General features: G+C 38.1%; 2 protein-coding genes, 1 long non-coding RNA gene and 1 pseudogene across 4 annotated transcripts; 2 read left to right on the top strand and 2 right to left on the bottom strand.

Moving 5' to 3' along the window:
- Positions 1-82,881: 82,881 nt before the first annotated feature.
- Positions 82,882-228,919, bottom strand: MIB1 (MIB E3 ubiquitin protein ligase 1). Its single transcript, XM_017657469.3, has 21 exons — positions 227,899-228,919; positions 193,199-193,370; positions 191,271-191,400; positions 183,956-184,060; positions 178,288-178,354; positions 176,815-177,019; positions 170,316-170,499; positions 164,322-164,466; positions 163,026-163,159; positions 152,526-152,633; positions 138,778-138,975; positions 135,832-135,983; positions 109,330-109,462; positions 106,004-106,090; positions 104,405-104,566; positions 102,061-102,242; positions 100,338-100,530; positions 95,660-95,738; positions 93,208-93,321; positions 91,826-91,926; positions 82,882-89,260 (listed from the first exon to the last, which is right to left on the bottom strand). The coding sequence occupies exons 1-21, from the start codon at positions 228,125-228,127 to the stop codon at positions 89,120-89,122; spliced, it is 3,021 nt and encodes a 1,006-aa protein (XP_017512958.1). The 5' UTR covers positions 228,128-228,919; the 3' UTR covers positions 82,882-89,119.
- LOC108395297 (uncharacterized) lies at positions 109,576-121,365 on the top strand. Its single transcript, XR_001852642.3, has 3 exons — positions 109,576-115,807; positions 116,122-116,293; positions 117,391-121,365. It is a non-coding gene; the product is annotated as an uncharacterized lncRNA (long non-coding RNA).
- LOC108395299 (exosome complex exonuclease RRP44 pseudogene) lies at positions 196,869-219,576 on the bottom strand (annotated as a pseudogene).
- Positions 228,920-229,110: 191 nt separating the features above from the next.
- Positions 229,111-285,628, top strand: ABHD3 (abhydrolase domain containing 3, phospholipase). Of its 2 annotated transcripts, XM_017657471.3 has the most exons (10): positions 229,111-229,388; positions 239,347-240,005; positions 240,559-240,722; positions 241,775-241,957; positions 255,952-255,997; positions 272,314-272,426; positions 276,206-276,379; positions 281,889-281,937; positions 282,018-282,183; positions 284,788-285,628. In XM_017657471.3, the coding sequence occupies exons 2-10, from the start codon at positions 239,859-239,861 to the stop codon at positions 284,964-284,966; spliced, it is 1,221 nt and encodes a 406-aa protein (XP_017512960.3). In that variant the 5' UTR covers positions 229,111-229,388; positions 239,347-239,858; the 3' UTR covers positions 284,967-285,628. The 2 variants fall into 2 exon arrangements, with proteins under 2 accessions (XP_017512960.3, XP_073068977.1); XM_073212876.1 differs by lacking the exons at positions 229,111-229,388; positions 239,347-240,005 and adding an exon at positions 240,020-240,401.
- The last annotated feature ends 2,730 nt before the right edge of the window (positions 285,629-288,358 follow it).

The following is a 288,358-nucleotide window of genomic DNA, read 5'->3' as shown; positions in this document are numbered from 1 at the left end:
GAACAAAACAACATTAGACTCAGAGACACAGAGTAGTGACTACTGGTTGCCAAGGGAGAGGGGAGCGGGTGGGGTGGGGGAGGGGGAAGGAGACTCTTGAACCACTGTGATGTACGTTTGATTAAAAAAGAAAATTATGACACATTTCACTATCTGAAATGGAAACTGGAAAAAAAACAATATAAAAGATAATTCTTGGTAATGGAGGATCTGCACTTTGCAATCTTAATGACCTCATTCAATTAAAAAAGCACATATTTTTCATTAAGCATCTATTCAATGCCTTTTACAACTGGGTCCTGAAGCTGCCAAGATGAATGAGAATCCTGCCCCAGGGAATCTCACTGTCAACTGGTTTTTATGCACCAGTATTTGGCAAACTTTGGTCCACAGGGCAAATCCAGCTCACAACTTGTTTTTGTAAATAAATTTTTACTGGAACACAGCCAGTAAACAGTTGACATTGAGATGTGCTCTAAGTGTAAAATACACACCAGATTTCAAAGAGTTAGTATTAAAAAATCTCCGTAATTTTTACCTCAATTATATAATTTCACCTATATCTTTTTTACTTTTTTAAATGGGAGTATTGGAAATTTTTTAATTTTATGGGTGACTCACATGCTATTTATATGACCAGAGCTGCTCTAGACCCTTGCTATTCATTATGAACTAAATTATGTCCCCCCCAACTCCAACCAAATCCATATGTTGAATCCCTAACCCTATACAGAATGACTATATTTGGAGACAGTCTTAAAGAACTAATTACCGTTGGTTATATGGTCAGGTGCGTAGGGCCCTTATTCACTAGGACTGCTGCCTTTATAAGAAGAAGAGACACCAGAGATGCAGGCACAGAGAGAAAAGGCCATCTCAGGACACAGGAGAAAACAGCTAACTACAAACCGAGGAGAGAGTTCTTACCAGAAACCAAACCCTGCCAACATGTTGATCTTGGACTCCCAGTCTTCAGAACAGTGAGAAAACAAGTTTCTGTTGCTTAAAGCACCCAGTATGTGATATTTTGTTATGGCAGCCTTAGCAGATGAATACACTACTCAAAGCATGGTCCACAGACCAGCGGCCTCATGATCACCTTGGCAGAAATGTAGGACCCCAGGCCCCCACACACAACATTGGAACCAGAAGGTGCATTTTCACAAGATCTCTTTGAGTGCTTTGAGGAGCCTGGCTCTGGAGCACAGGCCAGCTTTAAAGAAAATGGAAGACACTTGTTACAGATTTCTAAGATGGATGGGAGAAGGGATATGGGATAGGTGTGTGGTCAGGTAGAGAAGTCAAAAGATTTTGCTTGGTGGCTGCTGTCTCCCCAGATCAAACATCAGTAGTCAACACCGGGGAAGAGCCCTAGAACTCAAGTACCCAAGCCAAGGAGCTTTTTTCTTTCTGATCCTACTGAGGTAGGATCACTGCTTTTCAGAGCTAGAGGTGATCCTTCAGAAAATACCTAGTTCACACCCTTGAGGAGGACACTATGGCTGATCCAAGACCACTCAGTGTCCTTCTCATTCCCAATGTAAAGCACCTTGCCATTGTTTACCTTAATTCAGCATGCAAATTCTAACAAATAGTTACAATTCCAACATCCCCACTGGTCGGGATTTTTTTTAATGCAGAGAAGCCAGTCCTGAGCTGGTCTTGGGAAAGGAGAGAAAATGGGCTGAATCCCATGGACCTAAGGAGTGAATGCACACTCTAATATCAACCACATGTTCTTTGCATGTCTGATAGGGATTCTGCACTTCTCACTCAAGTTTTCTACTAAAGGTTACCATATGCCATAGGAATGTTTCACCACCACGAATTGGCCATATAAGCTGAGAGCTTTAAATTACTGCACAGCCCAGAGTAAGTTAATCTATGCCTTGATTATCTGTGTGTCTGGCTATCTAAAGACATCCCTGGCATGGAGTTGTAACTCATGACTGACTTGCTAATTTGAAATATAGAAACATGCCTCCCTTCACATCCTCCTCCTTGTACACACACACACACATGCACACACTTAGTGGAGTTTGCAGATGAATTGAATGTATTCTCAAGTCTGTCCTCCATTAATTCCTATAGATACATTGCTGCTGGGAGTTGGGGAATTACCATGCAGTTGAAAGTCACAGAGGGGAAGCTTGTAGAAGGGAAGAGGCAGGGGAGATGTTGGAGAGAAGCACATGAGAAGTAGGTGAAAATTAAATAGCTATTGCTTCAGTTGAAAACTATTGCTGCCTGAAAGTAAATTTTAGAGTGGGCTGACTCAGATTCAAATCTCAGCTTTGCCTCTTGGATGAATGAACCTGGGCAAATCATATTTTTTTTTTGAGAGGGCATCTCTGATATTTATTGATCAAATGGTTGTTAACAACAATAAAATTCAGTATAGGGGGGTCAATGCTCAATGTACAATCATTAATCCATCTCAAGCCTAACTCTCGTCAGTCTCCAATCTTCTGAAGCATAACGAACAAGTTCTTACATGGTGAACGAATTCTTACATAGTGAATAAGTTCTTACATGGTGAACAGTGCAAGGGCAGCCATCACAGAAACTTTCGGTTTTGATCACGCATTATGACCTACAAACAATCAGGTCAAATATGAATATTCGTTTGATTTTTGTACTTGATTTATATGTGGATCCCACATTTCTCCCTTTATTATTATTATTATTTTTATTTTTAATAAAATGCTGAAGTGGTAGGTAGATGCAAGATAAAGGTAGAAAACATAGTTTAGTGCTGTAAGAGGGCAAATATAGATGATCAGATGATCAGGTGTGTGCCTATGGACTAAGTATTAATCCAAGCTAGACAAGGGCAGCAAAACATCCACGGATGCAGAAGATTTCTCTCAAAGCAGGGGGGATGAGGTTCTGAGCCTCACCTCTGTTGATCCCCAAATTCTCACCTGATGGCCCCCCTGAGACTGTGCCTGTCTTAGGTTGTTCCTCCCTTGAGGAATCTTACCCGTCTCTGGCTAACCAGTCATCTTCCGGGGCCATACAGGGAAATGTAAAGTTGGTAAGTGAGAGAGAAGCCATATTGTTTGAAAAGGTTAGCTTTTTACTTCTTCGCAGATTTATGCCCTGTGGCTTCTATGCCCAGCACTTGTCTCGAGGTATCTTTACCACCTGGAGGAATTATGATACTCGGTAAATTCGATATGAGGCACGAATTCTATTTAAGGGTTGTAATTAGGAAGGAAGAAGAAAAGCTATAGAGGTAGCATATGGAAGAAAACATGGGAGGATTGATTATTTCTTTGACATATCTTCTTGTAGAGTACCTTAAGTATATATAGGTTTTAAACTACTAACTAATTTGCACACACATATTAACATAATAGGAATACGGTGACATAAACAAAGCGAATCTATAATTACCATCCATCTCCAGTGAAGCCAAGAAAACCATTTAGGCACCCTAGGCATTTGTGAAAATTTGTCTATGATATGATGGATATTGTCCAACTGTACTTGAACAGTCTGAGAGAAATCAGACAAATTAAAGCAGCCCATTTCTGGGATCTGTTCACATCCCATATGTTCTTTTAAGATTTTGGAGTGCTACAACTTGCACCCCTCCCAACTCCTGGTTGAGTTCCAACAGTACAGATCCGGTCAAATTCGTTGTCTCACTGTATGCACATGCCAGCCTAGACATCTCCCTCCTCATTCCTATGGCAAGTACAGGAGAAGGTGGGCTGGATGCAGCCACAACCGCAGCATCGCCCGGATCCCTGTGGAGGCTTTTTGATGATCATCCCCTGGCACAAGTCTTCCAGAGAGTGCTGATGCCAGAAGCTCCTCCTCATATCGTATCTTAGTTCATTTTCTGGGTATCCAAGCTAGGCCTTGATCTTCTGCATAGAAACAAACAGACCCTTTGCCCACACTTTGACATGCCCTCTATACCACTGTGCAGAACTCATTGGAGGTCAGCACACAGTAACTGCTTTTTTTTTTTTTATTAAGAGAAAGGAATATTATCAGAAAAGAATACCTCCATAGCTGATCATCTGACACCCTTTAAGTGATCAACATTAAGGATATTTAAAGCATGCATTGATCTTTGATTTACCAATAGTTTTATCCTATCAAGGAGTAATCCCCCTTTTCCTTCTTTCTTTCTTTCTTTCTTTCTTTTTTTTTTTTTTTTAATTTTTAATCTACACTTACCTGAAGAATACTATGTTTACTATGCTCTCCCCTATATCAGGTCCCCCCTAACAACCACATTATGGTTACGGTCCATCAGCTTAGCAAAATGTTGTAGAGTCACTACTTGTCCTCTCTGTGTTGTGCAGCCCACCCTCCCCTTTCTCCCTCCCCCCCATGCATGCTAATCTTAATACCCCCATTCTTCTTCCCCCCCTTATCCCTCCCTGCCCACCCATCCTCCCCACCCACCCATCCTCCCCAGTTTATTTCCCTTTGGTACCTGTTTGTCCATTTTTGGGTTCTGTAATTCCGCTGCTGTTTTGTTCCTTCAGTTTTTCCTTTGTTCTTATACTCCTCAGATGAGTGAAATCATTTGGTATTTCTCTTTCTCCGCTTGGCTTATTTCACTGAGCATAATACTCTCCAGCTCCATCCATGTTGCTGCAAATGGTTGGATTTTTCCACTTCTTCTGGATGCGTAGTATTCCATTGTGTATATGTACCACATCTTCTTTATCCATTCATCTACCGATGGACATTTAGGTTGCTTCCAATTCTTGGCTATTGTAAATAGTGCTGCGATAAACATAGGGGTACATCTGTCTTTCTCAAACTTGATTGCTGCGTTCTTAGGGTAAATTCCTAGGAGTGGAATTCCTGGGTCAAATGGTAGGTCTGTTTTGAGCATTTTGATGAACCTCCATACTGCTTTCCACAATGGTTGAACTAATTTACATTCCCACCAGCAGTTTAGGAGGGTTCCCCTTTCTCCACAGCCTCGCCAACATTTGTTGTTGTTTGTCTTTTGGATGGCAGCTATCCTTACTGGTGTGAGGTGATACCTCATTGTAGTTTTAATTTGCATTTCTCTGATAATTAGCGATGTGGAGCATCTTTCCATGTGTCTCTTGGCCAACTGTATTTCTTTTTTAGAGAACTGTCTGTTCAGTTCCTCTGCCCATTTTTTCATTGGGTTATTTGTTTTTTGTTTGTTGAGGCGTGTGAGCTCTTTATATATTCTGGACGTCAAGCCTTTATCGGACCTGTCATTTTCAAATATATTCTCCCATACTGTAGGGTTCCTTTTTGTTCTATTGATGGTGTCTTTCGCTGTACAGAAGCTTTTCAGCTTAATGTAGTCCCACTTGCTCATTTTTGCTGTTGTTTTCCTTGCCCAGGGAGATATGTTCAAGAAGAGGTCACTCATGTTTATGTCTAAGAGGTTTTTGCCTATGTTTTTTTCCAAGAGTTTAATGGTTTCATGACTTACATTCAGGTCTTTGATCCATTTTGAGTTTACCTTTGTATATGGGGTGAGACAATGGTCCAGTTTCATTCTCCTACATGTAGCTGTCCAGTTTTGCCAGCACCATCTGTTGAAGAGACTGTCATTTTGCCATTGTATGTCCATGGCTCCTTTATCAAATATTAATTGACCATATATGTTTGGGTTAATGTCTGGAGTCTCTAATCTGTTCCACTGGTCTGTGGCTCTGTTCTTGTGCCAGTACCAAATTGTCTTGATTATTATGGCTTTGTAGTAGAGCTTGAAGTTGGGGAGTGAGATCCCCCCTACTTTATTCTTCTTTTTCAGGATTGCTTTGGCTATTTGGGGTCTTTGGTGTTTCCATATGAATTTTTGAATTATTTGTTCCAATTCATTGAAGAATGTTGCTGGTAATTTGAGAGGGATTGCATCAAATCTGTATATTGCTTTGGGCAGGATGGCCATTTTGATGATATTAATTCTTCCTAGCCATGAGCAGGGGATGAGTTTCCATTTATTAGTGTCCCCTTTAATTTCTCTTAAGAGTGACTTGTAGTTTTCAGAGTATAAGTCTTTCACTTCTTTGGTTAGGTTTATTCCTAGGTATTTTATTCTTTTTGATGCAATGGTGAATGGAATTGTTTTCCTGATTTCTCTTTCTATTGGTTCATTGTTAGTGTATAGGAAAGCTACAGATTTCTGTGTGTTAATTTTGTATCCTGCAACTTTGCTGTATTCCAATATCAGTTCTAGTAGTTTTGGAGTGGAGTCTTTGGGGTTTTTATGTACAGTATCAAATCATCTGCAAATAGTGACAGTTTAACTTCTTCTTTACCAGTCTGGATTCCTTGTATTTCTTTGTTTTGTCTGATTGCCATGGCTAGGACTTCCAGTACTATGTTAAATAGCATTGGGGAGAGTGGGCATCCCTGTCTGGTTCCCGATCTCAGAGGAAATGCTTTCAGCTTCTCGCTGTTCAGTATAATGCTGGCTGTGGGTTTATCATATATGACCTTTATTATGTTGAGGTACTTGCCCTCTATTCCCATTTTGCTGAGAGTTTTTATCATGAATGGATGTTGAATTTTTTCAAATGCTTTTTCAGCATCTATGGAGATGATCATGTGGTTATTTTCTTTCTTTTTGTTGATGTGGTGGATGATGTTGATGGATTTTCGAATGTTGTACCATCCTTGCATCCCTGGGATGAATCCCACTTGGTCATGGTGTATGATCCTTTTGATATGCTGTTGAATTCTGTTTGCTAATATTTTATTGAGTATTTTTGCACCTACATTCATCAGGGATATTGGTCTGTAATTTTCTTTTTTGGTGGTGTCTTTGCCTGGTTTTGGTATTAGGGTGATGTTGGCTTCATAGAATGAGTTTGGGAGTATTCCCTCTTCTTCTATTTTTTGGAACACTTTAAGGAGAATGGGTGTTATGTCTTCTCTGTGTGTCTGATAAAATACCATAGTAAATCCATCCGGCCCCGGGGTTTTGTTCTTGGGTAGTTTTTTGATTACCGTTTCAATTTCTTTGCTCGTAATTGGTTTGTTTAACTTTTGTGTTTCTTCCTTGGTCAGTCTTGGGAGGTTGTATTTTTCTAGGAAGTTGTCCATTTCTTCTAGGTTTTCTAGCTTGTTGGCATATAGGTTTTCATAGTAGTCTTTAATAATTCTTTGTATTTCTGTGGAGTCTGTCATGATTTTTCCATTCTCAATTCTGATTATGTTGACTTGTGTTGATTCTCTTTTTCTCTTAATAAGTTGGGCTAGAGGCTTATCTATTTTGTTTATTTTCTCGAAGAACCCGCTCTTGGTTTCGTTGATTTTTGCTACTGTTTTATTCTTCTCAATTTTGTTTATTTCTTCTCTGATCTTTATTATGTCCCTCCTTCTGCTGACTTTAGGCCTCATTTGTTCTTCTTTTTCCAGTTTTGATAATTGTGATGTTAGACTATTCATTTGGGATTGTTCTTCCTTCTTCAAGTGTGCCTGGATTGCTATAAACTTTCCTCTTAAGACTGCTTTCGCTGCGTCCCACAGAAGTTGGGGCTTAGTATTGTTGTTGTCATTTGTTTCTATATATTCCTTGATCTCTATTTTGATTTGTTCATTGATCCATTGATTATTTAGTAGCATGTTGTTAAGCCTCCATGTGTTTGTGAGCCTTTTTGTTTTCTTTGTAGAATTTATTTCTAGTTTTATACCTTTGTGGTCTGAAAGATTGGTTGGTAGAATTTCAATATTTTGGAGTTTGCTGAGGCTCTTTTTGTGAGCTAGTATGTGGTCTATTCTGGAGAATGTTCCATGTGCACTTGAGAAGAATGTATATCCTGTTGCTTTTGGATGTAGAGTTCTATAGATGTCTATTAGGTCCATCTGTTTTAGTGTGTTGTTCAGTGCCATGTGTGTCCTTACTTATTTTCTGCCCGGTGGATCTATCCTTTGGGGTGAGTGGTGTGTTGAAGTCTCCTAAAATGAATGCATTGCAGTCTATTTCCCTCTTTAATTCTGTTAGTATTTGCTTCACATATGCTGGTGCTCCTGTATTGGGTGCATATATATTTAGAATGGTTATATCCTCTTGTTGGACTGAGCCCTTTATCATTATGTAGTATCCTTCTTTATCTCTTGTTACTTTCTTTGTTTTGAAGTCTATTTTGTCTGATATTAGTACTGCAACCCCTGCTTTCTTCTCACTGTTTGCCTGAAATATGTTTTTCCATCCTTTGACTTTTAGTCTATGCTTGTCTTTGGGTTTACGGTGAGTTTCTTGTAAGCATCATATAGATGGATCTTGCTTTTTTATCCATTCTATTACTCTGTGTCTTTTGATTGGTGCATTAGGTCCATTTACATTTAGAGTGACTATTGAGAGATATGTACTTATTGCCATTGCAGGCTTTAGATTCGTGGTTACCAAAGGTTCAAGGTTAGCTTCTTTAGTATTTTACTGCTTAACTTAGCTCGCTTATTGAGCTGTTATATACACTGTCTGGAGATTCTTTTCTTCTCTCCCTTCTTATTCCTCCTCCTCCATTCTTCATATGTTGTGTGTTTTGTTCTGTGCTCTTTTTAGGAGTGCTCCCATCAAGAGCAATCCCTGTAGGATGCCCTGTAGAGGTGGTTTGTGGGAAGCAAATTCCCTCAGCTTTTGCTTGTCTGGGAATTGTTTAATCCCGCCATCATAGTTAAATGATAGTCGTGCTGGATACAGTATCCTTGGTTCAAGGCCCTTCTGTTTCATTGCATTAAGTATATCATGCCATTCTCTTCTGGCCTGTTGTTCAGTCGAGAGGTCTGATGTTAGTCTGATGGGTTTTCCTTTATAGGTGACCTTTTTCTCTCTAGCTGCCTTTAAAACTCTTTCCTTGTCCTTGATCCTTGCCATTTTAATTACTATGTGTCTTGGTGTTGTCCTCCTTGGATCCTTTCTGTTGGGGGTTCTGTGTAATTCCATGGTCTGTTCGATTAATTCCTTCCCCATTTTGGGGAAGTTTTCAGCAATTATTTCTTCAAAGAGACTTTCTATCCCTTTTCCTCTTTCTTCTTCTTCTAGTATCCCTATAATATGAATATTATTCCTTTTGGCTTGGTCACATAGTTCTCTTAGTGTTGTTTCATTCCTGGAGATCCTTTTATCTCTCTCTATGTCAGCTTCTATACGTTCCTGTTCTCTGGCTTCTATTCCTTCAATGGCCTCTTGCATCTTATCCATTCTGCTTATAAATCCTTCCAGGGATTGTTTCACTTCTGTGATCTCCTTCCTGACATCTATGATCTCCTTCCGGACTTCATCCCACTGCTCTTGCATTTTTCTCTGCATCTCATCCCACTGCTCTTGCATTTTTCTCTGCATCTCATCCCATTGCTCTTGCATTTTTCTCTGCATCTCTGTCAGCATGTTCATGATTTTTATTTTGAATTCTTTTTCAGGAGGACTGGTTAGGTCTGTCTCCTTCTCAGGTGTTGTCTCTGTGATCTTTGTCTGCCTGTAGTTTTGCCTTTTCATGGTGATAGAGATAGTTTGCAGAGCTGGTACAGGTGACCGCTGGAAGAGCTTCCCTTCTTGTTGGTTTATGGCCTTCCTTTCCTGGGAGAATAGCGACCTCTAGTGGCTTGTGCTGGGCAGCTGTGGGCAGACAGGGCTTCTGCTTCCTGCCCGGTTGCTATGGGGTTTATCTCCGCTGTTGCTGTGGGCGTGGCCTGGCTGGGGCTGCTCCTCCAAAATGGTGGAGCCCCGTTGGAGGGCGAGCAGCCGGGAGGCTATTTATCTCCGTAAGGGGTCTCTGTGCTCCCTGCTGCCCAGGGGGTTAGAGTGCCCAGAGATCCCCAGATTCCCTGCCTCTGGTCTAAGTGACCTGTCCTGCCCCTTTAAGACTTCCAAAAAGCACTCTCCAAACCAAAACAACAACAGCAACAATGAGAGAGGGAACAGAAAAAAAAAGGAAAAAACACACGATTTTTTTTTTGTCCTCAGGCGCCAGTCCCAGGCCCCTGCTCACTGGTCCTGCTGCCCTGCCTCCCTAGCACCAGGGTCCCTGTCCCTTCAAGGCTTCCAAAAAGCACCCGCCCGCCGGTCCCGTAGGGAAAAATGTACGATATTCTTTGTCCTCAGGCGCCGGTCCCAGGCACCCGCTCAACAGTCCCGCTGCCCTGCCTCCCTAGCACCGGGGTCCCTGTCCCTTTAAAGCTTCCAAAAAGCACTCACCAAAAAGAGAAAAAAAAAAGGGGGGGGAAATGCGCGATTTTCTCCGTCCTCAGGTGCCGGTCTCAGGCACCCGCCCTCCAGTCCCGCAGGGAAAAATGTGGGATATTCTTTGTCCTCAGGTGCCGGTCCCAGGCACCCGCTCACCCGTCTTGCTGCTCTCTCTACCTAGCACCGGGGTCCCTGTCCCTTTAAGGCTTCCAAAAAGCACTCACCAAAAAGAGAAAAAAAAAGGGGAAAAACGCGCGATTTCCTCCGTCCTCAGGCGCCGGTCTCAGGCACCCACCCACCGGTCCCATAGGGAAAAACACGCGATATTCTTTGTCCTCAGGCGCCGGTCCCAGGCACCCGCTCACCGGTCCCGCCACCCTGCCTCCCTAGCAATGGGGTCCCTGTCCCTTTAAGGCTTCCAAAAAACACTCGCCAAAAAAAAACCGCTCCGGTTTCTTTCCACCCGCCGGGAGCCGGGGGGAGGAGCGCTCGGGTCCCGCCGGGCCGGGGCTTGTATCTTACCCCCTTCGCAAGGCGCTGGGTTCTTGCAGGTGTGGATGTGGTCTGGATGTTGTCCTGTGTCCTGTGGTCTCTATTCTAGGAAGATTTTTCTTTGTTATATTTTCATAGCTCTATGTGTTTTTGGGAGGAGATTTCCACTGCTCTACTCACGCCGCCATCCTGGCTCCGCCCCTGGGCAAATCATTTTATCTCTGAGTCACAGTTTACTCACTGTAAGAATGGGAATAATAGAACTTCCATTAGGGAATTTTTTTGAAACTTAAATGAGAAGATGCACATAGTAGAGTCTCAGTCAATGCTGATTTTCTACCTATCCTTCCATTTGTTCTCCTTCTCCTGTTGAAACTGAGATCCTTTCCAAAGAGAGTACTGGCAAGATGAGGTCCTTTTCATCTGCCCAAGAAAAGGAGTGATTACAGGCACACAGATACAATGAGATCATCTTCAGAGACACTGATTGCTTTGCTTTGATAGTTTTACTGAGCTACTCCCTATTTCTCACAGTCATCAGGGAATAAAATTACTACAGGTAGTAAATAATGGAAATCTACTGATAAAAAATAAAAGTGGCAGAAGGAACAACAATAATAATACAATCATTGCTGTATATTAGAAATGCAAGCTAGTGATCTTTGTAGCTGAATGTTTCATATGCTTTGAATGGATATCTCAATGTTGGGCTGTTTCTGTTGACATAAATTTAGAAGGTAGCACTTGCAGAGAACTTTAGAATAAGCAGGAGTTTTTTTAAACCTCTAATTTTAGAATGTCCTTGGCATCAGGCCCTGTCCTGGTATAGTATGTTAAGATTTTGCTCTATTATTTCAGGTGTCAAGGACATTTGGGTGAGAATAAAGTCCCTCCCTGCATGAAGGGACTGTGCTGGCTCTTGGTCAGGTCTGCGGCTCTCTGAGTGGAGGAGTCGTCCGACTGGACCAAGAGCCATGGCCCAAGCCAGAGGAGGAAGGCTGGCCTGTCAGCCCATTCCCTGGGCTTCAAGACCTAGGAATCCAAAGGCTCTCTCCCTGAGGAGCTGGAGACAATAAGGAACCCAGCTGAATACACACAGACCTCTTTCCATCCATTTCTGCCAACTTGTTCCCTAAATGAGTAGGAAATAAAAATAATACTATTTATTGGGTCCTTAACTGCAGGCCAGAAATATGTGTTAACTCATTGAGCTCTCACAAAAAATCGTATGGGGTAGGAAATATTGTGTCCATTACACAGGTTAAAAAAATTGAAACTCACAGCAGTTAATTAACTTGCCCAAGTTCATCCAGCCGCAAACAGTGAGCTAGGAATTGAGTTCAACTTTGGCAAGGTGATGTTGCTTCCCAGGTTAGAGGCATTTCCTCAACAACTTAGGACTGTTTTACAAACTTCTTATATTCCCCTGTTATGTCCTTTCCCTTAAGATAAGAAAACATCCAGGATGCTTTTCAATATAGCTTCAACACCTTCTTCTAAATGAGAAATGACTACTCTCTTTAACCTAAGAAACTTTGGTGGTCCCATTTCATTTTATAAACATTCTTGCATTTTTTTTAATACCTACATTTCATCCTCTTTCTTTCACTTGTCTAATCTCATGCTGCTGCTGCGTTGGCCACCATCTGCTATAAATTATTTCATTTGTTTGAATGTCCGTAGAGGGTTACTCTGAATCAGGCACTGTGTTCTTCCCTGGAGAGACAACTATTAATAAGCTCCCACCTTTAGGATGCTCCCAGTCTAGCAGGGATGACAGTCATGCAAATAGACCATTCCATACAGTGGAGTTTTATACACTTATGGCCAGTATTATACACTTTTATACACTTGCAAAGCTGGAGAAACACAGAAGTTCCAGCAATGACATCAGCTTGGGAGCCTTGGTGAGGGGTTAACATTTCGGTAGGTTCATAATGGTTGAATCGGTAATGACCAGGTATCAAGGTGTGGGGCAAGCATTTTGGTAGGAGGGACAGTGAGGAGGCATCATAGGGCCTGGAGTACGCTGGGAATTGTTTGTGTGACTTCAGGGGAGCAGAGGTGCACGGGTGATGCACAGGAGTGAGATGAAGTCCAGGCCAGGTGCAGCAGACATTGTGTTACTCCTTGCTCCAAAGTCTAGACTCTGTGCTGTGGGGTAGGAGGTGCCATGAAGGTTTTACAAGGGGAGTAACACGATGAAATTCTTCCTTTATGAAAATCCCCTGGCGGTGGTAAGAGCTATTGCCAAGAAGAGAGAGACCAAGGAGACTGGTGACATGGTTAAGCAATAATCCAGATGTAACACAGGCTAGAGTAAAAGGAACGGAGATGGGAGCCATACTTGAAGACATTTCTGAGTCAGCATTACAGGATGGGGGGTAGGGCTGAGTGTGAAGGATTTGGGAGCTGAGTTCAGACTAACTGATGTGTCTCACTTGGGAGTCTGGTGAGTGGTGGCAGTATCAGCCAAGTTGAGAACCACTGTTTTAAGAGGTAGAAAAATACTGAAAAAAAAAAGAAGACAGAATTCTCAGAAACACCACAATAATCAAGAAGAATGGCCCAAGTGTCCATTAATAGGTTATTGATCAAGTTAATGGTGTGATTCAAAACTCAACCCCAGGTTCCAGGAAAGATGGGATAAGCACACTCCAGCTTGTCTCTCCCACTGAAAGTAGCTATAAACCTGGCAACTTGAGGACTGTGTAAAGTAAATAGTAGCAGATGGATTGGGAAGGAAGAAGTTCAAAATATCTCTGAAACAACAATGTGTTTACCATATTGTTAGCTTTGGTGTTAACCAATTTAAGTTTAAAGTGGGCTAAAACTGGAAGTGGGCTCCAGGAGAAACCCTCTGGTTCTTGCTCAAAGAGCAGGAAGGGGATTTCCTAATGCTCAAAGAAAATTAGAGAAAGCCCATTTTCTTTTTTGTCTTTCTTCTGGCTGAAGGATTGAAAGACCCCTGGAACCAGAAAGTCCTGGAGACATTGTAGGGAGGAAAGAGTTTGGGAAAGTGACTGATAAAGTTATTTATAATTCCCAGGCTTTACCCTAAGTGGTATGTGTGTGAATCTGACCCTAAACAATACACCAACAGCTTTGAGATGGAACTATAAACTGATAGACCACCCCCTACATCCCACACTGGCCACCAGGTGGCACACATGCAGGGCATCTGAACAGCACTGCAAGGCTTTTAAAATGGGACTGACATCGAAACCACACCCTTCAGAAGGCTGTTTGGAATTTGCAACCTGAACCCAAATGGGGTCAATTGCTTACTAAAGCAAAAAAAAAGTCAACATTTTATAACATTTAAATAAGAGGCCCATAATATTCAAATATCTGGAATACAATACAAAAATCATTCATCATATAAAGAACCAAGAAAATCCCAACTTGCCCTCTGATGTTGGAACTACCTGACAAAGACTTTAAAGCAGCTTCATCATAAAAATGATCAAGTAAGCAAAAACTTTCTTTAAATAAGTGGAAGACAGACAATCCCGACAAAGAAAATACATAGAAAAATCAAATAGAAGTTTTAGAACTGAAGAATGTAATAACTGAAATTTTAAAACACAATGGCAGTATAGAGATGACAGAGGAGAGTGTCAGTGAATGTGAAGGTAGATCAACATAAATTCTCTAATCTAAACAACAGAAAGAACAAATATTTGAGGGGGAAATGAACAAGCCTCAGCAATGTGGGACTTGTATCATTGGAGTTCCAAAAGTGGAGTGGAAGACTACAGTACAGAAGAAATAATGATTAAAAACTCCCAAACTTGGCAAAAACATAAAATCTACCAACTTGAGAGGCTCAGCAAATCATAACAGGATAAACCAAAAAAAAAAAAAAAAAAGTCCATGCCCAGAAACATTATATTCAAACTGCTTAAAACTAAAGACAAAAATGGAATTTCCCAGGCAACCAGAGGACTCAACTGCAGACAATGTTAGAAATCATGAAGCCAGGAGGAAACAGAACAGCATTTTTAAAATACAGAAAGGAAATGACCATCAACCCAGAATTCTATATCCAGCAAAAATATACTTCAGTAATATAGGTAAAATAAAGACCTCAGAACAAAGAAAATAGAATTTGTTGCCAGCAGGCCTGCTCTAAAAGTATAATCTTCAAACAGTAGGACAATGATGCCACACAGAAACTTGGAACACCAGGAAAGCAGAAAGAATAAAATAAATAGTGAAATATGGATATATATATTTCTTTTCTCAAGTTCTTTAAACTCTGCTTGGTAGCCAAAAACCAAAAGCATAAATAATATTTCTTGATACATGTATGTAGGTGTAGTACATAAGACAACTACAGAATGGAGAAAAGGCTCTATGTGGGGGTAAGGTTTCCACATCACAGATAAGCAGTACTACAGATTAATAATAGCCAGGGTTTAGGGAGTAAATAGGAAGAGGAAGCTGTGGCTGTAAGAGTGACGCACAAGATCTTTGTGACAGAGCAGTTTTGTACTATGACTGTGGTGGTGATCACATGAAACTACATATGATAATACTTATCTTTTTTAATGAATTAATTTTTTATTATAAAAATTTTCAAACATAAAAAATATACTATGAATTCCCAAAATGAACACCCAAATATTCATCTAAGATTTAAAAGCCTTCAAGACATTGCCAATTACATATGATAATATTTCACAGACCTAAATACAAACATGCACACAAGTGCATGTGAACCTGCTGAAATCTGAATTAAGTCAATGGATTATATCAATGTCAAATTTCTGGTGGTGATTAGACTGTAGTTTGAAGTAAATTATCATGAAAAGGTAAGGATGTACTTTATAAATCCTAGAGTAGCCACAAAAAATATTACATAGATAGGGCACAACACACACACACACAATAAATAAAATAGAATACTAAAAAGATTCAAATAATCCAAAAGAAAGCATGAGATGGGAAACAGAGGAACATAAAACAGAGGGAACAAACAGAAAATAAAATGGTAAGTTAAAATTGAAATATATAAATAATTACATTAAATACAAATAATCTAAACAAATCAATTGAAAGAGATTGACAGAATGGATTTTTTAAATGACCAAGTTATGTGATGTTTTATAAGAAACACACTTAAAACAAAATGGTTTAAGAATGTTGATGGTAAAAGGATGTAGCATTTATCCTAAAGAAATGAAAAGTTATGTCCACACAAAAGCCTGTATGTGGATGGTTACAGCAGCATCATTCATAATAGCCCAATACTGGAAACAATCAAAATGTCATTGAACCAGTAAGTGGTTGAAAAAACAATGGTACAACCATGCCTTGGAATACTACTCAGCAAATGAAAAGAGTACACTGTTGACACACACAAAAATTGGATGGATCTCAAGGGAATGATGCTGGGAGAAAAATCCAGTTTCTAAAGGTTATATATTATATGATTCCACTTAAATAGCACTCTTAAAATGACAAAATTATACAGATGGAGACAGACTAGTACTAGCCAGGAGTTAGGGGGTGAAATGGGAGATGTCTGTGACTATAAGAGCAACACACAGGATCTTTGTGATGAAGAAGCTTTGTATCTTGGTTGTGGTGGTGGTCACATGAACCTACCTATGATAAAATTTCACCTAAGAAAATACAAACCTATATACACACAAGTGCATGTAAACCTGGTAAAATCTGGATAAGGTCAATGGATTATATCAATGTCAATGTTCTGGTTGTGATTATACTGTAGTAGCAAGACTGCCCTGGCAGGCACCGGTCCACTTGCCTGCTGCCCCCACCATCATGCCAGGACAGCCAGAGGGCAGTCCCGCCTATAGCAGCTACAGGGTCATAACTCAGAGGCTCCACCCTGACCACTCAGCCCACTGGCCTTCACAGTGGAGGCAGGCACTGCAGCCAGGAAGCAGGAAAGAACTCTTTCCTCCCAGCAGGCACTGACACACATGCCTGTGACCCCCGCCATTGCTCCAGGTGCTGGAAGCTCCAGAGAGAAGACCTTCTGGGAATCAAGGGCACCGCATACACAAAGTTATCATTCCATATTAATCATTAGAAATATGAAACAGCAAAAGAATCTAGTACAAACCACAATCCCTCAAACACCAGACAGAGGGCTAAGTGAAACTGAAATTACCAATCTTCTTGATAAAGATTTCAAAATAAAAGTCATAAACATGCTTGTGGAGCCACAGAAAAATATTCAAGGTCTTAAGGAGGACTTCAAGAGAGAAAAACTCTGAAAAATACAGTATTTGATATGAAATATACAATGCAGGGATTTAAAAGCAGATTAGATGAGGTAGAGAAGATGGTAAATGAAACAGAAATTAGAAAACAGGAAAACAAAGAAGCTGAGGCACAGAGAGAAAAAAGTATCTCTAAGAATGAAAGAATAATAAGAGAGCTGTGTGACCAATCCAAATGGAACAATATTCACATTATAGGGATACTGGAAGAAGAAGACAGAAAAAAAGGAATAGAAAGTCTCTTTGAGAAAATAATTGCTGTAAATGTCCCCAATCTGGGGAAGGAAATAGTCTCTTGGGCCATGGAAGTGCACATATCTCCCAACACAAGGGACCCTAGGAAGACAACACCAAGACATATAATAATTAAAATGGCAAAGACCAATGACAAGAACAGAGTATTAAAAACAGCCAGAGAGAGAAAAAAGAACACATACAAAGGAAAACCCATTAAGCTATCAGACTTCCCAGCAGAAACATTACAGGCCAGAGGGAGTAGCATGATATATTTAATGCAATAAAACAGAAGGCCCTCCAACCAAGAATACTCTACCTGGTAAGATTATCATTTAAATTTGAAGCAGGGATTAAACAATTCCAAGATAAGCAAAAGTTGAGGTAATTTACCACCCACAAACCATCTCTATAATGTATTTTGGAGGGACTGCTCTAGATGGAAGTGTTCCTAAAGCTAAATAGCTGTCACCAGAGAAAATAAAACCATAGTAATTATTAATTGCCAATTAATTATTAAGCAAATGCAAAATCAAATCAACCACCCAATAAAGTCATTCAAAGGATACACACAGAGTACAGAATATGACACATAATATATAGAGTGGAGAAGGAAGAAAAATAATGGAGAAAAAAAGATCCTTTAGATTGTGTTTGAAATAGCATTAAAAACAACTGCAGTTGGAGAAGACAAATAGTGATTCTACAACATTTTGCTATGCTGATGGACAGTGACTGTAAAGGGGTTTATAGGGGGGACCTGGTATAAGGGAGAGCCTAGTAAACATAATATTCTTCATGTAAGTGTAGATTAAAGATAACAAAAAAAAAAGAAAGAAAGAGAAGGAGGATTACTCTCTGATAGGATAAAAATAACTGTAAATCAACGATTAATGCATGCTTTAAATATCCTTAATTTTGATCACTTAAAGGGTGTCAGATGATTGGCTATGGAGGTACACTTTTCTGATAATATTCTTTTCTCTTAAAAAAAATTAAGCAGTTCCTGTGTGGTGACCTCCAATGAGTTCTACACAATGGTATAAAGGGTATATCAAAGTGTGGGCAAAGGGTCTGTTTGTGTTTATACAGAGGAACAAGGCCTAATTTGGCTACACAGAAAATGAACTAAGATACGATATGAAGAAGAACTTCCAACATCAGCAGTCTCTGGAAGAGTCATACCAGAAGATGATCATCAAAAACCCTCAACAAAGATCCAGGCGATGCTGCAGTTGTAGCTGCACTCATCCCACCGGTTCCTGGACTCGCCATGGGAATGAAGAAGGAGATATCTAAGCTGGTCTGTGCATACAGTAAAACAACAAATCTGACTGAATCCATACTGTTGGAACTCAACCAAGAATTAGGAGAAGTGCAAGTTGTAGCGCTCCAAAATCTTACAACTACAGACTATCTACTGTTAAAAGAACATATGGGATGTGAACAGTTCCCAGGAATGGGTTGTTTTAATTTGTCTGATTTCTCTCAGACTGTTCAAATACAGTTGGACAATATCCACTATATCATAGACAAATTTTCACAAATGCCTAGGGTGCCTAACTGGTTTTCTTGGCTTCACTGAAGATGGCTGGTAATTATAGATCTGCATTGGTTATGTAACTGTATTCCTATTATGTTAATGTGTGTACAATTTAATTAGTAGTTTAAAACCTATACATGCTTAAGTTACTCTACAAGAAGATATGTCAAAGAAATAATCAATCTTCCCATGTTTTCTTCCATCTGCTACCTCTATAGCTTTTCTTCTTCCTTCCTAATTACAACCCTTAAATAGAATTCGTGCCTCATATCGAATTTACTGAGTATCATAACAACTCCAAGTGATAAAGATACCTCAAGACAAATGTTGGGCATAGATGCCACAGGGCATAAATCTGCAAAGAAGTAAAAAGCTAACCTTTTCAAACAATATGGCTTCTCTCTCACTTACCAACTTTACATTTCCCTGTATGGCCCCAGAAGATGACTGGTTAGCCAGAGACGGGTAAGATTCCTCAAGGTAGGAACAACCTAAGACAGGCACAGTCACAGGGGGGCCATCAGGTGAGAAATTGGGGATCAACAGAGGTGAGGCTTAGAACCTCACCCCCCTGTTTTGAGAGAAATCTTCTGCATACGTGGATGTATTATTGCTCTTGTCTAGCTTGGATTAACACATAGTCTACAGGCACACACCTGATCATCTACTGCTCTCTTACAACACTAAACTATGTTTTCTACCTTTATCTTGCATCTACCTACCACTTCAGCATTTTATTAAAAATAATAATAATGATAATAATAATAATAAAGGGAGAAATGTGGGATTCACATATAAATCAAGTATAAAAATCAAATGAATATTCATATTTGACCTGATTGTTTATAGTTCATAATGCGTGATCAAAACCGAAAGTTTCTGTGATGAATGCCCTTGTACTGTTCACCATGTAAGAACTTATTCACTATGTAAGAATTTGTTCACCATGTAAGAACTTGTTCATTATGCTTCAGAAGATTGGAGACTGATGAGAATTAGGCGGGGGGTGGATTAATGATTGTGCATTGAGCATTGACTCCCCTATACAGAATTTTATTGTTGTTAACAACCATTTGATCAATAAATATGAGAGATGCCCTCTCAAAAAAAAACTGCAGTTGGACAGTTAGATAGTAAAGAAACTGCCCTTGAACCTTTGGTAACTATGAATCTAAAGCCTGCAATGGCAATAAGTATATATCTATTGATAATCACCCTAAATCTAAAGACATACAGTCACTGAAAGGATAAAAAACAAGACCCAACTATATGTTGAGACTCACTTCAAATCCAAAGACATACACAGACTAAAAGTGAAGGGGTAGAAAAAGATATTTCATGCAAATAATAGGAAGAAAAAAGCAGCTGTTGCAGTACTTGTATCAGACAAAATAGACTTCAAAACAAAAAAAGTAACAAGAGACAAAAAAGGACATTCCATAAGGATAAAGGAGTCAGTCCAATAAGAGGATATAACCACTATAAGTATCTATGCACCCAATAATGGAGCATCTAATATGAGAAATAAATACTAACAGAATTAAAGGAGGAAATAGAATGCAATGCATTCATTTTAAGAGACTTCAACACACCACTCACTCCAAAGGACAGATCAACCAGACAGAAAATAAGTTAGGATACAGAGGCATGGAACAACACATTAGAACAGATGGAACTAATAGACATCTACAGAACACTCTACCCAACAGCAGCAGGATACACATTCATCTCAAGTGCACATGGAACATTTTTAAAAATAGATCATACACTAGGCCACAAAAAGAGGTTGAGTAAATTCAGAAGGATTGAAATTTTACCAACCAGCTTCTCAGACCACAAAGATATGAAACTAGAAATACATTATGCAATGAAAACAAAAAAGCCCACAACCACATGGAGGCTTAACAACATGCTCCTAAATAATCAGTGGATCGATTACCAAATAAAAACAGAGATCAAGCAATCTATGGAGACAAATGAAAACAATTCAACACTCCATCTGTGGGATGCAGCAAAGGCTAAGAGGGAGAGGGAAGTATATTGAAATATAGGTTTACCTCAGGAAAGAAGAAGAATTCCAAATGAACAGTCTAAATTCATAATTAATGAAACTAGACAAAGAAGAACAAATGAGGCCCAAAGTCAGTAGAAGTAGGGATATAATAAACATCAAAGAAGAAATAAATCAAGAAGAATACAATAATAGACAGAATGAATGAAACCAGGAGCTGGTTCATTGAGAAAATAAACAAAACAGATAAACCCCAAGCCAGTCTTATGAAGAAGAAAAGAGAGTGTACACACAAACAGAATCAGAAATGAGAAAGAAAAAAATCACTATGGACAGCACAGAAATACAAAGAATTATGAGACAATACTATGAAAAATTATATGCTAACAAATTGGATAACCTAGGAGAAATGGACAACTTTCTAGAAAAATACAACCTTTCAAAGCTGACCCAGGAAGAAACAGAAAATCTAAACAGACCAATTACCAGCAATGAAATTGAGTTGGTAATCAAAAAACTACCTAAGAACAAAACTCCTGGACCAGATGGCTTCAGTGCTGAATTTTATCAAACATTCAGTGAAGACCTAATACCCATCCTCTTCAAAGTTTTCTAAAAAGTAGAAGATGAAGGAATACTTCCAAACTCATTCTATGAGGCCAACATCATTCTATTACCAAGACCAGATAAAGACACCACAAAAAAAGAAAATTACAGACCAATATCCCTGATGAACATAGATGCAAAAATACTCAACAAAATAGTAGCAAGCCAAATTCAAATATACATCAAAAAGATCATCCTTCATGATCAAGTAGGATTTATTCCAGGGATGCAAGGACAGTACAATATTCAAAAATCCATCAACCTCATCCACCACATCAACAAAAAGGACAAAAACCATAGATGCTGATAAAGCATTAAACAAAATTCAACATCCATTCATGATAAAAACATCCAACAAAATGAGTATAGAGGGCAAGTATCTCAACATAATAAAGGCCATATATGTCAAACCCACAGCCAATATCATACTTAAGAGTGAGAAGCTGAAAGCTTTTCCTTTAAGATTGGAAACAAAACAAGGATGCCCACTCTCCCCACTTTTATTCAGCATAGTACTGGAGGTCCTAGCCACAGCAATCAGACAACACAAAGAAATGAAAGGCATCCAGATTGTTAAGAATGAAGTTAAACTGTTACTGCTTGCAGATGACATGATATTGTATGTAAAACATCCTAAAGAATCTACCCCAAAACTACTAGAACTAACAACTGAATTCAGCAAAGTTGCAGGGAACAAAACTAATACACAGAAATCTGTTGCATTCCAATATAGTAGTGATGAAGTAGCAGAAAGAGAAATCACAAAAACAATTCCACTCACAATTGCATCAAAAAGAATAAAATACCTAGGAATAAACCTAACCAAGGAAGTGAAAGACCTATACCCTGAAAACTACAAGACACTCATGAGAGAAATCAAAGAAAACACCAATAAATGGAAATACTTCCCATGCTCATGGATAGGAAGACTTAATATTGTCAAGATGGCCATCCTCTCTAAAGCAATCTACAGATTCAATGCAATCCCTACCAAAATACCAACAATATTCTTCAATGAACTAGAAAAAATAGTTCTAAAATTTGTATGGAACCACATAAGACCCTGAATAGCCAGAGCAATCCTGAAAAGGAAGAATAAGGCTGGGGGTATTATACTCCTCAACCTCAAGCTCTACTACAAAGCCAAAGTAATCAAAACAATTTGGTACTGGCACAAGAACAGACCCACAGATCAATGGAACAGAATAGAGAGCCCAGAAATAAACCCAAGCATATATGGTGAATTAATATAGGATAAAGGAGTTATGGATGTACAATGGGGAAAGGACAACTTCTTCAAAAATTCATATTGGCAAAACTGGGCAGCTACAGGTAAGAGAATGAAACTGGATTATTGTCTAATTCCATACATAAAACTAAACTCAAAATGGAACAAAGATCTGAATGTAATCCAGGGAACCATAAAACTCTTAGAAGAAAACAGGAAAATCTGTTGAATATAAACATGAGGAACTTTTTCATGAACACAACTCCTTGGGCAAGGGGATAAAAAGAAAAAATGAACTAATAGAACTACATTAACTAAAAAGTTTCTGTACAGCAAGGGACACCACCAGTAGTACACCAAGACATCCTACAGTATGGGAGAATATATTCACAAATGACATATCTGATAAAAGGTTAACATCCAAAATTTATAAAGAACTCACACACCTAACACCCAAAAAGCAAATAACCCAATTAAAAAATGGGCAGAGGATCTGTACAGACAATTCTCCAAAGAAAAATTCAGATGGCCAACAGGCACATGAAAAGATGCTACACATCACTAATCATCAGGGAAATGCAAATTAAAACCACAATGAGATATCACCTCACACCAGTTAGGATGGCCAACATCCAAAAGACAAACAACAACAAATGCTAGAGAGGATGTGGATAAAGGGGAACCTTCCTACACCATTGGTGGGAATGTAAATTAATTCCACCATTGTGTAAAGTAATATGGAGGTTCCTCAAAAACTAAAAATAGAAATACTTGACCCAGGAATTCCACTCCTAGAAATTTACCCAAAGAAAAGAAGATCCCAGATTCAAAAAGATATATGCACCCCTATGTTTACCACAGCAATATTTACAATAGCCAAGACATGGAAGCAACCTAAGTGTCCATCAGTAGATGAGTGGATAAAGAAGATGTGGTACATATACACAATGGAATATTATTCAGCCATAAGAAGAAAACAAATCCTACCATTTGCAACAACATAGATGGAGCTAGAGGGTATTATGCTCAGTGAAATAAGCCAGGTGGAGAAAGACAAGTACCAAATGATTTCACTCATTTGTGGAGTATAACAGCAAAACAAAACTGAAGGAACAAAACAGCAGCAGGCTCACAGACTTCAATAAGAGACTAGTGGTGACCAAAGGGCAGGGGATAGGGAGAGTAGGTTGGGAGGGAAGGAGAGGGGGATTGAGAGGCATTATGATTAGCACACATAAGGTAGATGGGTCACAGAGAGGACAAGTAGTGGCTCTGTGGTATCTTGCTGCACCGATGAACAGTGACTGCCATCGGGTGTGTGGGAGGACTTGATAATATGTGTGAATGTAGTAAGCTCAATATTGCTCATGTGAAACCTTCATAAGATTGTATATCAATGATATCTTAGTAAAAAAAAATACTGTGTATCAAAATTTGTGGGATGCAACTAAGCAATGCTTAAAGGGAAATTTTTAGTATTAAATGCTTATATTAAATAAACTATGTCACATCTAAACTATAGAATATCATCCAGGCACTAAAAAATTGAAGAGATGGAAAGGACTCTAGGAAGTACTATTAGGTGTAAAACAGTAAAAAATTATATATAGCATGCTACCCTTGGTGGGAAAAGAGGGAAAATCAGAATAATTCACATCTGCTTGTTTCTGCTTAAAGAAACACTGGTAGGATACACAATGAACTAATTAATTGTCTATACAGGAGGAGGAAATGGTGCAGATAGGGCAGAGATAAGAATAAGATTTTTCCATGTGTATCTTGTTTATTACTTTCCTTATTTTTAATCGAGGTGCAATTCACATAAATAAAATTAACCATTTTAAAGTGTAAAGTCAGTGCCATTTAGTACATTCACAGTGTTGTGCAAACCACCACAGTTATCATGTTCCAAAACATTTCATTACCCCAAAAGAAAACCCTGTACTCATTAAGCAGTCACTCCCCATTCCCCTTTTCCCCCAGACCCTGGTAATCACCAGTATACTTCAATCTCTTTTGATATTTGATATAAATGGAATAATGCAATATTTGTTTTTTGTGTCTATCTTCTTTCAATTAGTGTAACATTGTCAAGGTTCATCTAAATTGTAACATGTATTAATACTTCACTCCTTTTTATGATGAGTAGTATTCTATTGTACATATATTTCCCATTTTGTTTATCAATTCATCTGTTGATGGGCCTATTGCCTATTGTGAATAATGCTATTATGGACACTCATGTACAAGTATCTGTCTTAGTCCTGGCTCTCAATTCTTTGGGTATATATTTAGGAAAAGGATTGCTGGGTCATCTGGCAATTCTATGCTTAACTTTATGGTAAAACACCAAACTATTGTTTTCCACAGTTGTTGCACAAAGTTACATTCCCATAGCAATGTACCAGGGTTCCAATTTCTCCACATTCTCAACAGCACTTGTTCTTTTCTGTATTTTTTTTATTATAGCCATCTTAGTGGGTATAAAATGATATTTGATTTTGTTTTTGATTTGCATTTCCCTTATGACTAATAATGTGGAGGTTATTTTCATGTGCTGATTATACATATATCTTCTTTTGTATTATTTTCTTTTTGTGAGCCCTATGAATACATTATCTATTTGATAAAAAAAAATCAATTTTAAAAGGAAAAAGAGTAAAGATCAGGCAGAAGGGGAGAAACTAGACCACTATGGTAGACAGAATAATGGCCCCCAAATATGTCCATTTTTATTTCCTGAAACCTGTGAAAAAGGGACTTTGCAGGTGTGATTAACGATCTTGAAATGGGGAAATTATGCTGGATTATTGGGGTGATGGATCTAATCACAGGGACATGTCCCGCCTGAGGGTTTCAGCTCCAGAAAAGTTCACTATGGATTCAGTGAGACCAAGAAATGACAATGGAACATTCTCGGGGTAAAAGCATTTATACCTGGCTTTATTCTCATGGTTGAGGGTCAATCACTACAATTACATCTGCGCCCAGCAGATGGCAGGTTCATAATACATCTGTCTCTGCCTCCACCCAATACTGGTGGTGTTCTTTTTATAGTGACTCAGTCAACAAAAGCTCATTTTCTACAGGTGTGGAAGCATTAGCCTAGCAGTAGGATAGTTGAATCATCAAGTAGTTTAGGGTCGGGTGAGGATCCTGGCCATAGGAACTTCCATTTTCCCCACAGACCTTATGAGACAGGCAGGAGGTCAGATTAAAAAAGGTGATGTGTAGAGGGCAGAGCCAAGATGGTGGCATGAGTAGAGTAGCGGAAACCTCCTCCCAAAACCATATATATTTTTGAAAATTCAACAAATACAACTATCCCTAAAAGAGAGACCAGAAGATACAGGACAACAGCCAGGCTACATCTACATCTGCGAGAACCCAGCGCCTCATAAAGGGGGTAAGATACAAGCTATGGCCCTGCGGGACCTGAGCACCCCTCACCCCAACTCCTGGCAGGAGGAGATGAGTCAGAGCAGGGAGGGAGAGGGAGCCCAGGACTGCTAAATACCCAGCCCTAGCCATCCACACTGGAGCAGAGACACACAGTGCATGGTGTGCTGGATGCTAGGGAAATGGGACAGTAAAACCTGTGAGCAGGTCCCTGCAGCCAGCACCCCTGAGACAAAGAAAAGTGAGTGCTTTCTGAAAGACTTAAAGGGAGAGGAGCCTCACAGCTGGACGGAAACATCCTGGGACACTTAGCCCAGCAGCTGGGAATCCTGGGGAACTCTGGGCGCCCTAACCCCCTGGGCAGCAGCACAGCTTGGAGGCCCCTCACAGAGATAAACAGCCTCCTGCCCATTTCCCCTCTGATGCTGCTCCGCCATAGTGGAGCAGCAGCCTGAGGCAGCAGGGCAGGGCTTCTTTCACAGCGGCCGCCGGGCAAGAATTAGAAACCCCATCTGCAAGCAGCAGCCCAGCACAAGCCGCTAGGGGTCACTGTTCTCCCAGGAGAGGAAGGCCACAAACCAGCAAGAAGGGATGTTCTCCCAGCTGAAACACACACCAGCTTCCCACAACTTCCTCTATTGCCATGAAAAGGCAGAAAATTTTGATACAGACCAAACTAACCCAGACATCCTCCCCTGAGAAGGAATCTGGGGAGATAGACCTAACCAATCTCCCTGAAAAAGGATTCAAAATAAAGGTCATAACCATGCTGATGGATCTTCACAGAAATATGCAAGAGCTAAGGGATGATGTCTGGAATGAGATTACAGAAATGAAACAATCTCTGGAAGGATTTATAAGCAGAATGGATAGGATGCAAGAGGCCATTGATGGAATAGAAACCAGAGAACAGGAACACATAGAAGCTGACACAGAGAGAGATAAAAGGATCTCAAGGAATAAATCAATATTAAGAGAACTGTGTGACCAATACAAATGGAACAATATTCACATTATATGGGTACCAGAAGAAGAAGAGAGAGAAAAAGGGATAGAAAGTTTATTTGAAGAAATAACTGCTGAAAACTTAACCAAACTGGGGGAGGTTCAGACCATGGGAGTATACAAAACTCCCAACAGAGGGGACCAAGGAGGACAACACCAAGACACATAATAATTAAAACGGCAAAGATCAAGGACAAGGACAGAGTTTTAAAGGCAGCTAGACAGAGGAAAAAGGTCACCTACAAAGGAAAACCCATCAGGCTATCATCAGACTTCTCAACAGAAATCTTACAGGCCATAAGAGAATGGCATGACATATTTAATGCAATGAAACAGAATAGCCTTGAACCAAGGGTACTGTATCCAGCACGATTATCATTTAAATATGAAGGAGGGATTAAACTATTCCAAGACAAGCAAAAGTTGAGGGAATTTGCCTCCCACAAACCACCCCTACAGGGTATTTAAGAGGGACTGCTCTAGATGGGAGCACTCTGAAGGCTAAATAGATGTCACCAGAGAAAATAAAATCACAGCAGAGAAAACAGACCAACCAAATGCTAACTAAAGGCAAAAAATAAAATCAACTACCCACAAAAACAGTTAAAGGAAACACAAAAGAGCACAGAATAAAACACCCAACATATAAAGAATGGAGGAGGAGGAATAAGAAGGGAGAGAAATAAAGAATCACCAGACAGTGTCTATAATAGCTCAATAAGTATGTTAAGTTAGGCAGTAAGATAGTAAAGAAGCTAACCTTGAACCTTTGGTAACCACGAAACTAAAGACTGCAATGGCAATGAGTACATATCTTTCAATAATCACCCTCAATGTAAATGGACTGAATGCACCACTCAAAAGACACAGAGTAATAGAATGGATAAAAAAGCAAAACCAATTTATATGCTGCTTACAAGAGACCCACCTCAAACCCAAAGATATGCACAGACTAAAAGTCAAGGGATAGAAAAAGATATTCCATGCAAACAAAAGGGAGAAAAAAGCAGGTGTTGCAGTACTAGTATCAGACAAAATAGACTTCAAAACAAAGAAAGTAACAAGAGATAAAGAAGGACATTACATAATGATAAAGGGCTCAGTCCAACAAAAGGATATAACCATTATAAATATATATGCACCCAACACAGGAGCACCAGCATATGTGAAACAAATACTAACAGAACTAAAGGACGAAATAGAATGCAATGCATTCATTTTAGGAAACTTCAATACAACACTCACTCCAAAGAACAGATCCACCAGACAGAAATTAAGTAAGGACACAGAGGCATTGAACAACACACTAGAACAAATGGATCTAATAGACATCTACAGAACTCTACATCCAAAAGCAACAGGATATACATTCTTCTCAAGTGCACATGGAACATTCTCCAGAATAGACCACATACTAGGCCACAAAAAGAGCCTCAGTAAATTCAAAAAGATTGAAACCCTACCAACCAACTTTTCAGACCACAAAGGAATAAAACTAGAAATAAATTGTACAAAGAAAGCAAAAAGGCTCACAAACACATGGAGGCTTAACAACATGCTCCTAAATCATCAATGGATCAACGACCAAATTAAAATGGAGATCCAACAACATATGGAAACAAATGACAACAACAACACAAAGCCCCAAATTCTGTGGGACTCAGCGAAAGCAGTCTTAAGAGGAAAGTATATAGCAATCCAGGCATACGTAAAGAAGGAAGAACAATCCCAAATGAATAGTCTAATGTCACAATTATTGAAATTGGAAAAAGAAGAACAAATGAGGCCTGAAGTCAGCAGAAGGAGGGACATAATAAAGATCAGAGAAGAAATAAACAAAATTGAGAAGAATAAAACAATAGACAAAATCAATGAAACCACCAAAGATGGTTCTTTGAGAAAATAAACAAAATAGATAAGCCTCTAGCCAGACTTATTAAGAGAAAAAGAGAATCAACACACATCAATAGAATCAGAAATGAGAAAGGAACCATCATGACCGACCCAACAGAAATATAAAGAATTATTAGAGACTACTATGAAAACCTATATGCTAAGAAGCTGGAAAACCTAGAAGAAATGGACAACTTCCTAGAAAAATACAACCTTCCAAGATTGACCAAGAAAGAAACACAAAATCTAAACAAACCAATTACCAGCAAAGAAATTGAAGCGGTAATCAAAAAACTACCCAGGAACAAAACCCCCGGGCCAGATGGATTTACCTTGGAATATTATCAGACATACAGAGAAGACATAATACCCATTCTCCTTAAAGTTTTCCAAAAAATAGAAGAGGAGGAAATACTTCTGAATTCATTCTATGAAGCCAACATTACCCTAATACCAAAACCAGGCAAAGACACCACCAAAAAAGAAAATTACAGACCGATATCCCTGATGAACATAGATGCAAAAATACTCAACAAAATATTAGCAAACTGAATTCAAAAATACATCAAAAGGATCGTACACCATGACCAAGTGGGAATCATCCCAGGGATGCAAGGATGGTACAACATTCGAAAATCCATCAACATCATCCACCACATCAACAAAAAGAAAGACAAAAACCACATGATCATCTCCATAGATGCTGAAAAAGCATTCAACAAAATTCAACATCCATTCATGATAAAAACTCTCAGCAAAATGAGTATAGAGGGCAAGTACCTCAACATAATAAAGGTCATATATGATAAGCCCACAGCCAACATCATACTGAAGAGTGAGAAGCTCAAAGCTTTTCCTCTGAGATAGGGAACTAGACAGGGATGCCCACTCTCCTCACTGTTATTCAACATAGCACGGCAATTAGAAAACACAAAGAAATGCAACCAATCCAGATTGGTAAAGAAGAAGTTAAACTGTCACTATTTGCAGATGACATGATATTGTACATAAAAACCCTAAAGACTCCACTCCAAAACTACTAGAACTGATATTGGAATACAGCCAAGTTGGCAGGATACAATATTAACACACAGAAATCTGTGGCTTTCCTATACACTAACAATGAACTAATAGAAAGAGAAATCAGGGAAACAATTCCATTCACAATTTCATCAAAAAGAATAAAATACCTAGGAATAAACATAACCAAAGAAGTGAAAGACTTATACCCTGAAAACTATAAGACACTCTTAACAGAAATTAAAGAGGACACTAGCAAATGTAAACTCATCACATGCTCATGGCTAGGAAGAATTAATATCGTCAAAATGGCCATCCTGCCCAAAGCAATATACAGATTTGATGCAATCCCTATCAAATTACCAACAACATTCTTCAACAAACTGGAACAAATAGTTCAAAAATTCATATGGAAACACCAAAGACCCCGAATAGCCAAAGCAATCCTGAGAAGGAAGAATGAAGTGGGGGGTGGGGGGGATCTTGCTCCCCAACTTCAAGCTCTACTACAAAGGCACAGTAATCAAGACAATTTGGTACTGGCACAAGAACAGAGCCACAGACCAGTGGAACAGAATAGAGACTCCAGACATTAGCCCAAACATACATGGTCAATTAATATACAATAAAGGAGCCATGGACATACAATGGGGAAATAACAGTCTCTTCAACAGATGGTGCTGGAAAAACTGGACAGCTACATGTAAGAGAATGAAACTGGATCACTATCTAACCCCATGCACAAAAGTAAATTCGAAATGGATCAAACACCTGAAGTAAAGCCATGAAACCATAAAACTGATACTAGTACTGCAACTCCTGCTTTTTTCTCCCTATTGTTTGCATGAAATATCTTTTTCCATCCCTTGACTTTTAGTCTGTGCATGTCTTTGGGTTTGAGGTGAGTCTCTTGTAAGCAGCACATAGATGGGTCTTGTTTTTTATCCATTCAGTGACTCTATGTCTTTTGATTGGTGCATTCAGTCCATTTACATTTAGGGTGATTATCGATAGGTATGTACTTATTGCCATTTCAGGCTTTAGATTCATGGTTACCAAAGGTTACAGGTTACTTTCCTTACTATCTAAGAGTCTAACTTAACTCACTTAGTATGCTGTTACAAACACAATCTAATGGTTCTTTTCTATTTCTTTTCCTTTTTCTTTCTCCTTCATTCTTTATATATTAGGTATCAGATTCTATACTTTTTCTCTATCCCTTGATTGGCTTTGGGGATAGTCAATTTAATTTTTCATTTGCCTCACAATCAGCTGCTCCACCCTCCCTACCATGACTTTACTACCTCTGGTGACAGCTATCCAACCCTTAGAACACGTCCATCTACAGCAGTCCCTCCAAAATAGACTGCAGAGATGGTTTGTGGGAGGTGAACTCTCTCAGCTTTTGCTTATCTGGAAATTGTTTAATCCCTCCTTCAAATTTAAATGATAATCTTGCCAGATAAAGTAATCTTGGTTCCAGGCCCTTTTGCTTCATGGCATTAAATACATCATGCCACTCCCTTCTGTCCTGTAAGGTTTCTGCTGAGAAGTCTGTTGTTAGTCTGATGGGCTTTCCTTTGTATGTGATCTTATTTCTGCCTCTGGTTATTTTTAACAGTCTGTCCTTATCCTTGATCTTTCCCATTTTAATTACTTTGTGTCTTGGTGTTGTCTTCCTTGGGTCCCTTGTGTAGGGGGATCTGTGGATCTCCATGGCCTGAGAGACCAACTCCTTCCCCAGACTGGGGAAGTTTTCAGCAACTACCTCCTCAAAGACACTTTCTATCCCTTTTTCTCTCTCTTCTTCTTCTGGTATCCCTATAATGCGAATATTGTTCCACTTGGATTGCTCACACAGTCCTCTCAATATTCTTTCATTTTTAGAGATCCTTTTTTCTCTCTGTGCCTCAGCTTCTTTGTATTCCTCTTCTCTAGTTTCTATTTCATTTATTGTCTCCTCCACCGTATCCAACCTGCTATTAATACCCTCCATCGTGTTCTTTAATGATTGGATCTCTGACCTGAATTCATTCCTGAGTTCTTGGATGTCTTTCCGTACCTCCATTAGCATGTTGATTATTTTTATTTTGAACTCCCTTTCCGGAAGAGTCACAGGTCCATATCATTTAAATCTTTCTTGGGAGTTGTATTAACAATTTTAATCTGGACAAGGTTCCTTTGGCGTTTCATGTTTGTATATGGAGCCCTCTAGTGCCCAGAAGCTCTATTCTGGAGCTGCTGAACCCCTGAAGCAATGTCAGGGGTTGCAGGGGAGCAGTACTGGGGGTAGGAAAGAGCTGTTCCCCGCTTCCTGGCTCCTGTGCCTGTCTCCACTGCCTGAGCCAGTGGGCTGGGCACACAGGTATAAGTTTTTGTCCCAGAGCAGGCGGATATGGATCCCTGCTTTCCACAAGCAGCCAGAATCCCAGTCTCCCCAGGAACTCTGCCTGTATTAACTTTCCAACCCGGTAGTCATACGAGTCTCATGAAAGCACCATGAAATGTAGGTTTGTGCTCCCAGTGCAGATTTCTGGAGCTAGATATTCAGCAGTCCCAAGCCTTCCACTCCCTCCCTGCTCTGTTTCTCTTCCTCCTACCGGTGAACTGGGGTGGGGGAGGGGCTCAGGTCCTGGGGAGCCACAGCTCTGGGATGTTATCCCATTCGCTGAGGTGTATGCAGTCTGAAGCCATCCTCTTTCCTGTTGTTCTCTCAGGATTAGTTGCGCCAATTAAATTTTCTATTTGTATCCAGTTTTAGGAGGAAGCCTCTGTCTCTCCTCTCATGCCGCCATCTTTAATCTAATGTGTATTGTTTTTAAGCCACTGAGTTTGTGATTTATTACAGCAATGATAGGAAACTAATACTTCCACAAATGTCCTGCTCCCCCCAGAACAAAGTACTGACTAAACCTCCTTGTCAATGCTTCACTTTCAGGAAACACAGCTTAGTCTGCATGTTTTCTAAAAATCCCTGAGGGGAAAAAATGAACCACAGAGAGCAAAGATGCATTCATTGTCCCATGAGGTGTAAAGATGCCAGGGCAAAGCAACCCAAGATGTGTCTCCTACACACCTCCAAGGGATGCTGAGCTCTAAGTCTTGTGGGATAAATGTACATGACAGGAAGAACTTGAAAGTCCTGTAAAAAATGTACAAATCATTACCCTTCCCAGTGACTGGACAAGACCTGTAGAAACCAAAGCCAGTGGACTTCTTTTTTATCCCCACTGGCAGTGTAATTACCTTCACATGACAGAAGTTTAAAAGCTGCCCTCCATTCCATTGCACCTCCCCACCTTTTCCCAGAGTTCAGCTGTAACTGGCAGCCCCTGTCCATCCACAGGTCATTCATCAGCTGAAATGTCTGCATGTGGTTTTGCTTCAGGTCCATCTCCTTCAAAGTCCCAAAGGTGTTTTACATCTAATGTGTATAATATGTTCATTTCATGGAGTTGGCCCACAGAGGGTAACCCCACGTGATAAAAGACCCAATAGCAGGCTGGGTGGCAGGTCCAAAGAGTTGATGGCCTATAAATTTTTTCCAGCTCTTCCTACTTCAGATGGATAAGGATACCACCATCACTATCACCACACTGGTAGAAAAGACAGCTTTGGACCTAGGCCAGCTATGACATAAAAATCCACTTAAAATTCACCGAAGAAGTACTTGAAGAATGTGGATCCAAGACTAGGGGATAGGTCTGAATAAAACTACATAATATTTCTTAGAACCCAAAAGACAATGGTTACTATGTAAAGGGGGAAACTACTCAGTCAGTATCAGCCCTAAGGAAACATTCTCCAGAATGTGGCATTCTGTTATTAATAAGAACAATAACAATATTTATTGGGTACCTGCTGCAGTGATTCTGTGGTTGCCTCAATGGCATAAACTCCACCCCCTTCCAGGCATGAGGATGGGGTAGGATTTATCCACTCACTCCCTGCCACAGTGATTGGTTCATGGATAAGCACCCAATGCAGACCTGAGCCAATCAACACACAGCATTTCACAGCTTCTGGTTCAGGGTGAGACAGCCCATGACCAAAATTCATTTCATTAGAAGGAAACCCAGCAGTTTTGATCCACAGTTGAAGGAGAGACATTCTCTCTCTTTCTGTGATGAGGAAGCATACAGCCATGCACAGCAAGCGTATCCATCTTTCAAGAAGAAGGGAGGCAGTTTGGGATGAGGCCAACATCTTGAAGAACTTTGGTGAAATGATTGGGCAACTAGATTAAAACAACCCTGAAGCTTACCCTCTAGATTTTCAATGACATGAAGCAATAACCTCCCTTGTTATTTAGGCCAGTGAATTTTAGGGATTTTTCCTGCTTACAACTGATGTATCTTAATTGATGGGCTCACTATGTGCAGGCATTATGTGAGGGGCTTTCGCACATTCTGTCTTAACAAATCTTGACCATGTCCCAGTGGTGGAGATTTTATCATCCCCTTTTTTCAGATGTCAGGAGTCCTACAAACTTCAAACTGCTGATGAGTGGTGGAGCCAGGGTTCACTGTCGGGCCTGTCCTTCCCTCAGACCTCAGCTTCTCCACTATGTACTATGGGCTCCTACTCTCTGTGGGCACAGTGCTTGGGAGAGGCTCCTGAGGACCCTCCTCTGCGATGACTTCTATAGATAAATCCCAGGAAAGCTTGCTTCTATTGCCATACAAGCTGCTGTATTTCGTATTTCGTATCCCATTTCAGCAGTTGGATATTTCTTATAAGTGTTGATGAATCACTGTAAAAAATCTTAATTAATAAATCCCTCATTACAGAGGCACTGTAGAAAGATCTTAAAGCATTCTCATTGGCATTTTAGGCAGCAGAACTTAACTCCAACATCCCAAAAGTAACCCTCTAATATGAATGTACCCATCTTTAAACATAAACCTGCTTTACAGGAAGGAACTTGAAATTGTTTTCCTACTTGAAAATTGACATGAATCTCCTTCACGTTCAGAAAGGTTTGTGAATAGGATCAGACTTTGAGAAAAATAACTTGAATGAAAGCTAAGGGTTCCATTCTTTTCAATACCATAGTCTGAAACAAAACCATATTCATGATGAAACCCTCATTCCAGTGGGGTTCGTCCTATTTCTGGATTGTTTAGCCAGAGTTCCCAATGGGAAAACAAATAAACAAAAACTTCCCACTGCAAAATGCACACACGTATTTAGAATTCCTTGAACAATATCCAAGGGATTTTCAGCCTACACAGAAAGGAAAGGGTCTCAGAGGATGTCTATGCAAACCTAAGGTCCACCCCTAAAGAATCTCCAACATCCCAGCTCCCAGCTTCTGCTTGGCCACCACCACTGACTGCAGACACACATTTCATGATGTCCAGGGCTATTTCAGATATTCTTATCCAGTCCAAAGTATACTGCATGTCGAACCCATTAGCCTTAAAAATAAAACTGTCAGTTATTTTATCAGCAAAAATGGGATTGCTTGGAGAATAGCAAAGAATTTCCATTCAGGATATGTAAGCTATGGCAAAACCACGGACAAGTCTGGACAACAAAAGAGAGGAACGCTCCTTTAAAGAGGAAAGGAGGGAAGTGATGTTGGGAGGGGTTGTTACAAACAAAAAGGCAACTGGAGTAAACCGGGAGTTCAAAGTATAGTGGCTTTTCATTGGTTGAATTGTAACTGTCTCTCATTGGCTCAGATGTTGCTGGGCAAGGAGAAGATCTTTCCTCTCCTGGGTGAGTAAAGTACATAGGCTTCTTCCTGTTGGGAAGCACAGGAGGTCTGCAAAGGGCTGCGAGGAGTATGGTACGAGAGCCCCTCCTTCTGGCCTCCTGACTCGTGTCAGTGAGGTTTCCTTCAGCAATTTTTACAAACCTACCTGTATCTTCACAAGAAATAGGCTTTGAAATCAGACCTGACTTCAGTTTCAATGACTGTTCTACCAGTTGCTGGGTGACCTTGGGCAGTTTTCAACCCCTCCAAACCCCAGGTTCCCTAGTTACAAACATGGAAGTTTGTATTTATTTCTACTTCTGATCAGTCTATAAGGTTTAAAAGAGATACTCTGTATGAAATGCATGGCAACTGTTCTTGGCACAGAGTAAGTCTAACAACTGATGGCTATTATTAACTATCATGGAGAGGACTCCTGAGACTACTGAGTAGGGTTGCCAGATACAGCAAATTAAAAATAGGACAATCCAATGAAACTTGAATTTCAGAGAAACAACCAATAATTCTTTTTTTTTTGAGAGGGCATCTCTCATATATCTTGATCAAATGGTTGATAACAACAATAAAATTCTGTACAGGGGAGTCAATGCTCAATGCACAATTATTAATCCATCTCAAGCCTAATTCTCGTCAGTCTCCAATCTTCTGAAGCATAACGAACAAGTTCTTAAATGGTGAACAAATTCTTACATAGTGAATAAGTTCTTACATGGTGAACAGTACAAGGGCAGTCATCACAGAAACTTTTGGTTTTGATCACGCATTCTGAACTATAAACAATCAGGTCAAATATGAATATTCATTTGATTTTTATACTTGATTTATATGTGGATCCCACATTTCTCCCTTTGTTATTATTATTATTTTTATTTTTAATAAAATGCTGAAGTGGTAGGTAGATGCAAGATAAAGGTAGAAAACATAGTTTAGTGTTGTAAGAGAGCAAATGTAGATGATCAGGTGAGTGCCTGTAGACTATGTGTTAATCCAAGCTAGACAAGGGCATTAAAACATCCACAGATGCAGAAGATTTCTCTCAAAACAGGGGGGTGAGGTTCTAAGCCACACCACTGTTGATCCCCAATTTCTCACCTGATGGTTCCCCTGTGACTGTGCCTGTCTTAGGTTGTTCCTACCTTGAGGAATCTTACCCGTCTCTGGCTAACCAATCATCTTCTGGGGCCATACAGGGAGATGTAAAGTTGGTAAGTGAGAGAGAAGCCATATTGCTTGAAAAGGTTAGCTTTTTACTTCTTTGCAGATTTATGCCCTGTGGCTTCTATGCCCAGCATTTGTCTTGAGGTATCTTTACCACTTGGAGGAATTATGATACTCAGTAAATTCGATATGAGGCATGAATTCTATTTAAGGGTTGTAATTAGAAAGGAAGAAGAAAAGATATAGAGGTAGCAGATGGAAGAAAACATGGGAAGATTGATTATTTCTTTGACATATCTTCTTGTAGAGTAACTTAAGCATGTATAGGTTTTAAACTACTAATTAAATTGTGCACACACATTAACATAATAGGAATACAGTTACATAACCAAAGCAGATCTATAATTACCAGCCATCTCCAGTGAAGCCAAGAAAACCAGTTAGGCACCCTAGGCATTTGTGAAAATTTGTCTATGTTATAGTGGATATTGTCCAACTGTACTTGAACAGTCTGAGAGAAATCAGACAAATTAAAACAATCCATTCCTGGAAACAGTTCACATCCCATATGTTCTTTTAACAGTAGATAGTCTGTAGTTGTAAGATTTTGGAGCACTACAACTTGCACTTCTCCTAATTCTTGGTTGAGTTCCAACAGTATAGATCCAGTCAGATTTGTTGTTTTACTGAAAGCACAGGCCAGCTTAGATATCTCCTTCTTCATTCCAATGGCAAGTCCAGGAACCGGTGGGATGAATGCAGCTACAACTGCAACATCGCCTGGATCTTTGTTGAGGTTTTTTGATGATCATCTTCTGGTATGACTCTTCCAGAGACTGCTGATGTTGGAAGTTCTTCTTCATATCGTATCTTAGTTCATTTTCTGGGTAGCCAAATTAGGCTTTGATCCTCTGTATAAACACAAAAAAACCCTTTGCCCACACTCTGATATGCCCTTTATACCATTGTGTAGAATTCATTGGAGATCACCACACAGGAAATACTTTTTTTTTTTAAGAGAAAGGAATATTATCAGAAAGTGTACCTCCATACCTGATCATCTGACACCCTTTAAGTGATCAAAATTAAGGATATTTAAAGCATGCATTAATCATTGATTTACAGTTAGTTTTATTGTATCAAGGAGTAATCCCCCTTTTCTTTCTTTCTTTTTTCTATCTTTAATCTACACTTACATGAAGAATATTATGTTTACTAGGCTCTCCCCTATACCAGGTCCCCCCTATAAACCACTTTACAGTCACTGTCCATCAGCACAGCAAAACGTTGTAGAATCACTACTTGTCTTCTCTGTGTTCTACAGCCCTCCCCTTTCTCCCTCCCCCACCATGCATGCTAATATTAATACCCCCTTTCTTCTCCCCCCCACTTATCCCTCCCTACCCACCCATCCTCCCCAGTCCCTTTCCCTTTGGTACCTGTTTGTCCATTTTAAGGTTCTGTAATTCCACTGCTGTTTTGTTCCTTCAGTTTTTCCTTTGTTCTTATACTTCACAGATGAGTGAAATCATTTGGTATTTCTCTTTCTCCACTTGGCTTATTTCACTGGGCATAATACCCTCCAGCTCCATCCATGTTGCTGCAAATGGTAGGATTTGTCCTCTTCTTATGGCTGAGTAGTATTCCATTGTGTATATGTACCACATCTTCTTTATCCATTCATCTACCGATGGACATTTAGGTTGCTTCCAATTCTTGGCTATTGTAAATAGTGCTGCGATAAACATAGGGGTGCATCTGTCTTTCTCAAACTTGATTGCTGTGTTCTTAGGGTAAATTCCTAGGAGTAGAATTCCTGGCTCAAATGGTAAGTCTGTTTTGAGCATTTTGATGAACCTCCATACTGCTTTCAACAATGGTTGAACTAATTTACATTCCCACCAGCAGTGTAGGAGGGTTCCCCTTTCTCCACAGCCTCGCCAATATTTGTTGTTGTTTGTCTTTTCGATGGTGTCTTTTCATGTGTCTGTTGGCCATCTGTATCTCTTTTTTGGAGAACTGTCTGTTCAGTTCCTCAGCCCATTTTTTAATTGGATTATTTGTTTTTTGTTTGTTGAGACATGTGAGCTCTTTATATATTTTGGACATCAAGCCTTTATTAGATCTGTCATTTACAAATATATTCTCCCATACTGTAGGGTTCCTTTTTGTTCTATTGATGGTGTCTTTTGCTGTACAGAAGCTTTTGAGCTTAATATAGTCCCACTTGCTCATTTTTGCTGTTGTTTTCCTTGCCCAGGGAGATATGTTCAAGAAGAGGTCACTCATGTTTATGTCTAAAAGGTTTTTGCCTATGTTTTTTTCTAAGAGTTTTATGGTTTCATGACTGACATACGGGTCTTTGATCCATTTTGAATTTACTTTTGTGTATGGGGTTAGACAATGGTCCAGTTTCATTCTCCTACATGTAGCTGTCCAGTTTTGCCAGCACCATCTGTTGAAGAGACTGTCATTTTGCCATTGTATGTCCATGGCTCCTTTATCAAATATTAATTGACCATATATGTTTGGGTTAATGTCTGGAGTCTCTAATCTGTTCCACTAGTCTGTGGCTCTGTTCTTCTGCCAGTACCAATTTGTCATAATTACTATAGCTTTGTAGTAGAGCTTGAAGTTGGGGAGTGAGATCCCCCCTGCTTTATTCTTCTTTCTCAGGATTGCTTTGGCTATTCGGAGTCTTTGGTGTTTCCATATGAATTTTTGAATTATTTGTTCCAGTTCATTGAAGAATGTTGCTGGTAATTTGATAGGGATTGCATCAAATCTGTATATTGCTTTGGGCAGGATGGCCATTTTGATGATTTTAATTCTTCCTAGCCATGAGCATGGGATGAGTTTCCATTTGTTAGTGTCCCCTTTAATTTCTCTTAAGAGTGACTTGTACTTTTCAGGTATAGGTCTTTCACTTCTTTGGTTAGGTTTATTCCTAGGTATTTTACTCTTTTTAATGTAATTGTGAATGGAATTGTTTTCCTGATTTCTCTTTCTATTGGTTCTTTGTTAGTGTATAGGAAAGCTACAGATTTCTGTGTGTTAATTTTGTATCCTGCAACTTTGCTGTATTCCAATATCAGTTCTAGTCGTTTTGGAGTGGAGTCTTTAGGGTTTTTTATGTACAATATCATGTCATCTGCAAATAGTGACAGTTTAACTTCTTCTTTACCAATATGGATTCCTTGTATTTCTTTGTTTTGTCTGATTGCCGTGGCTAGGACCTCCAGTACTATGTTGAATAACAGTGGGGAGAGTGGGCATCCCTGTCTAGTTTCCGATCTCAGACGAAAAGCTTTCAGCTTCTCGCTGTTCAGTATAATGTTGGCTGTGGGTTTATCATATATGGCCTTTATTATGTTGAGGTACTTGCCCTCTATTCCCATTTTGCTGAGAGTTTTTATCATGAATGGATGTTGAATTTTGTCGAATGCTTTTTCAGCATCTATGGAAATGATCATGTGGTTTTTGTCTTTCTTTTTGTTGATGTGGTGGATGATGTTGATGAATTTTAGAATGTTGTACCATCCTTGCATCCCTGGGATGAATCCCACTTGGTAGTGGTGTATGATCCTTTTGATATGCTGTTGAATTCTGTTTGCTAATATTTTATTGAGTATTTTTGCATCTACATTCATCAGGGATATTGGTCTGTAATTTTCTTTTTTGGTAGGGTCTTTGCCTGGTTTTGGTATTAGGGTGATGTTGGGTTCATAGAATGAGTTTGGGAGTATTCCCTCCTCTTCCATTTTTTGGAAAACTTTAAGGAGAATGGGTATTATGTCTTCTCTGTGTGTCTGATAAAATTCTGAGGTAAATCCGTCCAGCTCCGGGGTTTTGTTCTTGGGTAGTTTTTTGACTACCGTTTCAATTTCTTTGCTCATAATTGGTTTGTTTAACTTTTGTGTTTCTTCCTTGTTCAGTCTTGGGAGGTTGTATTTTTCTAGGAAGTTGTCCATTTCTTCTAGGTTTTCCAGCTTGTTGGCATATAGGTTTTCATAGTAGTCTTTAATAATTCTTTGTATTTCTGTGGAGTCTGTCGTGATTTTTCCATTCTCATTTCTGATTCGTTGATTTGTGTTGATTCTCATTTTCTCTTAATAAGTTTGGCTAGAGGCTTATCTATTTTGTTTATTTTCTCAAAGAACCAGCTCTTGGTTTCATTGATTTTTGCTATTGCTTTTTTCTTCTCAATTTTGTTTATTTCTTCTCTGATCTTTATTATGTCCCTCCTTCTGCTGACTTTAGGCCTCGTTTCTTCTTCTTTTTCCAGTTTTGATAATTGTGATGTTAGACTATTCATTTGGGATTGTTCTTCCTTCTTCAAGTGTGCCTGGATCGCTATAAACTTTCCTCTTAAGACTGCTTTCGCTGCATCCCACAGAAGTTGGGTCTTAGTGTTGTTGTTGTCATTTGTTCCTATATATTCCTTGATCTCTATTTTGATTTGTTCATTGATCCATTGATTATTTAGAAGCATGTTGTTAAGCCTCCATGTGTTTGTGAGCCTTTTTTTTTTCTTTGTAGAATTTATTTCTACTTTTATACCTTTGTGGTCTGAGAAATTGGTTGGTAGAATTTCAATATTTTGGAATTTACTGAGGCTCTTTATGTGGGCTTGTATGTGGTCTATTATGGAGAATGTTCCATGTGCACTTGAGAAGATCCTGTTGCTTTTGGATGTAGAGTTCTACAGATGTCTATTAGGTCCATCTGTTCTAGTGTGTTGTTCAGTGCCTCTGTGTCCTTACTTATTTTATGCCCAGGGGATCTATCCTTTGGGGTGAGTGGTGTGTTGACGTCTCCTAAAATGAATGCTTTGCAGTCTACTTCCCTCTTTAGTTCTGTTAGTATTTGTTTCATATATGTTGGTGCTCCTGTGTTGGGTGCATATGTATTTAGAATGGTTTATCCTCTTGTTGGATGGAGCCCTTTATCATTATGTAGTATCCTTCTTTATCTCCTGTTACTTTCTTTGTTTTGAAGTCTATTTTGTCTGATATTAGTACTGCAACCCCTGCTTTCTTCTCACTGTTGTTTGCCTGAAATACGTTTTTCCATCCCTTGACTTTTAGTCTGTGCATGTCTTTGGGTTTGAGGTGAGTTTCTTGTAAGCAGCATATAGATGGGTCTTGCTTTTGTATCCATTCTATTACTCTGTGTCTTTTGATTGGTGCATTAAGTCCATTTACATTTAGGGTGACTATTGAGAGATATGTACTTATTGCCATTGCAGGTTTTAGATTCGTGGTTACCAAAGGTTCAAGGTTAGCTTCTTTAGTATCTTACTGCTTAACTTAGCTCGCTTATTGAGCTGTTATATACACTGTCTGGAGATTCTTTTCTTCTCTCCCTTCTTATTCCTCCTCCTCCATTCTTCATATGTTGTGTGTTTTGTTCTGCACTCTTTTTAGGAGTGCTCCCGTATAGAGCAGTCCCTGTAAGATGCCCTGTAGAGGTGGTTTGTGGGAAGCAAATTCCCTCAGCTTTTGCTTGTCTGGGAATTATTTAATCCTTCCATCATATTCAAATGATAGTCGTGCTGGATACAGTATCCTTGGTTCAAGGCCCTTCTGTTTCATTGTAATAAATATATCATGCCATTCTCTTCTGGCCTGTAGGGTTTCTGTCAAGAAGTCTGATGTTAGCCTGATGGGTTTTCCTTTATAAGTGACCTTTTTCTCTCTAGCTGCCTTTACTCTTTCCTTGTCCTTGATCCTTGCCATTTTAATTATTATGTGTCTTGGTGTTGTCCTCCTTGGATGCTTTCTGTTTGGGGTTCTGTGTATTTCCGTGGTCTGTTCAATTATTTCCTCCCCCAGTTTGGGGAAGTTTTCAGCAATTATTTCTTCAAAGATGCTTTCTATCCGTTTTCCTCTCTCTTCTTCTTCTGGTACCCCTATAATACAGATATTGTTCCTTTTGGATTGGTCACATAGTTCTCTTAGTATTGTTTCATTCCTTTTATCTCTATGTCAGCTTCTATACGTTCCTGTTCTCTGGTTTCTATTCCTTCAATGGCCTCTTGCATCTTATCCATTCTGCTTATAAATCCTTCCAGGGTTTGTTTCACTTCTGTGGTCTCCTTCCTGACATCTGTGATCTCCCTCCGGACTTCATCCCATTGCTCTTGCATTTTTCTCTGCATCTCATCCCATTGCTCTTGCATTTTTCTCTGCATCTCTGTCAGCATGTTCATGATTTTTATTTTGAGTTCTTTTTCAGGAAGACTGGTTAGGTCTGTCTCCTTCTCAGGTGTTGACTCTGTGATCTTTGTGTGCCTGTAGTTTTGCCTTTTCATGGTGATAGAGATAGTTTGCAGAGCTGGTACGAGTGATGGCTGGAAGAGCTTTCCTTCTTGTTGGTTTGTGGCCTTCCTCTCCTGGGAGAATAGTGACCTCTAGTGGCTTGTGCTGGCATCTGCATGCAGACAGGGCTTCTGCTTCCTGCCCAGCTGCTATGGAGTTTATCTCCGCTGTCACTGAGGGCGTAGCCTGGCTCGGACTGCTGCTCCAAAATGGTGGAGCCCCTTGGAGGTGGAGCGTTGGGAGGCTATTTATCTCCGTAAGGGGCCTCTGTGCTCCCTGCTGCCCAGGGGGTTAGAGTGCCCAGAGATCCCCAGATTCCCTGCCTCTGGACTAAGTGTCCTGCCCTGCCCCTTTAAGACTTCCAAAAAGCACTCTCCAAACCAAAACAACAACAGCAACAACAACAAAAACAAATTAAATAAATAATTTTTTTTTTAAAAAAAAAGAAAAATGCATGATTTTCTTTGTCCTCAGGCACCAGTCGTAGGCTCCCGCTCACCGGTCTTGCTGCCCTGTTTCCCTAGTATTGGGGTCCCTGTCCCTTTAAGAATTCTAGAAAGCACTCGCAGGAAAAAAAAAATGGCCACTCCCGTTTCTTTGTTCTCTGGCGTTGGCCTCAGGCACCCGCTCACCGGTCCTGCCACCCTGTTTCCCTAGTATTCAAGACCCCATGCATGCACTGTGTCTGCGCTCTGGTCCAGATGGCTGGGGCTGAGTGTTCAGCAGTCCTGGGCTCCTTCTCCCTCCCGCTCAGACCTCTCTCTTCCTGTTGGGAGCTGGGGGGAGGGGCGCTCGGGGCCCACCGGGCTGGGGTTTGTATCTTACCCCCTTCACAAGGCGCTGGGTTCTCACAGGTGTAGATGTGGTCTGGATGTTGTCCTGTATCCTCTGGTCTCTATTTTAGGAAGAGTTGTCTTTGTTATATTTTCATAGATATATGTGTTTTTGGGAGGAGATTTCTGCTGCTCTACTCATGCTGCCATCTTGGCTCCGCCCCTCCTAATTTTTTTAGTGTAAGTGTGTTCCTTGTAATATTTGGGACACACACTAAAATAATAATTATTTATCTGAAATTCAACTTTTACTGGGTGTCTGATATTTTACCTGGTGACCTTACTATTGATACAATGGGACCATCAAGATTGAAGCAGGGTTGGGAGCAAACCATGAGGCCAGACAGGGGAGGATATAAAGGAAACAGGGATGTGGCAGCAAACCCACAAACTGTGCAGAGACCCTTACCTGGGGCTACCTGTTGCCTGATGTGGAACTAGTCCCAGTTGCTTAAATGGACACCCAGCCATATAGAGAAGTCCATGATTAACAACAGCTCATTCCCTCTCCCTTTAAAGGTTTTTATTCTTGTAAAAAATCAACCTTAATAACCAACACTTAAGTTAGATCACTATATAATTTACTATTTATAACTCTTTTTATATAAGGAAACTCCAGCACAAAACATAGCAAGTGTCCACTCTTTCCAGACGCTTTATTTCAGTCTTTCAAATATTTATCAGACACATATGTTGTCTCAGCTATAATGATAGTGGTGGAGGATATAACTTGAGGCCAAAACTTGACCTCATTTTCAAGGACTCCACTCTGCCTCATACAACTTTTTTTTTGTCTCTGACATTTGTTTTTATCATTTGTTCCATTAGCTTAAAAAATATTAAGCAGAGACCCCCAGTTTATGTAAATTTATTTATATTTATTAATCATATTCATATAACATATTAGTGATTTATTTTGCTATATATATAAATATACATATGTATAATAAAATATTTTTATGTAAATACTTAAAATAATACATATATAAACAAAACATATATATGTGTGTGTGTGTGTGAAAAAGAGGCGATAAACAATATAAATAGAAGTTATAACATTATCTCCCCTTCCTTACTATGAATTCTCTTGCTTACTCCATCATATGCTCAAATCCAGTTCAGAAGCCATTGGGCAAGTAGGTAGGAAAGACCTCTAAGCAAATAATTTGCATACAGTGTGAAAAGTTCTGTAACAGGGATATTAAAAGAGCACCAAAGAGAGAGTGGGGGTCTGGGGAGGAAAGGAGGAAGGCTAGTGACTGAGGTGACTGCTGGGTGAGACTTAAAGGATGAGTGAGATTTTGCCAGCAGACTTGGGGACAGGGGATGCTTTTCAGGCAAAGAAAACAGCCTTTTCAAAAGCACACTAGTAAGAAAGAGGATAACATACTTGGCGAACCAGGATCAGCTGGGTGCGGTTTGAGCATTGAGTTTGTTGGTAGGGGGAGAGTTAAATGCAGTGAGAGGAGCGGGTTCCAAGCAGGCAGAATAGAGGAAGTTCAGGAAATAATGCAAACCTGCACTGTGAAATGATATGCTCACCTTTACATATTAGAAGATCACTCTGAGAGAAATGAGAAAATTCTAAATGAAATCTCAGAAAACTGAATTAAATCAGTAACACTATAGATTTTGTCCAAAAAGCATTTATCCTAGGATTACCCAGATGGTTTAATATTAGAAAGTCTATTAACATGGAAACTGAGATTCTCTTTTAATAAAAAATATTCATCCCATAAATACTAAAAAATCTATTCAATAGATTTCCAACTTGGAAAACTAGGACATTCTTTTTTTTAATTGATGTATAATTGACATATAGTATTATATTAGGACACTCTTAAGCAATAATGAATATCTATCTTGAACACATAGCTAACACCATATTAACATCAGAAATAAAACAAAGTTACCAAATACTAGTACTATCATATCATGTTATGCTAAACATTCTAGTCAATGCAAAAGACATTAAACAAAAACAAAGTTACATAGCAAGTAAATGGAAAAGTTGGGCTTTGAACTCAGAGCCTTCCTTCCTAACCACTCCACCAGCCTGCCTCTCAAGTAGACCCATGTTAGGAGCTATGAGGATGGTGAGAAGTTTAAATCATAGCCTCAAAACCTTAAAGTAGAGTTTGGGATAAACACAGACATAAAAGGTAAAAAGCACAATTCACTAAATGCCACTAGATGCTAGCATCATACCTAGTACCTCGGAAGCATGCATTCATCCATCCCTTCACTCATTCTACAAATATTTTACATGCCAAGCACTGTGCTGAGCACTGGTATAGAGCCTGAACCACACAGACATGGTCTTCACCATGGAGTTGAGTCTGGAAAGGGGGATCGGACAGGAAACCTATATAAAGAGAAGCTAATTACAAATTGAGGTCATATGGAGGAAAGAACAGGATGCCATGAGATAACAAGAGAGGGAATGTGTTTGGGGCCTGAGGCAGATGCAGAGGTATCAGGAGAGTCCTCTCTGAGAAAGCTCCATTTGACAAGTGAGTCCAGACAGATGTGCAGGATCCAGCTGACAGAGGAGCAAGGGAGAGAAGAGGGGCCTGAGAGGAGGGGGAGAACCAGGAGAGTGTGGTTCAGGACAGGCAGGGAGAGAGGGGGTCAAAGGGCAAGGTGTCAGCCTGCCAAATGCTGCAACTCAGGTGGAGGCTGGGAAGTGCCCCTGGATTTGGCTGCAAAGATGTCCTGGGGACCAGACCAGAACAGTTCCAGGGCAAGGCACACAGAGAACCGGGTTTCTATCTTCATTCGAAAAGGTGTCACAGGGAATACTTGAAGGAGGTGTAGATGCTCCAAAAAAGACAGCAGGAGCAAGGGGGCAGTCTCGCAGAAGGCACAGGTCTTGGGAGCCAAGCCTGAGATCCAAACAGAATCAGATGACTCAGCTCAGCCCTGTGCAGTGATCTCTCGCCCTGCATCCCCTCTGACCAAGCCCCCAGCTGAGGCCTTTGGGTTGGGGCCTTGGAATAGGCCTCTGAGTCGACACAGAACATTCCTCACGAGTGTTAACACATCAGTCACGGGTGGAACCAGAAGTCTACACCCTCATGTCTCCTGTCAAATAAGGTGCTGCCTCCCCGTCCTGCTTCCAACCAGCTGCACATCCGGCACGGGCGGGAGGGCCCCCAAACCTTGTCCATACCTCTAGGGCCCCGTCTGGGCTATATCCTACTCATTACTGGTTAATTCTGGATCTGTATTTGAAATCTCCCCTTTGCAGTGGGGCATGATTTGGGGCTTGGGTAACGCTATCTGGAAATGATTTATGTATTTTCCTAGTCCTCAATCATGGGCTTATGAAGACCTTTGAAGAACTGAGAAGGATTCTAATCCTGTAAAGTCACCCAGCCTGTAGTCCCTTGAGCAGGATTCCTGTGTGTCAAAGAACAGCTGGGGGGATATGTCTGAAAAGAGGCAGGACCATAGAAACAGCCCTCTCCCGCCCTTGGGTAGCTGCACTTCACCCAGGCCAGAACACCTTGGCATTTGAGGTGGAGGAAGTGGGCTGACAGCAGGCAATGATGAGCAAGCAGGTAAAGAAAGCCAGAGGCCCAGGACACTGGGACTTATCTGTGATCTCCCCAGGTGATTAGGGGTGGGCCAGCTGTCTGCATGGGTGTTGGATCTCAGTGCTAGACTCTGTCCTCTCGCAGGTCAGTGGGAACAATGAAAGGGCTGACACCTTGAGCTAGGTGACAACCCTTCAGAGGAAGTGAGGGAAGCAGGATGTCTCTTGTAGGAAGGGGACACCTTTTCAGAGAACAGCCAGCACGTTTCCCAGAGAAGGCCTCAGACCCTGGAATCAAGAGGCTGAAGAGAGGCAGAAAACGGAGGCCTCTTATGAATTATGGGCTGGAAAGGCTCCCCAGTCCCCAGCCCTTTCCCCTCAGACACTGGCCCTATTGTTGACAAGCAGTTTGGCAGTTACTCTAAAGTGGCTAAAATTTGGCACCTCCTCCGAAGCCTTTCCTGGTCAGATCAGGTGACTGTTCCCTGAGCCCCTGTACGGAGAGAAAGGATTACCTGCCACCTCCCCTCCCCCTTGGAGGCAGGTGAGAGTAAATCCATTTAACTGACCTGCGCTGTCAGTTTACAAATAAAACATGAGCTATAAAAGCCGCCTTTGTTCAACTGAGGCAGCCATCCTGGCGGGGAGGTTAGATTAGCAATTTGTCCTTTGTCAGAGGATTAGCCCAGCCTCATTGTTTTAATGTTTATTTATCAATTTGCATCTTCTAGTAGTTTCGACCCAGCTCAAAGCCCCAACTGCTCTGTGTCCCTGCTCACTTTACCCTCCGCCAGGGGCTGACAGCGGGGGCACAGCACGCCAACACCAGACTCATGCAAATCCCCTACCCCCTTCTGCTCAGGGTCAAACGGGCTGGTCTTCCCTTGGCCGCAGAGCGGGAATTACAGCCCAGGCTGAGGTAAGAAAAGATGGTCTATCCAGACCAAAAGCCCCTTCTCCTCGCCCGTAAATGTGCCATCTCCACCACAGAGCTCCACACTCCTCCAATACTGTGAAATACACAGAGTCTGGTTTTGATGCCAGTCAGCCCTCCTGGGGGCAAACCACACTGGGGGATTTCCTTGGATTCTGCCGTACTTGCGGAGTATCTGATGGGTGAGGGTGACCGGCCAAGCTGACAGTACGCGGGGCAGAGTAACCTGGAGGGGCTGACCAGTGGTTATCACAGTCCTCCCAAAGGATTATGCATTGGCACCTAACTGCACACAATTCTCTACTGGGAGAACCTACACCATCCCAATACTTTCCCACCTTGAATATTTTGGCCTAAGACTGTAGTTCACTCCTTTGCTTTAAAAAATAAAAATTTTAAAGCTCTTTTATTTTTTCAAAGCTGCAAAATTATTTCTCCAAATGAAAGCTTATGTAGGGCCAAACTGCCTGCAATAAAATTAGCAAACTGTCCTCCCACATTTGTCCCCCTGAGGTGTCTCAGAGGAGTGTCCTGGTTCTGTAGGACACAGTTTGAAGCTTCTGGATTAAATAAGGAGTCTGCATGCTTTTCTCCAGTTCTCCAAGCAGGCAGTTCCTTGCCCATTCATTTTCCTGGCCTGCCATGAGTTCCCCCATGGACCCTGGTCTTCCTGTTTCTCTTTCCTCACGTGGGTAGTATTAACTCAAACCCCAAATCCATGTAAGGGATCTATTGTTATGGTTCTCACAGCACACATCTTATTCCACCTGATTCCAGGCCAAGCTGTCTTACTCTGCTGAGTTTCCCCTCCTTAATTCCACCCCGTCAGTGAGAGCATGGCCCAGATGTAGGCAGGTCTCAGGTCCTCTCCAGTCCGTGGGCACTAAAAGCCAAGCTTCCAGGTTAGGGACACCGCCAGCCCTCCTGTCCCCAGGAGAGCCCAAACATCAACTTGAATGTATACCACTGTGTTTTTCAGTTTCTTCTTTTTTGGACTTTGGGGATTTTCTTTACATATTTAGGAACTTATTTATACAGTTTAAAATATTTCTGTTTACCCAGAATTTTCAACTGTTTTATAATGAGAAAGGGGCAGAGTTCAGTCTATTAAGTTTGCAGGGTTTGTGTGATTGTTTCCTCAACTAGAATATGAGTTCCCACATATATTTATTTGTATTACACACATAGCCTCTAAAACAGTGCCAAGTACATATTAAATGGTCAACAAACATATGATGAATGAATGAATGAATAGCATTTGTGCTATCCTTTCGTAGAAAGATGGCACTGGTTTAGAGTCATAGGGATTAATTCTGACACTCCTACTAACCAGCTGTGTGACCTTGGGCAAATTCCTTCTCTGAACCTCAGTTTTCTCATGTGCAGAATGGAGACAATCCCTATCTTAAAAGGAGTTGGGAGGATTAATATGTATTTCATGCAAGTGCCTGGCTAGCACTCAGTTATAATAATAATGAGGGTCTGGAGGACATACACTGAAGGTTTTCTACTTAGTGATAAAGGTTAAGTCTGATATCTTTCTGTTATTCATTGTACAAGTCCTGTCAACACTGTAACTCTAGACTGGAACCACAGAAACAGTTATGAAGTGCCTACCAAGAGTGATCACGTTTATTTTTAATTCCCTTCAAAACCAGATCAATCAAGTGGTTTTCTTTTTCTTTTCAGAGAACCTCAGAGGGGTTAAATGACTTCCAAGGCTTGCGCAGTAGGGCAGAAAGAAACATTTAAGCCTAGATCTCTCTGACCTGTGTCAGATACCATGAGCTAATTAGATGGTAGAAGCTCAGGTATCAGATATGACTGAAGCCTCAATTCTGGACACTTAATTAACTGGTCATCGGAGCAATTTGGAAATTGAGAAGAATCTCCTCTGCCACCCAAAATTTCCCCCAACCTCAGGCAGCCCAGCCTTCAGAAATGCCTGGCTTCCTGAGGCATCGTGTCAGCCTGAAGATCTCAGCAGGTGTGCCTGAGATGATTGTCCCATCTTCCACTTCCCTCCAAGATGTTGTTGGCAAGGTATTTTGTTTGAGACAAGAGGTTGTGGAAGCAGAGAAAAAAAAATATGGGTCTGCATGTCCCTCCAAATCTAGATTAAAAGAAAGTTAGCTCCCAGAATTAATGTACAATATTTATGATTAGCCAGATTAAAATGAGAAGATATATTAGGAAACTGGGGAAGAGCAAGACTTCAGAAGCAGGTGGCTCTGGGTTTGAATCCTCCCTCTACCACTTATTAGTGGATTGATCTAGATGAGTCACTGAGCCTTAGTTTCCTTACCTATAAAATGGTATCTTGCCAATGGGTTTCAGCTCGGGCAAGTTCACCTTGGATTCAGTGAGACCGAGGAATGACAATGGAAGATTCTTGGGGTGAAAGGGTTTATTACTTGGCTTGTTTTCCTGGTGGTAGGCTGAGGACTAGAATTACATCTGCATCCAACAGTCAGCCGGTCTGCAACCCTCCTTCGTCTCTGCCTCTGCCCAGAGCACTGGGCAGAGCTCTTTATATAGAGTCAATAACAACGTATTGCCCACATGTGTGCAGTGAGCTAGCCAACCAGGGCCAGGTGAGAATCTTGGCCATAAGAACCTTCACTTTATCCACAGATGTTATAAGGCTATTCATCTCCCAAGGTCATTGTAAGGATTTAAATAAAATAACACATGTGAGGTGCTCTTACTAGTACCTGAGACTCAGCATTTAATAAGTGGTAGCTATACTACCAATAATAATAATAGATAACAGGAAACTTGAAGAATTTTACATGCATCAACTCATAATTCATAATATCCCTCTGAAATAGAGACTATTTGACCTGAGACACAGAGAGATCAGGCAACGGCGCCTGAGATGGAATGTAAATCTAGGTCGTCTGGCAGCAGAACCCAGGTTATGCTATAACTGCCTCTCAGGTCTCTTGTTGCCTTTACCATCATTGTCAGTGCCAATACCATTAAACTGGGGGAGCCAGAGACAGAAATAGGGGCCCAAAGAGAACAAGTTCCTCTGCTGGAGGGTCTTCAGACTGAGCCAAGATCGTAGTAGTGGAGATGAAAGATGGACACACCCAGCCGAGGTTCACAGGAAGTTCAGAGCCTCTAAAACTGGATGGCACCTTCCTGTCCACAAATTAGATGTAGGCTCCATAACAGATGGAGGGGCTCCAAGCTCTAGGAAGCCTGCAGGACAGTCCCACAGTATTCATGAGCAAACGTGTGTGTTTGATATACCAGGCACCGTATGAGGTTTCCAGGGATATTTAACTAGAACCTTACACCTTACAGGGGAAACATGCCATCACCCACGAAAAGTCAGTGCTTGGAGAAAAACCTCTCGGCAAAGATAGCATTCAGCCGGCCTCAGAAGGAAAAGACCGAGTGTGGGTGGAGCGTCCAGGTGCGACCTCGGCAGGTTTCTTTGGAGCTGCCATCTCACTGGCTTGGTTGACCAGTTTTTGGTTCCCAGAATACCCCCTCAAGGCAGCCACGGCACAATTATCCTGGGTCAGCTGAGTCACCTGGTCTGAAACAAACCCAATTTCTCACTTCCTTAAGAACATCACTGGGAAACACTGGGGTGAAAGGTTGATTTGGAAATAGCTAGGTTTCTGGCCCTGGAATTTTTTGACAAGACAGATTCAGGAAAAATAAATTAATCTGTGCAGCAGGGTCAGCTGTGGAATTGTGAAAGAATGCCGGCCTTTATGGCAGGAAGGGAAAGTGCTCCAAAGCGCTTCAATGAGGGCTTGGGCCTCCAGGAAACGCTGTGTCTTGGCCTCTGCCCCACCCCCTCCACCATGTCGTTAAACTGGGAGGAGGCGGGAAGGAGGCCTCTGGGCTGTTCTGTGTGGCTCAGGGCAGCACATACTGTTTACTCTCGCCGAGAATTCTTGGTCCTAGTTTAATTAAGAAAGAATTAAGATTGGAAATATTTTGTTTCCATAGAACTGAATCCAGATGCACCTTGGAAAATTTTTCAATTCAGTTTGGAGAAAATAGACTAAAATTGTACTTCATTAAAGCCAGAAAATTAAATCAAAAATATAATAATTTAGAGCCCAAGAACTAGCCCCCTCCTCTTTTGAGAAAGAGCCCAGGAAATGTCGGAAATGTTCATGTTTAACCAATGTATTTCTCTATATTAGAATTATATTTTCATTCATTTAGTACTGAGTTCCTAACAACTGGTATATCCAAACCCAACACCAGAAAACAGGCAGCATATTCAAGAAAAAAGCAAATCAACTGCTTGCTCTGGAATCAAGATGTGCTCAGAACTATTTATGAAGCCCTCCAGCCAAAGGAGTTGTGGGGAGATCACATTTCCCAAGGCAAAACTCAGGATGGTCATCAGGCCATGGACAGAAGAGTGAAGCAATAAGCAATTCTCCTACCAGTTACATTTACAATTTCCCCTAGAATCTTCCATAGCGACCAGAACCCCAGAGAAAAGAAAGGAAACCCAGAAAGAACCAAGTAGGATGTTCTAAGCTTGAAGGCTTGGAGAAGCAAACTCATTTCCTTCAGAAAAATCATTAATATGCAAAAGATAGAAAACTACTCCCTAAAATGCATCTGAATTACTAATTTAGTGGGATTAAAGAAATAAAGATGATTTATTAACTTATCATTCAACCTAAATAAATCACCCATCAGGCTACTCAACAGGTTCCTGAAAGCCAAAGGAGTAAGGGTTGAGTGGATACAGCACTGGATAGGACTATGGGGGCTCTGTTGTGAGGCCCTCCTTGAAGGCACTGCTCCCCCAAAGAAGGAGAGGGAAGTAACCCCACAGCCCAAGATTCCCCTGACTCTAAACAGCTCAGTGTGAATGACAGAGTGGGACTGACAGAACACAGATACATCTTACCAGTTCTTATATCTGAACAAGGATTGTTTTCCCACTGAGGAGTAATTTACATAAAATAATGTTCCCTCCTTCCTGTATAGCTCTGTGACTTCCGCCAAATGTATATCATCACATCACCACGCCCACAGTGAAAATAGAGAACAGTTCCCTCAACCCAAAACACTTCCCCAGGCCCTTTGTAGTCAACCATTCCCCTCTCCCCCTAGTCCCTGGTAACCACTGACCTGTTCCTCTCCATATAATTTTTCCTTTTCCAGGAAGTCATTAAAATGGAGTCATACAGTACATAGCTTTTAAAGTCTAACTTTTTACTCTTACCATAATGCACTTGAGGTTCGTCTACCTTCTTGTGTATATAAGGAATTCATTTCTTTTTCTTGCTGAGTAGTAGTCCATGGTATGGATGTACCACAGTCTGTATGGCCATTTACCAGCTGAGGGACATTTGGATTTTTTTCCAAGTTGGGACAATCACAAATCATGCTCTTATAAAGACTGACAGAAAGGTTTTTGTGTGAGCATAAGTTTGCACTTCACCTGGGTAAATACTTAGAAGGGTCATTTCTGGGTTGTATGCTAAGTATAAATTTCACTTTAAGAGAAACGGCAAAACTGTTTTCCAAAGTGGCTGCACTGTTTTGCAGGTCCCCCCCCATTCAATGTATGAAAGTTTCAGTTGCTTCACATCTTCACAAGCAATTGTTACTGTAGGATTTTTATCTTGTTAATTTGCTTTCCCTAATAACAAATGACAATGAACATCTTCCCACATGCTCATTTGCCATTGTATATCTTTGCTGGTAAAGTGTTTAAATCTTTGCCCATTTTTTAATTGGTTTGTTATCATTGGATTTTGAGACTCTTTGGCATATTCTGGATACAAATCCTTTATCAGACATGTGATTTGCAAATATTTTTTCCCAGTCTGTAAAATTCTCTTAGCTATGTAAACATTTTTCTCTTTTCAATCTCTTAACCATGTTAAACAAGGATTTTTTTTTACTTCAAATTACACTGTGATGATACAGGGTGAACAATTAGTCATGTAAGGGTGCTTGGTTTGAATTAGCTCTACTGTGCTCATGATAGAGAGCAGAAGAGTCAGTCAGCACAAAGGATTATGGCAAGTTGTTCTCCTCCTTTGGGCCTCCTGTCTTCTTTCCTTACATCCCAGGGTGCAGCACATTGCTGGTACCCGTGGACACTCAATAGCGGGATTGAATGAGTGATCATTTGAAATGTGGGGCCAACCAGGAGAGTATGAGAGGAGATACAGGTGGAGAGGAAGGCAGGGTCCAGGACTTAATTACCAGGTGAAAGATTTTAAACTTCACGCTGTAGGCAGTTGGGAGACCCTGAAAGGTTTCAGACAAGGAACTAATGGACTAGGACTTGCATTTTTTTAAATATCATACCAGAACCTGAATAGAAAATGGATAAGAAGAAGAGTGACACTAGTAATGAGGCTAAAGGGCTCACTTAGAATGAAGGGCTAAAATACAGATATAACAACAGGGACAAAGAGCAGGAGTGGATGCAAAAGACATTGAACCCAACAGGATAATATATTATCCCAACATCAAGTGAATCAGAAAACCTCTGACCAATGCATACCACTATGAGAAAGAATTTGTGGGGACCTGATGTGTATTATATAATCCTCTTTCCCAGGCTCCATGCAAACACACACACCTCCTAATTATCCCCCCACTAGTCTTCACAGCCAAGTGTCTGTTCCAGAAAAGCGCCCACTGGCTTTTGCCACTCATCTCCACTTATGCCTCTTGAACTTGACGTATGAATAAAACAATTTACCTTGAATCAGAAGCCCAAGTACATTCTGCTAGGTTAACAATATTTTTTAAATTAAGTAGGTAATTGACTGATCTATGTAGGGTAGTTTCAACACGAATGTATGAAACAGGAGATCACTTCTTTTTATGATGCCTAGTCAAGTGCTGCAGCTCACTCCTCCTGCCCGTCTGCTCACTCAGCAGTCGTCCAAATGCACACAAACATGGACATTTGACATGTCAGGCTCAGATGCTGCCATGCTGACATTGCTTTCAGTGGACTCTCCAGGAAAGCAACAGGAAGTGTCAGGAAATGGGCATTGCCCACTAAACATCATCTGCTAGGGCATGTGGGAATCTTTAGGGGGACAATCATAATATTCCCAACTTAAGTACCCTTGAGACAATGCCTTTGGCCCTAGTCTTTTTCTGCACATATTGTTCGTGGCCTGGTTCGCTATCAAAACAACAGCCAAGAGGTTCTAGTCCTGGCTCTGCTATTCATAACTCTCAGTTTACTTAATCCCTCTGGCCCCAGTGTCCTCATCTACAGATGAGATTGGACTAAAACTAGATCATCCTTAAGGTTCTTGTTTAAAGGAGATTTTGGTTATAAACATAACTTTGGAAGAAATATCCTAGTCTATAATCACTGATCTTAGTGAATGAGGGCAATAAATATTTTTCTAAAGATTTAAAAGAGTGAATGCTTTTTTATTTTGCCAATGGGGCAAATCAATACTTTGGATGATCCATTTACATCTAATTATCCAGAAAAAAAATCTGATGGCAACAAAGTCACTTTTTAAAAAGATATACTCAAATATATATTTGCATCCAGCAACAGCTAAACATTTAGCTACCTAAAAGCCAAACCAAAAAACTCTAATACTCTTAAATTCTCTTCAGCCATCATACCACCTCCATCACTTACTGAATGAAATTCCCAAAACCCCCTCTAAATGAAACTTAAACACACACACATATAAACATTTTAGAACTTGGGATAGTATGAACTATGTAAATTTTTCCCTCACAATAATCTTCAGTGAAGAATTATTTTATAAGGTCTGTTCAACTTCCAGACTGTAAGAGATGTAATTCCCAGAGACATAATCATTAGAACACAATCCCATTAAAACTATATCAGATGTAGTTGTGGAGATAGAGATGTATAGTTAGGTATAGTTATATACACACAGAGTTATACAGATTGTAACAATAAGATTTCACCAATCCTCACCAGACAAAATCCAGGACCTGAACATTTATTTGACCTTAAGATGACACATAGAAAAAATTTTACAGTTACCTGTGTCATATGGAAATAATATGAATATATTAAAAATTTTTTATAGATTCAAATCTGTTCACTTTTTTCCTTTATTATTTCCAGGTTTCCAAAATTTATTTATAAATCTTTCCCAACTATTAAATTACATAAATATTCAACTAAATTTTCTCCTAATATTTTAATTTTTTTGTATTTACATCATTGTATCTGGAGCCTATTTCTACACATGATGTAAGAAAGTAATAAACTTTTTGTTCCATATGGAAATTGTTAGTAATGCCAGAATTATTTGTTAAATAAATCATCTTTTTCTCAGTGAATTGAAATATCACTTTTATGATATATCAAGTTGCTAATATATTCTTTGGAGTATTTCTGGACTCCATCCACTGCAACTGATCCAAGGGTATCTGCTGCAGTATTGCTTAAAGTTACAAAAACTGGAAAAAAACTAGCACATCTGTCAGTAAGATAATTAATAAATTATGGAACAACAATATCACAGAATATTATTTATCTAGAAAACAAAATGAATTAATTAAATATTAATCTGGACACATATCTATGAATACTATGTTTTCTTTTTTAAAAACCAGTTGAAAATAATGATTTAAGAGATAAAACTTTGTATAATGGAATATATTTGGGAGAAATTGTTTACATCAATTATTTCAGAGTCTGATGAAGGAGGAGGGAAAGAATATTAACTTTATAGGTGTCTGAATTGCTTAGTTTGTTGAAATAAGCAGATTTGAAGTGTTCGCATAAACATATATATATATATAAATACATATATATGTACATATATATCATTAAAAAATGTTATGTATTCTGTTTTAAATAAAATGTTAAAATAAAATTTTTTATTTCATCTATCTCCAAAGAAATTGACTGTGATAGACTAGGCTGTCCCATAGAATAGTAATATGGGGGCAATACAAATGTCCTTATGGAGTGAGGTGCTGGTAAAAAAAGGTCTGGCCTGACCCCATGGCCAGGATACTATTGACCAAAGTAATTAACTTCCATTGCTGCTGATTTCTTAAGTTTAAAGAAGAATTCCTGAAGCAGAGTTGTCTGGTAAAGGTCATTCCTGGAAAAGGAATAACCAACCATGGTTTTGTAGTGCCGAGAGCTCTCTACACTGGAGTTTAGTCCTTCCCCTCCCTAATTCTCACATAAAGGGACTTGACCCAGGGTCTACCCTTCATCCTTGCCTCTAAACACACTGCCAGAAAGAACAGCCATTATTCTCAGGTGAACATGAACTCATGGGCACAAATAACTATTCCTGAGAAGAACTTCCCTAATTGACAAATACCCAACCAATATATGCCACATAAAGCAGAACTGAAACAAACGGAGCAAGAATTTAAAATATGCATTATACACACACACACACACACACACACACACACACACACACACACACACACACACACACACATAAGGAAATAGTGGATTATATTAGAGCCAAAAAGTAAGACTTAAATATCATTTAAAAAAAAGTAGAAAAGTTGAACATGAAGGATATAAAAATTGAAATAAGGATCACAATAGATAGAAAAATATTGTTCTTCTGTTGAAGAAAGAATTAACAATATTAGATAAAGGAACTTTCCCAATAGGCAACAGGAAAGGATAAAGAAATATTAAAAGAAAAGTGGAGAAATTTGAAGGATAGAAAATATGTCAGTGTCTAATAAGATTCCAGGAAGGAGGGAAGTTATTTTAATGAAAAGCAGGAAGTATGTGAAGAAATGATGAAAATAAATATACTAGAATATTCTTTAACTCACCAAATTAAAGACAGGGACTCTAAGATTGGATTTCAAGAGTGATATTTAAAAATATACAGGCTACAAGAGAAATACTTAATACAAAAAACCAGAGAAACATTGAAAAATTAAAAAATATGTGAAAACATAGTAAGTATATATGAACCAAGAGAAAACAGATGTAACATCTCAGCACTGAGAAAATACAATTAAAGGAAAAAATACTAGGAGAGAAAAAGAAGGGCAATATATGCTGAATAAAAGGAAAATGGAAAGAAGATATAGCCATCAAAAACATGTAGGCCCCTAAGAATACATTCTCAAAACATATAAACTGACAGAACTATAAGTAAAAATACATAAATTAACCATTATAGTTAGCAGACCTCTCTCAGAACTAATAGATGAAGCATAAAGAAAATAAGAAGAGATATTGAAGATCAGAATACAATTAACAACCTCAGACTATTTGATATATGTAGAACGCTACATTCAACAAGCAGAAAACTGTATTCTTTTCATGTACATTTGAAACATTTGCAAAACAAGACCATTTATTAGACCATAAAAGAACCTCAACAAATTCTGTCTCAAAGCATATGTAATAAAATTAGAAATTAAAAACAATATATTTCCTTAAAAATACTCTGTGTTGAAACTAAAAAGTGTATTATAAAGTAATACTGTTTTGCAACTAAATAATATTTTAAATAACACTTGATTTAAAAGAAATTAATAAATATTTAGAATTAAATGGTAATGAAACACTGCATGTCAAATTTTAGAGGACAGAGCCAAAGCAGAACTAGAGGGAAATTTATATTTTTAAGCACATTTACCAGAAAATAAGAAAAGTTATAAGCAAGTAAGATAAGAATTCAACTCAAAAAATTGGGGAAAGTATAACAGAACAAATTCAAAAGAGCAAAAAGGAAGTATAATCTTAATTCCAATATAAGGATGTGAAAAGGAAATTATAGGCCTCTTTCATTTATGAATGTAGATATAAAGATCTTCAGCAAAACAATAAGTGAATCCTGATCAAATAAGGTTCATCCCAAGAGTGAAAGGATGATTCAATATTTGGAAATACATCAAATTCATTCACCTCACTAGTGGCTACAGTAGGTAAATTGCATTATCTTGAATGACGAAGGAGAAACTTCTGATACATTTCACTAGTTAGGATTTTTTTTAAGCCCTAGCAAACTAGGAATGGAAGGAAACTTTCCTAATTTTGTGAAGGTTATATTCCAAAGCCTTTGTAAACAAATACTTCAGAGAGAAACTTGAAATGCATTCCCTTTCAGACAAGAAAAGTTAAGGGCGACCTTTATCACTATGTCTGTTGAATACTACAATGAAGGTTCTGCCCAACCCTACAAGAAAAAAAAAGTAAGAGGAATAAGAATGAAAAGGAAAGATATAAAAATGGTGTATTTGCAGATGATATGAAAATCTACATAACCAATCTAACAAAATAATCAGCAAAACCATTAGAACTAATAAGAGAGCTCAGGAAAGTTATAGAATGAAAGAACAATTTGTATAAATCAAGAACATTGTTCTACACCAGGAATTGGGAAACTAAGACCCTTTATGGTCTATGTTTGTAAGTCTCCACCAGCTAAAAATTATTTTCACATTTTTTAAATTGTTAAATTGAAAAACCATGACAAAAAAAGAATATTTGACAGAAACCTTATGTGGCTGGCTACAAAGCCTAAAATATTTACTCTCTGGCCCTTTATAGAAAAAGTGTAACTATCTCTGGTCTAAGCCAAAGATAACCAACTAGGAAATCTAACTTCTCAAAACAGAGTACTATTTGCAATAGCAACACAAACTATAAAATATAAATTAAGAATGAATAAACCCTTTGTGGGAAAAAAATTTTTTGACTCTAATAAAGGATGTACAAAATGATCAAATTAATGAGGAAATAGTCAAAGCTCTTAGATCGATTGCCTGAAATCTTCCCTAAATTAATCTACAAATTCAGTGCAATTCCAACTGTACTTTTCTAGGAATTCAGTAAGTTTATTCAAAAATTTATATAGAAGTATCCAAAAAAATGGCTAATTGATTTTATAAAAGATTAAAGAGGGGGACTTAGTCTAGCATATATTAAAATATATTTGAATGCCATTTTAATACATGCCATGTAACATGTATGAACAGACAAATTGACCAATGGAACAAGAATTAGAGACTTCAGAGAGAGACCCTCATACATGTGGGAACTTAACACATGATAAATTCAGCAGCACAAATCAATGGCCAGAGGTCTAATTGTTCTGTAGATGCCTAGTGAAAACTTGCTCACTATATAGGGAGAGCAACACTCAGTCCCCACCTAACATAGCAAACAAAGGTGGACTCAAGATGGATTGCAAAGCTAGGTGTGAAAGGTAAAAACTATAAAATCAACAGAAGGAAATACGGGAGAAAATCTCTGTGGCTTAGAGGCAGAAGGCTCCTTAAACAAAATTTCAAAAACATGAGCTATCAGGCAACAACAGCAGAAAAAACAACTTATATCTATAGCTATAGATGTAGATATAGATATGATGATGGGAGTGGGGAATGCTGATAAAAGGAAGACTTGGATTAAAAAATAAGAAATAAGCCTACCACAAACACTGAAAACGTGACATGAACCAAGAATTATGATAAACTTCACTCTCTGCATCTGAGGTCCATGGGAAAAATATGTCTTTCACCAAATCTGAAACACTTTTTGATTACAAGATGACCCATTATTTTATGTCACTAAGAAAACCTACCAATTAAACCATAACACAATACTTTCTTACCATATACAATTTTATTTCATGTTTTTGCAAGTGCTTTTAGACTCACTTGGAAAGTTTTTGTAAATATTATCCTTGTCACATGTAAGAAGAAAGAAGATATAAGTGAAATAAATTGGTTAAGGTATCTCTAAAACTTCTTTTATATATTCAGAATCCAACTCTCCTGGGTTAGTTTCTGGTTCAGACTGATCATTTTCTGTGCTTTTGCACACAGTACCATCCTCATCAAGAACGTTAGTGATGAAACCTTTAATATAAGAGGAACCAAATGAAATTGCTGACATTTGTGACCCCAAAATGGCAATTTCATATGATTCAGTCTAATAAATGAGGGCTCCTTTATCTCCAGGATTTTCTTCCAGGCTGCTGATACCCATTCTGAAAGTTTTAGTACTGGTACTCTCTTGATCTCTCCAGAAGACATCAGTGGAAAGTGTTTTCCAGACAATGACCTTCAAATGGTTCCTAAATATCTTTCTTGACTGGTAATCTCAAGAGACTGCAGTTTTCCAGTCAAGCTACCAGAAAAAGAATCCAAGTTCATTCATGCACAAGCAAGAAGACTGTCAGACCACCCACCGGCCAAGAGCAATGGAAAGACGTCCTGTGGATTAACATTTTAGAGGTTAAAATGGAGGGTAGTCCATCTTAGAACTGGTAAATACAGTAAGGTTACTCCCTGCAATCTACTTTCCAGCATGTGCATCCTGGTGTAGCCTATGCACGGCCTGTGCCTGCTTAGAGGGCAAGGCAAAAGCTATGCAGAGCTAACATCCCTGGGGGCAGCTGTCTGCCAGCAATAGGTGGGAGACAAGTGCCTCAGCTTCCTTGCGCCTCCGCAGGATAACTCTAACGCTGGTCTTCGCGGTTTCCCAGAGTTTCCCAGGGGACTTGCCGTCCGGCTGCGCACAGCAGTGGCCTGCTCAAACACCCTCTAGAATTCGTCCTTCTCTTCTTGTATCTCTTCAACCTGACTGATGTGAGCTGAGAGCTCCCAAATAAACTCCTTGGACTCAAAGCCTTGTTTCAGTGTCTGCTTCTAGGGAGATGCAACATGACACAGCGAGCAAATCCTTTCCAAGAACCTTGTAGCATCTGATCATCATCGGACGCAAAAAGTTCATGAGCTCCACTCCCCAACCCACCGCAGGAGCAGGTCTCTCTCTCCTGGGGTTTGAGTCTGAAAGCTGCCTCCCCCTACCTTCTCCCTTCAGGCACTGCCCAGTCTTCCCTGCAGCTTTGCATCTCCTCCTCTCCCCTTCCCATTCCACCCCCACCACCCAACCCCTCCTCATTATAAACTCCACTTTTGCTTCTTTTCCTCCCGCTGCCTCCAAGAACTGCACTGGGGGAGATGAGCAAAAAGTTCCCTATATAGACCCCCTGTGGTAGAGAAGTGGTGTGCTCACAAGTTTCTTAAAAAGCATTAAATTGAATTAAATAATAGTAAATGCCCAAGTAATTTTGTCCCTGAGATACTCATGTTTAAGGGTCAACATACATCAGACATGTTCAGAATGTCTCAGAATGCAGGAAAAGACTGCATGTAGCCTGCTAGTAAACAAATCTCCTTAAGGGGTCAAGTAGAGTTTTCAGAAGGTTTGCTGATATGGAAATGACAAAATATGAATGGCCAATAAGCATATGAAAAGATGTACAACATGACTAATCATTAAAGAAATGCAAATCAAAACCACAATGAGGTATTATCTTAGTCACCTTGGGCTAGCATAACAAAATATTACAGACAGGGGGGCTTATCAACAACAAATATTTATTTCACACAGTTCTGGAGGCTGGGAGTCCAAGATCAGGGTGCCGGCCTGGCCAGGTTCTGCTGAAGGTCATTTTCAAGGTTGCAGACAACTTCCTTCTCATTGTATCCTCAGCTAGTGAAATGAGAGTGAGCTAGCTCCCTGGCCTCTTCTTGTAAGGGCATTAATCCCCACCATGAGGGCTCCACCCTTGTGACCTGATTTCCACCCAAAATCCCATCACATTGGGATTAGGATTTCAACATATGAATCGGGTGGGGGACAAATACTCAGGCCATACAGGTATCCTCTTACACCCATTAGGATGGTTACTATAAAAAAGCAGAAAACAGTAAGTATTCACAAGGTTGTAGAGAAATTGGATCCTTGTGCACTGTTGGTAAGAATGTAAAATGGTACAGTTACTGTGGAAAACATAGTGATGGTTCCTCAAAAAAGCAAAGATAGAATTACCACATGATCCATCAATCCCACTTTGGGCACCCAAAAGAACTGAAAACAAGGACTAGAACAGATATTTTGTACACCTGTGTTCAGAGCAGCATTAACCACAATAGATGAAACACAGAGGCAACACAAATGTCAGCTGATGGGTGAATGGATGAATGAAATGTGGCATATACATACCATGGAATGTTATCCAGCCTTCAGAATGGAAATCCTGTCACCTGCTACAGCATGGATGAACCTCGAAGACATTATGCTAAGTGAAATAAGCCAGTCACAGAGGGACAAATACTGTATGATTCCACTTAAATGGTACCAAAAATAGTCAAATTCATAGAAACTGAGAGTAGAGTGGTGGTTACCAGGGGCTTGGGGAGGAGGAAATAGGGACTTGTTGTTTAATGAGTACAGAGTTTCAGATTTGCAAAATGAAAACATTCTGGACATGTGATATACCTAACACTATGGAACTAGACACTTAAAAAGGGTTAAGGTGGTAAATTTTATGTTTTTTTTACTACATTTTAAAATAAAAATAAAAAAGCAATGGTGCTTTTTGCACAGGAAGATCGGGGGGAACCTGAAAAGTTAAACTCTGCCTCAGTATTAATAAACAGAAAATATAGTAAATGAGCCACTGAGATAGTCTACGTGCAAGTTCTGGGCCAACATTAGGTCGTCTCAGCATAGAGCAGTAATTAAGCTCACAGAGTCCAGAAGCTCTTCTAAGAGTTCCAGGACTATTTCTTATGCTTGTTTTATGCTCCCTGTTGCTCTGATTATTTATACACAGTTATGATAAATAAAGGTAACATGGGCTACTTTGCTTTTTTTTCTAATAGGAGAGGACAAACTCATAGAAGAGGGACTCAGTCAACATACTTGGTTAGAAATCTCTCATTAAAATAAAAGACCAAGTAAATATCTTTTTTGTTATAATGATTCAGTAATATAAAGGACACAATGGCCTATTGCTGCACCTAAATCAAGGTGAGTCTTGTCTATCGAATTATTAAATAAGCAGTTCTGATAACCTACAATATTAAGGATGGTGTTGTGTCGGTGAAGCTTACTACCCACGAGAACTGCCCTCATCCCCTTTTGGCTGCACAAATAGATGGGACTACACAGACGAGCTAGTCCACAAGTGCCATCTTTAACAAAAGACCATTTATTTATTTCCAAAATGCTGTTAAAGAAAATAAAATAAAACAAACACCTTTGCATTTCCATCCCACCAAGGAATAGAGTTTTAATGAACACACGAAGCAACTAGATGACATCTTTATCAGCCCTCATAAACCTTGATTGAACACACAGTGATAAGACCTGTTTAAACTGTCCTCCTCCCGATAACAGACCTGGAGTCAGCCTGGCCTTAGCAACCAGCCAGGAAAAGAGGCCTCTCCAAAACCTAGAGATCAGGTCCGCTAGGCAAAGAGGCTGCAAAAATCCAAAGCTCCAGGCGGCTGGCTCCTTCAGGGCAGAGGAGAGGGTGATGGGTGAGTGGGCGCAAGCCCGCCCCCCCCCGCCCCCCGGTCTTCCTGGAAGAAGACTTTCTCCCAAGCCAGCTATGCCATCTGGGAGTGAGAAAGAGGCTGCAGAGAAAAGGGTGATTTAAGCCCTAGTGACCTTTAGCATTTACACCTGCAAACACAGAGAAGTCCAGAGAGGTTTGGGGATAGCCAGCTCTGGCTTTCTGTCCCCAGCATCATAAATGACTGAAAGGTAGAGGCATTTAAAAAGAACAGGGAGCCATGGGATTTTTCAAATAAGCGTTAAGTCTGATGCCTATAGCCCTTTGCTTTTATGCTGCAGTGTGTCCTGTCACCCTCATGCTGCTTCCCATCCCTCCCCTTGCTCTCCAGCCATCCCAGTCCAGAGCCCACAGCAATCCCCAGAGGCTGCAGCAGCCACACGCCAAGAGGCCCAAGACCCACTTCACCAGTGATTGTAGACAACACCCGGAGCTGGGATTCACGGCCCCTCGATCTAGTCTCAGCCTCCTGCCACTAACTGGCAGTCCTTGCGTACAGCTCGTAATTTTCTGGGTCTCACTTTCTTAAAGGAAAGAAGAGACAGTTGAGCTAAAAGAACTTAAGGATGTCTTTCACATCTAAAATTAAATGATTCTATTAAAAATCATTTTTCCATATTCCCCTAAACTCCCTCTCCCCTAATATTTAAACACTATTTCATTACCACAGTGGGTGATGGTATAGGTACAGGACAAAATGTAAGTAGGTGTTTCCTGCATGACTAACAGACCAGCTTTCACAAGAACCTCCAACACAGATGACAGTGAAGTTTCCCCTTTTCTCCCCCAAACCCCCATACTGGACACGCCTCCAACAAGGGCAAAGTCAGGCCCCTAAGATGTCTTCCTGAAGGTCGGTAACTAGAGCTTTGGCAGAACAGTAGTGGAAGGAAGTTGTACAGTGGGGAAATTCCACTGTCCTATGGAAAACACCTGGCCTCTCTGATGCTCAGGGACTTGTATCTTCAGATGAGTTTGCAAAAGTACTCAAACTCTTTCAGCCCAGGAGGGAAATAGGAAGCAAGGTCATGTCTAGGGAAACTGGGCTGTAGGATAATACCCAGTCTTTTGAGCTGTACCCAGCACATACTTCATGCCAGCAATTTCCCTTAAACATTGTAATGGAATTTTATATTTGTAGAGTGGTTTCTCATCCCTTTGCCATAAGTCTAATCCCCACAATAACACTATGGTTAATACTACTGGTGATTTTGTTTATAAAGAAGGGATTGTATGGGCAGAAAGAGAAAGCAAGTGAAGTGACAAAACTAATAAATACCGAGAGAAGGATTCTGTTTTTACAGATGATAATCTTACACACGTCAGCATGCTGTGTATATTTTCTAAATCCAAAGCTAGCACATGAGATGTGGTGACCATGGCTGTGCTCTTGAATGTGAGGCAGCAGAAGAGCTGAAACCTGGCTGCCCAGGGCAATCCTGTGCGGTAACCAAACCTGTGGGAGTCCCTGGGACGCTGGATCCTGGGATCCCTTCTGCAGGGCGGAGACAGGGGTGGTCAGCACTCAGGTAATGAGCCATCATAATACTCCTTCATCCAAAAGGAAAGAAGTCTATAGATCTCAAGAGAGAACCAGTTTATCTAATACTATTTCCTTACACTCCTCTTTGCTTTAAGACAGCCCGCCTCTTGCCACACCAGTTCTAGACTTAGGGTGCTGGCATCATTTATAGTCCAAACAGGACTTGAAAAGAAGGCTTATTAGTAATTATGACGGGCACCAATTAGGACTTGCCCAACCAAACGGGACATCTGGTCTCCCTATCTACACACCTGAAGGACCCCAGGCCACTCATTTCTATCCTTAAGAAGCCATGCCTCACATAACTCAACCTAGATTATTTTTCCAGATTTTCCTCCTCCCTATGAAAGTTCAACATGTCCAGGTCTGGAGTATTATAATTTGTATTCATTCCTTTGTTCAGCAAATACTTGCTGATACCTTCTTTGTGGCAGGCACTGTGGTATCTGCTGGGCCCCTCAAAGAGCTAGTAGTTCAGGAAGCATAGACTGGGATGAGAATCCTGGCTTCACCTTGAGTACAATACCTGGCTGCTCTGAACCTCAAGTTTTCTAATCCATCAAATGGGAATAATAAAGTAACTACCCCATAGGACTGTTATACCCCATAGGATCATTATGAGGATTAAATGGGTCAGTGTAGGCAAATGCTGGCACAGTCAAAGTACTACATAAATGTTACTGAAGTCAACAAGAGCCACCCATTACTGACTTAACCATTGCATTTAGTGGCTTTTCCCACCATAGATAAGTCCACAAACACTCAGTCCCTCACTCATTCAGGTAAGTGGCCACTGGATGCAGGACGCTGGGAAAGACATAAGAAAACATAATGTAAATCTCTGCCTCTTGGGAATTTTACAGGGATGGAGGAGGGAAGACAGTCACATTGGAAACAAAAAGATCCACACGAGTATTTAAAAATCGGTGCTTGGTAACTGACTATACATTAGAATCCTATGAAAAGCTCTTGAAAAGAGCAGGGACCCTACCACTTAACAACTAAATGAGAATTTCTTGGGGTAAAGCAAATAATGCAGAATGTTGATAAAAGTGTCCCACCTGTCAGGGAAGGTACACAAATACACCATGAAGATTTGTAATACTCAGTAGTGGTGCATCCGTTAAGGTTTTTTGGGTGTTCACTCTGTGCCCGGTTGCACCGAGAGCTCCGTGGTTCAGTTTGGTCCAAGATGACTTTGTGGAGGAAGAGCTTGAGTTAGGGCTGTGAAGGATGATGGGCTGCAGACAGAGGAAAGCAGCGGGGCTTTTTCAGGATGCGGAGAGAGTTGCCGAGCTGGGGGGTGGAGTGTGCACTTTTGGGCTGGGGACCAAGAGAAGAATGAACCCATTTTAAAGTAAAGCAAATTATTTTTATTTTATGTGTGGGTCACATGTCCTCTGTAGCCTACAGGTATTATTAAAAGAGAACATTCATCTAAAAAAGGGAAGCATTTTATTTTAAGCTGCAAAATGTATGGCTTCCCATCTTACTATGCTGATAGACAGTGACTGTAATAGGGTATGTGGGGGGGACTTGATAATAGGGGGAGTCTAGTAACCATAATGTTGTTCAAGTAATTGTACATTAACGATAACAAAATTAAAAATTTTTTTTACATTTTTTTAAAACGTAAAAAAAATAAAAAAATGTATGGCTTCCTGGGCATAACCAAGCAAGGCAACCTACATTCTCACTTCATAGGGCTTGTGAAACTGACTATATTCATAACACAAGCTGCAGTGAAACTCCATGGAAAATAAAACAAGAGCACATCTGAGGAAATTCCTTCCACTTTGTCCTTCCTATCTCCTGACCTCTGCTCTCTTCCCTGCGAAACCAGCAGCGAGTTCTCAGGGATCAGTCTGGAAGCAGCACTTTGGAATCTTAAATTTGACTTTCAGATAAACAAGAATAAAAAAACAATAGTCAGAGAGATGAACAGACAGACAGACAGAGACAGAGAGAAAGAGAGATTATTAGATTTTAAGTTAGACAAATAAAAAATGGCCCCATGCAATGCAGACTCTCTCTCTAAGGGAGGTTACATGAATTGGGGTGATAGAAATGGAACAATTATAAGAAAGCCAAGATTATACAGGCAGGAAATAAACCCATCATGTCACACTATAGGATTTTTAAGATAAAAATTCTCCATTGAGCCTTTTTCCAGGGAAACCCAACCATCGCTCCTCACATCCCACACAGGCTGCATTAGACAGGTAGGCATTTCTTGATGCGTTAGACAACTATTCTCCAGGATCCTACAATGTCTAAGACCCTACTGGAGTTAGGTGCTGGAGAAGAGACCAACATATGCCCCCTATGAGACACTCCTTCAGTTCAGGATTTGCATGTCTTCAACCATCTTCTTTTGTGGCTGCATTTTCCTATTGTCTCAATCGTCTCACTTTAATTTAAGTAATTTAGGGTAACCCACTGGCAGTACAACCCCTCATTTATTGTGCAAAGGCTGTGCTAATTCATAGATCATCTTGAAGCCTCTATTAATAACTAACACTGGCATGTCACATCATAGACTACATGTCCCTATAGGGTCCCCCAGCAACCTTATGAATTAACCATCCAGAAAGAAGCCACATTTCAGAAAGTTTGCTTCATCCCCATTTGTTGGCTTCCACTGATATCTCTAACACCAGTACTCACCACATAAGGCATCTGAAAACTTTATCTCTGCTTTCGTGCTTCATTTTCCCCTTGCTAACGTGCAGGATTGTGTTGGCTCTGCTTGCTAATCTCTTTAATGCTCAGGCTGCCCCAGGAGGGGGACCCTGCAGAGGTGATCCCTCATCTCTCCCACACAATGATGAATTGTCCCAGAGGTGCAATGGACCAATTTCAGGAGCCAAAAGAACAAAACCCAGTGAACTTAGTAATCCTGCAACAATAACAAAAAAAAAAAAAAAAATAGCAAACTCCAAGTGCTATCAAGGGTCAGGCCCAAGCGTGGAGACACTCCAGACTCTATTGTGTGTTGGGATTCCCATTGGGACCTTCAGCCGTCCTCGCTGGGTTTTCAGTCCATAATGCCTTGCAGATTTCAGGGCTGGCCTCTGACAGCTCTGACATATCTGAACTAAGGCTAACCTCAGCGAGTTCCTTGAAAGCCTGATAAGTTATACTGTACCTGTCAAAACCTCTCTCCACCGAGATCCTCTCCCCTTCTCCAACGGGGCAATCAGAAAAAAAGAAGAAAGTATCTCTTCTTCATGTGATTGGCAAGACCTCCTTTGCAAAAGATAACTGCTGTTCTGTTCTTCCAAATCCACATTCATAACCAAAAGAAAGATACAGACCACTTAGTTGAAGGGAGAACATATCAACTCTCTCCTCCAACTTTATGAGTTGTTGGCCCCCTTGGAATACAAATTCCAGACTTGAGCTGGGTAAGGGAAGAAGCCAGGTCCATGTTGTCAAGAAATGAGACATATCAATTTGCCCCTCCAAAAATTCAACAGGTTCTAATATTCCCCACAGTGGAAGTCATTCCTACATACTGTCACCCTCTTTCACCCACAAGAGGTAACAGCAACCCCAAACACCATCCTCATGGCTAGGGACATTGTTAGCCAACTCAGTATTCAGGAAGGAACCCAGGTGATGTCACAGGGATCTTTCTGGGAAGGTCCTGGAAGAAAGGAAGACCCACTTCTCCATTCATCTGTCCCAGGTCCTGACTAGTGAAGAGATTTTTACTTTCGATTACAGAACAGTAGGAGAGTAAAGACTTGCCTCAATCTGATCAGGCATTACAACAAAGCAATCATTAGTTAAATCAGTAAAGACTTTTGGAAAAGCAACACGTTATGGAAACAGATGAAATCATAAACAATTGCTACCTTTTGTTAACTATTTGCTGTTATAAGACCTTGAAAAGATACTTTTCATCTTCTTGTCCCAATGCCTTACCTATAAAAGAAAAAAGGAAGCCTCTACTTTCCTTTCCCATGAGTACTGAAACAGGAAGCAATTTTAAAGCGTTATCATCATAAAAGAATTGCATAAATGTCAAATCACAAAGGATACTGCAAATGGTTTATTTCTCAGCAAATAAAATTTCCCCAGCTAGACAAATACAATTATAAAAAGAAACTTGGAAAGAGTGCTTCCGGGTTAGGTCAGCACAAAGACACCTATGTGCCAGGGACATGGGCCACAAAACATACTTGCCCTCTAGAAACTTCGACTCAAGCTAAAATATATCATAATTCACTTTCATTATGATGTTTTTTTTGTTTCTTACATGAGTATATTCTTATTTTAAAATTCAAACAAAAAGGGTTTTAAAGCATCCCATTTTGCTCCTTGCCCCTTACCAAAGAGCTATCTTCCCAAATGTAACTTTTGCTGTGTGTCCTGGGGAGGAGGTTCAGGGCATTTACTGGCAGGTGCATATATAATATTAGACTTTTAAATAGATAGTTTCTTCCTCAGGGATTAAGGTATTTGACCTGAGGCACTTAAATATTAATGTGAACCTCTGGATAAGAATTAATCTCTGCAGCTGGCTTGCACCCTTTACACAGTAGAAGCTGACTCCAGAGTAATTACAAAAGAAATCAGTACTCTAGTGAACTCTCAGTTATCTGGGGACTTATTTTCCACTCCGGAAACTGGAGCCTTCTCTGCTTTTCCAACTGGTCTTGGGTACCCCTGTTTTGGCTATGTCACTTCTCCTCAGCACCTCACCCAGAAAGTAGACTGGTTAGTTTAAAAGACTCTGAGTATAATAGCTCCTACTTGCTACTCTTTTCATCAGTGCATTCAAAAGCAGAGAACTTGAATATTATTTTTTCTCTGCTTGTCTAAAATAAGATTTGAGTTGATCTGCAAATTCTACTTACTCGTGTCTCCGGGCACCCACCCTCGGCTGCCCACACACACTACAGATAATCAAGGTTTGACTTTGGTTGGGATTTATAAGGGAACAGATCTGGATTTCCCTCTCTACCCTGGCCTGCTAATGTCCAGTTGGCTGACATTCAGGGCAAGGTGCCAGGACCATATTTTGGGGAAGGATCATCCAGGGAGATAGGGCCGGATGTGATTTGGCACCGGCCTGAAATCTGGCACGTGATTTTACGTGCTGGGGTATCATGTTTCTTAAACTCAGTACGTGCACTTACAAGGCTGTTCATCATCATCGCAAAATATCCAGGCAGCCCTGACTTGGCACCAGAGGCATTCTGAATGTCTTTGTAAAACGATATTTTAGCGAGAGGCCCGGGAAAGGCATAATGGAGTGGTACTGTGTGGTACCAGTATGCTATGCTGATACTGGCATTTCATGGGAAATTAGGATGTTTTCCTGTTTCTCACAGAGAGAATTCTAGAAAGACGTAGGTACATTTTATAATTGTTTTCACTTATTCAGTGAAAACAATGGCAAGCACATATTTTTTTTGAAATAAAAGTTTTTCTTGGGCTAATAAAAATGAAAAAAATAGTATTAGAACTTTGTCTTCACTCTTGGCGTTCCTTGCTTTGTTGCATAATTCACAAATGAGGAAGAAAAAACATTTTTGACCACTCTACTGAACAAAGCTGTCTTGTCTACTGCTTACAAATCTTTTCAGGAGTATTTTCCACTCCAGGTTGGGATTTCTGATTTGTGATGATAGACCCTGGCAGCAGGTTTGTGGAAGAGGTATCTCTACAGTATGGTGACACCCCAGCACTTCATTTAGCCAAGTACGCCATTATTTTGCTGTCGTCAGACCAGATGCCCATGTGTCCCTGAAGAGAATAATGAGCTCCCAAACATTTTTTAAAAGATCCCAAGTTCAAACACCCGGGGCCCGTTTTGCAGGAGTAAGTCAGCAAAAATACAGTTAAGTGTAGCCCCTTGTCCCTTAAAATCATCAGGTAGCCTACAGGGCTCATGATACACTGGTGAAATGCCTGGTTCACCTTCTGATTTGGGACATGGAGCTTGTTTAAGAAAACCGACGCCCGTCAGGCAACTGCCTTCCTGAGGGCTGAAGTCCCTCCTGTGTCAAAGGAAAGGGGCAGGCAGACGACCTCGAGGAATGCTCAGGCTGCCAGCAGGGTTTCCCTACTTGGCCTTTTTCCCAGCAATAAAGTTAGCAGAAGATTGTAAGGGAAGAAGGGCTGGTGAAAGGAGAGGTCAGCCTGTTTAGGGGTTCATTCACGTCACCCAATGTCTTACCCTCAGAGCTCAGACTACTTAATAGGAGTTGGGTTTGAGGAAACGATACCACATTTTTTTTTAAAAAGGAAAAAAGACAAGCCACTCCAGGTGTGAGTTTGTAGCATTTTAACCAACTGGTAACTCTTTTCCCTCTTGATCATCAATACCTAAGTTACTAAGAAAATAGTTTCCTTGACTAAAATTAATGACAATAGGTATCATGCATGTGTGAGGGATTAAATGAGATAATATATTAAGGATAAATCCTCAATAAGTGATTGGCCATGGAAAACAATCAGTGAATGTCTGTTAGCTATTGTTCCACTGGTGACAACACACTTTTGTACATTCCTTTTAATTTACAGAGCAGTTTCGCATTATTTCACTTAATTCAATTTTTCAGCAAATATTGAATGACACCAACAATGATGTGCCAGACACTGTCCTGAATATTAAGAAACCAATAGTGAACAAGTGATGCAAAGACCCTACCTTCACAAAATTTATGTTCTGGTTAAGGGAGAAAAATAGTGAACAAAAAAGTACAGTAGGGTGAGGGGGATTAGGGCAGGTGGTGGGAGGACTTCTATAGTGTATGGAGTCCGAGCGGGAGGCCTCTGCAGTAAGGAGATATTTAGCAGATGCCTGAAAGAAGTGAGGGGGTGAGCCCTGTGGACATCCATAGGAAGGGCATTCCAAATGGGAGGAACAGCAGATACAAAGGTCCTGAGGTAGAAAGGTGACTGGCATGTTCAAGGGGAAAAAAAGAGGCCCATGTGCCACAGTCAGAGTGGAAGGGAGGGAAAGATGGGAGGGAGGACAACTTGGGGCTAGAACATGGAAAGATTCTGGTTTCTTTGAGTGAGGTACAAAACCTTTGAAGGGTTGTAAGCAAGCGGAACACTTACTCTGGTTTACATGTTTAAAAGGTCACTGTAACATAAAAATGTGAAAAATAAACCGAAATGGGGCAAAGGTGGAGGTCAGACAACTAAGGAGGCCGTTATCAGAATTCAGACGAGAGAAGGTATCTTGGTCTGAGTTTGCATAGAAGCAAGAAGATGCAGGCATATTCCAGGTCCGTCTTCAAGGCAGAGAGACATCAGGATGCGCTGCTTGGTTGGAGGTAAGGAAGGAGAAAAAGAAAGACATCAACAAAGGCTGCTAAGCTTTTGGGTCTGGCAGGGGGAAGTTAGAGTTGCCTTTTACCAAGATGGGGAAGACACTCAGAGATCCCCGGTGAGCCAGGTATCACAACTATGCCCGTTTCAGAGAAGAGGAAGCCGAGACACAGAGAGGTCACCAGCTTCACGTAAAGGGATCCTCGTTGCCTGAAGGCATAGATAAGGACTCACAAAGGGTATGGCCTCATAAATTCAGATCTTAGGTCAGCGAAGTAGAGGAGCTTCTTTAACGTTTCATAAATGTCAGGGAAATGCTACTTAATTTCTGAAGGCCGCCCATCTGGCTCCGATGCCCACCCTGTGCCAGGAGGGAAGGCAACTTTCCAGAAGCCTTGGTGCTCCCAGTTCTCCTCATGGGGCCACTTCCCATCACAGAAGAGTAATCAGTGGAGCGCCTCTCTAAAAAATACCAGCCTGCTCCTGGGCCCCCCACCAGCCCATCTTCACAATGACAGAAGAAAGTTTAGTAGCTAGGGAGCTTGGGAGGGTGGGGATCAAACGCAGAGGGAAGCATTTATGCAGATGAGGAAATCTACAGGCACAGGGAGTTTTTCTAGTTGAAGCAGAGCTGATATACATATTTTATTAGTTGCAGGTGTACAACACAGTGATTTGACAATTGTATACATTACAAACTGCTCCCCATGCTAAGTGCAGTTACCATCTGTCACCATACAGGTGTTACAGTATTACTATATTTTCCATGCTGTACTTTTCATCCCCATCACTCATGGTGTAACTCTTTATCCCCTTCACCTAGTTAGCCCATCCCTACACCCCCTCCCCTCTGGCAACCACCAGTCTGTCTCTGTGTTTATGAGTCTGTTTCTGTTTGGTTTGTTCATTTGTTTTGTTTTTTAGATTCCACGTATAAGTAAAATCATATGGTATTTGTCTTTCTCTGACATTTCATTTAGCATAATACCCTGTAGGTCATCCATGTTGTCTTAAATGGTAAGATTTCATTAGTTTTCTATGGCTAAGTAATATTCCATTGTGTGTATGTTTATCCACTTTATCCATTCATCTGTTGAGGACATTTAGGTTGCTTCCATATCTTGGCTATTGTAAATAATGCTGCAATAAAATAAACTTAGGAGTTTATATGCATATAAACATACATCTTGTCAAATCAGTATTTTCGTTTTCTTCGAGTACATACCCAGATACGGAATTGCTGGATCATATGGTAGTTCTATTTTCAATTTCTTGAGGAACCTCCACACTATTTTCGACGGTGGCTGCACCACTTTACGGGACAGAATTTGCTAGACAGAGAAGAGAACCTGCACATAGAGTGGCTGGGCTCCCACACTGCAGAATCCTCACACATATAAAGCCCACAGCCCCCCAGGGCTGCGGTTCTGCTAATGTCCTGTTTCCAGAGCAGGAACGCAAGGCTGGGGGAGGAGAGGGGGCTTGGCCAAGGGCTCCTGCAGCCTGTGAGGGCAGAGCCAGCACTGAAGCCAGGTCAGGATGACACTTGAGTCGGCTCTTCCCACTTTTCTCTTGTTGCCTCCTGGGACAGAAAGAGAACAAGTGACGGTCAGAGGCAGCAGTGTGCCACCATGGCTGCCTGCCGGAGAGTGAGTTTGATCTGGTGGCAAGGGCCCTCAAACCTGCTACCTCACAAAGTAAGAGATTTTGGGTCAGGGTGGGGGATCAGTAACTAGATTTGAACTACCTTCTTGACAAAAATCAAAACTTCTAACCAGTTCACTAGAAAAAAGAAGTTGCTTCAAATATGAGCTGCAGAATATTAAAGAACCCATTAGCCAGGTTGAGGGGGAAACTCCAGTCGAATTTCTTCAGATGAACTCTCCTCCACCTCCTGTCTGCTTCACAGGCAGCTGACAAGAAGGTTGGTCGTCAGAGAGGAGACAGAAGGGCATCAATCAAATGAATATTCATTCAGTGCTGACATGCCCAGAACTGGGAAAGGCCAGCAAGAAACCCTGGTCCCTGTCACCAATTTGTTTATAATCTGACTAAACAGAGATGGAAACACATAAAATCCTTTGTGAGCAATCCACTACAATTTAACTGAAAGCTAGCCCAGAATGGGTACTTGACAGATATTTGTTGTGGGAATTGTTTGTTAAAACTTGCAGGGGTTCAGATAGAGAGCTCAGCAGACCTTGGGAGTTGCGGGAAGGCTCCATGGCCGTGTGCTGGATGCAGAAGGTTTTAGTCCAAGGAAAAGCATGAGCCAAGCTTTTATCACCGCTGAGTCCTGGGAAAAGGAGGTAATTGACCCAAGCTGGTTCATCTTGGGTCTAGGTGGCACACTCCCTCCTGATGTGCTGTGGCTGTCCTCTGAACTTTCTTACTGATACTGACCCATGCCCCCTTCATCCCCTCCACCAAGTGCTTTTTGTCCAAAGCAGACACTGCAACATTAGGGAGTATCCAGAAATCCTGTGACTTGCCTGCCTACCGGTGGAGAGGTCCTGTCACCAGGTGGAGGTGTCCCAGCTGGCAGTGGGTTCTCTTCTTTTCTTTGCTGTGTTTTGAGTCATCCCCCAGGCTGAGGCATGAGCTAGTTTTCCAAGGATGTTTACAGGGCGATCTACCCTAAGGCTAAAGAAGCTTAAGCTGCAGGATTCTCAATAGACAGACACCTTCCAAGGACAGGGAAGGGACCCAGGGAGCGTTCCTGCAGCCACATTGTTTGTAAAGTAGGCAAAAGTAATGTATATTAACTACAATTAGTTAACATATATTCACTTTGTTTCCACTCCCACTTTTCTTGTGCTTCTCTGTTAGGTGGGGTAGAAACTGAGCTTTTGATCTGAGGCAGATGAAGATACATTAAGGATAAATTTATTTGGCTTTTAGTTGGAGGCACTGATGTGGCCTGCAGTTACTTCTCTGCATACTTAAGTTATTGCTAAGCCATCCTGGCCTGGACATGGCTTCTAGGAACCCTCCCATGGCCCGTGCTGTCTGGCCGTGTGACAGAAAGGGGCAGAGCTAAAGGGGAATCACAATACACTGTGTCCTGTGGCTCCTGACCTCTGACGTGTCTGGGCTGTGGAGGAATGAGGGCAGCCGGAAGCTGGCGTGTGGAAAATTCTTCCTATCATCAGATATGTAGATGGGAAGCCAAAGATTTGGTTCTCATTGACATCTAGTCAAAATGGACATTCTCCTCTGTCAAGACCTGCGGAGGGAGCATTAGACATGCAGGGAGTTCCTTAATAAAAATGTGCCTTTTTTCCTGGGTTTGGAGGTATTTGTAGTCTTTTTTCGAATTGTGATGAGTTGTGATTTATTTTCTCACTCTAAATAAAAACTGACTTTCATGTCTGCATTTTGTGGTTTTATATTGTTTTCCTAAAGAGGGTATCCCAAATTACACTCTATGCCCCACAAAATCCATATCCACAGCTTATATACCTGAAAATCACTCTTGCCAGAACCTGATACTGATTTCGTTTCTCTCATAGAAAGGCAGTATGTTAGGGGCAGGGATGCTGGGGCCAGGCCACCAAGGTTCAAATGCCACATAAAGCACAAACCACAGTGCCTTAAAAGGCATTTCATGTGTAATATATATTATTATTATTTTTAGACATACCTTGTTCTAAATACTTATTCAGACACAATTGCAAGATATAGAATTTTAATAAATAATTTGTAATTATATTTTATGTACAGCAATTTTTAACTACTTTAGTTGGAAACATTAAGCTACTGTACACTACTTTAAAAGTAAAGAATGAATTGAGACTGCGCTCATTCCACTTGGTTCACACCATAGCAGCGTCGAAAGAATTTAGCTTGAAAAAAAGCAGCTTGATACAACAATGAAGGTGAGAACTCCATCCAGTAAGCGAACATCCTCACTGTCCCAGCCATGCCTGAAGTGGCTGAAGGCAAGTAACAGAACAGGTCTTCGGTTCACCAAGAGGATTTCACTGACCCCTTGTGGAAGAAGGAGGTTGGTGCGCCCAGTGAAGATTCCCAGTTTAGGGAGTCAGAAGTGCAGAAAGGTGGGGGATGTTATTAGTTGCCCGGGTTCTTCCCATTTAACTTGAAACTCTCATTTAGTTACTTCTCACACCAACTTTTTTCTTAACACACTTCAGAGTTTCCATCAAAGGCAGGGAGGGAGGAAACGTAAGAAAAATAAAACCAATCTTGGACCCTAGCACAGCTACAAATTGAATGAAAGACTATGAGCAATTTGGTTAACTTCTCTGAGCCTCCTCCTCCTCACAGGTAAAATGAAACTCTTAATATTAGTGACTGAATCAGGTGATGATGTATAAAGCGCCTATGCATGGCACATAGTAGGTGCTACATAGGTGTTTGTGTTATCATTAAACATAATGATGCCATATTTACTCACTGTCCTGATGCTCATTAGACAGTTATTTCACACTTCTGTACAGAACATCTTTTTAAAAGAGCAAGAAACAGAAGTTTCTCTTCAATGAACAGTTTCCTCACTTGAAACCAGGTTTGACAGAGTCTCCGACAATACACACAGAAACAGCTCTGTCCAGGAAGCATGGTTTTCCCGTGCAAGCAGAATTCCAGAGGACAGGAGCTGGGGGGCACAGAGAACATCCCCCCTGCCCCCAAAGTGGACCCACAGGACCTTTCTGGGCTCTGGTGTGTGTCTTCATCTTCCCGTAGGAAAACCCTAAGAGCCCACTCACAAGTACATGCTCTCTTGCTGTGCCTGCAAAGAGACAGCTCCTATTTTCCCAACCTGGAGTTTGAGGTGCCTCATGTTTTAGAACATGAAGCCTGCAGCCTTCCTGGGAGGATGGGCTCCCAAAGATGGAGGTAGGAACATGGAGGGCAGGGCGCTGCGCCAGCCTGAAGCTGACTTGCTTTCCTCATAGAGGGTTGTGGAGGTGGGGCCAGCCCTCCTCACTCTGCTTTCCCTTTCTTCCCAAAGAGGGGAGACAGGGATAAAGGTCCACAGACAATGATTCAATCTGCAGGGCTGGGTTTGAAGGAACCAACCTGCCTGGCGTGGAATGACTCAGCCAGGCCACTGAAATGATCCCCACAGCTCTCCCAGCAGCCAGCCCGCACCTAGGCCCTACACTCTGGAACCATAACCTCTTATTGTTCCATTCTTTGTCACACCCTACAGAACAATGAGTGGGGGTGTGGGGGGAGTGATGTTCTGTACAGTAAGGTATGAAGTCATTATTATTAAAATGTGAGAGGTTAGGTGAAGACCTTCTGCATAGTATGCATATTGTTTTAAAAAAGAAAGGGGTACCAATATGTGTGTTTCCCAATATTAAAATAAAAACAACGGAGGATAAATAAACCATAATATTATGGATAGAAGAATGAAGGGTGGAAGGCACAGAAATGGAAGCTAGACATCTGTCTCTGGATTTGCCTGCTCTCTGTATCTTGTTTTGTAGAACTGGGTTTTGAACAATGTACATGGTTTACATAATTTAAAATTAAATTCAGTAAATGGATGAATAAAACAATTCCTAATATCCAAAAGTACAAGTTAACCTGTGTGGCCAGTTGGCAGACTACCTATACTGAAAAGGCTTTTTCAAGGCACTAAAACACAGTAATTTGACTAAAGTACCCCAGTGGGATGCATCTAAATAATAAATATAACTGCAAAAAAATTCTTGACTGTTTTCAGAAATCCTATTGTTGCTGATAACATTAATATTGATATTGTACAACAAAGAGAATACATTTTTTTAATGGTTGAGAAGAGACAGAGATATAAGATCAATGAGGCTAGTAGCCAATAGTCCTAAATTTGAAGTTTGTTTGAATTCATCGTATTTTTCCTTAAAAGTGCTCATAGCTCTTTTCATTGAAATACCCAAGAAACAATGACCAACCCAAAAGCACTGACACCCCAAACACCTCATTTGTGACCTGTGTCATTTGTTACTGAACAGAATCAGGATTCCTTGGAGAAATATTCCATTCCAGGTCTGTGCAGAAAATGTACCTGATGAAGCTGCTTATCTTCTCATTTCAGAAAGTGAGGACACTCTAAAAGATGAACAGGTTTGTGTCAATAGAACTCAGGAGCAAATCTGAGTAACTTTCACTCACAAAAAGTGGGACAATTTGCACATAAATGAGGACAGTTATTGCAGTGTACTGAAACATATAAAATGTTTAAATCCATGAATTTCTAATTTCATTTTTTAAAAACTTACTGGTCTTCTTTGGAAGGTGATAAGGACCAACTCATCCCTCAGTTAAGCCAGTTAGTCCCTGCCTTTCTTTCGCAGGTTTTAGAGTACATATACCAAGTTGAAGCAAAACCCTGCTTCACCGTGAACAACTTTGTGGGACAGGGACCATCTGGGAAGGGAAGAAACTGCATAAATCCTGGTAAACAGGTGGGACAGGTTCAGATGATGCTTTGAGTCTCAAGCCAAACTTACTGTTTGCTATACAGAACCCCTGGGCAGGGACCTGGCATAATACATATAGGGGTCACTAATACTCTGTTTCCCTTTTTTAATTAAAATTCACATATTGTAAACTTAACCACTTTAAATGTACAACTCAGTGGGTTTTAGTATACTCACAGTTATATAATCATCATCACTATCTAACTCCAGAACATCTCACCACCGCAAAAAGGAACCCAGTACCTAGCAGTCAGTCCTCATTTGTCCCTCCCCTAAGTAACTGACAATCACTGAAATCTACTGTCTCTGTATCTGCCTGTTCTGGACATTTCATATACATGGAACCATACACTGTATGGTCTTTTATGTCTGGCAGTTTCTCAAAAAGTAAAAACATAGTGTTACTCTATGACCCAGCTATTCCACGCCTAGTTATAGACCAAGATGACTGGAAACGTATATGCTTGTTTGCCCTATGTGTGTCTTCTTCAGTGAGGTTTCAGAGCTCAGATCATTTGGCCATTTTTAAATTGGGTTGTTTTCTTTCTGCTGAGTTTTAAGGGCTCTTTGTACATTTTATAAGATGCATATTTCGCAGATATTTTCTCCCAGCCTGTGTCTTATCTTTTTGCTTAACAATGTCTTTTGCATAGCCAAAGTTTTTAATTGTAATTAAGTCCAACGTATCAAACTAGAGGCTTATCAACTTTATTGATCTTTTCAAATAATCACCTTTTGGTTTCCTTTTCTCTAGACTTCCTATTCTCAATTTCATTGATTTTTGCTTTTATTTCATTTCTTCTGATTACTTTGGATTTAATTTGCCATTTTTTCTAGTTTCCTAAGGTAAAAAATCTTGTTTTGGATCTTTTGTAATGTATACATTTAATGCTGTTTCCCTCTAAGGACAAGTTTTCGCTACACCCCACAAATTTTTATAAATTGTATTTTCATTTAGTTCAAAATATTGTAATTTTTCTTGTGACTTTGACCCATGTTATTTGAAGTGTGTTTAATCTCCAATAACTTTGGGGTTTTCTTGCTAGCTTCCTGTTATTGATTTCATCTCATTGCAGTCTGGGAGAAAACTGGGTAAATTTCTGCTGTTTTATGTTTCGTCCATGTATTCCTTCTCTAATGCTCTCTTTATGTACAGCTGAGTTTCTGACCTGTTTTCCTTCTTTCTGAAGATCTTTCAACATTTCTTGTAAGGCCAGTCTACTGGCCACAAATTCCCTCAATTTTTGTTCTCTGAGAAAATCTATATAGTCTCCTTCACTTTTGAAGGATAATTTCACTGGATACAATTCTAGTTTTGTTTTTATTTCATCACTCTTAAAATCTCATCTTACTCTCGAGTGGTATCTGAAGATAAATCTAATAAACTTGCTTCTCTATACATAGGTAAGACTTCTTCCCCCCTCCTTCCCCAGGCTTCTTTCAAGACTTTCACCTTTGATTTCCTGCAGTTTGCATGTGTCAATTCTTGGTATTTATCCTGGTGACCTCTGAGTGTCTTGCATTTGTAGTTGGGTGCTCCTCACTGATTTGGGGAAATTCTTGGTCATTCTTACTTCAAATACTTCTTCTTTCTCTCTTCTTCTGTAATTCCCATTTCACATGTGTTAATACTTTTTATAATTATAACTGTCCCACAGTTCCTGGATATTGCTGATATTGTCGGATGCCCTGTGAAGGACAGAATATCTCTTTCCCCCAACCAAGGTAACCACGTCCTAATCCCTGGAACCTATGAATATGTTGTTACATGGCAAAATGGAATTAAGGTTGCATGTGGAATTAAGATTGCTTATCAACTCAAATTAAAATAAGGAAATCATCCTGAATTATCAAGGTGAATAGCAAGTGTCCTTAAAAGCAGAAAAGTGGAAAAGGCAAAAGAGGCAATGTCAGAGTGACGCATTGTGAGACTCACCTGGCCACTGAGGCTTTGAAGACTGACAGGCACACTGACAGACACACAGGCCAAGCAATGCAGGCTGTCTCTAGAAACAAGAAAGAGCAAGGAAATGGATTCTCCTTAGAATCAAGGGGAACACAGCCCAGACACCACCTTGACGTTTGCCCAGTGAGACTCACACCAGACTTCTGACATCCAGAATTGTAAGACCATAAATTTGTTGTTTTAAGCCATTATATTCATGTTATTTGCCAAAGCAATAGGAAACTAATACAATACACACTATATTGTACTATGACATACGTATCAGGAGCATATACTCTCTCTGAATTTCCATCTTTCTTCAAACGATTTGGCCATGGTCAGCAGGAAAAAGCTCTCCAATTTGGGTGGTTCTCTATTTCCCTACTAAATCAGGGTTTATGTCACCAATAAATGCTTTCCAATCTCCATGCTGATGTTCAACTCAAGATACTAATTGGTGTTCTGTGGAAATAAAGGAGAGAGGGAAGGAGGGTAATAGTCTCTAATACATGAGAAATGAATATCTATGTGACTTGAAAATCTGCCTGTCAGAAAGCTGCCATATCTGAGAATTCAAGGACCAAGTATGAAAGGTGAGAGCATTACTTCTGATTGGAGCATTAGTGCAAAAGGCGCACTGTTCGACAGCCACATTGACATGTCATTGACTCAGTGATCAATGGTCCTATTCTGGGTCTTATCCTTTCATAATAAGTTTACAGTTATTTTTGTCCTTAACAAAATAAAATCAACTAGTTTTGTTATAAAAGGTGGGAAACTATTAGCCAAATAATCGTTATTGAGCAATTAATTTATCTTAAATAGCTTTTTGTTCTACTTTAATGCATGTACTCATCCTATAAATTCCTATCACTGCTCAGCAACATACCATTAAAAACTGTAAATTCGGAAAGTGCTATACTATAACACTAACAAATAATGTTAACTTCTGTGAAGGATGAATAACTGTCAATGATAAAAAATATATATCAGGTTTTCTAAATGTCTTTATTTTAAAAACCTATACAGAGTTTAAATCTAGTAAAAAAATAATGCCATGAAATATCTAATTATACAGCAAAAGAAATAAACCCAGAAACAGAGGTTATCAAAAAATAAATTCACAATTTTAAAGTTGGAATACATATGGTTCTTTCAAATAAACAATTAAAAGATTTTGTTTCGGATGGTTTTTCTCTTAAACATCCAAGATACACATACTTTTTTGAACTAGACAACCTTTCAATAACAAATAAGTGCTTCTATTAACTTGAAAACTAAAACAACTCCTAAACCATTCAATTACTGATTTAGTCACAAAGCCCTAAAAAATACCAAGTAAGTCATTTCTTTAAAATGTCTCTTGAAAATGCAATCTACATTTGAATTGTGAAGAAGAAATGTTTTATAGAAAAAGGTGTGTCTTCCTGACCAGTTGACTTTTTTTCTGTCAAACTTAAACTATTCAGACTATTTTCACAATACATCTTAATCGTCAAAGAGTGAGAGGTGTTAAAATATGAAAAACTTCTTTGGCCCTTTAGAAAGATGTAAGCAATAAAACCTTAAATGTAAGCAATTGCAATGACAGCCTTCTAGATGTGGGCACCTGTATTACACTGAGTTGAGATGTTAATAATGTCTTTGTTTCTCAAAGACATGATCATTTCCTTTCCAATAATAGACTTAATATATTGGGATTTGTTTTCAAATACCTTAAAAGTAAAAACTCATGTATACTTTTATAAAGAATAGTTTCAAAAGATCAAAGAAAAGCATTATATAATGATATTACATCATAGGTTTTATTGATTTTGAATGTTTGCATTTATTTTTAAAAGCTTAGCTCTTGCTAGGCCTTTTTTTTTAACAAGAGCTGATAAGCAAAAATCATTTGCCATACAGAAACAAACTATACTCACAAACAAGACTTTAATCAAGTGAAAGCTAAAAAACAATGGAAAAAATACAAAACAAAATACTATGAGTCAAATTGTTTTCTATCACTGAACATACTGTATTTAGATGACACAAGCACACTAAACAGAAAAACAACTTTTATGAATCAAATAGTAAGACTAGCTTTATGAATGCTATGCAAACAGTGATTACCTTTAAAAAAAATTTTCTTTCACTTACTCAGAAGTTTTTTTTCACTTGAAGATAATGTTTTTACCAAATAGATCCTCCTTTTATATTAAAATAGCTAAATTGTACGACCCCATATCCTCTTCCCAGATGCTACTGTACACGACTTTACATAATGACTTAACATAGAATTACTTTTCTGGTAACAGTGCCATGGCCATAAATAATCAGTTGAAAAACAAGTATCAGGTGCAAATCTAGAAAACGTCCTTTAAAGAATTACCCAATACCTAGCACACATGCAGTATCCTCCTAACAAGCTAAGAAACAGGACTTATAAACGTGTATCTGATTATACACGTTTACTAAAGACCACCTTCTATAAAGGTTTATGAGTGCTGCCAAGTTAATAATTCCTTCAAGGCACTGAAGAATTATGTAGATGGATTTCCCAAAATATAATTAACAACTGTTAAAAAGCCCTGAGTCAGAACTTTCAATAGCTTCCTGAATTACAGATTTCAGACAAAATGGCCTATTTTGTTTATTTTATAGAAAATTACTAGACCATTTTGCTGTTTGGAGGAAGTAAGTCATGTTTATGAAACAAAGTCATGTAGACTGTACAGGAAAAGTAAAATATTCAGCAATATTATCTATCTTATATATTTTGCACATGTCACTAATAACTTGTAGTAATGAATTTAGGCACCAAATTGATGTGGCAAGTTACTCTTCCTGTACCTACTGCTTAAATCCTTATGAAAATAGAATTCTCAGTTTGCATCCCAGAGTCCTGTCTCCTTCGTTACAAATAACAATAAATGCTGGAAAAGTAATACTCTGACAGAAAAGGAGGTAGAAAATACCAATGCAAGAACTTACAATTTTAATTCTTCAGATCTACTACCTAGTTCATATTTTTTTATTCTCTAGTTTCACCCACTACTAACCATTTATAAGCAAATTAAGGCTCAATCTAAAGGATTTCCCCCTCACTGAAGCAAAGCAAGGTACACGTGAGACACAGCATTAAATAGTTTTTCCTCAAATTTAATGTTTTAAAGAAGTACAACTATAATTATTAATACTGCTATAATTATATACGTCTATATGTTAAAATTCCAAGGCTATTATATGATTATCAAGTAATGTCAGTAAGCATTCCTATCATAATATTTAAGCAAATAAAATTAGGCCTTTGAGAGAAAAAAATATTTTGAGGCTCTTACAAGTAGACTTAGACAATTGACATTTTCAACAACTAGGTAGACATAATTTGTGAAAATTTATTACCTTCCCAATTTAGTACAACTTCAAAGCTAACCTAAATTCTAATGAAGGTTTAAAATGTGTTTCTCCCCTCTGGCTCAAAATGAAATAACAAACCCTCTCAATTAACAGACATTTAAACCCTACTCAATTACGACTGATAAGGACCTGGAGGGAGGGAAGAGATTCTGGCACCCCAATTTCAGGAACTTGACGTTCATCATGGTTTCAGATCTTGCAAACAAATAAACTATTAATATAATTCAGGTGTTCCTTGACTTACATTTAATCACATTTCTATTCCACTGGGGGAAATGTTGTTTTACGGATACAGAGTTTCAGTTTTGCAAGATGAGAAATTGCTGGAGATCTGTTTTACAACAATGTGAATATACTGAACACTACTGTGTATACTCTAAAATGGTCAAGATAGTAACTTTCATATTGTGTGTTTTTACCAAAATAAAAAAATGCAAAAACATTCTGTTAAAAAAACTCAATTTTTACACAAATTATTACTATAAAATATTTTGAACATCCTGAGAGGATAAGTGCTTTTCCTTTGGGATTTTTTTTAAGCAAGTTGTATTAAAGTCTAAAATGGTCAATTAAACTACACTAAAAATTGATTGGAACACCTTTTTTATTATTCAATTAAATATACTTGCCACTTACTGTTTTGATGAAATCTGTATGATCCCTTTCTCTACACTCAAACACTGACTTTTCTTTTTACTTGCTGTATCTCCCTACTGTCCTCCCTGTGCTACCCCATCACTAATTCAATTCAGAAGTCTAACTATTTCCTAGTTCAAAGGGGTCTAAAATTCATAATAAACAAAGAATAGTTGGGCAACACACAGCTAAACAGTATAATTTCTACTATTTAAAAATAACCCAGCAAGCTTTAAAATTTGAATTGAACAAATCTTAAGCAACATGCATTCCAATATGTTAAAATGATCTTACAGGCTAAAGCCATCAAAGATATAAATTTAAGAAAGTTATGTTCAACATTATCAACTCAGTAGCTGACTGGTCAGTTTGCAATGTAACAATACAAATATCCTAAGCAAGAATAATTCAGCCAGCTGAACAAAACATTTGTCTAATATTCTATACTAATACAAAATCTTTTGAAAAGTGCTCTTGCTCCCAACAAAATTAAATATGTATACAGTATAAGCAGTGAGAGTATTAAATTATGTCAACAAAAACAATTAGAATAGCACCATTCAGTAAGTTTTGTGTATGTGTGTTGGGTAACAATGTTAGTTAGAAGAATACAGGAGAAAATGTAGTAGGAGGGAGGGAGCACAGAGAGGGAATCCAAATATTGCTCATGACAGTCTTTCGCAAAAGCAGGAGGAAATGTTTTCTGTACCTCTGGATCCCTTCCTTTAGACTACAGATAACTTCAAATATACAACTGCTGCATGATAAATTGTGTGTGCTAAGATGCTGACCATTTTTTTCAATGTTGTGTATCTAGCCCCTGAAGCCCAATAAAGACATTTTTTAATGAATGCATGTCAGTTTTGTTTTTTAAAATGATTCTAGGAAAAATAAAAGCTCTTCTGAGGCACAAGATTGAGAGTTAATGAGAAGGAAACATACCTAATTGGATAAGTACTGCTAAGAAACATGTAAGAGGTAGTTTCACAGAGAAAAGTCACTTAAAAATTAAGTTCTTAATCTCATTCTCTCTTACAAACCCAAAATTAATTTAAAATAATTTCTCAGGTACTTGAACACATGAATAGAGAAACATTTTCCATCGATCAAACAAATTCCAAAGTGGTACAAATACAGAAAACCCACAAGAATATAGCACTATAATTATAGTGAAGTGACTTTATGCCTTTTATAGTAAGTTACTGTATTTTTACTATGGAGAAGACACACTATTCTAGAAAACGAAATTGCCTTTTAGGGATGTAAGTTTTAGCACTGCAGCTCCGAAGACAAATGAAAAAGCATGTAAGTAAAGCAGAGGTCTAGACCCTACAATTCTCTAGTTGGCCAACCTATGCATGAGTCAGCCAGGTGATCCCTCCTGACCAGCTGATCTAGTGGGAAAGACATGGGGAGTCTATAGCATGGAAAAAAAGGAAAAATCCTGACTTACCACTATTTTCAAGTCTGAAAGAAAATAGTTTGTTTCTTTACGTGAACATCATGCCAGATGTCTTATCTTCTTAACTCCAAAATATGGCTTTAAAAAAATAGCCTCAGTGGCCCTTTATTAGATAACTGAGTAGAATCAATATAAATTTTCAATTTTCAAATTTATAAAAATTTTACTGTTCTAAGTGGTAAGTTAATTCAGCTAAACACAGATACAGAATTACCAAGACTACAAAATCAGCCAGCAAAGCTCCCCACTGTTTTCACCAAGACTTACAAAGGCAGCAGCCATTAAACAGCCAAAAGTACTTTCATATTTAGTTGTAGCAGAAAAATTGAAGTAAGAACCAGAGTCTAGGGGAGGTGGGGGACTACAAAAAAGGTAGGTATGCTCAGGAGTAAGCTTATACACAGTATATAGTAGACACTATTGTAAACAGCTGATAATCTTACATTCTAGCAGCAATGAACCTCAAAACACTTATTTACATGTATATTCATCCTAGACATAGCAAAGATTAGTCATTCAAAGGAGAGAAAATGATTTGATACTCCAGAGTCAAAGTTTGAGTCAAAAAAAAAATCTATCAGTAATCAGACATATTTCTATAAATGTCCTAGTCACTCTTTCTAAAAGTAAGTATTTATTATTAGGTTATCTATTATGTCTTGGATATTGTTGGCAATATCCTCATCTGGGTATAAAGAGAGGACATTTTCTTTAGTGAGCCTTATTCTCTGAGAGAGAATGGAATAAGGCTTGTGATGAAAGTAGAATCAAAAACACTGTCAAAATAGCTAGGAATGGAGAAAAAAGATTGCCGCCTTTGGACAATACATTCTTCCTCTCAGATAGCGGGGTACTATTCAGCACATGAGAAAAGCTAAATGGAACCCCAGAAGCCCAACAGGGCAAAACCACTTCACCAGCCAGACCAAGTCTGGGTAAGTAACCACAGGAAAACTGAGGTACACTTTTCAAAGACTTTTTTTAAAGGCTGGCTGAACAAAACAGCTGGTAAATTAACATAAGAAAAGCAACAGTATGACTGCTCAGTTTTCCTTTTCATGGCTATCATTCACTTTGAAACTAGCAACTTGACTCAAATTAAACAGTGTTTCGTTTAAATATAGTAGTTAAGCTAATGCAAAGTCATTATCTCATTCTTTGCTTCCATTTACCCTAAGAATTCAGAAACAATAATTTGGGTAACTTTGTTTAATCTTAAAAATAGAATCTTCTCTTCAATATTCTCTTAACTATGTAGAACTCATTCGGTAACTTTATCATTTAATGTATGTGACATAATGATTCGACTTGCCCCTTTCATTTGATGCATGACTCTTCTGAGTACCTCTGTCAACTCACTGCATAAAATCACGATGAACTGAAGGATAGCTGATCACAAGAAAGTTTATCAGTTGACATCTAACGAACTTATAAATTGTAAGACAAAAATGCAATAAAAACAAAAATAATAAGAGATCCTTAAAGGATTTTTCCCTTAGGAACCAAAAGTAAATACCTGTGAAGTACATGGAGTTGACATTTCAAACTAAAAGATAGGGGGAAAAAGCTTTAAACACTGTCTTATACAGCTTTTTGTTCAAGTACATTTACAATTACATTCTAGTAAAGACAGTATGGTATTAAAAATTAATTCATTAGAATCTCTAATAAGCTTTACTAAGATCTCATGACCAAATACTTCAGCTAATAAAACACACTGAGGTTCTTAGTTAATACAAAAGAATCCTTCGTTCAATAGCCTTGCGACAAATAGGACATTCACTCATTCGGTCTCCACAGAGCTGGCACGTCCCATGGCCACAGAGGAAAATCATATTCTTCAGACGATCCAAACACACAGGGCACATTGTCTGCAATGTGAGATAACAAATAAAGTAATAAATGCTGACACATTTTATACTTTGAAAGTGTACCAAGTGACAACTACGGCATCATTAATTTTCTTTTGTTGTTTTAGTCAAATAATCTTTTGTTGCTTTAAACATTTTTTTTAAATTTTTAAATAGTTAAAATGTCATCCCTATAAAACAGAAATATTGGTTGTACCATCAGGACAGTATAAAAGGCATTGTATAAAATATGAAAATAATACAAGTAGCAGGCCTGTGGGGAGAGCAGGGTAGAGATGCCACTTAAGAACATATGCCAGGCATTCTGCTACATACGACACAATCTCAGTCCTACTACCACTCCCACCTCAACAATGAGGAAACGGAGACTTAATGGGATCAAAAACCTCCTCATGACAAGTGGGAGGGATCTCGCTCCCCAACTGCAGGCTCTACTACAAAGCCATGGTAATCAAGACAATTTGGTACTGGCACAAGAAGAGAGCCACAGACCAGTGGAACAGAATAGAGACTCCAGATATTAACCCAAACATATATTGTCAATTAATATACAATAAAGGAGCCATGGATATACAATGGGGAAATGACAGCCTCTTCAACAGCTGGTGTTGGCAAAACTGGACAGCTACATGTAAGAGAATGAAACTGGATCATTGTCTAACCCCATACACAAAAGTAAATTTGAAATGGATCAAAGACCTGAATGTAAGTCATGAAACCATGAACTGGGTCACATGGCCCACAGTTCTGGGTTACTGTCAATGTAGACCCTCTTAGTTAAAAACAATTAGCTTTGTATTAATATTAATACTATATTAATATTATACGTATTGATAAATGTAACCTCGTAAACTCCAAAGAATTTAGAAACATGTTAGGTATATTTCTGTGAAAACACTCTAGGACATCACATACTCATTCACAAAAACACTTTACATTTTCTATTTATAAAAACATATTTTACCTTAATATATCACAATATTTCATTTAGTGGGGGGAAAAAATTGTGGTCTACATGGTTAACCACACCCTTGCAAAGAAGTTTTAGAAAACAAAGCTGTAGAAAGGACTATGTTAATTCACAATTAGGAGATAAAATGCTTTTTGCAGACATGAGATAAAATGCTTTTTGCAGACATGTATTCAAAAATTAGTTTTACCTTTTTGTATTTCATGAGAAAGGAAATGACATTCTGAAGCACTTCCAATTTTTTTAATGTTTTTTACTACAGTGAGCTAATACAGATGTTCTATTTTAATGTTCGTACATTAAGAACTTGTCAATCTGTATTTATCTTTACTTATTCACTATATAACAAGTATTACTAGGTGCTAGATTTCGAAAGAAAAAACTGGATGTTTAAATTTCCAGTAAGTAGATATATTTAACTCTGAATTAGTTATCATTAGTTTTCAACTATATATTGACTAAGTTACTTTCCTAAAATTCAGAAAGAAAATACAGGAATGACAACTCTGCTGGTGCGACTGCCAGACCAGAGGAGTAACACCCGTTGCTGCTCAATCCTTTTGCATTGATTTAATTGCTGTGTCAAATATACGGCAAAAAAGACGTTCTTAACACAACACCTACACAAGTTGTAGCTAACTTCTTGCCTTATTTTATTGTGGCTTTTAGTAAATACTGAATACATATAAGAAGCATACTCACGTTAGTATGTATACACTATAAAGAACGATAGAACGACCACCCAGTTTCAAGCATGGAATGCTACTCTTTCTCTGGGAGCTTACAACCTCCCCAGTCCTTTCCATCTGCCATTCACTGGTAACCATTATTCCAAATTTTGCATTTCTCTTTCCCTTGCTTTTCTTTATGGCGTGTATGTATGTGTAAATATATATCTTGTATATTTATAAAATATGTGATACTTATTTACTTCTTCTTTCTACTGAAGTATCACATCTGCATAGAAATGTGCACAGACAGTAAGTGTACAGTTTAATAGAAGTTCACCAACTGATCAAATGCAGGTAGTCGGAACTTATATCAAGAAATGGACTGTCAGTACTATAGAATTTCCCTCATGCCCCCTCCCAGTCAAGACAACCTCTAACCTTCGTTTTAAACACTGTATGATTTTTTTTCCCCACCAAGTTTTCATCCCCAAACAATATCGTTTAGTTTTATTAGATACTGGCAAACCTTTCCTAAGTGTTTTTACTAATTGATATTCCCATCATCAGTATATGAGTTATGGCTGCTACATATTTTGCCAAACACTTAATACTGACAATTTTTAACACTGAGTTTTCCTCTCACTCTTGTAGGTGGGGAAAAGGCACCTAACAGTGGTTTTAATTTTCATTTCGTGATTACTGATGTAGTTGAGCATTTATTCATGTTTACTGTTCTTTTGTTTTTTTCCTGCTTTGGCAAGTGCCTGATTAAATCTAATCATAATTCCTCTGGCAAATATTAAAATACCACAATTGAAATCCTAATATAAACTATGTTTACTACAGAAAACAAGAGTAGTTTTATAGAAAAATATTAAGTGCCAGTCTTAGAATCACTGTTTGCCATAAAGAAATAATTATTACCTGCTCTTTAATGTCTTGTAATTGTTGCTGCAACTTTTGCACATCAGCGTTGACATTGGTATTATCCTTGTCCTTTTGTAACACTGGAATATTGCCACTTGCTATAATATAAACACAAAATTGTAATGTTTTGACACAATATTTTTTTATTTCTAAATTATTTTGTTCATTAAAAACACAAGACTATTATTATTCAAATCCTCTTTAAAACTGATTTTCACATATGGATAACAGATACAGTAGTGACATTCAGTTATACTCCTTCATGTATAACCAATCCTCAAGAAGAAATAGCTTTGCACATTAATTTCTAATTATATTTAGCTCAGCTAGTCAACAGTTTACATACAGACTTCGGTTTTCCAAGGCTCTATGTGCTCCTTTGGCAAGTTCACGAATACATCGAATGCCTGTTTTCTCTATTCCTGTACTGTGCAAAACCACGAGGTAGGCAGCAAAGCACTGCACTCATTCCGGCAGCAATAATTATCTTAGAGTCACTTAGATGCTATTTATGAGAACACCCAAAACCTAGCCTTCTTCCTTTATGCCAAATTCTGCTTGTTGTTACTGATCTGAGATGAGAAGCCCACAAAAGAAAGGCCGTTATCAGTAGGCCTGCTAAATGGAGGGAAATTTTTCATTTCACTTTTCCTACACTCTAGATTCTTGGTCTTTTAGTTTAGTTAAACTGTGCTGGGATCTTTATTCTGTTTTATTGATGGTAAAGTCAAAAAGCCATGGGCAGAAGTGGCTACACTAAAGTTCTTCATCTGTGCACAGAACAAGGAAATCAAAGCTAACATCCAGCTTATACCCAGCACAAAGACAGAAAACATCCTTACATAGAAGTACTACTGACAGCTGTACAAATACTGAAAAGGCCGAAGGCAAACAAGGTACTCTTCACCTTTCCACTTGTCCACTGGGTTACAGTTGGGTTTATCTGCAGTTTCACAAACAATTACTGTTATACAGAATACTTAAATGCAGTGGGTAAATCCACTACATAAAGGAATGAGGCATTTAAAACTTGTGTAAAGAGAAAAAAGTAATTTGTAATATGATGTTCCCCCAGGATACACTAAATTTCATCTTAAAAATAGAATATTTTCTTCAAGCAAGAATACAATAATATTCTTTAAAACATACACAGGGGCTTTAATGATTAACGTTTAAAGTTCTATAATCATACCACAAGCTAGAAAAATATAATTTCAGCTTTCTTGTAATATAAAAAGAGCAAAGCCTTACTTGTTCCTCTGCAGACTCAGGTCATACACATTTTACAAGACAGCAGTGTACACTGCACTTGAGAAGAGATGTTCATGCAAGTCCCACAGCACAGGGAAGTAAACAAAGGCTTAAGAAAACCCACTTACAGATATCATCAGTAGCATCTTCTGAACTTTTCCCTCCACAACACATAATGAAAGGCACTCTTCGTTCAACTACTGCCCGGCACTGCACACACTTTTTCATGAGGCTGGCACAGTCTGCAAATTGCAACAGAAAGAGAATGTGAATTAGGAGGGAAGGGCTGCATTTCTCTACCCATTTTTAAAGAACTTAAATTTAACACTGAGGTAAACATTAATCAGTCAATATACAATTTTACCTTCTTAAAATATTATCAACCTAAGAATATATACTGTCCACTGGTTAGCCCTAGAATAGATAGCCCATCATTATGAAAATGACATTTTCTAATACACTGAAATAAATTGTGAAATGGAGTTGCTGTATAAGTAATATAATAAATATTTCAAGATCCTAAGGCTTAAGAATAAAGGAGGGAGACACCCTTCATAAGTTTTAACTAATACTAGAATTATAAGGTTGCTCACATGATTAATTTTCTAAAAATATTCTATTGTAAATAGCTTCTCTCTACAATTCCTAAAGTATATTGAACAACTTCTCTCCCTTCTCTATCAAACTGATGCAATCTAAGAAGGAAATTGCTTAGTGGACACTTTTTAAACTACAGCAGAAATGTATCATAAAGGACTATGTAATACCCATATATATCAGAAGAATGCTCTTCCATTCCAAGAACTACCTAGGCGCAATGATAGACTGTGGATTGTTAACACTTCATGTGAAGTTAATTAATTATAACATTAAAAAAAAAAACCAGGACTTCCATATATTCTTTCCCACTAGCATTTATTATGAAAGTACAAACCATATCTTAGCTTAAGTACAAAGTGTCTTTGTCATTTCAAAAATTAACAACAAAAACTGTGACACGATGCCCAGGGATAACTGATGACAAGATACTACACTTTAACAAAGCCCAAAACCACTGACACAGGCACAGCGAGGCACACACTCCTTAATGGGGCTTCCACTGCTGGACAGGGCTTCATCAAGGCTGATCTTACGCCAAGGCCCACAAAGAGATGTGCCGGTGCTGGCCTATGGGAGATGCACTAGGGGAGCTAATGCAAGTGGAAATGTGGTCTGGGATCTGTCTTCAAGCTGAGGGCAGCCTATTTTTTAAAATGAAAGGATTAATTTAATTGCTTCATTTATAATATGTAACCACAATCATTTCTTTACAATTGTTAAATTACGTTGTTTTACTCTTTCTATGTATTTCTATACTGTTTCTTCAGTCCCTCCAAAAGGGAGCTCATCTCTCTCTCCTTCCCTCCACCTGTCAAGGTACTTCCTACTGTCAAGGTCTCCCTAACTCTTGCTTCACATTACTGTAATGTGGGCTCGGGGCCAAACTACCTTACTGTATACTCCTTAAGGCAGTGATATTTTCCACCTCCACTCCATTTTCACTACCAAATAAATGTTTAACAACATGTCTGTAAAATGGAGAAAACAATCTACTTCTTAGCACTGTTGTGAAGATAAATGAGGAAATACTCAGAGAGATTAAAATGTCTGGTACAAGTTAAGAGCTCAATAAAAGTTAGCATTTGCTCTTATTACATTTTAAAGTAAAGACAATGTAAAAACTTTAGGAAGCTCCTGGGGAAAATACCACAGTAAAGCTGTAGAATCTGTGTTATCAACTACTAATTATAACCAGCTTTCTAGTCTCCATAGGTATCACTTTTGTCTATGACAGGGGTCAGCAAATCACAGCCTGGAGGTCAAACCCAAGCAGGCAGCTGCTGGCATAAACAAGTTTTCAGGCAACAGTCGTCCCTCCCATTTCCATACAGTCTATGGCTGCTGCACTGCCAATGGAAGAGTTGAGCAGCTGGAAAGTGTTGAGGAAAGGGAAGAGGACAATGCTAAACAGTGTATGAACTTGACCAAGGGGACTATAAAAAAGCAAAGGCCTTCAAGAGAATATGCCTTATAGATAGATTAAAACATCTCTTAAATCTTAGTATTTCCACACAAAGATTTCCACAAGTCTTTTTGACATAAAGACTAAGGTTAAGAAGGCCAGACATGAGAGCCCCAATGGTTGCTGTGTGTGGTTCAATAATTGGGAAAGTATGTGGAGAGGCAATATTAAGGTTAATACAAATGAAGATGTGCTAATTTTATATGTGATAAAGGCCAGACTAAATGTTTCAATATTTATTTTTGGAAAAAAATTTCTATTGTGTGTCAGAAGAGATCATTTTGTGCTAATATAAATGAAATCAAGACTGAGCAGCTAGAACACTGCATATTCAGCCTTCTTTAATGCCCAGGAGCAAGAAGGGAAACAGGCAACATTCCAATACAGAGGAAGAATGGAGGGTAACAGTGACCCACCAACTTCTTTGTGAGTTACCAAAAAAATTTTTTCTAAGGTATGATTTGTTTCCCTTTCTATTTTTATAACAATACTGAGGAAGTTTTGTGTAGGTTACTTACTTTCACAAGCACACATGTGTCCACAAGGTTGAAAAAGAACAGCTGCTTTCTTGTCAGAGCACACCACACATTCTTCAATCTGCAAAACAGAGGTACAGCGCAAGTGTGAACATCTACAGATAAACTCAGTAACGTGACAGTTCTTTTTGTAGCCAAATCTATTTTCTCTATAAGGAAATGCACTAAGCACAGAGAAATTTAACACACTCTTCTCTGTCCTCTGCTCTTTGGGTCACTTGTTTTCATACTTTAAACACTCTGGCTTAACAGGTTCTACTTCTACTACTCTCTCTGCCTGTCCTAAAGAATATATGTAATATAGTCTATATATTTATAGGGGAAAACTCCATTTCCTTTGAGGTCAGGGAAACTAGAAGAAACTTCAATTTTCTTTATTTCAAAAACTACTTGAGGAAAAAGTAAAAGGCACAAATAAAAGATAATACAAATAAATGACTGAGATAAGATAGACTTCTAATAGTAATAAAAATCTAGGCAGATTAGCCAGACTGCCAAACCCCAAGGGAGAGTTTTATATCTATACCTAAGGAACTCTACCCAATGCATCCTTTCCAGGACTTGGTCAATTCCCCCACGCTGGCTGGAGCCCAAGACTTTGGACTGTTCTCTCTCCCTGATCTCTAAATCCACAAGTTTTCTACAACCTACTCAAAATTCCCCATAATTTTACCTCCTTTTCATCTCCACTTATTCTGAGTCCTGGATGCATACTATTTCTTACCCTTGGCTTCAGCTTCCTTTATCTCTCCTCCATCACTTCATATCCCTCTTTCACCTATTCTTCTCCCTCTGGCACACATTTACCCATATCTTGTGTCATTAAATATTACTGTCCTCAAAATGATGATCACCACCTACCTGTCACTTCACCTTAACAACCAAATATTGCAGGTACTCTCTGTGGACTTTCCCAACTCATACCTTGCTGTGTATGGAGAATTTCCATAGTTGTAATTACAGTAGGAAGCAGTAAGACACCTGCTCCTGGATTCAAATTCTAGCTCCAATAATAACAAATTACCTAACATTGTTGAGCCACAGATTTTTTTTTTTAATCTGAACAATAAAGAGCAATCCTTCTTCACAGGATGGTAGAGTAAATCAGATATTATGTGTAGTGTGTCTAGTTCAATGTCCAATACAAAACCAGTGCCCAATACATGGTAACTCTCTTCTCTATATAATGATATGCTGGGTTTAAAAATATTTCCAATGCAAGTATGTATTAAATGTTACCTGAATTATTTATAAGAGTTTAAAATAACCTAGCAAACTGATCTAACAATCACTTACTAACCAATCGCCTATTATTTTTAAAAAACCTTTGTAACCTTATCCTTTTCCCCCTTCCAGATATTTTCCACAGGTTATTTTCTAGAGAGTGGAATTACTAAATCAAAGCACATTTACTATAAAGATACAGAGTTGTGAAGCTATGTATGTGGTTTAGTGTCTAGCAGTGTTAAAAAGGGCACCCATTTCCCATTTTTCTGGCTAGTATTCTTAAAATTTTAATTTTGCTAATCTGACAGGAATGCAGGAATGGCTACTGGTAACTCATAATTTTTATTTATATTTCTTTAATTACTAAAGGGACCAGGCTTATTTATTCACCCTCCCTCCAAATACTAGTTTCTGAATTTATCTTCAGTGAGTATGTTCATTATTCTTTAACCACTTGGGGTCACTATTTCTTTATACTGAAAAGTTTTGCAACCAACCTGGCAAATCTGTTTGGTGGGCATGTTGGTTTTTGTACTTTTCTTCAGGTTTAAAAATGTCGTAATTTGAAAACAAACTGAAAGCCTAGTAATTCTTGGAATTCACAAGGGTCTAAGAGAGAAGGACAGCATATTCCTTCCTCTCTGCCTACCTGTTTCATTCATCTTCCCTTTGTTGACATTGTTCTTAATTTTGTCTGTGTATCATAAGACAGAATAAAGAACAAGGGCTTAAAATTTTTAACAAAGATATATTCATTTGGATCTGAAGAAAACATCCAGCCTTAGAAGGTGCCCCATGAAAACGTAAGAAGCACTGGTATCATCTTAAGTCACTGCCATCCAGCTAATTCACTGTGAGAATTGATGCAGCTCCTCCCTAATTAATGAAGATTAATGAATAGCTTATGTAACATCCAGAGAAAAACAAAGAGAATACAAAGAAGGGAATGGAAAAAATACAAACTTCACACATGAAACCAAAGAAAACCAACAATATCTTTTGGTTTAAATTGCTCACTTTCAGGGAAATCATTTTGAAAGAGACTTAAATCTCACTATACACACTTACCACACTGACAGACACAGAAACTAAAAAGAAAAATAACTATTTCAGTAAAACAAAAGAGTGAGATGGTACTGTTATGATAAAGCATTGGGTTACATGGGGAAAGAATGAAACCCAGAAAAAATACTTCTCAAAAAGCAAAAAGAGATGAGATAAAAAGCTCAGCGTGGATACAGAATTTGGTCATTGCTGACTACAGGATGATCAGACTTTATTTGCCTCCTGGTGGGACATAATACAAAAGAGTAGCATCATCTGTGAGGTTTTCTTGCCAAAATGTTTAAGGTCATCTTTATCGAGCCATTAGGTCTAACTTCCAGTTTGTAACAAACACGATTCAATGCAATTCCTATCAAAATACCAACAACATTCTTCAATGAACTAGAGAAAATCATTCTAAAATTCATATGGAACCACAAAAGATCTTGAATAGCCAAAGCAATTCTGAAAAGGAAGAATAAAGCTGGGGGCATTACGCTCCCCAACTTCAAGCTCTACTACAAAGCCACAGTAATTAAGACAATCTGGTACTGGCACAAGAACAGACCCGTAGACCAATGGAACAGACTAGAGAGCTCTGATACAAACCCAACCATATATGGTCAATTAATATATGATAAAGGAGCCATGGACATACAATGGGGAAATGACAGCCTCTTCAACAGTTGGTGTTGGCAAAACTGGACAGCTACATGCAAGAGAATGAAACTGGATTATTGTTTAACCCCATACACAAAAGTAAACTCTAAATGGATCAAAGACTTGAATGTAAGTCATGAAACCATAAAACTCTTAGAAGACAACATAGGCAAAAATCTCCTGAATATAAGCATGAGCAACTTCTTTCTAAATGCATTTCCTCGAGCAAGGGAAACAAAAGCAAAAATGAACTCATGGGACTACATCAAACTAAAAAGTTTCTGTACTGCAAAGGACACCATCGACAGAACAAAAAGGCATCCTATAGTATGAGAGAATATATTTGTAAATGACATATCTGACAAGGGGTTAACATCCACAATATATAAAGAACTTACATGCCTCAACACCCAAAAAACCAAATAACCCAATTAAAAAATGGGCAGAGGATATGAAGAGACAGTTCTCCAAAGAAGAAATTCAGATGGCCAACGGACACATGAAAAGATGCTCCATATCACTAACCATCAGGGAAATGCAAATTAAAACCACAATGAGGTATCACCTCACACCAGTAAGGATGGCCAGCATCGAAAAGACTAAGAACAAATGCTGGCAAGGATGCGGAGAAAGGGCAACCCTCCTACACTGCTGGTGGGAATGTAAGCTAGTTCAACCATTGTGGAAAGCAATATGGAGTTTCCTCAAAAAACTAAAAATAGAAATATCATTCGACTCAGGAATTCCACTCATACGAATTTACCCTAAGAATGCAGCAGCCCAGTTTGAAAAAGACATATGCACCCCTATGTTTATTGCAGCACTATTTACAATAGCCAAGAAATGGAAGCAACCTAAGTGTCCATCAGTACATGAATGGATAAAGAAGATGTGGTACATATACACAATGGAATACTACTCAGCCATAAGAAAAAAACAAATCCTACCATTTGCAACAACATGGTTGGAGCTGGAGGACATTATGCTCAGTGAAATAAGCCAGAAGGAGAAAGACAAGTGCCAAATCATTTCCCTCATTTGTAGAGTATAACAATGAAGCAAAACAGAAGGAACAAAATAGCAGCAGACTCAGAAACTCCAAGAAGGGACTAGTGGTTAGGGACTCCAAGAAGGGACATAGTGCATCTCTGGCATCTTGCTGCACTGATGGACAGTGACTGGATTGGGGTATGGGTGGGGACTTGATAATATGGGTAAATGTAGTAACCACATTGTTTTTTCATGTGAAACCTTCCTAAGAGTGTATATCAATAATGCCTTAATAAAAAATAGGAGAAAAAAAAAAAAGAAACATGAGGATTCAGAGACAAATTAACCACCACCATGATTAAATAATCAAATAAATCCATAACACATGACATTCTACAGAAAAAAATCAACTGGTCTTTTAAAAGATGAATACAGTACTGACAGTCCATGCAACCAAAAAAGGCACAATACACAAATAAGTACAATATGATGTGGACACTTGAGTTATAAGGGGCTTTGAAAACAAAATAGATTATTTTTAACTATTATAGTTTATGTGTAAAAATGGAAACTCATAGCTGATCTCCTGATAAAGATATAATTATACATTCCTAAATTGAAATCATTCTTTGGGAGACCAGAAGGAGACTAAATGGCAACACATAATCCAATTTATAATTAATTAGAGTCTCAATGAACTTTATAAAATGGCAAAATGCTGTTATTAAAAATATATTACCTTTGTCCTGGATTGAACTTGTTCTTTACAGATGAGGCATTTCTTGACTCGTGGAGAACATAAAGAACAGGTAGCAATATGTCCACATGGGCCAAAAAGAGTATCTCTCTTCATATCTGAACACACCATGCACTCTTCTAAGGTTTCAGAATCATTATTAATCATAGAAGGACTTCGAGAACCCACTTGACCACTAATAAAAGAAAACACATCTAATCAAGCCCACGTGAATATTTCTATTTCAAATTCATTAATTTAAATGTTTCAAAAACATTGAGAGCACCATGAATATATGTAAAAACAGCTTTAGCCATATTAAAAAACTAAGCTTTCACATCTGTATATGAAATACTATATACTGTTCTATTTATAAAAACCTCTGCATCTTTATACACTTCTAATACTGTTCAAATTCCAAACTGAACAAATCATCACCCAATGGAAAAGGGTGAAACTTTTGCTAACAAAGAAATCCAAAATACTAGTTAAAAAAATTTTAACATAAACATAGTTTCATCCAGAATTTGCTTTATCTATATAGAACCAGCAAAGGAAGGCACTGGAGTAAAACAAAAATCGTAACTAGAGCCCATGTTAGTTGTCCCAACTACAGACAGAGTAAACACCACCAGAGTCCACAACTGATAGGCACTGAGGGAAATATGTCACTGCAGCTGCTGCCTTGGTATTTCTTTCAATGAATCCTTAAGCAGCATAAAATTATATTATAGAAAGACAGAACACATCTACCAATATATGGACAAAAGACACAGAAATACAAATATACATGACCAATTACAGCTATAGGAATGGGACACCATTTCTACCACAATCTTCAGAAACTCATGAACCTGTCCACACACACATACACAAAGTGGTTTTGTCTTAGACCCCACGGTTAAAGCCACTACTGTAGTTACAGTGCCTTGTACCTACATTTTTTTAGATGCACTTTTTGTAATAAAATTTCTTGTTCCTTTAGGATACACTTAAAGAAATGTGTATCTCACTATACTAACTTCTGTATAACACAGCTCTATGCACAGATTCCAGAGAGATGTCATTTCATCACTACACACAAATTATAAGACAGCCAAGAGAGCACAAAGATCAAGGGAAAACTACTGAAATGTTCAATAAGAACCAGGTAAAAGGGGCAATAACAGTTATACAGCACCATTTGGATGAAGAAGTAATGAAGTAAAACTATTTGTTATATATAATATCATAACAGGAAAATCAGTTATACCATAAATAATAATTAAAATCATTTACAAATGATCATTCTTAGGGAAAACTCCATCAGGAATAGGTTCATTCATGTGCTCATTCGTTCAGTCCTTCATTGATACTTACAGAGTGCTGTCAGGCACTGTGCAGGTTGCTGGATTATTAGAGTTTGAGTGAGATATACTCTGTTGGTGAGCATGTCAATTGCCTCTTAGGAAGAGTCTATTAAAATTTTAAATACATCTAACATTAATCATAGCAACTTCACTAGTAAAATTTTTTCTTTAGATAAATTCTTGTAATATACAGGAGTACTTGAAGTGTGACTAGTTTAGGGACATTTGTAGAGACTGCAGCACAAAGTAACAGACATGATGTCTGTGGGAAAAATTTTAAGGCTCAACACAAAGACATTTTCAAGTAATCAAGTCCTCCATTATGAAACCACAGGATACTTTATGTACAGAATATTATGAATATTAAAAATACAAACCTGACTTTTTCTTTATGACATTTTGCCAGTGCTTTGCAGAGACTTGGATCAGGACAGAGATCAAGAGGCGACTGACTCTTCTTATTTCGAATGCTAAGGTCAGCGCCATTGGCAGCCAAGAAACAGGCAATAGATGCTGCACTTTTCTTCTCTGCACCCTGGGTACCAAGTCCCATTATTAACTGAAATCAAATGAAAAAAGTCATTATTTTCCCTTTAGGAATCTGTTATCAATTCTCACCACAAAACTGTGTGTGTGTGCATGTGTGTATGTACTATAAATAAAAATACATGTCTGGGAAGAACTTATAGCCTATATAGATATGGTGGACATTCATGAGTTGCAGTCCTAATATCCATTCCCCTTCACACACACACTCCAATTTCTCAGCCATATAGTTTGATGACTGACCTACTCTCCAGTTTTAGAGGTGGACAGAAGGAGGACCAAACCAGTCAGATATACACCGTATCTATGAGACTGGTTCAGGAATGAGATAACCCAAATCAGATCAATTAAGGCCAATAAAACTCAATAAGAGGACTTCTGATTGAGATATTAAGGACACAGTACTTGCTATTCTACTCAATTTGACTCTGCAGCTGCTAGCAACCAGTTTGAAACAATGAAGGGAGAGACAATGGAGAAAAGAATCAATACCTAAGAAGTGAACCAACAAATGGGGAATAAGAGAAATCAGATTCAGCTAATTTAAACATCTTTTCTGAAAATAGTCCAATAATCATTAACATTAATGAAGTGTCTACAGTGGACCAAGTACTATTAAGAACTTTCCACTAATTAATTCATTTAATATTTACAACCACCTTATGAGTAATTACTCCCCTTCATTTTAAAATGAGAAAAATGAAGTAAAGAATTGTCCACAAAGGCAGCAAGAACCCCTTTATATTCTTAAAAATTATTTTAAAATTCATATAGGAAGGCAAAGGACTTAAAACAAACAACCTTGAAAAAGACAATGAAAGTTAAAGGACATAGACTGACTTGAATATTTATCATAATATAAGCTACGGGAATGAGGACAGTAGGACTGACATCACAAAGCTAGAGCCACAGACCCAGGAAGACTTCACATACATGGTTAACTAATTTTGGACAAAGGCACAAGCAATGCAGTAGAAGAAGAAAGTCTTTTCAACCAATGGTTCTGGGACAACTGGCTATCCATACGTAAAAATAATGAATTCTATACTATATATACAAATTCACTCAAAATGAATCACAGACCTAAAGGTAACAGCTAAAAGTTTATGAACTTATAGTATAAAATAGAGAACCTTTATGACCTTGGGTTTGGCAAAGATTTCTCAGAACACAAAAAGTACAAATAATGAAAGAAAAACTGGTAAATTAGATACATCAAAATGACAAACTTCTGCTCTCCCAAAAACACTTAAATGAAAGAAAAGACAAGCCACAGACTGGGAGGATATAGATGCATATCACATATCTGGTAAAGAATTGTATTCAGATTATGTAAAGAACTTTCAACACTCAACAGTAAAAAAAAGAGCTCAACAGAACAATGAACAAAAGGTTTGAACAAATACTTCATCAAATATATGAACAAATGAATGAAAAGACGTCCAATGTCAGTAGTCATTAGGGAAATGCAAATTAAAATCATAACGAGCTACAACTACATATCTATCTGAATGGCTGAAGTTAAAAAAAGAACCAAACAACTTTGGTAAGAATGTGAAGCAATATAGTGAAATAAGTCAGGCAGAGAAAGGCAAATACCAAATAATTTCCCTCGTTTGTGGAGTATAACAACAAAGCAAAACTGAAGGAACAAAATATCAGCAGACTCACAACTCCCAAGAAGGGACTAGTGGTTACCAAAGGGGAGGGGTGGCAGAGGGCTGGTGGGGAGGGATGGAGAAGGGGATTGTGGGGTATCATTATTGGTGCACATGGTGTGTTGGGGGTCATGGGGAAAAAAGTGTAGCTCAGAGAAGGCAAACAGGGACTCTGGCACCTTACTACACTGATGGACAGTGACTGCAATGGGGTATGGGGAGGGACTTGATAATAAGAGTGAATGTAATAACTACACTGTTTTTCTTGTGAAACTTTGAGTGTGTATCAATGATACCTTAATAAAAAAAAAACCAAAGTAGTACAAAAAATAGTTTAAAAAAAAGAATGTGAATTGATGTAGTTAGTATTGACTAGTATTTATTTCATGAACTAAATTTCTACATACGTAGCTCTGATAAAATATTATAGCAGATGCAGATTAAATTAGCCATAAATATAAGATCTTGCATTAAAAGATGCTTCCACTTGTAGTGAATTACAATTATCTTTACTCACTGTGTTTTTGGATGGCTCCCAGGCAGCATCGACCTTCCCCACATCTTGCATATCTTGGAGCTGACGTAGCTGAGACAAGGTATGATGCCTCAAAGCTTCATGCAAAGGAGTATCCCCATCCTTATCCTGAATATCTAATTTAGCACCTGCACGGACCAAAAGCTAGAAGAGAAAGACATCTTATTTTGCTAAGGTATCCCCACCCATGAGAAATCACAGCCTATCTAAACAGTGAGAGAGCCCTAGACCTACCTGAAGAAGTTGCCAGCTGCATTAAAGCTAATTATTTTTATGATTTTCTTGCTATTACTCTATAACCCTTCCTTACAAAAAGCAATGAGCTCTGGTTACTCAAATATCAAATTAGAGAAAACAGAAAGAAATGACAACCAATATACTGCTTAACTCACCTACTCTAAGATAATGTAACTGGAAGAAATTTGGGACTTTTTTTTCCTCCTTTTAATTTCAGATATGTAAGTTGGGATATTTTAAATACTTCCAATAGGACCAAATCATAATGTTCAAATTCTTCTATTACTCAAACAAGCAAAAATTATTTATTCCATTTTCTTTGGTCGATTTTCTCCAAAATGGTCATAGGAAAAGCGCAAGTATCACAGATAAAGAACTTTTAGCATGAGCAAGTTCAAATCATAAATGTGAAGTGTTTACTGAACTACAACCTCTTACATAAAATGCATAAGGATATATTTCAATAGACATTGTAAGGATTAAATATAACTTTAAGACTTTGCTTATGGTGCCTTAATAATTTTCCTAATATTTTTACAAATGCTATTAGAATCTTAGAAAAACACCATATAAAGAAACCAATCTCAATCAGGCACATGGTTTTATCTGTCATGGCCAATTACCAATTTTTACTTTGTTCCAAAAACATTAGATAAAGTGTCACTCTGGTGCAGTGTTTCGCAAATGTGAACATCCATCAGAATTACATAAAGAGCTTGTTAAATCACAGATGGCCACTCCCACCCTGGAGGTTCTGAGTTGGTTGGTCTGAGGGTGGGGCCCAAGAATCTACTTTCCTACTAAAGTCCCAGATGACGCTGACACTGCAGGGTCAGCCTCCCAACTCTAAGAATCATCGCTCTACAAAAAAATTTTAAACAGATCATCTTTCAAATATTTTTTTCTGGATTTACTAATTACCAGAGTAGTAAAAAAAAAAATACACTACTTCAAAAGCATATAAAATAAAAATGTTATTTCATACTTTTTGAATCTGTGTGGCAAACATACAAAGTTTACTCTCAACAACACAAATTAAGAGGAGAATGTACTTTTTAAAAACTAATGATACTTTGAAATTCTATGATTTAATATTTTGGGAATTCACAAATCTGTCAGCAAAATTATAAAGACACTGAATAGTAGAATTCTAAGATTTTCCCTATTATAAGTTAAAACTTTTCACCCACCTGATGTAAAATACCCTAAAATCATAATTTTTTACATCTAGCTATGCGTTTGGAGAAATCTAACAATGTATCACTGTTAAATTTTCAAAATGTTCTAGAAATCCTTCTGGTTAAAACACATTGTAAGCCAAGATTCACGTTATAAACACTTTACCCTCACAATCTGGGTGTGCTGTCTTTCAACAGCAAGGTGTAGGGCAGTTTGTTGGTTCACGTTCTGGATATCCAAGTTTGCATTACCCTGAACAAGAACAAAGTTTACATAGTTAAGATCTGGCAACAGTGAACAACACTAAAACTAACTCTTTCTGGAGAATTCACTAATACAGGACACTGCTGACCACTCTCCTCTCCTCTAGCTGCTGAAACACTGTTCTCACAGGGTAAGAGTTGCTGGTAATACAGGAAGAACTGGATGGGACAGCAAACCTTCTGAAATGGAACCACGAGTTCAAATTAATTTTTTTTATCACAGTGACTCCATCTAAAAACAATTAGGCAAAGTACAATACAGAACTCAAACACAGCTCTTTCAATCTCTATTATAGAGCAATGGAGATAATCAGCTAAACAGTTTTAACTAAACTATTAATTAGTATTTTAACTAAACAGTATTTCCTGAAAAGTTGTATTAATGAGTCTTTGTATAAGAATTAAACTTAGATTTACTTTAATGACCTAATAAGGTTGCTTCTTCTTGTTGCGTAACTGAGCTCTTCCTCACTCAGTAAAAAGGAACTTTGCTTCCTGGTAAAAAGAAATGCTTAATTAAGTACAGAAAAACTCTTACTAAAGGGAGAGCAGGAAGTTCTACCAGGATCCTGACATGGCCAGAGGCCTATATGAGAACAGCTGATGCCAAAGACAGAGGGCTGAGGAGCAAAAGCACTGAACGTAGCATCAGGGGTACCAAGGTTCAAGTGCCATCACTTATGAGCTTTGTGAACTTAGGCAAGCATTCACTATGCCACTTCATGTCTATTTCCTCAGTTCTAACGTGGTGTTAGTACAGTCTGTTTCACAGGGCCAATGTGATGATCAGGGTAGGCTGCCTCACAATATGCCACTTTGGCACATTGATTATTTTGAATTAAAGTTACTTAGGAAATAGCCAGTGCAGGGACACTCTGACCCTTCTTTTCTCCCCTGAAGGCTGGAAATAAATTCCCCATGGGAAAGCTACCTTCCCTGTGCCTGGAGGGTAGAAGGCATTCTTATCACCAGAAATTGGAAACTCAGGGCCAAGAAAGCTGTATAAACAAACTGCTACTTCTTCATTTATTTTCCTATCCTAAGCCCAAACACCTTTATTAATTCTTCACAAATAACTGTTTAAAAAGTATAAAAGCTGCCTGCTGTGGTCACATCAGAATCTATTTTTATGAGCTCCTGTATATATGAAATTAAACATGTTTCTCCTGTTGATCTGTGTTAGGTTAACTTAGTAATTAAACCAGCCAAAATACCTAGAAGAGAATAAAGTAAAAATTTTCCTCCCCTACAGTAAGGAGTAAGAAAAATAACACTTAAACTGCCTAACACAATGTCTAGCACAAGAACAAAAAAAAAAGGAAATTAAGTGCTACATACTCAAAAGATAAACTTTATCATTCCGTTAACATCTTAGAGCCATCCATGCACTCTGATTCCACCTGTGCCTTGCTTGGAGTATCAGGTGGGGCTGAAACTCCAGTAATGTTATGACATCTTCTGGCAGATGGGAGTTTCTGGCTTATCATTTATGTTTCTCTGAGTGCAATCATGAGATACCTGATCTCACCTTGTTTTCTTATCATGTCTGTTCTCATGTAAATGCAGAAAGTGAGGGATTTTCTTTTTAAGTTTCCTGACCTTTTCCATCATTTACATTTTCCAAATTGGTACATTCCAAATACGGTACATTATAATAGGATGCACCATAATTCATTTACCCAGACATTACTTTATAAACATTTGGCTGCTTCCAGCTTGGGATTATTATAAATGAGCTGCTACAAATATTTAGTATGAGTATTTGCATGGGAATGTGTCCTCAGTTCTCCTGGGGATGTACCTAGAAATGGGGTTGCTGGTTCATATAATGAAACAGTTTAACACTTTATAAGAAACTACAAAATTGTGTTTCAAAGTGGCTGCTTTGAAAAACAAACATCAGTAATGTACATGGGTTCGATGGCTCCACATCCTAACCAACACTTGGCTCTGTTGGTCTTTTTAATTTTAGTCCCCTCAGTTGACTGTAGTATCTCAGTGTGGGTGTGTAGTTTGTTTCCCTAATGACAAATAGTAACTCAAGCAAGGTCACAAGATATGCAATCAGTATACAAAATCTAACTGTATTTCTATATACTTACTAGCAATATACAGGTAGAAACTGAAATTTTAAGACAATTTACAATAGCATAAAAAAACTAAAGACAAATCTAGTATGTGCAAGAACAAACTTCTAAAAGACTCAGACTCTAATGCAAACTAACAGTCTGATTCTAAAATTTAAATTGAAACTCAGAAGATCTAGAATTTTAAAGTAATTCTAAGAAAGAAGAACAAAGTTGGAGGACTGAAGTGATTTCAAGACTTCTATAAAGCAACAATAACAAAAACACTATTACTGGCATGGGTCAGTCAAGCAGATTTTGATGAAAAGTAAATTATCATAATTAACAATACTTTTGAAGATAATAATTTTAATAATAAAGACTTAAACTGGCAGGACAAAGATGGTTTAACTTTAAGCTATTTCCTTACCTAAACTTCCGTAGTTTATGGATCTACCTTATGACCTGCTGCTTAAGTATATCTGATGTACTACTTACAAAATTGTTCTACTGTTTCATCTTCTTAACTAGACTGAGAGTTCCTTGAAGTCAGAGATCATAGGCTTTGGTAACTTCAGGGCTTTTATATGGCATATACTTGACTGAGACATTTAAATATTTTGCTGAGTATACTAAAACATCATAAAACTGCAATAAATAGGTTCCCAAGAAATCTAACCTCATAAAAATGTGGAGTCATCTTACTTCAGAGATTAATGAAATGACTACAGTGAGCCTGTGCTGCTGCCCAAACAGATTCCAGGGGTCTAGCAGCAGTTGTGAACTGAATCTCCAGACCCTTGCTGCAGCCTGGTGTGACCTGATGGCAACTGGCCACACCAGCTTAGATGTTAACATGTTGAGTTCTGGTCCTGTGACTGATGGGCACTTCTACAAGAGTGGCAGCAATTCTGGGAAATTCCTGTTAGTTGATGCCCATCTCATTTGGCCCAATCCAGGAATACTGGGCAGAGGGAACAGTGGGGACTGAGGAATACATACACACACACACACACACACTTCCCTCCATTAAGAACCAGTGTTAGGCAGAAGATGACAGATGCACTCTGATTATGCATCCTCATGGGTTTTACAGTAACCTAGGAAAGTAATAAATAAATGAGAATGGTCCAAAAGTGTTAAAATTAACTGCTTTTCCTACCTGATGTACCAACAGTTCAGCCACTTCCACATGATTGTTAAGTGCAGCAAGATGCAAGGCAGTATAACCATCATCTTTTTTCTCATCTACAATCCATGGTCTTGGTAATTTGGATAGTAAAACACGCATTGCACTGAAAGTCAAATTTACATTACTTTGATATTTGTATAATCTCATATTTAAGTATTCTATTTTCTTCAGGAAAAATATACAAATGAAACCATATGAAAATATTATTCTTTAAATTATGCCCTTAAAGAGAAATAGAAAATTCCATTTTTCTAAATCTCAAATGTGTGATTTTTTTATACTTTAAGAGGTGAACTACCAACATTTGGAGAATAGAATCAAAACAAAATAAGTGTGCTACAAAAGGGAAACATGAAAGAAAAAAACCAATGGAGAAATAAATATGCCCTCACAAGGACACAATTTGGTTTTGTGTAATCTCTTAGGTTCAATTTTGAATAGTACCTACTAAAGAGTTAATAAAAAACAACCAGGTAACAACAGTAACAAAGTAGGAAAAATAGTGATGATGAAAACTAATTTTATGTAGCTGGCCGACTATCATGAACTGCAGAGCTACTAAAAACTGGTATGTATGTCAGTGCTAAATCCAGTTGATATCAAAACATACAAAATGGTAATTATAATTTAGTACTTAAAATTTAAGGATGAGTAACAAAACATTTCCTGAACAAAAAAGACAGTTATCTTAAAGACCATCAAAGATTAAAGCATAAAAGAGCAAGAGAACTAATGAACAAGAAATGATGCTTCTTGAAGAAGCTAGTCTACCCCCCAAAACAGAGAAAAGCAAAATCAGAAGCAACTTTTCTTACCATACACCAGTAACTTCCTAACAAGAAGGTTTTTCGTGGAAAAATCATAATATAATTTACAGGGAAAAATACCTTAATATATTTCCCCACTAATTTTTTGTTAAAGACTGAACAGAAACCTGCTCCTGTAAAGAGTGTTATACTTGGCAAGGACAGTGTTGATATGATGTACATATATTAGACACTGAAACTTTCCCAACTAAAAAAAGTAAAAAAGCCCTCGAAATTGTTCCAGTAGAGCATAAAAGGGCAATAAATAATACTATGATACATGTTGGGATAGTTTCTCCTCTGGTATTTATGAGAAATAAAAATTTGAAGAGAGATGCTATAAATGTATAGAGAAACAGACTGAAGTTGTAATAAGAGTATGTATGAATGAAACAGTAAGTCATTAAAAAAGTGAGAATAAGGCTTAACATGACCAAGAAAGTGTTTCTTTAATGGCAGTGGTCTATGAATCCCACATAGGAAGTTCAAGAAATCTTAGAACAGGCTCCGGAGGATCCAAGAACCTCAATAATTGTACTCAAATGTGGAAGTTGACAGCTTTTATCAGATTTTTAAACAGATTTATGACTCAAAGTATATTGAGAATCACAGCCTAAAGACACCCTTCAGTGGCTACTGAAGTTAAAATTATTGTGTAGGAAAAACAGACTTCTGTCAATTTATGGAAAGCTATGAACTGCCCCCCAGAGAAATACATACAATCTTTACCTGCCACTTTAAGGAAGTCTACAAATCCCTCAGCCCTACATGGACCTGCTACAAAGTTAAGGTTTCCTGCTTCAGTTCGTTTACTTTAATTATAAGGATTCTAATACTCTAAGTGGAATAAAATGCTAGATATTATGTAGACTTTGACTAAGATTCTTAATGGGGAAAAGTACTGGTACCACATTACACTACTGAATTTGGACTTGACATAATCATGATATTAATGCCAAACATTACTACCCTATACATCTGACCATGCAAGAAACAGTTTATAAGCGTTTTACAAATCTTTTTTGAGTTTAAAAGATGCAAGAATTAAATGTGAAAAATGTTCTACTACAAAAATTTAATCATTAAAAACTATAAACACTTGTTATTGATTTAAATAAGACTTTGATATGACTATGTTGTGAGAAAAGGTGGTAATAGAGGATGTTCACAGCTGTAAATCTATGAACATTTTCCATAACATGAAATCAGTAGATAATGTTCTAAAACTGACAGACAAAGAAACTGCAGGATAAGCTGCCAAGTTACTACAGCCAGTGGGGAGAGGCATGCGAGGTGAGGGATAAAGCAAGACATTGTTCTCTTTCATTATAAGCTTTGTGACAGTATTTGACTTACCTATGTAACATATATGTATATTAAACATTATAAACTTTGTCTATAGTTTAATTTTTTTTTAAATTTAAGCCAAAACACTAAAATAACACTTGTGCTTAAACTCTTTTAAATTAGCAATTTTAGTCCTCGTAGCCAAGATATATAAATGCTGCATCAAGTTTTACATTATGAAGTATGGCCCAAGTTAATTTCCTGTAGTTTTTTTTTTGTCACTGAGCTGGTTCTTACAGAACCACATTTCCTACTGTCTTCCATTTTTGTTTCTGAAGTACATTCCTGTGTTATGTTGCCAAGAGCTGAAAGGAAGGAAAGGACAAAAGGAGTAATTCCTCCTGAGGCATAAGATGTCTGCTGAGATGGAGGAATCACTTACCTGCTCTCCTGGGCTGGCATTTCATAAGAGAACACGCTAAGGAAAGCTAAAGTCCCTCAGGAAGAAGAGCCAATGGCTCAGAAAGTTACTAGGGCATTTAAACAGAAATAGTCTTGAAAGCGTATTGCCTCTCTACTCACAGTACTTTGTGCCTTTTGCCTTTTCCTCTCTCAGTACAATATGTATAAGTGAACTGTCAGAACAAGAGAAAGACAGTAATTCGAGGATACTGTTGGAAGAACAAAACTGAACTTAGACCCTTCTAGATCACATTATACTAAGTAAATCAAACTCTAATATTAAAATGCAAAATTCAGATTCTCTTAGAACAGGCTCCGGAGGATCCAAGAACCTCAATAATTGTACTCAAATGTGGAAGTTGACAGCTTTTATCAGATTTTTAAACAGATTTATGACTCAAAGTATATTGAGAATCACAGCCTAAAGACACCCTTCAGTGGCTACTGAAGTTAAAATTATTGTGTGCAAGTTTTCATTTCAGAACAAATTTACCCTGTTAATCGGTCCCACCTATATATATAAATATTCTTTCTATGGGGTAGACAACCTTAGAAGTCCACAGTATAACCAGGAAAGCCAGTTGCAGGCTGTTCCCTGCAGTACCTTAGTTAATTAAGAGACTGTTGTTATGCTGCAAGCAAGCACTGAGGCCCAGAGTCACCGGGATTAGGGTGTTACTAGCACAATAAATCAATAAGCCAGGAGACTCACCTGTGGAGCACAATATATGAGATTTGGAGATAACTTTTCCCTAATGCCCAAATATTCTTCTTTATTTCTCAATCTGGTTGTTTTCCAAGAGGTTAAGGACATGGATGGTTTAAAGATAAGATCTTACTACCAGTTAAGCAGGCATTTGTAAACAGTGCCAAAGAAGCATTAAGTTTCAGAACAACTAATAGTGGTGCCCAGCATAATCCCTGGCACATGGTAATACTCAAACGTTTGCTGAATGATGAACAAATGAGTCCTAAGAAGTAGAAGGGACAAGCAGCTGCTACATTGGTATGTCATAGTCAAATGGCACTGGTTCCATTTTTAGGGCCTGCCACGCTTTGCAATCTTTCTTGGAGAAATAGGCAACATCTTTCCCAACTATGGAGGCCTTACACACTATTATGGCTTAGTGTAAAAAGACATTAAAATAACACTATAGTACATATTAGGTGTTCAATAAATGCTTGCTAAAGAACAATTCCTCAAATAATAAAGCAGGTTAGCCCAGAATCCATAAAGGAATTTTATGGATTGATCAATCCCAAGTAGTTCTTAGGGGCACACTATAAAAGCAGGTTAGTATGTAATATTCTAAACACATTTTTTGTTCAGTACACACCCCTATTTGAATATATGCAGACAAGAAGTCTAGGCAGTTTCTAAAAGGAGACCAAAAAGCTATCTGTGGTAACCGTAACCACTTTAATAAGTGGCTTAGCTTTGCTTTCTTTCATCCAGCTACAGCTGGATGGAAAAACTGCAGTGAACAAATATTTTTACAAATATCTTTTTAATTCTTTGGTGTTTTTTCTCCCCCACAAACACTTTTTTGACAGATACCATAATTAAAGGTTCATTGAAGGCTGCAGAAGAGTTGTTTAGGTGTTTAGACAGCTAAAATTATCTATGAAATGACTGGTCAGTTCTTATCTCCCTTCTCTGTTGTAAGCCACAGAAGCCCACTTCACTTATCTTCATATTCCCTTTGTGTACCTAGTACAAGGAGCTCAAAGTTTTGTTGAATGGAATGAATGGAGAAAGAAAATCAAATGAACATTTTCTGAAAATACTGAGGCAAGGATATTAGCAACATACTGTATTTTTGGTGTATGCTAAAGTCCCCAGGAGTAGTAATTCCCTTACTGATCTCATCATTACAAACCAGAGGAGCACCACGGAATAATGAAGAGCTCAGAGTCTGAAACCAAACTATATAGGTTCAAAATTGGGCATTAAGAAACTGGATGGCTAGCAACTTAAGCAGTTTACTTTATTTCTATGCCTCATTTCCTCATCTACAAAATGTGAGAGGGATCACAAATCCTATCTCATAGGGTTATGAAAATTTTAAAGGGCTTAGAAGAGTGCCTGGCACTTAATATATTAGGTATGTATTTGCTAAAACAACAAAAATGTTCACTGCTACAAAATGGTTAGGAAAAAATGGGGCAATTTAGAACCGAAAATTAACCTTACACTCTGAGATGATATGTGTAAAATTGTGTCAGCATCTAGGAAAGCTGGCTCTTTAAAATTATCAAGTATCTACAGAAGCATTCTTTATGCCACTGTTTTAAACCAGCCATCCACAATAATTCTACTACAGTATGAAATGCTAACGTCAAAAAAAATGTCAAGGACAAACTTCCCTTGTAGGAGAATGAGCCTAGAAAACCGATAATGGTTTTTCTTGACTCTTACCTGAATCAATCTTAAGAGAATATATTTAAATTAAGAACAAGGTCTAGTTGGTTTCTATTGGGCATTTTTAGGTTTGTAAGATCCTAAGTTGTATCTCCACAGGTTTGTTTGATTTGATGTTATATTTCTTTCCTCCTTGGTTAGAAAAAATAAATTTCAGTGTTAAAATTTATTGTGAATATTCTAGTAAAATTTAGAACAAAAGATTTTTCCTTTGAGACATACACTATGAGGCAAAGTCATACAACAAATTAGTAACTATTTCAGGCTTTGGTAAAGTGTTAAATTATCATACCCAAAAGCTATTTCAGAAAATTAAATAGGAATAGAGATGCAGAAGGGAAGAAAAAACCACTTCACATATGAAAATGAAATAGAACTTATTAGAATGCATTTTAATGGTTCTGTATGTATAGTTTCAATATAAAAGTACATAATTACTCATGAGTTTGACTTGTTTTTCACATAAGCATTACAAAAAATTAACTTAACACTGAATTAAAAGTTTTTAGAGTTTCCAAAATTTCATTTATACCGTCTTCTTCCCTAATGATGTCACTCTATCTTTAATATACAGGGTTCTACTTACCATTTCTACGTATTTTCCATTCAAACATTGTTCATTAAATTTAAAAAGCACATACAGAAACAACTGGCTGTAAAGATAACCCTACAAAAATTCCTTTGGACCTTTAGCTATATAAAATGTCATCGATAATATTTTTCACCAACAAAAAATCAGGCTGAGATACATTTTGGCAGCAGAGGGATTTTATTTGTTCCATATCTGTGTCCAAAGACTATTTTGCTATGAGCCAGGGTAGTATTTTTCCTCTTTCCTTTTTTCTCTGCAGCACTTCTAAGTATAGTGACAGCCGCATCAGGCTTTTCTAGTCTCAGCGCAAGCTCAGTGAAAATCTGGGAAATGTAAGTGGGAACATGAGAGACCGCTTTATTTGGCAGTGTTTAAAAAAAAAAAAAAAAGGGGGGCAGAACAAATGGCAAAGCAGTGTTTGGACCGCAGGATGAACAATCAATAGGCAGAAAGCAAGATAGAGCTTCCTCAGCTTTTGGATCGACAATCGACAGCTGAGAGACTATTTTTTGCTATGGTTGACTAAATATGGTCAGGGAAGAGAGAGGCACAAGAGAGCCTGTTTGCCTGGGAGTGCATGTTTCAAATGCTTAGCTGCCTATAAAGCTGTAACAGTTTAGCCTGTGGCCACTGAGGGAAGAATCTAAATTAACCTCTGTAGTGACCATGTGGAAGTCCTGACCTTGCTTGCAGACTTGACCTCTGGATATGACAAGGTAGCTTCAATACAGATCTACCATTTAATTCTGGAAACTAAAAACCAAAAAAACCTCACAGCAAGAAAGATACAGAATGTTTCCTGAGAAGTCAGAAGAACCAGTGTACTCTGGTGGCAAAGGAAAATAGGGTGAATGTCTACAGTTACTTTTGGGGAATGAGGTGTGTTTTGTTGTTTTTTGTCTTTTTTAGATTATAAAATTAACTTCCTCTACAACTTTTCCCCCTCTTCTGAAGTATTTCATCTGCGAAATAAGCAAGGTTCATCTTGGCTGCTGTAGCAACTGGCCCTGGTTGCTGAACTTTCTATATAGCAAATACAAAGTATTCATTATCTGTGCAATACTGGTAATATGACATTCCACATCAAATGACCAACTTTAATTCAGTTTTATTATTGTTTTTTTTAAGGGGAAGGGAGAGGGCAGAGATGACTAATTTTTTTGCTCATTTGTTTTTCTAATTAATCTTAAAAGGTGAGGTTCTGTGCAATGATACTTCCCCCTTACTTCACCTGGCTCAGGAACAGTGCTGAATCAGCGAATAGAGTGAAGGAACAATCAAGATGAGATGGCTACTGCTGATGTGACTCTCTAGGTGATTATGTCTCCTCCTGCTGCAGAAGCTGCACGGCACTAAGCTTACAAGGTAACAAAGCACTACCAGGCCTGTACTTTTAAGGATGCTTATGCCTTTCTGCATGCTTACCTATTATAGATTTGGTATGTTTTTATAGATAAATTCTATCTGGGCACAGCCTAATTTCAGAGTTCAAGTGGAGAGCTATGTAGTGTAAAAAGGAATGTTGTTTAATTATCATGGCAGATAACTCTTATTCTCAAAAACATACAATCCATAGCTGCCATTTACATAAGATTTTTGTTTTTATTGTTTCTCTTTACTGTTTCAAATTAAACGATTTTGCATCTCTAGTAAATCACACCTGCTTCCAAAGTACGCTACCTTTTTAAAACTGTTAACTTTCCATTTCAAGGTTTAGCCAACAAAGAAACTTGGCACATCACAAAGTATTTTTTAATGCTTACGCATAGTTGACCAAAAAAATCAGAATGTGCAAGGTGAAATTCTAATCCTGCACTGCTGAAACTGCTGTAGTACTGGGCTATCTGCTGCTATGTCCTGATTTGCTCTCTCTCAGTTATACTAGCTTTTTAATCACAAGCTGCAGAAATTTTACTTTCCCTGCCTTTTTTCCCCTCCTTCCCAAATCTGAAAATGACTTATGGTTTTCTTTTAAATTAACCTTTTAATACCATAATAATTAAAGGCAACTCACCAACTGTAATTTTTTATGCAAAATGATCAAGTTAAAACCTAAGTACTCATAGGCTAACACCTTCCAGTTCTTTTAAGTGAGACTTTGGTAAAGTTAACTGTTCTGACAGTTATCCTTTATATCAAAAAAAATAATCAAAAGAACTAAAGTCACCAAAATTAGATATTTATACGTCTACTTGAATTTGTATTTAACTCAAACAGAAGCATCAAAGTGAAAAATTCAGAACTAATAAAGGGACAACAAAGAAATTTTCCAAAGATCTTGAGTTCTTACCTGTGAACTTAAGAAACATTAACAAAAAACTCATCTTTAAAAATTCAGTTCATTCACACTCTAAAAAGATCTGGTTTTTCTAAATATCATCAGAACAAGTATTTAACTTGTTGGCTAATTGGTTAAGTTTGTAAAGAGAATTTGCACCAAACTAATTACTAACTACTTGCAGGATACAGAAGCAAACTACCAAATATAAAGAAATTCACTCTGAAGACTATGAAGAAATACTTGGCTATCTTACCAATTCCTGAAATATACTCTGTAAAACTCCACTGACTGTATGAATCTCTTGCAAAAACAACCACCAAACCAGGACAAAGTTCAACATAACTTGGTTAGTGTTTAGAGGTGCCTATGTCCACCAGGAACAAGGAACCATAAATGGCACTTACACCATGCTTCAGGTAAATTTGTTACACAGTTTAGTCTTTGATGGTCTCTGCATATGATCTACCAATGCTCTACATCGGTGAGCTGAATGTTTTACTAACAAATTGGAAAATAAAATATTTTATCTTTTTACAGCTAACAACTTAGTAACACCTACTCAGAGTACATACTTCTTTATGTACCCATATGAACATGCAATGCTATGGAATGTAAAGAAGTATGTATTTTTGGTAGGCAATAAACTGCCAAGAGGGAACTAAACCTCAGCTAACAGAAGCAAGGTAAATTAACCTAGTATCAAAGAGATGGCCTCTGGCAATACTAACACCATAAAAATGTACCTACTACTTATAGATGGAAACTGAATGTCATTAAGATTTATATCTTGTGAAGAAAAAGTTCTATTGCAATAGATTTAAAATGATAAAACTTTTAAATCGTTTAATCGTAAAATATGCTACATTTTACATTTTTTAAGTACCCACATGACTAAAATTTCAATACAAGAGAAAAAACAGTATTACCGGCACAAAAAAATTAGGAATACAAATGACCTATTTTCTGTCTCCACAACCCGACCTTAGTCACATTTGTAGGGTCAACTGATTTGTTAAGAAATAGAAGATATAACAAAAGTTGGCTTCATTTACATTTTAACAGGATTCTTCATATTTTAATAAATTTATCATGTACTAATTATTACAGGAATTTCTGAAGCAAGTTTTGCTGCTTTAGATTTCTTTTTTGAAAGTTACACAGAATTCTAACAGGCTATCTTTTAAGTAATATTCTATCCTCAAAAAAAAGAAGTCCTTGTCAAGTTTATCAGGTCCTTAACCCAGTCTCTACTTTAAATGTCATGCTAGTACTTAGAATAAATTAAAACATAAGATTAATGGATGAAAAATGATAATCTGAGCCACAGTTCTAAGTCTGATAACAGACTGATATTTAAAAGAAATTAATGTATTATCTATATTCCCTGAATTTGCTTTTTGCCAAGGAGACACATAAAATGAAAACACTATTGTCAAGAAACCAATTTACATGGATAAAATAACCATCTTTTATTGGTACTATGCAATTACAATTTAATTTTTATAAACACTAGAACCACAATTTATAGTATGTTAGATATAAAAATATCACTAGGTTTTAGACAAAATTTATTCTATACAGTACATACTTATAGATTAATAAATTGTAAATAATAAAGCTCTTAGCAATACTTTATTAGCAGTACTGTTTTAAGCTACTATGAAAGACTTAGGAATAAAGAAATACTAATACTAAATTCCTATTTAGACATAGTATTTATACTAGAAACATGCATTTCAATGGAATATTTAAACATGTATGAAAAGTATAATAATAATTTTAAATTTTTTCTATGTCACAAGTTGAACAGAAATGGCTATAAGGTTAACTGTAATTTTCTCTGTGTTTAATAAGACAACTAGATAGTTGTCAAAAAGATAGTTTTCACTGCATCAGATTATAATGAGAATGACTGTTAGATACAGTAGCACATAAGTTATTGCAGGTTTACTAGAAATTACGAAAAGCTCATGATTTTTACAAATTCTACATTTTCAAACAATTAGTTCAAAGCCTAACTCACTTAAGCATAGACCTTCTTTCTGATCATCCACAAACAGAATGGTAATGCTTCATACTGAATTTGTTAAATTTGTTAACTCTACATGCCCTAAATACCAACAACTGAAAGTATGTATCATAAAAAGGTTCCTCTATAAAACTACTCAAATAGTACTATATTGTTTTAATAACAATCATATTTATTTTTCTATAGGAATAAAACTTTTTAATAATTATTTTAAAACATCCCAGTGACTAAGAATCGTATTGCTCTAATATTAAGGATACATACTCCTTAGAAAATACAATGAGTGCATCTGTTCGTCATTTTAAAAGGAAAATTATATACTGTTTCTAGAGCTTACAGGTTTAACTTAACATATCTAGCACTATTTTCAATCACTCTAAAATGTCACATTCATCCCTTAGATCAGCTGTTCATTTTTAACTGAGTACATATTAAATTCTGGGCATCTGCTGACACTGGTGTAACTCAAACATTTCAACTGTCTCTCTGACAGGGATAACAGATGCTGACATTATCAAATGCTGTACTATTTTTTTTCCATGGCCTCTTCTTGCCCCGATATGGCCAGTATATGAAACTGAACTGCCATCCAAAAGCACACTTGAGCAACTGGACCTGCTACACAGCTCCCATATAACTAGTAAAAATAGAAGCCAGTTTTATTGCTATCTTCAGTACTTAAGTCCAGGCAATTTAACACCTGTTTCATTTCTATTAAAATAAATGATGGAAAGAACTGTAGTTACATTAATTTCACCAGTAGCAGCATGATACTTACCAAGCAACAGATGCAGAATATACTTAATATGAGAATTGTCAGATTATTGCCTGAATTAGTGTTGACCTTCTCCCAGCATAATTCAAAACGGTAACTATTTCTTTACTCTTTATATTTCACTGAGAGCATTTACCTTATAGGCAAACTGTAATTCCTCAAACTTTTACTTATGCAAGTATATTACAGAAGACATCTTTTCCCTGATGTTGAAATGCAATACTGAAATCACATTATAACAAAAATTTGCTGTACTGAGTTTTAAAGTATTACTCACATGGTACACTTTAATACTCACACTCATTAACTGTAGCCAATCACCACAAGTTAATGTATTATTAAACTGATAATGAGAAGTAGCCAATCTGTACCCAAAATGACAGACTTCTGTCAAGGAAATAGAGATTTAAAAGGGTTAAGTTACTAACCTATGATTAGTAACACAACATACGCAAAAACAAAGAAAAATGAGCTGGCATACATGGTGGTTCCTTTCAACACAAGTCCAAGCAATACACTGAATACATATATGATCTATTTATAAACCAGAGGGCAGAGGTATTTTCCTTAAGGTTACTCATTCCTCTACCCTCAGTCAGCAACTTGCCATTAGTCCCTCAAGTATAATACTAAAAAAAGCAGCGGTGGTAGAAAGGTCTGACTAGCAGAGCAGTACTATTCCCTAACTTATTAGCTTATTTTCCTTGGTTTACTGCCTAGAGATAAATAAAAAAGATTATTACTCTGAAATAAATCAAGGTCTATTTTTTCCTTTAAATGCTGTTGGCTTTGAAACAGGCTACTTGTGTACATTTAAGAATTAAGCAGAGATGTTAAAAACAAAGATGTACGTTGATAATCCTTTACTGCATTAATGACATTTTAAAGGGTAAAGATTCCTGCACTATTGGAGCAGGTCATAGTAGGAAAAGCACCTTGAATATAGAAAATTTTACATTCAGTGACTGAAGAACTGATATGAGAGTCTAACATTTGTAGAAGGCCCATAATTTTACAAATACAAAGCATTTTAACTGTTTTGGATCCCCAACTAGCCGCACTACAATGCTTTGCTAAAGCTGGTAAAATGGAACCAAATCGCCTCTTCAATGGATTTGGTCCCCTTCAACCAGCTGTAGCTATGCATTGATTACAACGGGACAGTTAACGTTTCAGTCGATTTCAATCACGTGCCAACTACTTTCAGCTTAAGTTATTCAGCTTGTGGTTGAAATAATTTGTTACTCTTAATTCTACTTGCAAGAGCCATAGTGTTTAACAATGTTCATAAAAAAAGCTTTATGAAAAATGTGTGGATGACTTAAGGATTTCAAATAAAATCATTTTACTTATTTGTGGTCTCTTGGTATTAAACTTATCCTCCAGAAAAGAAATGGTAATGAAATGTAGACTATGCTAAATTAAAAAAACAAACAAACAAAACTTCCTTCAAAGGAAGAAAACATCTGAAAGATCACCTAAACCCACCTGACACCGTTAACAGGAATGCTACACTGCATTTCACAAGGACAAATCCACGTTTTAAGTTAAAGGAAATATAACATCAAATAAAATAATACACTAGAAATGTTGGGTCACTATCTTCCACAGGATTAGCATTTAGCTTTACTGCTTTTTACCTGAACATTGATTGGTAAGGTGAAAAAACATGATGGTACTGCAGAATACCTTGTGGAGAGACTTAAATAGTAAGTATCTAGCTTTTCCAACCCCGAACCAAAAGTTTTTAACCCTCAAAAACGAAAGAAAATGCTGAACATCACTACTGTTTATTGGTGTGGCTATTCCCCCCCATCCAAAAGTCGTTTCCTCCATTGTAAAACAAAGATCTCTTCTAATAATAACATTCTATGACTCTCCTGTCTTTTTTGTCCTTCACAAAAAATATACACACATCTCCAGTGAAGAGAAAAATGAAGGAAGAGGAAAGGCAAGTGATCCAACATTCTTCTAATTTTCTTATTGATGGCAATAAAACTACTGTTAATGTCATGTTCTTTCAAAAACAGAGATAATCATTTAAGTAATAATGGCTACTAATGGTAAGTGGTGGTGTAAAAACCTAGATGTTTACACAATCCTCAACTCCTAATCATGCCCCTATTTCAAAGTGAAGCTCATCCCTTAAAGGAACATGGGCAAAGGCAAGTATATGTAAAGAAATCTTATCACTTCATTCAGGTTAGCAGGTCTTCTTGCACATATTATATCCCAGTCACATAAATATATTTAAGTATTATAAGGCACATAGTGTTTGGGTAACTGCATGGACACATATGAGAGAAATGGACATACAATAAGTACATTACCATTTAACAGACTCAGCCACTTTTTGTAGAGCACTCAACATGTTCAGAGTTTATAAGAAAAATAAGATATGGTCCAGATAATCAAATCTTCCTATCTTCAACAAAGTTTCAATTGCCAGACCATATTTCAAAATTAAAAAAATTAAAGGTATCACAACAGTCTAGAGGGAATATTAAGAGTAGCTCACATATTCCAGTAAGAGTATGTATCTTTATGGGGATAGATAAGTAAACAACAAATGCCTCTGATTTATCGTAGCACTAACTTGAAAACATAAGTATATTACATCATGTGGTTCACTCATATTTTATTGTTACTTTTCATATTCAATTTATACTAAATAACAATAAAGTAATTTTATAATACTGTTATCACTAGTCACAAAATACCTATCAATTGCTTTAGGCCAGATCTACAGTGAATACCGTTAATTTATTTTCATGCCTATGAAAGAGTTCTAAAAACTTAAAGACAGCTAAACATGCACTGAAAGTACCTATGTAATGTGATTAAAGCTGATCCACATAATTTTTAGTTTTCATTTTCAACAGAAATGATCTGTGCTCCTCATGTAAATCTGAAATTTCCTCTGTATCCAAAAAGAAAAGATAATATGGCTAAACTCTAGAGGAACATCTGTAGAAATATAAAATCTAGGAATACACAAGCAGCATGATTCTTAGTTAAGATTTCTTAAAATTAAAAAAAATTACTATATTAAGACATATTGTAACTGCTACTCTAAAACACTCGACTTTATAAAGCATGACCAAAGCACTCAGTGCCTCATAACGAAAACTTATATTCTCTTCCATAATTCTGAAAAAAAAAAAAAAGAATTCTTTCTCTTAATGTCTTTATTTCAGTTACTGTTATATGATGAGGAAAAATCAAGATCAGCATTAAAATCTGGAATCTACATTGCTCTGGGGCTTTGAAATCTAGATTTCAAAGTACATTCTTTAAAAATATAGGACACTTAGAGACCATTAATGGACTAGAAAACAGAGAACAGGAATGCAGAAAAAAAATATATAGGACACTTAGATGTATTTTCGATAATCAAGAAAATGACACTTTCTAAAAAGCACAACAAATAATTATTAAGTATACTACATTATTTACTTATTTCTGGAAAATTATTATGGATAAAAGCAAGGCTAAGGAATAGTATGTTACTTACAAATTCCACATGTATATATATATGCACATACAAATTTCAGAAATATCACTAAATGACAAAGTGCAATAATTGTAAGTAAATATTTGTGCTGGTATTATACTCACAATGATGTAAACAACTTACTATAGAAAAAATTTACACATTTTGCTGACAGGAAAAGAACAGTGTAAGGATTATACTAAAGTGCCATTAATTGCAATTAAACAACTATACATGAAATCCAAAAGTTAAGCCAAGTAAGTATACTGAAGAAGTTAACTACAGTATAAAACAAAGATCACAAAGAACAAGTTAAAATGTTACAAATCAAGGTAACTCAGTCATTAAGTTATATAAATTATAAAATGCTTAGAAGGGGAGGATGTTAGTACATCTATTAATCATATTTAATATTTTACCCAAAAATACTAAGTTTATCAGGTTCTGGAAATAATAATGTACTATAACTGGTTTTCTCTAAGTGTTATAGGCAAAGACTTGTTTTTATAATTTCAAGTATACCAAAAATGGTTCCATCTTTTGACACCACTCATCAGTGCAAGGAAAAGCTAATTCTAAGAATAAGAAATTTAACATAATAAAAAGGAACTCAAAACAATACAATTTGCAATTACAAGTGATACGTAAGTTGTGGCATCTTCTGGTATTCTTCAGTGTCCAAGTAAAATCACACTGGTTATCTGGCAAAGTACTGTCAGTACCACATAAAATATCTTAAGGAAACAGGAATAAGTAAGTCATGTAGCTTTAACAGAAGCACCACTTAGTTATAGGATGAAAATAGTTTCCCTTTCCTTTTAATGTCACCGGACACCAATTAACTAGCTGGAGGAGTCACCATTATATATTTTCAAGAAGAATTCTCAAGATTTATGCAAGAATTGAAGAAAATAGTCTATTTTCTCCTCCTTGTACAGGCTTAGCAGTATTAAATTACTTTGCCTGCTCCCAATAAAGTGAAACAATACAAAATATTTAAAAGGTAATGATTTCCTAAGAGCTTCACTTTTCAGTTTATCTTAAACATTACAATTCAATATTATAACCTAAATTCTCTCAATAAAGTCTTTTTGACTATTCTAATCTGAAATAATTGCTCTATTTGAACTAACAGTTTCTCTACGGGGTTTATCTTATAATTGGTCATTTAACATCTTGATATCTAACATTATCATATCAAATTACGACTAACATTTATTGAGTCCCTATTCAATAGTCAAAGCATTGTGGAAGATAAAAAGATGAAAAGGAGAGTGCACAATTTTAACAGAAAGAAACAGATACATCACATTAACAGAGAGCACTAAACACAATATAAGTGCAATAAAATAAAAACACAGAACAAGGAAGTATAATGTGCAAAGAGAAAATTATTTCAATGAGATCTGCAAGCTCTAGAAGAAAGGTGGCAAGATAAAGGGGAATAAGAGCATCCTGATCAAAGAAAATATTTTCATGAAGGAAGAAAGCAGACAATTTTAGGAAAGGGGAATAAAAATGTATTTAAGAGGGGCGGGAGCCAAGATGGCGGCGTGAGTAGAGCAGTGGAAATCTCCTCCCAAAAACACATAGAGCTATGAAAATATAACAAAGAAAAATCTTCCTAAAATAGAGACCACAGGACACAGGACAACATCCAGACCACATCCACACCTGCAAGAACCCAGCGCCTTGTGAAGGGGGTAAGATACAAGCCCCAGCCCGGCGGGACCCGAGCGCCCCTCCCCCCGGCTCCCGGCGGGTGGAGAGAAACCGGAGCAGTTTTTTTTTTTTTTTTTGGCGAGCGCTTTTTGGAAGCCTTAGAGGGACGGGCCCCCGTTGCTGGGGAGGCAGGGTGGTGGGACCGGTGAGGAGGTGCCTGGGAACAGCGCCGGAGGACAAAGAATATCCCGCGTTTCTCCCTGCGAGACCTGGGGGCGGGTGCCTGAGACCGGTGCCTGAGGACGGAGGAGGTCGCGCGTTTTTCCCCTTTTTTTTTTTTTTCTCTTTATGGCAAGCGCTTTTTGGAAGCCTTGAAGGGACGGGGACCCCAGTGCTAGGGAGGCACGGTGGCGGGACTGGTGAGCGGGTGGCTGGGACCGGCGCCTGAGGACAAAGAATATCCCCCGTTTTTCCCTGCGGGACCGGTGGGCGGGTGCCTGAGACCGGCACTTGAGGACAGAGGAAATCGCGCGTTTTTCCCCTTTTTTTTTCTCTTTTCTGCGAGTGCTTTTTGGAAGCCTAAAAGGGACAGGGACCCCGGTGCTAGGGAGGCAGGGCGGCGGGACTGGTGAGCGGGTGCCTGGGACCGGCACCTGAGGACAAAGAATATCCCGCATTTTTCCCTGTGGGACCGGTGGGTGGGTGCCTGAGACCGGCACTTGAGGACGGAAGAAATCGCGCGTTTTTCCCCTTTTTTTTTCTCTCTTTTTGCCAAGTGCTTTTTGGAAGCCTTGAAGGGACAGGGACCCCGGTGCTAGGGAGGCAGGGCGGCAGGACTGGTGAGCGGGTGCGTGGGACCAGTGCCTGACGACAAAGAATATTGAGCGTTCCTTCCCTGCGGGACCGGTGGGTGGGTGCTTTTTGGAAGCCTTGAAAGGACAGGGACCCTGGTGCTAGGGAGACAGGGCAGCAGGACCAGTGCGCGGGTGCCTGGGACCGGCACCTGAGGAAAAAAAAAAAAAAAATCGCGTGTTTTTTCTTTTTTTTTTCCTTTCTGTTCCCTCTCTCATTGTTGCTGTTGTTGTTTTGGTTTGGAGAGTGCTTTTTGGAAATCTTAAAGGGGCAGGACAGGTCACTTAGACCAGAAGCAGGGAATCTGGGGATCTCTGGGCACTCTAACCCCCTGGGCAGCAGGGAGCACAGAGGCCCCTTACGGAGATAAATAGTCTCCTGGCTGCTCCCCCTCTAACGGGGCTCCACCATTTTGGAGGAACAGCCCCAGCCAGGCCAAGCCCACAGCAACAGTGGAGATAAACCCCAAAGCAACTGGGCAGGAAGCAGAAGCCCTGTCTGCGCACAGCTGCCCAGCACAAGCCACTAGAGGTCGCTATTCTCCCAGGAAAAGGCTACAAACCAACAAGAAGGGAAGCTCTTCCAGCGGTCACTTGTACCAGCTCTGCAGACTATCTCTATCACCATGAAAAGGCAAAACTACAGGCAGACAAAGATCACAGAGACAACACCTGAGAAGGAGACAGACCTAACTAGTCCTCCTGAAAAAGAATTCAAAATAAAAATCATGAACATGCTGACAGAGATGCAGAAAAAAATGCAAGAGCAATGGGATGAGATGCAGAGAAAAATGCAAGAGCAGTGGGATGAGATGCAGAGAAAAATGCAAGAGCAGTGGGATGAAGTCCGGAAGGAGATCACAGATGTCAGGAAAGAGATCACAGAAGTGAAACAATCCCTGGAAGGATTTATAAGCAGAATGGATAAGATGCAAGAGGCCATTGAAGGAATAGAAGCCAGAGAACAGGAACGTATAGAAGCTGACATAGAGAGAGATAAAAGGATCTCCAGGAATGAAACAACACTAAGAGAAATATGTGACCAATACAAAAGGAAAAACATTCGTATTATAGGGATACCAGAAGAGGAAGAAAGAGGAAAAGGGATAGAAAGGGTCTTTGAAGAAATAATTGCTGAAAACTTCCCCAAACTGGGGGAGGAAATAATCGAACAGACCATGGAATTATACAGAACCCCCAACAGAAAGGATCCAAGGAGGACAACACCAAGACACATAATAATTAAAATGGCAAGGATCAAGGACAAGGAAAGAGTTTTAAAGGCAGCTAGAGAGAAAAAGGTCACCTATAAAGGAAAACCAATCAGGCTAACATCAGACTTCTCAACAGAAACCCTACAGGCCAGAAGAGAATGGCATGATATACTTAATGCAATGAAACAGAAGGGCCTTGAACCAAGGATACTGTATCCAGCACGACTATCATTTAAATATGATGGTGGGATCAAACAATTCCCAGACAAGCAAAAGCTGAGGGAATTTGCTTCCCACAAACCACCTCTACAGGGCATCCTACAGGGACTGCTCTAGATGGGAGCACCCCTAAAAAGAGCACAGAACAAAACACACAACATATGAAGAAGGGAGGAGGAGGAATAAGAAGGGAGAGAAGAAAAGACTCTCCAGACAGTGTATATAACAGCTCAATAAGCGAGCTAAGTTAGGCAGTAAGATACTAAAGAAGCTAACCTTGAACCTTTGGTAACCACGAATCTAAAGCCTGCAATGGCAATAAGTACATATCTTTCAATAGTCACCCTAAATGTAAATGGACTTAATGCACCAATCAAAAGACATAGAGTAATAGAATGGATAAAAAAGCAAGACCCATCTATATGCTGCTTACAAGAAACTCACCTTAAACCCAAAGATAAGCATAGACTAAAAGTCAAGGGATGGAAAAACATATTTCAGGCAAACAACAGTGAGAAGAAAGCAGGGGTTGCAGTACTAATATCAGACAAAATAGACTTCAAAACAAAGAAAGTAACAAGAGATAAAGAAGGCCACTACATAATGATAAAGGGCTTAGTCCAACAAGAGGATATAACCATTCTAAATATATATGCACCCAATACAGGAGCACCAGCATATGTGAAGCAAATACTAACAGAACTAAAGAGGGAAATAGACTGCAATGCATTCATCGTAGGAGACTTCAACACACCACTCACCCCAAAGGATAGATCCACCGGGCAGAAAATAAGTAAAGACACACAGGCACTGAACAACACACTAGAACAGATGGACCTAATAGACATCTATAGAACTTTACATCCAAAAGCAACAGGATATACATTCTTCTCAAGTGCACATGGAACATTCTCTAGAATAGACCACATACTAGCTCACAAAAAGAGCCTCAGTAAATTCCACAATATTGAAATTCTACCAACCAATTTTTCAGACCACAAAGGTATGAAAGTAGAAATAAATTCTACAAAGAAAACAAAAAGGCTCACAAACACATGGAGGCTTAACAACATGCTACTAAATAATCAATGGATCAATGAACAAATCAAAATAGAGATCAAGGAATATATAGAAACAAATGACAACAACAACACTAAGCCCCAACTTCTGTGGGATGCAGCGAAAGCAGTCTTAAGAGGAAAGTATATAGCAATCCAGGCACACTTGAAGAAGGAAGAACAATCCCAAATGAATAGTCTAACATCACAATTATTAAAACTGGAAAAAGAAGAACAAATGAGGCCTAAAGTCAGCAGAAGGAGGGACATAATAAAGATCAGAGAAGAAATAAACAAAATTGAGAAGAATAAAACAATAGCAAAAATCAACGAAACCAAGAGCTGGTTCTTTGAGAAAATAAACAAAATAGATAAGCCTCTAGCCCAACTTATTAAGAGAAAAAGAGAGTCAACACAAATCAACATAATCAGAAATGAGAATGGAAAAATCACGACAGACTCCACAGAAATACAAAGAATTATTAAAGACTACTATGAAAACCTATATGCCAACAAGCTGGAAAACCTAGAAGAAATGGACAACTTCCTAGAAAAATACAACCTCCCAAGACTGACCAAGGAAGAAACACAAAAGTTAAACAAACCAATTACAAGCAAAGAAATTGAAACAGTAATCAAAAAACTACCCAAGAACAAAACCCCGGGGCCGGACGGATTTACCTCGGAATTTTATCAGACACACAGAGAAGACATAATACCCATTCTCCTTAAAGTGTTCCACAAAATAGAAGAAGAGGGAATACTCCCAAACTCATTCTATGAAGCCAACATCACCCTAATACCAAAACCAGGCAAAGACCCCACCAAAAAAGAAAATTACAGACCAATATCCCTGATGAACGTAGATGCAAAAATACTCAATAAAATATTAGCAAACAGAATTCAACAGTATATCAAAAGGATCATACACCATGACCAAGTGGGGTTCATCCCAGGGATGCAAGGATGGTACAACATTCGAAAATCCATCAACATCATCCACCACATCAACAAAAAGAAAGACAAAAACCACATGATCATCTCCATAGATGCTGAAAAAGCATTTGACAAAATTCAACATCCATTCATGATAAAAACTCTCAGCAAAATGGGAATAGAGGGCAAGTACCTCAACATAATAAAGGCCATATATGATAAACCCACAGCCAGCATTATACTGAACAGCGAGAAGCTGAAAGCATTTCCACTGAGATCGGGAACCAGACAGGGATGCCCACTCTCCCCACTGTTATTTAACATAGTACTGGAGGTCCTAGCCACGGCAATCAGACAAAACAAAGAAATACAAGGAATCCAGATTGGTAAAGAAGAAGTTAAACTGTCACTATTTGCAGATGATATGATACTGTACATAAAAAACCCTAAAGACTCCACTCCAAAACTACTAGAACTGATATCGGAATACAGCAAAGTTGCAGGATACAAAATCAACACACAGAAATCTGTAGCTTTCCTATACACTAACAACGAATCAATAGAAAGAGAAATCAGGAAAACAATTCCATTCACCATTGCATCAAAAAGAATAAAATACCTAGGAATAAACCTAACCAAGGAAGTGAAAGACTTATACTCTGAAAACTACAAGTCACTCTTAAGAGAAATTAAAGGGGACACTAATAAATGGAAACTCATCCCATGCTCATGGCTAGGAAGAATTAATATCGTCAAAATGGCCATCCTGCCGAAAGCAATATACAAATTTGATGCAATCCCTCTCAAATTACCAGCAACATTCTTCAATGAATTGGAACAAATAATTCAAAAATTCATATGGAAACACCAAAGACCCCGAATAGCCAAAGCAATCCTGAAAAAGAAGAATAAAGTAGGGGGGATCTCACTCCCCAACTTCAAGCTCTACTACAAAGCCATAGTAATCAAGACAATTTGGTACTGGCACAAGAACAGAGCCACAGACCAGTGGAACAGATTAGAGACCCCAGAAATTAACCCAAACATATATGGTCAATTAATATTTGATAAAGGAGCCATGGACATACAATGGCAAAATGACAGTCTCTTCAACAGATGGTGCTGGCAAAACTGGACAGCTACATGTAGGAGAATGAAACTGGACCATTGTCTAACCCCATATACAAAGGTAAACTCAAAATGGATCAAAGACCTGAATGTAAGTCACGAAACCATTAAACTCTTGGAAAAAAACATAGGCAAAAACCTCTTAGACATAAACATGAGTGATCTCTTCTTGAACATATCTCCCCGGGCAAGGAAAACAACAGCAAAAATGAGCAAGTGGGACTACATTAAGCTGAAAAGCTTCTGTACAGCGAAAGACACCATCAATAGAACAAAAAGGAACCCTACAGTATGGGAGAATATATTTGAAAATGACAGATCTGATAAAGGCTTGACGTCCAGAATATATAAAGAGCTCACACGCCTCAACAAACAAAAAACAAATAACCCAATGAAAAAATGGGCAGAGGAACTGAACAGACAGTTCTCCAAAAAAGAAATACAGATGGCCAAGAGACACATGAAAAGATGCTCCACATCGCTAATTATCAGAGAAATGCAAATTAAAACTACAATGAGGTATCACCTCACACCAGTAAGGATAGCTGCCATCCAAAAGACAAACAACAACAAATGTTGGCGAGGCTGTGGAGAAAGGGGAACCCTCCTACACTGCTGGTGGGAATGTAAATTAGTTCAACCATTGTGGAAAGCAGTATGGAGGTGCATCAAAATGCTCAAAACAGACCTACCATTTGACCCAGGAATTCCACTCCTAGGAATTTACCCTAAGAACGCAGCAATCAAGTTTGAGAAAGACAGATGCACTCCTATGTTTATCGCAGCACTATTTACAATAGCCAAGAATTGGAAGCAACCTAAATGTCCATCTGTAGATGAATGGATAAAGAAGATGTGGTACATATACACAATGGAATACTACTCAGCCATAAGAAGTGGAAAAATCCAACCATTTGCAGCAACATGGATGGAGCTGGAGAGTATTATGCTCAGTGAAATAAGCCAAGCGGAGAAAGAGAAATACCAAATGATTTCACTCATCTGAGGAGTATAGGAACAAAGGAAAAACTGAAGGAACAAAACAGCAGCAGAATTACAGAACCCAAAAATGGACTAACAGGTACCAAAGGGAAAGGAACTGGGGAGGATGGGTGGGCAGGGAGGGATAAGGGGGGGGAAGAAGAAGGGGGGTATTAAGATTAGCATGCATGGGGGGGAGGGAGAAAGGGGAGGGTGGGCTGCACAACACAGAGAGGACAAGTAGTGACTCTACAACATTTTGCTAAGCTGATGGACAGTAACCGTAATGTGGTTGTTAGGGGGGACCTGATATAGGGGAGAGCATAGTAAACATAGTATTCTTCAGGTAAGTGTAGATTAAAAATTTAAAAAAAAAAAAAAAGAAAGAAAGAAAGAAAAGGGGGATTACTCCTTAACAGGATAAAACTATTGGTAAATCAAAGATCAACGCATGCTTTAAATATCCTTAATGTTGATCACTTAAAGGGTGTCAGATGATCAGCTATGGAGGTACTCTTTTCTGATAATATTCCTTTCTCTTAATTAAAAAAAAAAAAAAAAAGCAGTTACTGTGTGCTGACCTCCAATGAGTTCTGCACAGTGGTATAGAGGGCATGTCAAAGTGTGGGCAAAGGGTCTGTTTGTTTCTACGCAGAAGATCAAGGCCTAGCTTGGATACCCAGAAAATGAACTAAGATACGATATGAGGAGGAGCTTCCGGCATCAGCACTCTCTGGAGGACTCGTGCCGGGGGATGATCATCAAAAAGCCTCCACAGGGATCCGGATGATGCTGCGGTTGTGGCTGCACCCAGCCCACCATCTCCTGGACTTGCCATGAGAAGGAGGAGGGAGATGTCTAGGCTGGCATGTGCATACAGTGAGACAACGAATTTGACTGGATCTGTACTGTTGGAACTCAACCAGGAGTTGGGAGGGGTGCAAGTTGTAGCACCCCAAAATCTCATGACTATAGACTATCTATGGTTAAAAGAACATATGGGATGTGAACAGATCCCAGAAATGGGCTGCTTTAATTTGTCTGATGGTTCAAGTACAGTTGGAAAATATCCATCATATCATAGATAAATTTTCACAAATGCCTAGGGTGCCTAAATGGTTTTCTTGGCTTCACTGGAGATGGCTGGTAATTATAGATTTGCTTTGTTTATGTCACCGTATTCCTATTATGTCAATATGTGTGTGCAAATTAGTTAGTAGTTTAAAACCTATACATACTTAAGGTACTATACAAGAAGATATGTCAAAGAAATAATCAATCCTCCCAAGTTTCCTTCATATGCTACATCTATAGCTTTTCTTCTTCCTTCCTAATTACAAACTTTAAATAGAATTCGTGCCTCATATCGAATTTACCGAGTATCATAATTCCTCCAGGTGGTAAAGATACCTCGAGACAAGTGCTGGGCATAGAAGCCACAGGGCATAAATCTGCAAAGAAGTAAAAAGCTAACCTTTGCAAACAATATGGCTTCTCTCTCACTTACCAACTTTACATTTCCCTGTATGGCCCCGGAAGATGACTGGTTAGCCAGAGACGGGTAAGATTCCTCAAGGGAGGAACAACCTAAGACAGGCACAGTCGCAGGGGGGCCATCAGGTGAGAATTTGGGGATCAACAGAGGTGAGGCTCAGAACCTCACCCCCCCTGCTTTGAGAGAAATCTTCTGCATCCGTGGATGTTTTGCTGCCCTTGTCTAGCCTGGATTAATACTTAGTCCATAGGCACACACCTGATCATCTGATCATCTACATTTGCCTTCTTACAGCACTAAACTATGTTTTCTACCTTTATCTTGCATCTACCTACCACTTCAGCATTTTATTAAAAATAAAAATAATAATAATAATAGGAGAAATGTGGGATCAACATATAAATCAAGTACAAAAATCAAATGAATATTCATATTTGACCTGATGGTTTATAGGTCATATTGCATGATCAAAACCGAAAGTTTCTGTGATGAATGCCCTTGTACTGTTCACCATGTAAGAATTTATTCACTCTGTAAGAATTCGTTCACCATGTAAGAACTTGTTCGTTATGCTTCAGAAGATTGGAGACTGACGAGAATTAGGCTTGAGATGGATTAATGATTGTACATTGAGCATTGACCCCCCTATACTGAATTTTATTGTTGTTAACAACCATTTGATCAATAAATATGAGAGATGCCCTCTCAAAAAAAAAAAAAAAAAAAAATGTATTTAAAAGGCAAGATGGGCTGAAGGATTTTAATTAGTGGGAGGACAGTTAGAAAGACAGGCTTAGGACATACCTGAAATGAGTTCAAATGCCAAGTTCAAGATAAACAGATTTTATTCTATGTACAATAGGAAGCAACTGAAGATTCGGAAACAGGAGAAAGCAGCCATTATAACTATGCCTTTAAAATACCTTGGTAACTGAAAGTTAAATCAGAGATAAGAATGAAATCAAGGAGAACAATTAGAACCATACTATAATAGTCTAGGTAAAAGCAGTGAGCACTTCAGATCAGCAACAATGGGAACAGAATGAATGGAATATATTAGAAAGACTGGTAGAATAAATGGAATTTAAGAACTAATTGGAAGTTGAATCGCTAAGCACACAGGCAGCAAGGTGACATATTAATAGACATTTAGTTAGCCATTCGCTATCCATGTGTTTCAGTTGAGCCTCACAGACAGACCATAATACTGAAAAAGTAATATAAAGTGGTTAAAAGTTATGAATCTAAAGTCACATAGACCCTGCTCAAGTTCCAGCTGCTCTAGTAGTCAGCTGTGGGATTTTGAAGAAATAAATTCATCTCTTCAAAAGCCCCATATTCTTCATCGATAAAAAAGATGAGATTAACACCTGCTTCAAAAAGCTGTTGAAAGGATTAAATCAAACAGTAAAGCACTCAGTAGAAGCCTGGCACCTGGTAATTGCTATCACCACCATCTTCTATCTGAAAGGCAGGGAACACATACCACTATTTTGTCTCCTTCACAATGCCGAAGGAAAATGTGTTCTAATGCTTGTAATTTGAAAACCATAAATCAATACATAATCTAAAATATGGCCATTTCATCCTATATTATATATCAATATTATAGGTAACAACAAGCAATAGCATAAAATCCTTTTGTTCTTTCTGCTCACCCTCTAGTGGTGATCCTAAGAAGCTAACAAGTAACAAAAAACTTAAAGGAAACATGATACAAAACGTAACATGGAACCAGAGAATAAGAATTCATGGGGCTATAATATACAGCATGGTGACTGTAGTTAGTAATGCAGGACTATTTACAATAGCCAAGATATGGAAGCAACCTAAGTGTTCATCAGTAAATGAATGGATAAAGACGATGTGGTACACATACACAATGGAATACTATTCAGCCATAAGAAAGAAACATATCCCACCATTTGCAACAACATGGATGGAGCTGGAGGATATTAAGTTCAGTGAAATAAGCCAGGTGGAGAAAGACAAGTGCCAAATGATTTCCTTCATTTGTGGATTATAACAATGAAGCAAAACTGAAGGAACAAAATAGCAGCAGACTCACAGACTCCAAGGGACTAGTGGTTACCAAAGGGGAGGGATGTGAGAGGGCAGGTGGGGAGGGAGGGAGAAGGAGATTGAGGGGTATTATGTTAAGTACACATGGTATGGGGGTGGTCACGGGGAAAACAATGTAGCACAGAGAAGGCAAACAGTGAATCTGTGGCATCTTCCTACACTGATGGACAATAATTGCATTGGGGTATGTATGGGTGGGGACTTGACAATATGGGTAAATGTAGTAACCACATTGTTTTTTCATGTGAAACCTTCATAAGAATGTATATCAATAATACCTTAATAAAAAAAATTTTTTTTAACTATTTAGGTAACTTAGTTATTTAGCCAAAGAATAAAAAATAATTACTAGGCAAATAGGACCATGGGATGAGAGGAAAGCCTAAGAATGATTTTGAAGAAACATAAATCTCAAAATGGAATGTGTTTTAATTAAATCTTCATATATAAGTGAATACTTCTGTTACTTTATATCCATATTTAATATATATTTAAATAGTCATTTCATAATACTTGTACTAGTTTTAACAACAATCACCTAAAACTGACCTATTCAGTTTATATAATTTCCACAGACCTTAAAATGATTTAAAATACTAAAATAAGCCAAAATTACTTCCTCATCAGTATCAGAAAGAGACCCAACAACAGTAAAATATTTTAATCTGCAAATAAAATCATAAAAGGTGACATCTTTACCTGGGATTTCCTCTTAGTGCAGCATGGTGTAGAGCATTAAATCCATTATTGTTTGTAATGGTAACATCTGCTCCAGCTTCTAGAAGAACTGCCAGGATATCATCACGTTTCTTACTTATTGCATCATGAAGAGGGGTATCACCTTCAGAATCCTTTTTTTTTTTTAAGTTTAGAAGAGACTTTCATTAGTTCTTCAATCAATCTTCACATGTAATATTAATACTTACACTGAACTACTAAATAAAAACAGAAGCCATACCTAACCGTCAGCAAAATATGCTGCTAAATTTGAAAATGTGGGCAAGAAACATTAAATATTCATACTCAATCTAGACAGAAAACACAAACGTGCTGTAGTTTTACAAAAAAAAAAGGAAAAGTCAATTAAGTTATGTACCCTTAAGTATGATTCAGCTAATTTCAAAATTAATGAGGTGAAAAGGCTGCCCCCAAAATTTGTTAGTTTAAAATGCTGTTACGCTATATTCCTACCATTAATTGTTGTGCCCTGAAATTCCATACCAGCCCTACACCAGTCTCAGGGCCCCACAGCAATGAAGTGAAAATCAGTAATTCTCGACATTAGCTGCACATTCAGACTCTGCTGAGGAGCCCTTAAAAGCATGCTGATACCCAGGCTTTTCTCAAGACAACTAAATCAGAATCTCTGGGGATGGGAGATTCAGGCATTTTAGTAGTATTTCAGAGCTTCCCAGCTGAATATACTGTGTAGTCAAACAGTTGAGAATCATTAATCTAAATGTTTTCAAAGAGCAGGAAAGTGGCTATTTACCTCAAAATGAAACAAATGTAAAAGGAAAGTTAGCAGCCTCAGTCTTTTTTTCAAGCTTTTCTTCACTAATCAACAGATTTAACAGTAAGTTGTTATTCATTATCAGTCATCTGAATAAATGGGTAATTTAAAACTCATTCATTCATAGTTTCATATATACTCTTTTCAGTTAAGTTACATACAGCCTAACCTATGACATATACCAGAACTGCCAAATCCAGCCTGACACCTGTTGTTGTTGTGGACAAAGTGAAGGTTCTTAGGGGCAGGATTCTCACCTGGCCCTAGTCAGCTTGCTCACCACAAACATGTGGGCTATATGTTGTTATTGACCCTATATAAAGAGCTCCACCCAGTGCTCTGGGTGACACGGTGGCACAGGAGCAAGGCTGCAGGAGGGCACAGACTAGACTGGAGTGGTGGCAGCGCCAGGGACAGAGACTGAAACAGCTGCAGGGGTAAACAGGTCCAGAGGCAGAGCCTGGCTTGCTGCATGCAGGCTCGCTCTGAGTGAACAGGATTCTAGTGACTGGCCTGCCACCATGGGGATAAAGTTGGGTAAAAACCCTTTCACCCCAAGAATGTTCCACCATCATTTTTTGGTCTTACTGAATCCACAGTGAACTTGCCCAGGGCTGAAACCCACTGGCAAGACACTGTAAACAGTTTCACTGGAACACAGCCTTAGTATAATCTATGGCTGCTTTCATGCTGTAACTGCAACATTGAATAATAATATAGAAACCACATGAAGGCCTATTATCTGGCCCTTCACAGAAAGTTTGCCAATCCCAGGCATGTATTCACCCACCCTTATAAAATACCCAAAGCAATTCAATCCTGTCTCGCCTGAGGGGGACTGCCCCTGGGCAAATTCACTCTGGATTAGGTGAGACTGAATAACAACAAAGGAAGTTAGGGATAAAAGAGTTTATACCAAGCTTTATTCTCACTGTGGCAGCTATCACTCTGCCTCTGGAGTGTTCACAATCTGTCCTTGTTCTGAGGACAGAGCACTGGGTGAGGTTCTTTATACAGTAACACCGACTATAATATCTCATTGCCAACAGGTGTGTAAGCATTAGCATAGCAGTAGGCCAATTACATCAGCAAGTAGTTTAGGTCAGGGGAGGATTCTGGTCACAGAAACTTCCATTTTCCCTACAAACCCAACTGTCCTTTTTCTATCCTCCTATCTGGCAGCACTAAAAACTCAGTCTTCAACTTGCGAGGGGTTCTTAACATGGTTAGTATAAGCTTCCATAGGCCCTGATCTGTCCTGCCTTCTGGTCCCCACAGTAGCTATTCTAAACCCTCACCACTCTCTCCAATTATCCTTTCCACACCCTCCACTCTGCACTCTCTCAACAGATGACTTTGCCTCCCATTTCAGACAAAAAACCAAAGGAGCAGGTATAAATACCTTCTCCCTCAACAAATCAACATCCCCTACCTTTCCCCCCACCATCCTACCCTGTCATCTACTTAAAGCCTCTCAGTTCCCAACCTGTCAGTCTCCAAATGTCTGCACCTCAGATATGTTAGGTTCTATAACTACTAGCTGAACAAAATCTTCAACTCCTCCAGTTCTCAAACCCTTACTCCCAGGTACCATTATTCCTCTTCATTATTTCTCTGAGAGCTATGCAATCTAATTCATGTGGTTCCTGAAACTGTATACAGGAAGAATCATTTCTTAGATGAGTCTCACTTTAAAAATTAGGTCCTACTGTAAATCAACCCTAATACCCTATATTTTCCAAGACTAGACTCTAAGATAAACTAAGCTACAATTAAAATAATTTAGAGTTACAAAACAACTAATACAGCCTATTACACTTCTTAAACTGAAGTTCAATGTCATGATCAATAAAATTAAATAAAATCAACTCATAAGCTGTTATTTTATCAAAGAAGTCCCCACCCAAACCCCCAATATAAAACTGATCTACTGACACATTCTCACAAAAAGGCTTCTTTGTGAAGAAATAGCTGCCAAATTTATCACATTCTATACCTTTGGTATTATTTAGTATGACTGATCCTACAAAACCCAACTGGTAACAAAGAAATACTTAACCACAGTACTTAGTATTTCCCTTTAATAGAATTCTAGCAATACTTGCAGAATATATTTCTTTAAAGGCTTTTACCTGGAGACTGGGATGACAGCCGAAGTCCAATAAAGTCTTCACGACTTGAAGATGACCTTTATTGACAGCAATATGAAGTGGCGTCTGTCGGCGCTTGTTCCGAGCATTCAAATCAGCACTGCCTCGGTGCAGTACTTCTATAACAGCACCTTCATCCCCAAAAGCTGCATGGTGAACTGCTCTATCTCCATCTTTATCCTAAATGTCAGCATTTAAATCAGAATCAGTGAGTATTTGAGAAAGAAAAATAAGCTTGAAGCTGTAACAATTCATAAAGAACCAGATTAATGTGAAAAAAGGAAGCAAAACGGAGCCAACAAAATAGAGATTCATTTGACTAGATTAATTTCAAACGTAAGTGATGAACTTGATCAACATATCATGTTGCATATATATTGGACCAACAATTAATAGCAGTAGTTCAGTACTTCATTAGTCCTAACTCATCAGCCATGATGGTTAGCAAATTAGGAAATTATTGAATTGTGATACAATTATATAAACCTTTTTTCCATTTAAAAAAAATTACAAAGACATTTTTCCATTTAAAAAATTGGATTGACATAAAAATTATACTAACATTAGGTCAATGATTTAAATAAGAAAGGATACCAGACAGTGTTACCTCAATTAGCTTTAAGGAAGAGAAATGTATCAACATGTTAACATTGGTCATCTCTAGCTAGTGAGCAGGCATACACTTTCTCAATACATTCAAGAACAGAAAAAAATGAAGTACCATCTTACAAGATAAAAATGAAACACAAACTAGAATAATTTCATGCATCCAAAATTCTAAGACTATTTCAGAACAATCCAGTAGTACCTTCTTTAAAAAGGATATTTCTGAAGAGATTAGAGGTGAAGACCCAACTGCTTAAACTTTTTTCAAATGCTAAGAAAATACTTTTTAAAGGTAAAAAAAGCCTGTACCACACCATGAAGATAATATACATAGTCCACTCCATGAAGATAATATACATCGTCCACACCAAAGAGAAATCTTATTACCTTGCTAGATGCAAGATGGAGATGGGTATTAAAAGGATACTTGTCTTTATTCCAGGCTACATCTCAAATTTTAATACTCAGAAGTAAGCTTATTCTAAAACTTTCTCCAGAGCAGTGGTTCCCAACCCACAGTCCCAGCCCCTGTTGGACTCTAGTTTTTGCAAGCAGTTTGAAAATCCACATGGTACTCTGGATTATCTGAATTCCTTTTCAAAGATAACACAGATAAACATTATATTTAAATACATTTAAAATAAAAGAAAGTTTATTCTAAGCAGTTGCAGAATTCAAAAGTCTTTGACCTGCATATTTTCTCAGATGTTAAAAGTTAAGACCGCTCACATAGGAGTCCACAATGATTGGACAACCATTCTTGAAAAGGCAGGAAACCATGATTCAACAGTATTTCTACCTTACTAATATTACAGCTAAAGCAAGTTAGGAGTTTGTGTTACCTCACAACCTTGAGCATAAAGGAACTGCCAAACTACTATATGAAAGATTTAAGATTCAACTCTAGTGCCTCTGAGCAGCATTATCTTTAAACATCCCAGAGAAGCAAGCTTTTCATAAAAAAAAAAAAGTTATGTGTGTGTGTGTGATTAACCTCTAGAAGTAACACACTTCAGTATTTCAGAATCTTAGATTTAAGATCTTCCTAACTTCCAATTTGCATTTATTTTATATTATAATTTTTAAGCATATCTAGTGGTTCTCCTTCAGTTAAAAAACTATCAATCCACTAACACTCACTGAATATAAACAGGAACTGTTTATGAAGTGTAGCATATAATGAAGACTATTAACAAACTGCTACTGAAACACTTTTAGGCAGGTACCATCAACAGTTTACTTATGTCTAAGAAAAACACTAAGAAGTTAAAAACCCCAATATATATGTCAAAAGGAAATACATAAGAAAAATTTAAAGATTTTGGAAAACTTACCAGGAAACAATCAAATTTATTTCCAGGTTATTCTTCTAAATTAGAAAACCTGAGCTGCATGAAGACCGTAACTTACAGGTTTTGTGGCTTTCTTCTGACTCCATTTTAGTACCACCACCCTCACCAAAAAAAAAAAACCTAAAACATACACTCATTATTCTGTCTCTGATGCTGGCAGAAAATGCCATGTTGAGGGACAATATTATACCTGACCTCAGTAGGTCACCTAAAAGGTATGTGAAGGGCCCTCAAGTTACACCTAAAACTTATCTTGGTTCTTTCTATTCTCTTGTCCCACTTGTTTCTTCTCAAACATCCAACACCTGCTCTTCTTGTTCCAGTCTTCCCTTTTTTAAAAGCTGATAGAACCATAGACCATGGTCAACAAAAACAGTATCTGTAAGTCATGCACATCTACTTCCTCTCCCTGAGCCCTTTCATGCTAGCACCAGATTTTACAGCTGTTACTCCTTCATTTATGCTCAGATCTGTTTTCTATTCTCCAATTCTACCACTAATTCAGGTTTTGTCACTCACCTGACTTACTACTATAACACACCCTACTCTTACCTCAATCTATTCTACACACAAGAATTCTCTGTGTAAAACACAGAATTTATGTTTACAACTATTTAATATAACTACCACATAATGAAAAAACCGCTCTTAAAGCCTACTTCTGTGGACTCATCTGCTGCCATGGTTCCCTCACATAAAAAAGTCTTAATTTACCAAGTTATTTCACATCATCTATTCATGTGCTGCTTCCCAGACTTCAATGTTCTCATTCATCAGTTTGATGGCTTAAGAATAGACAACTTTTAAAACTCAGCTCAGGCAATCCCTCTCCTATAGAAATTGCCAACTCTCCCAAAATTTCCCTCTCCTTCCATTAATCACACTACAGTATAGCTATTTATTTGCAAGTCAATCATTTTTATTTTACTGTGAGCTTCTTCGGAGCTATGATTGTGTCTTTTTTTTTTTTGGTATCATTAATCTACACTTACATGAGGAATATAATGTTTACTACACTCCCCCCATCACCAAGTTCCCCCCACATGGCCCATTGCAGTCACTGTCCATCAGCATAGTAAGATGTTGTAGAATCACTACAGGTCTTCTGTGTGTTGTACAGCCGTCCCAGTGCCCACCCCCCACATTATACATGCTAATCATAATGCCCCTTTCTTTCCCCCACCCTTATCCCTCCCTTCCCATCCATCCTCCCCAGACCCTTTCCCTTTGGTAACTGTTAGTCCATTCTTGGGTTCTGTGAGTCTGTTGCTGTTTTGCTCCTTCAGTTTTTTCTTGTTCTTATACTCCACAGATGAGTGAAATCATTTGATACTTGTCTTTCTTTCTCCGACCAGATTATTTCACTGAGCATAATACCCTCTAGCTCCATCCATGTTGTTGCAAATGGTAGGATTTTTTTCTTCTTATGACGAATATTATTCCACTGTGTATATGTATCACATCTTCTTTATCCATTCATCTACTGATGGACACTCAGGTTGCTTCCATTTCTTGGCTATTGTAAACAGTGCTGCAATAAACATAACAGTGCACATGTCTTTTTCAAATTGGGCTGCTGCATTCTTAGGGTAAATTCCTAGGAGTGGAATTCCTGGGTCAAATGGTATTTCTATTTTGAGTTTTTTGAGGAATGGCCATACTGCTTTCCACAATGGTTACACTAGTTTACATTCCCACCAGCAGTGTAGGATGGTTCCCCTTTCTCCACAACTTTGCCAACATTTGTTGTTGTTTGTCTGTTGAATGGTGGCAATCCTTACTGGTGTGAGGTGATATCTCATTGTGGTTTTAATTTGCAGTTCTCTGATAACTAGCGATGTGGAACATCTTTTCATGTGTCTGCTGGCCATCTGAATTTCGTCTTTGGAGAACTGTCTTCAGCTCCTCTGCCCATTTTTTAATTGGATTATTTGCTTTTGTTTGTTGAGGTACGTGAGCTCTTTATGTAGTTTGGATGTCAACCCTTTATCAGATCCATCATTTATGAATATATTCTCTCATACTGTAGGATGCCTTTTTGTTCAGCTGATGGTGTCCTTTGCTGTACAGAAGCTTTTCAGCTTGATATAGTCCCACTTGTACATTTTTGCTTTTGTTTCCCTTGCCTGGGGACATATGTTCATGAAGAAGTCGCTCATGTTTATGTCGAAGACATTTTTGCCTATGTTTTTTTTCCAAGAGTTTTACGGTTTCATGACTTACATTCAGGTCTTTGATCCATTTCGAATTTACTTTTGTGTATAGGGTTAGACAATGATCCAGTTTCATTCTCTTACATGTAGCTGTCCAGTTATGCCAGCACCAGCTGTTGAAGAGGTTGTCATTTCTCCATTGTATGTCCATGGCTCTTTCATCATATATTAATTGAACATACATGTTTGGGTTAATATCTCAAGTCTCTATTCTGTTCCACTGGTCTGTGGTTCTGTTCTTGTGCCAGTAAAAATTGTCTTGATTACTGTGGTTTTGTAGTAGAGCTTGAAGTTGGGAGGCGAGATCCCCCCTGCTTTCTTCTTCCTTCCCAGGATTGCTTTGGCTATTCGGGGTCTTTTGTGGGTCCATATGAATTTTAAGACGATTTGTTACAGCTCATTGAAGAACGCTGTTGGTATTTTTATAGGCATTGCATTGAATCTGTAGATTGCTTTAGGCAGGATGGCCATTTTGACAGTATTAATTCTTCCTAGCCAAGAGCATGGAATGAGTTTCCATTTGTTAGTGTCCTCTTTAATTTCTCTTAAGAGTGTCTTGTAGTTTTCAGAGTATAGGTCTTTCACCACCATGGTTAGGTTTATTACTAGGTACTTTTTTCTTTTAGATGCAATTGTGAATGGAATTGTTTTCCTGATTTCTGTGTATTAATTTTGTATCCTGCAACTTTGCTGAATTCAGATATTAGTTCTAGTACTTTTGGACTGGAGTCTTGAGGGTTTTTTATGTACAATATCATGTCATCTGCAGACAGTGACAGTCTCACTTCTTCTTTACCAATCTGGATGCCTTGCATTTCTTTGTTTTGTCTGATTGCCTAGGCTAGGACTTCCAGGACTATGCTGAATAACAGTGGGGAGAGTGGGCATCCCTGTCTTATTCCCGATCTTAAAGGAAAAGCTTTCAGCTTCTCACTGTTAAGTATGATGTTGGCTGTGGGTCTGTCATATACGGCCTTTATTATGTTGAGGTATTTGCCCTCTATACCCATTTTCTTGAGGGTCGTTATCATGAATAGATGTTGAATTTTGCCGAATGCTTTTTCAGCGTCTATGGAGATGATCATGTGGTTTTTGTCCTCCTATTTGTTGATGTGGTGGATGATGTTGATGGATTTTCGAATGCTGTACCATCCTTGCATCCCTGAGATGAATCCCACTTGGTTATGGTGTATAATCCTCTTGATGTATTGTTGAGTTCGGTTTGCTAATATTTTGGTCAGTATTTTTGCATCTACGTCCATCAGGGATATTGGTCTGTAATTTTCTCTTTTTGTGGTTTCTTTGCCTGGTTTTGATATTAGGGTGATGCCGGCTTCATAGTATGTGTTTGGAAGTATTCCCTCCTCTTCTATTATTTGGAAAACTTTAAGGAGAATGGGTATTATGTCTTCTCTATATGTCTGATAAAATTTGGTGGTGAATCCATCTGGCCCTGGCATTTTGTTCTTGGGTAGTTTTTTGATTACCAATTCAATTTCATTGCTGGTAATTGGTCTGTTTAGATTTTCTGTTTCTTCCTTGGTCAGTCTTGGAAGGTTGTATTTTTATAGGAAGTTGTCCATTTCTTCTTGGTTTTCCAGCTTGTTAGCATGTAGTTTTTCATAGTATTCTCTAATAATTCTTTGTAGATCTGTGGGGTCCATCGTGATTTTTTTCTTTCTCATTTCTGATTCTGTTGATGTGTGTAGATTCTCTTTTTCTCTTGATAAGTCTGGCTAGGGGCTTATCTATTTTGTTTATTTTTTCAAAGAACCAGCTCTTGGTTTCATTGATTTTTTCTATTGTTTCATTCTTCTCAATTTTATTTATTTCTTCGCTGATTTTTATTATATCACTGCTTTTGCTGACTTTGGGCGTCATCTGTTCTTCTTTTTCCAGTTTCAATAATTGTGACTTTAGACTATTCATTTGGGATTGTTCTTCCTTTAAACAGGCCTGGATTGCTATATACTTTACTATTAGCACTGCCTTCGCTGCATCCCACAGAAGTTGGGGCTTTGTTCCGTTGTTGTCATTTGTCTCCATATATTGCTTAATCTCTAGTTTAATTTGGTCACTGATCCATTGATTATTTAGGAGCATGTTGTTAAGCCTCCATGTGTTTGTGAGCTTTTTTGTTTTCTTTGTACAATTTATTTCAAGTTCTATGCCTTTGGGGTCTGAGAAGTTGGTTTGTAGAATTTCTATCTTTTTGAATTTACTGAGGCTCTTTTTGTGGCCTTGTATGTGGTCTATTCTGGAAAATGTTCCATGTGCACTTAAGAATGTGTATCCTGCTACTTTTGGGTGTAGAGTTCTGTAGATGTCTGTTCGATCCATCTGTTCTAGGGGCTCTACGTCCTTACTTATTTTCTGTCTGGTGGATCTGTCCTTTGGAGTGAGTGTTGCGTTGAAGTCTCCTAGAATGAATGCATTGCATTCTATTTCCTCCTTTAATTCTGTTAGTATTTGTTTCATACATATTGGTGCTCTTGTATTGGGTGCATATATATTTATAATGGTTATATCCTCTAGTTGGACTGCCCCCTTTATCATTTTGTAATGTCCTTCTTTATCTCTTGTTACTTTCTTTGTTTTGAAGTCTATTTTGTCTGATACAAGTATTGCAACACCTGCTTTTTTCTGCCAATTGTTTGCATGAAATATCTTTTTCCATCCCTTCAGTTTTAGTCTGTGTATGTCTTTGGGTTTGAGGAGGGTCTCTTGTAAGCAGCACATAGATGTGTCTTGCTTTTTTATCCATTCTATTACTCTTTCTCTCTTGATTGGTGCCTTCAGTCCATTTACATTTAGGGTGATTATTGAAAGATATGTACTATTGCCATTGCAGGCTTTAGATTCATGGTTACCAAAGGTTCAAGGGTAGCTTCTTCACTATCTAAGTGTCTAAACTACCTCTCTTATTAAGCTATTATAAACACAGTCTGATGATTCTTTATTTCTCTCCCTTCTTATTCCTCCTCCTCCATTCTTTATATGTTAGGTGTTTTAAATCTGTACTCTTTTGTGTTTCCTTTGACTGCTTTTGTGAATAGTTGATTTTATTTTCTCTGGTGACATCTATTTAGCCTTAGGAGTGCTTGCATCTACAGCATTCTCTTAAAATATCCTGTAGAGCAAATTCCCTCAACTTTTGCTTGTCTGGGAATTGTTTAATCTGTCCTTCAGATTTAAATGATAATCATGCTGGATACAGTATTGGTTCAAGGCCCTTCTGTTTCAATGCATTAAATAATATCATGCCATACTCTTCTGGCCTGTCAGGTTTCTGTTGTGATGTCTGATGATAGCCTGATGGGTTTTCCTTTTTAGGTGATCGTTTTTCTCTATCGATCTGCGCTCCTGGTGCGGATTACTAGAGCTGGTTATTTAGCATTCCTGTGCTTCCACTCCCTTCCCGCTCCAACTCCTTTCCTCCTGCTGGGGAGCTGGGGTGGGGGGAGCACTCAGGTCCCACCGGGCCGGGGCTTGTATCTCACCCCCTTCGTGAGATGCTGAGTTCTCACAGATGTAGATGTAGCCTGGGTGTTGTACTGTGTCCTCTGGTCTCTCTTTTAGGAACAGTTGTATTTGTTGTATTTTCAAAAATGTATATGGTTTTGGGAGGAGATTTCCACTGCCCTACTCATGCCACCATATTCTATGATTGTGTCTTAATCTTCTTTATTCCTAGCACATACCACAGTGCCTATTAACTAGTAAGAACCAAATGGGCACTGAGTTGAATGTTTAATGTGCCCTAATCACAGTCAGGCTTTTCTTATTGTGGTAAAATTCAATAACATAAAACTTACCATCTTAGGTATTTTTAACTATACAGTTCAGTAATATTAATTACATTCCTATGGCTATGCATCCATCATCACCATCCATCTCCAGAACTGTTTTCATCTTCCAAAACAAAAACTTTCTTCACACTGCACAGTAACTCCCCAATTCTCCTCACCCTCCAGCCCCACGAAACTATCATTCTTTCTGCCTCTATGATTTTTGACTACTCAAGGTACTTCCTGTAAGTGGAATCATACAGTGTTTGTCTTTCTTCAATTGGCTTATTTCACTTAGTTTTATATCCTCAAGGTTCATCCACATTGTGGCATGAGTCAGACTTTCCTTCCTTTTTAAGGTTGAATAATATTTCATTGTGTGTACACACCACATTTTGCTTAGCCATTCATATATAGACAGACGCTTGGGTTGTTTCCAAGTTTTTTAACTATTGTGAACAATGCTGCTATGAATATGGGTATCCGAATATCTCTTTAAGACCCTGCTTGCAATTCTTTTGGGTATAAACTCAGAAATGGAATTTCTGGATCATATAGTTGTTTTATTTTTAATATTTTGGCAACCAACCATACTGTTTCCTAAGCAGCTATACTATTTACATTAGCAGCTATTCTAAGTGCACAAAGGTTCCAATTTCTCCACATTCTTGGCACACTTATTTTCTGAGGTTTTTTTTTTTATATAGCCATTCTACTGGCTATGAGGTGGTATCTCACTGTGGTCTTGATTTGCATTTCCCTAATTATTTGTGGTGTTCAGCCTCCTTTCATGTGTTTATGAGCCATCCAAATATTTTCTTTGCAGAAATGTCTATTCAACTCCTTTGTCCATTTTTGAATCAGATTGTTTATTTTCTGTTGTGTGTTTAAGGATTCTCTACAATTTCTGGATATCAATTCACTATCACATAAATATGACTTACCAGTATTTTTCCACATTCTGTAGGTTGCCTTTTCACTGCTGATAGTGGGTTTTGGTGCACACAAGTTTTTAATTTTCATGAAATCTAATTTGTCTATTTTTTCTTTTGTTGCCTGTACCTTCACTGTCATACCCAACAAATAACTGCCAGATCCAATGTTGCAAACTTTTGCCCTATGTTTTCTTCTAGGACTTTCATAATTTTAGTTTTTATATTTTGTCCTTTGGTCTATTTTGAGTTAACCTTTGTCTACAGTATTAGGTAAGGAACTACCTTCATTCTTTTGAATGTGGATATCTGGTTTTCCTGGTCCCACTTGCTGAAAAGACTGTCCTTTCCCCCACTGAATAGTGTAGGCACTCATGTTAAAAACCATGTGAACATATATGCAAGGATTTATTTCTGGATGCTTAATTCTAGTCTATTGGCTTGTATGTATGCCTTTATGCCAGTACTACACTGTCTGGTTACTACAGCTTTGTAGTAACTTTTGATATCAGAAAAAATATCTTCCAAATTTGTTGTTCATTTTCAAGGTGGTTTTGGCTATTTGGGGTACTCTGAAAAGACATACTAAATTTTTGGATGGATGTTTTCTATTTCTGTAAAAAACACCGCTGGGATTTCGATAAGGTTTGCACTGAAACTGCAGATCACATTGGATAGTACTGACATCATAGTAATATTAATTCTTATAATCTATGAACAAGAGGGTATGTTTCTATTTACTTAGGTCTTTCATTTTTTTCAGCATTGTTTTCTAGGTTTCATTGTACAAATCTTTCACCTCCCTGGTTAAATTAATTCCTAAGCATTTTCCTATTTCTGATGCTATTGTAAATGGAGTTGTTTTCTTAATATCCTCTTCAGATTGTTGACTGTTAGTATACAGAAACGCAGCTGACTTTTGTGTACTGACTTTGCATCCTTATTCTTGGTTGAATTCCTTAATTAGTTCTAAAAGGCTTTCTTGTGAAATCTTTAGGTTTTTCTACATATAAGGAGGTTTTATAACCTTTATAATCTAAGGTTTAGGTTTTTCTATCATATAATCTGCAAATTGATAATTTTACTTCTTCCTTTTCAATGTTGATGCCTTTTATTTCTTTTCCTTTCCTAACTCCTCTGGCTAGGACTTGCACTGTACTATGCTGAGTAAGAGAAGAAGAGTGAGAATCCTTGCCTTGTTCCTGATCCTAGAGGAGAAGATTTAGTCTTTTATTACTGAGTATAATGTTCTCTATGGGTTTTCATATATGGCTTTTACTATGCTGAAGAAATCTCTCTCTATTCCTAGTTTTCTGAGTGTTTTTATCACAAAAGGGTATGGAATTTTATCAAATCTTTTCTACATCAATTAAGGTGGTCATTGTTTTTTTCCCCTTCATTCTAATAATGCAGTATATTACACTGATCGATATTTGTATGCTGAACTCTCCTTATACTCCAGGAATAAATCCTACTTGGTCACAGTGTATAATCTTTTGAATCCTTTCCTTTTAATATTCTTAATCCTTTTAAGAATTTCCTTAAACTGACTAGTCTTGTTGTCCACTTACCCTGCCCTTTGCCTCTGTTTTTCAATTATATAAAATGTTTCTACAGTTTTAACTAAATAAGCAGAATCAAACAAAATTAGCATCTTTTATCTTTTTCTTGAGAAACTATACTAACACCAGATGGAAAGAAACACAGAGGTAATGATAATAATAATAATAATAAACCTTAAATTCCCATAGTATTGTATGCTATAAATGGTACCTTAATTATTTCCCTTAATCCATACACCAACCCTTTCAAGTTATTAACAAAGATGAGGAAACTGAAGCTTATACCATTTTGCCCAGTATCATTTTAGAAAGCAACAATTCCATTAAAACATGGCCCTACTATTAATCCTCTTCATTCAAAAGTTTTCATTAACCTTAAATGATAACACCACCCCATGTTTCTTGATAACTTCAGTATATATCTGTATTGTATTTTAAAACTTATTGTGAAAGGACACATTTTTAAAAAACGGTGTTCTGTTCAATCCTCTATACCTTCACTATTATACTGAATCAGTAGGGAAAAAAAATACTGAGTCCCTGGTGGATCTAAAATTAGCTCATTGATATCAACATACCTAAGATCTCACAGTCCTTGTGGCTTTACCTATACATTAAGGAGGAACAGAATGTACTCCTACTGTACTCAGTAGGTCATACATGGAGACAACAACAACTTTCCAAAATAGCTGAATTTTCCCTAAGAGAAAGAAATAGGAAAAAAATATAATCTTATCACATACTCAAATGATACAATGTACACCTAATAACTTAGTCTGATAACAGCTTAACTCAACTGGAAGTCTACAATAGTCATACCAGGGGTCAGCAAACTTTTCTATGAAGGGCCAGAAAGTAAATATTTTAGGTTTTATAGACCATACAGCCTTTGTCACACTTATACAGCTATCCAGCTCTGCAGCTATACACAATAAATAAAATGAACGGGTGTGCTGTAGTCCAATAATACTTAACAATACAAAGGAAGGACTGGATTTCGGCTGCAGGCTATAGTTGGCAACCCTTGATTATACTATCTTTGAGCTCACTTACTAATTAAAAAAAAAAAAAATGAAAGGTTACAGAATGAGATAACTAGAGAACAAAACATATTATTCTCTATTCTTTCGCTAACCTTAAAACTTCTAATAAAATTTGATTTTTTTAAAACACTTAATTATTATTGATTTTAGGTTCATTAAAGATGTGATGGAATTTTTTAAAAAAGCACTTATCTTTTAGGATACATACTAAAATATTTACACATGAAATAATATAGCTGTATATGCTTCAGTATAGTTCAGTAAAAAGAGTAGGAGGTAAGTGAGTACAAATAAGACAAAATTGGCCATGAAAAATAACTGAAGCAGAGTGATGAGTACACTGGATTCATTATACTATCCTACTTTTATAAATATACATTAAAGTAGTAAGAATTTAATGACAAATCACTTTATAAACAAACTGGCAGATGATGAATCACAAATTTAAGTACATTTGTAAAATTTTTTTCTCCAAAAGAAACTGAAGGGTTTCTCAACTTCAGCACTACTTTACATTTTGGGACAGGTAATTATTTGTTGTGGGAGCTGAGATGGCACCATAGGATGTTTAGTAGCATCCTTAGGTTCTATCCACTAGATGTCAGTAGTGCTTCCCCAACGCCCCACCAGCTCTGACAATTAAAAATGTCTCCAGACATTTCCAAATGTCCACCTTCGTTCCCACCCCCACAGCTGCACTCCACTGTGTAAGCTTCTCATGTGAACAAGAAGTCTTTAGAAGCACAAATAAACAGATAGTCCCATGTTGTGAGGTTTAGTGATTAAATTCTGAATCAGAAAGTATACTTTTTGTTAAATTAGGCAAAAAGCAATTTGGTTTTCAGCCTCTTGCCTGGTTAGTTATGATTAGAAAGGATGTGGTGTTTAAGTAGTTGTTGCTATTACAGTTTGTGGATTCATTAAATGAAAACTGGGGTATTCAACTCAGAATTTCACTCCATTTCCCCATACCAGACCAAAACAATAACAAAAGTAATGGCCTTCCACTTAGAAAATACTAAATTTAAATTAAGTCAGTGTTTCTTGATACCAAAAAAAACCTTTTAACAGATGCTGGGTTCCTAAATTCACAATCAAGAAACACATGACTGAAAAATTACTGCTGTGAAAGCACAATCAAATCATATAATCTCATTCATAAAAACATCACAGTAATAAAACTCTGATAGTTAAATTGTATATATTAGACGTTTTAATTAAATTATAATTGTATATTAGATTATGTAGAATTAAACAATAATTAAACTATACTGTATATTAGATGTTTATAGACATCCAATATGCTAATTTGAATTCAAACTTTTTCTGGGCAACACAAAATTTCAGCATCAAAGATGACCATTTACATCTACACCAATGGCTCTTTAGAAGCTCTGCAACTCCTCAAAATATGTACAGTAAGAGAAAAAAGCAAAATAAATAAAAGACTATCAAATATGTGTCTAAACTTTTTAAATCAGTAAAATCAGGCTAGTCTACCAATTTAGCCATCAGAAATTCAAGTCCTTCTCAAGCTTCCTCAAATATGTGTCATCTGGACAAAACTGCAATATTCCGTCTAGCCTAAATCTGAAAGAATTTGACTTATCTCTAAATAATTTTGTAGTTGACTAAAATAAGTATGATTTTAATATATTTTTAAGCTATGAGGTTATAGTTAACTACACAAAAAGAAACTATCCTTCATATAAAACACAAGAGTTTTCAACTGAAATTCCAATGAAAATAAAAAATATTTCCCTTTTACAACAATATACTCTAAATTAAGTGTATATATACACACATATATAACCATGCACTAAACTTTTCAGAGCTCCACATTAAGATCAAGAAACAATAAAGACAAAACAAATTCTAATTTACTGGTTACCATATGAGAAAAACTGAAAAACAGAGAAAGGCCTCTGAGGGTCACAGATCAGGAAAAATCTTGACCCACATGATCAAAGGTCCTCTCAGAGTAAAGGAAACCTCAATTCCTCTCTCCACTTAGGGCTATGCCTACAATATTGAGGGATCAACAGAAAACAAGGAATGCTTCAGGCTGTCTTTGTCAAATTTTTCTTCTCAATCATAAAAGCCTTCCTTGAAGTTAAATTTCAATAAAAACAATCCAAAATAAATAAATAAAAAACAACAATCTACCTTATAATATAGAAGTACCATTTCTAGGACATTTGTTTTTACTTAAAATATTTTTCCACCTTAATTACCTCTGCTTCTACATCCACATTTTGTTTCAAAAGTAACTTCAAAATGTCAACATGTCCATTCTGGCTAGCAGCTTGCATAGCTGTGTGGCCAGCACATTGCCCGTTTACCTAAATAAAAAGAAAGGAGTTAACACAAATTAGAAAAAGCCAGTATATACATAAGAGTGCAGATTTTACTGTAGCACACTGTATGATTCTAAGAAAATAATTTAGGTTGGTGTTCCGTATATCCTACTACAGATCACCAGAATCTTTTCCATAATTCAAAGAGGGGAGGGAGGTTATTTTTTTCAAAATAGATGAAGGTTCTATTGTTCAAAAAGCTATGAAAGAACTGCTTAGCCAATATGCAAAGTTGAAAAAAAGGAAGGGAGGGGAGGGAGAAAAGTAAGTTAAATTAGTTTTGCATATTTACTTATATTTGAATTATAAAATCTCAGAACCTGTGTTTCAATGGAAAAGCAATAAGGTGAATGGAAAACTTTTAGAAGAGATATTGTCTACCATATAAATTCAACAAATATACCTAATACCAACTGTAAGCAAACTATCATGAAGGGTACATAATTAGCAAAATGGCTGAAAACAACTATTACATTATAATTAGCAAAATGGCTGAAAACAACTATTACATGTAACTTCCCCATGAACATGCTGAAATGCAATTCCTTCATCCCACCCCATTCACTCCCATCCATAAGACCATTAAAGATGGTAGCCTGACCATGTGTTTTTATCCTAGTCCTCCTGAGACTATACTGAAAAGACAGCAAAATAATGTGAAATGTAAAAAGATATGAGGACAAAGAAAAAGGGAGAGCTAACTTCAGAAAATGAGAAAAAGCAACACATTTTTGAAAGAGAGAAAGCAGAAAGGAGGTCTAAGTGACTTTACAGAGAAGATGATGATGAAACCTGGGAACCCCATACAAATTCAAAGCCCACGTACGCAAGCACATCAGAGGGCTAACTAGACGGACCCCAGGTGTAAGTGTAATGTGCAATGGCTACACTCCGGGTCCACTCCTCGAACTCAAGGATGGAGTGTTAGCTGCCATGGACCTAGTTCCTACAACAAAAAAGGAGATCTCCTTCCTTAAACAACTGAATAACCAACAGAGAACAGATTCCTCCATGACAGCATTTGGAGACCCCACCTCCACACATGCTATCGAAATGAAAAATCAGTCACCAAGTCCTATCCAGACAGAGAGCTACCAATCAGTCTGCTTTTTAATATCTTATTCAGCTATGAATGTACAACTAGGGATCAGAGATTTGAGGAAGACTTCAAATACAAAAAAAAAAAAATGAGAGACAAAATAAAATAACAAGAAAGAAAGAAGTGATTGCAAAAGAAACAAATGGAGAGAAAAAAAACATTGGGGGAAAAAACTTCAATTAGAGATGTTAAAGAATTCTTTAAACCTAAAAATCAAGAGGAGAATGCTATTGAAAAATAGGAAAGCTAAAGTAAAAAAATTTATTAGAAGAACTGGAAGCAGGCAAATAAGGAAAAAGAGTACTATATTTCAGTGTTGTGAGCCTTAAAGAGTATATATCCTTGTATATTTATTTGTGGTACAAACAATAATACCTAAAAATCAAGAGGAGAATGCTATTGAAAAATAGGAAAGCTAAAGTAAAAAAATTTATTAGAAGAACTGGAAGCAGGCAAATAAGGAAAAAGAGTACTATATTTCAGTGTTGTGAGCCTTAAAGAGTATATATCCTTGTATATTTATTTGTGGTACAAACAATAATACCTCAGTAAAACTTTTGGGTGGAAGGTGTATCCTTGTAAGAATATTTTTAATTGAAGGTTGGGCTGCATTTCTTTCCATTACCACCTTACATCTTACTAAAACAGAAGTTGCTATTTTCGTTAAAGCCTCACGCCACAAAGATCATTAGAACTAGCAAAACAGAAAACACACACATGCTCACATATACAGGAAGCTATAAAGCAGACCTAGTGAGCTGTGAGGAGTACCTAGAAGCAAACCTTTCACCAAAGTAACCAAAAAGGCTCAGAATTCATGACTAGATACCTCCAGACAAGGGGATAATGCAGGAATGGGAGCTAAACAGAGAAGCACTGGTTGAGAGTCTCTTTAAAAAGCATTTAGATCTTTGGATTATGCTACTCTGTACAGCTGAGCTACTGCTTCCCCCACTCATAGTAGCAGAAACCTCAAAGTTTACTGTCTGCAAAGGTTAAAGAGTCCCAAGGCTATAAAAACAAGCAACAGTTAAAAAGAAAAAAAACAGCAACAGTTTAGAGTGGGGCAAAGTACTAAAACACGTAAGTTTTATGCAAATAGTTACATGCTGAATGCTGGAAACCCAGGCCATCTTCCCTTAATCAGCATTCATAATGTTGGTAGCCAGGCTTATATGCTATATGTAAGAGAATCAAATCAATAGTCTAATCATATTAATAGATGCATAGAAAGCATTTAACAAAATGTAACACCCATTCATGATTTAAAAAAGGAAACTCAGTAAGCTAGGAATAAAAGGGAATATTCTCAACTTGATAAAAACATACCAAAAAATTACAGCTAACATACACTTAATGGTGAGAACCTCAAAGCTTTTCCACTAAAATCAGGTACAACATAAGGATGTCCCTTTTCACCACTCCTTTGCAACATCGTACTGGACACCGTTGCTAATGCAATAAAGCAACAAAATGAAATAAAAAGTTTACATATCAAGAAAAAGACATAAAATTGCCTTTGTTCAAAGATATTATCTATGTAGAAAATCCAAAAGGATGGACTAAAAAACTCCTGGAACCAATATAAGCAATTATAGCCAGGTTGTAGGATACAAGATTAACACACAAGTGTCTACTGCTTTCTTAAATACTATCAATAAACAAGAGGAATTTAAAACTAAAAACATCATTTATCACCTCCAAAATTTAAATATTTAAATACAAATCTAACAAAATATGTACAAGATCTAGATGAGGAAAACTACAAAATTCTGATGAACAAAATAAAAGAACTAAATAAATGGAGAGATACTCCATATTCATGGAAGACTCAATATTCTCAAGATGTCAGTTCTTCCTAACTTCATCTACAGATTCAATATAATTCCAGTCAAAATCCCAGCAAGTTATTTTATGGATATCAACAAAATGATTCTAAAGATTATACGGTGAGGTAAGATCCAGAAGAGCCAACCCAATATAAAGGAGAAGAACACAGCTGGAGGACTGATACTACCAAACTACAAGTCTAACAGTAAAGCTACAGTAATCAAGACAGTGTGGTATTAGCCAAAGAACAGACAAATACATCAGTGGAATAGAACAGAGTCCCCAGAAATACACTCTCATAAATACAGTAAAGTGATCATTCATAAAGGAAAAAAGGCAATACAGTCTCTTCTGCCAAAGATAAACACATGGTGCTGGAACAATTGGATACCTATATGGGGGAAAAAAAAAATCTAGGCACAGACATACATTCTACATAAAAATTAACTTAAGTGAATCACAGACATAAATGAAAAAACACAACTATTAAACTACAAAACTGTAGATCATGTCCTTGGGTCATATCTAAGAAGTCATCACCATACCCAAGGTCATTTAGGTTTTCTCCTATGTTATCTTCTCTCAGAAAATGAAATAAATTCCTAGCTGATGTATCTGAATGTCTTGAGAGATTAGAAAAAGGTTTAGAGAAGAATTAATTATAACAATATTGATTACTAATAAATAAAAAATTTTTTTAACTATGCCTGCAGTTAAGAGGGACTAACTGAGAAAAACTACAAGTGAGCTTTCTGCAATGAAGGGAACATTCTACATCTTAGCAGGGGTGCAGATTACATGATATGTAAATTATGCTTCAATTAAAAAAAAAACAATTATGAGTACCAAAGAAAACAAAAAGTTGTATAGGGAAACACAATTTATCATCTCCATTGCTCAGATATAAATGTCATTTAAATAATGACGTGCACAATTAATTTTAATCTTAACAAAATTACAGTATAATATAACCACATTAAGAAGTTGGAGGAGTGTGAGTGTGTGTGTGTGTGTGTGTGTGTGTGTGTGTGTGTGTGTGAGTGTGTGTGTGTGGAGGAGGCAGGATATAAGTGGTGAAAGAACACTGAATCCTCACCTTCACAGTGAAATATAAAGATAATTCGTAAAACATAAAAAAAAATCAAGAAGTAACAATATAAGTATGTTATTGGAAGACGTGAAATGAACATATGAAGAAAATCAGCTGAAAGAGGTAAAAATATTTGCTTTCAAAGAATGGGAAACCAGGTTTGAGAAATATTTTTTATAACAAATACTATAGAACCATTTTTCCCTTTAAGTTTCTAGAACGTATGACATTGTTTTTAAAAAACTAAAACAAATTAGTAATTAAATGAAGAAAAAAATTAAATATAATAAAATGCAATTCTCCATGGCAGAATACAGAAGTCTAACTCTGTTTCAAAACAAAAAAACACTGGTATTTAATACTGAAACAAACTGTTTGTGACACATTTCACAACCAATCAAGAAACCACTGGGGGAGGGGAGGCTCAAGATGGCGGCGTGAGCAGGGCAGCAGCAATCTCCTCCCAAAACCATATATATTTTTGAAAATACAACAAATACAACTACACCTAAAGAGAGACCAGAATATACAGTACAACAGTCAGGCTACATCTACATCTGCAAGAACTCAGCATCTCACAAAAAAGGGTAAGATACAAAACTGCAACCCGGCGGGAACAGAGCACTCCCCCAACCCGAGCTCTCCACTGACATGAAAAGAATCAGAGTGGTGAGGGACTGGAAGCACAGAACTGCTAAATAACCAGCCCCAGTAATCTGCCCTAGTAATCTGCACTGGGAACACAGACACACATTGCATGGTGTACTGGATATTAGAGAAACGGAAAAGGTAAATCTCCAAGAGGGTCCCCGCAGCCAGCTCCCCTGGGACAAAAGAAAAGCAGATGGTTTTTGAAAATCTTAAAGGGACAAGGGCTTAACAGCTGAACGGAATCATCCCGGCACTCAGCCCAGCAGCCTGGGAATCGTAAGGAACATCAGGTGCCCAAACCCCATGGATGGCAATGCAGCTTTGAAGACCCTCACAGTGATAAGCAGCCTGCCATTTGTTCCCTCCCCAACAGCAGTGGAGGAGCTGGAAAATGGCAACACCCAGAGCAACCACACAGACTCTCCTCCCAGCATGCAGCTAACCAGAGCAGACCCAGAGGCTGCAGCCAGCGCATACATGCCTGGCACAGACAGACGAACAAAAGGCAACACAACAAGTGGTGCCATTCTCGCAGGAGAACACACCCGGCGCACCTGCCACTCCCCACAGGGCTCTGGGCTACCCCGAGGGCTGCCCCTCCCTCTGCAGATAAGGAGATTAACTCAGAGGCTGCTCCTGGTGTGTGGGTAAACCACACAGGCAGTGGAGAAGGGCAAGGTGATCAACAAGTAGGAAGGGACTTTATTCTCCCAGCTGACACACATACTACCTGTGTGCAGCTACCTCTATCACATTGAAAAGGCAGAAGAATCTGGTGCAGTCAAGAATCACACAGACAACCCCAGAGAGAGGGCCTGGGTAGATAGATATAACCAATCTTCCTGAAAAAGAATTCAAAACAAAGGTCATAACCATGCTGATGGACCTGCAGACAAATATGCAAGAGCTAAGGGATAAAGTCTGGAGGGAGATTACACAAATAAAACAATCTCTGGAAGTACTTAAGAGCAGACTGGATGAGGGGCAAGAGACCATTAATGGAATAGAAATCAGAGAACAGGAAAACAGAGAACTGAGGCAGAGAGAGATAAAAGGATCTCCAGGAATGAAACAATATTAAGACAACTGTGTGATCAATCCAAACGGAACAATATTCGCATTATGGGAGTAGTAGAAGAAGAGAGAGAGAAAGGGATAGAGAACGTCTTTGAAGAAATAATTGCTGAAAACTCCCCCAAGCTAGGGGAGGAAATAGTCTCTCAGACCATGGAAGCCCACAGATCTCCCAACACAAGGGACCCAAGGAGGACAACAGCAAGACATATAATAATTAAAATGCCAAAGATGACAGACAAGGACAGAGTATTAAAGGCAGCCAGAGAGAGAAAAATGATCACCTAAAAAGGAAAACCCATCAGGCTATCATCAGACATCACAACAGAAACCTGACAGGCCAGAAGAGTATGGCATGATATTATTTAATGCACTGAAACAGAAGGGCCTTGAACCAATACTGTATCCAGCATGATTATCATTTAAATATGAAGGACAGATTAAACAATTCCCAGACAAGCAAAAGTTGAGGGAATTTGCCTCCCACAAACCACCTCTACAGGATATTTTTAAGAGAATGCTGTAGATGCAAGCACTCCTAAGGCTAAATAGATGTCACCAGAGAAAATAAAATTACAGCAAAGACAGCAGACCAGCCAAATACTAACTAAAGGCAAAAAATAAAACCAACTATTCACAAAAGCAGTCAAAGGAAACACAAAAGAGTGCAGAATAAAACACCTAACATATAAAGAATGGAGGAGGAGGAATAAGAAAGGAGAGAAAGAATCATCAGACTATGTTTATAATAGCTTAATAAGAGAGGTTAGTTAGACAGTTAGATAGTGAAGAAGCTACCCTTGAACCTTTGGTAACCACGAATCTAAAGCCTGCAATGGCAAATAAGTACATATCTTTTAATAATCACCCTAAATGTAAATGGACTGAAGGCACCAATCAAGAGACACAGAGTAATAGAATGGATAAAAATGCAAGACACATCTATGTGCTGCTTACAAGAGACCCTCCTCAAACCCAAAGACATACACAGACTAAAACTGAAGGGATGGAAAAAGATATTTCATGCAAACAATAGGGAGAAAAAAGCAGGTGTTGCAGTACTTGTATCAGACAAAATAGACTTCAAAACATAGAAAGTAACAAGAGATAAACAAGGACATTACATAATGATAAAGGGCTCAGTCCAACAAGAGGATATAACCATTATAAATATATATGCACCCAATACAAGAGTACCAATATGTATGAAACAAATACTAACAGAATTAAAGGAGGAAATAGAATGCAATGCATTCATTCTAGGAGACTTCAACGCAACACTCACTCCAAAGGACAGATCCACCAGACAGAAAATAAGTAAGGACACAGAGGCACTGAAAAACACACTAGAACAGGTGGACCTAACAGACATCAATAGAACTCTACACCCAAAAGCAGCAGGATACACATTCTTAAGTGCACATGGAACATTTTCCAGAATGGACCACATACTAGGCCACAAAAACAGCCTCAGTAAATTCAGAAAGACTGAAATTCTACAAACCAACTTCTCAGACCACAAACACATAAAACTTGAAATACATTGTACAAAGAAAACAAAAAGGGTCACAAACACATGGAGGCTTAACAACATGCTCCTAAATAATCAATGGATCAATGACCTAATTAAAATAGACATCAAGCAATATATGGAGACAAATGACAACAACAGCACAAAACCCCAACTTCTGTGGGAAGCAACGAAGGCAATGCTAAGAGGAAAGTATATAGCAATCCAGGCCTATTTAAAGAAGGAAGAACAATCCCAAATGAACAGTCTAAAGTCACAATTACTGAAACTGGATAAAGAAGAACAGATGAAGCCCAAAGTCAGCAGGAGGGATATAATAAAAATCAGCGAAGAAATAAATAAAATTGAGAAGAATGAAACAATAGAAAAAATCAATGAAACCAAGAGCTGGTTCTTTGAGAAAATAAACAAAATAGATAAGCCCCTAGCCAGACTTATTAAGAGAAAAAGAGAATCTACACATATCAACTGAATCAGAAATGAGAAAGGAAAAATCATGATGGACCACAGAGAAATACAAAGAATTATTAGAGAATACTATGAAAATCTATATGCTAACAAGCTGGAAAACCAAGAAGAAATGGACAACTTCCTATAAAAATACAACCTTCTAAGACTGACCAAGGAAGAAACAGAAAATCTAAACAGACCAATTACCAGCAACGAAATTCAATCGGTAATAAAAAAACTAACCAAAAACAAAAGTCCCGGGCCAGATGGATTCATCGCTGAGTTTTATCAGGCATATAGAGAAGACATAATACCCATTCTCCTTAAGTTTTCCAAAAAATAGAAGAGGAAGGGCCACAGTAATCAAGACAGTTTGGTACTGGCACAAGAACAGACCCACAGACCAGTGGAAAAGAACAGAGAGCCCAGATATAAACTCAAGCATATATGGTCGATTAATATACGATAAAGGAGCCATGGATATACAATGGGGAAATGACAGCCTCTTCAACAGCTGGTGTTGGCAACACTGGACAGGTACTTGTAAGAGAATGAAACTGGATTACTGCCTAACCCTGTATACAAAAGTAAACTCAAAATGGATCAAAGACTTGAATGTAAGTCATGAAACCATAAAACTCTTAGAAAAAAATATAGGCATAAATCTCTTGGACATAAACATGAGCAACTTCTTTATGAACATATCTCCCCAGGAAAGGGAAACAAAAGCAAAAATGAACAAGTGGGAGTATATCAAACTAAAAAGCTTCTGTACAGAAAAGGATACCATCAGTAGAACAAAAAGACATCCTACAGTATGAGAGAATATATTCATAAATGACATATCTGATAAGGGGTTGACATCCAAATTGTATAAAGAGCTCACATACCTCAACAAACAAAAAGCAAATAAGCCCATTAAAAAATGGGCAGAGGAGCTGAACAGACACTTCTCCAAAGAAGAAATTCAGATGGTCAACAGGCACATGAAAAGATGCTCCATATCGCTAATCATTAAAGAAATGCAAATTAAAACCACAATGAGATTATCACCCCACTCCAGTTAGGATGGCCAACATCCAAAAGACAAACAACAACAAATGTTGGCAAGGATGTGGAGAAAGGGGAACCCTCCTACACTGCTGGTGGGAATGTAAACTGGTTCAACCATTGTGGAAAGCAGTATGGAGGTTCCTCAAAAAGCTCAAAATAGAAATACCATTTGACCCAGGAATTTCCCTCTTAGGAATTTACCCTAAGAATGCAGCAGCCCAGTTTGAAATAGACATATGCATTCCTATGTTTATAGCAGCACTATTTACAATATCCAAGAAATGGAAGCAACCTAAGTGTCTATCAGTAGATGAATGGATAAAGATGTGGTACACATACACAATGGAATATTATACAGCCATAAGAAGAAAATAAATCCTACCATTTGCAACAACATGGACAGAGCTAGAGGGTATTATGCTCAGTGAAATAAGACAGGCAGAGAAAGACAAGTATCAAATGATTTCACTTATCTGTGGAGTATAAGAACAAAAAAAAAACTGAATGAACAAAACAGCCACAGACTCTCAGAACCCAGTAATGGACTAACAGTTACCAAGGGGAAAGGGACTGGGGAGGGTGGGTGGGAAGGGAGGGATAAGTGGGAAAATGAGGCATTACGATTAGCATACACAATGTAGGTGGGGGGACATGGGAAAGGCAGCATATACAGAGAAGACAAGTAATGATTCTATAGCATCTTACTACGCTGATGGACAGTGACTGTAATGGGGTATGTTGGGGGGAGTTGATGATGGGGGGAGTCTAGTAAACACAACGTTCCTCATGTAATTGTAGATTAATGATACTAAAATAAAAATAATAAAAAAAAAGGAAACCACTGGGTGTTGGTATTTCCCTAATAAACCTAAAATGCCACATAAGCTCATAGGATTATGTTTATACCTTACAACTGAAGATGTGACCTTCTTTAAACTGTCTAGGATACAAAGGTGTGGCAACAAAAGCCCTGGCCACAGTGGCAACAATTCAATCTGCCACGCCAACTACAACCTCTGAGCCATCACTGGACATCCTGTTGGTGCCAGTATGGTAGCAATGGCAAAGCCAATTAATGACCAAGCTAGTACCAAAATGGCACTTCAAATACAGCTTATGTGAACAGTGAAATTACAGCATAAATTATTAAGATTCACAAAATACACAGCATCTCTAAATTCATTGGGCAGGCTAGTTTGGATTAAATGTTTTGAAAAGAGGGATGGAAAACAGCTTTAAAATTTTACTAAAATTTATTTATAAGACATTATAAGATGACATTTTTATGAGCAAAATTAACTGAATTTCCCCAAAAAAACACTAACAACTTAAAAATTGTAATCTAAATTTTGTCATTCATAAAACAGATCACAGTGTTAAATAAGAAAATGTCAGTATCTTTTAGAAATGCACATGATGATGTCTGATGTCTTCTAAAAATATCTCAGAAACCAAGGAATAGATGAAGTATACGTGGTTTAATTAATTCTTAATAACTATTGACATAATGTGGCAAAATCTTAATAATTGTTGAATTATAAGATTCATTATACTGTTCTATTTTTGTGTATGCTTCAAAATAATTTTTTAAATGCTCACATCCACATCTGGTCTTTTTAACAAATCTTCCACTTTAGCAACATCTCCATTGGCAGCAGCCTTAACTAATTCTTCATTGAGGTCACCAGATTCCTGGGTTTCAAATAATTTCTTCAAGAGCTGGGAGAGTCTTTCTGTAAAGCATCAAATAAAGCTGCTAACGTAGGAGCATCTCAAATCTTAACTACTAACAGACAAGCATTACCCACAGGCCTATAAAACATACTTTTCTGTCTTCATTATTTCTCTCATTGTTATTTTTGTACTATGCTACAAATATTACCTATATAAATTATAATTACTACCATATAAAACTGCATTAAATCAAACTCATAAGTATTCCCAGTTTTCTCCAATTCATGTATTTCAAATTAAAACTTCAGAGAAAGTAGAGAGTTACATGCAAACAGTAATTCAAGATCAAGAAGTCATTCACAGACACTATGAATTAACACACTACAATGGGAGTATCATACTGATACAAACTTCCTTTCAGGTTTTAAGCACACCATGCTGACTCTCTGGGCTCAATGCTACAGACCTTAGCATAAGTAAACAGAGCAAAGAGTATGATTCAAAAGCATTATCATCTCTATACTATCTGGGGGAATATTTTAGGGACAAATCAATTTGCAGTGGAAAATGAACATCTAAGTGTTAACATACTTCAACAATGCCAACTGATTAGTTTTGACTGAAAAAAAAAAAAAAAGAACTAGAGATGTGTAAGATATTTTTTTCTAAATGGCATTAATCAGTAGAGAAACCACCCAGTACTACTACTTAATTATCCAGCATACTCACATCTCAAAATGGTTTTCCTCTCATTGTGGCATGATATAAGAGAGAAAAAATATGGCTGATATGTAAAAGTATCTGGCAAAAAAGCCATATGCTAGCAATAACGTTGGAAAGAAAAAAAAAAAACAGCAATCTAAGAAAATGATGGTTCTTCGGCAGAAAACAAAAGTTCTGCCTAAAGAGTAGAATGTTGAATTTCATGTATCTTAGACTTAATGTGGAAGAGCGTTAATATACCCAAGAAAAAGCACATATTTGTAGAGTTTTTCCAGAGCCATACTACAACCAGAACAAAGGTTGTTCATCATGTGAAAAAAGGAAAAAATAAATAAAAACTTTCATGACAATAAAAGGTAGTTAACATTCAAGTGACGTTATGTGATCTGGGAAAAAAACAAGAACTCATACAACATTTTCCATATGTGAGAACTGAGGAATTAACAAAGGTTATAAATGTAAACCATATTACTTTTAAAGAAATAATATGAAACATACCACCAGATGCATTGCTAATGGCTGATCCTGCAGATGCCACCTTGGAAACTGCAGCTGGATTATATGTCCAAGATGTTCCACAAACTTCCACCTTTAAGTCACTGTCTGAATAAATCTGTTGTACTCGGCCAACTTTACCTAAAGTCTTTAAAAAAAAATTAGATTTGTCTTTCCAAGTCTAAAGTATGTAATACCATAAAAATCAATTGCCAATTTTTATATGTTTGAAGTATTAATTTTACTTCATTCCTATTTAAAAAACTTTCTAAGGATAAACATATTTAAGTGGGTTATTTATTAATTACAAACTTTAAAGAGAACCTTTAAAAACTATTCTAACAAAATTACTATACTTCCAAAAGAATGTAAGAACAAAAATCATGACAGTCTTATTCATAAAAATTCACAACATACTGCTTTTTTATTATATTCAACACTTCTTTTTTAACCCCTAAGATACACCTTGAGAATACATAAATCAAGGAATCCAAAATCCATCATCAATTTAATAAAAATAAAATCTGATTTCTAAAAGAAACTACTTAAACCAAAAAGGGTTCAAAACTTACATCTATGTTTAAATCCTTTTTGAAATCACTGCTGATTCCAAACAGAAGTATACAGAAATAAAATGCTTATTAAATATATGGGAAAAGAAGGGCAGGCAGGTGTAAAATACAGTCAGAAGCAGCTCTGATCATGTAGCAGATACTGTTCTAGAGCTTTCTATGTACTGACTCACCTAATACATGTAACCCAGAAAGTTAAGTGCTATAATTTGTCCCATTCCAAACTCGGGTCTAAAACCCACTGTCTTAAGCACAACAGAACAGCAAATAATACTAGAAGACTAGTTAAGAATAGTGATATTCTCTGACTAGTTCCTAACACAGAGGAGAGACTGTTCTTGACTGAGATTCTTCTTGACCTTTGGCCTCTCCACAGCATTTGACCTCAACTTCCTGAAAATATTCCCTTGATTTCCAAATAGTCAAATATTTCTGCCTATTCCTTCCCTTTCTCCACTCACTGGTTCATCATCCTTCTTCAAATTCCTAAATGTGTTCATTCTCCTCCAATTTTACTTAACTTTTTTAGTCTTCTTTCTTAAAAATTTAACCGATTTTGACAATTATCATCTTATTTCGAAAGACTCCAAAATATATTTCTCTATCCCTGTTTATCCTTCTCCCCACCCCCCAACAATTTTAACTTCTCATTACACATTTTCACTTGGAATTTTCCACCATTATCTCAAAGTCTATGAGCTTTAATTTCTTTTGGTTTTTTCTCCTTTAAATGTTCATTATGGAAAATCTCAAGCATACAAAAGTGGACAACAGTATATTGAATCCTCATATACCCATCAACCAGTTTTAGTGTTTATCAGTCCATGGTCAGTCTTGTTTTCCCCTGCCTGTTCTTTCTCCCCTCTTGTTTTAGTTCATCATGTAAACTCTTTTTTCAAACATATCTATAATACTAATACCAACCCACCTAAAATCATCAATAACTCTTTAATATCATAAAATACCAATGTTCAAATTTCTAATTGCCCCACAAAATGATAAAACTTTAGTTTAAACCAAGCTCCAAATAAGGTCTATGCATTTTTTCTTTACAAATTATTTGTTGTATAAATAGGGTTGTTTGTCCTATACAGTTTCTTACAATTCGAATTTTGATAATTGGTATAGTATAATAGCTTCATCTGTCTCTGTATTTGTAAGAAACCCTTCAAATTGGCTGCTAAATCCTTTCAACATGATCTAGAATCTTTGATCAGTTCCTTGCTATCCGGTGTGAGGCTCATCTTGCTCACTTCCTGCCAAAGAGTCAGAATTAGCCATTTCTCTAAAGAGCCCTGGTTCTTTACAGAGGAAAAGGCTATTTCAAAACCATAATCTGAGCACTAAAGTTGGTTATTGTTACTGGAATGGTCACTGTTCCCAGGCCTTTTCATAAACAGAGTTAGGAAATAGGGAGAAAGAGGTTATTTTTAAAAATAAAATAAATCATGAGTTAAAAAAAAATTGTCTACTGGTTCCAACGCTCTTTCAATTAGAATTCAAGACTATAGGGTTTTTACTTAACCTCTTCTGTATTACATCCACTTCTTTTCCCACTTTGAACATTCTAGTTCTTAAGATCACTGGGAATAACAGATGCAGAATTACCATGTAACTATTCATTTGGTTTTTTTGTCATATTACATATACAAAATATACAACAATCGCAGAACAACACTATCAACACTATTACAAACAGTAGATTTCTTAAAATTGTTAAATTTTCTTTTTCTATGTAGTTCTTTTGGGTACATTCCTCCTGTAAGGATATGACAACAAATTACTGTGTTTAAAAATTACTTGTAATTTCCTCTCCATATGTTTACACTAATAGGAAACACAGTTTAAACTCACTTATTTCAATTTACTTTCCACTTTAAAAAATCTTTTTAAATTTATTTTTGCTTTATAATTGTATAAATATGAATATGGTTTCAAAGCAGATTTATAAAACAAGACATATTCGAAGACATCTCCCTCTGCCTTTGTTCCTATATGTCTACACTAATACCTTTATTTTTATTTCTAAGTATGCGTGAGTATATATACATACATGATACACACACACACACACACACACACACACCAACACATCCTTATTCCCTCTTTAAAAAAAAATAATGTATTGGTTCCCTAGTGTATGCAAAGTATTGAAAGTAGTCACTCAAATGTTCTTCCCCTTATCCCTTACTCCTTTAATATTTTGACTTACATAGTATTTAGTTTCACTTAAAACTGAAAGGCAATTAAACAGCTCATTAAGCTTCCCATGTGCTGTATCCCCACCGTTTTTTGACAGTTGTGCTTTATCATGTTGTTAAAGCATATAACCATTATAACCTTTCCTTTATGACCATTATTTAATCTTAGTTCAACAAGTAAATATATATTTAACGATCATCATCACTCCTTCAGTACATGTCTCTCCAGTCATTTTCGTGGTCTGAAACACTCTCTAATAGACTACTCAGAAAAGGTTCATAGGAACAAGATTCTCTGAAATCTTACATGTTCATAGCAGTTCGTAGCCTTTACACTTGAAAGTTTTGTTACATATGCAATCCTTGGCTTACATTTTATTTCCTTGAGTACCTTAAATAAATGTTATTTCATTGTTTTCTGGCATAAAACACTAAGATTTTATATTAACAGCAATCTGACTTTCTTTCCTTTATAACTAACTTGGTCTTTTTGATAGATGCCCAAAGAATTTTTTTTCTTTTTTGAAGATTCAGTTATTTTAACAGACTATGGCTGGGTGTTTGGTGTTACGAGTCAGTTTTCCTAAGCAGGCAATGCACCCTTTTAATATTTAGTTTCATATCTTTTAATTTGGGGAAAATTTTCTGAAATTGCAGATTTTAGAATTTCTTATATTCCAAAGTTTTGGTTTCTATTTTTCCTTTTTTGCAGGGACTACTATTATACATATATTAGATATTCTATATTTATCACTTTCTCTGATATACTCTTTATCTTTTTAATTCTTTTTTCTTTTTACCTTGTATTTCTCTTAAGGCATGATCTGTTGTATTACTCCATGTTGCTTCTAGCTTACTCTTCATTTCTGAAGTTATCTTTCTTATCAATTCTTTCTTAAATTCTACCACCTCATTTCTAATTATGATTTATCTCATTCTTTCCATCTTTTATCATTTTCTGATTTTCCTTTGGCTCATTTTGAATTATGATTTTAGTTTTCTGTGCACATCCTTCTGGCATACTTTCATTTGTCTGCAGAGAAGTTAATGCTATTCATTAATCTCTTTTTTCAGTAACAACTGTGTATGGGGATTCAACCATGATCTCTTCAAACTTTTACCTGGACCAACTCATTCTTTTATCTCTAAACTTGGTTTCAAATACCCAGCACTTTCTCCTGGATGAAGGGCTCTGCCCTGTTAGGAAGTTTGGCTTGTCTGTTTTGAGAGTTTATAGACTGAGGCTGATCCAGTCCCTTCAAACTTTAGCATGGACCTACTGCTCTCACCCCAAACTGGAACCTGTGGAAGCTCTCCCACGTATTGCTCATTACATCAGTCTACCACAGCAGTCAATGAACAGAACACTTGTGAGCTAGTTTGGAGTCCACTTTCTCAAGCCCATGCCATTCCCAATTAATTCTCTGCTGCCATACAGACAGAGGCAGACCTAGGTAGCTGTCAGCAGTTTCTCTCTATTCATATGTTAGGGCTTAACAGGCTACTGTCACCTGGCTTTGCTACAGATATCTATGGGGTTTTTTGTTATGTTAATCTAGTTGTTGATGGTTTTTATAAGAAGATTCAAAATCTACACCACCACTTACTGGAATCCAAGAATTCCCCTCCAGAAATTACCTAGAGGCTTTGCTTATACAACAGTTTAATATGGGAGACAGAGAGTACTTAGGCTTTGAAGTGAAGCAGATCTGGGTTCAAATTCCAGTTCAGAATTTCAGCTCTGATCTCCTCATCTTTAAAATAAGAATGCCCATACCACCACCTATTTATAATATTCATAAGACTAATAAAGTTTGTGTGGGTACATACATGTGTATACACATATATACATGTGTGTGCACACATGAACATACACATCATTTAACACAGTAACTGGGCACTCACTCAAAAGAAGCTGCTATAATGTCATTGCTAAGGGGAAAAACAAAAACATCTTGACTGTAAAAAAATCTTAGAATAGTATATACAGCTCCTACAAAACATGTCAAATTTTTAAGTAACACAACATTACTACATTGGAGTAAGGCTTGAAGTTTGTAATACCTTTCTAGCCAACTTTAATTCTAAAAGCAAAGAAAACAAAAAGGGATTATATAGAATTTAATTTTTTCACAAAAACAGTATACATACAGCTCCTGAAAAACATACAACTCTCCCTTATTCAGCATCTAAAGCAATAAAAAGGTCAGCAGCTTCTGCAAACTATCAAAGGTCTTTGAAAGCACCATAGTAACAGAAATTTGTTTTGTTTTGTTTTGTTTTGTTTCGTTCACAAAGCCTAACAGCCACACTGTGCTAAAATACCCACTGCAGGATATGGCAGAAAGGAAGATAGACTGATGGAGGAACAAGACAACATGAAGGACAGGGAGGTGGGACTAGACAAGATGGGAGATGGCAGAGGGTTACATGGGTGGAAGTGGAGCTGGACAAGAAGAGGACGTGCTAGCTAGGCAGGGGAACTGGGCTACATGGGGGATGGGAGGGCAGATGGGCTAGGGATGAGGTACTGAATGGGATGGGACTTGGGGGACAGGACAGGATGTGGGATAGAATGAGACAAGAATGAGGAACAGGGACAGTAGAAGGCTCAACAAAAGAACATTGCAGGGTAGAATGAAACAGGATATACATCATGGGGCAGTCAGCAGGTGAAAGACAGAAGGGAACAGAAAGACAGAAGCGAAGGGCAGATAAAGAAAAAGAAGGATGGGTGAAAAGAGAACAGAACAAATTTTTTGGTTGCTGCTGGACAGTTGATGAAAAATGTATTGAACTGAATAAATAAAAAAGTAAACTGTGGCTCTTCAAGAGCCACCACAGAAGGCACCCATTCCAGTGACACTCTAAGTTTTAGGGAGGCAGGCCCCCCAGTGAGGACAGCAGCAGTGGTCCAGCACAGTGAGCAATCAGATGAGCGACTATCGCTCACTCTGGATTCAGCGTCTGTTGCTTTACACCTATGTTGCTCTTCACTAATAGCTCTATCAAGAAACTATTAACTGTAGTCTTTTTTGGACCTTCCCAAACTAACTGAACTAGTATAAATTAGAAAATAAAAAGGCATGACATATGCTTAGCTGCCAATGAAGAGTACAATTCTGGAAGGGATATGCTAATTTAGTCTCTGAAAGTAAAGTACTTCTAAAAACTACATAAGCAAACTATAATTCCTAGTCCAAAACTATTTCATATATACTTACTGGGAGCATAGCTTCAGCCCATTCTCCATGTCCTCTTTGTAGAAGTTTAATTCTTTCCAGATCATAACAAACTTGTACTAGATCACCCACTTGAAACTGTGAGGTGCCTCCTTCTGCACCTTGAGCAGCTTCCCCACTTCGGACAGTGTTTGCTTTAGTGAGAACTGCAGGATTAAAGGTCCACCTAAAGATCAAAGCCAAAACTCAAAATAAGTAAGTTTACTTAATTTTAATGCAACATTCTTAAATATTACAGGGAGAAAAACCTTATAACACATCAAAAGAGTAAAGTATCCTTTGCAATTACACGCTGAATAGTTTATATTTCTTTTTATAATTTTATTACACAAATTTGGGGAGGTATCCATAATCTCACCAACCTAGTGATATACTTCTGTTTAGATGTATTCTTCCTTGCACGTTTTCAAAAACAGTTACAGAAGTAATACAAACTCACTGCTAAATACTAGGAAACCTTTCAGAAACATGTAAAGTGAAAGTGAAATCTCCATTTCACACAAACACACCTGAATCACCATTCCCCACTCCACTAGAAACCACTGCTAACAACTCTGTGTATCCCTGCAGATTTTCTATCAGTATGCTGATATTTATAAATGTAGAAAGAGTTGTTCTCCATAAATGGAAAGTACATACATATATAAACACACACACATACATGTTATATATACATAAACATACACATATATAAAATTTGTGACTTTTTTCCTCAAACAATGCATCTTTAAAATTTTATTTCTCAATGTCACAGATATAAATCTACTTATTTCCATTTAATGGCCACAGAGTATTCCACAGTATGGATATACAGCAATATTCTTAACCACTCTCCTACTGGTGATCATTTAAGCACTTTCATTTTGTACATCCCTGTAAGTACATCTTTGTATACACACAAGGTCAGTATTTTATTAGTGACTCTTTAAAAAACTACCTATTCAAGCATATATTTTTTACAACTCTGTTAGAACCAAACTGCTCCACAAAGTGTGTGCTATTTTTTTTTTTTAACAAGAGTACACCAATATCATGGATAAAAATAGTATCTAGTTTTGTCATGCATGGGCACTTTACATGATGGTAAGCACTGTACCAAAACAAATTAAGATTCTGATTTCTTCTTTCTTATATATAAGCAGTTTTCTATGCTGCTACTCCCTTCATAACCATTATGTTATTGACTACTTAATAGTCCATCAAATAGATGGACCAAATGTGTAACACATTTTCCCTATTCCCTAGTCCCATGTGGGGCTACAAGGAAAAAACGTTCCCTATTCAAATAAGCTTTTACAACTTATCAGATGTTGTTTTATATTATATTCTCCTCTTTAATTAAAATGGTTATAATATGTTATATATTATATCCTCTCTTTAATTCAAATGGTTATTATCATATAAAGGATTCTGAGAGGTCACAACATATAAAACCTGTTACTAAATGCCTGTAACCACGTAAGTAAACTTTTCTTTTTGATGTAACCACAAAGAGAAAAGAAGTGCCTCTAACCTATTAAGAATAAAAATCAAATACATGAAGTTTTCTTTTTAGCCTTAGCAATGACAGTGGTGCCCTTTATCTCACTTCCAATATTCTAAAACTTACTAGGCCTGTTGTAATGCCTGAACCTGGAAGTTTTTATTGAAGTTGTTCCCTTTGCCTGTAAAGCTCCCCTGCCCTGGTGAAAATCAAGTCGATCTTCCAAACTTACTCCAAATGTAATTTTCTCCCTGAAGTTTTCTCTGAAAACTTACCAAGCTAAAATGTACCCACCTGAAATAACCATTCTTCTTTTATATCTTCAAAATACACAGAATATTCAACTACTGTAATTATTTACAACATTTTAATGCAGTTTTATCCAATTTTGTCTCTTCAAACAAAAAGGGAAACCCCTTCAAAGCAGGGGACCATGTCTTACTTGTCTTTGTAATCCTAGCACTAGTCACAGGGCCTAATACAAGATAAGACTTAATAAATTTTTGTTGAGTAAATAAGGAACAAAAAAAGAGGTTATTTTCTATAATTGAAATATCACTACTGAGAACACCACTGTCCAAGAAAGAATTCTGACCAAGGAAGATTTCTCCAAGTAATAATCCCGATTTGTGTTAGCCTAACATTCCCAAACAATATGTAACACAGTGTGCTAACCTGAACTTTGTGTTGTTTCCTTCACAAAGTTTACTGAGATGTAATTCCCATACCATACAATTTGCTCATTTAAACTGTGTAATTCAGTGGTTTTAGTACATTCAGCACTGACAACAAAACACCACCACCCAAGTTCATTTTCATCCTCACAGGAAGATACCACAAAACAATTCACAGTCACTCCACATTCACCCCTGTCCCCAGCCTCTAACAAGTAATATACTTTCTGTTCTTATGGATTTACTTATTCTGGACATTTTATATAAATAAAACCACATATGTTATCTTTTGTGAATGTCTTCTTTCAAACAACATGTTTTCAAGATGTATCTATGTTGCAACTTATGTCAGTACTTCATTCCTTTTTATGGCCAAATAATATTCCATTGTATGGACAGATCACATTTTTTATCTATCTGTTCACCAGCTGATAAACATTTGGGTTATTTTCATGTCTTGGATATCATGAACACTGACTCTATAAAAATTCAAGTACATGTTTTTGGATACACACGTGTTCTCTATTCTCCTGGATATAAACCTAGGTGTGGGCCTGCTGGATCATATGGTACCTCTACCTTTTAACATTTTAAGAAACGACCACACTGTTTTCCAAAGTATCTAAACCACTTCACACTCCTACTATCAGTGTATGAGGGTTCACTTCTAATTTCTCCACATCCTCATCAACACTCATAATTATCTGACTTACTCTAGCCTTCACATTCTAATATGTGAAGTGGTATCTATTGTAGTTTTGAATTGTATTTCCCTAATAACATTGAACATCTTTCCATGGTGTTGTGTTCCTCCAAAATTCCCTTAAGTTCTCCTACCATGACAGAATTTAGAGGACCTTTAAAGAGGTAATTAAGGTTAAATGAGGTCATAAAAGTAGAGCACTACATGCTGACAGGATTGGTATCCTCCCAAGAAGAGGAAGAGACATGGGAGATGTCTATCATTTTCTGAGCATATAAAAGAGAAAGGCCATGTGAGGACATAGTGAGAAGGCAGATGTCAATAAACCAGGAACAGGTCTCACCAGAAGCCAACCTTGATGACACCCTGATCTTGGACATCCAGCCCCCAGAACTTGAAGAAAATTAATTTCTATTGTTTAAGCCACCTACTCTTTGTATTTTGTTACGGTGGCCCTAGAATACTAATACAATGAGCATTATAATTGGCCATCACTATTATCTCATTTGGAAAAATATATATTCAAATCCTATGCCTATTTTTCAACTTGTCTTTTATTGTTGAATTGTAAAAGTTCTTTATATATTCCAGATACAAGTCCCTAATCAGCATATAATTCGCAAATATTTTCTCCCATTGCATGGTTTTTTCACTTTGATATTTTTCCATTGAAACATCAAAGTTTTTAATTTTTATGAAGCCTGATTTACTCACTTTTTCTTTGGTTGTTTCTGCTTGGGGTAGGGGTAGGGGGTCATATCTAAAAACCTACCCTCTAATCCAACATCACAGAGATTGACACCTATGTTTTATTATTTTAAGAGTTTTATAGCTTTAGGTCTTATATTTAGGTCTGTGATCCATTTTGACTTAATATTTGTATATGGTGTGTTTCATTCTTTTGCATGTTGATATCCAGTTGACTCAGCACTATTTGTTTTGTTTTATTTTAATAGTAGCTTTATCTACTAAATGGAGGTATAATTGGCATACAGCATATTTATTTGAGGAATACAACATAATGATTTAGTATTTGTATATTCTGTCAACACCATTTTTGTTGAAAATATCTCCAATGAACTGTGTAGGACCCTTGTCAACAATCAACTGACCTTAAATACAAGGGCTTATTCCTGGACTTTGATTTCTATTTAATCTTAATGTCTATACTTATGTGAGCAATACACTGTTCTGAAAACTGTAGCTTTATGGAGAGACAGGACACAGAGTCAGAAGGAGGTGGTCTCGCCATGCACCAACTCCATCTCATCCTTTGGCGCTTCACCCCCACCCCCACCCCCGCCAAGCTGGAGCTGGACTCCGGCTCCAGCCGAGGTGTGGGTCGCAAAGGACAGCATTGGCGAGTGAGGAGATGTTACAACCTTGATTGGGTGTTTCGTCTCCTCACTCACCGACGCTGTCCTTTCCTTCGTGACCCACACCTCAGCTGGAGCTGGACTCCAGCAATGACCAGTGTCTTTATAAAAAGGTTATGTGAAATCAGCTTTTGATCATCTTCTATGTTAAAGATTTTAGAATTTCCATGAGCTCAATTAACTTCCTTCTGTATTTCCTTGGTATTCTTTCCTCCTGGATGGTGAAGCTACAAATGTTGTCTTGACGAAAATAAAATAGTGCACCAGAGCAATATGTGGCTCTCAGTCTCAAATAATCTCCTTATAACTCTCTGAATTTGATTGTAATCAGAGAATGATTTGAATGCATTTGAAAACAAAATCTGTACCCAGAAAAAAAACAATGGAGGTTCATGAGAAGACACAGGGACACACAATCTTACAGGATAGAAGGCAATGTGAAGACAGAGGAGGAGAAATGAGTAATGTATCTACAAGCAATGAACACCAAGGATTTGTGTTGGAGCTAGGAGACAGGCATCGAACAGATTCAGCCTAAGGGCCTCCAAAAGGAACCAATCTTACCAACACCTTGACTTTGGACTACTAGTATCAAGAATTGTGAAAGAATAAATTTCTGTTGTTTTAAGCAACCCAGTTTGTGGTAATTTGTTATGGCAACTCTAGGAAAGTAATACGCCACCTACACAATATTAAATCTCCTGATCCATAAACATTAGATGTCTTTCCACTTATTTAGTCCTTCTTTAATTTCCTTCAACAATGTTTTATAGTTTTTAGTGTACAAATCTTGCATTTTTGGGCAATTTACTCTTAAGCATTTATTCTTTGTAATGCAACTGTAAATGGAATTGTTCTGATTTTCATTTTCAGATTGTTCATTGGTAATATACAGAAATACAATTGATTTTTCTATATTGATCTTGTATCTGGCAATTTTGCTGCACTTATTAGTTCTACCAGTTTTTAAGTGGGATTCTTAAGGTTTTTCTATACACGAGACCATGTCACCTGTGAATAGAGATGGGTGGACTTCTCCCTTTCTCTTACTTCTTCATTCTATCTTTATCTTGCCTAAGTGCCCTAGCTAGACCCTCTAGGACCATGCTGAATAGAAGTGGGGAGAGAAGACATTCATTCATGTTTTATTCCTGATCTTAGAGGAAAGGTATTCATTCTTCTCATTGAAAATGATGTTAGCTTTGGGTTTTTAACAGATGCCCTTTATTAAAATGAAGAACTTCCCTTCAGCTCCTTGCTTATTTAGTGTTTTTATCACAAAAGGGTGGATTTTGTCAAACTGCTTTTTCTGCATCTCTGGATATGATCACGTGTATCAAATCCTTATGATTTTAATGCAGTTAGAGGTAATTCTATACTTTGGTAAGCAACTTAATGTTAATTTTTTTCTTTTTCTACATAAAATCCCTCCCTTAAAGAACCTCAAAGAGTCTCTTTACGCATATGTCAGTGATAAAGCTTTGACAAATATTTTATTTAATGACTGCTTTTTTTTAAAAATTGTAAACATAGTAGCAAACTGGATATATTATGGTTCTTAGGGACAAATAAGTAACAGCCCAATCTCCAAGAAACTTGCAGCCTAGATATAAAAATAAATAACCACTTTAATAGATAAAAGGAGACTAAACAGATGAATAGCCTATGCCTATTCCAGGGAGGGTAAAAAAAGGAGCAGAAATTCCCAAAGGATATATAAGCTCAATATTTATACAATGCAGGAGTTTGATCCAGAGGAAAAGGGAGAGAAAAGAAGGAAAGGTATTCTTCATGGACAGAGTTGTATGTACACAAAGGTACAGAGTGAGGAAATGCATGCAATTGTATTTTGCTGATAAGAATTTGTGTGTAGCTATCTGTGGGAAAGGTATGTTACCAAAAGATGACCCTGGAGATATGGGCCAGATTGATATGGTCCATTATGAACACAGAACTTTTTAGCTATATTTGGAACCACCGCTGAAGTAATTCTGCTCCCTAAAGGGAAAAAGAGAACACTGGATCACAAATATATTTATATAAAAATTCACATACACACAATACACACACACACTCTTACCATGTTTCTTTCCACCTTATCAACATATTCTGGATTTTTATCTATGATCTTAGAGCTTGCTTTAAGGAGTCACTGGTTACATCAGATTATTTGCTTTCTTTAAGGCTCTTTCTTCTACACACTAACTTTATTTGCCACTAATGAAAAATAATAAATATCACCAACCTATTGCCACTTGGATATTGTACTACAATGTCATGATCTTCATCAATGCCACAAACAGTTCCAGTAGTAGTTAAAGTCTCAAACATGCCATCAGTCCATCCTCCATGACCGTGCTGCAAAGACTGTACAATTTCTAGGTCAAGATCTATATTTACCAGGTCACCAATCTGCAGTCCACCCGGATTCCTGTTGCCATTCTGCTCACCTGTTGACAGACGAAAAGGATAATCACAGCAACATGCAAATGCAGTTTTAAACAAGAACAAGCTCTATGTATTTTAGTTTTAATTACCATTAAAAATGTTTTGAGAATATGCTGTAAGATTCTAAAACTAGAGAGCTTTAAAAAAAATAAAGAAAATAGACATCAAGCTCAAAAACTGAAATAATATGATGATTTGTAACAACAACTGAACAGGAGTAGAATCTACAAAAGACTACGCAATCCTCTATCAAAGCACAAAGTTCTAGGTATTGAAAGTATCACTTTTCTACCTGGATGACTTGTTGACTATCACTGCAAAAACAACAATTAGAGGGTTACCGACGCTAGAGAATATGAAGGCAAACCCTGGAATTAAATTTTTCTCAGAAGTGCTTATTAGCACTACTTTTTAGCAAATCATTGCTGTAAATTTTGCCTATTAAGTATTTTTAAATATTTCAAAGTCCAGTTATTTTCAAAGCTACTCCAGGAATAATTATTTATGTCAACAATAAAACACTATGTTGAGAGACCTAAAATGTGTATGTTGATTCCACACTTCTTGTGAAGGCAAGACACAGACCAAGAAAATTTCTGAAAGCAAGAGAAATGGATGATCTCATCAAAAACATTAATAATTTCTTACACTTTCTCCCTTTTTTAAAAATAAATTAAGGTATACTGGAAGAAAACAGCACTTTTTGGCAAAAAGGCAAGCCCAATGACTCAGAAAGAGGAACACAGGGTTCACATTAAGAAAGAATGCCTACAGAGACCAAAGAGTTTCTCAGAAGAATGTTCACTTTGGCAACAATAAAGAATCTATAAAATGAAGGCAGTTCAGTGTTCTTCATCTTTGATACATTAAATTATACTTATTATATTACCTTAGTCTTTGAGCTATTCTTGTAGTAAGGTCATTTTACAGAAATTCCAAGGAATTTAAAAAGCATAAATTGTCAGAACCTATTATCAATAGCAACAGAGATATAACAGTGACAATCTAATAACAAAATTTTTCACCAATATAAGTTTATGACTAAAAGACAAAAGCTTTTAATATATTATGATATATAAATGGCATAACGATTCTTAAGACATGACAACTCTTTCAAAGTCTAAGTCTTTAAAAAAAGAACAAATACTTTAAAAACAAACTACAATCAAGAAGATATCTCTTTAAGTAACTTTAACAGTAACTAATTTTTTAAACTTAATTTTAAACATTTTTCAGATTTTTACTAATTTTCTCTAGTTTGCTAACTCACCTAGCACAGGACAATGATCTCTGTAAAAAGAACCTCCTTTGGCATCCTGGACACACTTTAGATCAGACTAAGAAAAGAAGAAAAATCACTCTTGAAAACTTCAAGTATAGCTCAATACCTAAAACAGGCAAAAATGTTCATTCATTGAAAAGCAGAAGTCAAGAGTAGCTCTGGGTTAACAGTCACACTGAACACTGCTTTAAAAGCATCCATTAAATTTTATAAACCTGATTTTCAGGAGGTCACACTTTATTTACTTTACCTTGTCTTTTAAGTTCAAAATTACAATGCTCAGATCTTTACAATTATAATATTTTCAAAAACACATGCTTTAAAAAAAAGGACCTCAACATATAAAAACTGTGTTGAGGGTAGGAAAAAAAAGATGGCACTGTAGGAATGTAAGGTAAAAGCCACCTCCCAAAATCACATGGAACATGAAAATACAGCAAATACAGCTAGGCCTGAAATTAACCTAAAGACTGCAGAACTGACCGCCTACATGTGGAGAAGAAGAGAAGATCCTACAGAAAAGGGTAAGTGACAAAGCCCTGATCTGGTGGAACTGAAGCCCTCCCCCAACCCCAGCCCACAGGCGGGAGGAAGAGAAATGGATTGTGGAGGGAGCAGAAGCCCAGGACCCTGAACACATGGCCCTGGAGATCTACTCTGGGAACATGAGCCCACATTCCACAGTGCCCTGGTAATTGGTGGGGTTGGACAACAGACATGGGCAGAACACTCAGGGACACTGAGATCTCAGCCACCTGTGGAGAATAGGCAAGCTCTATAGGCCCTCCTGAGAAAGAAAACAGAGCAGGCAGGTTGAAAGACTTCCCAGAGTGAGAGGGGTGCCAGATGGGCAAGTATTGCACTATGCTCTCTGTTTAGGAGGAAGGTCAGGGGGACAACAAATTGCCAGCCTGCCCTCAGCCCAACAGGTTGGGAGCCCTCAGAAGCTTCAGAGGCTCCATCCCCCTCACTGGCAACACAGCCGGGAGATTCCTGACAGGCCTGAGTTCTGCCAGCCGGCAGTGAAACCAAACTTTACTCCCAGGTAAACAGGTGGAACACCCAGCCTGCTAGGCCCTATTTTGGGCCAGCTGGGGAGCTACGTTCACAGCCCAGCTCCCGGGGCTCTTTCCTCCTGGTAGGCACTGGTCCCACTCACCTGTGTCCCCACCACTGCAGACACTACAGAAATTTAAAGAATTATTAGAGAGTACTATGAAAAATCATATGCCAACAAACTGAACAACCTAGAAGAAATGGACAACCCTCCAAGGTTGACCAAGGAAGAAACAGATAATCTGAATTGACCAACTACCATAAATGAAATCGAAATTATAATTTAAAAAACTACCTAAGAACAAAAACACTGGACCAGATGGCTTCACCACTGAATTTTATCAAAATATTAGAGAAGAGCTAATACCCATCCTCCTTAAAGTTCCAAAAAGTAGAAGAGGACAGAATACTTGCAAACTCATTCTATGAGACCAGCATCACTCTAATACCAAAACCAGGCAAAGACACCACAAAAAAAGAAAACTACAGACCAATATCCCTGATGAACACAGATGCAAAAATACTCAACAAAATATTACCAAACCAAATTCAAAAATACATCAAAAAGATCATTCACCATGACCAAGTCAGATATATCCCAGGATGCAAGGATGGTACAATATTTGAAAATCAATCAACATCATACACATCAACAAAAAGGACAAAAACCATGGGATTATCTCCATAGATGCTGAAAAAGCATTTGACAAAATTCAACACCTATTCACGATAATAACACTCAACAAAATGGGTATAGAGGGCAAGTACCTCAACATAATAAAGGCCAAATACAACAAACCCACAGCCAACATCATACTTAACAGTGAAAAGCTTAAAGCTTTTCCTTTAAGATTGGGAATAAGACAAGGATGTCCACTCTCCCCACTTTTACTTAATATAGTACTGGAGGTCCCAGCCACAGCAATCAGACAGTACAAATAAATAAAATGCATCCAGATTAGTAAGGAGGAAGTTAAACTCTCACTGTTTGCAGATGACACTATACATAGAAAACCCTAAAGACTCCACCAAGAAACTATTAGAATAACTGAATTCAGCAAAGTTGCAGGATACAAAATTAATACACAGAAATCTGTTGCATTCCTATATACTAACAATGAATTAGCAGAAAGAGAAATCAGAAAAACAACTCCATTTACAAGTACATCAAAAAGAATAAAATACCTAGGAATAAACCTAACCAAAGAGGTAAAAGAACTATTCTCTGAAAACTATAAGACACTCATGAGAGAAATTCAAGAAGACACCAATAAATGGAAATACATCCCATGCTCATGGATAGGAAGACTTAATATTGTCAAAATGGCCATCCTGCCTAAAGCAATCTACAGATTCAATGCAATCCCCATCAAAATACCAAAAGCATTCTTCAATGAACTAGAACAATAGTTCTAAAATTCATATGGAACCACAAAAGACCCCAAATAGCCAAAGCAATTCTGAGAAGGAAGAATAAAGTTGGGGGAATTATGCTCCGCAACTGAGAGCTCTACTACAAAGTTATAGTAATCAAGACAATTTGGTACTGGCACAAAAACAGACCTGTAGATCAATGGAACCAAATAAAGAGCCCAGATATAAACCCACACATATATGGCCAATTAATATACAATAAAGGAGCCATGGATATACAATGGGGAAATGACAGCCTCTTCAACAGCTGGTGTTGGCAAAACTAGACAGCTACATGTAAGACAGTGAGATTATTGTCTAACTCCATATACAAAAAAGACCTGAATGTAAGTCATGAAACTATAATACTCATAGAAGAAAACATAGGCAAAAATATTTTGAATATAAACATGAGCAAATTTTTCATGAACACATCTCCTCAGGCAAGGGAAACAAAACCAAAAATGAACAAGTGGGACTTCATCAAACTAAAAAGAACACTATCAGCAGAACAAAAAGGCATCCTACAGTATGGGAGAATATTTTCATAAATGACTTATCTGGTAAGGGGTTGGAATCCAAAATATATGAAGAACTCACATGCTTCAACAACCAAAAAGCAAATAACCCAATTAAAAAATGGGCAGAGGATCTGAACAGACACTTCTCCAAAGAAGAAATTCGAATGGCCAACAGACACATGAAAAGATTCTCCACCTCATTTATCATAAGAGAAATTCAAATTAAAACTACAATGAGATATCACCTCACACCAGTTAGGATGCCCAGCATCCAGAAAACAAGAAACAACAAATGCCTGGCGAGGATGAGGAGGAAGGGGAACCCTCCTACAGTGTTCGTGGGAATGTAAATTAGTTCAACCATTGTGGAAAACAATACGGATTTCCTCAAAAAACTAAAAACAGAAATAACATTTGACCCAGGAATTCCACTCCTAGGAATTTACCCAAAGAAAACAAGATCCCAGATTCAAAGAGACATATGCACCCCTATGTTTATCGCAGCACTATTTACAACAGCCAAGATATGGAAATAACCTAAGTGTCCCTTAATCGATGAATTGATAAAGAAGATGTGGTACATGTACACAGTGAAATATTATTCAGCCATAAGAGGAAAACAAATCCTACCATCTGTAACAATGTGGATGAAGCCAGAGAGTGTTACCTCAATGAAGCCAGGAGGAGAAAGACAAGCACCGAATGATTTCATTATTTGTGGAGTATAAAAACAAAGCAAAACTGAAGGAATAAAGTAGCACTCACTGACTCTGAGAAAGGACAAGTGGTTGCCAAAGAAAAGAGCTTGGGGAGGGTGGGTGGGGAGGGAGAAGAGGATTAAGGGGCACTATAATTTGCAATCACAATATAGATAGGTCATGGGGAAGGCAGTACAGCTGGGAGAAGACAAGTAATGACTCAATAGCATCTTACTACACTGACAGACAGTGACTCTGGTTGGGGCGGGTGGGGCACATGAGGACTTGGTAATATGGGCAAATGTTGAAGCCACAGTGTTGTTCATGTGAAACCTTCATAGGATTACATATCAATGATATAATAAAAGAAAAAAGAAAACAAATTTTATAAGAAAACAAATGTACTATTTAATAATCTGAGTGGGGAGGCAGATGTGGTATAATGAAAAGTAGAGAAAATGTGAACTTAGAAAAGCAACCATGGGAGTTTCTGTGAAAATCTACAGATTTACTTAAAAGGGCCTAATAGCACCTGACATATATACAGTAGGTAATCAGTATATACTGATCTATTAAGAGAGGAGATCCTTTATACACAGACACACAATATACACAGAAACACACACAGGACCCAACTCTCTTTTACTTTGCCACTGGAGAATCACATTTAGTTCAATGCTACCCAAAGAGACACAGGGGTCAAATTGTTGTAATGTGATCTTTAACCTCACAATTCCATTTCTAGGAATCTATCCTATGGAAATACACCTATAAATGTGCAAGGACATACACATAAGGATGCTTACTTAGACACTGCTTGGAACAATGAAAAACAAAAACCAACTCAGATCATCAACAGAAATCTCATTAAAGAAATCATGGCATAACCACACAAAGGAGTACTACTCAGCCATCAAAAAGGGGCTCAATCTATCTATATATATATATACTACTCTTTATGCATATATACCACATAAGGCTTCATGTGAAGCAAGTTACTAACCAGTCAAAATCCTAAAAAATTCTATAATTTAAAAACAGGGGGGGCAGGAAGATAATAGTGAAAGACTGATAACCCCTGCTATAGTCAATTATAAAAACTGGCAAGAAAAGTGTTTAGATTCACATTGCTAGCTTTTATCTGTAAATGGAATACATTAAAGCAAATGGACAGTGTGGCATTTTTCCCCTCTTAACATGGGACATAAAATAACTGAAAAAAATTAAATTTAAAGAATTCTTTGAATGAGGAATGTGTTCAAGATAGGAAAGGAGATAAGACATTAATATTCTGGCATTAATATAATATTTAATTATACTATATAAATTAAATAGCTGACATCAACATGTGAACAATGATCCACAAAATGCAGACATATAGGGCAATCCACTGACTAAACCAACATCATTCTCCTAAGCTCTTATTTAATGTGGTTCTAAGCCAATAATTTTCAACTATCAATACTACACTTTTAAAATACAGGGGAAAAAAATTTCCCTAAAAATAATTCTAACTTTAACACTTTTGTAATTTACACTTTTACCATCTACCAAAGCACAGAATACAAATATACCATAAAAACCTCATTATACTACTATTCTCTGTCGTGCCAAGAAGCAGTCTTATAGATCATTCCAAACCTTTTTGATAGCTTCTAGTAAATAAACACCCAACTTAACATTCATAAGGGATCCACTCTATATGATCAACATATAGTAAGTTACCCAAAAATTAACTGAAGGCAAAATCTTATTTACTATTAAACAGTTTATACATTGTAAAAATGCAGTTTATTAAATTCTCACTTTAAAAGATTTTCCTCCTATTGCATATTCATAATTCAGATAGCTATATTTTGGCAAAAGGTAACAACAAAAGAAAAATAAATAAAAGAATACAATATGGGCTATTATTTCCCTCTTTTCATCCACCCAGTATTTTCACCTTTCACGGTTCTTATTACTCACCATGCCCTCAAAGCCAACTCTGTAAAGGTTCTTAGCACCATTATCCCAGAGAACATAAGCTGCGCTATGTGGGCTTGATGCACTCCAGTCTTGGATTTCTGTTACCTACAAGAATTTTTGAGAAAAGCATTTTTTTTAATGGAAGGGGAGAGTTTAGTTATTTTAATTACATTTAAATTTTAAAAATCATTTCAGCTATCATGCTGTATAACAGGATCATGAAAAATACTTGCCACATGTATGTCACTTCTACATACAACTGGATTATAATTAGAGACATATTTCCAGAATTATAAAGTGATTTCTAAAACCACGGTAGAAATTTTAAATTGGGAGGTTTAGCAATTACAGTAATAGATTATCAGAAAATACATAATTGAATACAAAATTTAGAATCTATTTCTAAAGGTTTCAAAAAGAATATATTATTTTAAACCCATTATTCAATATAAAATTTAAAGTCTTTGACCAAGTACCCCAAACAATTCAAGATAAACTTGCTATCTGGTCTGTTGAGATGCACATGGCTCAATGGCAATATTCAATGAAATTGAATTGCTTTTGCTTCTCCAGCACTATCCTTTAGTTGCCCCAAAAAGCAGTCTGTGGGCATCTAAGCAAAAACGCCATGCCTACAATGGAAACCCAGACACAATCTCTAGGCCACACATTCAACAGACTGATGTAAACTCATCTGATATACAAAAAATATAAGGAGGTTGCTACTGCTTAAGGGCCAAGAATCAATGGCACAAAAATGACACACAATGAGCAGTGAACAGATATCCTCAAGTAAGCCAGTCTACAGCTAGGAATGGAAAGCTACACATGTAACACATTGCAGTTCTCCACCATGAGCCTTATAATCACTCACCTTCATAATTACTTAAAAATGCCAGGCTAATGTTAAATATAATTTTTAAGTCATGACTTTAAAAACAGACTACTAGATATATGATGACCCTTTCATTTTCACCCTGTAATAGAGAAATCATTTTGTTTTATGGTGTTTTTGTGAAGATGAAAAGATTTTATGTTTAAGATTCATTTGAGAAATATTTCAAGTTATTAGTTAATGAGACCATTTATTCTTCTCGGTTTATAAACAAACCATAAACATAAAACATACGAAACTGAAGAATAAGAATAAAATGAGTATCAGCCTAAGAAAAAGCATATTGCCAGTATTTTTCCAGCCCCGTGTGCCTCTCATCAATCCATCCTCCTGCTCCCAACAGAGGGTAACTACCACCTCGAGCTTCCAGTCCATCACTGCCTAGCTTTGCTTTAAGACTTTTCACAACTAACCACTATGTAACCTTACAAAATAACAGTTTCTAGTACTCTAAAGTCAAACATGCAATCTTAAGCAAGAAATTCCTTCTGATTCTAATACAGACGGAGAGGGTAGAGGCTCAAGATGGCGGTGTGAGTAGAGCAGTGGAAATCACCTCCCAAAACCATATATATTTTTGAAAATACAACAAATACAACTATGCCTAAAAGAGAGAACAGAAGACACAGTACAATAGCCAGGCTACATCTACATCTGCAAGAATTCAGCATCTCACAGAAAAGGGTAAGATACAAAGCTGTGACCCAAGCACTTCCCCCACCCCAGCTCACTGGTGGGAGGAAAGGAGTCAGAGCGGGGAGGGAGTGGAAGCACAGAACTGCTAAAAACCAGCCCTAGTAATCTGCACTGGGAGCACAGACACACATTGCATGGTGTACTGGACATTAGAGGAATGGAAAAGTAAAATCCGCGAGCGGGTCCCCACAGCCAGCTCCCTGGGACAAAAGAAAAGCAAGTGCTTTCTTAAAGTCTTAAAGGGGCAGCGGCTTAACAGCTGGACAGAATTGTCCCGGCACACTCAGCCCAGAAGGCTTGGAATCCTGAGGAACTTCAAACGCCCAACCCCCTGGGGGGTAACACAGCCCCGAAGCCCCTCACGGTGGTAAGCAGTCTGCCATTCATTCACCCCAGCTGGCACTGCTCCACCACAGCAGCAGAGGAGCCAGAAAGTGGCCCCACCCACAGCAACCACACACTCTCCTCCCAGCGCGCAGCTAACTGCAACAGACCCAGAGGCTAGTGCCGGCGCATAGCTGCCCAGCACAGACAGAAGGAGCCAGAGCAGACACAAGGGGCACCGTTCTCGCAAGAGAATACACCCAGCGCGCCTGCCACTCCCCACAGGGCTCTGGGCTACCCGGAGGGCTGCCCCACCCACAGCAGCTCAGGAGATTATTATCCCACAGGCAGCTCCCTGTCTGCGAGTAACCGACACAGGCAGCAGAGAAGGGCATGGCAACCAGCAAGTAGGAAGGGACTTTGTTCTCCTAGCTGACACACGCGCCACCTGCCTACAACTACCTCTATTGCCATGAAAAGGCAGAAGAATCTGGTCTAGTCAAGAACCCCTCAGACAACCCAAGAGAGAGGGCCTGGGGAGATAGATATAACCAATCTTCCTGAAAAAGAATTCAAAATAATATAACCAATCTTCCTGAAAAAGAATTCAAAATACAGGTCATAACCATGCTGATGGACCTGCAGAGAAATATGCAAGAGCTAAGGGATGAATTCAGGAGGTAGATTACAGAAATGAAACCATCTCTGGAAGGACTTAAGAGCAGACTGGATGAGGTACAAGAGACTGTTAATGGAATAGAAATCAGAGAACAGGAATACAGAGAAGCTGAGGCAGAGACAGATAAAAGGATCTCCAGGAAAGAAAGAATATTAAGAAAACTGTGTGACCAATTCAAACAGAACAATATTCGCATTATAGGGATACCAGAAGAAGAAGAGAGAGTAAAAGGGATAGAAAGTGTCTTTGAAGAAATAATCGCTGAAAACTTCCCAAAGCTGGGGGAGGAAAGAGTCTCTCAGACCATGGAAGTCCACAGATCTCCCAACACAAGGGACCCAAGGAGGACAACACCAAGACATATAATAATTAAAATGGCAAAGATCAAAGAACAAGGACAGAGTAATAAAGGCAGCCAGAGAGAGAAAAAAGATCACCTAAAAATGAAAACCCATCAGGCTATCCCCTATATGGACTACACCTCTGACTGCCAAAAGCCCACATAGAGGCTCCTATTGCAGGCTCCATAGTACTTGCAGCCGTACTACTTAAGCTAGGCGGATACGGCATACTACGCATCACATCAGACTTTTCAGCAGAAACCTTACAGGCCAGAAGAGAATGGCATGATATATTTAATGCAATGAAACAGAAGGGCCTCGAACCAAGAATACTGTATCCAGCACAAATACCATTTAAATATAAAGGAGGGATTAAACAATTCCCAGAAAAGCAAAAGTTGAGGGAATCTGCCTTCCACAAACCACCTCTACAGGGTATTTTAGAGGGACTGCTGTAGATGGAAGCACTCCTAAGGCTAAATAGATGTCACCAGAGAAAATAAAATCACAGCAAAGAAAGCAGACCAACCAAATACTAACTAAAGGCAAAAAATAAAATCAACTATTCACAAAAGCAGTCAAAGGAAACATAAGAGATTACAGAATAAAACATCTAACATATAAAGAATGGAGGAGGAAGAATAAGGGAAAGAAATAAAGAATAATCAGACTGTGTTTATAATAGCTTAATAAGAGAGGTATATTAGACGGTTTGATAGTAAAGAGGCTACCTTTGAACCTTTGGTAACCACGAATCTAATACAGATGGATTCTAGTTGTTTTAAAAATAGCAATGTTAGATTAAATAAGTCTGTACTTTTATGAGGGAATAGTATTTGTCTAAAACACAAGGACTAGAAATTTTATTTAAATCAAGTCATCCTAAATTTCAAATTACTTGGGATATAAGTTCATTAGTCAAGATCTTAATCACTAAATGAAATTCCTTCATTTGTTAGTATGATTCGATTCATTATTGAAGAAGAAACAACGTGGCATGAAAAAATAACTGCATTAACTTTATACTTTCAATTCTCATTAAGAATGGCTGCTAAAACTATTCAATAAATGTTGCCAAGAAACTTCAAAAGTGACGAATTGACAACACCTGCAACCATTCATCAATCTTAATGTCACTAACAGCAGAATAATCAGACTTTATGTGCTTTTGATGTGACTGATGTAAGATAAAAGAACACAGCACCTGTGAGGCATTCTTGCCAAAATAAAATCAAACCTGAATCTAATCAAACCTCTACACCTAACAACTAGTTTATAAGAAATGCCAGGGCTAGCGGAACAAGTTAAATACCGTAAATCAATCAGCCAAATCTAAAGAACCTGGTTTCTTCAACAAGTAAATGGCATTTTTTTAAATGCCCATAATTTTCAAAGTTAGGTCATGGGTGCCTGGCAATTGTTACACTATTCTTTCTACACCAGTTATTACTGAAATTTTCCACAATATATTTTTTAAAGAAATATATCTAGTGTACCTATGTGAAACACTTAATTGACAAATATTCAAAAGCATTTAAAATATTAAAACAAGTCTTGAAATACTAACATAGGTAGTGGTACCAAAAAAAAACCCTTTGAGAATACACTACATACTTCCATGATGTCTTTACATCATGCTTGTCAAAGCCTACACTTAACATGTTTATTGTTGTGTGTGAACTCATTATCACCATTCAAATTAGGGTACACGTTGGCATATGGTGAGCCACAGACTGCATCAGTATTGCAACATCAGCCTGGGTTGGTACACGCCCCTCATACAGCTCATACTAGAGATACAGCTAAATACATGTGTTGATGGTGGTGGGGTGGCAATTTCTAACCTCGAAAAGAATTCACTACACAATATTCATGTGGGTTAACTAGGGGACTGGGATAGAGCAGGCAGCACTGAAGGAAAAAAGGGGACTTAAAAACTTTCTTCATTCAAGTGGACACAAAAAAAGTCAGACAATGAAAATCACACTTAAATCTCCAAAACGTGCTTCAACAATGTTTCCCTGAAGATTTAGTATATTAAGTTCCCTCACTCAGTTACACTTACAAGATGGTTTTATTTATTTTTCACTTTATACCATTTTACCAACCTAAGGATACACTGGCCAAGTGAGCCTGGGCCAAATTCTGAAGTGCACTTGGCTTGTTTGGACTATATAATAATGAGGTTCCCACCCTCTCCCCCACTCTCCATTCCCAGCCACCTAGATTAGCTGAGGTCTCTCATCTCACCCTAGTATATTCTGCTTTGACCTACTACTCTAAAACTTTTAGACCACAGTAAGCTGACAAGCAAAATATACATAGTAATTCATCCCCTCTGACCATGTTTCTGCCCAATGCTCAGCACCTAGCCCATTCTTCTGCCCTGCCTGAGGTCCTGTGTTATGCCCTGTGTTTCCCAGGACTCACCAGTGACCCTCCCACAGACTACACCAGAACACTCTTGTAAACTTCCAGGGAATCAAGGCAGGTTACCCAGAGGCTCTGTTCAGTTTATATTCTGGCAGTTTTCATCCAAAAATGGCAGTGCTGCTCTGTCGTTAAAATAGCTAGATTTGTGGTTTTCCAAAAATTAAATCCTAAATGCAGGACACTACACTAAGTCATATAACAAAAAAAACAATGGAACAACAACAGCAAATGTTTCTTACCTTGGGGGGCTTGCAAGTGGGAAAGGGTAAACAGAGGCTTTTAAAGATACTCGTAACAGTCCATATTTTTAATATAGTAAGATCAAAAGTGTTCATTTTATTACTATTCTTTTAACTTTTACATACATTTTATAAATTCTTCTGTGTGATATAAGACTGCTATAACGGTTGTATGAATTGCTCACTGCACAAGGGGCCTCATTAAGGAGGAGAGTAGGGACTGACATCCAGCCCAAGCTGCACTTAATGAGACCTGTGCATGGCAGCAAGGCTGTTCCAGCCCCTATCCCCAAAGGGGTGGCCTTTTCTCTGTGACTGGCTTGCCAAGCACGTCCCCATAGCACTCCATCCACCTAGAAGTGGCACCCTTTCCAAATTCATACTGCTCTGCTTTTCTTTTTAGAGCAGTACTTCTCAAACTTTAATGTGCAATAAATGACCTAGGGATCTTGTTAAAATGAAGATCTTAATCTGGAGGGTCTACAAAGAATGGAACCTAATACCTATGACTACATTTCTAGCAAGTTGTCAGGTGACACTAATGCTGCTGGTCCACAGGGTACACTAGTCACAGAATTTACATTTTTTTCTATCTCACCTAATTAGAATATAGGTTTCAGGAGAGTAAAAACTTTGTTTTCTTTATTGTTATATCCCTGATGCTTGAAATAACCCTGCGAATAATAAATGTTCAATAAGTATTTACTATATTATTTTTAAAAAGCAAGTTTGCTTCCTTAATAAAAATTAAAGTACTTAAAATATAATGACTAAAATACATGTTTGACTTCCAAATATTAAAAGTAGACCTTCAAGTAAAATCAATATAGTAACAATATTGTGAATTTAGAAAACACCTACTTTTTTAAAACATTTAAAATTTTTTAATTCAAAAGAATCTATATAGCACAAAGTTATACAAGAAATTTTAAGTTCCTGTAAAAAATTCCTCAAATGACACAGACTTTAAAACCATCATTCCTCAATACTAAAAACAATTTTTTCAAGAAGAGTGGGACTGATAGTGATGGACACCTAAGTCTCAAATGTGAAATGTTACTCATTTCAGTACTTCCAGCATCAAGTGTAATAGAGTATACACATTTAATATTTGTTGTCTGAATCAGTGAATGAATAATCAGCAAAAGCAATACAAAATCTAAAATAAATAAAACCAACAACCCATTCACCCTAATATCTCTACCTATCCTGCCCCATTAAGCAGGCTATATAAAATCCCCTTCAGATTAACTGCTATGACTGACCCCTAGACAGCCCTACACACTACCTGAGAAGGGTAACAGGACAACAAAATAACTGCCTATTACCCACTCCAAAATAGGCCTTTAAGGGAAGAGAACACAGAATAAGTAAATTCAAATGAAATTTTAATATCAAGGAAGTAGAGATCGTGATACTGCTAGGGAGGACTGGCCCAAACAGGATATTTAGAGAGGCATTCTGGCAACAAATTGGCAATATGAAACCTAAAGCTACAAAGGTAAAACCTACCCAAGGACTTTTGTAAGCAGTGCCAATACTTGTAACAGAGCAGAAACTATCTTTTCTTCCATACTAAAATTAAGATTTTAAAAATTATTATTGGCATAAGAAAAAAATGGGACAAGAAATTCAACTATGGTAGTAATAAAAATTTCCTGAACATTCCATATGCTAGAATAACATGATTTATTTAAAAATATTTTACCTTTCCTCTGCGTCCATTTCCTCCATCCTGATCTTCCCACTGCCAGTCCACTCCTCGTACCACTCTGGCACCTGCAAAGATCCCTCTGGCTGTAATCTTCTTAGATTTTCTACGAGACTCCAACAGAACCCTAAAAATAAAATTACTTATTTTCAAATTTATGTAAAAATAGGTAACAGTTATTTGTTTCTTAAAATTACAAACAGGTTATTTTGAAAATACAAAAGATTTTTCTTTCTTCTGGTCAATATCACAATAGCATGCTACAGGAGTATAGCATTCCACAGAGCTGATGATGACAGTAGTGGCTGGAGTAATAATGGCTACTATTTACTGAGGTTTTACTAAATATGTAAAGCACTTACAGAGGTGTAAAGTCTGTTACACTCCTTAAGAGGAAGGTATTGTCATATTATTCATTCTACAAATAAGAAAACTGAGTCTCAAAGAGCAAAGTAATTTACCTAAGGTCACAAAAGTCAAACAGTAATGGAATCAACATATGAACCCAATCTACTTTCAGGTCCTTCACTTGCACTACTTTAGAGATGGCAAATTCAAATTCCTACAAGTGTCTGGCAAGTAATGTAAGTTAAAGCCTAAGAAAGACAGCACCACAACAATGACAAAATGGCAAGTGGCACTTGACCTCATACTCAGGAAGATAGCAGGGAGTGGCAGGGACTTTGGTGAACTAACACGATTTGTGAAGGATGGAGGGGGGTACTCCACTATTTCAGCCAACTGTTGCCAAGAACAAATACAAGCCTATTGTTGATAGACTTCAGACTGATAGGGGGAGAGGTATCAAGAATTCATAAACCTACATTTTTTGCATGAAATTACCTGATTTTAAAAGGTTAGCAATTGTTTAAAAATTCAGAGGACTGTATATGCCAAGTAAAATATATCTGTGGCCTGGATTTGATGTAAACTGTCTTTGACCTAAACAAAGTTGGGCATACTTACAGAAGACTCTGGACTCTGAAAGATCCTACACTTAACTACCTGGACCAGTTGGTTCTCCAAGGACATCTACCCCTTATTCTTCTACATCCTTCTCATTCATAAAATCAAGAAAGTTTGGGTTTTTTCCCTTCTGTTCTTCTAATTTTATCTCATTATTTTATTCATTTTCAGAATGTCTTTGTCATACTCTAATTTTGAAAACTGAAAGCAAAAGACAAAAATAAATAACTTGTTCAAAATTACTCAATTAATAAACAGCAGAACCAGGATTTAAACTGGAACACTCTGACTTCATAATCCATTTTTCCTACTCCTGCTGCTTCCTAAAACTGGTCAGATTCTTGCCTCTATGTACTATCCTTATCTACATGAGAGCACTGAACAAGCTGAACTGTACCCATTAATAATCAGTATTCCTCTATTTTTGCTCCTAAACACTTAATACATATCTGTAAATGTAGTCTAAAATGTCACATGATAAATCAGTCTTGATCAAAAAATCCCTTAAGCTGTTGCTTAAACTCCTTAAGAACACTGTCTTATTTACCTTCAAATTTACACAAGTATACTATAGGTGTTTTAATAAACACCTGCTGATTCAATCAATGGGCCCTAGTGTTCATCTGGAAGCAATTAACAGCACAGAATGCATAGTGAGAAGAAAATAATCAGCCTCTCTTGGGCTGTCCTTGCACTTCCAAACACTGAGTAGTGCCAAGTCTCTACACTAGAGAAAGAACAGCCCAGATTATCTTGGAAAAATACACATAGCTCCATCTTCACAGAACTTTTCTCCCTATATGGCCAGCCTGGTCCACACCCAGCCTTGCTACCTGCTACCTCCTGGTACTGAACCAGCTGCCAGAAGCTACTTCCAACTCCTATTTTTAAGGCTGAATAGTATTAAAAATTGAATACAAACAAGGAATTGCAAAAGAAGAAAAAATTGTTTCCCCTACCGCTCACTTCCTGGTGTAGTAATTCTATAAAAGCGATGCCTCAAATGATGTTTATCTCCATGATAGCAAACTGTGCACAAGTCATAATTCGTACATTCTGCACATTTCCATCGAATACCAATGATTGGTTGCTGACGGCAGGTATCACACATGGTTCCATCATGCTTGATGCCTAGTAAGAGCCAGGGCACATAATTACATTAATTACAACTATTATTTACTTGATATTATTCCCTGGGGCAAAAAATAAGAACAGAGCATTTCACAAAGTATTTCAACACAGCAGGAAATAATATTTCAAATGTACCAATGTAGTTTCAAAATAGATTTCAAATACTTTAATCAGTACAAATTCAGACTAAACATTTTTTACCCCTTCTTTTTTCATTAGTAAGAACATTTCTCAGTAGCACTTTCTTCGCTTTCATCCACAAACTGAAACTTAAGTCCAATCTAGAGAAAGAAGGAAGAACCTTTTACCACCAAGTTGATGTTTCAGACCAAATCCTCAGAAATCTTTTGAGGAATTTCAACCTAGTCCACAGGTATACTACAAAAGACAAGACAGTTCTACCCTCAGAGTATCATGGAAACAATCTATCAATTAACATAAGGATTCACCCCTAGGTAGTGACCACTTTCTCCCCATAAACAATAAACTTCAGAGAATGATTACCAAGCAAGTTTCCCAGCTTCAAAGGAAACTATAATTTGTTATTTGCTTGTTTCCCTTAAGGAACAAGAAGCAGTAAATGCTAGAAAAAGAGAATTAACCCTTCGTAATATCATGTCCACTAAAAATGTTCACATGAATTTGATGACATAAACATTAAAACTATAAAAGGTACCATTATAAAATCATGAAAATAACATTTCAGGATACCCAAAACTGTTCCCCAGTGTACCCCAATATTCCCTAATGTCCCTTTACTATTCTGTTATATTGAGATCACTTGTTCAACAAATTAAAACTAGCAGTTTTATGAACAACGCATGGCTTGTGAACATCAGTGTCACTACTTTATGAACACAAGCTGCCGTCAAACACAGTGTTGAACTACTAGCAAGGGCTGTGTTGTCCAAACAACACTGACACTGTTTCATGGATTCAAGTTATGGCTCTGTCACTAGCTATCTTTACAACCTTGAAATAGTCATTTTAACTCAAGTATCTATATTTAACTGAAGTATTTTATTTTCAAAATAATTGGGTGGGAACAAAGGGGAAGGTAAGGTTTAGATGAAACAAGATCGCTCGTAGTGAAGTTTCACGGGGGGTTGTTATATTATTCTGTTCTTTATCAGTTTAGAAATTTTCCATAATCAAATGAAAGGAAGGAGTCATCTTAGTTCTCAGAACCTCAGTTCCCTCTGGAGGAGGCAATATGTTCTTTAAAGGTAAGGGATAGTCTAAGAATCAAGATAACAAAATCAAGTACTGCTAATAAAATGGTATTATGTACCTCTACAAAAACTAACACAGTATTGCTATTTTCTGATAAGGAAAAAAAACTATGTAATTCACTTCCTATACCCAGGTTTAAAATCCCTCTGAGGAAGGTAACCAGATTCTAAATAATGAGCCAAACATGAAGAGAAACTTGTATCTGAGCTGAGAAGGTTAAGAAGAAAAAAACGGAGGGAAGGTAGGAGGGAAGCTGGGATGCCTACTGACCTACCAAAGAGGACTGACACCCAAAGCCAAACATGCCGTGTGTGCAATTCCAGTGCAGCCTCCCATCACACAAATGCTTGACTGCAGGGACAGGGAAGACGCCAGACATCAGTACCTACTGATTCATTCTGGAACTATTTATTTACTGTTACTGTGGGCAGGCGTCTGCCACTTTCAAAAATCACTTTTGCTATAGTCTGGAGAACAAAAGAAAGAAAACCAAAGTGGCTATCAAAACAAAGTGAAGTCGTAAGAAGCTCGTGAAGCACTCCAGGTGAGACAATGGTGGTTTAAGTCAAGGTGATGACAGAGTGGAAAGAAACAGAGTCAAGACAGATTTAGGACTTGGTGGATATGGTTAGAAAACAAAAGATGTAGAATAACAACAACAAAAAAAAAAACAGGTATAAATGAGATCATTTGGGAGAAAACAAGTATTAGAGATATTTAGGAACAAACAGTAAAATAAACTAAAATCTAGAACTGCTCTGCTTAAAAAACAGAAAGGGAACCACCAACAAAAAAAATAAATAAGCACAGTAATTTAAAAATGCAAGCCCAGGCCACCACTGATAGAAACTCATCTAAGAAACCAAATAGGAAAAAGAAATCAGGTAAAGTTTCATCGAAATGGTGGATGACTAGAACTTACAAAGGGAGAAAGAAGAAATCTCAGAAGAGCACAGAGTGTGTTCAATGAACTAAGGGCAGCTTTATTTGTTTGGCAGGAATATGAAATATAGTCAGAGACCTAGAGATGAGTTACAGCGTTAGGACAGGAAATAAGACATGACTTCTGACTTATATATTTAAATTGTTGCATTAAATGGTAAAAACAAGGGTAAGTGATTTAAGCTAGCTTAAAACTTATTAGCTAGATAATGTTCAGAATTAACTGAAACTACTCTGGGACCAATATTCTCTTCTATGAATTGAGAGACTACTTGCTTTCCTATGTGTTACGGACTAAATGCGTCTCCCCTAAATGCGTCTCTCCTCTAAATGCACATGTTGAATCCACAGTGTGATGGTATCTGGAGGTGAGGCCTTAGGGAGGGAACCAGGTTTAGATGAGGTAATGAAGAGCAGGACCCCATAAAGGTGTTAATGTCCTTCTAAGCAGAGGAAAAAAGACCAGAGGTCTCTCTGCACCATGGGAGGACACAGCAAGAAGGCAACAGTCCCAAGCCAGTAAGACAGCCCTCACCAGGAAATCAAGTTGGCCAATACCATGACCTTGGACTTCCCAGCCCCCAAAAAAGTGAGAAATAAATTCCTTTGTTTAAACCACTCAGTCTTTAATTTAGCAGTTTGTTATGGCAGCCCAAACAGACTAAGACAACATTGGCAAATGGACATTGCAAAGCTAAAGTGATGTAATAGAGGTAAACATACTTTAAAAGGCTTTAAAGCAAAACGCAAATGTAAACAATTATACTGCACTTAATCTAATCTTAATAGATTTATTAAATGTACAAGTCATCTAATTGTAGTCATCAAGTCATCATATATCTCAAATTTGGTAATACTTCCACAAAGATCAAAGAACTTGATAAATTTATCAATATCCCAGGGACTGCATGTACAAAACACTAAATTACTTGTATGTGGAATATCCTCATTTTAGCAAATTACCCACGTTCTCCACAGCCATTCTCATGATGATTTCATCTCATTTTTCCCCCAAAGCTTATGGCTTACCTGCAGCTGTACCTGTCTCCTCAGTTCCTCTCAAATGCTTTCACTCCAGAGTAGCAACAGTGAACCCAACTGCCACGAAGACAGGCCTATATACCAACTGGCAGCTCATTCATCGCTTCTCAACAGTTCACAATGGTGTACTCTATTCTACGGCTAATTAAGTCTGACTGCATCAATCATGAAGATTACCATCAGCCATATAGCCCCCCAAAAATTACACTCTAGACTATTTTTAGAAAGTATACTAAAATTTAAAACCACATATAGCTATACAACTCAAGGCTACCATTCACTAGTTATTACATGCTTCAGTCTTTCAAAATATAAATCAGAAGGCTAAGTGCAACCTTCCTCTACTCTTCCTTTTTGGGTATCATATAAACAAACATAGAAAAATGGGTTTGTATGGGTTTTTATAATCATTTAAGGACTTTAAAAAATAAATACCAAATAATCCATAAACTGGCTAGTCACCCCTTAGGTTACTAAGAATTTGCTTTATTTTGCTTCAAATCAGTATGTAAATAATTCCTTATAATGTTCATTTTGAAAAAATGGGGCAATTATTCCTGTAATTATTATTCCCAAACACAAATAGCAAAAGTTTGCAAAGTTAAGAAATTTTTCCAGCTCACACCAAGATACTTCTTAAGGTAAACTCTAAAACCTGTAACAGATAAAGATTTTGAAAAACTGTCATAACTGATGAAGGGCTATTCAACTGAATTTTTAATTTTCATAAAATTAGAATTTTTAATGACAAATGGCAAGAATCACTATATTTTTTTAATTCACAGATTTTAATACTAAAATACAGATATACTCCTGCTTTATATATGCATTTCACAACAATTAGATCCCTGGAAAACTTAGTGTATATTTAAAATGGAGGAAAAGGTGTAGCAGATGGTATTTTCCAAAAAGGGCCACACCAAACTATTCTATATCCCATCTGAAATGCTTTTTTTTTTAAATGAACTTCCGTGTTTATTGCTGCATTATTTACAATTGCCAAGATATGGAAGCAACCTAAGTGTTGCACCTTACACTTAGTGTAAGGTGCCTAGTCTTGCACCTTAGTCTATTTCTTGGACTCAAAGCTATCTTCCTTCAACTGAAACAAGTCCTGCCTCCACATACAGATGTTTTCCTAAGACAAAGATAGTTTACTTGATTGGCGATAAGACTTGTACTTTGTAAGTATAGAATATGAATAAGCAAAGTAAAATGTTGAAAGGTAACTATCTCAAAATATTCTTGAAAGCACTTATCATTACTAATCTTTCTGGTTAACAAGGGAAGTAGTCAGTCTGGCATACCAAGTTGTAATACTTCAATCTGTTCCCCTTAATAAGTCCTTACTTAAAATTCTGCCTTTCCTATCGAATCTGATACAGATGCAGTTTAAAAAGCCGTTACCTACTTTATCTTATAAATAACATGATGTAGACATTCATAGTACCATCTCTGTTCTTTTCTTTGAGCCCTACTGCCTTATTTTTGGGAGAGAGATTTGAAGGTCAGGCACAATGATCCTTTTAACTTGTTATTAAAAAAAAAAAATTTTTTTTTCTAGTCAGATCAAAATATCCTATTCTTGCCTTCTTACAACATTTAACCCCCAAACATTCACAGCTGTTCAAGGACCACTAATAAAGGCAGGCATTTTAACAGTTAACAGAACATGTTTGTCAGGTAAATTAAGAACAGCAGAGGAGATTAAATACTGATCTTCAACATATCTTGACTTCACTGTCTTGAAATCTGAAAATTGCCATACCAAACACTGACAGTTTTCAAGATTTAGAAATAGATTGTTCCTAGCTTCTAAAAATGTTTTATTTTCCTCCATAGAAAAATGATAGTTTGTCTATCAATATTAAATAATCAAATTACTTACACAAAATTAACCTGTTCCTCAGTGAGCAGATGAATGCTCCACTTAAATATCTTTACAGATCCCTGAAGTTGCTATCCTTACAGTACTTAAGTGATATTCAATTCAATTTTTCTGCATAAATAGTTCTGTTCAATCCAGAAATGAAGTAGTACAATGGGCAGTCCAGCACAGTCAACAGTTCAATAAAAATGCAAATTTAAAAAATTATTAAAATGGACTTGAAAGTAACAAACTGTCTATCCCACACTTCTTAGGTTTAGAGGTGTTCTTTCAAGGTGTTTTGTTTTTCATTTTTTTAAAGGGAACCAAGCTTGGAAGTTGTTTTTGTTGACTGTAGTTACTTTTCAAGCTGATTCTTCTTTCTCTTTGGCTCGTAAGTGTCCATGTTTGAAGTATCAGCAGGAATGTTTATTCCTGGTATCTGTGGTTCTACCAGGGACATTCGGATTTTCTGATGCTGAAGATTAGATGAGTCTAACATGATTTTCACTCTAACTTTATCAAATATATGAAATACTGTATCTTCTATTTTAAGTGAAGGTATCTCATCATCATAAGTAAACCGTGGCTTTGGTTTGTCCTTTTCTTCAAAAAAGACTGTACCTTCTAAACCATACTTAGGAATTAACACCACAATTGCATTCTTTCTTACAAGCAGAATATAGGCTTCTTTGCTTACTATTCCTTTACTTTTGAAAAATAACTGGGTATGAAAAGCCACTGATGCACGTTGGGCATATTGAGCCATTTTGTGCCGGAATTGAGATTCTTACATAAATCTGCAAGCTTCTGTTTGTCTGTGAGCTCAGGATAAGTGCAGTCTGCCCCAATTGCCACAGCCAACAATCGATGAACAATGATGTCTGCGCATCTTCTGATGGGTGAAGTAAAATGTGTGTATATCGGGGATGCTAAGCCATAGTGATGAAAATCATTATCCATTCCAGAGCAGAAGTACACAGCTTGCATCATACAGCGAGTGGCTAATATTCTTAACAGAGTGTTTAGATATGGGAAAGTAGGAGAATCAGCCTGGGCCAAAGAGTCAGCCAAAGACTTGGCTGTATCTGTTTTAATTTCCAAATTCTTGGATTTATCTGCCTTAACAAGAATTTCATAATCTGATGGAGGAGGAGCAGGATGTTTTCAAAGCAGAGCATGTTCAGAAAATTCTTCATGAATTTTTTTTGCAACAGAGATATTGGCAAGTAACATAAATTCTTCCACCATGGAATTTGTCTCTCTAAGTTCCTTGGTCTGCAGATCTATAGGATCATGAGTTTCACTGTCCATGTGGAATCGAACTTCTGGAGAAGAGAGGGTCAAAGCCCCTTTTTCTATTCTTCCTTTTTTCAAAATTTTAGCAAGTTTATTTAGTCCACGCAAACTAGTGGTAATATCGTCGTTCATGGTTGCTGAAGCAATTCTCATCTGAGCTTCAGCATACGTAAGAGAAGCCTTTGAATTAATCGCACTTTTGGTAAACCTGGTTTTTAAGATTTCAGCATTGTGGTTCATTTCCCAAATACATGAAAATGCCAACCTGTCAACATTACATCTTAAGGAACATAAGTTAGAGCTCGGCAACTCTGGAACCATATCAATTCTCTTTTCACAAAGATACACAGTTGTTCCCCTTCTGGCTGATTCTTGATCCAAAGCATTTCCTGGCCTCCAAATTTCCATTTTCAAGTTCTCTACAATGTAGAGCATCATCTATATCGGTACATCCTGGTGGGTCCACACTACAAACACACAGATGTCTCAGATCTTCTCGGTTTTTCATGTCCTTTTCAGTAATGCTCCAGGGCATCTTTGGTAGAAAGCTCAGAACAGCCTGTGAAAAAGGCTGGTGGGGAACATCATGCTCAAGTAACAACACTTCTGTTTCAGTCTCTTTGTCTCCGACTTCACCCAAATTTTTCACAAAGTGTCCATTTGGATATCTGGAATTTCTAGGCCAACCATCAACAGCAACAATAATTCTCCGTCCTTCCAATATAGAAGCCTGTCTGGTTTCTATCCAAATTCTAGGGATTCTCTTATCAGCAGGTGTAAAGAGATGTCTTCTTGACTCCGTAACATCAGACTTGGAAAGCATGCCACAATTTGGTCTCCAACTCCTTTTTATTATTCCTACAACTCTACCTGTAGGCTTTAACATTTTTTTATTTAGAGCAGTCTTAAGAATGTGTACTCTCTCGTCTTCTTTTTCTATATCATCTTCATTTTGCCCTTCATCATGTAAAACCACTGAAGATGGTGCTACCCACTGATTCTTGGGAAGAAGCTCCACAGCCACAATATCTTCATGAATCGCTAGGTTTAAATTTTTAAGTCCTTGCAACATTACCTCTTTGTTTTCTTCAGTGTCTCCATGAACCCATACTGCAGCTTCTAAGTAATTTTCCCTGCTGGCTCTAAATGTTCCTTGAAGGTATGTACCAGATTTTATGCCTTGCTGTAGCTTACTTAAGGGAAGGTGCTCTGAAAGTATTATTTTTCCACTTTCTATTTCATTCCCTTCTTCAGACAAACAATCAAGACGATCTATGAGTTTGGGATTAGCAGTTAGGCTTTTTACGTATTCTTCACAAGTGAAAGCTGATATTCCTTCTTCTATGGCTTTTTCCTTGTTTTGCCTATCATTTGTTATGAAGATAACTTGTAGCTGATTCTCTGCTGACATTTTCTTGAAATGTTCATTGTACCATTTTGCTGCTACTGGAATGGCTCTATCATTTCTGTCATTAGCATTTTCTCCCTGTTCTTGTTCTACATAAGTTTCTCTATGGTGCTCATTAGTGAAGGTATAGAAATGCTTCTCCTGGTTGTTAGTGACATCTCGAATTCGTTTATATACTGGAGCACTCCAATTTCTTACTTCTTGAAGGGCTGTTTGCAGCACAATTACATTCCTGATGGCTGGGTCCTCAAGAACATCAATAAGCTGCCTGGGGGTCGCAAGCTGGAGGCCACAGAACCCCAGGTCCCTGGCCTCCAGACACTTAAAATCTGGTGCAGAAGCACGTTGGTATCGGGCAGCAAGTAGTGCGGCCGGGGGCACAGGCTGCTTGCCGGATCTGAAATGCTCTTTTGACAACAACACATGACTAAAAAGAGATGGATCTATTTTCCTACTAGACCTGGGTAGGCATTTGCAACTGCCTCTATCAATAAAAGGTGGCAGAAGTAACATTTTGTGACTTTTGAGGTTAGGCCATAATGCAGGTGCCACTTGTCTGTTTTTCTCTATCTCCCCCTCAGGATTCACACCCTACAGGCCTTGCAAGCTCTTTCATACTAAGTCTGGTGACCTTGAAGCCATCTCCAAGTCCTGGAAACCATGAGCATATAAATGATTTCACACCATTAAATTTTGGGGTAGTCTGTTTCCATTATAATTAGAACAAAATTTTAAAAAAAGCTCAATCCTTGTTAAACTTTAGTTCCCTACAGTACAACATACCAAAAATAAAGATAAACTAAGGAGCTAAATATGAAAAAGAAGTGCTAGGAAATAAGTTGAACAGTGTATTTTACAATTTGGAGGTGTAGATAAAATGAGAATTCCTGTGGCCAGGATTCTCACCTGGCCCTGGTTGACTAGCTCACTGCACACCTGTGGGCAATACATGACTGTTGACTCTATATAAAGAGCTCTGCACGTGAGGTGGCAGGGCTGCAAGGCTGCAGGAGAGTAGAGCTGAGGCTGGAGTGGTGGAGAGCTGACAACAGAGGCCCAGAGGATGGCTGTGCAGGACGACTGTGCAGAGAGGCCCGGGGGATGGCTGTGCGGGACGACTGTAGAGAGAAGGCCAGAGGACGGCTCTGTGGACAGAGGGTCCCAGAGGCAGAGACTGGCTTGCTGTATACAGACTCACTCTGAGTGAATGGGATTCTAGTGACTGACCTGCCACCTGGAAATAAAGTTGGGTATAACCCTTTCACCCTGAGAACGTTTTGCTGTCAATTTCTTTGGTCACACTGAATCCATAGCGAACTTGCCTGGGGCTAAAAGCCATTGACAAAACAGGAGGAAAATCTTTCTAAGCATGGCACAAACCTAGAAGGCATATGCATTGAGCACACATATACAGTGTGTAATGAGACAATCTTTGAAAACCCACTCCAAATTGCTGAGAGTGGTTGGTGGTACACAGGTGGGGAGAAAAGCACTCTCACCTTTGTTCTATATACTTTGGAATTGCTTAGCTTAATTATAAACATATTTTCATTATTAAAAAAACAAGATACAATTTTATCCTGTCAAACTGACACAGATTAAAAATAGTCTGTCAGTGCTTGTAAAGACAGCGTCAGAACCAGATACCACTGATGTGGACATATAAATTGCTACAACCTCTATGGAAGTATCTTGCCAATGGGTTTCAGCCCCTGGCAAGTTCACTATGGATACAATGAGACCAAGGAATGACAATGCAACATTCTTGGGGTGAAAGCGTTTATACCCAACTTTATTCCCACAGTGGCAGGTCAATCACTAGAATCCCATCCACTCAGAGTGAGTCTGCATGCAGCAAGCCAATCTCTGCCTCTGGGCCTCTCTGCCCCTGCAACTGTCTCAGTCTCTGCTCTCCTGCAGCCTTGCAGCCATGCAGCAGCTGTGGGGCCATGCCACCTTGTTGCCCAGAGCACTGGGTGGAGCTCTTTATATAAAGTCCAAAACAATGTATTGCCCACACGTGTGCAGTGAGCTAGCCGACCAGGGCCAGGTGAGAATACTGGCCATAAGAACCTTCACTTTATCCACAGGAAGGTATCAAATGCCTTAAAAGATTTTGACTCTGCTTTCAAATTTTGTAAAACGTACATCCAAAGATGCTACACTTTTCATACTAGATCAAAACAAAAATTACATTGAGAGGTCTATCCTTAACTGTGCAGCCCTTCAAATAAGAATAGGTTGATGAAAGGCAGGGAAAATGTATCCCAACCTCCCCACCTGACCACAAAAAGAAAGTCTAGTTTTCAGCTATTCTTCTATTTGTGTGTTTGTCTTTTCTAACCTCATTTTCCACAAAGTACAATGATAACAATATTCATGAGCTCATAATCTGAGTACAGGCTTTCTTTAAAAGGAACCATTTAAACACAATAACTGCTTTAAAAAAAACCCCACAATTCATGGTTTTAAAGAATACTTCAGGAAAACCATTAATGCACACAAAAGCACATCCAAATCCTTTCTTGGTTCCCACAGTTCAAATGCCAGCAAAGCTACTGAACAGCTGTGGAACAGACAACTAACGCTGAGAACTGGAAAAAGTAAACAAAGCAACCCTCTCCCCACCAAAATGAGCCTACAGAACTCTTAATGAGAATGCAATTACCTGACCAAAACAAGAGTTGATATTTAAAGAAAATATAAAACAGAATAAAAGGCATTAAATAAGCAAGGCTAACATTTTACTGCTCTTCGGTAGCTTTTTTGTTTCCCCTTAACTATATCCACTACATTCATTCTCATCTAAAAACATTCCCTCCCAGTCTAAACGTCCTCAATTCTGGCAAGAGTTATTCCTTAAAATTTTTATTTCAAAAAACCTAATTCCCTAACTAAACCTGTTAGTGCTTTTTCTCCTTCTAAAGAATACCATATTCCCTAGAGAATTAATGCTCTTTTCCTGAGCTAAGCTTTATGAAGACATGTGCAGCTGTTAAATGAACCACCTGATGAAAGCTTTTGACTCATTCTACTAATACCCAAATGACCATCTGCTCTACGTTTTAAAAGAATCTCGCCTAAATTCAGTAACTTGGGGAATTTACATAACTTAAGTCTTTTTGTTGGAAAATTTTACGAGAAACAGTAAAACATGCTCATCAACATCACTAACCCAGAAGTTCTTAAGCGAGGCAATGAAAACAACTCAAATTCACAAAGCATTGATTTATTTAAGTAAAAAAATGTTAAATTTCTAGACAGAAGAGATGACTTGAAAGAACTAGTTTTACTACTTGTAATTCACCATATGAAGCACTTTAATGTGGGACAAGAATATCTAAATTAGAATTTTGTATAACAGCAAAAGAAAAAGTAAATAATACAATTGTTCAATAAAAAGAGAGTGGAAACATATATTTAGGTATACAATGGAGTACCTAAAATGGATGTTAAACAGTGACACAATTCAACATGGATTTCAACCACAATGTTACCGAAATTTTTTAATTATTCAAGAATACAAAATCTGCAAATAGAGTATACTATATATTGTTTACAAGTTAAACAACAGAAATGTGAAGAAACCCACAGGAGTGTTACCTAATTTCTGGATGTTTGCCTTAAAAGATTAAGGAAGGGAATGAAATTGGCAAGTATATGGTGTTTCAAATATATTAGTAACTGTGGATAAAGTGAAGGTTCATATGGCCAGGATTCTCACCTGGCCCTGGTCGGCTAGCTCACTACACATGTGTGGGCAATATGTTCTTACTGACTCTATACAGAGCTCCTCCCAGTGCTCTGGGCAACACAGTGGCACAGCTGCTGCACAGCTGCAGGACAGCAGAGGCTGGAATGTGGTGGACAGAGACTGATATGGCTGTGGGAGTAGAAAGGCCCAGAGGCAGAGCCCAGCTTGCTGCATGCAGACTTGCTCTGAGTGGACAGGATTCTAGTGATTGACCTGCCACCATGAAAATAAAGTTGGGTATAAACCCTTTCACCCCAAGAACATTCCACTGTCACTTCTTTGGTCTCACTGAATCCATAGTGAACTTGTCTGGGGCTGAAACCCATTGGCAAGACAGAACATTTTGTTTCCAGATGGCTTCACAGGTATTTATTACTCATTTATCTATTCGGATATCTTAAATATTGTATCGTATATTTCAAAATTTTTTTAAATAAAAAAAACACCCCTAGTAGACTAGTATAGTGCCCAGTTAACCCTCCAAATTTTTGTCCTAATTAAGAGATTTAGCTAACAGTAAAAAATAATTTACAAGTTATTAACCAGTATTTAAATGTAATTCATTTTGCAGTGTAACTGTTGAAGTCATTCACCCAACCAAGAAATACTGTTTCTGATTTATGGATTCATTCAACTTTAACCCCAAATCAATGTGACCAAAAAGTACTACAGAGATTAAAGACAGTTAACCAACTAAAATATACATTCTATTCTCCCCTGAACCAGACTACTTACTGGTTTAGACACTATCTGAACTGTAATTAAAATTCCTAGTGAGAGTGAAGCCTTTGTGACCTGCCATCTGGTTAGTATATTCCACATTCATTACTCCTGAGAAATACTAAATTAATGAAAATAGAATTGTTGTTATTAATGATACTAGTCACTATTTATTAGTATACCAAGCTTAGTGCTTCACACATTTTATTTACCCTTCCCAATAATAATAAAAGGTAGGCATTATGGTCTTCACTTATAGGTGAAGAAATTGAGGCTCAGGAAAGTAACCTGCCTGAAATCACACAACATGAGTAAGTGGCAGCCCCAAATTCAAACTCAGCTGGGTCTCGTTATAAAGACTGGCCTCTTACACTCTTCACTCCACCAAGCTTTTACCCCTAGCTGATCTTATTTTAAGAATAACCATATATCTAGGGCATCATGTTCCCTACTCAACCTACTGGATTCAAACTATAACTTATCAAATCCTATAATATTCAAATAAATCTCAGAGAAACATTTTAAAAACTGAAAAGATTATCAACTTTTTAGTTAACTTCAATAGTGTAGTAGAGTAAAACACCATCTATAGCCAACCAACTCTTGCTATACAGAAAATGTCCTTGAAGGTGTCTCATCCCAAATTTACAACTCCCTCATATCTCTTCTGTTGGACAACTTACTCTCTCGTCTATTTTTTGCAGCCTCTGCTACTTTACTTTATTACAAGTTTGCATAATAAAATTACAATCATGCTCCATATAGTCAAAACAAAAACAAGCTGTCAAGTTAGGCATACAATTGGCAATTCTAGTAATATATCTGTTATTTTTATCATTTGTTACATAAGGGTAGAAAATATGGTCAAACAAAGTAAGATTTTTATCCACTTTTTTTCCTGCAAACTGGTAAAAATTTGTTACTTCAACTTAGAAGTAAAACATCTGTGTACCTTGAATTACTACAACTTCATTTTAAGGGTGAAAAATTAAAGGCTTAAAGAGACTAATGCTATAAAATGGGAAAAACAAAAAAGAAAAAGAAATCTGGATTTGAATCTCCACCATCAACTTATGAAATCTTGGACAAGTCATAAAGCCATTTTCCTCAGGTACTTCAAAATTCATAAACTACACCTTGGTGACTTAGAGCAATGGTTTCCAAAGGTACATGACCCAGAAGATAGAGAAGATGATCCTTTGAAATGCAAAAGAAAATGAGTACACAATTTCTTATCAAAAATCCAAAAACTCGGGAGGAAGAACGAGCCAAGATGGTGGCGTAAGTAGGGCAGCAGAAATATCCTCCCAAAACCATATATACTTTTGAAAATACAACAAATACAACTAATCCTAAAGGAGAGACCAGAACATACAGTACAACACCCAGGCTACATCTACATCTGCAAGAACTCAGCACCACACAAAGGGGGTAAGATACAAGCCGCAGCCCGGCGGGACCCGAGCGCTCCCCTGACCTCAGGCCACCAGCGGGAGGAGAGGAGTCGGAGCGGGAAGAGAGTAGGAGCCCAGGACTGCTAAATACCCAGCCCTAGTCATCCTCACGGGGAGGGCAGAGACACAGTGCGTGGTGTGCTGAATATTAGGGAAACAGAACAGTAAAACCTGCGAGCGGATCCCCGCAGCCGGCGCCCCTGGGACAAAAGAAAAGCGAGTGATTTTTGAAAGTCTTAAAGGGACAGGGGCCTCACAGCTTGATGGAATCGTCCTGGCACTCAGACCGGCAGCTGGGAATCCTGGGGAACTCCAGGTGCCCCAACCCCCTGGGCAGCAGCACAGCTCTGAAGCCCCTCATGGCGATAAACAGCCTCCCGTCCATTCCCCCCTCCAGCGCGAGCATGCCATAGGAGGGGAGCGGCCTGGGAGGGCCCCACCCCACCCACAGCAAATGCCCAGGGTCTCCTCCGCAGCTGCCTGGGACAGAATCAGAGGTCCTGCTTGCACATGGCAGCGCAGCACAGACAGAGGAAGCCGGGACAGGGTGCAAAAGGCCACCATTCTCAAAGGAGAGCACACCCAGGGTGTGCCTCTCCCCGTGGGGCTCTAGGCTGCCCCGATGGCTGCCCCACCTGCGGCGGCTCAGGAAAAACCAGAAGCAACTCCCTGTGTGCGGGACATTTTTCTTCCAGCTGACACATGAACCAACTGCCTAGGACTACCTCTATCACCATGAAAAGGCAGAAAAATTTGATCCAGTCCAGACTTACCCAGACAACCCCGGAGAGGGAGCCTGGGGAGACAGATTTAACCAACCTTCCTGAAAAAGAATTCAAAATAAAGGTCATAACCATCCTGATGGACCTGCAGAGAAATATGCAAGAGCTAAAGGATCAAGTTAGGAGGGAGAATACACAAATAAAACAATCTCTGGAACTTAAAAGTAGACTGGATGAGGTGCAAGAGGCCATTAATGGAATAGATATCAGAGAACAAGAACACAGAGAACTGAGGCAGAGAGAGATAAAATGATCTCCAGGAATGAAACAATATTAAGAGAACTGTGTGACCAATCCAAACAGAACAATATTCGCAATATAAGGGTACCAGAAGAAAAGATAGAAAAGGGATAGAAAGTGTCTTTGAAGAAATAATTGCTGAAAACTTCATCAAACTGGGGAAGGAAATAGTTTCTCAGAACATGGAAGCCCACAGAACTCCCAACAGACAGGACCCAAGGAAGACAACACCAAGAAACATAATAATTAAAATGGCAAAGATCAAGGACAAGGAAAGAATTAAAGGCAGCCACAGAGAAAAAAGGTCACCTACAAAGGAAAACCCATCAGGCTATTATCATCAGACTTCTCAAAAGAAACCTTACTGGCCAGAAGAGAATGGCATAATATATTTAATGCAATGAAACAAAAGGGCCTAGAACCAAGAATACTCTATCCAGCACGATTATCATTTAAATATGAAGGAGGGATTAAACAATTCCCAGAAAAGCAAACATTGAGGAAATTTGCCTCCCACAAACCACCTCTACAAGATATTTTAGAGGGACTGCTGTAGATGGAAGCATTCCTAAGGCAAAAATCGATGTCATCAGAGAAAATAAAATCACAGCAAAGAAACCATGCCAACCAAATACTAACTAAAGGTAAAAAATAAAATAACTACTCACAAAAGCAGTCAAAGGAAACACAAAATAGGGCAGAATAAAACACCTAACATATAAAAAATGGAGGGGGAGGAATAAGAAGGGAGAGAAATAAGGAATCATAACACCGTGTTTATAATAACTTAATAAGTGAGTTAAGTTAGACAGATAGTAAAGAAGCTACCCTTGAACCTTTGGTAACCATGAATCTAAAGCCTGCAACGGCCATAAGTACATATCTTTCAATAATCACTCTAAATGTAAATGGACTGAAGGCACCAAACAAAAGACACAGAGTAATAGAACGGATAAAAAAGCAAGACCCATCTATGTGCTGCTTACAAGAGACTCACCTCAAACCCAAAGACATACACAGACTAAAACTGAAGGGATGGAAAAAGATATTTTATGCAAACAATAGGGAGAAAAAAGCAGGTGTTGCAATACTTGTATCAGGAAAATGGACTTCAAAACAAAGAAAGTAACAAGAGATAAAGAAGGACATTACAAAATGATAAAGGGGGCAGTCCAACAAGAGGGTATAACAATTATAAATATATGTGCACCCAATACAGGAGCACCAACATAAGTAAAAACAAATACTAACAGAATTAAAGGAGGAAATAGAATGTAATGCATTCATTCTAGGAGACTTCAACACACCACTCACTCCAAAGGACAGATCCCCAGACAGAAAATAAGGACACAGAGGCACTGAACACACTAGAACAGATGGACCTAACAGACATCTACAGAACTCTATACCCAAAAGCAGCAGGATATATTCTTCTCAAATGCACATGGAACATTTTCCAGAATAGACCACACAGTAGGCAACAAAAAGAGCCTCAGTAAATTCAAAAAGATCGAAATTCTACAAACCAACTTCTCAGACCACAAACGCATAAAACTTGAAATAAATTGTACAAAGAAAACAAAAAGGCTCACAAACACATGGAGGCTTAACAACATGCTCCTAAATAATCAATGGATCAGTGACCAAATTAAACTAGAGATCAAGCAATATATGGAGACAAATGACAACTATCTCACCCGCTTCCCGTGGGTCGAGTTGACGCGATCACAGGAGACCTGGTTCCGTTTCAATCAGCTTTAATTTCTTCTCACAGGCGGTGTTACAGAAAGACTGTAGCTTGCACACAGGCAGGTATGAGTTAGAGCTCTTTTAGTTTCTCTCTAGCTTATTCCTCTCGTCTCTGCAGGCTGGCTCGCTAGCTTCTGGTTCTGCTGGCTGCTGCTTCTGCTGGCTGCTGCTGCTGCTGGCTTCTCCTCCTTCCTACTACTAACTACCGCTATATATATATGTTTCCTAGTCCAATCAAAGGGGAGAGCATGCATGGCCTTTAACTCTATTGGTGACAGGGCGGGAATCATGCAGTGTGCACGAGCACGGAACTACTTATAAGGTCTGGGAGGGGGATTCTCCTACTCGGCAGAGCGGATGCGTGAGATGTGCCATTACCGGATGTGAGCGCCATCTTAGAAGGGCTGGAGTCCGACCTCGGCCACGGCTCGGACTTCTACAACAACAACAACACAAAGCCCCAACTTCTGTGGGACGCAGTGCAGGCAGTGCTAGGAGGTAAGTATATAGCAATCCAGGCCTATGTAAAGAAGGAAGAACAATCCCAAATGAATAGTCTAACATCACAATTATTGAAATTAGAAAAAGAAGAACAAATGAGGCCTAAAGTCAGCAGAAAGAGGGACATAATAAAGATCAGAGAAGAAATAAATAAAATTGAGAAGAATAAAACAATAGAAAAAAATCAATGAAACCAAGAGCTGAATCTTTGAGAAAATAAACAAAATAGATAAGCCCCTAGCCAGACTTATTAAGAGAAAAAGAGAATCTATACACATCAACAGAATCAGAAACGAGAAAGGAAAAATCACGATGGACCCCACAGTAATACCAAGAATCATTAGAGAATACTATGAGACTCTATATGCTAAAAAGCAGGAAAACCTAGAAGAAATGGACAACTTCCTAGAAAAATACAACCTTCCAAAACTGACCAAGGAAGAAACAGAAAATCTAAATAGACCAATTACCAGCAACGAAATTAAATCAAAAAACTACCAGGGCCAGATGGATTCACCACCGAATTTTATCAGTCATATAGAGAAGACATAATACCCATTCTCCTTATAGTTTTCCAAAAAATAGAAGAGGAGGGAATACTTCCAAACTCATACTATAAAGCCAGCATCACCCTAATATCAAAACCAGGCAAAGAAACCACAAAAAAAGAAAATTACAGACCGATATCCCTGATGAACGACAATGCAAAAATACTCACCAAAATATTAGCAAAGCGAATTCAACAATACACCAAGAGGATCATACACCATAACCAAGCGGGATTCATCTCAGGGATGCAAGGATGGTACAACATTCGAAAATCCATCAACATCATCCACCACATCAACAAAAAGGAGGACAAAAACCACATGATCATCTCCATGGATGCTGAAAAAGGATTCGACAAAATTCAGCATCCATTCATGATAAAAACTCTCAGCAAAATGGGTATAGAGGGCAAGTTCCTGAACATAATGCAGACCATACATGATAAACCCACAGCCAATAACATACTTAGCAGCAAGGAGCTGAAAGCTTTTCCTTTAAGATCAGGAACAAGACAGGGATGCCCACTCTCCTCAATCTTATTCAACATACGACTGGAGGTCCTAGCCACGGCAATTAGACAAAATAAAGAAATACAAGGAATCCAGATTGGTAAAGAAGAAGTCAAAATGTCACTATTTTCAGATGACATGATACTTACTGTACATAAAAAACCCTAAAGACTCCACTCCAAAACTACGAGAACTAGTATCTGAATTCAGCAAAGTTGCAGGATACAAAATTAATACACAGAAATCGGTTGATTTCCTATACACTAACGATGAACTAGCAGAAAGAGAAATCAGGAAAACAATTCCATTCACAATTGCATCAAAAAGAATAAAATACCTAGGAATAAACCTAAACAAGGAAGTGAAAGACCTATACCCTGAAAACTACAAGACACTCTTAAGAGAAATTAAAGAGGACATTAACAAATGGAAACTCATCCCATGCTCTTGGCTAGGAAGAATTAATATCGTCAAAATGGCCATCCTGCCTAAAGCAATCTACAGATTCAATGCAATGCCTATTAAAATATCAACAGCATTCTTCAACAAACTGGAACAAACAGTTCTAAAATTCATATGGAACCACCAAAGACCCCGAATAGCCAAAGCAATCCTGAGAAGGAAAAATAAAGTGGTGAGGATCTCGCTTCCCAACTTCAAGCTTTACTACAAAGCCACAGTGACCAAGACAATTTGGTACTGGCACTAGAACAGAGCCACAAATCAGTGGAAAAGAATAGAGACTCCAGATATTAACCCAAACATATATGGTCAATTAATATACGATAAAGGAGCCATGGATATACGATGGGGAAATGACAGCCTCTTCAACAGCTGGTGCTGGCATAACTGGACAGCTACATGTAAGAGAATGAAACTGGATCATTGTCTAACCCTATACACAAAAGTAAATTTGAAATAGATCAAAGACCTGAATGTAAGTCATCAAACCATAAAACTCTTGGAAAAAAACATAGGCAAAAATCTCTTCGACATAAACATGAGCGACTTCTTCATGAACATATGTCCCCAGGCAAGGGAAACAAAAGCAAAAATGAACAAGTGGGACTATATCAAGCTGAAAAGCTTCTGTACAGCAAAGGACACCATCAGCCGAACAAAAAGGCATCCTACAGTATGAGAGAATATATTCATAAATGACAGATCCGATAAAGGGTTGACATCCAAAATACATAAAGAGCTCATGCACCTCAACAAACAAAAAGCAAATAATCCAATTAAAAAACGGGCAGAGGAGCTGAACAGACACTTTTCCAAAGAAGAAATTCAGATGGCCAACAGACACATGAAAAGATGCTCCACACCGCTAGTCATCAGAGAAATGCAAATTAAAACCACAATGAGATTTCACCTCACACCAGTAAGGATCGCCACCATCCAAAAGACAACAACAAATGTTGGCGAGGTTGTGGAGAAAGGGGAACCCCCCTACACTGCTGGTGGGAATGTAAATTAGTTCAACCATTGTGGAAAGCAGTATGGAGATTCCTCAAAAAACTCAAAATAGAGATACCATTTGACCCAGGAATTCCACTCCTAGTAATTTACCCTAAGAATGCAGAAGCCCAGTTTGAAAAAGACATATGCACCCCTATGTTTATCGCAGCACTATTTACAATAGCCAAGAAATGGAAGCAACCTAAGTGTCCATCAGTAGATGAATGGATAAAGAAAAGGTGGTACATATACACAATGGAATATTATTCAGCCATAAGAAGAAAATAAATCCTACCATTTGCAGCAACATGGATGGAGCTAGAGGGTATTATGCTCAGTGAAATAAGCCGGGCAGAGAAAGACAAGTACCAAATGATTTCACTCATATGTGGAGTATAAGAACAAAGAGAAAACTGAAGGAACAAATCAACAGCAGAATCACAGAACCCAAGAATGGACTAACAGTTACCAAAGTGAAAGGGACTGGGGAGGATGGGTGGGAAGGGAGGAATAAGGGGTGGGGGAGGAGTGAAAGGGGAATTATGATTAGCATGTATAATGGGGGTGGGGGCACGGGGAGGGCTGTGCAACACAGAGAAGACAGCATCTTACTATGCTAATGGACAGTGACTGTAATGGGTATGTTGGGGTGTCTTGGTAATGGGGTGATTCTACTAAACATAATGTTCCTCATGTAATTGTAAATTAATGATACCAAAATAAAACTTTTAAAAAAATCCAAAAACTCTTAAGCATTTTTGTAAGTTAGAAGCAAACTCAGTGGTAATCCCTGATCTGAACAAATAAGAGGATATATATAGTATGTAGTCTTTATCCTATTAGTTTAATTATTCATAACTTTTGCTGCAGAATAACAGGGTACTGTGGTGGATCTCAGTGTTATGTTCTATGTTGCAAACATATCACATTACGGTTCTAAAATCCAGAAGTTTATAAACTTGCTTCCAAGCATTCCGAATAAAGGTTTGTAGTTGTCCATTCAAACTTTTACTTTTATACTTGTTTTTTTCCTTAAAATCAACAATTACGCTTTACTAATTGTAAATTAGCTGACACTAGTACCCTTAAGTGGGCCCCTACAAAAAAATCATGTCACACATGGAACACAAGGTGTCTGAGAGCCTAAGAACCCCACACTTTTACTCAGCTCTGGTATATTAATACATACTGTAGCTTCTTTGTGCCTAGGTAAGTGTATTAGTGGAACACACTCTGAAACAAAACAGGATTTGTTGATCATCTTGAGAAAAAGTGCTTAAAAGTCAAAATTAAGAATGAGTTCCATATTTTTCTTGTACAAAATGGTTGTGTTCCAAAATTGTACACCTTTCCTGTGGCAAAAAGTAGTTGTTAGTTGTATCATCCTTATAATACCCATTTAATCTGTCCCTTCCAGGTAAAAACAGTATCTGATAATAAATGAGAAAATAAATGCTGTTCTAAAGAAACTACAGCAAGTCGTAAAATCACTGGAGATGTTTCCGTTATTATATGATTTTAATACTGAAATGAGGCATATCACCAAAAAACTCTATTAGCATCCTGAAAAGAAAATAAATTTTTACTTCATTTTAAATTCATGGATTTTTAATTCATTTATTCAAAATATAAGTGAAATATCTTCTAATTCATTTTTAAGAAATGATTAGCCTAACAAAAGATGGAAAACTACCAGCTAAATTTCAATTAAATTTTTTATTTAACTGGGTAAATAAAATAGAAAAATAAGATGGAGATTTATTAGTAAACATTGTATTAGGGTCTAGTCAAGAGACAGAAACTATACAAATTCACCTGAAATGGAGAAACAATGAAAAAATTGGATTATTAAAGTGTAAGAGGCTTAAAGAAGGGACCAATAAGGCTGAGATCCAGAGGGGTCAGGACTGACTGGTGCTGGTTATGTAGATGTCCATTCAAACTTTTACTTTTGTACTTGTTTTTTTCCTTAAAATCAACAATTAAGCTTTACTAATTGTAAATTAGCTGACACTAGTACCCTTAAGTGGGCCCCTACAAAAAAATGTCACACATGGAACACAAGGAGTTTGAGAGCATAAGAACCCTACACTGTTACTCAGCTCTGGTATATTAACACATACTGTGGCTTCTTTGTGCCTAGTTAAGTGATGCGGGGGGGGTGGAGGTAGGGGAGGCCACACTTACGGCGTTTCTGGTTTGTTGGAAATAACTAAACTAGAATCAAATACCGATAATGAAATCCTCCTGGATGAGTTGATCCAACAGGAAGAGCAGGCAAAACAGGAAAGCAAGTTCCTTCTCCCCTCCCCCTGCCAGCCTCCTGGTAGCACCCCCTACTAGCAGCCAAGAGACAACCAGCTGGTGAAGAAAAATATCAAATGCAGTCCCAGCCCAGCCTCACACAGTAGAACACAGAGTAGGTTCAAAGGCAAGACATAATAGCTTAATAACCAGCATATCATACATCAGAAATGCACTTCTTCCCTAAAGGATGATCTATGTATCTTCATGAGGCCTCCTAAAAGCTAAAACATCTAGCAAAACCAAGAATGGAACAAACTGAATTTAGAATCAGACTTGACTTACCGACATATTAGACCAAGATCTTAAAATACAATAATGAGGAAAAATAACACTCCTCTCACTTTTAAAAAAATATTCTGATGACAAGCAAAATACCAAAATACCACCCTGAAGACTAGACATTTCAGTCTGTTTATCCTTTTTCTACTTTCAAGCTAACTTCAAAGATATTGTGGGTTCAGTTCCAGACCATCCCAACAACAAATATCACACTAAAGATAGCAAGTTAAGAGTATTTTTTGTTTTCCTAGTGCATATAAAAGTAATGTTTATGCTATACTGGAGCCTATTAAGTGTGCAATATGTCTAAAAAAATGTACCTTAATTGAAAAATAAAAACATTTCTAAAAAATGCTAACCATCAGGAGATAAAGATGGCAGCACAAGAGGTGAGACACAGGCCTCCACCCAAAACCAAATATAATACAAAAATATAATTAATACAACTAATCCTGAAAGAGCAACAGGAAAGAAGGCAGCACCAAACTGCATACACCTGGAGAAAAGAGCAGACATCATGGAACAGGGTAACAAACCAAAGGCTTGATCCGGCGGGACCTGAGCCCTTCCCCCACCTCAACTCACTGGAAGGAGAAAGAGAAACAGAGCAGGAGGGAGTAGAAGGCTGGGACTGCTGAACACCTAGCCCTGGAGATCTGCTCTGGGGGCACGAACCTACACTGCCTGATGCTCTGGTGATTAGTAGTGTTGAAAAGCTAAGACAGGTGGGAATACCTGGAGAGACTGAGATTCCAGCTGCTTGTAGAAAACAGGGATCCATATACGGCTACTCTGGGACAAAAGAAAGGCGGGCAGTCTGAGAGACTTCCTAAGAGCAAGAAGGCTACAGGGGCAAGGAGTGCACAGAGCTTACTGCTCAGGACAAAGGACAGGTAGACAAAATTATCCAGCCTCATTCTGCCCAGCATGTTGTTTTCCTAGTGCATATAAAAGTAATGTTTATGCTATACTGGAGCCTATTAAGTGTGCAATATGTCTAAAAAAATGTACCTTAATTGAAAAATAAAAACATTTCTAAAAAAGGAACTTTCAGGAGCTTCAAGACCTCCATCCCACTGTCAGGCTACACAGCTGAAAGGCTCCCCACGATACGCAGCCTGCTGCACCTTCCTCCCGGCCACGGCACACCTGGCTTGCAAACTGGCAGCCCCTTCCCTGGCGTCAGGCCAACCAGAGGGAAGCCCTGCATATGGCAGTTAAGGTTTACACCTGTGTGTTCTGCCCACTGGTTCTGGCAGTGGAGAAAAGCATAGCATCCAGGAAGCAGGAAATAGCTCTTTCCTCCCCCCAGGCACTAACATGGCTCCCCTGAGACCCCGGACATCACTCCAGGGGGGCTGAACAGCTCCAGAGAGTAGAGCTTTTGGGCACTAGAGGACACCACATACAAATATGAAATGTCAAAGGAACTTGGTTAAAACCAAAATCCCAAAAACACCAGAAAACATGTCAAATGAAACTGAACTCATCGATATTTCTGAAAGAGATTTCAAAATAAAAATCATAAATATGCTCATTGAAGTACAGAAAAATATTCAAGAACTCAGGAACGAATTTAGGATGGAGATCCGACCATTACGGAATACAATGGAGGGTTTTAAAAGCAGATTAGATACAGCAGAGAAAATAAAGGAATCAGAAATTAGGGAAGAGGAATACAAAGAAGCTGAGACACAGAAAACAAGATCTCTGGGAATGAAAGAATATTGAGAGAACTGTGACCAATCCAAACACAACATTCGTATTATAGGGGTACCAGAAGAAGAAGAGAAAGAAAAAGGGATAGAAAGTGTCCTTGAGGAGGTAATTACTGAAAACTTCTCCAATCTGGGAAAAGAGATGGACTCTGAGGCCATGGAGGTACACAGATCTCCCAACACAATGAACCCAAGGAAGACACAACCATGACATATAATAATTAAAATGGCAAAGATCAAGGATAAGGACAGACTATTAAAAGCAGCCAGAGAGAGAAAAAAGATCACATACAAAGGAAAACCTATGAGGTTATATCATCAGACTTTTTGCTGTTTCCAAATTAATTGGTTTTATAAACAATATTGCAACTAATTTCTGTATACAATCTCTTAATGGATGTGTGCCTGAGATTCCCATGGATATACACTTAGAAGTAAGTACATTTTCCCAGCTTCAGGATAATGTGCCTTGGTGAAGTTTACAAGACATTGCCAAACTGCTTCTCAAAGTGGCTGTAACCAATTTATCATCCCACGAATAACTTGAGAATTCTGATTTCCCCATATTCTTTATCAATACATACTATTTTAGACTTAATTTTTGTTGATCTGTTTAAGGTAAAAGGTATCTTTTTTTTAATTTGTATTTCCTGGGTTAGCTTAAGTTAGCTGTGTGAATTATTAGTTTTTACTATTAACAGCAAATCAGATTTTCAAAGCTAGAGGAAAATTTATATTTAAGTTGATCTCCTTATTTCATAACTAAACAAAAAAAGCCAACTAGCTGGCTTCTAACTTCTAATTGAAAATTTTCTCCCACACTAGGTAATGGAATTATCTAGGTTGCCCTTAACCCCACACATAACTATGAATAGGTCAATTTTTCTCATAAAACAAAAGAAGCTTTATAAACAGGGTAAGAGTTCAGTAATTTGAATATTGGGTAAGATCTAATAGTTAAGAAATACAACAGTCTCTTCTAAGAAGGGCAGAGCTTGGCTTCAAGAGTATAGGATGACTGAGACTTTGCTGTTTGGAGCAAAGAAAATGTAAAAGATGAAGAACCTCAATAAAGTAAAAAAAAAAAAAACCACACAATAGTAAAGGCTAACAAGCTAGATAATCCTAGAGCCTCACATGTAGCCGAATTACTTGCCTTGACAGCAAAAACTCTTTCACAGGACTGATGTTTTCTTAGAGGAGGCAAAATATAATTCCACACAAAAATATGTTGTATACACACACACACAGAGAAAAACATTAATATTCAACGATATTACATACATAGCATAAATTACTTAAATTTCCTAACTAGTTTTCCATCAGGAAAATTAGTATATATGGTGATCATTTCTGAACTACAGTACTATAAATGATTAGAGAAAGACAGAGTGGGGAAAAGCAATCTGCCATTTACCAGCTTTATGACTGAACAAGTTTATCTTTCCAAGCCTCAGTCTCCTTTTATCTGTTTTAGGATAATATCTATCTAACCTCAGATCAAATGTCTAAAGCTTTTGAAAAGTGCATTTTATTCAGAAAGTATTTGTTCAGAGCCACGGCTTTATAGAAAATGCAGACACAAAAATCACACACACACAATCCGTCCTCTCACACTCATCATCTACTGTGAAAGACGACTGCAACACGGCACACCCGCGGCAGTGGACAGAAGCAGCACAGGGTGTCTTGGGGTCACATTGCCTAGCAATTGAAGAAGGTGAAGGACAGATCCTGGTGGGTGGCTAACTGGAAATATATCCAAAAAGAAGTATCTGAGCCAACCAGAGGGATAAGGCAATAAAGTATAGAAACAGAAACACAGACTAAGAAGCATTATGTTTGCAAACAAATACATGTATTAGAAAGTTGTTTCATGTTCCTTTATTTCAGTTGTACATTCTTCTCTTCTCCCCACCTAGCAACACCAATCTCTAAGATCCCAGACATGTATTACTGACCATCAAAACTTAGAATCAACTGAGGGGAAAGGGAGACAACAGAGTGCCTGGGCATCTCAGATAGACAAGGAGTCACTTAGCATCCTGCTATTCAAAGTGTGTCCATGAGCCACCAACATCTGCATCACCAGGGAGCTTGATTGGTAAGGCTATTCTTGATGAATCCCAGGCCCACTGAATAAGAATCTGCATTTTTTAGGGTCCGCAGATAACCTATATGCTTACTAACATTTGAGAAGTACTAAATGCAGTGTGTGATCCTGCACTGGATTCTAGATCAGAAAAAGCACTTTAGTGGGATAACTGGTGAAATTTAAATAAGGTCTGTAGATTAGTTAATAGTATTGTTATTTTTCTAGTTTCAATAATTGTACTTTGTTAGATGTTAACATCTGAAAGAAGATGGGTGAAGGACAAAAGAGAACTCTTTTCATTAGTTTTGCATTTTTTTGTAAACCTGAAATTATTTGAGAAAGAAGGGTTAAACTTATTTTTAACTATTATGCAAACAAATATCAAGTACTACAATTAAATTAGTAAATCTTGAGACTGTAATAAAATGTACATGAACATCAATTATTAAATATTTTGAAGAAAAAAAAAAACACTGAAAGCAGTATTATAACCTAAGGATTAAGCCAAAGTCAATTACTAGTGATTTGTTCAATCCTTTAAAAAAAAGCCTGAAGAAATTAACCATAGAAATTAAAAAATATTTCAATAAGCATTTCCTAAGGCAGCTAGCTAGAAGTGCTTTTAAAATGTTTGCTAAATTAATGGTTCTGTAACATCTATGTTGACTGATATAGTAACAACAATAGAGGGGGTAGGATTTAATAATATGGATAACTGATGAACCACTGGGTTGTATGTTTGAAACCAATACAAGATTGTACATCAACAATAGTTAAATTTAAAAAAAAAGTTTAAAGAAAAATCCAGTAGTGTGTAGATTAGAAACAAAATTTGGAATAGAAAGAAAAAAAAACATGTCTCTCTCTCTCTGTATGTTTATACATGTTATTTAGTATTATCTTTTCTCTACATGTCAATTTTAAGGGAATCAACCCCTTGTCAGATACGAAAATTATAGGTCAAATCTAAGTAAATGCTAAGGGCCTGCCTCAATTAAAAAAAAAAGTTTGCTAAAAGAATCAGATCAACAAGATCAATCTCTATGCACAACAAATTAAATGATGTGTAGAATTATCTTGAAAATTACGATTTTAAAAGTTACCTCTAAAGACACCTGCTTTTATATAAGTAATGAAGCTATTTACATGACATACCCCCTACTACAAAACATATACACATTAATATCCCTTCAAAAATCGCTGTAGTACACAGCATTCATTACACTTTACCCAAGAAAGATATTTTAAATTTCTCCATAAATGTACAATTACTGATCCCAAGATGCCTCCAAATTATTGAGTTGCAGTCAAATTGTAGCTTGAACTAGCATGATAAAATTTTAAGGAGCATAAACAGATATATGCCTCATACAGTGTTGCTGACAACGTAAATTGGTAAAATGTCTTCAGAGGACAATTAGTCAATATCTATCAAATGTTATATGTGTAGCCTTGATGGAGCAATTCCACTTCAGAAGTACTCAGCACATATACACAGATACGTGTGCATGGATTTACTCACTGTATCACTGCGGATAAGAAGACCTGAAACAATATAAATGCCCATCAAGCACTGGTTAAATAAATTATTGCATCCAGTCACTGGAATAATAGTACTATAGAGCTATAAAAGAATAAGGTGACCTGTATGTGCTAACATGGAACAATCACCAATATGTATTAAGTGAAAGAAACAAAAGTACAGAAGAGAACATAGTTTATTACATGTGTGCTTTAAAAGAGTAGCAGACTCATATTAATGTATATGCTTACAATTCTGTAAGAATACACAAGAAACTGTTAACAATGGCTGTCCCTTTTTGTTCTGTTGAAGTTTTTCTTTTGTTCATGTACATACAACCCTTTCAGTGTTTAAAAAGCCAGCAAAGAAATACAATTTTATGAATTATCTGTTCAAATAGTGAGATGGCTTGTGTTAATTTCCTTTTTGTTACTAGTAACAGTAACTAGAGGAACTCATTTCAGTTTTGTTAGGCTTTGTCAAACTCAATCATACAGCCTCAGAAGTAGCTTATTTATCAATTAACTCAAAATGGATTAAAGACTTTAATATACAACCTGAAACCATAACACTTCTAGAAGAAAACACAGCTGGTAAGCTCCTTGACACAGGTCCTGGCCATGATTTTTTGGACACCAAGGCAAAAGCAACAAGAGCAAAACTAAACAAATGATATTCATCGACCTGAAAAGCTTCTGCACAACAAAGGAAACTTGCAACAAAATGGAAAGGCATTCGTGCCTCATATCGAAAATTCCCGAGTATCATAATTCTTCCAAGTGGTAAAGATACCTCAAGACAAATGCTGGGCATAGAAGCCACAGGGCATAAACCTGCAAAGAAGTAAAAAGCTAACCTTTTCAAACAATATTGCTTCTCTCTCACTTACCAACTTTACATTTCCCTGTATGGCCCCGGAAGATGACTGGTTAGCCAGAGACGGGTAAGATTCCTCAAGGGAGGAACAACCTAAGACAGGCACAGTCGCAGGGGGGCCATCAGGTGAGAAACTGGGGATCAACAGAGGGGAGGCTTAGAACCTCACCCCCCTTGTTTTGAGAGAAATCTTCTGCATCCGTGGATGTTTTGTTGCCCTTGTCTAGCTTGGATTAATACTTAGTCTATAGGCACACACCTGATCATCCACATTTGCCCTCTTAGAGCACTAAATTATGTTTTCTACCTTCATCTTGCATCTACCTACCACTTTAGCATTTTATTAAAAATAATAATAATAATAATAATAATAATAAGGGAGAAATGTGGGATTCACATATAAATCAAGTATAAAAATCAAACGAATAATCATATCTGACTTGTTTATAGTTCATGATGTGTGATCAAAACCAAAAGTTTCTGTGATATGACTGCCCTTGCACTGTTCACCATGTAAGAACTTATTCACTATGTAAAAACTTGTTCGTTATGCTTCAGAAGATTGGAGACTATTGAGACTTAGGCTTGGGGTTGATTTATGATTGTGCATTGAGTCCCCTATACAGAATTTTATTGTTGTTAACAACCATTTGATTAATAAATATGAGAGATGCCCTCTCAAAAAAAAAAGATAATATTGCATTTTAACACCCAGGTAGTTCAAGAGGCAAGATTCTTTAGTAAACAGACAATACCTCAGCCCACCTTGGGGGCTGGGCAGGAAACGTTTTGATGTGCTCCCGGACCAAGGCGCCAGTGTCCCAGAGAGAAATCAAGGCAGGAAATTCCCTACGTTAAGTTAATTTTTAATATTCAGAACCACTTAACAAGTCCACACCCCTAAGTTTTTTTCATGTTCTCAAAAAATCCTCAACTGCCTATAAAACCCCCTAGACAACGCACCACTACAAACTCTCTTGTCCCCTCCTGGCGTAAGCCAGGAACTCTGTCCTTTCACTTTATCTCTAAATAAAAAGCCTGTACCTTGCTCTCCTAAAGAAAAAAAAAAAAAAAAAAAAAATGGGCAAAGGACTTGAACAGACATTTCTCCAAGGAAGAATATGGCCAGTAAGCATATATAAAGATGCTGAACACCACCAATCATTAGGGAAATGCAAATCAAAACCACAATGAGACAGCACTTCACACCTATTACATTGGCTATAATTAAAAACAAAAAACAGAAAACACATGTTGGTGAGCATGTGTAGCAACTGGAACCCTTGTAGACTATTCTTGGGAATGTAAAATGGTGTAGGCACTGTGAAAAATGGTGTGGTGGTTCCTCAAAAAACTTAAATAGAATTACCATATGATCCAGCAATTCACTTCTAGGTACATACTCAAAATAAATGAAAGTAGGGATTCAAAGAGCTATTTGTATACCCATGCTCATAGAAGCTTTATTAAAAATAGCTAAAAAGTAGAAACAATTAGAGTGGCACTGACAGATGAACAAAAATGTAGTATATACATATACTGGAATATCCTTCAGTCTTGAAAAGGAAGGGAATTCTGCCACATGCTATAGTATGGATAAACTTTGATGACATGCTAAGTGATATAAGCCAGTAACAAAAGGATAAATACCATATGATTCCCCTTCTATGGGATACCTGGGGATGTCTCATAAAGACAGGAAGTAAATGAGTGGTTGTCAGGGGACTGGGAAGCAAGGATTAGAGAGAGAGTGAGTGAGCATTAAATGGGTACAGAATTTCAGTTTGGGGTGATGAAAAAGTTCTGGAAATGGAGGGTGGCGATGGTTGCACAACAAAGTGAATGTATTTAATGCCACTGAACTGTATATTTTTAAATGGTTCAAAAGGTAAATCTTACATTATATTTTGTCACAATTTAAAAAGTCTAAAAAAAAAATGGAAAGGCAACCTACTGAACTGGGAGGACACATTTGCAAATTATACATCTGATAAGGGGTTAATATCCAAAATATATAAAGAATTATAGAATTCAATAGCAAAAAATACAATGTGATTAAAAAATAGGCAGAAAACACATAATGGGGGGGAAGGCATGGGGAAAGGCAGTATAGCACAGAGAAGACAAGTAGTGACTCCATAGCATCTTCCTACACCATGACTGTAACGGGATATGTGGTGGGGACTTGATAATGGAGGGAATCCAGTAACCACAGTGTTGCTCATGTGATTGTATATTAATGATACCATAAAAAAAATAGGCAGAAATATGAACAATTTTCCAAAAAGGACACACAGATGACCAACAGGTACATGAAAAGATGCTCAACATCACTTATCAAGGACATGCAAAACCACAATATTGCTACACACCTGTTAGAATGATTATTACCAAAAAGACAACAAACATCAATATAGAACAACTGGGACTACATCAAACTAAAAAGCTTCTGTACAGCAAAGGACACCATCAGCTGAACAAAAAGGCATCCTACAGTATGGGAGAATATATTCGTAAATGACTCATGGGGTTAGCATACAGAATATATAAAGAACTCATATGCCTCAACGACTAAAAAACAAATAACCCGATTAAAAAAATGAGTAGCTCACGCACCTCAACAAACAAAAAGCAAATAATCTAATTAAAAAATGGGCAGAGGAGCTGAAACAGACACTTCTCCAAAGAAGAAATTCAGATGGCCAACAGACACATGAAAAGATGCTCCACACCACTAGTCATCAGAGAAATGCAAATTAAAACCACAATGAGATATCACCTCACACCAGTAAGGATCGCCACCATCCAAAAGACAAACAACAACAAATGTTGGCGAGGTTGTGGAGAAAGGGGAACCCCCCTACACTGCTGGTGGGAATGTAAATTAGTTCAACCATTGTGGAAAGCAGTATGGAGATTCCTCAAAAAACTCAAAATATAAATACCATTTGACCCAGGAATTCCACTTCTAGGAATTTACCCTAAGAATGCAGCAGCCCAATTTGAAAAAGACATATGCACCCCTATGTTTACCGCAGCACTATTCACAATAGCCAAGAAATGGAAGCAACCAACCTAAGTGTCCATCAGCAGATAAATGGATAAAGATGGGGTACATATACACAATGGAATATTATTCAGCCGTAAGAAGAAAACAAATCCTACCATTTGCAACAACATGGATGGAGCTAGTGGGTATTATGCTCAATGAAATAAGCCAGGTGGAGAAAGACAAGTATCAAATGATTTCACTCATCTATAGAGTATAAGAACAAAGAAAAAACTGAAGGAACAGAACAGCAGCAGACTCACAGAACCCAAGAATGGACTAACAGTTACCAAAGGGATAGGGACTGGGGAGGATGGATGGGAAGGGAGGGATAAGGGGGGCGGGGGGAAGAAAGGGGGCATTATGATCAGCATGTATAATGTGGGGGGTGGGCACTGGGAGGGCTGTACAACACAGAGAAGACAAGTAGTGAGTTTACAGCATCTTACTATGCTGATGGACAGTGACTGCAATGGGGTATGTGGGGAGAACTTGGTGATGGGGAGAGTCTAGTAAACATAATGTTCCTCATCTAAGTGTAGATTAATGATACCAAAATAAAAAATAAAATGAGTAGAGGACGTGAAAAGAAACTTAGCCAAAGAAGAAATATGGATAGCTAACAGGCACATGAAAAGATGCTCCACATCACTAATTATCAGGGAAATGCTAATTAAAACCACAATGAGGTATCACCTCAATACCAGTTAGGATGGCCAACATCCAAAAGACAAGAAACAAATGCTGGCAAGGATGCAGAGAAAGGGGAACCTTTCTACACTGCTGGTGGAAATGTAAATTAATTCAACCATTGCAGAAAGCAATATGGAGTTCCTCAAAAAACTAAGAACAGAAATACCATTTGACCCAGCAATTCCACTCCCACAAGATCCCTGATTCAAAAGACATATGCAACCCTATGTTTACTGCTGCCCTATTTACAATAGCCTAGATATGGAAGCAACCTAAGTGTCCATCAATAGACAAATGGATAAAGATGTGGTATATGCACACAATGGAGTATTATTCAGCCATAAAAAGAAAAGAAATCCTTCCATTTGCAACACGGATGGATCTAGAGGGTTTTAGGCTCAATGAAATAAGCCAGGCGAAGAAAGACAAGTACCAATAACTTAACTCATTTGTGGAGTACAAAAACAGAGCAGAACAGAAAGAGTAGCAGCAGACTCACAGACACCAAGAATGGACCTAGTGGCTACCAAAGAAGAGGGCCCAGGGAGGGTGGGGAGGGAGGAAGAAGGGGATTAAGAAGCACTATAATTCCCAATCACAATATAGGTAGGTCACTGGGAAGGCAGTACAGCACAGAGAAGACAAGTAATGACTCTATAGCATCTTACTATGCTAATAAACAGTGACCACAACGGGAGGGGGTAATGACTTGGTAATATGGGTGAATGATGAACCACTGTTGTGTATTTGAAACCATCATAAGATTGCATATCAATGATACTTTAATTTTAAAAAAAAGACAACAAGCATTGTTAAGAATGTGGAGAAGAGGGGACCTTTATTCACTGCTGGTGGGCATAAACTGGTACAGCTAGTATGGAAAACAGTACAGAGGTTCCTCAAAAAATTAAAAATATGATCCAGCAATCCCACTTACGGGTATCACCCAAGGAAATGAAATCAGCATCTCTAGGAAATATCTGCACTCCCATGTTCACTGCAGCAGTAATAACAATAGCCAAGACAAGGATACAAACTAATTTTTAAATTCCCATCAGTGAACAGATGAAGAAAATGATATATATCTGTGCAATGGAATATTATTCAGCCTTAGAAAAAAGAATGAAATCTTGCCATTTGCAATAATGGGGGTAGACCTTGAGGCCATCATGCTAAGTGACAGAAGTTAGACAATGACAAATACCTTATAATCTCACTAATATGTGGAATCTAAAACAAAACACGGGGCTCATAAATACAAACAGATTGGTGGTTTCCAGAGATGGGGGATGGAAGGAGTTGGCAAAAGGGTGAAGGGAGTCAAAAGGTATAAAATAGTCATGGGCATTGCAGGGCATGACGACTATAGTTACTAATACTTTGTTAACTATATTTATCAACTTTATTTGAAAGTTTCTGAGAGTAGATAAAAAGTTCTCATAAAAAAATTTTGTAACTATGTGAGGTGATGGATATTAACTAGATTTATTGTGGTAATCATTATGTAATATATACAAACATCAAATCACTTATGTTGTACATCTGAAACTAATGTCAATTAGGTCTCAAATTTAAAAAGTAGCTTATTGATGCATTCTGAAAGTATCCAATCTTAAATCTGAACTATCTTCTAGTTAGAAAATAGAGTATCATAAATCTGTGAAAATGAATTCGATTAAAATAAATTAGATCTTCATTTTGTGAGAGCAAGCCTTTGGTTTATATTATATAAAAATTACATTTAAAAAGTCAGTAACAGTTCTCTGAAATTTGTGAATCAAGGACATTGACTCATTACTGTGTGAATGGGTAAGTCTCTGACATAATCTTACATATGAGATGGGATGTTAACAATAACCAAAAATCAAGTGCCTATCTTATTTAACTTGGAAAAAGTATTTAACACAAAGAAACGGTTCAACAGTTTAGACTGTTTTTCCCCTTCTAGGTAATGAAACAATTTCGATGAAAAATCATTCCACAGGGTTCCAATTATCATTTCGGCTAATAAACAAGTCGTTCTATTTGTTGCAGGAGGCAAAAGAAAAAGCAAAAAAATAAAAAGCTATCTCAACAAATCTGAAATACCACCAGCCCCCTGGCAATCATAAGCCGTCTACTAAAGACCATATGGCTAGCAAGCCTCTCCTCAGACAGTTATTACTTGGTGGCTGATTAACTTCAATGGTTTATTAGGCCTCTCCAGGCCCCTTCCCTAGAGGAGGAGGAGGCCGGGAACCGTCTGTCGTGTTCGGGGTGCTTTGTGCCTTCCAGGCGTGAGAGCATCCTGGTGAGAGTGTCGCATCGTTTCCCTTAGGGGTACCGGGGTCTTTTCTCCAAGTTTTTGTTTACCCGGTATTGAACCTAAAATTCCCTCTGCCTCTTCCCCTTTCCACCCCGGGCTTCTCCCAGGGAGCCCACCGTCCACCCCGGCCTCGCCCTTCCCACCGCGCGCAGGCCCGAGACCAGGGGCCGACACTCACCGGTGGGCGCGCTGTCCAGGATGCGCAAGTCGTAGGCCCCGGAGCAGCGGTAGTTGGCCGCGGTTCCGTTGTCCCACACTACCACTACCTCCTCGGGGCTCTCGAAGCTCCGGACCGTGCCCACATGGCCCTCGCCACCGTCCTGCTTTCCCCACTTCCAGTCCGGGCCGCGCACCACCCGGGCCCCGACCCCTTCCACCATCACCCGGTTATTCCGGGAATTACTCATCGGAGCCCGGGCGGTGGGCTCCGCCGCTGCCGCCGCTCCTGCTGCCGGGGGCCCCGTGAGGGAGCTGGGCCCGGGCCGGGCTCTCGGCGCCGGCGGGAGCAGCAGCAAGCCCCGGGGGACGTGGGAATAATTCACGGGGGCGGCGGCGCGGTCCCCGCCGAGCCCGCAGCCGCTCCCCAGTCTCCGCCGCCGCAGCCGCGCCCCCCTCTCGGACTGGAGGCCGGACCGCAGCGGGTCAGAGGCAGCGGCGGGCGGGCAGAGGGGAGGGGGCCGTGGGCGAGGACTCCCCCGCTTCCTCCGGGCTCCCCGGCCGGGCTACAGCGACGGCCGCCAAGAAACCACGCTCTCCCCCGGCCGGGAGCGCGGGGAGCGCAGGGGGCCGGGGGAGGCTAGCCCGGGAGGGACGGCGAGGGCGGCGGGAAGCGAGCTTAACTGCCGGCCTTTTTTCTCCCCCGGCCCCTCACCGCGGGGTGGGCACCCGAGCGCCGGCGCCGCCGCGTCCCCCGTGGGCGGCGGTGGTACCTCCCGGCGTCCGGTGAGCGCCCGGGCCCACGGGCCCCCTTCCCTCTGCCCCCGCGCACGCCGCCGCGCTCCGCCCCGCCAGAGAGTCCCCGCCGGGCGAGAGCGGCTCCACATCCGGAAACTGGCGCACCCAAGGCCCGTGCACCCTCCGCGAGTGATAGAGGGCACTCCTCAGCAACAGCAGTGTGGGAAGGCTTTTGGAGAATTGCGCGACTGGGGAAAGAAAGGAGCAGAAATCCGATCCCTAAGCGCCTCTCTAGGGCCCAATACGAGTACGCATGCGCCCGGCCCGGGAAGGGACGTAGACGTCCAGCGGGAGCCTGGGGCGATGGGGAGGAGGCCCCTGCTCCCGCTAGTGGTGCCGCGCAACCCATTGGCTGTGAGGAAAGGGGCGGAGCAAGGACTCCCTCGCGCCGGCCTGGAGCAAATCAGGGTGGGGATGCGTCCCAGGCTGCCGAAACTGGGCAGCTATAATGAAAGTCAAGCTTTCATTAGCCCCTAGTGTACCTAGGTGTAGTAAGCGTGAATTTGGGATTCCGTGTTGTTTTTTAGTCTTTTCTTACAGGGCCGGAAATAGAGATTAAAGGCAAACTGTATTTTTGTATGTATAAATTGAAAATATTTCAAACCTGAGTGAGTGAGTAGTGATATGTCTAAAAGGAGCAGAATGGTACTGAATGTTGTGAGCAACGGGCAGACCTGTGGAAGGTGTGTCTTGCCGTCCTACGGAGTCTGAGTGGTAAGTAGACTCCCGCAGCGCAAGCTCTCCAGAAAGTGATTTTACAGGCAACTTACCCACTGATAACTATTCCTCACCCACTAAAAATTCAGCCCCTAATTGCAAAAGACAGCCTTGAAAGGAAAATAAGAGGATTAGAAGAGTGGTTTCTGGCTGCTATTACTGAAGCGACATTGTACTGTGTAGGATTGAAACCATTGTTTCACAGCCCAGTACGGAGGCATTGTTAGCATAAACTGAAGCTTTTCCTGAGAGTCAAGAGGGTAGGAGGAATACTCCAGAGGAATCGAATAATCAAACGTAAAGAAAGGGGTGTAAATGTGAGAGATGAGTTGTTATGCATTGAAATAAAATGTTCTTGATTTTTCATGTAAATAAAACAATATGGAGTCCCACAGTCAAATAAAGCTAACTTTAGAGATTGAACAGAATTAAAATATTTGTTCAAAATAGGCCAACCAAATATTTAGTCTATTTCAAAAAATACTTTCACTCTGGAAATTTTAAATATGCTCTTGCCAGAGCTACTCAACTGCAACTATTCAGTCAAGGGCACTATTAAGTATTCCTGCTCTAAGTCTTTCATCTTTCTCTGGGATCTTTCCTGGGTTCATTCTTACCTTGTTAACCAGTTAAACTGACCAGATGAATTAATAAGTTGATAAAAAGATTTAGAAAAAATATAACACTGCACAAGTTAGACCTGTGGTTTGCTTCATAAAGTAAGTTGATTCAAGTAAAGCCAACTGAGGTGTTAGATTCTTAATAGTGCAACCTTGCATTTTCTATCAAACACAGTATATTAATTAATAAAGGTTTTCCACATGTTTATTGTATTTATCTCATCCAGGAGGTTTGTACTTACTAAGACATAGTCTAATATTTAGATAGGCTTTTATTTTGATTACTAAAAATTAGTTATAACTTTTCTTTTTGCCTGTAAAATGGAAGGGGATCCTAAGAGATGAACCAACCCAATGATTTTCTTTCCTTTTCTCCCTCCCTGCCTCCAAACCCTCTGTTCTTACCCCGAACATTTGATCTCTAAAGAGAGCTAGGTATAGTAGGCTGGAACCAGCCTGTAATCTTCTCTTTCTCCTACCTTTGTAGGAGTTCTACAGGAACTCATAAGAACCTCTGGAGTTCCACTGAGCATAAGTATAAATGCTTCAAATTAGCCCAATTCCCATATTTGATAAAAAGAAATGAGGCCATGACTAATTAAGTAACTTTTCCAGGGTTACAAAGGAAGTTAAAAGAGACAGACTATATTCCATCTAATATGGAACACATTTCTCTATATTAAAAACTCTCTCATCCATGCAATCCCTTATTAAATGCATTGTGAATTGATAGCACTGTCTTGTTGCTACAACTATTTCAAGACTTATTAAATTAATACAGTTTGCTGATGATCTCTAAATGGTTTTGATCATGCATCATTTCAGTAGTTTTTTAATATGTACTTCCAAATTATATACTTATTTGTGTGCAAATTATATATGTACTACCATGTTATATATGTTACAAATGCTCAAAAATCAAAATGATAGGAGGATAAGAGGCAAAATATAGAGAACTTTTCATATGTTCTTCCCCTCACTCCAATAGACCATCTTCTGCATGGTCTAGATGTTTAAATTGTTGTTTTTTTTATTTCTGATTGTGCTAGATATTTAAATTGGTGTTCTCCAAAGTAGACATACTCCATTTTGAAGAGCACTGTGTCATAGATGTGTGTATCATGTTTAGAACCCGGTCATTTTGCATATATGTTTGCTTATCTGCCTGTTTGTTCAGAAACACTTAGGGTTATTCAAAGCTAAGATTTTATTCCAACCATAAGTAAGATAAAATAAAACATCTGACTGCTACTCTTGTTGTATTGCCCATTCTGAAAACTGCATTCACCTAGTCCCTGAAGGTTAAGCACTGGCCACTGGCCTTTGTTACTCTGACTTGAAATCAAGGAACCCATATCTATGGTGAACTCTCCCACCATCATCCGTGGCCTGCAGGTGGCCACTGTCAATGAGTTTTTTAAAGACCCTGATGATCCCCTCATCAATGCACTTCTCATTGTCTTAATGAAAAGAGTGTCCTCTGGGACAATTTGTCCTGCTTGCAAAGCTTTTGGGTTCCTTCCTTGAAATGATACCAGGTAACTTTTCACATCTCAACCTACTGAAAGAAAACCACCGTTAGGTCCCATTTTCAGTCAGCCAAACTACTGTTTGAGGTACACACTGGACTTGAAAACTCTCGTAAGTGCACCATATTGGTAAATGAATCCCAGTCCAATGTTAAGTTCTGTTCTTTTTTTGTCTAGCACTCATAGAATCCATTTCCACACAAATGCTCGGGTCTCTGACAGTATAAATTTGCAATATCTTGCAATTTAGGGATGGGGGTGGTGGTAGAGGTGGTAGTTATAATCTATCTTCTACCAGATCAGACAAGGAACTGTTTCAGATGAATACAGTCTTCAATCAAGGGAAGGCTTGTCTCCCCAGAATGGGACAAAGGAGTGTTTTGGTTAGCAAAGAAAGCTCAGGGGAATGAAACAGTACTCTTCAATAAAAAAGAACAATGTACACAACAATTTGAATGGATCTCAAGGGAATTATCAAAACGGTTAATACTATATAATTTCATTGATATAATATTCTTGAAGTGACAAAATTATAATGACAGAGACCAGATCCATGTTGCCAGGGGTTAGAGTTGGAGGAAGGTAGTGACTATGAATAGGTAAGAAGAGTTTTTTTGTGGTGATAGAACAGTCTGAATCCTGATTGTGGTTATAGTTACTTGAACCCACACATATGATAAATCACAGAACTGTATATCCCCAAAAAACGAGTGCATGTAAAAACTGGCAAAATCTGAATAAGGCCTGTATCTGAGTTAATACTGTACCAGTATTCATTTCCTACTTTTTACAAGGTACTGTAGTTATCATTGGAGGAAACTAGAACTCTGTACTATTTTTGCAACTTATAGTGAGTCTTAAACTATTTTACAATTAGAAGAAAGAAAGGAAGAGGAGGAGGGACGGTGGGAGGGAAAGAGAGAAAGAAGAAAAAAGAAGAAAAAGAAGGCAGAGAACAAGAATCTAAGGGAGACGTGGAGGCTCAGATTTCTCAGATTGTATGAATCCACCCAAATGTCTTCACTCTGAGTCTTATAGTTCCACTTTTTCCCAGTCTTTGCCCCCACTTTTACATAGAAGGGATGCTAGATCCTCGATGATATCATTGCACTGATGAGTTAACTAACCCTGGTACTTACTTCCTTGCTTCGCTGCTTCCAGACATCTTTTTTATGAGAGAATAAAGAAATTTCTTATTTAAGTTGTTTTTAGATCCTTCTTGTTAGTTGCTTTTTTAACTTGAAGCTGAAAGTGTCCCAACTAATTCAGATTCTTGACTGATAAATTAGATATATCACTAACTAAATTCTTTAGGGTTTTTTATGTACAATATCATGTCATCTGCAAACAGGGACAGTTCAAATTCTTCCTTACCAATCTGGATGCCTTTTATTTCTTTGTGTTGTCTGATTGCCGTGGCAGGACCTGCAGAACTATGCTGAATAAGAGAGGGGAGAGTGGGCACCCTTGTCTTATTCCCGATTGTAAAGGAAAAGCTTTCAGCTTCTCACTGTTAAGTATAATGCTGGCTGTGGGATTATCATATATGGCCTTTATTATGTTGAGGTACTTGCTTGCCCTCTACACTCATTTTGTTGAGAGTTTTTATCATGAATGGATGTTGACTTTGGTTGAATGCTCTTTTGGCATCTATGGTGACTATCATATGGTTTTTGTTCTTCTTGTTGATGTGGTGTATGATGTTGATGGATTTTTGAATATTGGGCCATCCTTGCATCACTGAAATAAATCCCACTTGATCATGATGGATGATCTTTTTGGTGTATTTTTGCATTCAATTTGCTAATATTTTGTTGAGTATTTTTACATCTATGTTCATCAGGGATATTGGTCTGTATTTTCTTTTTTTTATGGTGTATTTGCCTGGTTTTGGTATTAGGGTGATGCTGGTCTCATAGAATGAGTTTGGGAGTATTCCCTCCTCTTCTACTTTTTGGAAAATTTTAAGGAGGATGGATTTTAGGTCTTCACTGAATGCTTGATAAAATTCAGTGATGAAGCCATCTGGTCCATGTGTTTTGTTCTTAGGTAGTTTTTTGATTACCAATTCAATTCCATTGCTGGTAATTGGTCTGTTCAGATTTTCTGTTTCTTTCTGGGTCAGCCTTGGAAGGTTGTATTTTTCTAGAAAGTTGTCCATTTCTTCTAGGTTATCCAGTTTGTTAGCATATAATTTTTCATAGTATTCTCTAATAAATTTTATATGTATGTGGTGTCCATAGTGATGTTTCCTTTCTCATTTTTTGTTCTTTTTATGTGTGTAGACTCTCTTTTTTTCTTGATAAGTCTGGCTTGGGGTCTATCTATTATATTTATTTTCTCAAAGAACCAGCTCTTGCTTTCATTGATTCTTTCTGTTGTTTTATTCTTCTTGAATTTATTTATTTCTGCTCTAATCTTTATTATGTCCCTCCTTCTACTGACTTCAGGCCTCATTTGTTCTTCTTTTTCTAGTTTCATTAGTTGTGAGTTTAGACTGTTCATATGGGATTGTTCTTCTTTCCTGAGGTAGGCCTGTATTGCAATATACTTCCCTCTTAGCACGGCCTTCACTGCATCCCACAGATTTTGCGGTGTTGGATTATTGTTGCCATTTGTCTCCACATATTGCTTGATCTCTGTTTTAATTAGGTCATTAATCCATTGATTATTTAGGAGCATGTTGGCAGCCTCCATGTGTTTGTGTGCTTTTTTGTTTCCTTTGCATAATTTATTTCTAGTTTCATACCTTTGTGGCCTGAGAAGTTGGTTGGTACAATTTCAATCTTTTTGAATTTACTGAGGCTCTTTTTGTGGCCTAGAATGTGATCTATTCTTGAAAATGTTCCATGTGCACTTGAGAAGAATGTACAGCCTGTTGCCTTTCAGAGGAGTGTTCTGTAGATGTCTGTTAGGTCCATGTGTTCTAATATGTAGTTCAATGCCTCTGTGTCCTTACTTATTCTCTGTCTGGTTGATCTGTCCTTTGGAGTGAGTGAAGTGTTGAAGTCTCCTAAAATGAACGCTTGCATTCTATTTCCTCTTTTACTTCTGTTAGTATTTGTTTCACATATGTAGGTGCTCCTGTGTTGGGTCCGTAGATATTTATAATGGTTATATCCTCTTGTTGGACTGACCCTTTTATCTTTATTTAATGTTCTTCTTTGTCTCTTGTGACTTTCTTTGTTTTAAAGTCTATTTTGTCTGATACAAGTACTGCAACTCCTGTTTTTTTCTCCCTATTAGTTGCATAAAATATCTTTTTCCATCTCTTCACTTTCAGTCAGTGTATGTCTTTGGATTTAAAGTGAGTCTCTTGTAGGCAGCATATAGATGGGTCTTGTTTTTTTATCCATTCAGTGACTCTGTGTCTTTTGATTGATGCATTCAGATCATTTACACTTAGGGTGATTCTCAATAGGTAGTACTTATTGCCATTGCAGCTTTATATTCGTGGTTACCAAAGGTTCAGGGGTACCTTCCTTACTATCCAACAGTCTAACTTAACTCACTTAGTGTACTATTACAAACACAATCTAAAGGTTCTATTTATTCTCCTTTTTCTTCCTCCTCCATTCTTTATTTATTGGGTGTCATATTCTGTACTGTTTGTCTATGCCTTGACTGACTTTGGGGTAGATTTGATTTTGCATCTGCTTAGTAATTAATTGTTCTACTATCTTTACTGTGGTTTTTTTCCCTCTGTTGACAGCTTTTTAGCCTTAGAAATACTTCCATCTATAGCAGTCCCTCCAAAATACACTGTAGAGATGGTTTGTGGGAGGTTAATTCTCTAAGGTTTTGCTTATCTGGAAATTGTTTAATCCCTCCTTCAAATTCAAATGATAATATTTCTGGGTCGAATATTCTTGGTTCTAGGCCCTTCTGCTTCATTACATTAAATATATCATGCCACTCCTTTCTGGTCTGTAAGGTTTCTGTTGAGAAGTCTGATCATAGCCTGATGGGTTTTCCTTTGCATGTGATGTTTTTTCTCTCTCTGGCTGCTTTTAAAAGTCTGTCTTTGTCCTTGATCTTTGCCATTTTAATTATTATATGTTGTGGTGTTGTGTTCCTTGGGTCCCTTGTGTTGGGAGATCTGTACACCTCCATGGCCTGAAAGACTATCTCCTTCCCCATATTGGGGAAGTTTTCAGTTATTAGTTCTTCAAGGACACTTTCTATCCCTTTTTTTTCTCTCTTCTTCTTCTGGTACCCCTATAATGCAAATATTGTTCCACTTGGATTGGTCACACAGTTCTCTCAATATGCTTTCATTCCTAGAGATTCTTTTTTCTCTCTGTGCCTCAGCTTCTTTGTATTCTGTTCTCTAGTTTATATTTCATTTACTGTCTCCTGTACTTCATCTATTCTGCTTTTAAATCCCTCATTTTATGTTTCATTTTAGATAATGAATTATTTGACATTTGTATCTCATTCCGGAATTACTCCCTGAGTTGTCAAATATTTTTCTGTAGCTCCATGAGCATGTTTATGATTTTTATTTTGAAATCTCTTTCAGAAAGAGTAATGAGTTCAGTTTCACTTGGCCTCTTTCTGGTGTTTGTGGGATTTTGGTTTAAACCAGATTCCTTTGACATTTCATATTTGTAGGTTGCACCCTCTAGTGCCCATAATTTCTAATCTCTGGAGCTGGTCAGCCCATGGACCGATAGCAGGGGTTGCAGGCGAGCGCTGCTGGTGCCTATGTGGAGGAAAAAGCTCTTTTCTGCTTCCTGCTGCAGTACTTGCCTCCACTGCCAGGGCCAGTGGGCCGAGCGTGCAGGGAGGAGCCTCTATGCTTTCACTTGTAGCTGCTATAGGCAGGACTGCCCTCTAGCTGGCCTGTTGCAACGGCAGGGGCAGCTGATTTTGGAGCTGGTGCCAGCTGGGATTGGGATGAAAGCACAGCAGGCTGCATATTGCAGTAGGGGGCCTCAAAACTGTGTAGCCAGCCAGGGGGATGGAGCACCTGAAGCTCCTGAAATTTCCCAACCTGCTGAGCAGAGTGCGCCCAGACAATTTTGTCTACCTGTCCTTTCTCCTGAGCAGCAAGCTCTGTGCAGTCCTTACCCCTTTAGCAGCCCTCTTGCTGTTAGGAATTCTCTCAGAGTACTGACATTTCTTTTCTCCCAGAGTGGCCAGTTGTAGATACATGTTTTCCACAAGTGGCTGAAATCTCAGTTTGTCCAAGTATTCTGCCTGCCTTAGCTTTCCTACCCCACTAATCTCCAGAGCACCACATAATATAGGTTCATGCTCCCAGAGCAGATCTCCAGGGCTGGGTGTTCAACAGTCCTAGGCCTCCACCCCCTCCCCACTCCAGTTCTCTTCCTCCCTCTGGTGAGCTGGGGTGGGAGAATTGCTTGGGTCCCTCCAGATTACAGCTTTGGTACTTTACCCTTTTCCTTGAGGTCTGCTGGTTTATCCAGATGTAAGCAGTCCGCCGCAGCCTTCTTTCCTGTTGCTCTTTTAGGATTAGATATATTTGCTATATTTCCATATTATATGTGGTTTGTGAGGAGTTTTCTGTCTCACCTCTCATGCCACCATCTTTAAATCTCTCCCTCTCTTTTAGTTTTCTATTGCTGTATAACAAATTACCATAAACTTAGCAGCTTAAAGCAATACATGTTTATTAGCTAACAGTTTCTGTGGGTCAGGGTTCAAAGCACAACTTAGATGGCCCCTCTGCTCAGGCTCTCACAAAGCTGCAGTCAAGATATTGGCCAGGTTATATTTTCATCTGGAGGCTTCACTGAAGAAGAATCTGCTTCCAAACTCATTCAGGGTTTTGGCAGAATTCATTTCCTTGAAGTTGTAGGACTGAGGGTACCCCATCTTTCTGCTCATTGCCAGCTATAAGCCACCCACAAGTGTTAGAAGTCATAGCTAGTTCCCTGCTATGTAGCTCTCTTCATGGGCAATCCATATGACTGTTGGGTTCCTCAAGACAGCAGGAGAAACTTTAGCTCCAATCTGCCAAGTTAGAGTTATATAACATATTGTAATCATAGGACTGGTAACATCCCATCACTTTTACTATATTCTATTGTTTAGAACTAAGTCACATGTCCTACATGCACTCAGGGGAATGGGGTTATACAAAAGCATGAACCCCAGGAGAAAGAGATCACTGGGAGGACAAGTTAGGGTCTGAGCTCTCATTTCCTCATCTAAATTGGAAGTAATCATTTATGCATTTAGGAAGACTGTGAATGTCCTTCAGGAAAGAAAGTTCAACATCTGCCATCTCAATCATCTTATTTCATAGACAAGGAATCTAGGTTCTGAGAGAGTGAAACGTTTTGCCCACATTCGGTAGATGAGTTCTGAGTTTACTCCATTCAGGTCAATATGTCTTTTTATATACCTGATGCCTATGAAATATCCTACTTTATGATATTTTCACTTTAAATTTAAGCAGAATGAAATATACATGTATATACTGGTAGGCAGGGCAGAAGGTAGGTATAGGCATTATAAAGAATGCTGCATATAACACAATAGCATGGGTGAATGTAGTAACCACATTGTTTTTTCACGTAAAACCTTCATAAGAGTGTATATCAATAATAGCTTAATAAAAAAAGGGTGGGGAGAATGCTGTGTATGAAGTATCAAGTATGGCAACCAGCATGTGCATTTGTGTGTTCAGGGTGTGCTCAAGTGACAAGGCCATGGAAAGAAAGAGAATTATTTATGCTCAGGGGCAGGCTAACACATACATCATTTCATTTAGTCATCCCAACATTTTTTCATAGCAAAAATTATTACTCTACAAGTGAAAAAAAGTTTTTTAAGCAGACTCATGGCAGGCATCTGAATTATTCTAGGCACTGGTAACCATCAAGTTGCAATGACCAAAATCAAAGTCAAAGAAATTGCTTACTTCTGGCCCATCTCATTTCCCTATTACTAATGTATATAATTAATTTACAGTCCTGTGAAATTTTTCCAAGTCTATGTGGCTCTTTTCCTTTTCCTTTCCCCTGTTTAAGTCTTGCCACTCTTGTTACCTCTTGGTGGGAGAAGTTCATAATAACAGACTAAGTCTTCCTACCCTTCAGATGCCTGTATCTCCTGGCATTAGTCATGTTGCCATAAATAAGCCCAGAAGAACCTAATTCATAAATGGTTTCTTATTCCTGTATTAGGTAATGGTGAATTTCTGTATGTCTAAGTTTAAAGCACTAATGATCCACAAATAGGCTTTAAAAAGTTTGGAATCCCAGGGCCTATTCCTGGTCTTCTCATTAGCAGTGGACCCTTAAACTACACTGGTTGAAATTGTACAGGATTGCTTGCATGCAGATTTCTTTCAGTAAATATATTGAAAAAATTTTTTGAGATTTGCATCAGTTTGAAAAACCATTTTTTTTTCTAGCTTACTGTATTGCAAGAATACAGTATATAGCACCTATACAAAATGTGTTAATCCACTGTTTATAAGTAAGGATTCCAGTCAACAGTCGGCTATTAGTAATTAAGTTTAGGCGAGTCAAAAATTAAAAGGGGGTTTTCTTCCTTGTGCCAGAGCCCCTAACCCCAGCCTGTTCAAGGGGCAACTGTATTTTCAGTGACCTCATTTCATTTAAGGCATACTTAGTTTCTAAAAGGATTAAGAGACTATTTTAATTCAAGTATGAATTTCCTCACTGTTGAATGTTTGTAATTTTTCTCATTTGATAGTCAAGAAGGCAACACAATTTCTCAAGGGATGTGAAATGTTAGTTTTTTTTTTACCACGTAGTGCATTCTCCTAACATATCTTTGGCATTAACTCTCCAAATCTTTAAATCCCAGGCACACTACCCCAGCACCCTAGCCGTTAGTTCACAGGAAGAATTAACGGAGACCCACCGCCCTGAGAAATCGTTCAAGGTCACAAGAGCAGGCACCGGCCCCAGAACCTGAACCCACGCTGCCAGGTCCATTTCCTTCTCCGAACTGAGCGCCTGCTCTCTCCACACTACTGGGGTTCAACTAGCTGAGACCCGGCCAGACGCCCCTGTCCGCCCCTCTGCCGGACGGCCACGCCTGGAACCGCGCCTCCGAAAGGTTCCTAAGTGGCTAGCGGTGGGGACGGCTCCGAGGAGGCCGGGGAGGAGCCGGCACCGTCCAGCGGGCCAGGCCACGCCTCCCGGGCCTCTGGGCCGCGCCCATTAGCGGAAGCCGCGCTTTGCCCGGCCGGAGACTCTCGGGTCGAGGCTCCCGGGCTGGGCCGGCGCGGCTCCCGCGTTCGCTCGCTCCGGGGCTGGCCGGACTCCCGGCGCAGGAGCTGCGCGGCGCGCTCCCCTGTGGGGCAGCGCGTGGCCATGAACTTACAGATGCTCTCCCGGGAGCTCTTCCTCTACCTGGAGCACCAAGTCCGGGTCGGGTTCTTCGGCTCGGGAGTGGGCTTATCCCTGATCCTGGGCTTCAGCGTCGCTTACGCCTGCTACTACCTGAGCAGCATCGCCAAGGTGAGCGGGGGGACGGCGCGGGCCAAGCGCAGGGCCGCGGGCTGCTTTGCAGGGAGCGACAGCGGTGAGCGAAGCCGGAGCTGTGGCTGGCAGGGGCGGGTGGCCGTCCTGGAGGCGAGCATGCTGTCCTGAACCGTCGCCCTTTCCCCGACATCTGAGCGGCGACCTTTGAGCGCGCGCGGGAAAGCCCCCCAGCCCCTGCCCGCCTGCCTGAGCGTCCGGCCCGGGTCCTCGAACCGCAGCCCGGACCCTGCTGATCTCGGCGCGGGTGGCGCTGCCCTGTCACCATCCGCTAACCCGGCGCTGCTGCTCGGCCAGACTCTAGCCCTTCTGAGAATGACTCCCTTTATCTCAACGCTCGCCTTTCCCTGGGGTCTGATAACCTCTCTACGTCCGGTGAGACTGAATTATTTGCATCAGGCTTCCAGAAGATGAAATCCGAGGGAGCGCGTGCGCGCGCGCGGGGGGGACGAGGCTGTGCGCGTTCTGCTGTACGGTTGGCGGAAACTTTGCTCTGTCCTGGGCTTTGCCCTGATACTGGCTTTCCCCGCAGAAGCCGCAGTTAGTGACGGGGGGTGAGAGTTTCAGCCGCTTCCTTCGGGACCGCTGTCCCGTGGTGACAGAAACGTACTACCCGACGGTCTGGTGCTGGGAGAGTCGAGGACAGACACTGCTGAGACCTTTCATCACTTCCAAGCCCCCAGTGCAGTACAGGAAGTAAGTAAATTTCCATTTTCGGTCATTTCCTCAAAATCACAGTTTTTTGCACCCTGACAGTTCTTGATTAATAGAACCTCCAATTTAGTAGGTGTATAGAAAAGTAAGGGGGAAAGGAAAATGGAAGGTAGGTTCCTCCCCACACACATATATACACCCAGCTGCAGGAAAACATTCTGGTATCTCCTTTAACCTTTTCTAGGGGGACAGGAGGGTGCCCTGAGTTAAATGGTTCATTTCTAGAGAAGTGATTGGGAGTACTCCTTTCCAGTTTGTCATGCATCTGTACCTGAGGACCTACGTCCTTTGGTGATGAGCACCAGTTCATCGATTCCAGGGTGGGGGTGGGGGTCAGAAAGATGACAACTAATTTGGATTTTGTGTGATGGACCCCTGTGACAGAACTTCATATTAATAAGCAAATGGATTCTTGATGATAATGTCCTTAAGGTGTCAAATATATTGTCCAGAATGTATCAGTAGCCAGATTTAAATGGTGCCTACTATTAATTTCCCTGAGTCATCTAGTCCTTCTGGAGTTGCTTTTGTTGCTTGGAACTTAAACTACTTGGGAAAATTCTATACATTCATGGATGATCTGGAAGAAGTACTTTAAAATATTTCAGAAGCAAATTTTGTAATACATTCTTTGGGGAGACTGCATTATTGAGTCAAAGAGCCAGACCAGGACCAAGTCTGCATTTTACTTATTTATAATTCCCTGATGAATTATTTGGATCACCTCAGTCAAATAAGAGGTAAATGCTGGGTATTTTAGAGTAATGAGGAAATGATTAAGATAAATATTTGAAGTACTTTGACATTCATTCTTACATGCTACCTCTTACTGGTGTTGCTGGGATTTCTTCATGGTACTAATTTCATACATTCTTATTATTAAAGAAAGTGATTTCATTTTGTATGTTAGCAAACGCTGAAAAAAAAGTTATTTTTAGATGACCAAATAATGTCACATATTTATAGAATTAAGACACTCATATTAAGACATGAAACTGAAGAATTTACTAATTCTCTTGAATTATTTCTTTCAGTGAACTTATTAAAACTGCAGATGGAGGGCAGATTTCCCTGGACTGGTTTGATAATGATAACAGTAAGTGTTATATGGATGTCAGGACCCGACCTACTATCTTATTGTTGCCTGGACTCACTGGAACAAGCAAGGAATCCTATATCCTTCATATGATCCATCTTAGTGAAGAATTGGGATACAGGTACCAGTGAAAGATTTTTTCTGTTTTTCACTTAGTTCATTCTGACTGAAGCACAAATATACCTACATGTTTGTTTCAGAAATACTTGTTATTTCTTGCACAGATTAGACTATCCCTAAATTATTATTTATCTCCGCTTCCTTCTTTTCCTATTTTTTTCAGGAGTATTTGCCTTACTGAATCATCTCACAGGAAATAGCATTTAGCATAGTAAGCATTCAGCAGAATTTGGTTAAATGAATGAATGAAATTAGAATCACCTAGGAATTAACATGGAACCTAGGTGTGAGAAACACAGGTCCCGTTGAAGGGAATTCTGTGGGGAATAGCAATTCCAAGCCCCTGAGAGAGTACACAGTGGCCTTCATTATCACACTCCATATTTTGGCCCTAGAACCACTAATCTTATCTCATTGGCTCAGCTCCCAAGTATAAAAAATATTCAGAATCAGCTTGTAGGCCACCCTTACTTATCCAAACGGGATTCATGCCTCTTCTGTCCATCTCCATCTGCAGGTACACAAAGGCAGTGTCTAGTTGATGATGCCACAGCACTTCAGTAACCATTATTCAACTCAGTCACCAGGCACAATTTATTTTTTCCAAGTGGCTTAGCAACTTTGTTTCAGGTTCAGCTCTAAAATCTGAAAGCAGAGTCATTGTGAAAGATCCTGCTTTTTTGTATCACAGTCTTTTTTAGCTGATGGTAATTACTGTAATGGAACAATGGAGTTGCATTTAAAGTAGAGTTGTATCTTTTGTTAAACTTGAAATGCTTGTTTGTGTGTTAAACTGATGTTGTGTTTATATTAATAAAAACAGTTTGATATAAAGAAGAAAATACTATAAGAGCTAATTCAATTTAATTAGTTAACTCAGATCTCTTACAGATAAAGCCTATTTTTGTCCATGAAGTGACAGTCTCTCAGAAGCTTTGATATAGTGTCCAGAATTATGGTTCAACTGAAATTTGCACTAAGCAATAGCAGGAATTCATCATTATTTTGTTAAGCACCATCCAGTTATATGTGAGGCTTGATTCCAGCTTTTTGCTAAAACTTAGTCATGCTCAAAAAGTACAGATTATAAGCCTTTTGTACACATTTTAATTTCTGATTCTGTATTTGGCCTGAACTGTCTCCTAAGACTTAGAAAGTACAATGTAGTTGAAACTCAAGGGCTGAAGCTCTTAAGCCCTGAAGTTGCTAGTATACGTGGCTTTCTTCCATCACTTGTAAAAGTTGCCCAGTTTTATTACCGTGGCTGTTCTTATACTGTGCTTCAAGCTGTTAAAAGATTCTAGCTTCCTTAAGGGTTAAAATCTCTTCTATTGATTTAAAAATTTTATTGAGAATGTATGATATAATAAAGGTTTGCACTAAGTATTACAAGGAGATACAAAGAGTTATGAGAAGTTGTCCTTGCCACAAAGAGCCTAAGAGTGGGGAAGCCTGGAACAGTTCACTGTCAGCTGCTTGAAGATCCAGTTTATTGGGTTTATGAAACTCTAACCCTGAATCAGACTGGGCTTGAAGGTAGCAAAATACATGAATAAGCAATGTACAATAAACTTTTTAATGACATTTAGGCCTATTTCCATTTATGTTTAACTGAAAGAAATCTCTGAATGTATGTTGGAGAGGTTATATCAGTTAGTTTTCACTGTTTAACAAACTATTCCAAAATGTAATGGCTAAAAACAACAACCATTCTGCTCACTGGTCAGTGGGTCAGCAATTTGAGCTGAGCTCAGCTGGGATGATTCATGCATTTGTAGTCTCTCCAGTCAGGTTGGGAGCCATCAGCAGGGATGCCTCAGTGACTCAATTTCAGTTCCATGTAATCTCTCATCCGCTATCACGGTCGCCCTGACCTTGTTTATCTGGTGACAGAGGCTTCCAAGAATGCAAAGTGAAAGCTGCAAGTCTTCTTGAGGCCCAAGCTGAGAACTCTCATAATGTTGCTTCTGCCACAGTCTAGTCAAAGAAGTCCATGTTTAGCCCAGAGTCAAAGGGTAGGGCAAAAGACTCCACCTCTTGATAGGAAGAGTACAAAACATTTTTACAGTCTAACACGGACACCCAGGTGGTTTCAAAGACCACTGAGGTAAAAAATGGATCTGGACTTTGGCACAAGACTGGTTTGTGTCCTTAGGTTGCAAAATAGATCTAAATAATCGACACTGTAGCATAGGCTTGTGCAGGTCATAGAACTTGTGGAAGGCTGTGAAATGTGGGGGAATGTACACAGGCTTTGAAGTTCCACTGTTGGAACTGCCACTTGCTGAGTAAACCTGGACAATTAATTTTTAACTTCTCCAATCACAATTTCTCATTGATTACAGAGAGTTTAAATGAATTAGAATGTATATAGTACTTGGTTTACTACCCTGAGCAAAGTAGGTCTTTAGAAATGTTTATATCTTTCTTCCCAGATCTTCTGTCCCCTGATCAAAGCAGAACAGTTTTTACAATTTAAAGAGCAAATACAGGCAAACCTACCTTTTGAGAAGTGTGAATCATCTAGTGACCTTGAAGGAATGCTTGGATACTCTTATGTCTTTTATGCAACAGAGTTTCATAGGCAATATGAACAGCCCAGTATCCTGGGAGTGCCCTTGCCTTTGGGCCTTAGTTATTACCTTGTGTAAATCCTGGATGTGTGAGGAAGGTTATGAATTGGGTAAGGGAACTGTTGATGCTTTACTGATGGAATATGCACATGAGAGGGAACCTAACTCCTGGCACATGAACAAATGGAACATAAGGGACAAATGAAATCATTGTTGCTGTTAAACACATTTCTTTATTCTACCTGAAAACTAACAGACACAAAACTTTTCTGTTAAGCTTCACTTATTCAAAATTAATAATGAATGGGTTGGAAACTAAGCTAATGCTTATTTAAGATAATTGTGAGCAAAGACCTCACTAAGAAGTCAAAGGCAAATAGAATTGAAAGGGGACTACTTGGTCTGTGTCTACACTGTCCATCTTCAATGACAAAGTGCAATGTGTACTCCCTGGATAAACTTGCCCCCAAGAGAAGAGAATTACTCAGCCAGACAGCCTCAGTCGTTCTTCCAAATTGTATTGATCAGATAAGTCCTCCATCTCCTGGAGAACAAGTAAAATGAGGAAGGCCAGGAGGTCAGGAGTGTATTTAGAGAGAAGCTCTCCTCATAGAAACCAGAAGACTGGAGAAAAGGTGGTTCCCTCTGATAAGTTATACCCATATGATTGACAAAGTAGTTAGAAATCTTATCCATTCATTTAAGATTTCTTTTTTTTTTAATTTCTATTCAATAACACTATGTTATAGATAGTATTTTATATACCTAAATTTTATCCTGTTTTCTTAAGTATTTTTCCCATTCTCTGAATTAGTTTCCAGCACTACACCTAAAGTCAGGGAGAAAGACAGTAACTCTGAGAATATCCAAATCTTCTTTTACTTTGACCTCTTTTACTGAGAGCTTTCATCTACCACTTTATTACAACCCCCCAACTAATATTAAAAAGAGTGACCCATCCAGAATTTTGTAATAAGTCCATTTAAATCTAGGTCAGTCATTAAGTATTTCAGTACTGTAAAGTAACAGTGTCAGAACATATATTCCCAAAGAGCATACGGTCTAGTTGAAGTGACAAAGACTATGCAGTAGTAGGCAAAAAAGGCATGCAAATGACAGACAAGATACAAGTTTCAAGATACAAGATCAAACAAGATACAAATTTCTCCCTAGTGTAAAAATCCAAGAAGGTAGACTGGGCCTCTGTAGTATTGGGAAACAAAGTTTCTTTTATCATGTTGCTTCATTACCCATAGCTGACCTAGATCCAAAGACTATCACATCTGCATTCCAACACCCAAGAAGGAGTAAAAAGGAGTCTAGAGAATGCACCATCCTCCTTAGGGATACTTCCCAGCAAATTTACACACCACTTTTGCTAATATCACATAGGCCTGCTCCCTTTTAGCTGCAAGGGAGGCTTGAAATTTGGGGCAGCATTGTACCCAAGTGAAATTGAGGGATTCTGTTACAGAGGAAGAGGATGCATATTGGGAGATAACTGGCAGCCTCTAGCACTAAGTGGTCAGTATTGCAAGTTCCAGGATTCTGGAATATCAGAAACCAAGGGAGACATATTAGAGGAAAGGAGTAAGTCAGCACTATCAGATGCAAGTGAAGGGTAAAGAGAATGAGGACAGATAAAGCAAAATTTGAAATGATTCAGTACAGCAGTGAGGAAGCCCAACTGCTGGGGGCTAAAACGACTTCAGAAAACAAGAGCAGGCATGGAGCACACATTTGTTAAACTTGACAGAGGAAGGAGAGAAACAGGAGCATTTGAAGACGGCAAAAAAGATCAGTTGAGGGATTTTCAAGATTGTAAGCATTTGTTTCAAGAAATTTTTTTTCTTTGCCACATTTTGTTAACTACATACAGAAAGCACTGATTGTTGAATGTGATTTGACAGGCTGAAGATCTTCTATCCTTCGCGGCAGAGCCCACCTATTGGTGGCAAGGATGTCATTGTCCATTATTTATAATTTTGAGAAAGACCTGAAGTGGTAGATGATTTAAAAATGATTAAAATTTGACGACTTTTAAATGTTCTGGCACTCACCAGCTTGGAGTTTGGGCCCAAGTGTGTTTGATTGAGAAGAAGTAGCACCCATGGATACTACACTTTAGGAGACATTTAGCTTTCCCATGGCCCGGGGATAATCTACAAACTTTTCCTGAGGGAAGAAGGTAACTCAGGCAGTGAAACAAAAGGGTGAGTTCGGACTACTCCCCAATCTAAAAGCAGTATCTCAGATAAGAAGTTACTTTAAAGTAACCCCAGAATGTTCTTCTCTAAAAGTATTTTTATCATTTTTTGCTTGTTAAAATAATTTGGTTTTTAAAGTTTTGAGAATGAATCAGTTAACTGATCATTCATGAAACTGGCTAGATGAAATAGTACCTATTAGAAAGCACTGAATGAAGAACTTAGCTTACTTAATGATAATAGTATTTCTGGAAAAAGTTACAGGGGATACTGACAGGCAGTCCTGTTCTCTAGGGAACTAATTGTTAGATGTTCCACTATAAAATGATACCTCAATTAACAGACTTTCAGAGACAAAGTTCTTTTTTTCAGAGCTGACATGCAACGCAAAGGGCACTTTGTGTTCAGAGAACCCATCTTCTTTGGATAAAGAGACTTTAATATTGCTAGTTTAGATAGCATGGGGCAACATGGTGAGGTGGCTAAGTGGATCACTGAGTCAGATCTGCCCAGATTCAGATCCCAGCTCAGTCACACACTACTTGTGTATCCATGGACCGGTTATTAATTGCTCTGTACCTGTTTTCTAATCTGTAAATCTGCCTGTATCTCAAGAATTGTGAGGATTGCATGTACTGTATGTGAAGACTGTAGGCTCATGAGGAATATTTTTTAGAAGTACTGGCTATGAAACTTATAGGAGTGAATCCGGCCATTGTCTGGTTTAGGGAAGAGCCCCATTCTTTTAGTCCAGTCAAATGAAATGAGGTACTTATTACCTATGCCTTATTACCAGGCAAGAAACTATCTCAGAAGGGTTCAGAGACAGAAGTGTGGCTAGCCAGGTAATGGGTGGTACGGAAGAAGGAAGGTCATGTCTTGCTAAGATGGAGTGATCTCTGGAATCTATGGCATAGAACACATACCTGTCTCTGACTTGGTTTTGGGTAGCAAAGTTGCCATATAATACTGAATGACTCCTATTAATTTATGCAATACATGTAGAACACTGTTGGTGATTATTTTAAATAGTCTGTAGGGTATTTCGACTGGGTCTTTAGTCGACAGAATATAAAGAAATACCAAAGAGACCCAGCTAGAATGCAAATGAGTCTAATGAAATATGAGAACATTGGAAAGGAGCTAAGTAAATTTTAGGGAAAATGAGAGAGCTAATAGGAAAAAAAAAGATATCCATGAAATGTTATAAGAGATTGTTGAAAGGGAATGCTTGATGCTAGTTGTATAAGATTTTCAGCTTCTTCCTATTAAGGATATTCTGACTCTTTTTCACCCTTGGGGTCACTGGTTTTGAAATATTATGCTTAAAAAATAAATGGCATTAATTAAATATTAACTTGTTGGCTTTTTAAAAAAATAATAGGGCCACTTAAGAGTTTATGATTGGCAAGCAAAAACCAGAATTGTCATTTTAGTTTACTATGTAAAATTAAATTTAGCTTTGTTGAGTGCCTGCCACATCATGGGCACCATACTATGTACCACACATAAATTATCATATGTAATATTTACCCAATTCCAAGATATATATTATTATCTCCATTTTATCAACCAAAACCACTGTCGTTCAGTACTTTTCACCACAATTAGGTAGTTAGTGTCTGACAAGGCTAAGATTCAACTGTACAGCCTTGAGACAGATAAATATATGATTTCTGCTAGGCTCTTTGAAATGTTCATTATTCTTGAAAGCCCTTCTTTACTACTTTTTTCAGATCTTGGGTGTCTCAGGCTCTTAGTTTGGGAAAACTGGCTCCTCAAATCCCTTGATTGTTGCCTATCAGGATAATGTAGACCTGTAATATCATAGGACTCAGTTTTATCAGGGAAACTCAAGACATGACAAGCAACCAAGCCATGTTTCCTATTCAGAGAATAGATTTTGTAAGGAAGAGTTGAAACAAGAGAATGAGGTTCTTAAATTATGAATTAACTTTCGCTATTCTCCATTACCATGTGATAATCAGGAGTTGGGGATGTAATACAATCAGCAATATATTCTGGTCAGTTATTGTATGTGATTTCTAATGTTTCACATTCTAGAAAAAGGCACATGAATTATGTTCATATATTTTAATACCTTTATGATTTTAGTAAGGTTGGAAATGTTCAGGTGCTATTTATTTTTTAAAGACTATATGTTATGCTGTTGGATGTAATGTTACATAAATGTAAATTAGATTAAGGTTATTTGATAGTGTTCAGACTGTTTGTATCTTTATTAGATTTTTTTGTCTCATTGATAGAAGGATGTTAAAAATCAACTATGACTGGATTTTCTACTTCCCTATTTAATTCTGTCAAATTTTTACAATTTTTCATGTATTTGAAAGCTCTGTTATTAGTCACATATTCATTTATAATTGTTAGTCTCCCTACAAATTAACTCTTTCAACATTATGAAATGTCCTTCTTTATCTCTGGTTGTGATGTTTATCTGATATTACTCCAGCCGTTCCAGCCTTCTTATACTTACCATTTACATGGTATACCTTTTTTCATACTTTAACTTTCAAAGTATCTACATCTCTATATTTAAAGTGTATTGTTTTTAGATGGAAAAGTATCTTGCTTTTATATCCAGTCTGACAATTTATGCCTTTTAATTAGAGTTTTTAGTCCATTTATATTTGATATAATCACTGATATGGTAGAATATTGTAGGTTTACCATTTTAGTGTTTGTTTTCTGGGGTTTTTTGTTCCTCTAGTTGCCTACTACCTTTCTTGTCTTTCTGAGTCTCTGAGTTTTGTACCATTTTACTAAATTTGGAAAAATTTTGGCCATTATTTCTTTGAAATTTTTCTGTCCCATTCCCTCTTTCCTCTCCTGGGATCACAATTACATGTATGTTAGATCTTTTGATAATGTCCCACAAATCAGTCAGCTCCTATTCACTTTTTTCAATCTTTTTTTCTTTCTCATCTTTAGTTTGGAAACACAGATTGAAAATCCAGTGAATTTTTTATTTCATATCATGTATTTTTCCAATCTATTTTTAATAGGTTTTATTTCTCTACTGAGACTTCCTATTTTTTAAATTCATTACAAGCCAATTTTTCTATATGTTTTGAGCATAGTTATAATAGCTGCTTTAAATACTTACCTATTGATTCTAATACCTGGACCATATCAGTGTCAGCTACATTGATTATCTTATCTCTTGAGTGTACTTCATATTTTCTTGTTTCTTCTTGGTCTGGTAATTTTGAATTGTGTTCTGGACAGTTTGAATGATACATTGTAGAGACTATGGATTCTGTTATATTTTTCCAGAGAGTTCTGATTTTTTTTTTGTTTATTTGTTTTATCAGGCAAATAGCTTGACTAACCTCAGACTTCAAACTCTGTCTCCTCTATAGTAGTCAGCAACTGAAATCTCTGTTCAGTTTTTTATCCCTACTGGACTATTTGAAATCTGACTCACATATATATAAAGGAAGGCATAGACAGATCTCTGGGCCCAGTTTTTGTCCAGAATTTAAGACACTCCCTCTGAGTCTCTCTTTTCTGTGTTAGATTTCCCCTTAATTTTCTCACTGCTGTAGTTGTACCAGATTCTGTTTTCTGGTTTTCCAAGCCCATGAGACTGAGCATTTCTGACTTTTATGCATAATTGAAAAATCCCAAATGGTGCTATACCTCAAGCAAAAAGCTGTACAAACAGGAAGTTTGCCCAATGACATTTTTTCTTCCATGTGTCAACTCCCATTCAGTTTCTCTGCCTGTTTTGGTTGTTCTCCATTGCCCTTATAAGTCATCAAGAGTCTATAGATATTTCTATGGAAGGGCTGGCCCAATAGGATCTAGTCTGACATTTATTGAAGCAGAACTTCCTTGTCATCTTTTCTTAACCTGGCATTCACAACCCTATGCCTGTTTTGGTCCTAATGTATTTTTCCATCCTTACTTTCTATCATTATCCTACATGTAGCCATGTTTCAGCTAAGGTGATCTATTTTCTCATCCCTCAGAAAATTTTGCTCATTCCTACCTTATATCTTTGCTCACATTGCTCCCCTGAATTCATATTATATCCCACACTTTCCTTCTGTTGAAATCTTTACCATTTTCCAAGCCTTGTATAAGATCTGTCTGACTTTTCCATGAATCCTTTCCTAATCAGTTTTTCTCATCCTAACCTCATAAGGCTTATTATTTATACCACTCTTTGAACGTTGAATAATATACTGCCTTGTGGTAACACTTCTGTCAAACTCACGCAATTAGAAACATGATACATTTCTTTTCAACCTAACTAGTTTGTATTCTGTTTGTGGCCAGGAACCTTAAAGTTTTAATTCATTTTTCTCCTATAAGCTCCATCCCAATCTTTAGTTCAGTAAGTAGACTGTTTAAGACATTTTTTAATGAATGAGTCATTCTAATATTAATATTCATGTAAAGTGCCTTGATCTGGCAAGTAGTAAAAATGTTGTCTGTTGTTATTATTATATGAAATCAATGTAGTGATCTCTGAATGTTCCTCTTATCCCCCCATTGTTGATCATTATTTCTAGTCTTAGACTCAAAGACTTGTGGAATCTTAGAACTGGAAAATATTTAAGGTCATTTGATAAAAATCCCTTCATTCTGGTACATCACTGGGCTTGAACAGATTTAAGACTCTGTGGTCCATCTCACTGTGAAATTGGTTTGCAACCAAGATATCTATCTATAGACAGTCTCCACTCAAAGAATTATCCAAAATGTCCCTGATGCTAAAGTTTGAGGCGTCCTGTGCTGTGTGTGGCTCTCTGCCCTTTATTTAACCTTCATTATAGGAGGCTCATCTGCTTCCCTGATTAACATATTCTGTGGTCACAACAAAGTTCTTAATACCAGATTTATTCTTTATTTGGTGTTTGTCTTTATTTATATTTTCCCTGTTATAAAAAGTTAAAATATGTAGGAAAAATAAGTTTTGCAGAACAATTTTCCTCATTTTCATACCCTTTTAAACTGGGAGAAATTGTAAAAATTATTTGCCGAGGGCTGTTACAATGTTAATAGAGGCTGAGCAAATACCTTAGGATTAAGAGCTGTTTCACAACCAGCTCTTTTAGCTTTACGTGGGAAGTATTACCCGATGACTGTCAGTGCCACAAAGGAATTAAGTGGAAGAAGTCGATTGCTTGTCACTGACTGGAGCGGTTACTTGTCACCACGTGGGGTAGGAAAAGTGGGGAGAATGGCAGCCCTCATCCTGCCCTCCTCTGTAGCTGCTTGGCTTCCTCATTCTTCATCTTTCTGCCCCATTTCCAAGGCTAGATTTATATACAGTAATGACTGCTATTATTGAACATTGTCAGGAATAAAGGCCTATGGAGAGGTCAGTACGATCCCTCCTCTAGCAGGAGACGCTAAAGCTGTGAAACACTTTTCAAAATTGCCTGAAGGAGAGTGCAAATGTCCCAGTCTGGTTTGGAAGAAAATCCCAGATGTACAGGCTGCTTTTTCATGAGTTTGCAGATATTTTTCTTTCCCCTCATTGGTTGTGTTCCCTTATCTCATGGCAGGTCACATGCTGATATTTTGCCCCAGAAGCCATTTTTTACCCTCTGTGCTTGCACTCTAAAAGTGGTACTTTTCTGAATGACTAGGAGGTTCAAGGTTCAAGGTCACAGTGAATTTTAGCCCTGATTCCTGTGTAACTTAGGTGCTTATGCAAATAAACACAAGTAACTTACTTAAATTTTGTTTTTGTCTAGTCTGTCTTGTCATTCTTTTTAGCAAGTAAAGATTAAGGACTAACTGACCCTACTCCAACTTTTCTGCATGTTTTTAGAGTATATTTAGGATCTTTTATGACTACCAATAAAATACATTTCTAGCTTTTCTTAAATTAGATTTCTGTGATTTTTAAACATTTCTGTTCTTTCAACTGAGCCTAATAAAATTCTCTATATGACCTTTCAGATGCAAGAAAGAATTCTTTTGCAAAAACATATCCCGAATACCACAATGAAATCTAGCCCCGCTGAGAGGAAAGTAGGGAGTTGTAAATGTTCTGTAGAGCAGTCAGTTCATCTGTGCTTAGTGTCGCGACCCTTCAAGGACCGAAGCAACACGCCCAAGATCTTGATTCTTCTCTAGGCTTTATTGTCTAATCTCTCACGGCGGTTACAGCAGTTGTCGGGCAGCTCTCCTCCCTCCTGGCGGGCTCCCTTATATTCAGTCACCCAACGAATCCAGGACAGTATCATGCGTGACCTTTAAGCGGATAGGTGTCACGCGCCACTCTAAGCGGGCAGCACGAGCTGTGCACAGGTACGGAAGTCTGCTGGGCCAATCCCCAACAGGGAAGCAGGCGCCATCTTTAGGGCATTGTCCAGCTGGAGTGGGGCTCAGCCTCGGCCGTAGGCTGGGCCCCCACATCTCCCCCTTTATTGTTTTATAACCAAAGGGCTGTCGGGATCATGCCTGTCTTAGGTCGTCCGGAGTCTGCGGCATTCTTACCCGTCCTCAGGCAACAGACAGCTTAGGTCTGCGCCCTGTCTTAGGTTGATATGCGCAGCTCCCGATCTTACCAAGGCAATGGCTGCAGAGATGCCGAAGTCTCTCTTGTACCGGGAGTGGCAGAGGCCATGCCTTCACCACTCCCCACAGCATTCTCGGCTCCGCCGTCGCCTGCTGTAGGATCCACGGCAGGAGCAGAAGCAGTGCGATCATCTTGTACCTCCGCTCCGGGGTTTTCCACTCTGCGTATCAGACGTTCAGGCACCCAAACAGGGTTCTGCTGGTCCTGTGGAAAAACACAAACCGAGCCTCGGGTCCAGATTATCACTGGGTCCGGGCCTTTCCATGTTCCTTCCAACACATCCTTCCACAAAACTTTAGGCATGTGTTTTGGATTGGATTGTTGGCTGTGCCACTCTGCTGCACTGCGGCCATTTTTGTCCAGTGTTAAAAAGTTTAAAATGAATAATATGATGTTTAATTTGTCTCTGGGGGATCTAAAGTCTTCTCCTATTCCCCCTTTTTGTTTATATAAGGTATTCTTGAGGGTGAGGTGGGTGCGTTCCACCATACCCTGACCCTGAGGGTTGTCTCTAGCTCCCTGCTGTTCTCATGACACAAAAGGATGTCATCCATATAATGATAGATGATTATCAGGGGAAACTGTTTCCTGACAGTTTGTAAGGCCTTCTTTACATACACATGGTGGGGCTATTAGCCATGCCCTGTGGCAATAAACCTTTGACAGTCTCTGGGGTGAAGCGGGATGGAGAAGAAATAGTCTTTGATAATCTCCACTTGCCAGACTTTTTCCTAATTACAAAAATAGGTGTGTTCCATGGCGAGGTAGAGGGCTGGAGGTGACCAGCTGCTATCTGTTCTTGTACTAAAGTGTGGGCTGCTTCCTTCTTTTCTTTGGTGAGGGGCCACTGAGGTACCCACACAGGCCTTTTTAGGCTGTTTTCCCTCAGTGGCCCCGAAGAAAAACCCAATCCTGGTCCTCCGTCCCCATCCTCTCTCTAAAGGGGGAAGTATCCTAGTTATGATTTAGATGGACTACGTCGCTAATTCCGCGAAGCTTTTGATTTCGTCGCCACTCTGCAAACCTTTTGATTTCGTCGCCACTCTGCGAACCTTTTGATTTCGTCGCCGCTCTGCGAACCTTCACTGGCGCCTCCTCATTCCATATATTATAATAAACAATGTCACAAACACTAACAGGACACACACACTACACATAAACACCCACCGCAACTGCCTGCCGTCTGCCCTGCCACGTATACTTTCAGTTTACTCGCCGATCCACTCACCCTCCTCGGTTCCCTCTCCCGGTCTGGCCAGCCGACCGAACGGCGTCCAGCGACGTTCACCAGGGTCAGCGGATCAGGTCGCGACGAGGTTTAGCGATTCCCGGGGTTCGGCACCACTTGTCGTGACCCTTCAGGGGCCGAGGCAACACGCCCAAGATCTTGATTCTTCTCTAGGCTTTATTGTCTAATCTCTCACGGCGGTTACAGCAGTTGTTGGGCAGCTCTCCTCCCTCCCGGCGGGCTCCCTTATATTCAGTCACCCAACGAATCCGGGACAGTATCATGCGTGACCTTTAAGCGGATAGGTGTCACGCGCCACTCTAAGCGGGCAGCACGAGCTGTGCACAGGTACGGAAGTCTGCTGGGCCAATCCCCAACAGGGAAGCAGGCGCCATCTTTAGGGCATTGTCCAGCTGGAGTGGGGCTCAGCCTCGGCCGTAGGCTGGGCCCCCACACTTAGAACCCGCGCGGTGATCAGCAGCACCTGAAAGAAGGGAATTAGAACCTTACATGGCCTTGATTGATCGAATGCATAAAGAGACAAAAACCAATGGATTTTAATTGACATGAATATAGGTTCATTAAGTCAGAGAGAACCCTCGCAGACACAAGTCAAGACTTCTTTGAGGATGGCAAAAAAATACATATGTGGGGTTATGGTTGACTGAAAGTTAAATATTTTAAATGCAGAATGACTTTAAAGCTAGCATGGTGCTACAACTCCCGTTGCTACTAATAGCTAACTTTTGTTGTGTGCTTACCATGAGCCAACACTCCTCTAAGCCTGTTGATCCAAGAAAAGCAAACAGGATGATAGAAAACACAGTCTTTCCTCCCCTAAGTCAACTGAACAGCAAGCAGTAGCAAAGTGGGGCCTATCCTCCCAGCTCAGGCGCCAGCCTCCATACACCTCTACCTGTGGTAACATTTGCACCTCAGGGAAAATTCTGGTCTCCAGATTTGCTGAGCATTGAGGGAACAAGAGCTGTTTCTGAGATAGGAGTAGATACTTATTAATGTTACAAATAGAATAGGTAGAGGACTTTTTTTAAATTGAAATATAGTTGATACACAATATTATATTGGTTTCAGGTGTAATTTTTTTTAATTTGAGGCAAAACATTTAAATTTGACTTGTATTTAGAATTATTTTGGAGACTGATACATTTGGAATAGGAAGAGGTTGTAAAAATTCTGCTTTTGGTAGGAAAACTTAATATACAATTTTCTAATTTGAACCCACATGTTGAATTTAGAGAACTGGAGATGTGTTTTAGTACATTTAGATGAAATTCTCATGTCTGTGAAACAGATTTTTAAAAATCTTTTAGTGCTCTAAAACAGTGCCACTAAGATGATTTTAATATTATGTTATGAGCAAGAATCACATGTAAAAATAACAAACATTACTTTTCTGGTTTTTAGATGTGTGGTTTTTAACAACAGAGGAGTGGCAGGGGAGAATCTCTTGGTAAGTAAATTTAAATTAATGACAAAAACTTGATTTTTAAATGAATCATTTCCAGTTTTATAACAAAAAGTGTATTCTTTATTTAAAATAACATATAAACAATATAAGTTCATTATGAAAAAATACAGATAAGCAAAAAAAAAAAGATTTACAAGAGCCACAATTATACAAGGGAACCCCTTAGTCTATGTACATCCAGATCATAAATAAAATATATGTAATATATTTCTATCTTTATAAAAACTCAGGTTCTATTTGGTGACTTTTGTACTTACTATATTTTAACATCAGTAGATACTTACCTACATCATTTTTAATGCAAAGCACATTTCTTTAAAATTAACTGGTATAAAACAAAGTAACCAGTACAGTGATACTTTTTTCCAGTTGAAAAATTTACTTTTGTTATGAAATGGATTGACTACATGTTATATGCCTATCTGCCAGCCAAAGTTTACATAGAAGAAATATTATTTAAATCCTTTTATTTAAATCAGCTTTTTCCCCCTCTAACCTCTACAGTTTTTGCTAGAAGTTCTCACTTAGAAAATCACTCGGTCTGATGTTAAATATGTAAGTTGGAATGAGAAATATTATTATCACTGAAATTTTCTTGAAGCCTTTCAAACTGTTAGTCCTTCCCCACTTTAGTTGGTCAAATAAAATTCTACCACAGTCGAAAAACTTTTTTTTGAGTCATTGATAAAGAATGATATTAAGACTATAAATAAGTCACACTGGAAATAAAAATTTACAATCATGTGATTGATGTTGGTACTTTATGAAAACTCGGGCTAAAAAAAAGAACTCTTGCACTTTCCTTTACAGTGACTTCAGTCCTGGAAAGAATTAATATCAATATGATTTCAAAAGCTAAGTTATAAAGTATTTATGGTCTTACTCAAGTGTCTCATAAAAAAGATTTTGATGTGAAGGTTCACATTTCCTTATTTTGTCCAGCCCTTTCAAAATCTTGTAGACAGATGGTAGGTACTGTAAAAGGAAAGATTTGAATCTCTCCCTGTGGCCAAGGACAAAAAGATGGAGAAGACATGGACTGAGCCTCTCAAGAAAATAACATGCTACAGAGTAAAGTCCATTAGGTCCCATAAAGTGAGGGACAAAGGTCTGTTCATTCAGCAAAGCTGTGCTGTGTGCTTATTAAATCAGCCACTGTACAAAGTAATAGGGTGAGGAATGTACACATCATTAGATACAACCCGAACCCTTAGCAGCTTTAACTTAAGTTGCAGGAGAGATCAGATACATAAAAATATATGTAATACAGTGCTAAGTAAAACCACAGGAAGATTTATTAAGTCTTGTATAAAAGTGCGTAAAAGTGAAGGAGTAACTAACTGCCTGGGGGAGGTGGGAGAACGTCATAGTGGAGATAAATTTCAGTTGGATTTTGAAGGCTGTGATATTGAAACAGGAGAAGGGTAGAGGGGCTTTCTCAGCATAAAGAGCAAGGTATTAAAGAGCATGGAGCAGCAAGTGCTTATTTCTAGAGGGATAATGATGATGATGTTTATTGAGTCCTTAGAACATATCCTTAAGTCTTTTCATACTTGATGTTCAGCAATAGAAATAGCCCAGTGATTTAGATAAGTGTAGCCACCATCATCCCCATTTTCCAGTTGAAGAAAATGAGGCACAAATAGGTTAAGAATGTATGCTAGCCAAGAAGTTCAGAATCAATATTCAGTAGTATGACTGTGTACTTATGTTCTTGACCATTAAGCTGTACTCCTTCTCATTGTTCAAGAAATGACAGCTATTCTCCTAGAAGGGTAGCGCCAGATTTTGAAGAGTCATTTGTAGAACCCCCAAAGAACCTAATATTGAACCACTGACATTTAAAAAATATTCAGCTTTATTGAGGTATAACTGACATATAAAATAATCTGATCATGTTCGTGTTTTAGAAAGCGAACCATGGTAGCAATGTCTAAAAAAGTGGTGGAGGGGAAGGATGCTGGAGGCTGGGAGGCCAGTCAGAAAGTAATTACTATAGACCTACCCAGAGTTCAAAAGCAGTGGTAGGAGGGAGGAAGAGGAGAGACAAAAGTGAGAGATTCACAGGGCAGAAAGCATAATATTAATTGTATTGTGGGAAATGAAGAGAGGAGAGTCGAGGTTGATGTTTCTAACTTGGCTGACTGATAAAAGGTGCTGATATTTGCTGAAATTGGAAATTTAGGAGCATTTAGAGATTTTGGTGTAATAAAAAGTAAATTCAGTTTTAGATGTTTAGGGTGCTTTTAGATCATCCAGGTGGAAATTTCTAGTAAACAGTTGGATATAGTAGGCTGGCCCTCAGGAAAGATGTACAGGCTATATAGAAACAGATTGTCAGTGCACAAGTGGCTTATATGGCTTAGGGGTAGTTTGTAGAGCAAAAGGGAGAGGTCTGTGAATAGGATTTTAGAACACAACAAATAAGAAGGAAGAGGAAATAGAGGAAAAGAGGAGGAAGAAGTTTGAAAAATCTACCCTTAGCATTTAAAGTTAATAGGAAATTTACTTTGAAAGAATGCAGCAGTCTTACTACACTGATGGACAGTGAGTGACTGCAATGGGGTAGGGGGGGGACTCGATAATATGGGTGAATGTAGTAACCACATTGTTTTTCATGTGAAACTTTCATAAGAGTGTGTATCAATAATACCTTAATTTTAAAAATTGTAATAAAAAGAGAAAGAGTGCAGCAATCCAGTAACTTTTAGCCGTAATCTTTATTTGGATTTTTGAAAAATCTCCAAGAACAGTCTGAGTTCTTACAAAGGGATAGTATATAGATAAACCTTTTTTTTTTAATTTAAAGAATTCATTGAGTTCTAAATGAGAGGATAAGAGTGGCTCGGTCTTTGGCATAATACAGGGCACAGAGTTGAATTCTAATGAACTAGTACCCCCAGCAAATGTCTATCATAAAGCTACTGTGATCTAAGAAAGGATAGGATGTAAAATGACCAAAATGTAATTATGATTATATCCTTTTAGAACAACTGCTTTCAAAATGAAATTTAAGGGAGTAAATTAATTACACTTTAGTATATACTTCTTGGACATTTATGCATCACAAAAATAAGATGCCAATATTGATTATTAGAGGTAGCTTTGATATTTAAATCCTTTGGTAATCCTTCTTCTGCCTTTGAAGTATGAAGAATCACTGTTTTAGACTAGAGGAACTCTGTTCATTTATACCTCACCTTGTTCCAGAAAGGATTTAATGTAGCTCAAACCCAGAGTAAGACCTTACAGTAGGCATAAAAATGAACCAGAGATGAATCAGCAAATATCGAATACGGAGGAACTGTCTCTAACTGAAATTAACCCCAAAGAGTTAGCAAAGGTGAAATGGAATGTAGGGTAAGTAATTCTCCTAGGAGTGGAAGAAATGCAATAATAAAAGGTTTGCTGAAATATGCTGGTGATATACTTAAAATTCATAGGGATTACTATGGCTCCTGCAAAGAAGAATACGAAAGTGAAAAGTTTCCACCATATTGTCCTCATTCCAGTTAGTCATTGAAGGACTGAGGGAAAGGTACTAGGAAATGAGAAGCCTGCACATTGCCCTCCCTGGGGCTGTTAGCTGTGGGAGACAGATAGTCCTAGTCTCAGTAGACTGATCCTCAGGTATTCTTACAGGGTGCTTGGAGCCCTTAGAGTAGATGGTACCTTTTCTTCTCCCCGCAGATCGGTTTTCAAGGATAGGAATCCAGGTTATCAACAAACTCCCCAGTATTACTGATTACTTTGTGAAGTATCATGTTTTCAGCTGAGTTTAGGAATGATAATTTACAAAACCAAAATTGAGTTTTTTGAAAGCTATATAGTGGCCCTTTTTGGTTATAGGATCATATAGATGTCTGTGTCTCTACACCTGTGAGAAGAAGACTCTCCTAGACATTTTGGGAAATAGTCTGGCAGTTTCTCAAAAGTTAAACCTAAAGTTACTGTATGAGCCAGCAATTACACTCCTGTGTTTATACCCAAAAGACATGAAAACATAATGTTCATACAATAACTTGCACACAGATATTTATAGCAGCATTATTCATATTAACCAAAAGTAGAAAGAACCCAAATTTCCATCAGTGTACAGGTGGATAAATAAAATGTGATATATTCATATCACGGAATATTATTCAGCTTTATTTAAAAATGGATGAAGTATTGATACATGCTACAACACGGATAAACCTTGAAAACATTATGCTAAGTGAAAGAAGCCAGTCACAAAAGAGCACATATTGTATAATTTCATTTCTATTAAATATTAAGAACAGGCAAATCTCTAGAGATGGAAAGAAAGAAGATTAGTGGTTGCCATAAGCTCAGGGAGGGAGGGTGGCTGCTCATAGTAGGGGGGTTCTTTTTGGCATGCTGAAAATGTTCAAAAAATTGTAGTGGTGGTTGAGTAACTCTGAATATACTAAAAACCATGAACAAACTATACCTGTTAAATAGGTGAATTGTCTGGTATGTAAAGCCATTTAAAGGAAAAACCTCCTGGTGCTTTCCATGCAAATCAGAGCTGGTTCAGCAGGTAAGGGAGGCTACAGTGGGAGCTGAAAGCGGAAGATACTTTTCAAGTGTGGTTTGTGGATCAGCTTCCACTTCTCAGACTATCCAATACCAGTCCCTGGGAAGATGAGGGGCTTCCATGAAAGGCAAACCAAGGTCAGGGCCAAGCCCACTGTGGAGGTGAGCTGATACATGTTGTTTCTCACAGCAGTTCCCTCCTGGTGAGAGAAGCAGCTTGCCTGATTCAGGTCTGAGGCCAGCACCGTCTTCCATCCTGGATTGCTACTTTGAGTAGCTCTGCTTCAGAGATCCTCTAAGACCCCAGACCTCACTGGACAGATGAGGAGGCCTCTGGAGAAGTGGGGTGACAGGCCTGAGGTCATAAAGCTGCTGCGTGGTTTTAGGGCAGAAATTTAGAGTGTCCTGTTGAATGTGTTTGCTTTTCAGCACTGGCTTGAAGTCAAGTTTGGCTGAAAATCTGAGGATAGAGATAAAGAGGGTTTTCAGATCTTGCCTCAGCCTCAGATAATGGGTGGTTAATTTAAGACTCAGATCCAGAGAAATCTGCTCTTCCACCTTAGCTTTTCCATGGAAGCTAATGGGTTTGGAGGGATGTAAGGCTCTTTCCCCCTCAGGAGCCTTTCTCAAGGGACATTCAGAAAGGATTCAGGACCTTCCTCCATGGCCTGAGGGAGAAGAAGCACGAAGGGCACTGGCCAGCCAGGGCCCAGTTCAGTTGTCAAACTTGTACCTTCAGTCACTCTCTTTCCCATATCCAGTACCTTTCTAGAAACACCTCTGTGTTCCACCCAAGTCTGCCCTTCTCTGAATGCTCCAAAAATAACCTCTCACTCCTCCCTCTACCCCCATCAGAACGACCTGGGAAAGTTCATGAGCCAGATGTGGGTATGAATGCACTGAATCCTTTAGAGTTTTCTCCTAACACTGATAGGTCCAGTCACTTGTTGTAAGTAGGCTACATGAAGCACTGTATGATTCTCTACATTTATTTATTTATTCATTTTATTTATTTTTATTTTATTAAGGTATCATTGATATACAATCTTATGCTCAGGTTTCACATGAGCAACATTGTGGTTACTGCATTTCCCCCTATTATCAAGTCCCCACTACATGCCTCATTACAGTTACTGTCTATCAGCATAGTAAAATGATATGGAGTCATTACTTGTCTTCTCTGTGCTATAATTCCTTCCTCGTGCTCCCCCTATATTATGTGCACTAATCATAATACTCCTTAATCCCCTTATCCCCATTCCCACCCAGCCTCCTCAGCCCCTTTCCCTTAGGTAACCATTAGTCCATTCTTGGGTTCTGTGAGTCTGCTGCTATTTTGTTCCTTCAGTTTTTGCTTCTTTCTTAGGCTCCACAGATGAGTGAAATAATTTGGTACTTGTATTTCTCCACCTGGCTTATTTCACTGAGCATAATTCTCACTAGCTCCATCCATGTTGTTGCAAATGGTAGGATTTGTTTTCTTCTTATAGCTGAATAATATTCCATTGTATATATGTACCACATCTTCTTTATCCATTCATCTACTGATGGATGCTTAGGTTGCTTCCATTTCTTGGCTATTGTAAATAGTGCTGTGATAAACATAGGGGTGCATATGTCTTTTTCAAACTGGGCTGCTGCATTCTTAGGGTAAATTCCTAAGAGTGGACTTCCTGGGTCAAATGGTATTTCTATTTTTAGTTTTTTGAGGAAACTCCACACTGCTTTCTACAATGGTTGAATTAATTTACATTCCCACCAGCAGTGTAGCAGGGTTCTCCTTTCTCCACATCCTCGCCAGCATTTGTTGTTTGTCTTTTGGATATTGGCCATCCTAACTGGTGTGAAGTGTTGTCTCATTGTGATTTAATTTGCATTTCTCTGATGACTAATGATGTGGAGCATCCTTTCATATGTCTATTGGCCATCTGAATTTCTTCTTTGGAGAAGTTTCTGTTCATATCCTCTGCCCATTTTTTAATCAGGTTATTTGCTTTTTGGGTGTTGAGGTGTGTCAGCTCTTTATATATTTTGGATGTCAACCCCTTATCGGATATGATATTTATGAATATATTGACCCATACTGTATGATGCCTTTTTATTCTGCTGATGGTGTCCTTTGCTGTACAGAGCTTTTTAGTTTGATGTAGTCCCACTTGTTCATTTTTGCTTTTGTTTCCCTTGCCCAAGGAGATATGTTCATGAAAAAGTTGCTCATGTTTATATTCAAGGGAGTTTTACCTATGTTTTCTTACAAGAGTTTTATGGTTTCACAACTTATATCCAGGTCTTTGATCCATTTCGAGTTTACTTTTGTGTATGGAGTTAGACAATAATCCAGTTTCATTCTCTTACATTAGCTGTCCAGTTTTGCCAACACCAGCTGTTGAAGAGGCTGTCATTTCCTCATTGTGTGTTCATGGCTCCTTTATCATATATTAATTGGCCATGTAGGTGTAGGTTTATATCTGGGCTCTCTACTCTGTTCCATTGATCTATGGGTCTGTTCTTGTTTCAGTACCAAATTGTCTTGATTACTGTGACTTTGTAGTAGAGCTTGAAGTTGGGGAGCGTAATCCCCCCAGCTTTATTCTTCCTTCTCAGGATCTTTGGCTGTTCCATGTCTTTTGTGATTTCATATGAATTTTAGAACTATTTGTTCTAGATTGTTGAAGAAAGCTGTCCATATTTTGATGGGGATTGCATTGAATCTGTAGATTGCTTTAGGCAGGATGGCCATTTTGACAATATTAATTCTTCCTATCCATGAGCATGGGATGTATTTCCATTTATTAGTGTCCTCTTTAATTTCTCTCAAGAGTGTCTTGTAGTAGAACAAAAAGGCATCCTACAGTATGGGAGAATATATTCATAAATGACATATCCGATAAGGGTTGACATCCAAAATATACAAAGAGCTCATCTACCTCAACAAACAAAAAGCAAATAACCCAATTAAAAAACGGGCAGAGGGCCCCAGCAGTAGACTGCAGAGCTCCTGCTCTATGAGAGACTCTTGATGAAGACAGTCACCAAGGAAATCCTACATATTCCATTTTCCTTCTAAATAAACAAAAAAGGGAAATTAAGCACAAAGCCTTACAGATTAGAGACCTGCTACATTCTAGATATGAATGAGAAAATGTATGTGCAAATAACAATGCCCTGAGATTATGTAGTATTTACAGAGAAGAAAAAGCAAACCATAAAATCTTGACAGATATTGCCCAAGGTTTGATTGCTAGCCCCCTCCCATGGTTTAAAAATCACCCACACTGAAACAAACCCACAATTAGCCTCAGCCCAGAACCCTCTCCTGAGTGTCCTAGTGCCTACAGGGTGCATTCTGCTGCAGCTGTACTCAGAATCACCTGCAGGGCCTTTTAAACACATCTTTCCAGCCCCCACCCCAGATCTTCAGCATAGGAATGGCTGCGGGAGTAAATCCGGGGATTCCTGGAATCTGCACACGTAAGAAATTCAAGTGCAGCTGGGTTGGGGACCCTCTGCTGCAGACATTTGCTATTTCTTTCATAGCTCTACAACTGTATCACTGAAGTCAGAGATGAGAGCAAATGGTTTCCCTTCTCAAGAACCTTTAATGGAATAACCTTCAAAGGCAATGGAATGATGTCCAAATTCCTTAGCAGGACACTCCAGCCCTCTGTAATCTGTCCCCAGATGCTTTTCTGCCCTTCTTTCCTCCCACATCCCCTCACTGTCATAGCAGTGAGGGGCTTTTCCCCCAAACACATCACACACAGCTGCCCCATCTCCTACTTGGCTGCCCCAGTGTTGCTCTGCTCTCCCACCCTCCCTGGCCCTGCCAGTCTCTAGATCATCCTTCAAGGCCCTGCTCAAGTTATTTTTCTGTGAAACTTTCTCTGATCTTCCCAGACAATATCAGTCTCTCCTTCTTCTGAGCAAATGTCAAAAAAACACTTAGTTCACACAGGAAAGACAGTGCATACCGCATGCTGCACAAACCCCACTAAACTGTTCATGTGCCAGCCTCCCCATGAGCAGGAGCACTTCTTACCTTTCATGTTGTGGATGGGAGAGATCTAGGGTCCAAGTTTAGTTCTTCCAGCTAGTTACTGGCACTGTACCCTTTGCAAGTTATTTAAACACATGGAGCCTCAATTTTATAATCTTTGAAATGGACCAACAAAATGATGACCTACCTTCATGACTGATGTGAGAATAAAACACACACACAAAAAAAAAAAAAAATGGGCAGAGGATATGAACAGACACTTCTCCAAAGAAGAAATTCAGATGGCCAACAGGCACATGAAAGATGCTCCACATCACTAATCATCAGAGAAATGCAAATTAAAACCACAATGAGATATCACCTCACACCAGTTAGGATGCCCACCATCCAAAAGACAAACAATGACAAATGTTGGTGAGGTTGTGGAGAAAGGGGAACCCCCCTACACTGCTGGTGGGAATGTCAAATAGTTCAACCATTGTGGAAAGCAGTATGGAGGTTCCTCAAAAAGCTCAAAATAGAAATACCATTTGACCCAGGAATTTCCCTCTTAGGAATTTACCCTAAGAATGCAGGAGCCCAGTTTGAAAAAGACATGTGCACCCCTATGTTTATCGCAGCACTATTTACAATAGCCAAGAAATGAAAGCAATCTAAGCGTCCATCAGTAGATGAATGAATGAAGAAGAGGTGGTACATATATACAATGGAATATTATTCAGCCATAAGAAGAAAACAAATCCTACCATTTGCCACAACATGGATGGAGCTAGTGGGTATTATGCTCAGTGAAATAAGCAAGGTGGAGAAATACAAGCATCAAATGATTTCACTCATCTGTGCAGTATAAGAACAAAGAAAAAGCTGAAGGAACAAAATAGCAGCAGACTCACAGAACCCAAGAATCGATTAACAGTTACCAAATGGAAAGGGACTGGGGACGATTGATAGGAAGGGAGGGATAAGGGGAAAAGTGGCATTATGATTAGCACACATAATGTAGGAGGGGTACAAGGAAGGCAGTGTAGCACAGAGAAGACAAGTAGTGATTCTATATCATCTTACTATGCTGATGGACAGTGACTATAATGGAGTATGTGGTGGGGACTTGATAATGGGGAGAATCTAGTAACCACAATGTTGTTCATGTAAGTGTATATTAATGATACCAAAAAAAAAAAAAAAGAGTGTCTTGTAGTTTTCAGGGTATAGTTCTTTCACTTCATTGGTTAGGTTTATTCCTAGGTATTTTATTATTTTTAATGCAATTGTGAATGGAATTGTTTTCCTGATTTCTTGTTCTGCTAGTTCATCATTAGTGTGTAGGAATGCAACAGATTTCTGTGTATTAATTTTGAATCCTGCAACTTTGCTGAATTCAGATATTAGTTCTAATAGTTTTGGAGTGGATTTTTTTAGGGTTTTTTCATTTAGGGTGATTATTGACAGATATATATTTTCGGCCATTGCAGGCTTTGGATTCGTGGTTACAAAAGGTTCAAGGGCAGTTTCTTTACTATCTAACAGTCTAACTTACCTCACTTATTATGCTATTATAAACACAATCTGAAGATTCTTTTTTTTCTGCCTTCTTTTTCTTCCTCCTCCACTCTTTATATGTTAGGTGTCATATTCTGTAATCTTTGTGTATCCCTTGACTGACTTTGGGGGTAGCTGATTTAATATTGCATTTGGTTAGTATTTAATTGGCCTATCTTGTTTACTGTGGTTTTATTTTCTCTGGTGCACTGTAGAGATGGTTTGTGGAAAGTAAATTCCCTCAACTTCTGCTTATCTGGGAATTGTTTAATCCCACCTTCAAATTTAAATGATAATTTTACTTTACCCTTTTCCATGAGATGTTCTCTTCTTCAAGATGTAGACTGCCTGGTACAATCTTAATTCTGGTCACTCTTTTAGGAATAATTGTATTTGCTGTATTTTCATAAAATATGTGGTTTTGGGAGGAGATTTCTGCCTCACTTCTCACTCACCATCTTTTTTCCTCTCCCAATTCTCTATATTTAAACAAAATATTTCATTTTCAAATGAAAGGAAAGGCTGTTTAAATAATTAAAGGATGTTTAGGCATAATAACAACAGTAATTGAATAGGTCGCTATCTTTTGTTGAAAGCATAATCTGCCAGGTGATCCTAGGAAGTGCAGAGATGGTTGGCAGCACTTCCGCACTCACAGTGAGGAATCCCCACAGAACTAGGTCTCCCTCTTCCCAGGTCACTCTGGATTGGCTTTATCACTCTTGTCACTGCAGCCTCCCCTTCTCTTGGCTCAGGTCTTGCCCTGTTTTCTTTATATTCTTCAAGCAGTTGGTTCTCAACACTTACACATTAGAATCCTCTGGGAAGCTGAAAAATACTAGTCCCTGAACCCCAGCCCCAGAGATTCTGGTCCATTTGGTCTGGGGTGGAGTCCAGGTATCTGGAATTTGTCTTAATACTCTCCAGGGAGTCATCTGTATAGGAAAGGCTGAAAACCACTGGGGGGTGGTGGACAGCTCTGGCTGTCATCCTTCCTTAGGATCCTGGCTTGGTGGGCCTCCTCTCACCCCAAACCTAGCCACAGCAGAGCACAAGATTGACTTCTTAGGAGCCTGAAGCAAGGATAACTCCTGCATGCCTGGCTGACCTGCTCTTAGCCACTAACAGAACCGTGCTCATTTATTGGTATAGCTGTAGCACGACTGAGCAGGCATGTACCATAGCCACATGGAACATGAGCAGGGACATGGCACATAAGCCATTTTGGCCTCAGAGTGGGCCAGGATATTTCCTGGGGCCCTTTGCTTCATGGTTAGTTAGTTTAAGAAATTATCAGAATCCCAGGCAAGTTTGTACACTTAGTCATTTGATACGTCTATCAATGATTAGGTGAAATGATTTTTCACTGAAGTGCTGGTTTATATATGTATGCATACTTTTGTTTTCTCTTACTCCTTATTTAACAAACTCCAAATTATTTCAAAACTTCCGAAACAGATCAATTTTCCTAAGAATGATTTGGACAAATCCTTAGGTAGTGGACTGGAGTGAGTGGAATCAAAAAACAAAACAGCAATAAACAAAATTACACCATTGAGATCAATTAAATGCATGATTAATCCTGTTATAAAGTGATTATTTTATAATAATCCCCTCACACAAGAATCACAGAGTTCATTTAAGCAGTATCTTATTGAATATTTGAGTACATATCTTTAAATACTTGAGAGAGGAAGACTATAAAATGAAATTCTAAACTGATGAATATCAGACATTACAATAAAGTAAATGTGAAGTTGAAATGATTTCTAAAAAGACTTTATGGTCTTTTTCAGTTTTCATTTTACAAGACAGGAAAATAAAATCCTAGCTGCCCAAATCAGTGTTGCATATATGGAACAACAGAGAAGGGTCCTAGGTTATGGCTTCTGCATATTAGCAAATTAATTCCCTCCTAGAATAGCTAGGGAGGGTCAGGCTACCAGATTAACAGAGTGAATTTTAATTTGTTTGTAGACAAAAAAAAATTATTTTAACAAAAGTTGCATTTTAAAACAAGTGACTGCTAAACCAGGATGAGAAAATTCTCTTCCTGGTTAGGGAGAAATCAGTTTGTCTACTGTTTTAGAAGTTGATTAAGAGATAAAGTTCATCGATAAATAGAAAATATATGCCTTAATCTTTTCCCATCTATTATGTATGAATAATTAAGAATTCACTTTACTTCATTATTCTCCTCAGTACTTTTTAAAAAACTAACCTCTAACAGCCATTAAACAAGTTACTGTTGTTTCTCTCTGCTCATAATTGCAGTTGAACCATTTGCACAATCTTGGTTTGTAGTGATTGTCAAAGTATTCCACCTAACTTATAATATTTATGCCAGAACATCTGCTGGAAGGCTATTCTTTAGATTGTCTGCATTTTTCAGGATACTTTTCCTCTCCTCATCTTATTCTAAAAAAAGTATTTTACCATCCGGGTGAATCCTGCCAGGTCTTCCTTCATCCCTTTTCTGATTTGGCAGGGCTTCTCTACCTCTGTTTAGGAAGCATAAATAAAGATGGGACTTACTGCAATAAGATAACCCTGGCAACTAAGAATCAACCAACTTTTAAAAATTAATTAATTATCTTTTAATTAATTAATATTAATTAACTTTTTGTCTAAAAAGCTCCTAGTTATATCTTTAAACCTGAAGAAAATTTCTGCCAGGCCTTCCAGTTCAATGTATTGGCCCCCTAAGTGCCTTTGCCATATATCATGGATTAATCCTTTCTCTAATGGGACTCAAGTCCTGTGAAGGAAAACAGAAGGCATGTGATGTTAGCTGTTGAAGCCCATCAAGTAGCAAGAGGTTGTTTGATAAAACCACATTGTTTTGCGTATCAGAAGATACCAATCAGGTCTTGTCATTTCAGTCCTGTGTGCTTCAATGTAATTCAACAAGTAGTTGTTGACTGTCAGAGATAGAGGTAAGACAGTAAAAGAGAGAGATTTACTCATTTAGATAATAGGAACTGTAGGGAGCAGGCTGGCCAAGACAATTTGAGGTGGAATTGGGAACCTGTGAAGTCCTAGAGACCAGGGGCCAAATCTTAACCTTTAGTATGACATTTATTCAAGGCATGGTCTCAACAGGCAGAGTTGACCTTGAAGGACACTTGGCAGGTAAAAGTTGCACAGGGGGCAAGGATATAGAAGCCTAGCAGACAAAGGAGCTGCAGTGACCAGAATCCATACATAGGGAAAAATAGTAAAATACAGACCTGGAAAGGTTGATACATTGTGGAGGGCCTTCAACACTTGGCAGAGGAATTTGTCCTTAATTCAGTCGGCAATAGAAAACTAATGAAGAGTTTTTCAGCAGAAATACTGTCATGATTAGAGCTGAAGTGTTTTTTAGGAAGATTAATCTGACAGTGAGTGGGAAGTGTGATTTTGGGTGGTTACAGGAAAGGGTGGGTGTTAACCAGTGAAGAGGTTATTGCGGCAGTCCAGGTGAGAGGTGAAATGGCTTGGTGGCAGAGACACTGTTTGCCATATCCTTCCTGCACCCTTACCTCCTTGGCAGTTACAGTCCCATGCATGCCCACCTGATGGTTTCTAACTACCAACAGCCACATCTCTGCATGGAGGTCTTTTCTAGCCACTGGAGCCTGCTGGACCTTTGCTCAGGGTAGACCAAAGTGCCAGGGAGTGAACAATCTCCAGGAGCAGCCTTCAACCAAAGGCTGAAGGAAACTGCTGGAGAAATAACCCAGCTCCCTTTACACTCGGGAACATTTTGAGCCATATTCAATAGTTACCCAAAGTGCCCCAAGGAGATTGAGTCCCAGTTGCCCACAGCCCCAAACTGCTTGGTATCATACTCCTTATTGACTTCCTATCCTTCCCCACTCACTCCACCATGCTCCTACTGACACATCCTGGTATCTCCTTCCCAGTGAACTGCTTACACTCTTCCTTGTCTCAGGGGCTCATCCAAGAGAATCTAACATAGCAGGCCTTTCTAGTGTGGAAAGAAGGGGTTTCCTGAGTTTCCTGCAAGAGATACTGAGGGGGAAGAAGCTACAGGACTTGGTAGTTTATTGGCTATGAAGTTAGGGGAGAGGGAGAAGGCAATGTCATCCGCAGTTGTAACTGGGAAAACAGAAGTGTCCTTTACGGAAAAGTGGAAAGTTAGTTAGGAGAACCACTAGGAGTTTTTATGAAGAGCAAAGGGTGGACGTTTGGACACTTTGAGTTTGAAGTACTAACAGAACATTACAGTGAAACTGCCTGCTAGAACTTGAAAACCTGGATCTGGAGCTCAAGAAGGTAAGAGAGTGGAGACTTAGTTTATTCCTTGTCAGTGGTGGCTATGCAGAGAGATGAGACCTTCTGGAACTGGTTATTGACTAGAGATGCACATGCAGGCTGAAGATGAAACTTTGGAAATGAATACCCGCAGTCAGGGCTGTGGAAGGAATGACAGGAACTAGGCAGGAAATAGCAGGCCAGCAGGAGAACTGGATGGTGTCATCACGGAAGCCATGGGAGCAGCCAGCAGGAGGCAGATCCTACTTCAAAGACACTATGAGCCTCAATTTCCTCATGTGTAAATAATGAACCAGTCACTATCTGTGGTCCTTCCTGTCACTAAGATTCTCTGACCCTAGTAATTTTCCACAGGTCATTTTTCTCATACCCAAATTCTATGTATATGTTTGTGTGTATATGTGTGGGTGCATATGTTTGTACATGTGCATACTTGCTTCACTTCAATTCTGCATAACAACAGTACCTGTGGGCAACTGTTCATAAATAATACAGAAACTTTAAAGCTAGGCCATGTGAGTAGATTCACATGTAATACAAATACTGGGTGAGGATGATCTCTTCATCTGAATTTCTTGTAACAAATTTCACAGTCACTATGAATGAGCACGGTAGTTGATACTGTTGTACTTAGATTTCACATCAGATTTGTGCGCCTTGAATGTATTTAGTCACAAAGTACTCATTAATGTATCTCAGCTTAATCACGTAATAGCTGGTAAGGTGTTTTAGGAGTCATTTAACTTCTGTAAACTAAGTTTCCTGTTTATAAAATAGATACAATAGTAGGATCTTCCCCCAGGGTTTTATGGACACAAATATAATAATTCAATAAATGTTAGCCATTGTAAATACTACCAGGTTAACATTTGTCTTTTGGAAAGTTTTGTTCTTGCCTTGAACAAGATCTCAAAAAGATGATAGTAGGCAGTAGGTAGTGTTTTAGGCTTGAGTTTAATGAGAGGGATTGTTGAAAATTTCTCAGGCTATTCATTAGTGATGGAATGGTGGTGACATACAACCTTCCTACTGTGACCATGGTTTATTGGAATATTAAAATTGGTGTGGTGCAGGTAACTTTTTATCAGAGTAATGTTATCAGATTCATGTCCTTGTTAATTAGTTCTGGTTATATTATTCCACATATATTTTATACATACACACTTTCTCACATATGTTCTGCAGAGAGGATTGCCCTCTAGTCCCAGATCTCAAATGAAGCTTTTGTGAAGGTTTTCTGCTAGAAACAGAGCCCTTATTGATGAAGTTCACATGAAAATCATTTCTTGTAATGCATTATGGATTGAGGCATAATCAACTTTACATATTTTAACATTTTAAATGTCACAGTGCAGTGCAGCTGGTCTATATGGATATATTTTTGTAAAAGAAAATATTTAATTAATCATATTGGATATCGCTTTATCTAGAATGAAACCGCATTCCATAACTGGTAGACAGCACTCAGGAAAGAGAAAAAAATTCCCCTTAAAAATGAGCCACAATTGAAGTTTTTTTGTGGTATTACTGGAAAGCCCTTTTTGTTTGCTTGCTTGTTTTGTTTCTTAAATAGAATTACTCTGCCTTTGTCAGGCATAAGATTTTTTCTATGAAAAAGTGGATTCTCCCCTTTTTCTTCCTACATGGACTGTTATTAAGATGCAGACACCTTTGGGTATGGTTTAATTTAAGGGATTTGTATCGGTTTTGACCCATTTCCGTCAAGCCTTCCTTGCATGAGCAAAGTCTTTTTGTAAGTGCCAACTCAAATGGCATGTCTGTGCACTGCAAGATGTATGATAAATTATTATTACTCATAGTATGTGCAGACAAAGGGTATTTGCTCATATTTGTGACTTCTTGCTCTTTTTACATTTCAGCCTTACACTGATCATTAACCTCATAATTTTAATTTTTCTGCTTTACCTGTCACTGCTTACAGACACCAAGGACTTACTGTTGTGCTAACACTGAAGACCTGGAGACAGTTATTCAGCATGTACACAGCCTGTATCCTTCTGCTCCTTTCCTGGCAGCAGGGGTTTCAATGGGAGGGTAAGTTTTTTCCTTTCTAAAATGTTTGAAAGGGGAGTGTTCTTACCAGCTGCCTCTTTCAGAAGACTGCAAACTGCGTAGATGTTTTAAAATAAATGTTTGATAATCTTTGTCATATTTCACCACATGTGCTTGAATGAATGAAGGAATTAATTTAGGTGAATTTTAATATTTTTCTTCTATCGGTCTCTGTGGTGAAAGGGATTCTTGGGATTTTGTGAGCCTCAAGATTTGTCTTAACCCCATGGCACTGATGTCCATCACTTGGTGGCTGCCATGTTGACCAGATTCCCTGATGTTTCACCCAGCCATCCCTGCAACTGCGTTCTCCTGGGCCACTTCAAGCTGAACTGGTAGCCAGACTTCTGTCACTCCTATCGTAGAAACAATCACTTTTTGCTCTCTCCAACCGAGAGGCCTTCAAAACTGTTTTTTCCAGGTGGTGGTATTTTCATGTGCTTAGTTTTGTTTTGTTGTGTTGTGCTGCTGGGCAAATGGTTCTAGCCTGGAATGCTGTCTGAGAAACTGACATTTTGTTGTTAACTCCCTACTCCAGCTTATTTTAAGCATATGAATATTATTATAATTTGTGCTTCTTGCAATTACACTGGAGCTTATTTGCAACTTTGATGCTATGTTTATATAATTGCTTATTTTTTCTGGTTCTAGTTGATGACAAGCTTAATAAAATCCAAAATCTTAAATCATCTGTAATTTTACCCTGCTCAGACTCCCTAAACCCTGTCCAAAGCCACTTTTTTGAAAGCAGCAAATACATGAGATAGAAAATGATTTTTTAAAATTTTATAACTGACTCATCTGTCACCTCAGTTTTCAAAACACCTTAGAAGCATATTTACTTGAAAACAAACAGACTTTACAAATGATAGACTTTGAAGAATGTGCTTTAGCCACAGCTTTTTAGGTTCTGATAGACATAAAACTAAGAAGAAAAGAATACATTTCTTACATTAGCATGTAAAGTCTGACTTGACCTACTAAAGGAAGAAATCTGAATCAGTTCAGAAGACCCAAGCAGAATCTCTGAATTGTGCTTAATGGACAGTATTTCATTTCTCTTTCCTTTGCCGCTTTATGTGAACCTTAAAGGACAGCGTGCCTGCTGAACTTTTTTTCCCTTAATCATTTAAATTCTTGACTCTTTCAAGGCCAGGCCTTACACAAACAGGCCCAGATCTATTCAGAAGCTCCTGGGAAATGCCTATTCACATGGCTTTAAAGCCTCAGTGCCTGAAGGCAGAACTTGACGGTCAGCCTTTGCAGCTGGCTGAATATTAATGTCTTGCAAATTGTTTCAAGGGAGCACCCTTCTAGTTGCCTAGCACTGTGACACATTCCCAGATGGATTTACCATTTGCCCAGTGTGTTTTACAGCTTGACACATTTCCTTCTTTTGGAGATGGAATGGACAAAAGCCTGGTCTTTTGAAGATCCTTCTGCGACAGACAAAAGCCTGGTCTGTTGACGATCCTTCTGCACACTGCCCCTGTGGACTGGGGCAATCCCCACACCTGTGATTCTGGGGACTGAGTAGGTACTTTGAGCCAGAACAGAACTGAGTCTAGCCAAGGAATCCACACCACTCTAAAGCCAGTCAGATTCCAGTGTTCCAATGAGGTGGTAAACAAGCTTTGAAAAATGTACAGAAAATCCCAAGTATATATAAAAAAAAAGTAAAGAGAATTTTATTATAAAAAAGTATAATAAATCCCCATATGTACTCATCACCTAGCTTCAATAATAATCACCTGTCATGTTGTTTTAGTAATTATCAACTCACAGAGAATTTTGTTTACTAGCACCATCTCCATTCTCTCCCAACTCTGGTTATTTTTAAATAAATCTTAGATACCATTTGTAAATATTTCAGTATGTATATCTAAAAATAAGGTGTCTCTTAAAAAAAAAAACATTACCATTATCATACCTGAGGAAAACTAACAATAATTTCAGTAATTCCTAATATCACCAAATATTCAGTGAGCATTCCCTTTCCCCAGTGGAATGTTGGTAGGTTGGTTGGTTTTTACTGTTTAAGTCAGGAGCCAAATAAGGTCCATACATTGGGATTGAAATACCTCTTAACCTCTTAATCCATGGGTTCTTTCTCCACCTTTTTCTCTCTCTCTCTTTTGTAATATTTTCTTTTAGTGAAAAAATGGAGTCATTTTTCTCTCAGTAAAACCACATTTTTTTGGAGCAGCATCCTGACATTATTTTGCTCCTGAGTAATAACCAAGAAGTATCCCACCTAGTTGGTCATGGCTAGTCCTGGCCCTTCCTACTCCTAAGAGTTTCCCTTCCAACCCTTTCGATTTGCCCATTATACCAGCCTCCCAGCAGTCTCTGACCTCCAGTCAAAGAATGGCTAAAACTAAAACTAGGACCCCAGAATGAACTCTTTGCAGGAGAGTGAGCATTGTTCTTTAAATGACTTAAGAGAACTCCAGTACTGCCCACAAGAAGTATAGTCATTATGAAGAATCATTTTCAAAAATGAAATCTCCACTTTTGATCTAAAACCCCATCATATTCACTCTGCAAGCCATTTGGGTTAGAAAAAAAGTATGAGAGAAAGGTTTTACCTGTTTCTTCTATTTTAGGAACTGGGCAATTGGGGAAATAAAGACTAGAAAACACAATGCAAAACAATTTAGGCTATCATCCTTTCTCTTAGTTGGCATTGTTAAACTTAGATTTCTAACACTGGTATTAGATTAAACTCCGCTCTTGTCCCTCTTACCAAAAATAGAAGTAGGTGAGAACCAGGAAAATTGAAAGAACAAAAGGAAAAGAGGAAAATATGTGATAGGAAATAAGGACAAATAACAGGAAGGAGTAGGAAAAGAAGACAAGGGACTTTAGGGGCCAGTTGCTTTGGCACAACTCAGTCAGCTCTAGAGTAGGAAGCCCTTTAGAGATGCTTCAGAATGCCAGGATGCTTGGATGCGTAGGCTACCCACACCAATTACTCAGAATCTCTGAAGGTGAGACTCAGACACCCATAATAGTTTTTAAAACTCCCCAGCTGATTCCAATGTGCAGCCACATTTGAAAACCACTCCTGTGTCTTTTCAAGCCAAGGGTTGACAGAACACAGCCTGCAGGCCAAATCTTGCCAGTTGTCTGTTTTTGTACAGTCCAAGATCTAAGAATGGTTGCTACATTTTTAAGTGGTTGTGAAACCCAAAAGAACAATATATCATGATATGTGAAAATTATATGAAATTTTAATTTCAATGTCTATCTATCATGTTTTGTTGGCACACATTCACCTGTGTATTATCTGCAGCTGCTTTTGCACTATAATCAAAGAGTTGAGTAGTTGCAACAGAGATTATATACCCAGCAAATCCTAGAACATTTACTATGTGGCCCTTTTTTATAGAAAAAGTTTGCCTGAAACACTCCTCACATACTAAATTAACATTCAGCTAGAGGCTGGGACACAGGGATTCTCATTTTTTAAATATCTCCCCAATATAATTTTGAAATAAGAAAAAGATAACCTCTCTTACAGTGGATTTCTCTCGTGTTTTACTTTATAGTAGTAACTATGCTTAATCCCATTCACAGCACAGTCAACTGCAAAGTAAGTATATGAATGTAAAGAAAGAAGGAAGATGCTTGTATGCTTTTCCAAGATAACGGACTTTGTCATCAGTTTATATGTTTCTCCTCTGTAGTCAGTGCATAGTTAGAAATGGGATGTCTTGAGAGTAAAAAAAAATCGAGTTTCCTGTTTCTTCCCATTGTAGAATGCTGCTTTTAAATTATCTGGGCAAAACTGGGCGAAAAACTCCTTTGAAGGCAGCTGCAACTTTCTCAGTTGGTTGGAATACTTTTGCTTGCTCAGAGTCATTGGAGAAGCCACTGAACTGGCTGCTTTTTAATTACTATCTGACAACATGCCTCCAGTCTTCAGTAAATAAGTGAGTCATCTTTAAAACTCGATGCCTACAACCGTTTTGGATTACATGCCCAACAGTAAAAAGTCTTAAAGTGTAACACTGCTAATATGTGTATATTTATATATATGTTTACTACAGCTCCAAAATATTCTTTATACTGTAAATATATACAAGAAGAAAAATATTTTCAGTGTAAAAATACAGATAAAACTTTGTAATATTTACTGTCTGTACCACCATGGTCTGTCTTCTATAATCCCTGGGGTATCTACCCCCAGTTTGAAGATCACTGATGTATCCCAGTTTTAAATTATTCTAAAAGACTACAAACATTAGCACTGAATATGTTGAGTAATGTTATGAGGCTATTTCCCTGGATTTTCTACTTGCTGCTAATCTTTTTTTTTTTTTTGAGGTATCATTGATATACACTCTTATGAAGGTTTCACAAGAAAAACAATGTGGTTACTACATTCACCCTTATTATCAAGTCCCCCCCCATTACCCCATTGCAGTCACTGTCCATCAGTGTAGTAAGATGCCACCTTGATGCAAATCTTATCAGTACCTAATTCTCTCCTAGGTAGGAAGTTATGTATTAAGTACTTTTCAGTGCTGAATAATATGGTTCTTTAGGCACATGCTTATGTTTTAGAAGTTTAGGAGAATTTGATGTACTTCGGTATCTTAGCCCTCACAGTTCTTAATATTACCAGAATACTGTCTTTGCCTTCATTTTTCTGGAATTGTTTGAGTATTTTCTAGCATTTAAGTCAGTGTGATAGGAAAGAATAGAGATGTTTCTACTTATTTTTTGATGACTGTTAGTTGCCATGCATTTTTAAGTGAATTGATAAATTTAATATAAAAAGTAAGTTAATTTGTACATCACTCACTTATTATTGAAAAGCATAGTTATCCCAAAAGTTGACATTAAATGTTGGATCAGGAAAGGGATTAAACATGGTGGTGTGAGAGGTGAGACAGAGACCTCCTCCTAAAACCACATATAATATTAAAATATAATTAATACAACTAATCCTGAAAAAGCAACAGGAAAGAAGGCTGCACCAGATGACATACACCTGGAGGAAAGAACAGACCTCACAGAACAGGGTAACATACCAAAGCTGTGACCTGGTGGGATACAAGCCCTTCCCCCACCCCAGCTCACCAGTGGAAGGGAGTGGAGGCCTGGGACTGCTGAACACCTAGCCCTGGAGATCTGCTCTGGGAGCATGAACCTACATTGCATGGTGCTCCGGTGATTAGTGGGGTTGGAAAGCTAAGACAGGCAGAGAACATGGAGAGACTAACATTTTAGCTGCTTGTAGAAAACACAGATCCATATCCAGCTGAACTGGGAAGGCAGTCTGAAAGACCTCCTAAAAGTGAGAGGGCTACTAAAGGGGCAAGGATTACACAGAGCTTACTGCTCAGCAGAAAGGACAGGTACACAAATTGTCCAGGTGCACTCTGCCCAGCAGGTTGAGAACTTTCACTATCTTCAGTGCTCCATCCCCCTGGCTGGCTACAGAGCTCCAAGGTCCCCCACCATGATACACAGCCTGTAGCACCTTCCTCCTGGCCAGCCTACACTTGGCTCGCAAACTGTCAGTCCCTGTCATGGCATCAGGCCAGCCAGAAGGAAGCCCCACCTACAGAAGCTACAAATGTAAAGCATAGAGGCTAACACCTGTGTGTTCAACCCACTGGTTCTGGCAGTGGAGACAGGCATAGCAGCCAGGAAACAGAAAACAGCTCTTTGCTCTCCCCATGCACCAGCACCACTCCCCTGAGATGTCCAACATCACTCCAGGGACTGAGAAGTCCAGAGAATAGAGCTTCTGGGCACTAGAGGGTGCCACATACAAATATGAAACGTCAAAGGAACCTGGTTCAAAGCAAAATCTCAACACCAGAAAAAGAGTCAAGTGAGACTGAACTAATACATATCTTCCTGAGATTTCAAAATAAAAATCATAAACATGCTCCTGGAGGTATAGAAAAATATTCAAGAACTCAGGAACAAATTTAAGACAGAGATCCAATCGTTGAGGAACACAATGGAGGGTATAAAAAGCAGGTTAGATATGGTCGAGGAGATGATAAATAAAATAGAAATTAGAGAAGAGGAATACAAAGAAGCTGAGGCACAGAGAGAAAAAAGGATCTCTAAGAATGAAAGAATATTGAGGGAATGGTGTGACCAATCCAAACAGAACAATATTCATATTATAGGGTACCAGAAGAAGAAGAGAGAGAAAAAGGGATAGATATGTCTTTGAGGAAGTATTACTGAAAACTTCCCAAATCTGGGGAAGGAGATAGTCTCTCAGGCCATGGAGGTGCACAGATCTCCCAACACAAGGGACCCAAGGAACACAACACCACAACACATAATAGTCTTTATTATGTCCCTTCTTCTATTGACTTTGGGCCTCATTTGTTCTTCCTTTTCTAGTTTCATTAATTGTGAGTTTAGACTGTTCATATGGGATTGTTCTTTCTTGAGGTAGGCCTGTATTGCAATATACTTCCTTCTTAGCATGGCCTTTGCTGTGTCACACAGATTTTGCAGTGTCAAATTATTATTGTCATTTGTCTCCATATATTGCTTGATCTCTGTTTTAATTTGGTCATTGATCCATTGGTTATTTAGGAGCATGTTGTTAAACATCCATGCATTTATGGGCTTTTTCGTTTTCTTTGTGTAATTTATTTCTAGTTTCTTACCTTTGTGGTCTGAGAAGCTGGTTGGTACAATTTCAATCTTCTTGAATTTACTAAGGCTCTTTTTGTGGCTTAGTATATGATCTATTCTTGAAAATGTTCCATATGCACTTGAGAAGAATGTGTGTCCTGCTGCTTTTGGGTGTACATAAAAAACCTTAAAGAATCCACTCCAAAACTACTAGATCTAATATCGGAATTCAGCAAAGTTGCAGGATGCAAAATGAATACACAGAAATCTGTTGCATTCCTATATACTAATGATGAACTAGCAGAAAGAGAAATCACGAAAACAATTCCCTTCACAACCGCACCAAAAAGAATAAAATACCTAGGAATAAACCTAACCAAGGAAGTGAAAGACCTATACTCTGAAAACAAAACACTCATGAGAGAAATTAAAGAAGAAACCAATAATTGGAAATACATCCCATGCTCATGGATAGGAAGAATTAATATTGTCAAAATGGCCATCCTGCCTAAAGCAATCTACAGATTCAATGCAATCCCTATCAAAATAAAATACAAACAGAATTCTTCAACAAACTAGAGAAAATAGTTTTAAAATTCATATGGAAGCATAAAAGACCACAAACAGCCAAAGCAACCCTGAGAAGGAAGAATACAGCTGCAGGGATTATCCTCCCCAACTTCAAGCTCTAGTACAGAGCTACAGTAATCAAGACAATTTGTCACTGGTACAAGAACAGATCTGTAGACCAATGGAACAGACTAGAGAGCCCAGATATAAACCCAACCATATATGGTCAATTAATATACAATAGAGGAGCCATAACATACAATGGGGAAATGAAAGCCTCTTCAACAACTGGTGTTGTCAAAACTGGACAGTTACATGCAAGAGAATGAAACTGAACTATTGTCTATCCCCGTACACAAATGTCAACTCGAAATGGATCAAAGACCTAAATATAAGTCATAAAACCATAAAACTCCTAGAAGACAACATAAGCAAAAATCTCCTGAATATAAACATGAGCAACTTTTTTCTGAATGCATCTCCTTGAGCAATAGAAACCAAAGCAAAAATTAACACATGCAGCTACATCAAACTAAAAAGCTTCTGTACAGCAAAGGACACCATCAACAGAACAAAAAGGCATCTTATAGTATGGTAGAATGTATTTATAAATGACATAACCAACAAGGGGTTAACATCCATAATATATAAAGAACTCACATGCCTCGACACCCAAGAAGCAAATAACCCAATTAAAATATGGACAGAGGATATGAAGACACAGTTCTCCAAAGAAGAAATTCAGATGGCCAACAGACACATGAAAAGATGCTCCTCATCATTAATCATCAGGGAAATGCAAATTAAAACCACAATGAGATATCACCTCACACCACTAAGGATGACCAGCATCGAAAAGACTAAGAACAACAAATGTTGGCGAGGATGCGGAGAAAGGGGAACCCTCCTACACTGCTGGTGGGAATGTAAGCTAGTTCAACTATTGTGGAAAGCAATATGGAGGTTCCTCAAAAAACTAAAAATAGAAATACCAATTGACCCAGGAATCCCACTCCTTGGAATTTACCCAAAGAATACAACTTCTGAGATTCAAAAAGACATATGCACCCCTATGTTTATTGCAGCACCATTTAGAATAGCCAAGATATGGAAACAACCTGTCAGTAGATGAATGAATAAAGAAGAGGTAGTACATATACACAATGGAATGCTATTCAGCCATAAGAAAGAAACAAATCCTACCATTTGCAGCAACATGAATGAAGCTGGAGGATATTATACTCCATGACATAAGCCAGGCAGAAAAAGACAAGTACCAAATGATTCCCCTCATTTGTGGAGTATAACAATGAAGAAAAATCTGAAGGAACAAAACAGCAACAGACTCACAGACTTCAAGAAGGGACTAGCGGTTACCAAAGGGGAGGGTCGGGGAGGGCGGATGGGGAGGGAGGGAGAAGGGGACTGAGGGATACTATGATTGGCAAACATGGTGTTTGGGGGATCATGGGGAAGACTGTTGCACAGAGAAGGCACATAGTGACTCTGCGGCATCTTAGTATACTGTTGGTCAGGGAGTGCAATGGTGTATTGGGGGGAGCACAATAACATGGGTGAATGTAGTAACCACATTGTTTTTTCATGTGAAACCTTCATAAGAGTGTATACCAATAATACTTTAATTTAAAAAAATGTTGGATCAAACTACATCTATTTGTTGAATTACACATGTTGATTATAAAATGTTGCTTAAAATACTAATGTATCATCATGTTATGAGTTAGTTACTCATAGTCACTGAAAGGGAGAGAATAACAAGGAAGGTAGAATGATTTGAATTAAAATATTGATTATACAGGAAAAATGACCAACCGTTTAAAAACAAGTATACTAAAATATAAATTCTAATTTTCAGTATAGCAATTTAAAAATAATGCCTCTTCAAGTGACTTTTCCAATTAAAAGCTTCTGGTTTAAGTAAAACCTTTTTGGCCAAATGGGTTTAATTGCAACAGTGTACAGGTACAATTTGTTATGAAGTGACACTGTTTATTATTACAAAACTGTTTCATTCTTCCTCAATTAAGAAAAAAGTACTTTAAAAAATGTCAAGACAAATATCGATGTACTCCTATTGAGTCTGATTAAGTAAATATTTTTGAGTGTCAACTTTGTGCCCTGTGCTAGGCTCTTTGTTTATTTATTATGATTATGATTATTGTTTACTTCTGTTATGATTAATTTGAGGTGGAAATAAATTTTTATCTTTTTACTTTTGAAATTTTTTTGTTCCAGGCACCGGCATATGTTTGTAAAAGAAATTGACATGGATCATGTCATGAAGGTAGGAAAGAAACTTTATGTAATGTTTTTATTTCCTCTTTGGATTCCCAGAATAGATATAATCTATTTTTTGTTTTTCAGGCTAAATCCGTCAGAGAGTTTGATAAGCGGTTCACTTCAGTCATGTTTGGATACCAAACAATTGATGATTACTATACAGATGCCAGTCCAAACCACAGGCTGAAGTCAGTAGCAATCCCAGTGTTGTGTCTCAATTCTGTGGATGATGTTTTCTCACCCAGTCATGGTAAAACTAACATCTTTGCATATATTCTGACATGAATTAACTGTTTTAAAATATTGTTCTTTTTAAGAAAATACAGTAAAAAGAAATGAAATGTCAGTTGGATCACATTTTCCACTGTGATAAACAGAAAAAATAAGTAGATGCTCATAATTTGGCACGTAAATGTCTCAGGTCACTATATGTTTTCACAGACCTTTATCTACTTCATTGTGGATAAGAACAAATTATATCTCTCAATATTTTGCTTGTTCTCATTTGTATGACCTTTCCTTCTTATCAAATACATTGTTCTCTGGGCAGATTATGGCTACAGTATCATTGCCTCAAGAGTACATGTCATCCTCACTTGCCTTTTCTTCCTGAGATTCCTGTTCAGATGGTTTGGGAGTTTTTCTCCCCTTTTAACCCTAGAGGAGAACCTCAGACTTAATAAACATGATGTCCTTGAATATCCCAATGAGTGTAGCACACTTGGACTATAAGAAGAGAATCTTTGTTTCCCTCTGGATAGTGTATAAAATAAAATTGTGCCCACATCAACTTCCTTGCTCTCTTAATTCAAGAAATACAGATTTTGGAAACAAAGATATATGTGCGTGTGTTCATACGTGGAAGCAAGATGATTAGAAGTAATCATCCTATCTTAAAAATCAGTAGACTTGAACTCTAGTTTTTTTCTAATGAAATGTTTCAAAGCTTCTTATAAAATATTTTCTCCCTATTCCCCACCTAAATATTTTAAACACATTTCCCCCAAGTACTTCATTAAAGAAAAATAATTCTGACTGCAAACCCCACACATATGTACTGTCAAAACTGCAGAAAATTACCAAAGTATGTAAAAATGATTGCCTATTATTTCTGTAGAGTATTTTTATTGTGTGATGTATGATTTGCCATGGGTAACTTTAGGTGGCAGGAACTGTTGATCTTTGATCACAAATCAGAAAATGAAATTGTCAGCTTTATCAGTTGAATGAGATGGTGGTGGTTCAGCATATTTTCATTGGATTCAGGAAATCTAGCATTTCTCCACCTATTTTTATATTTCACAGAATCCTTCTTCTAACAGAAATTTCCCAGCATTTAACCTGACCCTATTGGTTGAAGTTTAAACTCATTATTTCATATTGTTTCCCAAGCCCTTAAGATAGCCTTGCACACTAAAATAGTAGATAATTGTCTGCATACCGAGAGAGTGGGCAGCAGCGCCTTTCACATGGCCCGAGTGTGGCATAAGCGCCTGTGCTTCTAATATGACTGTAACTATCAGTGTGAGAAATTCCTGAGCATATCCAGAGTGTGAAATTGGGGCTCTTAATAATTCCAGTAGAGGCAAATTAAATCCAAGCCCTTAATGTAAAGTGAAAAAGCAAAGGCAAATATCCTATCAGTCATTTTTTCTGCCCTTAAGCTCTCATAGCTGATCCCAAGATAGATGTTCATTTTAGGTGTGGCTGGCTAAGCATGTGAGCCCAGACCTCTTTTGAACAAGGACTTGCTTTGCTGGGCTTTGATTTGGTATCTCTAAGTTTACTTTATAATTGTGAGGGGTCAACTTTAGAGCAATTTGGGCCCAGCAGCAGCTCTCTCTTGGGAGGATCTCAGTTTTCCTATAGGAGATCAGCTTCCTTTTCTTCATGAGGTAGGGAGATCTTACCTTTATTAGCTCATTTACCCCTAGGACTCTGCCCAAGATACCAAGATCTAATTTCTGTATCAAACATGTTTTCCTTGTTAGACAGATAGGATTTAGCAGCATCTGAAAGCAAAGCCCTTCTCATCCCAGGTGGTGGTCCTTTACAGATGTTAAGTCAGAACATTTCCACTGTTTGAACTATAAGCATGGGAGTAAAAAAAAAACAACTTTAATTCACATCCTTTAGAGTGAAGTTTTTCCTCAGGATAGATTTTGTGAAGCATATGAAAAGACTGTCATTACTGATGAATTATTTAAATACAGCAACTATATTTTCAAAATAAAGTTTTCTTTCTCCTGACTATAAGTAGAAATGCAGAGAAGGAAGAAAAAGGAAAAAGTAATCACCAGTTTTCACCACTCAAAGATAAACAGTGTTGCCACCTGGGAGTATTTTATTCCATTATTTTTTGCTATCTATATGTGTTTTTACTATATAAATCATTTATAACATTGAACCCTTAATACAGCCACCAATTGACCTCAGAAATCTAACTTCACATAAAATTAACCAAAGTCATACATAATGAGCTTCTAGCTCTCACAAAGGTGATAAGATTGGTGGTTTTTTGCATTCACCATTCCTTGAATTATCTTACTTGGCTTTCTCAGAGCAAGACTGGACCTATACTTTTATGTTATGATTAAATACTTGGATTGATTCTTCCAAAAATGATAGTCTAGTACGTAACTGTCTGCATGCACTGTTTTAAAAACATAGATGGTTAAATATTAGTCAGACTCATTCCATTAGCCATAATCATTATAAATTTTAATGGTGTTTTGGTTTATAATGATTGGAAATGATAAAGTCATACCCTTTACCTAAGAAAAACAGGTACTAATTATATATTTTTCTCTCTTGTTCCCCTCTCTTACCTACCCCGTCTATTTTCTTCCCCAAGCTATTCCTGTAGAAACTGCTAAGCAAAACCCTAATGTTGCGTTGGTCCTCACTTCTTACGGAGGCCATATTGGTTTTCTGGAGGGCATCTGGCCAAGGCAGTCCACTTACATGGATCGAGTCTTCAGGCAGTTCATGCAGGCCATGGTTGAGCATGGACATGAACTCTCTAGCATGTAGTTCTTAAGATGAAGTTTGTCTAAATCACCATTTAAAGGCAGCTCAGCTTAATGCATAACTCTTAACTACTATATATAAAGCAAATAAGCCAGCAGGTGGTGAAGAGGTCCAGAATGACATGCAAAAACTACCTTTGGGAGAAACAAAACAACTTTCTAGCAAGAAATGAAATACAGATTGTAATTTAATGTAGATTTTATTTTTACTATGCCTTACCAAGTACAACCTTAAATAAAGTAGTACCGTCGAATTGCACTTAACCAAAACTATTGTGTGAAAATATTTTAATTCCTCAGGGTTTTTAATTTAGACTAATGTGTTTTTAGATTACTCATTTTAGGTGATTTAATGGTACTTTAATGACTGTTAAGAGATTTGGTTATTTGAATGTAAATTGTAAGTTGGCACATTCCTAAAGGTATTTATACCTAATGATGATAACAAGAAAACTGAAATAAGATAAAATACAATGGACTAAATCTTTTATTTATTCTAACTGTAAAGGGCAAATGCAACAATGTTAGACTGACTTCTATACATATTGTTTTACTCTGATATTAAGGCTGATTTATGTTTTATAATGACTGTAGTTTACATGCTTATTTTTAAAATAGAATATGTGCATATATATATCATATTAAAATAAATTCTACCATTTTAAATTGTTTCTTTGTGAGTTCTTATCTATAAAAAGTCATTGCTAGAAAGTAATTTATGATAATTTCATGAATAAATTAGTTAAAAAATATTAAAACTGTTTTGTTTCACTGCTTCCAGAATATTGGACTCATACCATTTGTACCAATTAAAAATACTTTCAGCTACAGCAAACCTATGTAACAGTGACTTAGGAATAACAGTATTTAATTATCTGGCATCAAAAGACGTCTCCAAGTAGACAGGCCAGAGCTGGTATAGGGGTTTATCTGTATCATCAAAGTTTCAGGCTCTTTCTGTTTCTCCTCCATCCTTAGCCAGGTAGCTAGTTTTCTCGTAGACACAGGATGACTGCTGCAGCTCAGACATCACATTTATATTCAGCAAAGGAAAAGGGGGAGGAGTGGGGCCAGATACATCTGCCCTTTGGGGAATGTAAAAGCTTCTAGAAGACTTCTATTGGCCAGAACTGTGTCACATGCCACAATGGTTGAGTGGGAGTCTGGGAAATCAGGTATGCAAACATTTCCATTTGCAGTGGAGGCAGGCAAGAGAAAGGGGTTGACAATGGTTGTTGGGCTAGCCAGCCAACAGTGATATCTTCCATGCTATTTAACATCTTTTCCCTCCTTTTCACCATTGCCACCTGTTTATAAAATATGTATATTTTTGCCTAGGTATCACATTAATAGAACAACATACAAAAGAGCATAGTAACACAAAATTGTTTACTAAAATGTCACCCTTTTTAGAGTTCCTGATAATACTTGTAGGTTCCCTATAACTGAGTCTAGGATGGTAGCATTGATAATACCACCTTTTGTCTGTTCAGCATGTATTCTGATTCAGTGGTAGTACTTACCTTCGGACTATGTGGTTCAGGTGGAGCTGATCCTGCCTTTCTGAGCTGTCTTCTAAATTTTAAACAGGTTGTGTCAGGAAAACTCTCTACGTACTGGCCGGTGCCAGAAAGAGAGAAGTAGCTCCTTTCCTCTAAACACACAAATTAATTCCAGCTAGATAAAAGAGATCAACAATTTTTTAAATCCATAAGAGAACTAGATGAAAATATGGGAGGTTATTTTTATAATTTCAAATGGAGAAGTCTTTATTAAGCAAAATATGAAAAAGAAGCCATAAAAAAGTGACAGATATGATTACATATAAATGAAAAACTACAGTTCTATAATGCCACTATTAACACAATTAAAATACAAATGACAAATATTAGCAATAAAAAAGGCTAATATTCCAAATAGCTAAAGAACGCCTAAAAATTAACAACAAAATACCTGACAAAAAATGGGCAAAGGATATTTACAAAGGACAATCACAGAATAATAGCCAATAATGCATAAGAAGGGATAATCTCACTAGTAATTCAGAAAAAGCAAAATTTTTAAAATAGCTGTTTGTGACCATCAAGTTGTCAGTTTAATAACATGCAGGATTAATAATATATGATGCTGGTGATAGTGTGAGGAAATCATTCAAATTGTTCATATGTGTGTAAACCAGCAATTATTTTTCAGAAGGCAAAAACTGTTGCCAGTGGTAAAATACAAGTACCCCATATTTAGCAATCCCTGTGAGGAACCTGTCCTCTGGAAAAGCTAGGAAGGGTGTGCAGAAACAGGCTTCTTAAAGCTTTGGTTGTTTAAGATAACAACCTACTTAGTAGGGGGATAAGGGCACATTCCCATTATGCAACCACTGAAAAGAAAGAGCACTCTACGTACTGACTTGAAGAGTATTTGATACACTATTTAATGTAAGAAACGATATGTTAACTCCTATGTATAATATGGTCTCATGAGTATAAACCAAAAAAGTAAGCTAGTCTAAAACAAATACTGTCTAAAACAAAAAATAAATTCTAGTCTGGTCTATTTATTTGTTTATCCCATTTTCATTTTTAAAATGAAAGAGAAAATATCTTGTTAATTCTTGTGTTGCGATGGGTATTTGGGTCTCACTGCATTTTTCTCCCTACTTTTGTGCATAGTATGTGTAATACCATCTCAGTATAAAACATATAATACAGCTATACATGCATGTAACTATGTGTGTGTTAGGTATAATGAAATGAGCATTTTCAAGTACTGAGTCTTTTTCATGGAGGATAGACTATTCTCCCCAGCTATTTCTGCACATAATACCAAGCTCTAAAAAAAAAAGGCCTGTATTTTTATTATTTCTACATCCCAAGCCTTTAGCTGAGTAACAGTGGTATAAGAGTGAAAATACTATGTTGTAAGCCAGCTTCCTGTTTGAAAAGTTCATTTTCTGTGTATCCTGTATTTTTTTCTAGCTATCTCCTCTTGTTTCTGTGGTTATTGTTGTCATCAAACATTTACACAAAGCTTCTTACAGAGCATTACATTTGCAATAGGGATACAAATGGATGTGATGGTTTTCTCTCCTTTCTTTCCTTTTTGGCAAGTCCTATACATTTTTAATATCTTGAACTGCTTAAGTACACACACACGTTTTATGGAACAATACTTACTTTTACTATGTGCAATATTCATAGTGCAATGCACTCATATTTTTGTAGCCCATCCTATTCTAGTCTGGTCTATTTTATTTTTTTAACCATCCCATTTTCATTTTCACACTTAGTAGTAATAGTTTCTTATTTGCTTTCTCCCAGCAGACTGTAAGCACAGGGAGACAGGAAACATATTTCTTTGCTCTCCATTTTCTTCCCTGGGGTCAGCACAGTTTCTGCCTTA

The sequence above is a fragment of the Manis javanica genome, chromosome 9 (assembly GCF_040802235.1).
Source record: "Manis javanica isolate MJ-LG chromosome 9, MJ_LKY, whole genome shotgun sequence".
Classification (NCBI taxonomy): Eukaryota; Metazoa; Chordata; class Mammalia; order Pholidota; family Manidae; genus Manis; species Manis javanica.
Note: the sequence above shows the minus strand (reverse complement) of the source record. Positions and strands in the feature narration are given on the sequence as shown.

Coding starts and splice junctions, on each gene's coding strand:
- MIB1 (XM_017657469.3), bottom strand. CDS start 228,127: ATGAGTAATTCCCGGAATAACCGGGTGATGGTGGAAGGGGTCGGGGCC. Junction 109,463..135,831: donor GCACTAAGAGGAAATCCCAG/GTAAAGATGTCA, acceptor TTTGACTTTCAG/TGCAATGCGTGTTTTACTAT. Junction 93,322..95,659: donor ACACATGTGTGCTTGTGAAA/GTAAGTAACCTA, acceptor TGCAATTTGCAG/ACTGTGCCAGCCTCATGAAA.
- ABHD3 (XM_017657471.3), top strand. CDS start 239,859: ATGAACTTACAGATGCTCTCCCGGGAGCTCTTCCTCTACCTGGAGCAC. Junction 240,723..241,774: donor CCCCCAGTGCAGTACAGGAA/GTAAGTAAATTT, acceptor TATTTCTTTCAG/TGAACTTATTAAAACTGCAG. Junction 282,184..284,787: donor TGTTTTCTCACCCAGTCATG/GTAAAACTAACA, acceptor TTCTTCCCCAAG/CTATTCCTGTAGAAACTGCT.